Raw genomic sequence first — 288358 nt, 5'->3', positions numbered from 1 at the left:
AGGAGTGGTATAGTATATTGGTATCTGTATAATTATCAGCATAAAGCCTGACACATAAATTCTCAACAATGCATGAAGTATACTAAAATTTTTTCAGCACTTACTATGTACTTGACATGGGATTAGATATTTTCATGCATGTCTTCTTCACTCAATCAAACAAACTGTTTAGGGCTTCATTTTTCTTCTCTGTTTGGTGGGACTAAGGGACTTACCCTGCATTAAAAAATTAATAAGTGAAAGCCCTAATTTCACAATCAGATTTGAATAGCAATTCCTGTGGTCTTCCCAAGTCACAGACTGAAGTTCTATCATTCTAGTTAATCATAGATAAAAGTCCATAAATGCTCTAGTAATTACTGATTTAACTTATACCTTTGTTTATTTCAATAGAAAAAATCACAAAATGATTTTTTTTCCCTCAAAACCTTTGTCAGGCTTTCTCCTCTGTGGACATGGAAGTAGGAAACCGTACCATTCTGACTGAATTCATCTTGGTGGGCTTCTCAGCAGACCCACGGTGGCAGCTGATTCTATTTGGAATATTTCTGATGCTCTATTTGATGACTTTGTCAGGGAACATGACCCTGGTTATCCTAATCCGAATTGATTCCCGCCTGCACACCCCTATGTACTTCTTCATTGGCAATTTGTCCTTTTTGGATTTTTGGTACACTTCTGTGTATACTCCCAAAATCTTGGCTAATTGTGTCTCAGAAGATAAACGTATTTCCTTGGCTGGATGTGGAGCCCAGTTGTTCTTTTCCTGTGTTGTAGCCTACACAGAATGCTATCTCCTAGCCGCCATGGCATATGACCGGTATGCAGCAATCTGTAACCCATTGCTTTATTCAAGTATGATGTCCAATTCTCTCTGTACTGGGCTTGTTGCTGGCTCCTACTTAGGAGGACTTTTGAATGCCATAGCCCATACTGCTAACACTTTCCGCTTGAGTTTCTGTGGTAAAAATATCATTGACCACTTCTTCTGTGATGCACCACCATTGGTAAAAATGTCTTGTACAGATACCCATGTCTATGAAAAAGTCCTCCTGGGTGTGGTGGGCTTCACAGTCCTCTCCAGCATTCTTGCCATCCTGGTTTCCTATTGCAACATCCTTCTGGCTATCCTGAGGATCCGCTCGGCTTCAGGAAGGCGCAAAGCCTTCTCCACCTGTGCTTCACACCTCATTTCGGTCATGCTCTTCTATGGATCCTTGCTCTTCATGTATTCAAGGCCAAGTTCCACCTACTCCCTGGAGAGAGACAAAGTGGCTGCTCTGTTCTACACTGTGGTCAACCCATTGCTCAACCCTCTCATCTATAGCCTGAGAAACAAAGACGTCAAAGAGGCCTTCTGGAAAGCAACACAAACCATAAGGCTGCAGAGATGAAGGTTATCTTTATGCAGAATGTTCTTATTGCATAATTTTCCAAATTATTGGCTTATATGTATGTTGGTAATCATTGAAATTCTCAAGTAAACATAACCCATACTTAAAGGAATGACACATTGAGGAAAAGAGTGACACATCACTCTTTGTTTATTATTATTTTGTGATTAAACTATTTTAAACCTATAACGTCGGGTTGTTTGATGTTTTATAATATTGTCTTTTATTTTTAGTAGTGCTACATTTACACAAAGCTCATCCTCTTGATTATCTTTGGGGGATCTTGGAAAGAAAAAAGTAACTGGATAGTTTTTGTGCATCCAGTTTGTCTTTGAACCTTGGCAAGCCGATTTTATTGTGTGGGGAAAATATCTAGACTGGCTAAACTTCTGGAAATTTGCTCAAGATTTTACAAATATTTATTTTTAGTAAGGCATTCCCTCCATATTTCTTCATAAAGGTCTAATTGAGTATATAGAAAATATCTTTGTAAATCTTGTATCTTCTACATCAATTTAATGTTAGGCAATATGTTTAATAGTTTTTTAGGACAAGCAAATAAACAAACAGCCAAAGTACCTTTCTAATTCCATGGAGAGATATGTATCTCTGAAATTTGATATCACCTAAAAACAGTGATTTCTCCATGGAGAACAGAATGAGTGTTCTACTTTATACTCTCTCACCTCATACCATCACATAGTCTCCATGGAGAAAAAGATCAGGAAAGAACTGAAACAAACCAACTAACAAAACCCCACTGTCTTCTAGACTCAATACTTCTTTTTTCCCCCACCAGAACATCTTATACGTGAAGAAACTTACAGCTCAATAACCAGTACATGACAGATTTAGTTGATATTTTTTCAATACTTACAAACACAGTGAATATTAAGGATTATTAGTTACATGTAACAAATGAGTAGCTTGTGCCTCACCAGTTAGTACTTTATTATTGAAAGACAATAGCTATTACTGTAATGGACACAGTTATAAAATACATTTAAATTAAAATTTTATTTTTTTATTTTTTTATTTTATTTTTTATTTTTTATTTTTTTTAAATTAAAATTTTAGAACTAGATGGAGTCACTTCAGCATTTCTTCTGACACTTCCAGTGTTTCTTTTCCTCTGCATTCATCAAATAACACCTTCTCTTTTCATCACAATATTCTTAATATTTTCTTATTCTTTTTAAAAAAGATTTTTATTTATTTATTAATTTAATTTATTTGAGAGAGAGAGAGAGAGAGCTAGAGGGAGAGGGAGAGAATCTCAAGCAGACTCTCCATTGAGCATAGAGCCTAATGTGGGGCTCGATCCCACAACCCTGAATCAAGAGTCAGATGCTCAATCAACTGAGCCACTCAGGTGCCCCAACTTTTTTTAATTCTTCTATCACAGAATAACTGTAAGTACTGGATGAGAAGGATTTGGGGTATATTACGTAAGTCTCCAGAATTTCTTCACATTTTCAGAATGTAGGGGAAAAAATAGGCCAATCCTAGGGGAGATAGCAAAGTAAATTTAATCTTTTGGAATTGTAGAAACAACATATACAGTTTTATTTTGCATTAAACCCTAATATTGCTTTTTAAAAACTATATTAATATTGAATTGAATCAATATGTTGTAGTATAAATTATAGTCTGATAGCTAAAGCAAATCAAATTAATACACACAAAATTTTTGTCACTGGATTTGACTAGAAAAAAGGGGTGTTGTTTAAAAAAGTCAGTTCCCTAAACTTCTCCTGAAGCAGCCCTTTTTTCCTGAGCACTGATTTGAGAAATGTATCAACTTAGACATCTGATTGTGTTAACCAGATGAGCTTTTTCAGAGCTTCTTTCACATCCTTATTCCTTAGACTATAGATCATGGGGTTCAACATGGGGAATAGCACAGTATAAAATGTTGATACCATTTTGTCCCTCTCAAGGGAATAGCTGGAACTTGGGCGAGAGTAGATGTAGAGAATGGAGCCATAGTACAAAGTGACTGAGACCAGGTGGGAGGAGCATGTGGAGAAGGCCTTGCGACGGCCCTGGGTGGAGCGGATCCTCAAGATGGCAGCAATGATGAACACATAGGAAGCAAGGATGAGCGCCGTGGGAGTGATGACATTGGAGGCCAGAAGGAAGTACAGCACAGCCTGATAGCTCTCCTTCACATCACATGCCAATTTCACCAGTGGTGGGACATCACAGAAAAAATCGTCGATGACATTGTCACCACAAAAATCCAATGTGAATGTGTTACTGGTAAGTATTATTGCATTGACAAAACCACCAGTATAAGAGTATACAACCAAACAGATGCACAGTCTACTTGACATTGTCTGAGCATACAGCAGGGGGTTGGAAATGGCTGCATAGCGGTCGTAAGCCATGGCGGCCAACAGGTAACACTCACTATATGCCAACCCAGCAGAGAAGAAGAACTGACATACACAGCCAGCAAAGGAGATGCTTTTGTCTTCAGAGATGCAGGTCATGAGGATCTTTGGTGTGTAGACAGAGGAATACCAGACATCCAGAAAAGATAGATTCCCAATGAAAAAATACATGGGTGTGTGCAGCCGGGAGTCATTACAGATCAAAACTATGAGGGTGGCGTTTGCTACCACAGTCAGAGAGTACACGCCAAGGAATACCATAAACAGGACCAGCTGCATCACTGGGTCTGTCGTGAAGCCCACCAGGATGAACTCAGTCACTGTATGATTGCCTCTCTCCATGGCTTAAAGAGATCTCACCTAGAAGTGAAAGAGTGAAGAGTTTAATTGCCTGAGCCAATACTACAGAACATTCTCAGTGTTAGGCCTGTGACATGTGGTCAAGGCTATGGATGTCAGGGCAAGGGAGATCAGAGCAGGAATCTTGCCTGACTAGTGCAGGTGAGAAGAGCTTTCTGAGTGTTAACATATTCATTTTAATGAAATGCATTTAAAACAGGAAAGCTTGAGTGCTTTTGGGGGCTTATTCATTTTTTTAAGAAAATATTTCTTGAGTTCTAGGTGTCAACTAGGCATTGGGATACAGCAGTGAGGAAAACAGGGCTGACCCTTATTCTATGGAGACTCTATTTAGAAGAGTGACTACATACTAAATAAACACATACATGTAGAAATATTTTCAGTTAATGTTAGAGATTTTAAGAAAATGAAACTGGATGATTGGGTGAAAATGAACTAGGGAAAGGGAAATTAAACTTAGACTCTGAGAGGGAAAAGTCCTTTCTTGTTTGTGAGGTACAAATACACAAAATTTTCAAAGTCCACAAGAGATGGGAAAGTCCCTGTGGTTGAGAAGGTGGTGACATTTGAAAGGTGATAAAATATGCTATCCCCAAATAGACCATTTTGTGGTATTTTTCTTTTTCATTGATGTTGTAGCATGTATCATTACTTTGTTTTTATTGCCAAGTAATATTCCTTTATATGAACACACCATATTTTGTTTACTTACTCATCAACTGACACATGTTTTATATTTTCTACTTTTGCCAGTTATGAACAATGCTGCTATGAGCATTCTTGTACAAACTTTGTATGGACATATGTTTTCATTTGTCTTGAGAAGATACCTAGGACTAGAATTGCTGATTCACATGATGTACCTGTAATTAACATCCTGAGAAATTACCAAGCTGTCTTCCAAATTAACCCTGCCAGTTTTCAATCACATCAGCAAAGTATGTGGGTTCCAGATTTTCCTCATCCTGATACAAGTAATTATCTTTTAGATACTTGGATGTGAAGTGGTATATAATTGTGGTTTTAATTTACGGTTTCTTTTCTTAAGAATTTATTTATTTATTTGAGAGAGAGAGAGAGACAAGAGAGAGAGAAATGGAGACAGAGAAGGAGAGAGAAAGGAAGGAGGGGTGAAGGGCAGAGAGAAAGAGAGAATCCCAGACTCCCCGCTTAGCGAGGAGCTGGACATGGGCTTGATTCTACAAGTCTGATGTCATGACCTAAGCCAAAATCAGGAGCCAGATGCTGAACTAAGCCACCAGGCACCCCTTGATTTACATCTTCTTAATAACTAATGATGTTAAATGTCTTTCCAAGTGTTTATTGGCTATTTATCTTCTTTGCTTATCTTTTTATTAGTTTTATCTTCTTATCTTTTTATGAGTTTCTTTTATATTTTCATTGTTGAATTGTAGTACTTCTTAAATTTCCTAGATGTATAAGTCTTTTATGATCAGATATAAGACATGCAAATATATTATCCTATTCTCTGTGTTTTCTTTTTACACTCTTGAAGTTCTCCTTTGATGTACAATAGTTTTTAAATATCATAAAGTCCAACTTAGATTTTTATTCTTGCTTGCTCTTGGTTTCTTATTTAAGAGACCATTGACTAACCCAAGTTCACAACAGTTTGCTCTGTTTTATCCAAGTGTTCTAGTTTTAGTTCTTACATGTATGTTAACGATCCATTTTGAATTAACTTTTGTGTATGGTGTGAAGTGGAGGTACAACGTCTTTCTTTTGATATCGGATATCTCATTCCAACAGCATTTGTTGAAAAGACTATTTTTTTCCCTACTGGATTGTCTTGGCACCCTTGTCCAAAATCAGTTCACCATTATATGTTTCCTATTGCCCTGGTAACAAATTACTTCACACGGAATAGCTTTCAACAACGGAAATATATTATCTTACAGTTTTGTAGATTAAAAAGCAGTCCAAAGTGGGTCCAGTTGGGATGAAATCAAGATGTTGGCAGGACTGTGTTCCTTACTGGAAGCTTCCAAGGAGGATCCATTTCCATGCCTCTTCCAGCTGCTACAGGTTGCTCACATTCTTTGATTCATGGTCTGTCTTCTCCATCTTCAAAGTCAGCACCATTGTATCTCTACGGCCACATCTTCTTTTGACTCTCAACTCTTTTGCCTCTCTTTTCACTTTTAAGGACTCTTGTCATTATATTCAGCCTAGGTGATAATCCAGGACAATGCATTTTTAAAATTAATTAATTTATAACAAGATATAATGTACATTTACCCCTAATATGTGGGACATATCAGGATTTTATACTGAATAAATGATTTCACTAAGCCAAAGTAAAGAAGAATTTATGCCCAGTTTTTCCCTTTATTTAAAAAACTACATTAACTTGTAATATAAATGAGGATTCTCATCACTAAAAAGTCTTTGATGTTGCTTTTTCTTTTTAGTTGCATTTTTTTCATTTTTTTCTTTCTAGGGTAAGCGTTGTTTAGATTTATCCATATGCGATCATATCGACACCTTGATTCATGAAACAAATTGTGATAAACTGCTCTTGTGAGATAGAGCATGACTTTATGTGTACAAAAACTTGTACGTTACTCTCGTTTAAAATTTTTTTTTCTCTTTTTTTGGGGATTGAGGAGATATGGCCCTAGTGAAAAAACATATAAAATAAAAATAAAAGATTATTTCAATCTACCATCACTTTGTCGTTACCACAACATTTATATATACGTAAAACATCTAATTCTAATTGCAAAGATGATAAAAAAGAAAAGTAGCTCATAATGTAACTATTCCATGATAATAATTACAGGATGTATTCTAAAATAACATGAATTTTCATATGTAAATCCTGCAACATTTGGTGAAATGGTTATACATATATGTAGAGTCATCACAAATGTATTAGTGATTCCAATATCAGGAGTGGCATTTCCATCGGTGATAGGATATTTCCGACAAGGTGAATAATTCTTCATAAAGTTCGAAACAAAATAAATGAAACTCTTCCTTCCGTTTTGAATTCCTACGTGAGTTGATTTATAGTAAAATTGCAAAATGTAGTGTTTATTTGTAAGCAGAGTAGACTTCAAACTCACATAATTACAAAGAATTTTTTTCAATGCACAAATGTCATCAAGAACTGGCTATTTAGGGTGAGATATTTTTTTCTTTGGGTGAGAGTAGCCCCCAGGTGTGAAACCTTTTCATCCTTGTATACTGCTTACTAAATGGACCCTTGATCCATGTGGCAGGCAAAAAGACAAGGACACATTTAAAAATGTTCCTTGAAGGATGTTATCAGTCTGTGAATAAACTCCACTCCACAGCTTTGTATTTTACTTTGAACTTATGATAAGGTTCTTCTGGGAATTATGGGAAGAAATAGAAAAATACCTGGAGAATATCTTTGAGTGGAAACTTCTACTTTTCATGGGCCTACAGGGTCACTGGGGCCAAGGGGAGATAGGAGCCCATTAGGATGTAAATTCCACAAGAGCAGGAAGTTTTGTCTCTTTCATTATTATATGCTTAGTGCTTAAAATAGTATCTGGCATATAGTAGACACATAATAAATATTGAATGACTATATGAATGAAGCAATGAGCATCCCTATTTGGAAAAGAAACAAAGCAAGAGATTGATTTTCTGGGTGGCTTCTAATTTTGTCATTTTACTCTTAAACCAACAGCACAATTGTATGATATCCTACATGCATTTTCTGTCACTAGTAATCCTTGCCTTGACTTTGCACACAGGAATAGGAAGAAACAAAGGAATCTGCCTATGCAAAAGGCTTACCCAATATTTCTTAGCCAAAATGAAATCTGTGAAGATTCTTTTTTTCACATAAACAACAGATTTTCCATCCTCTTATGTCATGATGCATTGGGAGCATGACTCTAAAATCAGAGCTGAGTGCTCTAAACCAGAGATACCTAGGGTATCATGGAAAAAGCGTTTGACTTTCAGGAGATTAGCAAGGGTTCAGGTTGGCCATCACTAGTCAACAGTTTAAAGCCTTAATTTCTTCAGGTGTCAAGCAGGGATAATGTATCTCTGTAGGTTGTTGTAAAGAAGATAACTTAAGGAAGGAGTGGGCATAGTGGCCTGTCACATCGTAAACACTCAGGTGCTTCCTAAATTCTGTGATTGTAAGATTCATATGACCACGCTCCAGAATTTCTAGTTTAGCAGGCTGTGAATAGGGCCTAGGAACCTATTTTCAGTAAAGCAGCCCAAGGGCTTGTATACAGATTGTCCATAGATCAAGTCTGACAAATGCTGAAAGAAGTATCATTTATCTTCTTTTTTTTTTAAAGTAGACTCCATACCAAGTGTGGAGCCCAACATGGGGCTTGAACTCACAGCCCCGAGATCAAGACCTGAGTGGAGATCCAGTTGGGTGCTTAACTGACTAAGCCACAAGGGCGCCCCTCAGTTATATTATTCTTATTCTTTGTCATAGATGTCTGCCTGCCATTACAATGTTGTAAAGACTGGAGGAGTTAAAGAGGAGTTGCCTAAGGTTTTACCTTTAACGAGATGAGCTATGAACAGATCTACTTTGAATGCTATGCAGGCACAGAAACAAGTAGGGCATATGTTTCCTTGGATAGAGAGTGGCTTAAAGAATTGACTTCTGTTTTGTTAATCTGGCTGGGGTAGTCTGGCCCTGTTTGCTACCCGGGGACCAATATGATATGATACTCTCTTACAGTGTATCAAACTGAAAGGGATTTTAGCTTTTTGGGATGTCTTTGGCCTTTCATAATCTCTGGTAATCTCGGCTACTTCATCCTGTTGCCCAGATGCTCTCTAGATTTTAAGAACGTTGTTTTTGTTGTAAATGGTTCCTGTATTGCTTGATTGTCTGTGTACCTAGTTGTTTTTTTCTCCCTTGTCTTTTTCTGTGATATTAACTGCCTTTTTTGGAATCTAAGAGTAAGATGTGCTCTTTCTCCTTGTGAACTTGACAGTTTCAGAAATTGTAGTAGGAGGGTGGTGAAGATATTTCAAAAGAAGTCCTTTGTTTAGCACTTAAGATATCATAGCATGTACATGACCTTCATCCTAGTTGTGAGGAACAAGTAAAAATATCCATTTACCTCTAACATCTGGATCAGAAAACTTACCTAAAGTTCTCAGCAATGCCATCACCTGAACAGAATTCAAATCTGCTTCCATCACATATCTTTATAGTAGCTTCCGGATCCCCAGAGTGGTAGATTCCTGCAACCTCTTGGGGTTTCATAAGCTTAGGAAATGCCTAACCAGACAATTAAAGAAAATTGTATGTATTGTTTAATAATGGAGAGTTCTTTTTTTGAGACTATGATTCCCTGGTGATAATATAGTCATTCATAATTTGTATTCTCTTTTCTCTTGACTTGTTAGAAGCTAAACTAAGCCATATATGTTCACACATATCACGTATAGAAATATGTATTCATATTTTATCTTCTTATTAAAGTATTGTTTGTTCAACAATACTGATACTTGTGTAAATGTTGAATACCTTCCTTTGTCCTTCAAAATCTATTTTACACCTTTTGAACCTCCTCTGTGCTCCATGATACTCAGCTCTATTAACTGCATGAGTGGGCTCCATTGGTCTCTGTTGTCCTTAATGAGTTTAGCCAGTAGTTGTCATTGGTGGGGAAGAGATGGAGGTCTTTTTTTTTTTTAATTTTTTATTTATTTATGATAGTCACACACAGAGAGAGAAAGAGGCAGAGACACAGGCAGTGGGAGAAGCAGGCTCCATGCACCGGGAGCCCGACGTGGGATTCGATCCCGGGTCTCCAGGGTCACGCCCTGGGCCAAAGGCAGGCGCCAAACCGCTGCGCCACCCAGGGATCCCGAGATGGAGGTCTGAGTGGTTTTCTCCATTTTCCTTTCTTGCAAAGATGCCACAGCTGGCTTCATCCCTGGACCTAGGTCATAGCTCCTACCAGCTTTTGACCCATTCAAAGCTCTCCTCCATATCTCATGACCTCTATGTCTTCATGCACCTTCAAAAATAGAGAAAGTTAGAGCTCTCAGAAGTTATTTGTTCTAGAGTTACTACACTATTCCTTAGGAGTTCTCTATACCACACACAATTCTTTGTAATAATCCTTTTTAAACCCTCCTCAAATTAATCAGTTTACTGGCTATCTGATCCTTACCAGATACCATTCCTAGAAGCATTGCCAGGAGATAATCCAAATGGGATTGGATCCTTCATGTATTCGAAGGTTAAGCATATAAATCGTCATGGTGGGAAATCGGACAGTGGTCATGTATTGCATCCGGTAGCATCAAACTTACTTAAATGATCACCAGTGGCTTCATGAAATGAAGGACAGGTAGAGAGCAAGGCATTATTTTTCTATGGCACAGAGGCATGCCATTAATATCACTTAGTGATTTGGCTTCTGCTGCAGTTTAAAGCTGGACTATTGATTTAAACAACCAGGCAGCTAGGAAGCCATATGGCAGTGAATAACTCTCAGAGACAGGATGGAAAGAATTGCCCAGTAGGTCACAGGTGGGTGGTAACCGAATATTTTGTTCAGGAACTTGTGGTAATGTCTCACGGATTAGGTCCTTCTTAAGGAGTGACATCAATGGGAAACCAACCAAAGTGATAATTTCTTGTAAAGTAAAGAATTTCTTTTTTTACTTGAATAAAAAATAGCTCAGGATGTTCTAGTAGGTAATTACGACCTCTTATACAATTCTCTGATCTGTTTCAATGGCTTTTTTACAGTATTGGAAACATTAACTTATGATAAGTAAGTAGGATCTCTTTGAAGAGGGATCCTGAAAATTAGCCAAGATATACACTGTACATCTTCCTTGAAGCCATCTTGGGGATGGCTGGCTGCCCTTCATGAGGGTTATCCCTTAGGAAAGCAAATGTGCCCTGATATTCTGTGGGTTATTAGTCATTGGTCCTGACCTGATTCTAATTTACCGAGAAGGAAAACACTAGAGGTGTATACTTGCCCGTGAGGGTAATGGAAACAATGGCCTGAGTGCATCTTTCAATGGGTCTAATGGGACCAGGTATATAATCGATCATTATGTACCCAGACTCAGATATAATATTGTTATCGATATGCAGGCATATACACAGAGTGAAATGGGATCCTCATATCAATTCCATTTCTGACCCTTGGAATGAGGGTTATTAGTTTCAAGGTGTATGTATGGTTCAAGTAGAAGTTGAATTGCTCTGAAATGAAAGTAAAAAAACTAACAAACAAATCTCAACCTGAGAGGAAGGGCGAAGATTAATGTTTCTATCAAAGACATGGAGGATACGAGTGGGGATCCCAATTCGTCACCTTTAACTCCTTTCTTTGGAGGCAAAAGAATTTCAAATCTGCAAGGTAGAGTTCATGAGAGAACACATTTTACAGATAGATTAAAGAAGGGAGTCAGGAATAATAACTTTTATCTTGAGAAATAAATGGAGTGGGTCAATTTGTGTTGGAAACAGTATTGTATCCTCAAAGTCCATAGTGTTCAGCAGACATACACTGGTATGAAGCAGTTGTACCTTTTGAGAAATAAACAATGAATTTTAAGGTCACTGTGGAGGAGGCTGAGGGACGAGTATATTTTATTGTATGTGCAGAGTCATATACTTTGTTTAGAAGATATCCTAAATCATTTGTGTTCACCCATATGTGCCCGATTCTTTCCACACATGCATATACTGGGAGGTTGTCACTAATCAGGTAGTTGAAGTGACATGCTCTGTGAATGTCAGTTGGTCTCTTTCTCCACACAGCCTCCTTCTCATCTTTCTCCTGTTCATGCTCAACATGCCCTTGTACAAATGGCTATTGCAGCTGGAATGGGCTCAACCTCATGGTTTTCTTCACCAAGCCTAATTTCTCTTCTTCCACTGTTAGGTATCCCAAATGCCAACAACAGAGGTCACAACTGTGCACTGATATACCATCATTTTCTGGGAGGATTGGTGAACCTGTTGGCTAGCAGGGTGATTAGATTGCACAACTTCTTACTAATTCAAGATTACAGAGCTAATGACTTTCTTTCCACAATAATCACATTTTTAGGAGATTTATTTGAGTTACATTACCCACTTTCCTACCAGTTGTTTTCCTGCTGGCACCTGTAGATGTAGACTTACATAATGCCTTTTTTTGCGAACGTGGTATCCCATCAAACATTGTCTCTACTGAGAAATACATTAGATGGAAAAGAATAGTAACAACCCCCCCCCCCAATCCACAGAAATAATTGGTTTTACTTTATATCTTATCTTTCGGAACTGATTAGCCTGGACAAATCGCAGAAAAGTATATGAACTCTCAGTCATGGTTGTTGAGATATCCGCTAAGTATGCTGCATGCTCTAAAATGGCAGCCAATATATGGCTCCATCTTCTGTTTGAAGAACGTACATGTCTACGAACTGAGGGGATAAGGCCGGCATGGTACCTGTGGTGGCCAGGAATGTGAGCCTTTCAAAGCTCCAGGTACAGTGAGTATAATTGTGCACAGGTCTTAGCTGCTGAGCTTTGAAACACATTTCCCCATTTGTATCAAGGCCATGCTGCTCAGAGATGCTGCTACCTAATGACTGAGCACAGCAAGGATAGCAATGCAGGACTATCCCTCTGAGACACTGGCTTGATGGCTAATTTTGGCTCAAGTACCTACCTTGCTGAGCTTACCATAAACTGGACAATGGTCTAGGATGCTTTTGCCCATCTTCCTTCCCTCTCTTCTTCACGTGTACCTATGCTTGCCTATGGTGTAGTGGCATTTGTTGTTCTTCTGGCTGCCTCTCTCTTTTCTCTTACACAGACACAACTGTTTCCCCTAACGAAATCCTTGAAGTTCTAAGTCCACCTTAGTGTCTTCCTTTTGTAGAACTCTGACCTCTGTGGCACCTCTTACAATTACATGAAATGGCCCACTCGAATTTAATTTCCCTACACATCACAATATTCTCAGTATGTTTGGAGTGTATGTGCACAAGGGTAGAATGTCTTAAAGGAGCACCCTCAATGCTCTGATTATTTGGAATCAGGGACTGTACTCTGGCCATGTAGGCCTCCTCATGCATTGATCCAAGAGGTCTCTCACTGGGCATGGTGATTGATCTCAATCACCTGGGAAAAATTAGTGGTCCAGGTTGAGATCAAGAATTGTTTGGAACCCATGGGATTGAGCACCACATTTCATAGTATCCTCTTGGCCTCCTCTTTGAGATGAAAAGTACTGCAACCAAATAAAAACAAGGTAATGAAAGATCAGACCTTGTAATAAGAAATTATGGACAGCTTATCAAGCAATTCTGATCCAACTGAAGTGTTGAGAAAGAGTGAATTATCCAGAGTAAGACAAGAAGCAAGATAGGGAGTGGACTTAAAAAGTGTTTAATTTGGTAAAACTTGTATATCTAACTAATGCAACTGAGAAACTACTTTTTTTATAAATTTAATTTTTGTTGGTGTTCAATTTGCCAACATATATAATAACACCCAGTGTTCATCCCATCAAGTGCCCACCTCAGTGCCCATCACCCAGTCACTCCCACCCCCCGCCCATCTCCCTTTACATCACCCCTAGTTTGTTTCCCAGAGTTAGGAGTCTCTCATGTTCTGTCTCCCTTTCTGATATTTCCCATTCATTTTTCTCCTTTCCCCTTTATTCCCTTTCACTATTTTTTATATTCCTCAGATGAATGAGACCATATAATGTCCGCATCACTTGCCATCAGGGAAATACAAAAAAAAAAACCACAATGAAAAAAAAAACCACAATGAGATACCACCTCACACCAGTGAGAATGGGGAAAATTAGCAAGGCAGGAAACAACAAATATTACAGAGGATGTGGAGAAAGGGGAACCCTCTTGCACTGTTGGTGGGAATGTGAACTGGTGCAGCCACTCTGGAAAACTGTGTGGAGGCTCCTCAAAGAGTTAAAAATAGACCTGCCCTAAGACCCAGCAATTGCACTGCTGGGGATTTACCCCAAAGATACAGATGCAGTGAAATGCCAGAACACCTGCACCCCGGTGTTTCTAGCAGCAATGTCCACAATAGCCAAACTGTGGAAGAAGCCTCGGTGTCCATCGAAAGATGAATGGATAAAGAAGATGTGGATATGTATACAGTGGAATATTCCTCAGCCATTAGAAACGACAAATACCCACCATTTGCTTCGACGTGGATGGAACTGGAGGGTATTATGCTGAGTGAAGTAAGTCAATCGGAGAAGGACAAACAGTGTATGGTCTCATTCATTTGGGGAATATAAATAATAGCGAAAGGGAATAGAAGGGAAGGGAGAAGAAATGGGTAGGAAATATCAGAAAGGGAGACAGAACATAAAGACTCTTAACTCTGGGAAACGAACTAGGGGTGGTGGAAGGGGAGGAGGGCGGGGGGTGGGGGTGAATGGGCTACGGGCACTGAGGGGGACACTTGACAGGATGAGCACTGGGTGTTATTCTGTATGTTGGCAAATTGAACACCAATAAAAAATAAATTTATTATTTAAAAAAAATAAACCTATTCTAAAACATTAGAACCACGTGTTACTGCAGGCGGCTAGAGAGCCACAGGAGGGCGTCCCAGGGCAGGGGCTTGGGGTGGGCCCCTCCAGGACTGCAGGCTCACCCCGAGGCTCTGTCTCTGGCTGTCCCTTCCAGGAAAGCCTCAGGCCCCACCTCTCCCTCTTACTGAGGTCTCCATCTCTCTACTGCTTCACACCCCCCCCCCCCCCCCCCCCCCCCCCCCCCGCCACAGAGCATGGTCCAGGGGCCCGGGCCCCCACCCCGACTCCGCAGCTGGCGGGCTGTACAGACTGCTTTCCAAACCAGCTGTTTTGTGACCATTTGTGCTTAGAGGTCGTGCCAGGCCGTGGCAAAAACACTGTGTACCGTATTTATTCATTCTGTTATTTGAAAAAAATCAAGACTCAGATTCCCCCCTCCTTGCCCTGCCTCCTGCGTAGTGCAGCATGAGACTCTGTCCTGTGATCCGTCTGTCCGTCTGACTTCCTGTGATGTTGTGACCTGTTCTTTGTCCTTCTTGGCTAATAAAAGAATACAGCAGCATAAATAATAATAATAATAATAATAATAATAATAATAATAATTTGGAAAGTAGGACTTGATTGCTTCTCTAAAAAAATTAAGATAATAGCTCTTGATTAGTACTTTGAACATCTTAATAGTAGTAAAAGTAATGATTTGTGATATTAGGGTATAATTTTACCAGTTTTGCCTTTTGTAATGATGTTTCCCTATGCAATGATTGGTTTTCTAGTTTCATTACCAACATTAAATATCTGATTAGATCTGTTGACACTACTTACAAAGGATATATTTTATATGAATTTTACTCTTATTATTTAGAAAAAGTTTTTAGAAAATGAGAATCTGAATTAGCATGAATAGCTCTCCAGTTTAGAGCACTGTATGAATCAAACATCTAGGAGTTACACTGTTGTGCTCTGTCTCTACTGGGGTATATGTGTTAAGACTCATACTGATTACATACCTTGGATTTGCTTTACACTTTAATATGTATTATTGCTGATGGTGATTAGTCTTTCTTGCTCTGTGTGGAGCTCCTACTGTTTGGGGGACTACTTGCTTTACTTTCACTTTCTTGTGGTGTTTGTTAGTTTACAACTTATTTTTCCACTAGAACAAGAACATATTCATGTTGTATCAACGCAAATGATATCTTCATTGTTGTACCTTTAAAAACCAAAATTAAATGTACGTTACCATATTTTTAATTTATCACGTGTGTATAACATATAAGAATTTTTCTCTGTTGAGTAATGGGAAGTCATAGACTTTTATTTCTCAAATTGTTTTAGCTCACTGTAGTTATCATTCTTTATCATCATAATATTGCTTTGATGCTCAGAATGTCACCATTTGGATGTGGAAGACCTTGCAAGTTCACTCTTGTAAAATAAAAAAGGAACTCTGGTACTTACACTGTGATATACAAAAATCATATCTATAGAAACGCGACAGATTTTTCCTTGAGGGACATATGTGAGAAATATAGATTGGAGAGATGATGCTTGGTGAGTCTAATTGTACCAAATTATTTCATGGGTTCCTCTGGGTGTTCATGCTAATGTTTCTGGGGGCAAAATGTAGATAAAAATGCTTAAGAAATCCTGGTGAGGCAATAGAAAGGGATAATTTCAACCAATTAACTTTCATAGGAAAATATTTAAAATTAACTCAGCATATTTGTTCCTATTTTCAGGACATAACCGGATAGATCCTATTCTGTGTATATCAATCAGTCATAAATATTCTCACGATAAACTGAGGTGTTCTGTTATATTTTGAATGTAAAGGAGAACTTAAAATTTTTCATTTAGTTTTAGTCTAGAATAACATGAAATTCAATAAAAATTCTTAAATTTTGCATTTAAATTCTATCTCCTAAACTGCTCTAATTTTGTCTTATTTCTCTTAAATTGTCATGGATCAAGGGTGCAAAGTCTTTAACTTGCATTGTAAGAATTCTTAATCATGATGGAACACAATGGCAGCTCTTCTTGAAATATAGTAAGTAACCTGATCAAAAATTGTCATTGCATCTCCTGAGAAGGAGAGAATCTTGATTTATTTAATGAGTTTATTCAGAGCCTCTTTCACATCCTTATTCCTCAGGCTATAGATCATAGGATTCAGCATGGGGAACACCACAGTATAAAATGTGGAAACTATTTTGTCTGTGTCCAAAGAATAGCTAGATCGGGGACGAGAGTAGATGTAGAGAATGGAGCCATAGTACAAGGTGACAGAGACCAGGTGTGAGGAACATGTAGAGAAGGCTTTGAGGCGACCCTGGGTGGAGCGGATCCTCAAGATGGCGCCAATGATGAACAGGTAGGAGGCTAGGATGAGCACTGTAGGGGTGATGACATTGGAGGCCAGAAGGAAGTACAGTATAGCCTGGTAGCCATCTTTTCTGCCACAAGCCAACTTCACCAGGGGCAGCAAATCACAAAAAAAGTCATCAATAACATTGCCACTACAGAAGTCTAAGGCAAAAGTTCTTTTGGTGATGATAGAAGAGTTAATAAAAGCACCAAGATATGAGGATGCTACCAAAAATGCACACAGCTTTATAGACATGGCCTGAGCATAGCGCAGTGGCTTTGAGATGGCCATATAGCGGTCATAAGCCATGGCAGCCAACAGGTAACACTCAGTATATGCCAGCCCTGCAGAGAAGAAGAACTGACATACACAGCCAGCAAAGGAGATGCTTTTGTCTTCAGAGATGCAGGTCATGAGGATTTTCGGAGTGTAGACAGAGGAATACCAGAGATCCAGAAAAGATAGATTCCCAATGAAAAAATACATGGGTGTGTGCAGCCGGGAGTCATTACAGATCAAAACTATGAGGGTGGCATTTGCTACCACAGTCAGAGAGTACACGCCAAGGAATACCACAAACAGGACCAGCTGCATCACTGGGTCTGTCGTGAAGCCCACCAGGATGAACTCAGTCACTGTATGATTGCCTCTCTCCATGGCTTAAAGAGATCTCACCTAGAAGTGAAAGAGTGAAGAGTTTAATTGCCTGAGCCAATACTACAGAACATTCTCTGTGTTAGGCCTGTGACATGTGGTCAAGACCATGGATGTCAGGGCAAGGGAGATCAGAGCAGGAATTTTGCTTAAGTAGGGCAGATGAAAGGAGCTTTCTGAGTGTCAACATATTCATTTCAATGAAATGCATTTAAAACAGGAAAGCTTTAATGTTATTGGGGTTTATCAATATTTTATGAAAAAATATATTTTAAAGATTTATTTATTCATGAGAGACCAGAGAGGCAGAGACATAAGCTGAGGGTTAAGCAGGCTCCCTGCAAGAAGCCTGATCAGAGACTCCACAGGACTCCGCCATCACCCCCTGAGTCAAAGGCAGATGCTCAACTGCTGAGACATCCAAGCATCCCATGAAACTATTTATTGAGTGCCAGGTATCCTCTAGGCTTTGGGATACAGCAGTGAGGACAGAGGGCTGACCCCCATTCTATGGAGACTTTATTTAGAAGGTGTACTACATAATAAACAAATACATGTAGAAATATTTTCAGTTAATGTCAGAGATATTAAGAAAATGAAACTGGATGACTGTGTGAAAATGTACTAGGGGAAAGGCTAATTAAACTTAGACACTGAGAAAGACTCCTGGGGCTCAGTGCTTGAGCATCTTTCTTCAGCTCAGGTCGCAAGGGTTCTGGGACTGTGTCCTTCATCAGGCTTCCTGCGAGTATCCTGCTTCTCCCTCTGCCTGTGTCTCTGTCTCTCTCTCCCTGTGTCTCTCATGAATAAATAAACAAAATCTTAAAAAAAAAGTTGACAGGACTGTGTTCCTTTCTGGAGGCTCTAGGGAGGATTCATTTCCTTGCCTCTTCCAGCTTCTACAGGTTGCCCACATTCTTTGGTTCATGGTCCGTCTTCTCCATCTTCAAAGTCAGCATCATTGTATCTCTATGGCCACACCTTTTTTTGACTCTTAAGTCTTTTTTATCTCTTTTCACTTTTAAGGACTCTTGTCATTATATTCAGCCTAGGTGGTAATCCAAGACAATCCATTTTTTAAATTAATTAATTTATAATAAGCTGTAAGTGTTCATTTATCCCTAAGATGTGGATCATAAAAGGATTTTATTGCATGTTCTACTGACTGAGCCATCCAGGACAATCTATTTTAAAGTCAGGTAATTGGCAACTTTAACTTCCATTTCCTTTGTATTCTAACATATTCATGGATTTCAGGGGTTAGAACTTAGGCATTTTTGGTAAACATTATCCTACCTACCCAAACCATAAGTGTAAGGATTTATTTCAGGGTTCTCCATTCTATTCCACTGATCATTATGTCCATCTTTATGCTAATACCTCAATGTCTGAATTACTGTCCCTTGGAGTAAGGTTTGAAATTGCTTTTGGCTCTTCTCTTTAAAATAATTCTCTTCCTTTAGCCTCCCCATATTTTAGTAAGTCTTCCAAAGTTGCCCCTCTTTGTTCAACCTTGCAAAAGAACATTTAGGTTTTTGTCACATTTTGGGGTCTTCATTTCCTTGTGAAGGTTTTATCCCATGTAACATTTATGTTACATACATTTGTGTGCTTTTCTCCTGTCAATCTGTCTCCTGCCAATTTAATTCTCAAGCCAAGCTCCAAACCCTAAGGTAAAATTGTATGTCTCCAATACAGTTTCACTCCACAATCACCAAACAACCTCTCCCCTCACTTATTGTGAAGAAGCCTCTAGCACATATATCAAATTCTCAGGGAGAGAAATAAATTGAGAATCAGAGAAACTTCAGAGTGGAGACCAAAAAATTAATCCATCTGGTTATGTCAAGTAACAAAATATGTGATGTCATTGTAAATCTTTTGGGTCTAAAGCCTGGGACTTAATATTATTCTTCAGGTTATAGCTGGTCATATACAATCTTTAAAAAGACACTTATCCCAACTGGATATTGTTTAGTCCTCAATTTTATCACATTCAAAATTTCCACTTTATAACAAACATTTAAGATACTTCCTTTATCAAGCTGAAATGGTTTTATGGTGAATACAACCTACTTACAAACATGTTTATATATATATGTAAAACATCTAATTCTAATTGCAAAGATGATAAAAAAAAGAAAAGTAGCTCATAATGTAACTTTCCATGGTAATAATTACAGGATGTATTCTAAAATAACATGAATTTTCATATGTAAATCCTGCAACATTTGGTCAAATGATTATACATATATGTAGAGTCATCACAAATGTATTAGTGATTCCAATATCAGGAGTGGCATTTCCATCGGTGATAGGATTTTTCCGACAAGGTGAATAATTCTTGATAAAGTTGCAAAAAAAATAAATGAGTCTCTTCCTTCCATTTTGAATTCCTACGTGAGTTGATTTATAGTAAAATCTTGCAAAATGTAGTGTTTATTTGTAAAGCAGAGTAGACTCCAAACTCACACAACTACAAAGATCTTTTTCAATGCACAAATGTCCATTAAGACACTGGCTGTGCAGGGTGGGGCATTTTTTCTTTGGATGAGAGTAGCCCCCAGGTGTAAAACCTTTTCATCCTTGTGTATTGCTTATGAAATGGGCCCTTGATCCATGTGGCAGGCAAAAATTCAAGGACACATTTAAAAATGTTCCTTGAAGGATGTTATCAGTCTGTGAATAAACTCCACTCCACAGCTTTGTATTTTACTTTGGACTTATGATAAGGTTCTTCTGGGAATTATGTGAAGAAATAGAAAAATACCTGAAGAATATCTTTGAGTGGAAACTTCTACTTTTCATGGGCCTACAGGGTCACTGGGGCCAAGGGGAGATAGGAGCCCACTAGGATGTAAATTCCACGAGAGCAGGAAGTTTTGTCTGTTTCATTCATTATTATATGCTTAGTGCCTAGAATAATATCTGGCATATAGTAGACACATGATAAATATTGAATGACTATATGAATGAAGCAATGAGCATCCCTATTTGGAAAAGAAACAAAGCAATAGAATCGATTTTCTGGGTGGCTTCTAATATTGTCATTTTACTCTTAAACAAACAGCACAATCCCGCTTGCATTTTCTGTCACTAGTAATCCTTGCCTTGACTTTGCACACAGAAATAGGAAGAAGCCTATTAGAAATAGGAAGAAGCTCATCCAATAAAAAGGAATCTGCCTATGCAAAAGGCTTACCCAATATTTCTTAGCCTATATGGAGTCTGTGAAGATTCTTTTTTTCACGTCAACAACAGATTTTTCCATCCTCAGATGTCGTGATGCATTGGGAGCATGACTCTAAAATCAGAGCTGACTGCTCCTAACCAGAGATACCTAGGATATCATGGAAAAAGCATTTGACTTTCAGGAGATTAGCAAGGATTCAGGTTGGCCATCACTAGTCAACAGCGTAATGCCTTAATTTCTTCATGTGTCAGGCAGGGATAACGTATCTCTGTAGGCTTTTGTAAAGAAGATAACTCGAGTAAGGAGTGGGCATAGTGGCCTGGCACATTGTAAACACTCAGGTGCTTCTCACATTCTGTGCCTGTAAGAGTCATGTGGCCACGCTCCAGAATTTCTAGTTTAGCAGGCTGTGAATAGGGCCTAGGAACCTATTTTCAGTAAAGCAGCCCAAGGGCTTGTATACAGATTATCCATAGATCAAGTCTGACAAATGCTGAAAGAAGTATCATTCATATTCTTTTTTTTTTTCTTTTAAGTAGACTTCATCCCCAGTGTGAGGCCTAACATGGGGCTTGAACTCCCAGCTTTGAGATCAAGACCTGAGTGGAGATCCAGTTGGGTGTTTAACTGACTGAGCCACAAGGGCGCCCCTCAGTTATATTATTCTTATTCTTTATCACAGAAGTCTGCCTGCCATTACAATGTTGTAAAGCCTGGAGGAGTTAAAGAGGAGTTGCCTAAGGTTTTACCTTTAACGAGATGAGCTATGAACAGATCTACTTTGAATGCTATGCAGGCACAGAAACAAGTAGGGCATATGTTTCCTTGGATAGAGAGTGGCTTAAAGAATTGACTTCTGTTTGTTTAATCTGGCTGGGGTAGTCTGGCCCTGTTTGCTACCCAGGGACCATATGATATGATACTCTCTTACGGTGTATCAAACTGAAAGGGATTTTAGCTTTTTGGGATGTCTTTGGCCTTTAATAATCTCTGGTAATCTCAGTTACTTCATCCTGTTGCCCAGATGCTCTCTAGATTTTAAGAACCCTATTTTTCTTATAAATGGTTCCTGTATTGCTTGATTGTCTGTGTACCTAGTTGTTTTTTTCTCCCTTGTCTTTTTCTGTGATATTAACTGCCTTTTTTGGAATCTAAGAGTAAGATGTGCTCTTTCTCCTTGTGAACTTGACAGTTTCAGAAATTGTAGTAGGAGGGTGGTGAAGATATTTCAAAAGAAGTCCTTTGTTTAGCACTTAAGATATCATAGCATGTACATGACCTTCATCCTGGTTGTGAGGAACAAGTAAAAATTTCCATTTACCTCTAATATCTGGATCAGAAAACTTACCTAAAGTTCTCAGCAATGCCATCACCTGAACAGAATTCAAATCTGCTTCCATCACATATCTTTATAGCAGCTTCTGGATCCCCAGAGTGGTAGATTCCTGCAACCCCTCGGGATTTCATAAGCTTAGGAAATGCCTAACCAGACAATTAAAGAAAATTGTATGTATTGTTTAATAATGGAGAGTTTTTTTGAGACTCTGATTTCCTGGTGATAATATAGTCATTCATAATTTGTATTCTCTTTTCCCTTGACTTGTGTAGAAGCTAAGCTAAGCATTTATGTGCAAGTATATAAATATATATTCTTATATATCTCCGTATTAAAGTACTTCTGTTCAACAACACTGATACTTGTGTTAAATGTCGAATACCTTTCTTTGGCCTTCAAAATCCATTCTTCACCTTTTGAACCTCCTCTGTGCTCCATGATACTCAGCTGTATTAACTACATGAGTGGGCTCCATTGGCCTCTGTGTCCTTAATGGGTTTAGCCAGTATTTGTCATTGGTGGGAAGAGATGGAGGTCTGAGTGGTTTTCTCCATTTTCCTTTCTTGCAAAGTTGACTGGCTTCATCCTTGGACCTAGGTCATAGCTCCTTCCAGATGACCCATTTCAAAGCTCTCCTCCATTTCTCATGATCTCTATGTCTTCATTCACCTTCAAAAATAGATAGAGCTCTCAGAAACTATTTGTTCTAGAGTTACTACACTATTCCTTAGGACTCCTCTATACCACACACAATTCTTTGTAATAACCCTTTTTTAAACCCCCTCAAATTAATCAGTTTAATTGGCTATCTGATCGTTATCAGAAACCAATCCTAGATGTATTGCCAGGAGATGATCCAGATGGGATTGGATTCTTCATATATTTTAAGGTTAAATATATAAATCCGTCATGGTGGGAAATAGAACAATGATAATGTATTGCATCCAGTAACATCAAACTTACTTAAACGATCACCAGTGGCTTCATGGAATGAAGGACAGGTAGACAGCAAGACATTGTTTTTTGTGGCACAGAGGCATGCCATAAATATCATGTGGTGATTTGGTTTCTGCATCAGTTTATTTTTTTAAAGATTTTATTTATTTATTATGAGACAGAGAGAGAGAAAGAGAGAGAGAGAGAGGCAGAGACACAGGCAGAAGGAGGAGCAAGTGCCATGCAGGGGCCTGAGGTGGGATTGGATCCTGAGTCTCCAGGATCACGCCATGGGCTGAAGGTGGCCCCAAACCACTGAGCCACCAAGGCTGCCCTTCTGGTGCATTTTACACCTGGACTATTGACTTAAACAACCAGGCAGCTAGAAAGCCATATGGAAGTGAGTAACTCTCAGAGACAAGATGGAAGGAATTGCCCAGTAGACCATAGGTGGGTAGTAACCAAGTGTTTTGTTCAGGAACTAGTTGTAATATCTCATGGATTAAGTGCTTTTTTTAAAAGAAAAAATTATTTGTTTATTTGTGTGTGTGTGTGTGTGTGTGTGAGAGAGAGAGAGAGAGAGAGAAAGAGAGAGAGGGAGAGAGGGAGGCAGAGATGCAGGCAGATGGAGATCCAGACGCCATGTAGGGAGCCCGACGTGGGACTTGATCCGGGTTCCCAGGATCAGGCCCTGGGCTAAAGGCAGTGCTAAACTGCTGAGCCACCCGGGCTGCCTGGATTAGGTACTTCTTAAGGAGTGACGTCACTGGGAAACCAACCAAAGTGATATTTTTCTTCTAAAGAAAAGAATTTCATTTTTACTTGGATAAATGAGCTCAGGATGTTCTAGTAGGTAAGTACTACATTTTATTTAATTTTCTGACCTAAGCCTGTTTATAGCCATTTTTCAATGACCTCTATGTCTTCATGCACCTTCAAAAATAGAGAAAGTTAGAGCTTTCAGAAGTATTTGTTCTAGAGTTACTACACTTACGGTGTAGTACACTAAACTTTATTACACGTAAACTTATGGTGAGGCAAGGTCCCTTTGAAGAGGGATCCTGAAACTTAGCCTGGATATACATTGTACATCTTCCCTGAAGCCTTTTTGGGGATGGCTGGCTACCCTTCATGAGGGTAATCCCATTAGGCAAGCAGAAGTGCCCAGATCTTCTGTGGTTATTAGTCACTGTCCTGAACTGACTCTAATTTACAGAGATGGAAAACACTAGAGGTATATATTGCCAATGAGGGTAATGGAAACAATGTAAAAGATAACTTTGGCCTGAGTGCATCTTTCAATAGGTCTAATGGGACCAGGATATAGTGGTTCATTATTTACCCAGACCCAGAAATAATATTGTTATAGGTATATAGAAAGATATACAAAGTGAAATGGAATCCTCAGTTTAGTTCCATCTGTGACGCTTGAAATTAGAGTTATTAGTTTCAAAGTTCAAGGTTCAAGTAGATGTTAAAATTGCTCTGCTCAGACAGTAAAACAAAACAAAAAACAAAACCTCAACCTGAGAGGAAGGGTGAAGATTAGTGTTTCTATCAAAGATGTGGAAGATATGAGGGTGTGGATCCCAATTTATCACCTTTAACTCCTTTCTTTGGGGGTAAAGTGACTGAGGATCTGCAAGGTTGCAGATCACAAGAGAACACATTTTACAGATATATTAAAGAAAGGATTCAGGAATAATAACTTCTATCTTGAGGAATAAAATTGAGTGGGTCAGTTTGTGTTGGAAACAGTATTGTATCCTCAAAATCCATGCTGTTCAACAGACATACACTGGTATGAAGCAGTTGTACATTTTGAGGAACAAACAAAGTGTTTTAAGGTCACTGTGGAGGAGGCTGAGGGACGAGTATATTTTATCGTATGTGCAGAGTCATATACTTTGTTTAGAAGATATCCTAAATCATTTGTGTTCACCCATATGTGCCCGATTCTTTCCACACATGCATATACTGGGAGGTTGTCACTAATCAGGTAGTTGAAGTGACATGCTCTGTGAATGTCAGTCGGTCTCTTTCTCCACACACACAGCCTCTTTCTCCTGTTTATGCTCAACATGCCCTTGTACAAACGGCTATTGCAGCTGGAATGGGCTCAACCTCATGGTTTTCTTCACCAAGCCTAATTTCACTTCTTCCACTGTTAGGTATCCCAAATGCCAACAACAGAGGTCACAACTGTGCCCCTGATATGCCATCATTTTCTGGGAGGATTGGTGAACCCCTTGGCTAGCAGGGTGATTAGATTGCACAACTTCTTACTAATTCAAGATTACAGAGCTAATGACTTTCTTTCCACAATAATCACATTTTAGGAGATTTATTTGAGTTACATTTCCCACTTTCCTACCAGTTGTTTTCCTGCTGGCACCTACAGATGTAGACTTACATAATGCCTTTTTTTGCGAACGTGGTATCCCATCAAACATTGTCTCTACTGAGAAATACATTAGATAGCAAAGAGTAGTACAAATCTCTTCCAATCCACAGAAATAATTGGTTTTACTTTTTGTCTTATCATTCAGAACTGATTATCCTGGTCAGATCGGGGAACGGTATCTGAAAGCTCAGTCGTGCTTGTTGAGATATCCCCTAAGTATGCTGCATGCTTTAATTGGCAGCCAATCTATGGCTCCGTATTCCCTTATGAAGAAAGTACATGTCTATGAACTGAGAGGATAAGGCTGGCATGGTACCTGTGGTGGCCAGGAATGTGAGCCCTTCAAAGCTCCAGGTACAGCGAGTATAATTGTGCACAAGTCTTAGCTGCTGAGCTTTGAAACACATTTCCACATTTGTATCAATGTCATGCTGCCCAGAGACTGCTGCTACCTAGTGACTGAACTCAGCAAGGATAGCAATGCAGGACTATCCCTCTGAGGCACTGGCTTGATGGCTAATTTTGGCTCAAGTACCTACCTTGCTGAGCTTACCATAAACTGGACAATGGTCTAGGATGCTTTTGCCCATCTTCCTCCCCTCTCTTCTTCACGTGTGCCTATACTTGCCTATGGTGTAGTGGCATTTGTTGTTCTTCTGGCTGCCTCTCTCTTTTCTCTTACACAGACACAACTGTTTCCCATAACGAAATCCTTGCAGTTTTAGGTCCACCTTAGTGTCTTCCTCTTGTAGGACTCTCACTACTGTGGCCTCTTTTACTATTACATGAAATGGTCCACTCAAATTTATTTTCCCTACCCATAACCATATCCTCAGTATGTTTGGAGTCTATGTGCACAAGGGTAGAATGTCCTAAAGGACACCCTCCATGCTCTGATTATTTGGAATCAGGGACTGTACTCTAGCCATGTAGGCCTCCTCATGCATTGATCTAAGAGGTGTCTCTCCACTGGGCAGGGTGATTGATCTCAATCACCTGGGAAAAATTAGTTAGTGGTCCAGATTGAGATCAAGAAGAATTGTTTGGGTCCAAGTCCCTGCTCCGCTGTGTCGGGTATACTTGGACCCAAGCTCGAGCTTGTAAATAAACCCTTGTGTGTTTGCATCAGTGTCAACTCCTTGGTGGTTTCCCGGATTCGCGATCTTGGGCACAACATTTGGGGGCTCGTCCGGGATCCAAGAAACCCCCAGGACCCCATCCGGAGGGTTTCACGTGTGGTGAGTGCACTCAACTTTTTCCACCTTTTGTGCGCATATTTTCTGAGAGCTCTAAACTGTACTTTTACCTGTAGGAATTCCAATCTGTAATTGGGTTGACATTGGCTTAGGTGGACGTGCTGGTGGGCCGTTGACCCGGGGTCTTGAGGAGATGTCCCTTGCCCTCACCTGGAGGACGGGGTCCTCATCTGTAAGGGGGAATGGAGGTCCTCATCTGTAGAAGGACAGGAGTCCTCGTCTGTAAGGAGGACAGGGGTCCTCATCTGTAAGGAGGACCAGCTGCCAGCCCTTCGGGTTACTTTCTGTTTTGTCTCTGCGGTCACATTGGAACGTTGGTCTGTGTTACTATGTCCTTGTTAACTGTTTGTGCATTTGTCTGTGTTGTTGGGTCCTTGTTAATCATTTTTACTGTCTGTGTCTTGGTGTAGATTGGGGACATAATGGGGGAGACAGAAACCACTCCCCTGTCTCTTATGCTCTCCTACTTCTTGGATGTTAGGGAAAGAGCTTGTATTCTGAGCATAGACATACGGAGAGAGAGAGATTCCAAATTTATTGCATATCAGAATGGCCAACCTTTGATGTGGGATGGCCCCGAGAAGGAACTTTTCACCTACCTATTATCTTACAGGTTAAGGCCGTGATCTTCAGGGACAATCTGGACAACCACTCTGACCAGGTGCCCTACATCCTGATCTGGCAGGATATGATCAAGAATCCCCCTCCTTGGCTAAAACCATTTTTACCCCCCAAAAGCAGGACCCACCGAGATTCTAGCCCTGCGGAAAGCTGAGAAGGAGACAGACTCTATGCTCCAAGCGCCCCTATATCGGGTCTTCCAGGATTCCTCCCCAGAGGACCTGATTCTCCTGCTGCCCTACTGGGCACCCCCTCCCCCTTCCGCCCCTCCATTGGAGGCACCGGGGGCTGCAGAAGGGGTGCCACCCCTCCCTGATGAGGGACTCCCTGTGCGCGGTCCAGTAGCGGGGACACGCGGTCGACCCACCGGTCTGCCCCACCTCTGAATGCAGGCCGGCTGACTCCACTGCCCTTCCTCTCCACGCCATGGGGCCCCCTGACGAGACTGGCAAAGAGCTAATGTTATATTGGCCATTCTCCACCAGTGATTTATATAATTGGAAAACCCAAAATGCAAAGTTCTCTGATAATCCGAGAGATCTAATCGGGCTTTTAGATACTGTTCTCTTTACCCACCAGCCTACTTGGGATGACTGCCAACAGCTCTTGCAGGTTCTCTTCACCACCAAGGAGAGAGAACGGATTCAGGTGGAAGCCCGGAAGTCTGTCCTGGGAGAGGACAGACAGCCAACTCAAAACCCAGACCTCATAAATGCTGCCTTCCCTTTATCCCGCCCCACCTGGGACTACAACTCTGTGGAAGGTAAGGAGAGGCTTCGGGTCCACCGCCAGACTCTAATGGCAGGTCTCAAGGCTGCCGAGCGCAAGCCTACCAATCTGGCCAAGGTCTATGACGTGAGACAGGGTAAGGATGAGAGTCCAGCAGCCTTCTTAGAGAGAATCTTAGAGGCTTTTAGGCAGTACACCCCTATGAACCCAGAAGCCCCGGAAACAAAAGCCACAGTTTTCATGGCTTTTGTTAACCAGGCCGAGCCAGACATTAAAAAGAAATTGCAAAGAGTAGAGAGACTGGGAGAGAAGAGTTTGCAGGACTTAGTGATAGTGGCAGAACAAGTCTATAATAATAAAGTCCGGAAGAACAATAAACCAAACTAAGTGACCGGCAGACCTGAAACCTGGCCAAGATCCTGCTGGCCACAACCATGAATGACCCACAGGAAAGATGGAAGCACCTCAAGAAGCTGGCTTCAGGGACAGGTAAGGAGGATGGCCCTGGTCCCCATCGGGAGAGCCCTAAGCTGAACAAAAACCAATGCGCTTATTGCAAAGAAGAGGGCCACTGGGTAAAAAGCTGCCCTAACAAAAGATCTAAGGCCCCTGCCAAGATCTTGGAAATGGAGGACCTGGATGATTAGGGGAGTTGGGGTTTGGCACCCCTCCCCGAGCCCAGGGTAACAATTAGAGTGGAGGGGCAACCTGTTGAATTCCTAGTGGACACTGGAGCACAACATTCGGTTTTATTACAACCCCAAGGGAAATTGGCAAGCAAGACTTTATGCAAGGGGCCACGGGCACCAAACAGTACTCATGGACTACCCAAAGAACTGTGGATCTCATCATGGGCCAGGTATCCCACTCCTTCATGGTCATCCCTGAGTGTCCCTATTAGAATACCCATTGTTAGGTCGGGATTTGCTCACCAAGATTGGGGCACAAATTCGCTTCCACCCCAAAGGGGCAAAAATCCTAAACAAAGAGGGGCACCCGATTCAGGTGCTTGTCCTGAGTTCAGAAGACAAATATTGTCTCCACCAAACGCCCTCAGCCCCAGTGACTGACATTGACTGTTGGCTGCAGGAATTTCCCCAAGCATGGGCAGAACCTGGGGGAATTGGGCTGGCCTGGCACCAACCGGCCATAACTAAAACCAGGTGCCGACCCTGTCAGGGTCTGCCAATACCCCATGCCTCTCGTCTCCCTAACCCAGACTGGGACGCCCCTCTGCATGACTGTCAAGAAATTTTGGCACAGGTGCATGGAATCAGGGCTGATCTCCAGGACCAGCCGCTGCCGAATGCGGACGTCACCTGGTACTCCGAAGGCAGCAGTTTCCTCTGAGATGGAATCGGATGCCTGGGGGGTTTCCTGTAACCATGGAAACAGAGACCCGATCTGGGGGCACCGACCCTGCCCGACACCCCCAACTATATTGGTGCTGATTTCCCCTGGATCAAACGCTTGCCTATGACCTGTGCTTGCGTGGCTGGTGGAGGGCTGCAGACTCCAGCATCATCCTGCCAGAGGAACTAGGACGGAGAGTCCTAACCAGAATACATCGGAGCACTCACATGGGAACAAGGAAGATGGAAGACCTCATATGACATGCAAATATCACTATTAAAGACTCTCGAGCAAAGATCGAGCAGATTGTGGCGAGCTGCCACCCAAGCCAGTTAACTAATGCCACCGCCCATGGATCTAACCCGGGCACCCGGCTCCGGGGGCACCACCCAGGAGCCTACTGGGAAGTGGACTTCACTGAGGTAAAACCTGGAAAATACGGATACAGGTTTGTAGATACTTTTTTGGATGGACAGAGGCATTTCTCACCAAACATAAAACAGCACAGACTGTGACCAAGAAACTGCTAGAAGACATCTTACCGAGGTATGGTTTTCCTGTTAAAATTGGGTCAGACAATGGCCCAGGATTCATCTCTAAGGTAACACAGGGAGTGGCACTAGTACTTGGGGCAGATTGGAAATTACATTGTGTGTATAGGCCCCAAAGCTCAAGACAGGTAGAGAGGATGAACAGAACATTAAAGGAGACCTTAACTAAATTAGCCCTGGAGACTGGTGGGGACTGGGTGACTCTCCTCCCCTTCGCCCTATATAGGGTGAGGAACTCCCCATATAAGATGGGACTGATTCCCTACGAGATCATGTTCGGTCTTCCTTCACCTATTATCCCCAATTTAAAATTTAAAACCTGAGGTGCTTGCTGAATTTGATGATCACCAACTTCTTTTCTCCCTCCAAATGTTACAACAAACCCATGAGCAGGTGTGGCCTAGCTGAGGGCCCTCTATGAGACTGGGCCACCCCCGGATCCCCATCGATATCGGCCGGGTGCCTGGGTGTACGTGTGGAGATACCAACACCGGACACTTCAACCTCGCTGGAAGGGACCTTACATCATGATCCTGACCACTCCCACCGCTCTCAAGGTCCACGGGATTACTCCCTGGGTCCACTACACCCACGTCCGGCCAGCTGACCCACACGCCGTTCTCAAGGACTTTGCTCCAGAATGGAAAAGCCAACCGGACAAGGACAATCCCCTAAAGCTAGGACTGCACCGTTCTCACTTATTTCCCACCTCCAAGACCCCCTAGTCTGAGGTTGTCTTTCAAAATAGAAGGAGATTAGACTTAGTCTTCTTACAACAAAGGGTGGGAGGAGGGTTATGTGCTGCCTTAACTTCAGCAACATTTGAACAGACTTTTATTTGTATCTTTGACCGGATCTGTGTCATATGGCCATTCTTAGCTGCAAAGGAGCTGGGCAGTGGAATATTTAGTTTTCTCAGTCTCTGTAGTAAAACACGACAAGTGAATAGTAGGATGTTGCTTCTTCACTGAAATGTAAATGGGAACGAGAACAGCAACAAGGTTGTTTTGAATCCTGGTTTAATCATTCCTCCTGGCTCACTCTGAGAGCAACCTGGACCCATGATTGGGTCCTTCCTTAGGTTCCTCTGAGAGGGGGAAATGTGGAGGCCGAGAAAATTAAGGCCATTCCACCTTAACTTCAGTGTTATCACAAGTACAGCCATCCCAGGCCCCTGTGAATAAGAGCTGAACTTTACCTTACTTTAGTTACAGGAAGAAAACAGCTCCCTTTCTGGTATTTCCCACAATATCAGAAAGGGAGACAGAACGTAAAGACTGCTAACTCTGGGAAATGAACTAGGGGTGGTAGAAGGGGAGGAGGGCGGGGGGTGGGAGTGAATGGGTGAGGGGCACTGGGGGTTATTCTGTATGTTAGTAAATTGAACACCAATAAAAAATAAATTAAAAAAAGAAAAAAAGGAAGAAAACAGCTTACAGCTTAACGTCCTAGAAAGCCCCATATTCAAATAAAAACAGAGCCCAAGCCAGTGACAGGAAGCCCCTATTAGAATAAGAACAGAGCTCAATGCCCTTGAAGGCCCCATATCAAAATGTAAGCAGAACTTGAGGAATTGCTCCACCCTTTCTGGAGGTCCCCTAGAGCAGCCCTTAAAACTAGTCTGAAACCCACCTCGGGGTCCAAGTCCCTGCTCCGTTGTGTTGGGTATTCTAGGACCCAAGCTCGAGCTTGTAAATAAACCCTCATGTGTTTGGATCGAAAAAAAAAAAAAAAAAAAAAAGAATTGTTTGGAACCCAAGGGATTGAGCACCACATTTCATAGTATCCTCTTGGCTTCCTTTTTGAGATGAAAAGTGTTGCAATCAAATAAAAACAAGATGATGAAAGATCAGACCTTGTAATAAGAAATTATGGACAGCTTATCAGGCATTCTGATCCAACTGGAGTGTTGAGAAAGAGTGAATGACCCAGAGTAATACAAGAAGCAAGGTAGGAAGTGGACTTTTGAAAAGTGTTTAATTTGGTAAAACTTGTATATCTAAATAATGCAACTGAGAAACTACTTTCTTTAAGCTTCAGGTTTCATTTGGTACTTGAGTAATAAAATTCCCTTAGGAATCCGTGGTGTAATTAATTATAAGTTAATATGGGAGATTCTTTTGAATGCTTCCCAACCATAAACTGCAGGTGAAGCAAGCATTCCCAAGTGTTCTTAACGACCGTACTGCCAAACTTACACTTAACATATTCTAAAACATTAGAAACACATTTTTAATTACATTCATGTTATGTACTTATTTATTTTTATGTCTTCTAAGAGTATTCTTAGCTCACTTGATCTTCTCTTCTTAGTAATGTTATTTAGACTTGACTTTGGAGTTGAGATAACTTTTCCCTACACAAACTCATGTGACTATACTTGGCCCAACCAAATGTTGGGTAGATAATAATAATAATTTGGAAAATAGGACTTGATTGCTTCTCTAAAAGGATTAAGATAATAGCTCTTGATAAGTACTTTGAACATCTTTATTGTAGTAAAAGGTATGATTTATGATATTAGGGTATTATCACACCAGTTTTGCCTTTTGTAACTGATGTTTCCCTATGCAATGACTGATTTTCTAGTTTCATTACCAACATTAAACACCTGATTAGATCTGTTCACACTACTTAAAAAGAATATATTTTATATGAATTTTATCATTATTATTTAGAAAAAGTTTTTAGAAAATATGAGAATCTGAATTAGCATGAATAGCTTTCCATTTTAGAGCACCGTGTAACTCAAACATCTTGGAGTTGCACTGTTGTGCTCTGTCTCTACTGGGGTGCTATGTGTTACGACTCGTACTTCTTACATACCTGGATTTGCAGTACATGTTAATACTTATTATTGTTGATGCTGATTAGTCTTTCTTGCTCTGTGTGGAGCTCCTACTTTTGGGGGACTACTTGCTTTACTTTCACTTTCTTGTGGCATTTGTTAGTTTACTACTACTTTTACCAGAAACAACTATATATTCCTGTTGTATCAACACAAACGATATTTTCATTGCCCTACTTTAAAACCAAAGTTAAATGTATGTTACCATATTTTTAATTTGTTTTATCGCCACCTATGTGTATCATGTATAAGAATTTTTCCTCTGTTGAGTAATGGGAAGTCATAGACTTTTATTTCTCAAATTGCTTCAGCTCACTGTATTTATTATTGTTTATCATCATAATATTGCTTTGATGCTCAGAATGTCACCATTTGGATGTGGAAGACCTTGCAAGTTCACCCTTGTAAAATAAAAGAGGAAATCTGGTACTTACACTGTGATTTACAAAAATCATATCTATAGAAACACGACAGATTTTTCCTTGAGGGACATATGTAAGAAATATAGATTGGAGAGATGATGCTTGGTGAGTCTAATTGTACCAAATTATTTCATGGGTACCTCTGGGTGTTCATGCTAATGCTTCTGTGGGCAAAAGGTAGATAAAAATGCTTAAGAAATCCTGGTGAGGCAATAGAAAGGTATAATTTCAACCAATTAATTTTCATAGGAAAATATTTAAAATTAACTCAGCATATTTGTCCCTATTTTCAAGGACATAACCAGATAGATCCGATCCTGTGTATATCAATAAGTCATAAATATTTTCACGCTAAAGATGTGAGGTGTTCTGTTACATTTTGAATGTAAAGGAAAATTTTTAGTTTTTCTTTCTTTTTTAGTCTAGAGTAACATGAAATTCAATAAAAATTCTTAAATTTTGTATTTAAATTCTATCACTTAAACTGCTCTGATTTTGTCTTATTTCTCTTAAATTGTCATGGAACAAGGGTGCAAAGTCTTTAACTTGCATTGTAAGAATTCTTTACTCCTTACTCCTGAGATAACTGTATGGTCTGATTGCTGTATGAAAATTAAATGAAGTAATATTTTGATAGATTTGTTACAATGCAGGGCTATTTGCAAAGGGGTCAAAATTGGTCTCAACCACAAAATAGATGCAGAGCTTGTTTCCTTGTAAACTACAAAATTAAGACAGATGTGAAATGTTACATCCAGAAACCTTTATCTGAAGTTCTTTATTTGAGTTAAAAATTCAGAATGTTTCTCTATATGAAGATGCTTTACATCCTCCAGAGAGTAATAAGATATTTCGCCTTAGTCATAATTTCAAGCATTAATTTCAGATAGTCTATGATTTTAGAGAACCAAGATATCTCAGGGAGTAAGAAAATAGTCATGCAATGAAGGGAATTGTTTTGACACACTAAAGCCGTCATTTGTCTTTGGGGCAGATATGTTTCCTGCTGAGTTTGCAGCTAGATTTATGTGTCCTTATGAATAGCAAGAGAAACATTGACTGTCCAAGGTCTTATTTATTGTCTCACTTAATATTCAGAAGTCAATTATCTTAGACTAACAGCTTTAGGGTCCCATTAAGACCCCTCATGTCCTCCGTTTTGCAATAGCTCTCCTTAAAGCGCCTTTCACATCCTGGTTCCTTAGGCTGTAGATCAAGGGGTTGAGCATGGGTGTGATCACAGTGTAGAACACTGCAATGATCTTGCCCCCAGCCCTGGAGGACTTCGACTGGGGTCTCATGTACATAAAGATGGCAGTTCCATAGAATAAGGCCACCACTGTCAGATGGGAGGCACAAGTGGATAGTGCTTTGTGCCTCCCGGAGGCTGACCGTATCCTGAGAACTGATAGAAGGATTCGGGCATAGGAAACAACAATGAGGAGAAAAGGGATGAAGACAATGATGATACTGAAGATAAAGACAACCAGCTCTGTAAATGAGGTGTCAGTGCAAGCTAACCTCAAGACAGAAGGAACCTCACAAAAAAAGTGATTCAGGACATTGGGCCCACAGTAGGGCAAACTCAAGGTGAGGACATTGATAACCATGGAACTCAGGAAGCTACTGGACCAAGAAATGGCTGCCAATTGGACACAGATGCTTTGGTTCATAATGACAGTATAATGGAGAGGATGACAAATGGCTACATATCTGTCATAAGCCATGACCCCAAGGAGAACACATTCAATCATTCCAAAGGAGAGGGAGAAGTACATCTGAGTAGCACAGCTAGAGAAGGGGATGGTCTTTTTTCCCATCATGTTGGACAGCATTTGTGGGACATTGGTGGATGTGTAGCAGATGTCCAGAAAGGATAAATTAGTAAGGAAGAAGTACATGGGGGTTTGGAGACGAGGTTCTATCTGGATAATAGTGATAATTATAATATTCCCCACAACTGTTAATAAATAGAAGAACAAGAACATAATAAAAAGAATGAGCTGCATCTTTGGCTGAGATGACAGCCCCAAGAACACAAACTCAGTCACAGTGAAGTTTGTTTTTATCATATCCATTTTTCAGGCCACCTCCTTCTCACAGAACCATCCACCTGAAGACAAACATCAAATGTCCTGTATCTATAAGCACAGTGTCAGAAAGTCAAGACATAAGTAAGAAAGCAAAGAGAAATCTTGATCTGAAATTGCATCTTGAGTATCTGAGGTATACTACAAATGGAAAGCCTTTCTTCTACTTTTGGAGATCTCTTAATGAGATTAAGAATTTCACATTCAGGGATGCCTGGCTGGCTCAGCAGTTGAGTGTCTGCCTTCGGCTCAGGGCGTGATCCTGGGGTTCTGGGATCGAATCCTTCATGGGGCTCCCTGAGAGGAGCCTGCTTCTCCCTGTGCCTATGTCTCTGCCTCTCTCTTGGTACCTCGGATGAATAAATAAATAAAAACTTTTTAAAAAAAAGCATTTCACATTCAAATTGAGTTAAGCAGATATTCTTAACTTTTCTCCAAGAGTATGCTCTTTTGGCTATTCATAATCTTTCCAAAACCTATTTATTCTTCATTCTTCAAAGCTCTACTCATGGCTCATCTCTTTAAAAAGATCAGATTATATCTTTGCTCCACACCTAAGAACTGAGCAGCATGATGTAGAAATTAATTAAAAAATAATGAAAGGCATTACTTCACGTGCTAACCTAAGAATAAAGGTAGGAACAGCAGCCTGTGCTTGTTTTCTATCACTCTGATGCAATCTTCCCATGCTTGGACATCCTGATACCCTAAAGAACAAAGACTGCATACACCACCAACAAAACCAGTCGCAGGTCACACTAATGGCCAGTTCCACCAGCTTCACCATTTCCATACCGTGGGGTCTTGGAGAGTTTCATCATACATAAAATGGGAATAATTGTTTGATTATTAGGAATAATTTTTTTGCAGATTAAATAAATAATGTATATAAAGAATTTAGGACTGTCTACATGGAGGAAATAATGCATATAAAACATCTATTATTAATAGTTCTATTAATGGACAGTGAGGCTACATTTATCTAGAATTTGCTTCTCTAATAAAAACTATTTCAGAGAAATATTAATAAAAAGAATCCAGACAAGTTAAAGTTACCAGGTCTATTCATCGAGAACTCCTTAGCCCCCACCCTGTGCCTACTTACTATAATAAATTTATTTATGCACCGAGTTAGCATGTTCAGTTAACTGACTTGCAGCCATGAGCAGATTAAAAGCAGTGACTGAAGACTGATGTGGGGTAAGGAAGAGTCCTAGAGGTAGGCACCATTACAGCAGCCAGAGGAAGCTGCCAGTCATTCATTTGCCCATTTGTTCATCCTTTTTTATTTTTTGTCTACTTTCTTTTTTATTCTTTTTTACAAAAATCTCTTTATGATAATCTAGTATGTACCAGATGCTGGGTATATACTAGTAAACACAACAGGCATTTTCAATAGTCTCAGAGCTTATAATCCAGTGGAAAGTTGTGATGAAGGTAACAGTTCCATCCCTTGACAGCATGGGGGATGTTATCAGGAAGACATTTAAGAACCAAATAGTTGCAGGTCATGAAAAAGACTACTTTATGTAACACATTCTTTCTCAAATAACATCAATTTGCATATAATATCTTTTAGAGGGCTTTCCTATGGGGTACCTGGGTGACTTAGTTAGTGAAGTATCCGCCTTTGGCTCAGGTCATGATCCCAGGGCTGTGGGATGGAGCCTCTTGTGGGACTCCCTACTCAGTGGGGAGTCTGCTTCTCCTTCTTCCCCTGCCCCTTCCCACCCCAACTCTTAAATAAATAAATAAATAAATTATTTTTAAAAAATAAGGTGTTATCTTATATTTTGATTTAATCAGGGTTTTTCAAATCTAATAATGCAGTGAAATGATACAATTAAATTATTGACAATCTACAGTCCAGGGATAAAGAAGTGATGGGTCTGGAAAGAGAGGGGAGAGGTTAGGTCACAGCCCTATTTTCTCTAGGAGCATCAGGAAAGGGAGTGAACAGGATATAGAGCTCCCGTCAAGCCCTTCAAACAGCACTAACCAAGTTCTGCTGCAAATAAGAAATGTTTTGGTGATTTTAGCAGTGATTATAATGACAATAAATGATATCCACAATGAGTTTTTCAGTTGACAAGGTGGCATATAATCAGGAGATCACATCATTGGTAGTGAAATACACAGAATCCACCACCGGAGAGCAAGAGGACATGTCTGGTTCCACTATGTGCCAGCAGGGCATACTTTGCACAATTCACAACACCAACCTGTGCCCAACCATCCTCATCTATACAGGGCAGGCAGAGTGGCTTCATCAGAAGTGATACACAGGATAAATGAGATAATGCACGAAAAGTACCTAAAACAGAGTCAGACATATACAGTAAAGGCTCAATATATGTTAACTATTATCATTATGATCCATGTGATATGAAGTGAACAGATCATAAATTATTGGCATTCCCCACCCACTCCCCTATAGGCCAGGGAGACTAAGTCTTTGAGACAGTAAACAACTTGTCCTAAATCACTGAATTACTGAATCTATATGCAAGCACCTGCAAAATGTGTGTGTATATAGCTATTTCTACAGTAATAAAACCACAAATGCAATAGTCTTGGTCTTCTAGGCATGAATGTATGTGTAGAATTGTGTTCACATAAAGGAACGTAAATATATTGATTCAACATTTAAACATTCTCTATATTTCGAAGCCTCAATAAAGGAGGATATTCCCTTAGTTCCTGTAAATAAAAAGGTTGCCTCAAAGAACATTTTTAGTAACTTGATGGCTGCTGCTGCTGAAAGTGAGTTAGAACCCATTCTGTTGTCAGTTTCCAGGTTACAAATTTGTTTCTGTTCCTATCAGAACACAGAGTTGTAAATCCATTATAAGGATAAGAGGAATAAAGACACTTTTGTAGATAAATGTATCTCCCAAAATAGGAAGCAAATTCACCAAATTAAATGCAAGTTGAAAAAGCCCTTAATGGTTTATAATTACCTGTAAATTCTATACAGCCATTTCAATCAAGCAACCAACACCTAGTTAGCTGCACACTCTCCATCTTACCTCACAAGGCAAAAGCTACCATTGCCATATGCCTCTTCCAACCTGTCTGCCTGGAAAACTCATATTTGATTATTTAAATGTTCGAATTGTTTAATGTAAGCATACAAGCATCCTCTTGGAAGCTCTCCCTAATCTAATTCATCCAGACAGAATTAATCAGAATCCCTTCTGCTGAATCATTTCCATCCTTTGAACATACTCGATTACTGTACTTATATATGTGTGTGTGTGTGTGTGTGTGTGTGTGTGTGTGTGTGAATGAAAAGTTATGAGTCTATCTCTCCAATTGACTTTGGCTTTCTAAGGATCCTTTCATGTTTATTTATGTTGTCCCATTCCTTAGAACATAATAAGCACTGTTAAACATTGATAAAAACTCAGATAAGCTGATTCTATGTCCTATTTTTCTGAAGTTTTAAACTCAGATTAAAAATAATTTCAACCTCATGGTAGCCATAATTTCAGTCAAAGAATATGGTCCTGCAAAATCATTTACTCTCTAATTGCTTCTTTTTCTAAAGAGCACTGTCTATGGCTCAAAAAGTCATCTAATTCAGTATTGGCGGGGAGGTGGGTGGCAGGGAAGAGGGGAAATGATTAATGTCACTTCATGCCAAGAAGGTACTACGTGTGCTAACAAATTTTACACAAGCTCAGGTTACTCTGGCATCATATAGACACAGTATATCAGGCATCTTATGTATTCACAGAAAAATGACTCTTTTTTCTGTCTGCAAGTCACAGGAAACAATCTAATATATATTTTATACAAAACTAAAGAGTTCTAATGTTCCTTCATAAATTCAGGATGTTAAAAAGCTAAACCTTTAATCTTTGTAATCTAGATAATTTATAAACAACTGAATACGCTGTTTTCTCCAACTTGTAGTTAAATTGTTTATTAAGTTTGGTAAATAGATTTGATATATAGCAACGATATTTCTGGTCTTTGGTAATACCTCCTTTTTCCAGGAAAGTTTGCAAGGCACCCTCATGTAGGCATAAAAATCAACCTGAATATGAATTATATCTCCACCAGCTCTCTGCTGGGTCAGTTGGGTAAGTTTCTAAACTTTTCCAAGACTCTTTATCGCCTAGATTAAGTGGGAACTATATTAGTACCTAAGATTAAAGATTATTTAATTGGTTACATCAGAAAGTCCATGTAGCAGTTTTGGCAGAGTGAGAACTTAGGAAATTATAGCTCACAATGTTATATAACCTACGGTTTATTCAGTTTGCTCTAAATATACTTGTAGTCTGAGAGCAGAAAGACATAATTATATTGGAAGTTACTTACAATATCACTGTAGAAACATTTAGAGCCTACACAAACTCATACAATCCCTACGTGTGTGTCATAATGCCATAATTTGTGATGTCTTTTCATTCATTATCAGTTCATCAATTAACAAGATTTATTGTTAAAAATTAATTTAAGGACTAAGAATCTTAAAAATTAAGAAGACTAAAGATAGCATCCTAATCCTGTTTCCTACCTCGTTAAGGAAAAACATTAGGAAAAGCTACCAGGAAGACTTTAAATATTTTTCCTATGAATCCATTACTAACTTTTGAAAATTATCCTAGAAAAGGAGTGATTGTTTTTTTTATAAAAGCAGAACTTGCAGTGTTTACAAATTGCACTATAGTTGATAATTTACCACTTACTGTGAATTAGTTTCACAAAGCCTTTTAAACAAACAGGGGGATTTACTTTTGATGCAGCATGGAAGAGAAGGAGGAAAATATGAAAGCAGGGGCTCCTGGGAGGCCATGCTCTGAGAGGAGGCCAACTCCACACATGGGTAAGAATGCCATGATGGCAAATATCATAACACAGGTTAACAAATTGGTATATTCAGCACAGGCAATCAGAAAACCCCTCCACCCCAGCGGCAAAATAAGCTTTCTCTATCAGAAAGAAAAAAATCCACAAAAAACAAAAAAAACAAAAACAAAAACAAAAACACTAACTGCTATATATTAAAATTCTCTATTATATGACTTTTTTAGATCCTTTGCTAATAATAAATAACATTTTTACAACTCCAAAATATATTTTAAAGATCAGAGAAGCTATACAGCTTTCTCAGAGTATTTAACAGAACCATGACTGGACTTTAGTCTACTTAATTCTAAATTATTTTATTTAAATAACTGGTAGTTTTATTTTACTATTTCTTTTACATCTCAGTAGACAATTGCAATCATAAGCACAGCAGATAAAACATACCCTAAAGTGAAAGCAATGTATGGAAATAATACCTGTCCTCACCACATACTCATGTACACAAAAACCCATAAAAGGCAGCAGACGTAATATCCATGAGCAAAAAATCTAATTCCATGGAGATAAAAATAAATCTCTTTTTATTATAACCACAAATGAGATAGTACTATGATCCAACTCAGCCCTTTTATAGACAAAAAATAAAGATAATGAATACATACACAGTGCAATCCCTAAGTCATCTGAGTTTTCTCACTTTAGGAGCTTCGGCTGAACTTTGTAGATTCTTGAGGGATAATGTCCCAGATCAGTAATTAAAACTTAATTATTTGTTCTGAGGGATTCCTGGTTGAGGCATTTGTTGGTTGCACTCCCTCTTCTTCCTCCCCTGCATATGACCTTGTACCATGGTTAAAGTGACCCTTCCAAGTGACCTGGGTGTCCTCATCCTTCAGAATTGCCTAATACTGGTAATCATGAATATGAGTGTATTCATCACAAGAAGAGAAAAACCTAAGAAGCAGAGTTCAGAGACCAAACGCAGAGTCATTTCCCTGGAATCTATTGGAACTTAGAGATGATAATGATGCTAGTATGCTCTCAACTATGCACATAGCAAATTTTGAACCCTACATTCCTTTCTCCCAGATCATAGCAAACTCTGGAAGCATCTCCTATTGCATAGTAACAATACACAAACTATTTATAAGGGCACAGTAGAGCCAGCATGGGAACTTCCTAGATGTGACCTCAAACATACCACTTCATTTTCCTGCACCTCAGCTTATTTATCTTTAAAATGGACATAAAAATATCAGGTGCCTGGGTGGCTGGCTCAATAACTTGACTCTTGATTTTAGCTCAGGGTCATGATCTCAGGGTCAGGAGATCAGGCCCCATGTGGGGCACTGAGCATGGAGTGTGCTTAAGATTCTTTCTGTCCCTCTCCCTCCCCTCCTCTCACACTGTGCTCTCCCTCTCTCAAACAAACAAACAAACAAACAAACAACAAACATTAAAATATCTAGATCACTATATCACTCCCTTTTTATGGAATTACAGGGAGGAAATGAAGAAAAAGAGGAAGAAAACAAAGAAAGAAGACAGAAAAGGAAGGAAGTAAAAAGTTAACATTAATTCAGTCCTCCCGGTGTATAAAGAGCCAGTTGAGCCAAAATCATGCTTCTACATAATGATATCGCTTCATCTGATAATTCTCAAATTTTGAACGGTTGTTGTAGTTTGTTTGGTTTTAATATCAATGCCCAGACCTATCCTGAATCAATTAAATCATAATCCTTGCCAATAGGATTCTGGTATAGGTATTTTTAAAAGTTATCCAGGTGAACTCTTAAAGCCTGATTTTCCACTATTTTTGCTGGAAAAAAAAAGATATGCTTGTGGATTCACACAAAACTAAACCCAAAATATTCAACCTTTTAGGGAGTTCCATATTTTTACTTCTAATTTTTTCCCTACTATATTCAACTTTTAAGAACTGTTGGGTAAAAATAATGTAAAAAGTACTACATCCAAGACTTTTTGGAATGTCCAGTTCTACTTTGCTTTGATTAAACTGGAGACTCCCAGATTAGACCCTTACCGGGTGTCATCCCCTCAGAGTGCATTGACTCCGGAATTGTAATGGAAGCTACCCAGCACGTGAAGGAAAAACAACACATGGAACATATCTGTTACCATATATTTTCTTATTTGAGCCTCACAACTCCAGGAAACAGAGAGGACTCTGCTAGAATGAAATTCAGAAAAAGAAACCACTTTCCTAGGTTTGTGTAGTTCATAAGTGACAAGAAAAACACTTAAAGTTTTCTCACATTAATATGTACATTGTCTAGGGCCATGGTCAGCACAAAGACCTAATAAAAATTCTGGAGGTTTTTTGAAACCATATGGGATCCTATTGATGATATGATGACTGTCTATCTCGGGTCTCTATAGGACCCAAAGACTCCATCAAAAACTTGTTAGAACTAATAAGAAAATTTTTCAGTAAAGCTCCAAGTTAAAAAATCAATATACAAAATCAGTTACATTTCTATACACTAACAATGAACTATCTGAAAGGGAAATTAAGAAAGCAAAGCAATCCCATTTACCATAGAATCAAAAAGAGTAAGATACTTAGGAATAAATTAGGAATACTTAGGAATACTTAGGAATAAATTTAACAAGGAGGTGAAAGCTCTCTACTCCAAAATCTAAAAGACATTGATGAAAGAAATTGAAGAAGACACAAATAAATGAAAAGATAGCCACTGTTTATGGATCAGAAAGAATTAGATCGTTAAAATGGTTAAAATGGTCCATATTACTGAAAGCAATCTTTAGGGATGCCTGGATGGCTCAGTAGTTAAGCATCTGTCTGTCTTTGGCTCAGGGCATGATCCCGGGGTCCTGGGATTGAGTCCCTAGCAGGCTCCCCAGAGGGAGCCTGCTTCTACCTCTGCCTATGTCTCTGCCTCTATCTCTGTGTCTCTCATGAATGAATAAATAAAATCTTTTTAAAAAAAGCAATCTATAGATTCAGTGTAACATCTATCAAAACACTAATGGCATTTTCCCCAGAATTGTTTTTTAAAAATGTTTTTTAATGCATATGGAGCCATGAAAGACCATAAATAGCCAAAAAATAAACAAACAAACAAAAAACTTGAGCAAGAAGAACAATGTTGTGGCATCGTACTTTCTGACTTTACAACATATTACAGAATACAATAATTGAAGAGTATGGTACTGGAATAAAAACAGACATATACACCAATAGAATAGAATACAGAGCCCAGAAATAAACCCATGCATATATGGTCAACTCATTATCAACAAAGGTACAAAAAAACACACAACAGGGAAAGACAATCTCTTCAAAGGATGTTGAGAAAACTAAATATACACAGGCAGAGGAGTGAAATTAGACTTTTATCACAAACCTTATACAAAAAATCAGCTCAAAATGGATTAAAAACTTAAATGTAAGACCGGAAACTGTAAAGCTCTAGAAGAAAACATAGGGAAAGAGGCTTACCAACATTCTCCTTGCAGATTGGTTTCTGCAATCAGTGCCCTCCAGTGGACATCTGTGATAGATAGAGCATGAGTATCTTCCCGCTGTCCTTTCCAAGAATTGCATCCATATACCTCTCTCAGACTTCCTTCTCACTAAATTTCCAGTCTTATTCTAAATTTTTTTTTAAATTTTTATTTATTTATGATAGTCACAGAGAGAGAAAGAGAGGCAGAGACACAGGCAGAGAGAAGCAGGCTCCATGCACCGGGAGCCCGACGTGGGAATCGATCCTGGGTCTCCAGGATCACGCCCTAGGCCAAAGGCAGGCGCCAAACCGCTGCGCCACCCAGGGATCCCTCCAGTCTTATTCTAAATCTCTGCTCAGTCAATCCACTAGTGACCATTCAAACAGTATAGTACCATCAAACAGATGCACTTCACTCCACCACTCTTTCTATGTTCAGAGGAGTCAACCCATTGTATCCTATTGTTCCCACGCTTGAGAACTTAATTTGTATCCTTAATACTACTACCCACCGAAGTATTTCTTAGAGGAGAGCTCAGTCTATGTTTTAGACTGAGAAAATAAATAGTACCTGCCTGAAATATTCTGGAATATTCTAGAATACACAGATATGTCTGCAAATAATAAAGACAGGAAAAAAAGGAACCAACTTAAAGGGTCCTGTGAAGTTGAAGTTGTGGAATTCTGAGCATCAAAGAAAAATTATGAAATAGCCAAAATAGTATAGTTTTTATTGCAACATGGTGAACCAATGAAAACCAAGGAGTTCAAGATACGAGAGAGAGAGAGAGAGAGAGAAGTGCATGTAGAGAATATAAGATAGCAATAAAGCAAAAGAAGGGGAAATATAACAGCTTATTTCATTTTGACTGGATTTTCAAGGGAAGCAATTTGATTAAATATTTAGCATAGAGAAATACATGAAGATTCAAATAAATACTGATATGTCCATGTTTTATTGGTTTAAACAGCAAATAATAATAAGTATAAAGAACTGTGTTTTCCAGACAATTCCAGTAAAATTAGGAGTTAAACAAGGATCAGAAAGGAATAATCAGTGCTGATGAATATGAATAATAATAATCAGTAGCAGATATCATACAAAATAAGCAAGTTGAGACAAAGGAGTTCTGATATTCTGAATTAGATAACAGATTTTATGTTTTTTTTAATGATTTATTTTTTATTGGTGTTCAATTTGCCAACATATAGAATAACACCCAGTGCTCATCACATCAAGTGCCCACCTCAGTGCCCGTCACTCAGTCACCCCCACCCCCCGCACACCTCTCCTTCCACCACCCCTAGTCCGTTTCCCAGAGTTAGGAGTCTTTCATGTTCTGTCTCTCTTAGTGATATTTCCCACTTTTTTTTTTTCTTCTTAGATAACAGATTTTAAATGAATAGTTAACTATGCCTACTCAATCTCTGATTTAACAGATGAATATTGAGTACACTTACTAATTAAAGCTATTATAAGGCTAAATTATTCCTAAATAATTCTCATGTATTAAATTAATATTATAATAATAACATAAAAGGAGTTATTTAATGTTGGCTGAAGATTTGAAAAAAAATATTTTATTTTTTTTATAAATTTATTTCTTATTGGTGTTCAATTTGTCAACATATAGAATAACACCCATTGCTCATCCCATCAAGTGCCTCCCTCAGTGCCCATCACCCAGTCACCCCCACTCCCCACCCACCTCCCCTTCCACCACCCCTAGTTCATTTCCCAGAGTTAGGAGTCTTTCATGTTCTGTCTCCCTTAGTGATATTTCCCACTTTTTTTTTTCTTCTTAGATAACAGATTTTAAATGAATAGTTAACTATGCCTACTCAATCTCTGATTTAACAGATGAATATTGAGTACACTTACTAATTAAAGCTATTATAAGGCTAAATTATTCTTAAATAATTCTCATGTATTAAATTAATATTATAATAATAACATAAAAGGAGTTATTTAATGTTGGCTGAAGATTTGAAAAAAATATTTTATTTTATTTTTTTTATAAATTTATTTTTTATTGGTGTTCAGTTTGTCAACATATAGAATGACACCCAGTGCTCATCCCATCAAGTGCCCCCCTCAGTGCCCATCACCCAGTCACACCTACCCCACCCACCTCCCCTTCCACCACCCCTAGTTCGTCTCCCAGAGTTAGGAGTCTCTCATGTTCTGTTTCCTTTTCTGATATTTTCCACTCATGAAAAAATTATTTTAGAAGATACCATTTGGCAAAAATCCCACAAAATTTCTGTTTGAAAAGTCATATTAAAAGTTAAACAATTAAAAAGGAAACTTGATCATGTGACACGTTGCTCCTGTTTTATTGACTTTAGGAAATCCTCTATTTTCCAAATAAGAAACCACTGCCATCCTGAGAAGATATTTTTATTCATTTTTATCTTGTAAAGTTAATTCAACTCGAGGAAGGTCCAAATAACATGACTGAAACATGGGAAGATTATAAATAAACAAGTAATGCTCACAAGTTAGCACACTAAATATAGACATCATGAAGAAATTAACTATGCCTATGGTATTGATGTTAACCACATATTTTGTCATCACTGCATTGGGAATATTTTCTTTTCAGTAAGTAAACCGTTCAAAAAATCAATCCTATTGAGTATGTATAGCATAAATTCCTAGAGTTCTTGAGGAAACAGTGAATTCCTGAATTTTTCATGGATGCACCTGGGATGATAAATTTGGCTTAATTAATCCTTACATTTCATTCTCCTTGGCTTTTCACTTTTAGAACCCATTCTCATACATGCTTCCCAGATTCATGATAAACACATTGGTAAGATCCTATAAATTTCTTAGTATATAATTGTTCTAAGAGAAAGTCTTTGATTTCTTCATCTGTGTTAGATATTTAACTTTCACTACAGAGTTGGTGAGTGTGGTGAGGTTGGGTGTTGAGAATTACATGAGCTCATAAGGCAACTTCTTAAGTGCAGTCATTGGAAAAGTCCAGAGAAAAGCTATTTTCTTCAAGTAGGAGAAGTTAGGGATTACCTCTTCAAGCAGGGATTTTTATTTTTGGCTCTGTCCTTGTCTACCCAGTATCCCTATCCCATTGCTTTATGGTCCCAATTCTTCCCTCCATCAATTATTTTAGAGTGCCATAAAATCTCTGGCAATGTTTAGCATTTATGGCTGACCCTTGAACAACATGGGGGTTAGGGGCACTGACCCACACATAATTCAAAAGTCAGCATATAATTCCGGACTCCCCCAAAACTTACCTACTAATGGCCTACTGTTGACCAGAGCCTTAGTGATAGCATAAATAATAGATTCATACATATTTTATATGTTCTATGTATTCAATATTGTATTCTTATAATTAAGCTAGAGAAAAAAAAAGGTTATAAAGAAAGTCACAAGAAAAATACATTTCATTTATAGCACTTTTCTATATTTATTGAAAAAAATCTACATGTAAGTGGACCCACACAGTTGAACCCCATGTTATTCAAGGCTCAATGTTAGTAGTATTGCTTCTCTGCAATCCTCACAATCAGGCCCCAGCTTGGACCTCAACCATATCTTTCCTAAAGGATTGACGGAGAAGGGAAACTCCTTCAAACCTACAGTTGAGGCTTTCCAAATGCCCTTCCTGTTCACAGTCTGATAATATCATTTTCAGTTCAAAAGATCTCATGATTTTTCCAAACAATATTATTGTGATCACGATCAATGCTACAACCAATTGATTGTTCAGTGCTTTGCTCCTCAACTGCACTTCAAGCTGTGTCATTACTGGTGATGATTTAAATTATCATGATGCCATTACATTCCATGGCTTACCACTTCCCATTCCGGAGATTGTGATATATCTGCACATTTTTTTAATATGTGAGCAAATTAACCCCAGTGAGCCAGTTTAAAGATTTCATTCTAGGCTACTCCTAATATTAATTACTGTATCAGTCAGAATCCTGTCAGGAAACAGATGGCCCACTCAAATTGAAGAGAACTTAATAAAGGGACTATTTACAAAGATGTGAACAGAGCATTGAAAAGCCACAAAGGACAAACCAGTCCTCTGACAGAGCATCTTACTATACATGTAGATCTGAAGGGAGAAGAGGAGAGAGCAGTTATCAGAACCCAGAAAGAGAGGGAAAGGGAGAAATTTTGTGGTGAGGAAAACGGGATAAATGCTGTGGCATTAATCTAGGGGTTAATGTGGCCTTGGTTGGCTGTGCAGGAACAGAGTCTAGGAATACATATTCTATATCACTTTTTTCCTCCTTTTAGTTTCCTCCCCCAATGGCCAAGTTAACTGATACAATCTGTGCAGGATGTTTTCCTGGAGCAGAAAGCAAGGTGGCAAAGGATGTAGAAGGGCTAATGGAAGGTATCTTAGTACCCTACAGAAATATTATTACCCGTCTTGGTGGGTGTGAAGCCAAAAGACACAAGCAAGCTGAAGAGTAGCAAAAGGAACGGTTTTACTTACACCAAGTAAAGGAGAACTGGGATCTTTCACAGAGCATTGTCTCCTGGAACACTAAAATGGAGTTTTAAGCTAAGGATGTGTGCATATTCACAAAGAGGCTTGTCCAGTGGGCAATTCAACACAACATTGGGTGTTGGTGACTTAAGGTGACTGAGTCCAGGTCAAAGTCAAAAGAGCCGGCAAGGATCAGCATCATCAATTTTCTGGCTCCAGTTGCTTCAGTATCTGAGTGCTTAGAGGGATTTAGATCCTGCAAAGACAATTCAAAATATATATCAGGGCAATCTTCACTTTTGAATCAGCACTGGGAGTTTTACCACTGATTTATCGTCCTGGACATGATTAGATTATCTCCTGGCCTGATGACTGTTTGTTCTTACAATCTTCCACAAGATGGCCAGGGGCCTAAAATGACTTTTCTTAAGTTAAGGGAGCTACGTCTGACTTTCAGTTTCTGGGGACCTAACTCTTGCTGCTTACAAAGTCAGTACTTATGTGTTTACCAGTAGTCAAATGTATATATGTGAACTGTAAATATATGAATTTATGTATATAAGTCAATATAGAATGTGAAGGAAAATTATAGTTAAATACATCTATCATTGGGGAATCACAGTGTCTAAACAAAACCTTTCTGAGTCTTTATTAAATAAGGTTGGCCTGACTTTGTCAATGCATAGTGTTGTTTAATTGCCTTGTTTGCCATTCCCCAAAGCTACAAAACCATGAGGAATTCCATGGATATAAAGCCCTTGGGATTGTTAAATAACAAAAAATTGAACTGAGTAATTTAAAAGATCAAATTGGCTTTATTAAGTGATTCATAAATTGGGTAGCATCCACCTAGCAAGCAGAAAGGAGCTCTGTCAAGCTGTAGAAAAGGAAGAGTGTTTAAAGGGTAGAAAGGGGGTGGCAAAAGGAAGTTATTAGCAAAGAATACATTGTTCTGGGCCAGGTGATGTTCCTCAGGGGAATGGAAGGAATCTCTCTGGAGGAATATCTCACGAGGTAATTCCATGTTGACTAGTTAAAGGTTACCTTCTGGGGTGGAAGAGTGCAGTTGAAACTTCAGTTAGGTTAGCTGACATGGGCCTTAATTAACATAAGTGACTCCCATTATTTTGAGCCTGTGGTTTTCTTTTTAACAGGATCTACAAACAATTATAGAAGATTCTGGAATGAGCTGACTTGAATTTTAGAATGTTGGAATGAGATCTTGCACTGAATTTAAGTAAGTTATGGGATTTGGATATTACTGATGGCATAGAAATTAGGTTTTTTTCCCAGGACAGCTCAATAGCCGTTTACATTCTGTATATAGCAGGATGTAAACAGAAAGATCAAGCTTCTGAATCCCTGTCCTCAGCCCCAAGGCCCAGTGCTGTGTCTGGATGGACTACCCTGCAGTTGTGGCCACTTTCATTTCAAAGATATGGCTCCTCATAGCTCTTCAACATGAAAGAATTTGCTGCTCACGTGGAAACAACCTCCCTCGCAAATATACTCTATTTCAAATGCAATTATTATGCCTATAACAGTGGTCAGGCTGTTTATTCTTTAACTATTTGTCTCTGGTTTCTCGTGCACAGGCCTGTGACTAGCACAGAATACTCAGAGATTTCTGTTATTGCAAAGAATATAGAATAGCAAAGACGTCTTTGAAGGGTTAAATGCCATCATTGGCGCAGACAAGTATGTGGATTTGATTGAAACACTTCTCGAGAATTAGGGCCGTCCATCTATTCATCTATTCAGCAAATACTATTCATGCCTACTCTATGGCAGATACTGTTTTAAGCCCTGGCATCCAGCAGTGAACAAAACAAGCAACAGAACATGCCCTTCTTGCATTCACATCCTACTGGGAGGAGACAGGAAATAACATAGTCAATTATATGGTAACCCAGATGGTAAGTGCTCTGGAAAATAAAGCAAGGTAGGAGATAGAGAGTGCTAGGGGATGTGGAAGGGACACAACTTTGAAGAGGGTTATAAAGGAAGACCTTCCTGAGAAGGTGATATATTTCGGACAACTAAAGGAGATAAAATAATATTCTAAGCAGAATGAATAGCAAGTCCAAATACCTCACAAGTGAACATCCTCTGGTATACAAATGAAGTGTGTGTGTGTGTGTGTGTGTGTGTGTGTGTGTGTATACAGGAGAGTTCAGAGTTCCTGTGGAGACACATAGGCATCCCTAGGCAAAAGGTCCCCTGGGGTACAAATATTCCACTGCACTGTGAAGCTTTCCATTTTCCACCTATGCTGCCTCTCCCTAGGTTACCAATCATCTTTATGGGAGGATGGGTGAGTTAGGGCATGAGGTTTGGGAAGGTATGAGTCATTTGCCCCTTCTCTTCAAGATATCACTAGCAGCAAAAAAAAAAAAAAAAAAAAAAAAAAGCCTAAAAAGATGAAGGATCTTTGTCATGGCAGGAAAATGTTTAGGAGGAATTTGCTGTTGTAGAAAAGAGCTCAAAAGGTAGAGTCAGAGTCACTGAGTTTAGACTCAGCCATACACACTGATTTGCTTTACAATCCCCAGTCACCACTTTCATCTTTAGGAGGCCTGCTCTCTTCCTATTTTTCTGATCTTGAATCAGGCGTGGAGTGGAGTGTCTATCATTCATTATTCAGACTTGGAGCACATATTGATTTGAGGAGTGCTAACTGCCTCCCTAATACCATCAAAGTTTTGCCAAAGCCATTCACATTTCAAGCATTTTTTTAAGACTTATCTATTTTAGGGATCCCTAGGTGGCGCAGCGGTTTGGCGCCTGCCTTTGGCCCAGGGCGCAATCCTGGAGACCCGGGATCGAGTCCCACGTGGGGCTCCCAGTGCATGGAGCCTGCTTCTCCCTCTGCCTGTGTCTCTGCCTCTCTCTCTCTCTCTCTCTCTGTGACTATCATAAATAAATAAATAAATAAATAAATAAATAAATAAATAAATAAATTTAAAAAGACTTATCTATTTTATAGAGAGAGAACAAGAACAGAGGGGGACAGCCGAGAGAGAGGGAGTTTTCAGCAGACTCCACGTTGAGCACAGAGCCCACTCGGGGCTTGATTTCAGGACCCTGAGATCATGACCTGAGCTGAAACCGAGTCAGAAGCCTAATGGACTGCACCACCCAGGCACCCTTAAAGTATTTTAATGTTGGTCAAGGTTAAACCATAGTCTTCAAAAACATTCTGAGTATGGCATTAAAGGCCCTGCACAATCTCATCTAACATCATTCCAACAAAAACACACTATATTCCAGATGCATCTGACAAACTTTGGACAGTTTTCTCACCCTCAATCCCATGTCTTGCCTCTATGCCTTGATGGTTCTAGTTTCTTTTTTCTTTGCCATAAATGTCTCTTCAAGCAAGATATGTATCTCTTCCTCCCGTGTAAAATCTCCCATGGCACACATACAATGCTTCCCTCATTGCCCTTGGCAAGCTCTCCACTCTGGCCCGCTTCCCACCATCAGGGATGATAGACAATTTTATCATAACCTGTGGTGCTTATTTGTTTATAAAGATTCTGTTTCCCCAAATAAACTACACCTTTCTTGAGATCAGATCTCATGCCTTAGTTCTCTCTCTTGTCTATAGTGCCTGGAAAAGCATCGAGAATATAGTAAATGCTAGATAGATATGTAGGTTTGGGAATAGATGATACACTATGGGAGAACTGGTTTTGAATTTTGGCTCTAGAAGCCTCAAATTTTGTGACCCTGAACAACATATGTACAATTGTTTCTCTCAAATAGCTCATCTGTAAAATGGGACTAATAATCATACTTACTTCACAAGATTATTATGAAGGTTAAAATAAGGACTCTTTTAAAGCATTCAGCAGAGTGCCTGGGACATACTAAGAATTCAGTAAATGTTATTAGGATAATCAAGCTGCCTTGAGTTTAAATTCTGACTGCATTTACTTCTTTCTGAGCTTGACTTAGGAAAGTTAACTAAGTAGTCTGGATTTATTCTCTTATCTGTGATAGGAATTGCAATACCTATTCCACAGAGTTGTTTGACAATCAAATATAGTTTCCAGGAAAGTCTTTGGCAAAGAGTAGTTTCTCAAAATATCACAATAATTATTACTTTTAAAATCATTCTCTCTCTCTTTTTTTGTTTTTGTTTTTGCTTTGAGCAAGAAGAATCTCTCAAAGTTAATATGCTTTTTGGTTAATTGCCTTTTAGGCACTTTAAAAGCGATGAACCCCTGAGGTACTTGAGGAATCAAATACACTGGGGATCCTGAACAAGTATAAGGTACTTGGATCTACAGTGTGGTCCTTTGTTGGCTGTGACTGTGAGTTTCAGGCAAGTGTCTTGGCCCTGGATGAGGTGAGTAGACCATTTCTGTGTTCATAATCAGGGTTGCCTGTAAATGTGAGACACAGGACTCTGCTAGATGATTTGAGTACTACTTAGAAGCATTTATCAGACCCCATATGTATAAGGTACTTATCTATGACAGCATCTGAATCTGTCAGCATTATTCTATTGGTTTTGAGTTAAGTTGTTATAACCAAAAAGAGAGAGACCCATGTATGGAGCCTATAAGCAACTCTTAACCTAATATCAAATATGAAAGGACATGACTTAGTGGTTAAATACCAGATCTCTGGAGTAAGACAGCACCACTGCTAATTGTATACTTACTAACTACTTATTAACACTGAATTTTGTCATCTGTAAAATTACTGCTATCAATCTTTCAGTATACCTGTCATGGAAGTTGTCCAGTGTTTCCCGCGGGAAACCCTTCATAGTTCTCATTGATCTGTGTTTTCAAAGATTTTGCTCAGTTGCACAATTGTTGTTATTGACTCATTTAAAACAAACAGCCCACAAAATCTCATAATAACCTACACATTAACATGAGATAAACATTGAAATGATATGTGTTTTCCATCAAAAACAGGTAGGGAAGGGTATATTGCTGAGACACAAAATTCAGTCCAGTCAAGTTGAAGATCCAATTGGCTTTATCTAGTGATTCATGAATCAAGCAAAAATCCATCAGGCAAATAGGATTGGGAGCTGCACTGAATGGAATATTTTTGTAGGATGGACAGTGGAGCAAGGAAGTTATTAGCAAAAGAAAAGAGGGGATCCCTGAGTGGCTCAGAGGTTTGGTGCCTGCCTTTGGCCCAGGGTGTGATCCTAGAGGCCCAGGATCAAGTCTCACATGGGGCTCCCTGCGTGGGGCCTGCTTTTCCCTCTGCCTGTGTCTCTGACTCTCTCTCTCTCTCTCCCTGTGTCTCTCATGAATAAATAAATAAAATCTTTGGGGAAAAGAAGAAAGAAAAAAAGAAGAAAAGTAAAGAAAAAGAAAAGAAAAGAAGTGATTGTTTCAAGCCAGAACATATTTTGAGGGAAAAGGAGGAAACAGTTTTTATAATGCAAATGACTTCACTAGTGCTGATCAGGAAATTTCAGATTGCTACTAATCAATTGTTGTCCCAGGAATCAAAGGACTCTGTAGGGGCAGAGTCCTTTGATTTTATTTATTTTATTTTAGCAATATTCTAGTGAAAAGAAAAGAAAATAAGTTAAATTAATGGGATGTTCATAGTATTAGATACTGAGTAGCCCTCAGGAGAATTATAAAGTAGAAAAAGGATATAAGAAATGCCAGGAAAGTAAATTACAAATGGTGATCAGGAACACCTGAAAATAAGTTAAATTAATGGGATGTTCATAGTATTAGATCCTGAGTAGCCCTTAGGAGAATTATAAAGTAGAAAAAGGATATAAGAAATGCCAGGAAAGTAAATTACAAATGGTGATCAGGAACACCTGAAAATAAGTTAAATTAATGGGATGTTCATAGTATTAGATACTGAGTAGCCCTCAGGAGAATAATAAAGTAGAAAAAGGATATAAGAAATGCCAGGAAAGTAAATTACAAATGGTGATCAGGAACACCTGAAAAGGGGTAATATGTGGCAATTAAGACTTTAAAAAATGTCAGAGAGTTTGCTATAAAGATACGTGAGGGGGCAGCCCAGGTGGCTCAGCGGTTTAGCCAGGGCGTGATCCTGGAGACCCGGGATCGAGTCCCATGTCAGGCTCCCTGCATGGAGCCTCTTCTCCCTCTGCCTGTGTCTCTGGCTCTTTCTCTCTCCTCTCTGTCTGTGTCTCATGAATAAATAAATAAAATCTTAAAAAAAAAAAAAAGATACGTGAGGAAGAGCATCCTGGTCATACGGAGAAGCAACTTCAAAGGTTCAGAGCATCCTCTATTTATTCCAAGAATTGAAAGGAGGATGTCATGGATAGAATGGACAGTAGGAGTCAGAAGCAGAGAGGCAAAAAGCTTGCTCATCTTTGCGATGACTTTATTATGAATAAGTTGAGAAGTCACTGGAGCGTTTGAAGCAGAAGAGTAACATAATCTAACCGGTCTTTTAACAGAATCGCTCTGCCTGCCTTGTTCAGAGAACTGGTCTGGGTAAAGGATAGAAGGAGAGAGGTTGTGGGCAGACCATTAGAAGCTCTCTGATAACACACACTGGAGATCTCAAGGGTTTCAGTCTAGGGCAGAACCACCCACCAGAGCTGGAAAACACTGGTCAGTCTCTGGATATATTGTGAGGGTAGAATCAAGATGTTTCTGATCAGTCAGTTAAAATGTAAAAGTCAGAGAGGAGTCAAGAATAGTAAATGGTTTCCCCTAAACTAGAATACTGCCAGTTACTCCACTGAGAGAAAAGCAGGGTAAGGAGGAATTGTTGGAAATCAGGTTTTTTTAAAATGCCTGTAGATGTCCTATAAGAGATGCTAAGAAGAGATTTGGTTTCATGAGTTAGAGTCCAGAGGAAAGAAAATGATCAGGAAACAAAAAATGAAAATAAAACTACAGTATATATAATTTTTAATTTAGCATACTATCTATTTATTCAGCACAATGAGGCAAGCTGAAATCACATTTTCTCTCCTCTTAGGAAAGCCATGGAAAGAAGCAACAATACAGTGACTGAGTTCATCCTGGTGGGCTTCACGACAGACCCAGTGATGCAGCTGGTCCTGTTTGTGGTATTCCTTGGTGTGTACTCTCTGACTGTGGTAGCAAATGCCACCCTCATAGTGTTGATCTGTAATGACTCCCGGCTGCACACACCCATGTATTTTTTCATTGGGAATCTATCTTTTCTGGATCTCTGGTATTCCTCTGTCTATACCCCAAAGATTCTCTTGACCTGCATCTCTGAAGACAAAAGCATCTCCTTTGCTGGCTGTGTATGTCAGTTCTTCTTCTCTGCTGGACTGGCATACAGTGAGTGTTACCTGTTGGCTGCCATGGCTTATGACCGCTATATGGCCATCTCAAAGCCACTGCGCTATGCTCAGGCCATGTCTATAAAGCTGTGTGCATTTTTGGTAGCATCCTCATATCTTGGTGGTTTTATTAACTCTTCTATCATCACCAAAAGAACTTTTGACCTGAACTTCTGTAGTGGCAATATCATTGATGACTTTTTTTGTGATTTGTATCCCCTGGTGAAGTTGGCTTGTGGCAGGAAAGATGGCTACCAGACTGTGCTGTATTTGATCCTGTGCTCCAATGTCATCACCCCCACAGTGCTCATCCTAGCCTCCTACCAGTTTATTATTGCCACCATCTTGAGGATCCGCTCCACCCAGGGCCGCCTCAAAGCCTTCTCTACGTGTTCCTCACACCTGGTCTCTGTCACCTTGTACTATGGCTCCATTCTCTACATCTACTCTCGTCCCCGATCTAGCTATTCTTTGGACACAGACAAAATAGTTTCTACATTTTATACTGTGGTGTTCCCCATGTTGAATCCCATGATCTATAGCCTGAGGAATAAGGATGTGAAAGAGGCTCTGAATAAACTCATTAAATAAATCAAGATTCTCTCCTTCTCAGGAGATGCAATGACAATTTTTGATCAGGTTACTTACTATATTTCAAGAAGAGCTGCCATTGTGTTCCATCATGATTAAGAATTCTGACAATGTGGGCAGCCTGGGTGGCTCAGCTGTTTAGCGCCACCTTCAGCCCAGGGCCTGATCCTGGAGACCTGGGATCAAGTCCCATGTTGGGTTCCCTGCCTGGAGCCTGCTTCTCCCTTTGCCTGTGTCTCTGCCTCTCTCTCTCTCTCTCTCTCTGTGTGTCTCATGAAAAAATAAAACCTTAAAAAAAAGAAATCTGACAATGCAAGTTAAAGACTTTGCACCCTTGTTCCATGACAATTTAAGAGAAGACAAAATTAGAGCATTTTAGGAGATAGAATTTAGATACAAAATTTAAGAATTTTTATTGAATTTCATGCTACTCTAGATTAAAAATGAATGAAAACTTAAAATTCTCCTTTACATTCAAAATATAGCAGAACACTTCACATCTTTAGTGTAAGAATATTTATGACTGATTGATATACACAGAATAAGTTCTATCCTGTTAGGTTCTTGAAAATAAGAACAAATATGCTGAGTTCATTTTAAATATTTTCCTATGAAAGTTAATTGGTTGAAATTATCCCTTTCTATTGCCTCACCAGGATTTCTTAAGTGTTTTTATCTACCTTTTGCCCCCAGAAGCATTAGCACGAAGACCCAGAGGTACCCATGAAATAATCTGGTACGATTAAACTCACCAAGCATCATCTCTCCAATCTATATTTCTTCCATATGTCCCTCAATTAAGGAAAAATCTGTCAAGTTTCTATAGATATGACTTTTGTAAATCACTGTGTGATCACTGTGAGTTCCTCTTTTATTTTACAAGGGTGAACTTGCAAGGTCTTCCACATCCAAATGATGATATTCTGATCATCAAAGCACAATTATGATGATAAAGAATAATAACTACAGTGAGCTAAAACAGTTTGAGAAATAAAAGTCTATGACTACCCATTACTCAACAGAGAAAAATTCGTATAGGTGATACAAACAGGTGGTGATAAAACAAAGTGAAAATAGGATAAGTTACATTTAATTTTGGTTTTTAAAAGTAGGGCAATGAAGATATTGTTTGTGTTCATACAACATGAATATGTTCTTGTTTCTAGTGGTAAAATTAGTAGTAAACTAACAAACACCACAAGAAAGTGAACGTAAAGCAAGTAGTCCCCCAAACTGTAGGAGCTCCATACAGAGCAGGAAAGCCTGATCAGACCAGCAATAATACACATTACCTGTAAAGTAAATCCAAGGTGTGTAATCAGTATGAGTCTTAACACATAGTACCCCAGTAGAGACAGAGCGCAATAGTGTAACTCCAAGATGTTTGAATTACACAGAACTCTAAAATGGAGAGCTATTCATGCTAATTCAGATTCTCATTTTCTTTCTTTTTTTTTATTTTTAAAGACTTCATTTATTTATTCATGAGACACATAGAGAGAGAGAGGCAGAGACATAGACAGAGGGAGATGCAGGCTCCTCACAAGGAGCCCGATGTGGGACTCCATCCTGGGACCGGGATCATGCCCTGAGCCGAGACAGATGCTCAACCATCCAGCCACCCAGCATCCCAGATTCCCATTTTCTTGAAGCTCTCTATGGCCCAACCAATAATATTAAAATTCATATAAATTATATTACTTTTAAGTCCTGTGAACAGATCTCAGTGTAGAGATCTGTTTAATGTTGGTGGTGAAACAAGAAAATCATTGCACAGGGAAAAAGGAGCTACAAAGGTAAAACTGGTGTAATACCATCCCAATATTATAAATCCTGACTTTTACTACAATAAAGATGTTCAAAGTACTTATCAAGAACTATTATTTTAATCCTTTTAAGAGAAGCATTCAAGTCCTATTCTCCAAATAATTATTAATCTACCAAATATTGTAACTTTCATTGGCCCAAGTGTAGAGTCATATTATTTTGTGTATGGAAAAGTTATCTCAAGGCCAAAATCAAGCCTACATAACATTACTAAAACCCCACTGAAAAGATAAAGTACAGCTATGAATACTCTTTGAAGATGTAAATATATGTAAGTATATAACACGAATGAAATTAAATATGTCGTACTAAAGTTTTAGAAAAAGTTTTAGAATATGTTTAAGTATATGTTTGGCAGTAAGGTTGTTAAGCACACTTGGGAATGCTTCACCTGCAGTTATGGTTGTGAAGGATTCAAAAGAATCTTCCATATTAACTTATAATTAACTACACCGTATATTCCTAAGGGAATTTTGCTACTCAGATCACAAGTGAAATTTGAAGCTTAAAAAAAAGTAGTTTCTTAGTTGTATTATTTATATATACGAGTTTTACCAAATTAAACATTTTTTTAAAGTCCACTCTCTACCTTGCTTCTTGTATTACTCTGGTTCATTCATTCTTTCTCAACACCTTGGTTGGATCAGAATTATCTGATAAGCTGTCCTTAATTTCTTATTATAAGGTCTGTGTCTTTGATCACCTTGTTTTTATTTAGTTGTAGCACTTTTCATCTCAAAGAGAAGGCCAAGAGCATACTATGAAATATGGTGCTTGAGATGTCTGATTGGCTCAGCAGCTAAACACCTGCCTTCGACTCAGGGTGTGATCCCCAACTCCCAAGATGGAGTCCTACATCAGGCTCCCTGCATGGAGTCTGCTTCTCACTCTGCCTGTGTCTCTACCTCTCTCTCTCTCTCTCTCTCTCTGTCTCTCACAAATAAATAAATAAGATCCTTTTTTAAAAAAGAAATATGATGCCCTATCCCAATGGTCCAAACAATTCTTCTTCATCTCATTCTGTACCACTAACTAATTTTTCCCAGGTCATTGAGATCAATCACCATACTCAGTGGAGTGACACCTCTTAGATCAATGCATGAGGAGTCGAACAGGGCCAGAGTACAGTCCCAAATTCCAAATAATCAGAGTGCTGAGGGTTTTCCTTTGGGACATTAGGGACATTATACTCTTATACATACAGACTCCAAATATACTGACTATATGGTTATGGGTAAGGAAATTAAATTCGAGTGGGCCATTTTATGCAATAATAAAGAGGCCACAGTAGTCAGAGTTCTACAAGAGGAAGACACTAAGGTTGACTTAAAATTGCAAGGACTTTGTTAGGGGAAATAGTTGTGTCTGTGTAAGAGAAAAGAGAGAGGCAGCCAGAAGAACAACAAATGCAACTACACCATAGGCAAGTATAGGCACACGTGAAGAAGAGAGGGAAGGAAGATGGGCAAAAGCATCCTAGACCATTGTCCAGTTTATGGTAAGCTCAGCAAGGTAGGTACTTGAGCCAAAATTAGCCATCAAGCCAGTGCCTAAGAGGGATAGTTCTGCATTGCTATCCTTGCTGAGTTCAGTCACTAGGTAGCAGCAGTCTCTGGGCAGCATGACATTGATACAAATGTGGAAATGTGTTTCAAAGCTCAGCAGCTAAGACCTGTGCCAATTATACTCGGTGTAACTGGAGCTTTCAAAGGCTCACATTCCTGGTCACCACAGGTACCATGCCAGCCTTATCCCCTCAGTTCATAGACATGTACTTTCTTCAAACAGAAGATGGAGCCATATATTGGCTACCATTTTAGAGCATGCAGCATACTTAGGGGATATCTCAACAACCATGACTGAGCATTCATATACCTTTCCACGATTTGTCCAGGCCAATCAGTTCTGAACGATAAGACATAAAGTAAAATCAAATATTTCTGTGGATTGGGGGTGGGGGGTTGTTACTATTCTTTTCCATCTAATGTATTTCTCAGTAGAGACAATGTTTGATGGGATACCACGTTCGCAAAAATAGGCATTATGTAAGTCTACATCTGCAGGTGCCAGCAGGAAAACAACTGGTAGGAAAGTGGGTACTGTAACCCAAATAAATCTCCTAAAAATGTGATTATTGTGGAAAGAAAGTCATTAGCTCTGTAATCTTGAATTAGTAAGAAGTTGTGCAATCTAATAACCCTGCTAGCCAATAGGTTCACCAATCCTCCCAGAAAATGATGGCATATCAGGGCACAGTTGTGACCTCTGTTGTTGGCATTTGGGATACCTAACAGTGGAAGAAGTGAAATTAGGCTTGGTGAAGAAAACCATTATGTTGAGCCCATTCCAGCTGCAATAGCCATTTGTATAAGGGCATGTTGAGCATGAAAGGGGAAAGAGGAGAAGGAGGCTGTGTGTGTGGAGAAAGAGACTGACCGACATTCACAGAGCATGTCATTTCAATGACCTGATAAGTGACAACCTCCCAGTATATGCATGTGTGGAAGAATCCGGCACATATCGATGAACACGAACGGTTTAGGATATCTTCTAAACCAAGTATATGACTCTGCAAATAAAATGAAATATACTTGTCTCTCCGCCTCCCCCACAAAGTGACCTTAAAACACATTGTTTATTCCTCAAAAGCTACAGTTGCTTCATGCCGTGTATGTCTGTTGAACAGTATGGACTTTGAGGATACAATATGGCTTCCAACACAAACTAACCCACTCCATTTATTTCTCAAGATAAAAGTTATTATTCCTGACACCCTTCCTTAATCTATCTGTAAAAACGTTTCTCTCATGACCACCACCTTGCAGATCCGAAATTCTTTTGCCCCCAAAGAAAGGATTAAAGGTGATGAATTGGAATCCCCACTCTTGTATCCTCCATGTTTTTGAAGGAAATGCTAACCTTTGCCCTTACCTCAGGTTGAGTTTTGTTTGCTTTTTTACTGTCTTTTCAGAGCAATTCAATTTCTACTTGAATCATAAACCTTGAAACTAATAACCCTCATTCCAAGGGTCAGAAATGGAATTAATATGAGGATCCCATTTCACTCTGTGTATATGTCCACATATCAATAACTATATTATATCTGGGTCTGGGTATATAGTGATCTGCTCAATACCTTGTCCCATTAGACCCATTGAAAGATGCACTCAGGCTAAAGTTATCTTTTACATTGTTTCCATTACCCTCACTGACGAGTATATACATCTAGTGTCTTCCATCTCTGTAAATTAGAGTCAGTTCAGGACCAATGACTAATAACCCAGAGAAGATCAGGGCACTTCTGCTTTCCTAATGAGATTACCCTCATTAAGGGCAGCCAGACATTCCCAAGAAGGCTTCAAGGAAGATGTACAGTGTATATCTTGGCTAAGTTTCAGGATCCCTCTTCAAAGGGATCCTACCTCACCATAAGTTTATGTTTCCTATAACTGTTAAAAGGCCATTGAAATAGGTCAGAGAATTGTATAAGAGGTCGTAATTCCTTACTAGAACATCCTGAGCTATTTTTTATCCAAGTAAAAATGAAATTCTTTACTTTATAAGAAAAATATCACTTTGGTTGGTTTCCCATTGACATCACTCCTTAAGAAGCACCTAATCCGTGAGACGTTACCACAAATTCCTGAACAAAATATTCGGTTACCACCCACCTGTGATCTCCTGGGCAACTCTTTCCATCCTGTCTCTGAAAGTTTTCAGTGCCATATGGTGCTCTAGCTGCCTGGTGGTATAAGCCAAAAGTCCAGCTTTAAACTGCTGCAGAAGCCAAATCACCACGTGATATTTATGGCATGCCTCTGTGCAACAGAAAAATAATGCCTTGCTGTCGACCTGATCTTGATTCCATGAAGCCACTGGTGATAATTTAAGTAATTTTGATGCTACTGGATGCAATACATTACCATTGTTCTATTTCCCACCATGACGGATTTAAATGTTTAACCTTCGAATATATGAAGGATCTAATCCCATTTGGATTATCTCCTGGCAATACTTCTAGGATTGGTATCTGGTAAGGATCAGATAGCCAGTTAAACTGATTAATTTGAAGAGGGTTTAAAAGGATTATTGCAAAAAGAATTGTGTGTGGTATAGAGAACTCCTAAGGAATAATGTAGTAACTCTAGAACAAATAACTTCTGAGAGCTCCAACTTTCTCTATTTTTGAAGGTGCATCAAGTCATAGAGGTCATGAGCAATGGAGGAGAGCTTTGAATGGGTCAAAAGCTGGTAGGAGCTATGATCTAGGTCCTGGATGAGCCAGCTGTGGCATTTCTTTGCAAGAAAGGAAAATGGAAAAAACCACTCAGACCTCCATCCTTTCCCCACCGATGACAACTACTGGCTAAACCCATTAAGGACACAGAGACCAATGGAGCCCACTCATGCAATTAATACAGCTGAGTATCATGGAGCACAAAGGAGGTTCAAAAAGTGGAGAATGGATTTTGGACAAAAGAAAGGTACTCGACATTTAACACAAGTATCAGTATTGTTGAACAAACAATACTTTAATATGTACATAATATATGAATATATTTCTATACATGATATACGTGCACATATATGGCTTAGTTTAGCTTCTACACAAGTCAAGAAAAAGAGAATACAAATTATAAATGACTATACTGTCACCGGGAAATCATAGTCTCAAAAAAAGAATTCTCCATTATTAAACAATACACACAATTTTCTTTAATTGTCTGGTTAGGCATTTCCTAAGCTTATGAAATCCCGAGGGTGTTGCAGGAATCTGTCACTCTGGGGATCCGGAAGCTACTATAAAGATATGTGATGGAAGCGGATTTGAATTCTGTTGAGGTGATGGCATTGCTGAGAACTTTAGGTAAGTTTTCTGATCCAGATGTTAGAGGTAGATGGAAATTTTTACTTGTTCCTCACAACCAGGATGAAGGTCATGTATATACTATGATATCTTAAGTGCTAAACAAAGGACTTCTTTTGAAATATCTTCACCACCCTCCGACGACAATTTCTGAAACTGTCGAGTTTACAAGGAGAAAGAGCACATCTTACTCTTAGATTCCAAAAAAGGCAGTTAATATCACAGAAAAAGACAAAGGAGGGGATCCCTGGGTGGCACAGTGGTTTGGCGCCTGCCTTTGGCCCAGGGCGCGATCCTGGAGACCCGGGATCGAGTCCCACATCGGGCTCCCGGTACATGGAGCCTGCTTCTCCCTCGGCCTATGTCTCTGCCTCTCTCTCTCTCTCTCTCTCTCTGACTATCATAAATGAATTAAAAAAAATTAAAAAAAAAAAGACAAGGGAGAAAAAAACAACTAGGTACACAGACAAGCAATACAGGAACCATTTACAACAAAAACAGTGTCCTTAGAATCTAGACAGCATCTGGGCAACAGGATGAAGTAGCTGAGATTACCAGAGATTATTAAAGGCCAAAGACATCGTGAAAAGCTAAAATCCCTTTCAGTTTGATACACTATAAGAGAGTATCATATCATATCATATGGTCCCCGGGTAGCAAACAGGGCCAGACTACTCCAGCCAGATTAACCAAACAGAAGTCAATTATTTAAGCCACTCTATCCAAGGAAATGTATGCCCTACTTGTTTCTGTGCCTGCATAGCATTCAAAGTAGATCTGTTCATAGCTCATCTCGTTAAAGGTAAAACCTTAGGCAACTCCTCTTTAACTCCTCCAGGCTTTACAACATTGTAATGGCAGGCAGACATCCGTGACAAAGAATAAGAATAATATAACTAAGGGGCGCCGTTGTGGCTTAGTCAGTTAAACACCCAATTAACAACCACCCAGAAAATCGATTCTATTGCTTTGTTTCTTTTCCAAATAGGGATGCTCATTGCTTCATTCATGTATTCATTCAATATTTATCATGTGTCTACTATATGCCAGACATTATTCTAGGCACTAAGCATATAATAATGAATGAAACAGACAAAACTTCCTGCTCTCGTGGAATTTACATCCTAGTGGGCTCCTATCTCCTCTTGGCCTCAGTGACCCCGAAGGCCCATGAAAAGTAGAAGTTTCCACTCAAAGATATTCTCCAGGTATTTTCTATTTCTTCACATATTTCCCAGAAGAACCCGATCGTAAGTCCAAGGTAAAATACAAACCTGTGGAGTGGAGTTTCTTCACAGACTGATAACATCCTTTAAGGAACATTTTTGAAATGTGTCGTTGGATCTTTGCCTGCCACATAGATCAAGGGCCCATTTAGTAAGCAGCACACAAGGATGAAAAGGTTTTACACTTAGGGGCTACTCTCATCCAAAGAAAAAAATGCCCCACCCTGCACAGCCAGTGTCTTAATGGACATTTGTGCATTGAAAAAGATCTTTGTAATTGTGTGAGTTTGAAGTCTACTCTGCTTTACAAATAAACACTACATTTTGCAAGATTTTACTATAAATCAACTCACGTAGGAATTCAAAAGGGAAAGAAGAGGCTCATTTATTTTGTTTGGAACTTTATCAAAAACTATTCACCTTGTCGGAAATATCCTATCACCGATGGAAATGCCACTCCTGATATTGGAATCACTAATACATTTGTGATGACTCTACATATATGTATAACCATTTCATCAAGTGTTGCAGGATTTACATATGAAAATTCAGGATATTTTAGAATACATCCTGTAATTATTACCATGGAATAGTTACATTATGAGCTACTTTTCTTTTTTATCATCTTTGCAATTAGAATTAGATGTTTTGGGGGCAGCCCCGGTGGCGCAGCGGTTTAGCGCCGCCTGCAGCCCGGGGCGTGATCCTGGAGCCCTGGGATCGAGTCCCACATCAGGCTCTCTGCATGGAGCCTGCTTCTCCCTCTGCCTGTGTGACACACTCTGCCTCTCTCTCTCTGTATCTCAATAAATAAATAAAATCTTAAAAAAAAAAAAAGAATTAGATGTTTTACCCATATCTACAAATATGTTTGTAAGTAGGTTGTATTAACCATAGAAGCATTTCAGCTCGATAAACTAAGTTTCTTAAATGTTTGTTATAAAGTGGACTTTTTTCAATGTGATAAAACTGGGGACTATTACAACAAGCACTATCCAGTTGGGATAAGGGTCTTTTTAAAGATAATACGTGATGAGCTATAAAACCTGAAGAATAATATTAAGTCCCAGGCTTTAGACCCAAAAGATTTACAATGACATCACATATTTTGTTACTTGGCATAACCAGATGGATTATATTTTTGGTCTCCACTCTGAAGTTTCTCTGATTCTCTATTTCTCTCCCTGAGACTTTGATAAATATGCCAGAGGGCTTCTTCACAATAAGTGAGGGGAGAGGTTGTTTGGTGATTGTGGAGTGAAACTGTATTGGAGACATAAAATTTACCTTAGTGTTCAGGGCTGGGCTTGAGAATTTAATTAGCAGGAGAGAGATTGACAGGAGAAAAGCACGCAAATGTATGTAACATAAGTGTTACATGGTATGGAACATTCACAAGGAAATGAAGACCACAAAATGTGACAAAACCTAAATGTCCTTTTGCAAGGTTGAACAAAGAGGGGCAACCTTGGAAGGGTTACTAAAATATATGGAGAGGCTAAAGGAAAAGAATTACTTTAAAGAGAAAAACCAAAAAAAAAATTTTTTTTTAAAAAGTGAAGAGCCAAAAGCAATTTCAAACCTTACTCCAAGGGACAGTAATTCAGACCTTGGGGTATTAGCATAAACATGGACATAACGATCAGTGGAATAGACTGGAGAATCCTGAAACAAATACTTACACTTATGGTTTGGATAGGTAGGATAATGTCTGCCAAAACTGCCTATGTTCTAACCCCTGGAAGTCATGAATATGTTAGAATATAAAGGAAGTAGAAGTTAAAGTTGCCAATTACCTGACTTTAAAATAGATTGTCCTGGATTAGAAGTGACAAATACCCACCATTTGTTTCGACGTGGATGGAACTGGAGGGTATTATGCTGAGTGAAGTAAGTCAATCGGAGAAGGACAAACAGTATATGTTCTCATTCATTTAGGGAATATAAATAATAGTGAAAGGGAATAGAAGGGAAGGGAGAAGAAATGGGTAGAAAAAATCAGAAAGTGAGACAGAACATAAGGACTCCTAACTCTGGGAAACGAACTAGGGGTGGTGGAAGGGGAGGAGGGCAGGGGGTGAGGGTGAATGGGTGACAGGCACTGAGGGGGGCACTTGACAGAATGAGCACTGGGTGTTATTCTGTATGTTGGCAAACTGAACACCAATAAAAAATAAATTTATTATTAAAAAAAATCAAAGATTGTCCTGGATGGCTCACTCAGTAGAATATGCAACTCTTGATCTCAGGGTCATGAGTTCAAGCCCCACGTTAGGGGGTAGAGTTCACTTCAAGATGAAATAAGATAAAGCCACTTACAAAATAAATGGTCCTGAGGATCTCACCGCTACCGTCATGTCTGCTGTCTCATTTGACCTTCCAAGTGACAGTTCTTCACAATTCCTATAATCAATGAAAATAAATTTTTATTGCTTATTCACTATGAGGTGTATTGAAGTTGTACATTAAACACCCTCAGTTTTTTTCTTTCCTTTTTCCTTTTCTTTTTTTGTACAAAAGTTTTAGTTTCTTTTTTATGTTGTGGTAACGACAAAGTGATGGTAGATAGAAATAATCTTTTATTTTTATTTTATATGTTGTTTTTTTACTAGGGCCGTATCTCCTCCATCCCCAAAAAAGAGAAAAAAATTTTTGAAACGAGGATAATGTACAAGTTTTTGTACACATAAAATCATGCTCTATCTCACAAGAGCAGCTGATCACAATTTGTTTCATGAATAAAGGTGTGGATATGATTGCTTATGGATAGATCTAAACAACAGTTGCCCTAGAGGGAAAAAAATGAAAAAAATGCAACTAGAAATAAAAAGCAACATCAAAGATTTTTTAGTGATGAGAATCCTCATTTATATTACAAGTTAATGTAGTTTTTTAAATAAAGGGAAAACTGGACATAAATTCCTCCTTTACTTTGGTTTAGTGAAATCATTGTTCTGTATAAAATCCTGATATGTTCCACATATTAGGGATAAATGGACATTATATCTTGTTACAAATTAATTAATTTAAAAAAAAGCATTGTCCTGGATTATCACCTAGGCTGAATATAATGACAAGAGTCCTTAAAAGTGAAAAGAGAGGCAAAAGAGTTGAGAGTCAGAAGAAGGCGTGGCCATATAGATACAATGGTGCTGACTTTGAAGATGGAGAAGACAGACCATGAACCAAAGAATGTGAGCAACCTGTAGCAGCTGGAAGAGCCATGGAAATGATACTCCGTGGGAGCCTCCAGTAAGGAACACAGTCCTGCCAACATCTTGATTTCATCCCAACTGGACCCACTTTGGACTGCTTTTTCTCTACAAAATGTAAGATAAGATATTTTTGTTGCTGAAAGCCATTCCGTGTGAAGTAATTTGTTACCAGGGCGATAGGAAACAAATAATGGTGAACTGATTTTGGACAAGGGTGCCAAGACAATCCAGTAGGGAAAAAATAGTCTTTTCAACAAATGCTGTTGGAACGAGATATCCGCAATCAAAAGAAAGACGTTGTACCTCCACTTCACACCATACACAAAAGTTAATTCAAAATGGATCGTTAACATACATATAAGAACTAAAACTAGAACACTTGGATAAAACAGAGCAAACTGTTGTGAACTTGGGTTAGTCAATGGTCTCTTAAATAAGAAACCAAGAGCAAGCAAGAATAAAAATCTAAGTTGGACTTTATGATATTTGAAAATTATTGTACATCAAAGGAGACCATCAAGAAAGTAAAAAGAAAGCACAGAGAATGGGAAGATATATTTGCATGTCTTGTATCTGATCATAAAAGACTTATACATCTAGAAAATTTAAGAAGTACTACAATTCAACAATGAAAAGACAAAAGAAACTCATAAAAAGATAAGCAAAGAAGATAAAACTAATAAAAAGATAAGCAAAGAAGATAAATAGCCAATAAACACTTGGAAAGACATTTAACATCATTAGTTATTAAGAAGGTGTAAATCAAGGGGTGCCTGGTGGCTTAGTTCAGCATCTGGCTCCTGATTTTGGCTTAGGTCATGACATCAGACTTGTAGAATCAAGCCCATGTCCAGCTCCTCGCTAAGCGGGGAGTCTGGGATTCTCTCTTTCTCTCTGCCCTTCACCCCTCCTTTCTTTCTCTCTCCTTCTCTCTCTCTCTGTGTCTCTCTTATCTCTCTCTCTCTCTCTCAAATAAATAAATAAATTCTTAAGAAAAGAAACTGTAAATCAAAACCACAATTATATACCACCTCACATCCAAACCTCTGAGCCACCCAGGGATCCCCTCTTTTCTTTTGCTAATAACTTCCTTGCTCCACTGTCCATCCTACAAAAATATTCCATTCAGTACAGCTCCCAATCCTTCTATTTGCCTGATGGATTTTTGCTTGATTCATGAATCACTAGATAAAGCCAATTGGATCTTCAACTTGACTGGACTGAATTTTGTGTCTCAGCAATATACCCTTCCCTACCTGTTTTTGATGGAAAACACATATCATTTCAATGTTTATCTCATGTTAATGTGTAGGTTATTATGAGATTTTGTGGGCTGTTTGTTTTAAATGAGTCAATAACAACAATTGTGCAACTGAGCAAAATCTTTGAAAACACAGATCAATGAGAACTATGAAGGGTTTCCCGCGGGAAACACTGGACAACTTCCATGACAGGTATACTGAAAGATTGATAGCAGTAATTTTACAGATGACAAAATTCAGTGTTAATAAGTAGCTAGTAAGTATACAATTAGCAGAGGTGCTGTCTTACTCCAGAGATCTGGTATTTAACCACTAAGTCATGTCCTTTCATATTTGATATTAGGTTAAGAGTTGCTTATAGGCTCCATACATGGGTCTCTCTCTTTTTGGTTATAACAACTTAACTCAAAACCAATAGAATAATGCTGACAGATTCAGATGCTGTCATAGATAAGTACCTTATACATATGGGGTCTGATAAATGCTTCTAAGTAGTACTCAAATCATCTAGCAGAGTCTTGTGTCTCACATTTACAGGCAACCCTGATTATGAACACAGAAATGGTCTACTCACCTCATCCAGGGCCAAGACACTTGCCTGAAACTCACAGTCACAGCCAACAAAGGACCACACTGTGGATCCAAGTACCTTATACTTGTTCAGGATCCCCAGTGTATTTGATTCCTCAAGTACCTCAGGGGTTCTTCGCTTTTAAAGTGCCTAAAAGGCAATTAACCAAAAAGCATATTAACTTTGAGAGATTCTTCTTGCTCAAAACAAAAACAAAAAAAGAGAGAGAGAGAATGATTTTAAAAGTAATAATTATTGTGATATTTTGAGAAACTACTCTTTGCCAAAGACTTTCCTGGAAACTATATTTGATTGTCAAACAACTCTGTGGAATAGGTATTGCAATTCCTATCACAGATAAGAGAATAAATCCAGACTACTTAGTTAACTTTCCTAAGTCAAGCTCAGAAAGAAGTAAATGCAGTCAGAATTTAAACTCAAGGCAGCTTGATTATCCTAATAACATTTACTGAATTCTTAGTATGTCCCAGGCACTCTGCTGAATGCTTTAAAAGAGTCCTTATTTTAACCTTCATAATAATCTTGTGAAGTAAGTATGATTATTAGTCCCATTTTACAGATGAGCTATTTGAGAGAAACAATTGTACATATGTTGTTCAGGGTCACAAAATTTGAGGCTTCTAGAGCCAAAATTCAAAACCAGTTCTCCCATAGGGTATCATCTATTCCCAAACCTACATATCTATCTAGCATTTACTATATTCTCGATGCTTTTCCAGGCACTATAGACAAGAGAGAGAACTAAGGCATGAGATCTGATCTCAAGAAAGGTGTAGTTTATTTGGGGAAACAGAATCTTTATAAATAAATAAGCACCACAGGTTATGATAAAATTGTCTATCATCCCTGATGGTGGGAAGCGGGCCAGAGTGGAGAGCTTGCCAAGGGCAATGAGGGAAGCATTGTATGTGTGCCATGGGAGATTTTACACGGGAGGAAGAGATACATATCTTGCTTGAAGAGACATTTATGGCAAAGAAAAAAGAAACTAGAACCATCAAGGCATAGAGGCAAGACATGGGATTGAGGGTGAGAAAACTGTCCAAAGTTTGTCAGATGCATCTGGAATATAGTGTGTTTTTGTTGGAATGATGTTAGATGAGATTGTGCAGGGCCTTTAATGCCATACTCAGAATGTTTTTGAAGACTATGGTTTAACCTTGACCAACATTAAAATACTTTAAGGGTGCCTGGGTGGTGCAGTCCATTAGGCTTCTGACTCGGTTTCAGCTCAGGTCATGATCTCAGGGTCCTGAAATCAAGCCCCGAGTGGGCTCTGTGCTCAACGTGGAGTCTGCTGAAAACTCCCTCTCTCTCGGCTGTCCCCCTCTGTTCTTGTTCTCTCTCTATAAAATAGATAAGTCTTTTTAAATTTATTTATTTATTTATTTATTTATTTATTTATTTATTTATTTATTTATGATAGTCACAGAGAGAGAGAGAGAGAGAGAGGCAGAGACACAGGCAGAGGGAGAAGCAGGCTCCATGCACTGGGAGCCCCACGTGGGACTCGATCCCGGGTCTCCAGGATTGCGCCCTGGGCCAAAGGCAGGCGCCAAACCGCTGCGCCACCTAGGGATCCCTAAAATAGATAAGTCTTAAAAAAATGCTTGAAATGTGAATGGCTTTGGCAAAACTTTGATGGTATTAGGGAGGCAGTTAGCACTCCTCAAATCAATATGTGCTCCAAGTCTGAATAATGAATGATAGACACTCCACTCCACGCCTGATTCAAGATCAGAAAAATAGGAAGAGAGCAGGCCTCCTAAAGATGAAAGTGGTGACTGGGGATTGTAAAGCAAATCAGTGTGTATGGCTGAGTCTAAACTCAGTGACTCTGACTCTACCTTTTGAGCTCTTTTCTACAACAGCAAATTCCTCCTAAACATTTTCCTGCCATGACAAAGATCCTTCATCTTTTTAGGCTTTTTTTTTTTTTTTTTTTTTTTTTGCTGCTAGTGATATCTTGAAGAGAAGGGGCAAATGACTCATACCTTCCCAAACCTCATGCCCTAACTCACCCATCCTCCCATAAAGATGATTGGTAACCTAGGGAGAGGCAGCATAGGTGGAAAATGGAGAGCTTCACAGTGCAGTGGAATATTTGTACCCCAGGGGACCTTTTGCCTAGGGATGCCTATGTGTCTCCACAGGAACTCTGAACTCTCCTGTATACACACACACACACACACACACACACACACACACACACACTTCATTTGTATACCAGAGGATGTTCACTTGTGAGGTATTTGGACTTGCTATTCATTCTGCTTAGAATATTATTTTATCTCCTTTAGTTGTCCGAAATATATCACCTTCTCAGGAAGGTCTTCCTTTATAACCCTCTTCAAAGTTGTGTCCCTTCCACATCCCCTAGCACTCTCTATCTCCTACCTTGCTTTATTTTCCAGAGCACTTACCATCTGGGTTACCATATAATTGACTATGTTATTTCCTGTCTCCTCCCAGTAGGATGTGAATGCAAGAAGGGCATGTTCTGTTGCTTGTTTTGTTCACTGCTGGATGCCAGGGCTTAAAACAGTATCTGCCATAGAGTAGGCATGAATAGTATTTGCTGAATAGATGAATAGATGGACGGCCCTAATTCTCGAGAAGTGTTTCAATCAAATCCACATACTTGTCTGCGCCAATGATGGCATTTAACCCTTCAAAGACGTCTTTGCTATTCTATATTCTTTGCAATAACAGAAATCTCTGAGTATTCTGTGCTAGTCACAGGCCTGTGCACGAGAAACCAGAGACAAATAGTTAAAGAATAAACAGCCTGACCACTGTTATAGGCATAATAATTGCATTTGAAATAGAGTATATTTGCGAGGGAGGTTGTTTCCACGTGAGCAGCAAATTCTTTCATGTTGAAGAGCTATGAGGAGCCATATCTTTGAAATGAAAGTGGCCACAACTGCAGGGTAGTCCATCCAGACACAGCACTGGGCCTTGGGGCTGAGGACAGGGATTCAGAAGCTTGATCTTTCTGTTTACATCCTGCTATATACAGAATGTAAACGGCTATTGAGCTGTCCTGGGAAAAAAACCTAATTTCTATGCCATCAGTAATATCCAAATCCCATAACTTACTTAAATTCAGTGCAAGATCTCATTCCAACATTCTAAAATTCAAGTCAGCTCATTCCAGAATCTTCTATAATTGTTTGTAGATCCTGTTAAAAAGAAAACCACAGGCTCAAAATAATGGGAGTCACTTATGTTAATTAAGGCCCATGTCAGCTAACCTAACTGAAGTTTCAACTGCACTCTTCCACCCCAGAAGGTAACCTTTAACTAGTCAACATGGAATTACCTCGTGAGATATTCCTCCAGAGAGATTCCTTCCATTCCCCTGAGGAACATCACCTGGCCCAGAACAATGTATTCTTTGCTAATAACTTCCTTTTGCCACCCCCTTTCTACCCTTTAAACACTCTTCCTTTTCTACAGCTTGACAGAGCTCCTTTCTGCTTGCTAGGTGGATGCTACCCAATTTATGAATCACTTAATAAAGCCAATTTGATCTTTTAAATTACTCAGTTCAATTTTTTGTTATTTAACAATCCCAAGGGCTTTATATCCATGGAATTCCTCATGGTTTTGTAGCTTTGGGGAATGGCAAACAAGGCAATTAAACAACACTATGCATTGACAAAGTCAGGCCAACCTTATTTAATAAAGACTCAGAAAGGTTTTGTTTAGACACTGTGATTCCCCAATGATAGATGTATTTAACTATAATTTTCCTTCACATTCTATATTGACTTATATACATAAATTCATATATTTACAGTTCACATATATACATTTGACTACTGGTAAACACATAAGTACTGACTTTGTAAGCAGCAAGAGTTAGGTCCCCAGAAACTGAAAGTCAGACGTAGCTCCCTTAACTTAAGAAAAGTCATTTTAGGCCCCTGGCCATCTTGTGGAAGATTGTAAGAACAAACAGTCATCAGGCCAGGAGATAATCTAATCATGTCCAGGACGATAAATCAGTGGTAAAACTCCCAGTGCTGATTCAAAAGTGAAGATTGCCCTGATATATATTTTGAATTGTCTTTGCAGGATCTAAATCCCTCTAAGCACTCAGATACTGAAGCAACTGGAGCCAGAAAATTGATGATGCTGATCCTTGCCGGCTCTTTTGACTTTGACCTGGACTCAGTCACCTTAAGTCACCAACACCCAATGTTGTGTTGAATTGCCCACTGGACAAGCCTCTTTGTGAATATGCACACATCCTTAGCTTAAAACTCCATTTTAGTGTTCCAGGAGACAATGCTCTGTGAAAGATCCCAGTTCTCCTTTACTTGGTGTAAGTAAAACCGTTCCTTTTGCTACTCTTCAGCTTGCTTGTGTCTTTTGGCTTCACACCCACCAAGACGGGTAATAATATTTCTGTAGGGTACTAAGATACCTTCCATTAGCCCTTCTACATCCTTTGCCACCTTGCTTTCTGCTCCAGGAAAACATCCTGCACAGATTGTATCAGTTAACTTGGCCATTGGGGGAGGAAACTAAAAGGAGGAAAAAAGTGATATAGAATATGTATTCCTAGACTCTGTTCCTGCACAGCCAACCAAGGCCACATTAACCCCTAGATTAATGCCACAGCATTTATCCCGTTTTCCTCACCACAAAATTTCTCCCTTTCCCTCTCTTTCTGGGTTCTGATAACTGCTCTCTCCTCTTCTCCCTTCAGATCTACATGTATAGTAAGATGCTCTGTCAGAGGACTGGTTTGTCCTTTGTGGCTTTTCAATGCTCTGTTCACATCTTTGTAAATAGTCCCTTTATTAAGTTCTCTTCAATTTGAGTGGGCCATCTGTTTCCTGACAGGATTCTGACTGATACAGTAATTAATATTAGGAGTAGCCTAGAATGAAATCTTTAAACTGGCTCACTGGGGTTAATTTGCTCACATATTAAAAAAATGTGCAGATATATCACAATCTCCGGAATGGGAAGTGGTAAGCCATGGAATGTAATGGCATCATGATAATTTAAATCATCACCAGTAATGACACAGCTTGAAGTGCAGTTGAGGAGCAAAGCACTGAACAATCAATTGGTTGTAGCATTGATCGTGATCACAATAATATTGTTTGGAAAAATCATGAGATCTTTTGAACTGAAAATGATATTATCAGACTGTGAACAGGAAGGGCATTTGGAAAGCCTCAACTGTAGGTTTGAAGGAGTTTCCCTTCTCCGTCAATCCTTTAGGAAAGATATGGTTGAGGTCCAAGCTGGGGCCTGATTGTGAGGATTGCAGAGAAGCAATACTACTAACATTGAGCCTTGAATAACATGGGGTTCAACTGTGTGGGTCCACTTACATGTAGATTTTTTTCAATAAATATAGAAAAGTGCTATAAATGAAATGTATTTTTCTTGTGACTTTCTTTATAACCTTTTTTTTTCTCTAGCTTAATTATAAGAATACAATATTGAATACATAGAACATATAAAATATGTATGAATCTATTATTTATGCTATCACTAAGGCTCTGGTCAACAGTAGGCCATTAGTAGGTAAGTTTTGGGGGAGTCCGGAATTATATGCTGACTTTTGAATTATGTGTGGGTCAGTGCCCCTAACCCCCATGTTGTTCAAGGGTCAGCCATAAATGCTAAACATTGCCAGAGATTTTATGGCACTCTAAAATAATTGATGGAGGGAAGAATTGGGACCATAAAGCAATGGGATAGGGATACTGGGTAGACAAGGACAGAGCCAAAAATAAAAATCCCTGCTTGAAGAGGTAATCCCTAACTTCTCCTACTTGAAGAAAATAGCTTTTCTCTGGACTTTTCCAATGACTGCACTTAAGAAGTTGCCTTATGAGCTCATGTAATTCTCAACACCCAACCTCACCACACTCACCAACTCTGTAGTGAAAGTTAAATATCTAACACAGATGAAGAAATCAAAGACTTTCTCTTAGAACAATTATATACTAAGAAATTTATAGGATCTTACCAATGTGTTTATCATGAATCTGGGAAGCATGTATGAGAATGGGTTCTAAAAGTGAAAAGCCAAGGAGAATGAAATGTAAGGATTAATTAAGCCAAATTTATCATCCCAGGTGCATCCATGAAAAATTCAGGAATTCACTGTTTCCTCAAGAACTCTAGGAATTTATGCTATACATACTCAATAGGATTGATTTTTTGAACGGTTTACTTACTGAAAAGAAAATATTCCCAATGCAGTGATGACAAAATATGTGGTTAACATCAATACCATAGGCATAGTTAATTTCTTCATGATGTCTATATTTAGTGTGCTAACTTGTGAGCATTACTTGTTTATTTATAATCTTCCCATGTTTCAGTCATGTTATTTGGACCTTCCTCGAGTTGAATTAACTTTACAAGATAAAAATGAATAAAAATATCTTCTCAGGATGGCAGTGGTTTCTTATTTGGAAAATAGAGGATTTCCTAAAGTCAATAAAACAGGAGCAACGTGTCACATGATCAAGTTTCCTTTTTAATTGTTTAACTTTTAATATGACTTTTCAAACAGAAATTTTGTGGGATTTTTGCCAAATGGTATCTTCTAAAATAATTTTTTCATGAGTGGAAAATATCAGAAAAGGAGACAGAACATGAGAGACTCCTAACTCTGGGAGACGAACTAGGGGTGGTGGAAGGGGAGGTGGGTGGGGTAGGTGTGACTGGGTGATGGGCACTGAGGGGGGCACTTGATGGGATGAGCACTGGGTGTCATTCTATATGTTGACAAACTGAACACCAATAAAAAATAAATTTATAAAAAAAATAAAATAAAATATTTTTTTCAAATCTTCAGCCAACATTAAATAACTCCTTTTATGTTATTATTATAATATTAATTTAATACATGAGAATTATTTAAGAATAATTTAGCCTTATAATAGCTTTAATTAGTAAGTGTACTCAATATTCATCTGTTAAATCAGAGATTGAGTAGGCATAGTTAACTATTCATTTAAAATCTGTTATCTAAGAAGAAAAAAAAAAGTGGGAAATATCACTAAGGGAGACAGAACATGAAAGACTCCTAACTCTGGGAAATGAACTAGGGGTGGTGGAAGGGGAGGTGGGTGGGGAGTGGGGGTGACTGGGTGATGGGCACTGAGGGAGGCACTTGATGGGATGAGCAATGGGTGTTATTCTATATGTTGACAAACTGAACACCAATAAGAAATAAATTTATAAAAAAAATAAAATATTTTTTTTCAAATCTTCAGCCAACATTAAATAACTCCTTTTATGTTATTATTATAATATTAATTTAATACATGAGAATTATTTAGGAATAATTTAGCCTTATAATAGCTTTAATTAGTAAGTGTACTCAATATTCATCTGTTAAATCAGAGATTGAGTAGGCATAGTTAACTATTCATTTAAAATCTGTTATCTAAGAAGAAAAAAAAAAAGTGGGAAATATCACTAAGAGAGACAGAACATGAAAGACTCCTAACTCTGGGAAACGGACTAGGGGTGGTGGAAGGAGAGGTGTGCGGGGGGTGGGGGTGACTGAGTGACGGGCACTGAGGTGGGCACTTGATGTGATGAGCACTGGGTGTTATTCTATATGTTGGCAAATTGAACACCAATAAAAAATAAATCATTAAAAAAAACATAAAATCTGTTATCTAATTCAGAATATCAGAACTCCTTTGTCTCAACTTGCTTATTTTGTATGATATCTGCTACTGATTATTATTATTCATATTCATCAGCACTGATTATTCCTTTCTGATCCTTGTTTAACTCCTAATTTTACTGGAATTGTCTGGAAAACACAGTTCTTTATACTTATTATTATTTGCTGTTTAAACCAATAAAACATGGACATATCAGTATTTATTTGAATCTTCATGTATTTCTCTATGCTAAATATTTAATCAAATTGCTTCCCTTGAAAATCCAGTCAAAATGAAATAAGCTGTTATATTTCCCCTTCTTTTGCTTTATTGCTATCTTATATTCTCTACATGCACTTCTCTCTCTCTCTCTCTCTCTCGTATCTTGAACTCCTTGGTTTTCATTGGTTCACCATGTTGCAATAAAAACTATACTATTTTGGCTATTTCATAATTTTTCTTTGATGCTCAGAATTCCACAACTTCAACTTCACAGGACCCTTTAAGTTGGTTCCTTTTTTTCCTGTCTTTATTATTTGCAGACATATCTGTGTATTCTAGAATATTCCAGAATATTTCAGGCAGGTACTATTTATTTTCTCAGTCTAAAACATAGACTGAGCTCTCCTCTAAGAAATACTTCGGTGGGTAGTAGTATTAAGGATACAAATTAAGTTCTCAAGCGTGGGAACAATAGGATACAATGGGTTGACTCCTCTGAACATAGAAAGAGTGGTGGAGTGAAGTGCATCTGTTTGATGGTACTATACTGTTTGAATGGTCACTAGTGGATTGACTGAGCAGAGATTTAGAATAAGACTGGAGGGATCCCTGGGTGGCGCAGCGGTTTGGCGCCTGCCTTTGGCCTAGGGCGTGATCCTGGAGACCCAGGATCGATTCCCACGTCGGGCTCCCGGTGCATGGAGCCTGCTTCTCTCTGCCTGTGTCTCTGCCTCTCTTTCTCTCTCTGTGACTATCATAAATAAATAAAAATTTAAAAAAAAATTTAGAATAAGACTGGAAATTTAGTGAGAAGGAAGTCTGAGAGAGGTATATGGATGCAATTCTTGGAAAGGACAGCGGGAAGATACTCATGCTCTATCTATCACAGATGTCCACTGGGGGGCACTGATTGCAGAAACCAATCTGCAAGGAGAATGTTGGTAAGCCTCTTTCCCTATGTTTTCTTCTAGAGCTTTACAGTTTCCGGTCTTACATTTAAGTTTTTAATCCATTTTGAGCTGATTTTTTGTATAAGGTTTGTGATAAAAGTCTAATTTCACTCCTCTGCCTGTGTATATTTAGTTTTCTCAACATCCTTTGAAGAGATTGTCTTTCCCTGTTGTGTGTTTTTTTGTACCTTTGTTGATAATGAGTTGACCATATATGCATGGGTTTATTTCTGGGCTCTGTATTCTATTCTATTGGTGTATATGTCTGTTTTTATTCCAGTACCATACTCTTCAATTATTGTATTCTGTAATATGTTGTAAAGTCAGAAAGTACGATGCCACAACATTGTTCTTCTTGCTCAAGTTTTTTGTTTGTTTGTTTATTTTTTGGCTATTTATGGTCTTTCATGGCTCCATATGCATTAAAAAACATTTTTAAAAAACAATTCTGGGGAAAATGCCATTAGTGTTTTGATAGATGTTACACTGAATCTATAGATTGCTTTTTTTAAAAAGATTTTATTTATTCATTCATGAGAGACACAGAGATAGAGGCAGAGACATAGGCAGAGGTAGAAGCAGGCTCCCTCTGGGGAGCCTGCTAGGGACTCAATCCCAGGACCCCGGGATCATGCCCTGAGCCAAAGACAGACAGATGCTTAACTACTGAGCCATCCAGGCATCCCTAAAGATTGCTTTCAGTAATATGGACCATTTTAACCATTTTAACGATCTAATTCTTTCTGATCCATAAACAGTGGCTATCTTTTCATTTATTTGTGTCTTCTTCAATTTCTTTCATCAATGTCTTTTAGATTTTGGAGTAGAGAGCTTTCACCTCCTTGTTAAATTTATTCCTAAGTATTCCTAAGTATTCCTAATTTATTCCTAAGTATCTTACTCTTTTTGATTCTATGGTAAATGGGATTGCTTTGCTTTCTTAATTTCCCTTTCAGATAGTTCATTGTTAGTGTATAGAAATGTAACTGATTTTTGTATATTGATTTTTTAACTTGGAGCTTTACTGAAAAATTTTCTTATTAGTTCTAACAAGTTTTTGATGGAGTCTTTGGGTCCTATAGAGACCCGAGATAGACAGTCATCATATCATCAATAGGATCCCATATGGTTTCAAAAAACCTCCAGAATTTTTATTAGGTCTTTGTGCTGACCATGGCCCTAGACAATGTACATATTAATGTGAGAAAACTTTAAGTGTTTTTCTTGTCACTTATGAACTACACAAACCTAGGAAAGTGGTTTCTTTTTCTGAATTTCATTCTAGCAGAGTCCTCTCTGTTTCCTGGAGTTGTGAGGCTCAAATAAGAAAATATATGGTAACAGATATGTTCCATGTGTTGTTTTTCCTTCACGTGCTGGGTAGCTTCCATTACAATTCCGGAGTCAATGCACTCTGAGGGGATGACACCCGGTAAGGGTCTAATCTGGGAGTCTCCAGTTTAATCAAAGCAAAGTAGAACTGGACATTCCAAAAAGTCTTGGATGTAGTACTTTTTACATTATTTTTACCCAACAGTTCTTAAAAGTTGAATATAGTAGGGAAAAAATTAGAAGTAAAAATATGGAACTCCCTAAAAGGTTGAATATTTTGGGTTTAGTTTTGTGTGAATCCACAAGCATATCTTTTTTTTTCCAGCAAAAATAGTGGAAAATCAGGCTTTAAGAGTTCACCTGGATAACTTTTAAAAATACCTATACCAGAATCCTATTGGCAAGGATTATGATTTAATTGATTCAGGATAGGTCTGGGCATTGATATTAAAACCAAACAAACTACAACAACCGTTCAAAATTTGAGAATTATCAGATGAAGCGATATCATTATGTAGAAGCATGATTTTGGCTCAACTGGCTCTTTATACACCGGGAGGACTGAATTAATGTTAACTTTTTACTTCCTTCCTTTTCTGTCTTCTTTCTTTGTTTTCTTCCTCTTTTTCTTCATTTCCTCCCTGTAATTCCATAAAAAGGGAGTGATATAGTGATCTAGATATTTTAATGTTTGTTGTTTGTTTGTTTGTTTGTTTGAGAGAGGGAGAGCACAGTGTGAGAGGAGGGGAGGGAGAGGGACAGAAAGAATCTTAAGCACACTCCATGCTCAGTGCCCCACATGGGGCCTGATCTCCTGACCCTGAGATCATGACCCTGAGCTAAAATCAAGAGTCAAGTTATTGAGCCAGCCACCCAGGCACCTGATATTTTTATGTCCATTTTAAAGATAAATAAGCTGAGGTGCAGGAAAATGAAGTGGTATGTTTGAGGTCACATCTAGGAAGTTCCCATGCTGGCTCTACTGTGCCCTTATAAATAGTTTGTGTATTGTTACTATGCAATAGGAGATGCTTCCAGAGTTTGCTATGATCTGGGAGAAAGGAATGTAGGGTTCAAAATTTGCTATGTGCATAGTTGAGAGCATACTAGCATCATTATCATCTCTAAGTTCCAATAGATTCCAGGGAAATGACTCTGCGTTTGGTCTCTGAACTCTGCTTCTTAGGTTTTTCTCTTCTTGTGATGAATACACTCATATTCATGATTACCAGTATTAGGCAATTCTGAAGGATGAGGACACCCAGGTCACTTGGAAGGGTCACTTTAACCATGGTACAAGGTCATATGCAGGGGAGGAAGAAGAGGGAGTGCAACCAACAAATGCCTCAACCAGGAATCCCTCAGAACAAATAATTAAGTTTTAATTACTGATCTGGGACATTATCCCTCAAGAATCTACAAAGTTCAGCCGAAGCTCCTAAAGTGAGAAAACTCAGATGACTTAGGGATTGCACTGTGTATGTATTCATTATCTTTATTTTTTGTCTATAAAAGGGCTGAGTTGGATCATAGTACTATCTCATTTGTGGTTATAATAAAAAGAGATTTATTTTTATCTCCATGGAATTAGATTTTTTGCTCATGGATATTACGTCTGCTGCCTTTTATGGGTTTTTGTGTACATGAGTATGTGGTGAGGACAGGTATTATTTCCATACATTGCTTTCACTTTAGGGTATGTTTTATCTGCTGTGCTTATGATTGCAATTGTCTACTGAGATGTAAAAGAAATAGTAAAATAAAACTACCAGTTATTTAAATAAAATAATTTAGAATTAAGTAGACTAAAGTCCAGTCATGGTTCTGTTAAATACTCTGAGAAAGCTGTATAGCTTCTCTGATCTTTAAAATATATTTTGGAGTTGTAAAAATGTTATTTATTATTAGCAAAGGATCTAAGAAAGTCATATAATATATAGCAGTTAGTGTTTTTGTTTTTGTTTTTGTTTTTTTTGTTTTTTGTGGATTTTTTTCTTTCTGATAGAGAAAGCTTATTTTGCCGCTGGGGTGGAGGGGTTTTCTGATTGCCTGTGCTGAATATACCAATTTGTTAACCTGTGTTATGATATTTGCCATCATGGCATTCTTACCCATGTGTGGAGTTGGCCTCCTCTCAGAGCATGGCCTCCCAGGAGCCCCTGCTTTCATATTTTCCTCCTTCTCTTCCATGCTGCATCAAAAGTAAATCCCCCTGTTTGTTTAAAAGGCTTTGTGAAACTAATTCACAGTAAGTGGTAAATTATCAACTATAGTGCAATTTGTAAACACTGCAAGTTCTGCTTTTATAAAAAAAACAATCACTCCTTTTCTAGGATAATTTTCAAAAGTCAGTAATGGATTCATAGGAAAAATATTTAAAGTCTTCCTGGTAGCTTTTCCTAATGTTTTTCCTTAACGAGGTAGGAAACAGGATTAGGATGCTATCTTTAGTCTTCTTAATTTTTAAGATTCTTAGTCCTTAAATTAATTTTTAACAATAAATCTTGTTAATTGATGAACTGATAATGAATGAAAAGACATCACAAATTATGGCATTATGACACACACGTAGGGATTGTATGAGTTTGTGTAGGCTCTAAATGTTTCTACAGTGATGTTGTAAGTAACTTCCAATATAATTATGTCTTTCTGCTCTCAGACTACAAGTATATTTAGAGCAAACTGAATAAACCGGACGTTTATATAACATTGTGAGCTATAATTTCCTAAGTTCTCACTCTGCCAAAACTGCTACATGGACTTTCTGATGTAACCAATTAAATAATCTTTAATCTTAGGTACTAATATAGTTCCCACTTAATCTAGGCGATAAAGAGTCTTGGAAAAGTTTAGAAACTTACCCAACTGACCCAGCAGAGAGCTGGTGGAGATATAATTCATATTCAGGTTGATTTTTATGCCTACATGAGGGTGCCTTGCAAACTTATCCTGGAAAAAGGAGATATTACCAAAGACCAGAAATATCGTTGCTATATATCAAATCTATTTACCAAACTTAATAAACAATTTAACTACAAGTTGGAGAAAACAGCGTATTCAGTTGTTTATAAATTATCTAGATTACAAAGATTAAAGGTTTAGCTTTTTAAAGGTTTAGCTTTTTAACATCCTGAATTTATGAAGGAACATTAGAACTCTTTAGTTTTGTATAAAATATATATTAGATTGTTTCCTGTGACTTGCAGACAGAAAAAGGAGTCATTTTTCTGTGAATACATAAGATGCCTGATATACTGTGTCTATATGATGCCAGAGTAACCTGAGCTTGTGTAAAATTTGTTAGCACACGTAGTACCTTCTTGGCATGAAGTGACATTAATCATTTCCCCTCTTCCCTGCCACCCACCTCCCCGCCAATACTGAATTAGATGGCTTTTTGAGCCAGACAGTGCTCTTTAGAAAAAGAAGCAATTAGAGAGTAAATGATTTTGCAGGACCATATTCTTTGACTGAAATTATGGCTACCATGAGGTTGAAATTATTTTTAATCTGAGTTTAAAACTTCAGAAAAATAGGACATAGAATCAGCTTATCTGAGTTTTTATCAATGTTTAACAGTGCTTATTATGTTCTAAGGAATGGGACAACATAAATAAACATGAAAGGATCCTTAGAAAGCCAAAGTCAATTGAAGAGATAGACTCATAACTTTTCATTCACACACACACACACACACACACACACACACACACACACATATAAGTACAGTAATCGAGTATGTTCAAAGGATGGAAATGATTCAGCAGAAGGGATTCTGATTAATTCTGTCTGGATGAATTAGATTAGGGAGAGCTTCCAAGAGGATGCTTGTATGCTTACATTAAACAATTCGAACATTTAAATAATCAAATATGAGTTTTCCAGGCAGACAGGTTGGAAGAGGCATATGGCAATGGTAGCTTTTGCCTTGTGAGGTAAGATGGAGAGTGTGCAGCTAACTAGGTGTTGGTTGCTTGATTGAAATGGCTGTATAGAATTTACAGGTAATTATAATCCATTAAGGGCTTTTTCAACTTGCATTTAATTTGGTGAATTTGCCTCTTATTGTGGGAGATACATTTATCCACAAAAGTGTCTTTATTCCTTTTATCCTTATAATGGATTTATAACTCTGTGTTCTGATAGGAACAGAAACAAATTTGTAACCTGGAAACTGACAACAGAATGGGTTCTAACTCACTTTCAGCAGCAGCCATCAAGTTACTAAAAATGTTCTTTGAGGCAACCTTTTTATTTACGGGAACTAAGGGAATATCCTCCTCTATTGAGGCTTCAAAATATAGAGTGTTTAAATGTTGAATCAATATATTTACGTTCCTTTATGTGAACACAATTCTACACATACATTCATGCCTAGAAGACCAAGACTATTGCATTTGTGGTTTTATTACTGTAGAAATAGCTATATACACACACATGTTGCAGGTGCTTGCATATAGATTCAGTAATTCAGTGATTTAGGACAAGTTGTTTACTGTCTCAAAGACTTAGTCTCCCTGGCCTATAGGGGAGTGGGTGGGGAATGCCAATAATTTATGATCTGTTCACTTCATATCACATGGATCATAATGATAATAGTTAACATATATTGAGCCTTTACTGTATATGTCTGACTCTGTTTTAGGTACTTTTCGTGCATTATCTCATTTATCCTGTGTATCACTTCTGATGAAGCCACTCTGCCTGCCCTGTACAGATGAGGATGGTTGGGCACAGGTTGGTGTTGTGATTTGTGCAAAGTATTCCGTGCTGGCACATAGTGGAACCAGACATGTCCTCTTGCTCTCCAGTGGCGGATTCTGTGTATTTCACTACCAATGATGTGATCTCCTGATTATATGCCACCTTGTCAACTGAAAAACTCATTGTGGATATCATTTATTGTCATTATAATCACTGCTAAAATCACCAAAACATTTCTTATTTGCAGCAGAACTTGGTTAGTGCTGTTTGAAGGGCTTGACAGGAGCTCTATATCCTTCTGTTCACTCCCTTTCCTGATGCTTCTAGAGAAAATAGGGCTGTGACCTAACCTCTCCCCTCTCTTTCCAGGCCCATCACTCCTTTATCCCTGGACCGCAGATTGTTGATAATTTAATTGTATCATTTCACTGCATTATTAGATTTGAAAAACCCTGATTAAATCAAAATATAAGATAACACCTTATTTTTAAAAAATATTTTATTTATTTATTTAAGAGTTGGGGTGGGAAGGGGCAGGGGAAGAGGGAGAAGCAGACTCCCCACTGCGTAGGGAGTCCCACAAGAGGCTCCATCCCACAGCCCTGGGATCATGACCTGAGTCAAAGGCAGATACTTAACTAACTAAGCCACCCAGGTACCCCATAAGAAAGCCCTCTAAAATATATTACATGCAAATCGATGTTATTTGAGAAAGGATGTGTTGCATAAAGTAGTCTTTTTCATGACCTGCAACTATTTGGTTCTTAAATGTCTTCCTGATAACATCCCCTTTGCTATCAAGGGATGGAACTGTTACCTTCATCACAACTTTCCACTGGGTTATAAGCTCTGAGACTATTGAAAATGCCTGTTGTGTTTACTAGTATATACCCAGCATCTGGTACATACTAGATTATCACAAAGAGATTTTTGAAAGAAAGAATAAAAAAGAAAGAAGACCAAAAAAAAAAAAAAAAAGGATGAACAAATGGGCAAATGAATGATTGGCAGCTTCCTCTGGCTGCTGTAATGGTGCCTACCTCTAGGACTCTTCCTTACCCTACATCAGTCTTCAGTCACTGCTTTTAATCTGCTCATGGCTGCAAGTCAGTTAACTGAACATGCTAAGTCGGTGCATAAATAAATTTATTAAAGTAGACACAGGGAGGGGGCTAAGAGGTTCTCAATGAATAGACCTGGTAACTTTAACTTGTCTTGATTCTTTTTATTAATATTTCTCTGAAATAGGTTTTATTAGAGAAGCAAATTTTAGATAAATGTAGCTCTTCACTGTACATTAATAGAACTATTAATAATAGATGTTTTATATGCATTATTTCCTCCATGTAGACATTGTCCTAAATTCTTTATATACATTATTTATTTAATCTGCAAAAAATTTATCCCTATTAATCTAACAATTATTCCCATTTTATGTATGATGAAATTCTCCAAGACCCCACAGTATGGAAATGGTGAAGCTGGTGGAACTGGCCATTATTGTGACCTGTGACTGGTTTTTTTGGTGGTGTATGCAGTCTTTGTTCTTTAGGGTATCAGGATGTCCAAGCATGGGAAGATTGCATCAGAGTGATAGAAAACAAGCACAGGCTGCTGTTCCTGCTTTTATTCTTAGGTTAGCACATGGAGTAGTGCCTTTCACTATTTTTTAAATTAATTTCTACATCATGCTGCTCAGTTGTTAGATGTGGAGCAAAGACATAATCTGATCTTTTTAAAGAGATGAGCCATGAGTAAAGCTTTGAAGAATGAAGAATAAATAGGTTTTGGAAAGATTATGAAGAGCCAAAAGAGCATATTCTTGGAGAAAAGTTAAGAATATCTGCTTAACTCAGTTTGAATGTGAAATTACTTTTTTAAAAAAGCTTTTATTTATTTATTCATCTGAGGTATAGAGAGAGAGGCAGAGACATAGGCAGAGGGAGAAGCAGGCTCCCCACAGGGAGCCTCATGAGGGACAAGATCCCAGAACCCCGGGATCATGCCCTGAGCCTAAGACAGACACTCAACTGCTGAGCCACCCAAGCATCCCTGAATGTGAAATTCTTAATCTCATCAAGAGAATATGCCCTCCAAAAGTAGAAGAAAAGCTTTCCATTTATAGTACATCTCAGATATTCAAGATATAATTTCAGATCAAGATTACTTGAAATCTTTCTTACTTATGTCTTGACTTTCTGACACTGTGCTTATAGATATAGGACATCTGATGTTTGTCTTCAGGTAGATGATCCTGTGAGAGGGAGGTGGCCTGAAAAATGCATATGATAAAAACAAACTTCACTGTGACTGAGTTTGTGTTCTTGGGGCTGTCATCTCAGCCAAAGATGCAGCTCATTCTTTTTATTATGTTCTTGTTCTTCTATTTATTAACAGTTGTGGGGAATATTATAATTATCACTATTATCCAGATAGAACCTCGTCTCCAAACCCCCATGTACTTCTTCCTTACTAATTTGTCCTTTCTGGACATCTGCTACACATCCACCAATGTCCCACAAATGCTGTCCAACATGATGGGAAAAAAGACCATCCCCTTCTCTAGCTGTGCTACTCAGATGTACTTCTCCCTTTCCTTTGGAATGATTGAATGTGTTCTCCTTGGGGTCATGGCTTATGACAGATATGTAGCCATTTGTCATCCTCTCCATTATATTGTCATTATGAACCAAAGCATCTGTGTCCAATTGGCAGCCATTTCTTGGTCCAGTAGCTTCCTGAGTTCCATGGTTATCAATGTCCTCACCTTGAGTTTGCCCTACTGTGGGCCCAATGTCCTGAATCACTTTTTTTGTGAGGTTCCTTCTGTCTTGAGGTTAGCTTGCACTGACACCTCATTTACAGAGCTGGTTGTTTTTATCTTTAGTATCATCATTGTCTTCATCCCTTTTCTCCTCATTGTTGTTTCCTATGCCCGAATCCTTCTATCAGTTCTCAGGATACGGTCAGCCTCTGGGAGGCACAAGGCACTGTCCACTTGTGTCTCCCATCTGACAGTGGTGGCCTTATTCTATGGAACTGCCATCTTCATATACATGAGACCCCAGTCGAAGTCCTCCAGGGCTGGGGGCAAGATCATTGCCGTGTTCTACACTGTGATCACACCCATGCTCAACCCCTTGATCTATAGCCTAAGGAACCAGGATGTGAAAGGAGCTTTAAGGAGAGCTATTGCAAAACGGAGGACATGAGGGGTCTTAATGGGACCCTTAAGCTGTTAGTAAGATAACTGACTTCTGAATATTAAATTAGACAATAAATAAGACCTTGTACAGTCAATGTTTCTCTTGCCATTCATAAAGGACACATAAATTTAGCTGCAAACTCAACAAGAAACATATCTGCCCCAAAGACAAATGATGGCTTTAATGTGTCAAAACAACTCCTTTTGTTGCATGACTATTTTCTTACTCCCTGAGAAATCTTGGTTCTCTAAAATCATAGACTAACTGAAATTAATGTTCGAAATTATGACTAAGATGAAATATCTTACTACTGTCTGGAGGATCTAAAGCATCTTCATATAGAGAAACATTCTGAATTTTTAACTCAAATAAAGAACTTCAGATAAAGGTTTTTGGATGTAACATTTCACATCTGTCCTAATTTTGTAGTTTACAGGGAAACCAGCTCTGAGACCAATTTTGACCCCTTTACATATAGCCCTGCATTGTAACAAATCTATCAAAATATTACTTCATTTAATTTTCATACAGCAGTCAGACCATGCAGTTATCTCAGAAGTAAGGAGTAAAGATTTATTCTTAGTAAAATGTAAGTATTATGAAGGAGGGTGATATGACACAACTTACTTTTTGAAAGGTTTTCTGATTACTATGTAGACAGAATATATAATATATTCTGAATATATATATGTGTGTGTACATATATATATGATCTCACAAATTTGTGAAAATGAATATTTCCTGTGTTTTGAAGCTTTGCACCAGTGGTGTCTCTAAAAAAGAATTACTTTTTTGAATGAAGAGAATAGAAAAAATAATTTAGCATTATTATACTTAATAAGCTTAAATATGGCTTTTGATTAACATGTTATTAAGTTAGATACCTTATTTCCAAAATTTTCTCACTTGCTGTTTTACAATTTAAAATAAAATAAAAGGAGTATAACTCACTTTCACATATATTCAACAACTAAAATGCAACTATTTCTTCCATCTAAATATGAAGGTCATACGCAATCAGTTAAGTGAAGCATCTCTGATGAAATAGGTAAAGAGGACTTCACTGGTTTAAAATTGATTTAAAAAGTAAAAAGCAAAATCACTAACCAACTAGTCAAATTCATTACATAGTGGGGTGCTTTTCTTGCATATTTTCCTTGATAAAGAAATGACTTTATACATAATATATTTGCTTAGTATGTGAATGAGGATTAGAAACACATACTTCTAATTAACTTTCTTCTGGACAATTGAAAGTGAAAAGTAATATTTAAAATTCTCTCAGATATTATCAAATAAGAAATACATATTTAGTTAGCTATTTGTGATTTAGAAGCTTTAAATTAGTTTTGAAAAAGGGGCATAAAATGCCTGAAGTTACAACAAATGGAAAGTTTATTTTTTGTTTCACAAAAATGACTAATCCATCTTACCTTTCAGCTCTATAAATGAGTGAACTAGTTAAAAATGCAGAAAAAATTGCAAAACCATTCTTACAGGGAAGACACATAGCCAGAACATGTAAACAAATGAAAGTGAACATTTTTCTGTGTTTTTTCTAAAAATATTTATTTAGACCAATTACTTGACCTAATCAATTCATTATGACTAGTTTGTTTTCATCAGTAACTTGGAGTTGTGTGAATGAAGAATAATAACGCAATACCCTATCTTAGCACCCAGCTAGAACTTAAAAATAAGTTTATTTAAATTAAATTCTATAACTATACTGTATTACTAGTTTCAGAGGTAGAGTTCAGTGATTCATCAGTTGCATATAACACCCACTGCTCATCATATCACATGCCCTCCTTAACGCCTATCACCCAGTTACCCTGTCTTTCTTCTCCCCCACCCCAGTAACCCTCAGTTTGTTTCCCATCCAACTAGACCTTTTCATGCAAGCTTTATTCTTTTTCTAGGCTTGCTTCTTTTGACAGAAAAGGAAAATGTAACACTTAAAGACTTTTAACTGATAATTCTATGTCCTATATGTTACGATCATCGCTAGAACAAATAACAATTTTAAGATTAACACAAATAATGTGAACTCAGCAATTATTGGTCCTTCACAACATCAAATGTCTTACTGAATTATTTCCTTCCTACATTTTTTTTAGGATCACAGTAACGAGATAACAGCATATCTAGGAAATGTACTAACTAGTACTTTGTTCATATTGAAATAAAACTAAAGCCTAGAGTAAACAAAATATTAGAAAATGAACTTTTGCTATGAGCTACATTCTCTCAGTGCTTGATTAATCAGTATTATTGTGTAGCATAAGAGACTATATTTGGAATGAGGATAATAAAGTTATAATTTCAGGTTTTAATTTAGCTATATTAATATGCAGAAATCATTCCATTTCTGTAAACCTCACTTTTTTCATTTACAAAATGAGATTGTTGTCGGATTAGATCATCTTTAAGTATCAATAAATCATGTCTCTATCTACATCTTGGCTACTTCTGTCCTCTCTGGAATAGACTTATTATAAGTTTATTATTGAATTTATATATCATAAATCTGTCAGAATTTCTTCTGAAATGTTTTTATTGTTTCACTTTTTGGATTTGATTGATTTACTTTAAGAATAATGCGATGCTGAAAGGTTTTAATGTCACTTTAGGTATACAGAATATAATGCACACTCTTGTCATAGATCATGTTACCAGCTTTCTCAATGAGTTATCTTTCCCCTCGAAATGAAAAACATTAATTCCAGTCAAGAAGTATGAGGATTGTAAAATACTGAATGGGAAGAAAGTCATGGTGAAACTGATCATTCTTCCTCGATACTATTCTTTCAGCATGATCTGAAAGTCACTTATTTCTTTGATATTATCTCCTATCTTGCCTCTTTCCCTTGCTTCTTCAGGTTATAGTGACTCATCCAGTCCATGTGATTTTGCAAAGATTCAGCTCACTGTGGTCATAGGCAAATGTGAAGCTTTCTTTCTTTTCTTTCTTTCTTTCTTTCTTTCTTTCTTTCTTTCTTTCTTTCTTTTTCTTTCTTCTTTCTTCTTTCTTTCTTCCTTCTTTTTCTTTCAGATTTTATTTATCTATTATTTCATGAGAGACACAGAGAGAGAGAGAGAGGCAGAGACACAGGCAGAGGGAGAAGCAGGCTTCATGCAGGGAGCCCGACGTGGGACTCGATCCCAGGTTTCCAGGATCACACCCCAGGCTGAAGGCGGCGCTAAACTGCTGAGCCACCGGGGCTGCCCAAATGTTAACCTTTCAACAGATGCTTCACACTACAATCCTGTCTAAATCCCTAATAATCAATTTAATCAAATCATAAAACTTAATATAGCTGCAAACCAGACCTTTATTTGGGTTCCCCAGTTCTGATTATGCCTGTCATTTTCTTTAAGGCTGCACACTTTCCTATTTTATGGAACACCAGGTTAAAAATTTAAAAATTTTGTTTCGGGGATCCCTGGGTGGCTCAGCGGTTTAGCGCCTGCCTTAGGCCCAGGGCGTGACCCTGGAGACCCAGGATGGAGTCCCATGTAGGGCTCCCTGCATGCAGCCTGCTTCTCCCTCTGCCTGTGTCTCTGCCTCTCTCTCTCTCTCTGTGTGTCTCTTATGAATAAATAAGATCTTAAAAAAAATTAAAATATTTTTATTTTATTTTAACAAATATTTTTATTTGTTTCAATCCCAGCTCTACTAATTATAAGCCAAGAGCACATTCGCATACCATTTAAACTTTCGTAACTCTGGCTTCATCATCTTAAAATATAGGGCCAATAATTTTGTCCTATGAATTTCAAGATCTTATGTGTATCTTTGGCAGGTTACCTGAGGCCCAGAGTTGGGACCAGGTTCTGGTAGTTCTCTAGTCCAGGAAGGCATGATCATTCATTTGTTCAATGAGCATTTGTTACTCACTTATGATATGCCAGGACTTAAGGACAAAAAAATGAGACTACCTTAATGTTTCACAGTCTATCAAGTAAGCTTTTATATTAAAGGAGTATGTACCTAGCACAGAGGAAAGCCACCATTTATTAAACCCCAAAGTGCTTAAATAAACTACTTAGGTTTTTCTTATATTTCAATATCTAAACTAGGACGTTTTTTAAAAAAGACTTATTTGTTTATTCACGATAGACAGAGAGAGAGAGAGAGACAGAGAGAGAGGCAGAAACACAGGCAGAGGGAGAAGCAGGCTCCATGCAGGGAGCTCGCCGCAGGACTCGATTCCCAGACTCCAGTATCGTGCCCCGGGCCAAAGGCAGGCGCCAAACCACTGAGCCACCCAGGGATCCCCTAAACTAGGACATTTTTAAGAGTGAGAAGTAGCAGTACTGATACCTACTTCAAGATAATAGGAAAAAACAAAACTGCCTTTCACAGGAGGGACAACTGGCCACATTTAGACTATCTTTCGTTCTCATTGCAACTTCGTGAGTAGGTATTAGTGGTGCCATTTTGCAGATTAGAAGGGGTGAGTCCAGGAATAATTTACAGAAGTGATGATTGATTTGAGACATAAAACAGTGTTTTCTAGGTGGATTAGTGGCTTTTGAGGCATAGGACTGTCATTAGCAAAAGTATACAAAGGGAGAGATTTCACAATATCCTTGAGTTCAATGTGATTTGAACTTCTTCTGGGAGGTGGGATGTGGAAGGAGATGGTTAAGATGAAGCCGAAAATGTAGATCTTCAGATGTCATGTGTGGATGCCATTCACAGTGTTGATTTTATCATGGACCCTTACTCCAGCAACCTATTCTTCTCATTAACACTCAGTCAAACAGAGTTAAACACACAGATCCCAGTACAGCTGCTTCCAGAGCCCTCATGTGGCTGCACGTTTTCACAGTGCATATAGCTGTTAGAAGCAGTCTAGCCAACAAATGGTTCATTTCATGCCTTTTAAAAAATATTTTTTACATTTAAATTCAATTTGCCAACATATATTATAACACCAGTGCTAATTTCATCAAATGCCCTCTTCAGTGCCCATCACCCAGTCACCCCATCCCCACCACCCACCTCCCTTCCACAACCCTTTGTTTACAAGTTAAGAATATCTCATGGTTTGTCTCTGTCTCTAATTTTTCCCATTTAGTTCCCCTCCTTTCTCTTATAATCCCTTTCACTATTTCTTTTATTCCATGTATGAGTGAAACCATATGATGATTGTCCTTCTCTGATTGACTTATTTCACTCAGCATAATACCCTCCAGTTCACACCTTTCTTTTCATAAGCATGCTGTTCCTTCAGTGTCCATCCTAACCTCATTATTGGTATGGGGCAATTCAGGTACATTTTTTATAGTGTCTGCCTTAGACACATTTGCACATGCATGTGCATAACTATAATATCTACACACACATCCATAAGGAAATTATAAATTAAAGGCTGCTGTTCAGAAGAGTGGTATTTTTTTTTTTCCCAGTCTAATAGCTCAGATACAGGGCATTTCAAGGAGTAATGTTTGAGCTGGTCCTTGAAGGAAGAGAAGAATTTGGATGTCCTGAGATATGCAGCTGGGACTATTAAGGAAGCACAGAGGAGAGAGGGGAGGGGATTTAGAAGGATACATAGGTAGAAAAATTGGAGGACCATTAAAGAAATGGTTTTGCTGGAGAATCTGTTGCTCAAAGATAGCAGGAAGGAATATCAGAGAGGTGGTTTAAGGGGGAGGGCCTGGAATGCTAAGCAAAGGACTTTGGTCATGTCATAACTCCTGAGTTAAGGGAGAAGGATAATTATGGGGCAGATGAGAAATCTCAGATCCTTGTGATCCAGGTGTTCTCTCTAAGGCAGAGATTGAAGGCAGAGACTTCAGCTTGGATTCCTCCCCTGGGAGAAGACCAGCTATAAAACCAACTATGAGTTTCATCCAAGCTCCATTAAGAAGAACATGCCATCTTATGTCACCAAACCTTTCTGAAGTTGCCAGAATCAACTTGAATTTACCAATATAAAGGCCATGTTGTTATACTGGCTTCCCCAAAGGTTGGTCTGCTGATGGATAAGGGACAGAATGTCAAGGAACAAAGAAGAACCTTTTCTTGAATCACAAATGACAAGCTTCCTACTCTCCAAGCAATAAATTGCCATTTCCTAAATTAGTGTGCAGTCTTGACCTACATTTCAGCTTTACCACCAATCCTAACAGACACCCAGGCAAAATAACCTGTGGAAATGTCCCCTGGTTTCCAAGCTCTTTGCCTTTCTTTACTATGTTTTTTTTTTTTTTCTTCTTCTGCCATTCCCCACTTCATTTGCTTCTCTCTTTAATTTCTGGGCCCTGCTTCCCAAAATAACTCACATGCTCCCTTCTCCATGAAAATTCCTTAATCTCCCAGGAAGAAATGTTGTTTTTCAAGTGTGAATCCCTATAGCATATTGTCTGCACTTCTCTTGGTAGTTTTCCTCCTGTAGCACAAGACATTTGCATTTATTTTATTTCTTTATGTATGCCAATTCCATGAAGCCAGGATATATATGTAATTTACATATTGTCCACCAGGTGTTAAGCACAGATTGTTTTAAAAAAAAATCTCAACTGAAGTCACATCGCTTGAAAGCAGCAGCAGAAGAATTTAATCTCAGCTTTATCTCACTCTGACATCTCCCCTCTTAATCACTTTTACATCAATCTTTGCTTTTCAAAGTTCCCAGTAGAATGAGTGCCAAGTCTTTGTTGGTTGGAGAAAATACCTACTCATGTGACTTTTATAGTCTATTCTAGAGAACATGATTGATATATTTACCTTTGCTATGGTTTTATCACTGGGCAAAGTAGTTAATGTATGGAAGATAATTCAGGCCTTTCCAAACATAAGGCATTTATTTATTTATTACTTATTTGAGCAAACTAATAGAATTGAGAAGGTGTAAATACTCATTCTCACTTTATTGATGAAGAGATTGAGCTGCAGAGACCCGAGGGTATTTATCTGACATGATTATTGCTGGGAGTAGGATGAACACTAAGTTGACCCAACTTCTATCCATTTTCCTCTCACTATTATAGATTGATATGTGTACTTTCACTATCAATTACATGAGAAAAAAACAGTTTCCTCATTATACTGCATCACATCAATAGCAGAATTATAGATATCTAAGATATAAATGAAGGAAAAATAGAAGCAACTAAAGTTTATTAATTATCTTTTATGTGATGGATTCTTTACAGAGATTACAGCATATCCTTTGAAAAATGCTAGAAGGTAAGCATTATTATTCTCATTTAATAGATGAAGAAACAGTCTGATAGAGATTAGGTAACTTGCCATTAGTCAGAGCAAGAAAATAATAGAATTTACATGAGGGATTTTTGAATATTTGCCATTAAAGTAGAAAGCATAGCTCTTGGATCACTTTTTGATTCTATCATTAACTTTGACTGAATACAACAAATTAAAAAAAAAAAAGTAATCCTCCAGCAGGGACATCACTGAGTAGAAATGCAGAAATGGGACTCAAAGTTCTTCCTGATTCTAAGGCAACTAGTCTTTTAATTATAATGTATACTTGGTTTGTAGTTAATGAGATAGAAAATATCTATTATTTTTCACACATCATGTGGATTTTCACATTAGATTATTTTAAAAAAGAAACTGAAGGCTAAATCTCTGGACTCTTTCTGGACTGCCAGTTCTATACCTGTCCATAGTTGCTGTACTTTCTTCATAATGTGACATTGGAAATATGTTTTCAGAAGTTCATGATATGGCTGTGTATATTTGCATCAGGCTAATTTTAATTCATGTACAATGATACCCATTAAAAAGCCTAGTAAATCTTGGGTCTTTTATCCCTAAAACTCTGGTGCTTTTCATGATCAATGGGGATACTACATGCTTTAGGATAATTATATTGCCCTTGGGGTGGCTGTGGGAGATAGGAACATTATTGTTTGGAAGTGTTAGAAACTGATGGTGTGATAGAATTTTAGCATATCTGAGAAAAACTTAGCTATCCTCTGATCTCAGGCTGCCCCCTTTACTTGCTGTTGATACCTGATGCACTTGTTTTTTGATTCAAGATTTGTAGCTTTGAGATGTGCAGAGAGGAGTTAGGTCTCTTCTATTGTCAGTCATTGATACCTCAGGGTTAATGAAACTATTCTTGGATAAGGGCCCAGTGATGATGGATGGTGGAAATCATGAAGATTCCCAGCACCCTAGGATAAGGCTAGGGCTAAACTAAACTTATATCGAAGAGAGAGAGAGAAGACATAGGGGATTTGGGATGGGAATAGGACACTAATCCTGTAGACATTACAATCTTGCTAAAATTAGCCTCAGAAATTGTATGTCTCTTAGGATCCCAGAGTCCCTGGGCTTCCCTGAAAGCTAAAATGATGTCAATATGTGAAGTTAACAATATGTAAATATTAGGCAGAGGAGACCCAAGAGATCCAGGTGAAACCAACCACTAGACTGAAGGGAAAACTGAGGACACCAAAGAGAAGGGTCTTGTCAAAACTCACATACCCAGTTAGCAGCAGAACCTAAGTCTGCAGCTCTTATTCTTGGGGTTTTCATAGCCCATTATTTAGTTATTGATGGTAATAGTATCAGAGAGATAATACAGTAACTGGAAGCAAAATAAACTCCTCATTGGCAAATGCACTTCTTATGTTTGTATCCTCCAGAACCTGGCATATATCTGGCACTTAAAAGTTTTTGCTGAGTATATGAATGGGTAGCTCCTAGGCTGAGTTAAGCCATCTCTCATACCAGTTCCATTCCCCACATATTTAACTACATTTTCTCTGAATTGTTTTTAATGTAGAGAAATTTTCAATGTTTGGATCTGTTAATTCCTCATAACCCTGAAAAAATATGCTTTACAGTAATTGACTATTAAATAAATAGTCCCCTATTCAAGTTGTGTCTCCATTTCTAAGCAATGAGTGAGCCAAAGTCAAGTAAAAAAACAGATGCATCTTGCTCAGCATGCCTTTCAAAAATAGTAACTTATATTTCCTTCATTTCAGAGTATTAAGGGTTATAGGAAACCCTACAGAATTAAAGATTGATACAAGTAGATAGTAGCTTCAGTAGCGTTTATTAGGAAAGTAGCATTTCCTATCTCCTACCACCACCCTTATATCTCTATCAATTACCTGTAGTGATAAGAAATCTTCATATTTTGTTATTCTTGAGGTTTTTTTCCAATTAGTTTTTTGAAAGCAGCTTTCACATCCTTGTTCCGTAAACTGTAGATCAAGGGATTCAGCATGGGGATGATAATAGTGTAGAACACAGAGGCCCACTTGTCTTGGTCCAGGGAGTAGCTGGATGTTGGCCTCAGGTACATAAACATGACTGTGCCATAAAAAAGGGTGACGCCAGTGAGGTGAGACCCACAGGTGGAGAAAGCCTTAAGGCGGCCTTCTGCTGAGCGCATTCTGATGATTGCGATGAGTATGAAAGCATAGGAGATGAAGATGATAAGAATGGTGCTGAATTCAATGAAGCCACACAGGCTAAACAGCAAGATCTCACTGATGTAGGTATCTGAACAAGAGAGGGCTAAGAGTGGTGGGATTTCACAGAAGAAGTGGTTGATAATATTGGAACCACAGTAGCTCAAACTGAAGGTGAGGGAAGTATGGGCCACTAAACTCACCAGGCCGGCCAGGTAAGAGCCCAGCATGAGGGCCAAGCAGACTCGCTTGGACATGAGAGTGCCATAGTGGAGGGGTTGGCAGATGGCCACGAAACGGTCATAGGCCATGGCGGCCAGGACATAGCACTCAGCATCTACAAAACCTACAAAGAACGCAAACTGGGTGGCACAGCTAGAGAAGGAGATGACTTTGTGCTCTGTTAAGAAGTCAGCCAGCATCCTGGGGGCAATGGCTGAGGAGTAGCCCAGGTCAACAAAAGAGAGGTTGCAGAGGAAAAAGTACATGGGTGTGTGAAGCTGAGTATCTGCTATGATCAAGATGATCATACCAATGTTCCCCACTACATTGACTAGGTAGACCAGGAGGAAAATCACAAAGAAGATGATCTGCAGCTGACGGTCCTGAGTGATGCCCATAAAGATAAACTCCGTCACCACTGAGTGGTTTTCTTTATCCATCTTTTTAACTTTATGTGTGCCTGGATTTGGTTTATTGTTTGAAGTGAGTTTTAAAAATCTTCCCAGAAATCAGATTCTGTGACCCATAGGGTAACTCAAATGACTTTAATAGAAGTGATGGGTGCATGTCTTCTCCAGGTGCCCAGTCAAAATAGAAGATGTTAGCATCTTGGGGATGGCAAATTCTGCTCCTCCATAGACCTTGGTGCTCTGAGGTAATTTATCACATGCTACCAAATGTTTGACATGATCTGTGCCATTATCTGCCCTATTAATTATTAATGAAGGACAGTTTTGAGCATCCCTTCCTTCTGTCTAAAACAAAGCAAATATGGACACAGATAATGAATAAGCACTAACTTTCTTTGTAGGTAGGCACAAAAAGAAAACTGAAAAACCCAGGGATCTCAAATTATTACCCATAACACACACACACACACACACACACACACACACTCACACACGGAAAGCAAAATATCTGGAGCAGAAGGTGAGCAATATTAGAAAAGGCAGTGAGTAATAATAATTTTTAAAAAGCCAGGAGATAGGGCAGCCCTGGTGGCTCAGCGGTTTAGCGCCTCCTGCAGCCCAGGGTGTGATCCTGGAGACCCGGGATCCAGTCCCACGTTGGGCTTCCTGCATGGAGCCTGCTTCTCCCTCTGCCTGTGTCTCTGCCTCTCTGTCTCTCTCTGAATAAATAAATAAATCTTTAAAAAAAAGCCAGGAGATACTATTAATCATATGCCAGAACTTGCTTCTACATATTACATAATTGCATCCTCACAATAGTTTGTGAAATAAGTACCACTGTTATCTCTATTTTATACTTGAAAAGAATAAGGCTAGATATTAAATAATTTCAATAAAGTCAGTAGCCAGCAAGCAGTGGAGCTGGGTCTTTCTGACTCTAGGGTTCATTTCACTTTATTGTCTTCTGTGTATATGTGATTTAATGAAGGTTAAATCTCTTTATTTTTGCACTTGAATTTTCTTTTTCCTGCCTTGCTTGACATGCATGGACCCAGAATTAGTCCTTTGGCTTCCCTAATATTTAGAAGTACTCAGGATTTGGCATGAGGCATAATCGGGATGAAAACACAGCTGTCTTTGGACAATTCTTTTGCTTAGCCAACAGGTTGTTGTGTAGCTCAGTTAGAGTTAAGATTCAGGATCCTTCACTCAGGAGGAATAGAGAAAGCATTATCCAACTCTGTGGTCAGACAGCAGCATGCATTATTAGCTTTTTTCTTTGTGATTGGATGCATATCCACTCCACTGAAGAGCTGTAGCAAGGAAGTGGGCAAAACCACACCACACCACACCAAACAAGCTAAAACATGCAGTAATTTAGAAAGAGGTAGCTTTCTCTATTAAATTTGAGGAAGAAGTCAGACTGTATCTCCTCTAACTGATTTACTGCTTAAGAAAGACAAGAAAGCAGAGTAGTATAATGTCTCTTTCGTGGGGATGTGGACATTCATAACAGGCTATCTTAAATCCTGGGGTGGTTGAAAATAGTGCCTTCGTCTTTCAGTTTCTGCAAAAAATATAATCAACTGCATCAATGAGGGGTTTAATAATAATGAATAATCAGTACCATGTATTTGTCTGAGAGTGTATAGTTTATAAAATACTTTTTGACTCATTCTTAATAGGTTGTGAATGTGTGCATCATTTCATACATTCAGTAAATTAGGAAACAGAATGAAAAGATAAATCTTGGAGAAATTGTTTGAAAAACATATTTCTCATAAAGAATTTGTAACTATAATATGAAAGAACTTTAAAATTCATTAATGAGAAAACAAGTAACCCAGAAGGAATGGGCCAGACTTGAAGGGGCACTTCACCAAAGAAGTGCCCCTTCTTCACCAAAGAAGATAGATGGATGGCAACTAAATGCATGAAAATGCTCAAATCATTTGTATTAGGGATACACAAATTAAAGCCACAATAGGATATTACTACACATCTATTGGAATGATTAAAATTTAAAAAGATGAACCATATTAATTGTTGACAAGGAAGTGGAGGAAGTGGACATTTCATCAGTGGACTGCTGCTAGGAATGTAAAACAGTCCAAGTACTTTGGAAAATATCATGGCAGGTACAAAATTAAACATACACATATCTATTGTACGATCCAGTCATTCTTCCCCCAAAAGACTGAACCTGGGAACAACCCGAAAGCCCATCCATAAGTAATAAGGTAAACAAATATTAGTATGTGCATAAAATAGATGACTACTCAACAATGAAAAGAAAGAAACTATTGATCCAGGCAACATGATGGATGAATCACAAAATAACCAGGTTGAGAGAAAACATGAGAATAACCATGTTTCTTATCTACATGAGAAACATGTAGATAAAAGAGTATACCTTATGTGATTCCATTTCTAAAAATCTAGAAACTGCAAGCTAATCCATAGTGACAATCAATCAATGATTGCCTGGGTGGAGGTGTGTGTGGGGAGGTATAGGAGGGAAGGATTACCAAGGGGCATGAGGAAAGTTTTTGAGGTGACAGATTCATTGCCTATATTGATTGTGATGATAGTTCCATGGATATATATATATATATATATATTTTTTTTTTTTACTTTAAATATATTTGATTTATTGTATGTCAGCTATAGCTTAATAAAGCTGTTAAAAAACAGCAACAACAAAGTACTTGTCCCTACTTTGGTTCCTCTCATGGTCACTTTACGTGGATGCATATATCACTTCACAGGTTATATTAATGAGGAAATAAAACCAGGCTGAGGGGACCTGTAAAGTCACACAGTGTGTTGGGTGCAGAACTAGCACTTGAATCTGGGACTACCGATTTCATATATAGCACTGTGTTCAATTTTTTCTCTCACTACTTCACATAAAAATAGGAAAATAAACCATCACAAAAAGAATATGAGAGGTCTATCTCAGTCCTCTCACTTAGCTTGTTCTTTGACTTTAGCAAAAGGAAAAATATTTCTATCATTGCAACTGGGAGGATTCATTTCGTCTTACCTCAATTTTGTAGAGTAGGAGACAGACCCAAACATCCACTTGCAAGTGCAGGGTGATGCCAGGCTGCAGTAGTTTCAGGAGTGAGAGACACCTGCTCGGAACACAGCACAGGGCTCAGGGCTGACCTGCAGCTGGGCATGTGCTGACCAATTCACTTCAGTCAACTAGAAAATGGGATCAGAAAATCATTCTTTCCTCCCTTATAGATTCAAAATTCCAGTTAAAAGAGGAAGTGTGTGAGAAGGGGTTTTACCAATTATAAAGCACCCTGCTCATTCTTGCTTATAGTGGACAGACAAATCCAGGCTTTTCCACCTACTACTTTTGATTTCTAGCATACTACCTTTTTTTTTTTTTAATTTTTTTTTTTTTAATTTATTTATGATAGTCACAGAGAGAGAGAGAGAGGCGCAGAGACACAGGCAGAGGGAGAAGCAGGCTCCATGCACTGGGAGCCCGATGTGGGATTCGATCCTGGGTCTCCAGGATCACGCCCTGGGCCAAAGGCAGGCGCCAAACCGCTGCGCCACCCAGGGATCCCTAGCATACTACTTTTTTTTTTAGAGTCTCAGCTTTTCACTTATGGATGAGATTAATGCCTATCTTAATAAATCTCTGCAAAAAATTGCTTAGAATATGATGTATATTCTATCTGTCTATCATCTATCATCTGGTGCTAAATTCAGTGACTGTCATGTGCTAAGTGCTTAATGCATTTGGCAATTGTGCCAGTGCAAGTGTAATTGTGTAAGATTTAATTCAGTAGATGATTGTGTGCTTACGACTCCCAGAAAAAAAGTTCCAATGCTTAATCCATACATGTGATCTATCATGGACTGCTTTAATTTTTAGTGAAGATGTGATTTTAATTCCACAGTACTTCTATTAAATGATAAATTGAGTAGAGATGAGGCTATTAATTCAAAAGATAAAAGAAAACCTTTATATATAGATTTTTAGTCTCATGTAACTAAACTTCAACCGATCTGACTCTTGAAGAAATGATAGTGTAATGAATAAGTAAGTATATTCCATAGTTAATAAACCCTAATATTAAAAAGACCAGCCAAAGTATTGTCTTATGGAAGCAAATATAGACCAAATGTATTTTAGATTTCCATGCATCAGCTACTTTTGCATGTTTATTTAAAAAGACCAGCAAAAGTATTGTCTTATGGAAGCAAATACAGACCAAATGTAGTCTAGATTTCTATGCATCAGCTATTTTTGCATGTTTATTTGAAAAGAATTCTGGAGTAAAATCTGGAATCCTGGTTATTGTCCTGTTTTTGCCACTAAGTAGTTGTTTGAGCTTGATGAATTGCTGCATTAGATGCAGCTTCTTTATCTGTGAAATGAATAAGGTGAAGAGTTCAAACTCAACGTAACTTTCCAATTCTGACATATTCTGAGTTCCTACTAATCATGAGGTGTGTAAAAGCCAAATCCATAGTCCATGTCTTCTTTTGAAATTTGAAAATGGCATGGACCTGAAGCCAAGCAAAGCCATGCTCAAAGGAGCAGGGAGCAGGATCATATTCTACTCTTAATGGATCATCTCTCTCTGTCTGTCCCAAGGCTGACCTTTGCCCGGACTTGTTTTCTACCTGTTGGTGAGAGGTTGATTATCTCCTCTTCGCTTGATGAGTTATAATGAACAAACATTCTGAGGAGAATCCGAAGATGGTGACTCACTCAGGTAGCTGTGCCTGAGCTCCTTGATCACCCACCTTTGCTCCTGTGTGCAGGAAGTTTTATCAAGTTTCAGAGTCACAGGTTATCCTCAGAGGAAAAGAGATGAAGTGATATCTGCACTCATGGGAGACTGGAAGAGCTGAGGAACTGTCACCCCTAAGGAATTTCACTCTCTCCTCCTTGAACCTTAATGATAAAAGAGGGAAACACAAGGGAATTCTTTTCTGCCACTCCAGGGAGTGGTGGTGATTGAGTCAAGAAAAGCCACATGCACTGTTTTTCCAGCCCCTAAAAGCTCCCTGCTGGGTGTGATTTTGATGGTAATGTAGAAAGATCTGTTTGTTGATGCCTGAAAGTCCTTTCACAGAGGGTGATACCTTCCATATTATATGGATTAGCCATCTTCAAACCAGACTTGAATCTGAGAGAGTCTGGCATAAGGGTTGCATACAAGTACATGAGATGCATATGAGAGATGACGTATGAATTGTTTTAGCTTCCCATCGCATGAAGAAAAAGGGAAATGAGGAGTTGTAAGATTCTCACTACCTACATGGTATTTTTTAAAAAGCTGCTTAATTTGGGAATGCTATTTGACTTGAGACAAATTTTCATCCTAAAAGAAGAGATGCAAAAATAACACCAAAAAAGCTAATTAAAAAAATGCTTTTGTAATATCTTTTCCCATTCTTTCACCTTTCAGCCCATTCATTCACTTTTTAGCCATTAAACCTGAAGTGAGTCTTGTAGGCAGCAGGTAGTGGACTTATTTATTTATTTATATCTAACTTTTTTTTTATTTTTTAAATTAAATTTATTTTTTTAAAGATTTTATTTATTTATTCATGATAGTCACAAAGAGAGGAGAGAGAGGCAGAGACACAGGCAGAGGGAGAAGCAGGCTCCGTGCTGGGAGCCCGACATGGGACTCGATCCTGAGACTCGGGGATTGCGCCCTGGGCCAAAGGCATGCGCTACACCGCTGAGCCAACCAGGGATCCCCCTAACTTTTTAAAAAAATCTGTATTCTTAAATCTTATTTTATGGTGAATAGTTAATTCTTAATAATATTGACATACTCACTTATTTATAATATTTATCGTCAAGTCAAACTTTTCTCCAACTGCATAATAATCCATTGTGTGGAGGTGCCTCTGCCTATCAAGTATCCTATTGATAGACATTTGAATTGATTCTGATCTTTTACTATTAGAAGAAAAAAATGCAGCAATAAATAACCTTGGGGATATCCATTTGTCTCAACATTTATTCAAAAAAATTATCCTTTCCCCACTGTTTTGAATTGAACGTTCATTTTGTTTTATATTGTCTATTTTTGTATTTTTCTATTCTATTCCCTTGTTCCTTCACCATTCTATACAATTTATCCATCAATAATACAGTTTTCAATGATAAGCTCTACTTATTTGGGAAACAAATCTGAGGATATTATTATTGGGAGTACATTAAATTTATAAGTTAACTTAGGAAGAATTGCCACGTTTATGCCATCAAGTCTTGCTATCAGATAGTGTATATGTCTTCATACCTGTTCAAGTCTATTCTGTATCTTTCTGTTACTCCCTTTCTTCACCGAAGTTTTGAACATTTCTTACTTGGTTTATACATAAAGCTTTTATGTTTGGCAATCAAAAGTGGGGATCTTCTCTTCCATATAAATTTTCTAATTGGAGATTTGTTTGTTTATATGAGGTTATCAGATTGATTTTACATTTTACTAATTTACTAAATTTTCTATTTTTAAAATTGATAGTATAGTAGTAGTAGTACTAGTAGAAGTAATATTTTTATGTACGGTGTGTCAGAATGTGGCAGCATCTTATGCTGTCCAAATAAATCTTTAGTTAAAATGAAATGAGCCTCCAAAGCTTAACAAGAGAATTTCTCTTGGCTTTGCCAGTTGATGTAGAATCTATTTGGATGAAACTCTTTGTGGCTAGTGAGTGGTATGTAACCATCCCCTGGGACAGTGGATAGGTATTTTTTCAGAAACGAAATGACATTTTTTTTGAAATGACATATTTTTATAGCAAGTATTTTATATTGCTCCCTCTATGTTCCTGAAATGACATTCGGAGATAATTTAATTTACCTACACACATAATTTAAAGAGAAGAAATGAAAAGAAAATCATTTACAATAAAATACTTTAGCATTCATTCATTTATTCTTTATTTTATACTTGAAATATACTTGAATATCATGGAACATGGAGAGTGCTTTGTTGTTAGGATTGTACTGCACTTTGCGGGTTTTTAGCATCCTTGCCCCCTTACCCACTAGATTCTATAGTGTACCCTCTTCACTGTGAAAACCATCAATTTTTGTAATGTCCCCAGAGGAAAAACACTACCTCCATTGAGACCTTTTTGAAATCTAGGCCTCTGGTATTAAATAATAATTCTCAATTAAGGGGTGGTATAGTTTACTAAGTTAGACATCCAACTCTTCCACCTTTCCACTTCTAATACTTCTGATGCACTCTTTTCTTAGCAACCAACACAACCAAGATGTCTGTATTAGGCAGGGTTCTCCAGAGAAGCAGGTCCAATAGGAGATGAATATGTATATCTAGATGAGAGGTGAATAGGTTCATGTGGATATGAAGGTTCAGAAGTCCCAAGAGCAGCTATCTACAAGATGAAGAACCAGGAAAGCCAGTGATGTCATTCAGTCAAAAAGCCTGAAAATGAGGTGGCAGTGTGGAGTAGGGTAAAGTTCTAGTCTGAGTCTGAAAGCCTGAAATCCAGGAACACTGATGTTTCAGGCAGGAGAAGATGGCTGTCTCAGCTCAAGCAAAGAGAGCAAAAATTCAGGCCCCTAAGGAATTGGATTGGATGATGCCCACCCACACTGGTTAGGGAGGTCTTCCTTACTCACTCTACTGATTCACATGCTAATCTCTTCTTTAGACACTCTCACAGACACATCCAGAGATAATGTTTTATAAGCTATTTGGTCATCCCTTAGCTCAGTCAAATTGGGATTTAAAATTAGCCATCACAAATACCATAAACATTACTCCTGATTAATCAGTCTTATACAGGGGATGTCAAATAAGTCATTAGTCATTATTGTAGTTTATGTGTTATTTATATTTAACACAGAAGGATATTTTTCACAAACTCTTTGCTACTTTTGGGCTGCGGTAACACAAAATGGTCAACAATGCTCATTCTGGAGCAAGAAAAAACTGTGTTTGAGTCCCAGTTTTGGTATGCATTAACTATTTGGAAAAATAACTTCTCGAGGCCCTAGTTTACTTATCTGTGATAGAGATGCTTAATAGGAATCCAAAAATGCATGTATTTAGGAGGACACTCAGCAGATGGTATATGCTCAGTTAATATTAGTTGTTATTATTGTTTAGCCGTATTCTCTTCTAATTATGACTGGGGAGATCACCAGCTGGGTCACAATTCATATTAATATATAAGCTTCTCTAAAGAGGAGGTCATCTTTACAAGTTGGTATAGTCTCTATCAGTTGATCATTAATGCTTGTTGCCTTCTTTCTGGGCTTTAGGGTTATCATGGTTCTTCATGAAAAGCTCATTGCAACCTGTCAGTGGGTTATCTTTTACGGCACTAACTTCACATTCCAGTATCCAGTGTAAGTGCTCAGTTCTCCATGGAGATCTCATTGTAGCCTAATTTCTGATGGTCCCCATCCTGGTGGCAGGGATATAGAGCAGCATCTAGTACCTCCTTGAATGACACTCAGGCTAAGATTAGAAATGAGTTTCTTCTTATTCTGAAGCTCTTTGAGATTTCTTGCTCCATAACTACCTCTGTGTGTTTCCTTCTATCAGCCTTTAGCCATGATCCAAGTAACATAGCTTCTTACATGTATAAAAAGTCTTTCCAGAAGGTGGATATAGAGACAACCTGCTATTTTGTGGATTATTTCAATGCTCTCAAGGGAACCAGAGCACCAGCTATTTGGGGGAGACAGAAGAGGGATATTTAGCCAGGGCTAGAAATGTGGAACTGGAAATTCATTTTCCACGGGGCCCAGGTGTCCCTAGGGCAAAGGAGAGAAATGTGAAGAGGACATGAGATTTCCTTAGCTTTGGGGGGAAAAACAAGTAGATTAAAATGAAATGACATGAGGGATACAATCCCCAGACACTAAAGAATAAGAAAAATATCCTATTTAAAATAATTCAGAATGCTTACTCCACAGTCTGATCCAGAGACTCTACAATTGGAATTAATTGCAAACATTAGAAGCTGCACTGCAGTGATATACTGCATATTTTAAAATCTGTTTTACCTTCATATAACAAAATAGGATTCTTATTTTCAAGGAAAAGTAAGAAAGAATGCAAAGTAACTCTCTTTTGATAGGGAAGGTGTAAAGGGTTTCAGTTGTCTTATCTCTAATGGGTGATGCCTTAAATCCATTCTAACTATGTCTACTACTTGACCTAGGAGAATTGATGAATGCCTTCTCTGAGAAGAAAGTTTGATGTGTGTTTTGTTTTGGGTGATTTTAAGCATTATACAAAAACAAGCAAAAGGACCAAATAGAAGTCAAGCAGTCAAGAAAGGTCAGGAAAATATATAAAGGGTTCTGCCCAAGTAATTTAATGACCTGAAGAAAAATCCACAACGCTGTACCTTTCTTCAAATACCTATATACTCAAAGCTCTAAGAGCACTGAGACTAAGAAGGTATGTTAAATTGTCCGTTTTTCTTGTTATAAGATTTGTAAGCCATTAAGAGAAATATAAGCAGCAGTAAATAATATGATTTGAAGGCCTATTTAAATGCCAGAAATTCTCAGGAAATCTTGCTATTGTTTTCATAAATGCCTAGGAATTGAAAACCTTTGTTAAGAATCTCTGGACTAATGACTGCAAAATCTTAGCAAAGGGATTATAGTGAGAGTCTATTTTCCAGGGTAGAGGGGAGATGGTAGCATGTAATTCATAGCACCAGATGTAAAACAAATGGTATTTTGCTAATAATGCAAATTAATCGAATGGAAATTCTAAGAAAGATAATTTTCAGCAACTGCAATTATATTTTCTGTCCAGGAGATCTATAGATTTTTTTTTAATGTAACTAAATGTATTCTAGCATATAGATGAAATCCTGGTAATTACAATATCAATTATTCTGTGTATTAGTGCTCACATTTGTTATCAAGGGGTCCATTCTCAATGATCTCAAATGCAAAGAGAATGAGTATTGCATTAGCTGGGTATAAATTAGATTCCATTAGGTTAATTCTATAACTCTGGAAGAGTCACAGATCTTTTGTTCCTCCTATTTCTCATGTGCAAAATGAAGATTATAATACTGCCTATCTCATAAAATTTAAATAAAATATTGCAGGAAAAATACTTAACACGGTGCCTGCAGAGCATAGAGGATCCTCAACATATTTTAGTACTTAATTCATCGTTACCTTTCTTTGTATCTCTAGTACGCACATACACACACACACACAATGTGTACTGCATTTTATTTGTTTTTCACTATTGCTGATAGAATAATCTTCTCAGGGAAAGTTTCTGATTGAAGATGAGAGAAAAAAATCCATTCCTTCTTTTTTATTTCCTTCTGGAGATGCTGTTCTTTGAAATTCAAATAACAAGGTTATTCCAAGGAAGAGGACCGGGGCTGTACATCTGTCTCCAACTGTGCTCAAGAGATCTATGATCTCCAGTGTTAGCACAGATATTAAGTCACTTTGGTCCTGTATTTTAATTTTAGATAGTATAAGATAACTTCCTGCTGAGAATGATACAAGATTTAACACTTTGAGCTATGACTGGACAGCTAGCCCAAGTCAGTCTTATTTATTGTTCAATAGCCCGAGGTCATAGAGGGGATAGAGGATTTGATTTCAAGTAGGGAAGAATTCCACTGAAGCTGTTACCTAAACTTTACTTGAAAACTCAAGACTGGGTTTTCATTTTTCCTTTCCTCTCTCGCTCCATCTCCCTCTCCTTCCTTCCTCCTTCCCCTTTCCCTTTCCCTTCCCTTCCCTTCCCTTCCCTTCCCTTCCCTTCCCTTCCCTTCCCTTCCCTTCCCTTCTTTCCTTCCTTCCTTTCTTTTGTCCTGTATTTGGCTTTTTTATATTTTACATGGGATGAATCTTATTTCCATTTAGATGACCTGGCAATGTGTTGTTCCCCCAATTCAGTATTGTGACTGGAATATTCCATATGTTGCTGCTGCTGTTTTCAGGTCTGGTGTGATCTTGTAAATCTGAGTGTTAGGTAGAAGTTCTCCCTGCTGTGGCTTATTCTGTTCCTTTCACCTCATTCTTGAAATCAAATTCTCTAAATATTGGAGGGAATTATTCAAAGTTCTCAATATTTAACAGATTTCTGCCCCCTGTAGATGCTGATACTGGGAAATTCCAGCAGGTTTGCAACCTTTCTAGTTGCATGTGATGTTCCTCTGTTTTTTTCCTTGGAATATCGAGTTTTAAAGTTCCCCCATCTCCAGAAAATACAACTCTTTTCTTGTTGTTTGATACTTTTGACTAATTTTTACTAACTTTCACTATTTTTAACTCATTCCATTATACTGCTCAAGAATAGGCAGTGGCCTGAATTCATTTGCCATCTTTCTTCAGAAGTTTGCCAGACAGTATATATTAATATATCAATTAATTTATCATAAATAATGAAGAGAGATAAGTTACTATAATTATCCAATAAATGGTTAAAGCTAGAAGTACTCTTAGTTAATGGATATATCAAGTCACTCATCTCAAGGTCATTAGTTAGTAGGCAGTAGTACACCTAGAACTTAGCATAGTCTTTTGATGTCTTTTGACTTAACATCATGTCCAAAACACATCTAGAATTCTTATGTATATATGTTCAGGAAAAGATGTTTATGGCTCTCTCATGTATTCACCTGACCAAATGTCAGTTCCATTCTCTTTCTTATTGCAGCTGAAATGATCAGATACATGAAAGAAGTCCAAGGCAGAAATCAAACAGAAATGACTGAATTTATCCTCTTAGGACTCTCAGACAACTCAGATCTACAAATTGTCCTCTTTGGATTGTTTCTGTTTATTTATATGGCAACCATGGTGGGTAATTTGGGGATGATTGTGTTAATTAAGATTGACCCCTGTCTCCACACCCCCATGTACTTCTTTCTCAGTAGCCTGTCTTTTGTTGATGCATCTTACTCTTCTTCTGTCACTCCTAAGATGCTGGTAAACCTCATGGCCAAGAATAAAGCCATTTCTTTTAATGGATGTGCTGCTCAGTTCTACTTCTTTGGTTCCTTCTTGGGGACTGAATGCTTTCTGTTGGCCACGATGGCATATGACCGCTATGCAGCCATTTGGAACCCTCTGCGATACTCAGTTCTCATGTCTGGGAAAATTTGCTTCTTACTAATAGCTACCTCTTTCTTAGCAGGCTTTGGGAATGCAGCCATACACACAGGAATGACTTTCAGATTGTCCTTTTGTGGCTCTAATAGGATCAACCATTTCTACTGTGACACCCCACCCCTGCTCAAACTCTCTTGCTCTGACACTCGCATCAATGGCATTGTGATCATGGCTTTCTCCAGCTTTAATGTCATCAGTTGTGTTATGATTGTTCTCATTTCCTACCTGTGTATCCTCATTGCCATCTTGAGAATGCCTTCTTTAGAAAGCAGACACAAAGCCTTCTCCACCTGTGCCTCCCACCTCATGGCTGTCACCATATTCTTTGGGACAATTCTCTTCATGTATTTGCGCCCTACATCTAGCTATTCAATGGAACAGGACAAGATTGTCTCTGTCTTTTATACAGTAGTGATCCCTATGCTAAATCCCCTCATCTACAGTTTGAAAAATAAGGATGTGAAAGGGGCCTTAAAGAAGATTTTACAGAAACACCTACTGTAAAACCATGTTACATATCATCCTGTTATGCAGAAGAAAATATGTTTTCATATAAATTTTATTGTCTGGTTGCTTTAGTTCTGTGTGTGTGTGTGTGTGTATTTTTTTTTAATTTTTATTTATTTATTTTTTATTTATTTATTTATTTTTTTAATTTTTTTTTATTTTTTAATTTATTTTTTATTGGTGTTCAATTTACTAACATACAGAATAACCCCCAGTGCACGTCACCCATTCACTCCCACCCCCCGCCCTCTTCCCCTTCTATCACCCCTAGTTCGATTCCCAGAGTTAGCAGTCTTTACGTTCTGTCTCCCTTTCTGATATTTCCCACACATTTCTTCCCCCTTCCCTTATATTCCCTTTCACTATTATTTATATTCCCCAAATGAATGAGAACATATGTTTGTCCTTCTCCGACTGGCTTACTTCACTCAGCATAATACCCTCCAGTTCCATCCACGTTGAAGCAAATGGTGGGTATTTGTCATTTCTAATAGCTGAGTAATATTCCATTGTATACATAAACCACATCTTCTTTATCCATTCATCTTTTGTTGGACACCGAGGCTCCTTCCACAGTTTGGCTATCGTGGCATTGCTGCTATAAACATCGGGGTGCAGGTGTCCCGACATTTTATTGCATTTGTATCTTTGGGGTAAATCCCCAACAGTGCAATTGCTGGGTCACAGGGCAGGTATATTTTTAACTGTTTGAGGAACCTCCACACAGTTTTCCAGAGTGGCTGCACCAGTTCACATTCCCACCAACAGTGTATGAGGGTTCCCTTTTCTCCACATCCTCTCCAACATTTGTTGTTTCCTGCCTTGTTAATTTTCCCCATTCTCACTGGTGTGAGGTGGTATCTCATTGTGGTTTTGATTTGTATTTCCCTGATGGCAAGTGATGCAGAGCATTTTCTCATGTGCATGTTGGCCATGTCTATGTCTTCCTCTGTGAGATTTCTGTTCATGTCTTTTGGTGTGTGTGTGTATTAAAGCAAATTGGTTAAAATGGGGCATCCCTCTAAATATTCTGGTGTCTTAAATGTTTATCCATAGGCCTACATGATGAAAAAACATAGTAGGGGAGGTTAGTGCTTAGTAAAGTATCAAAATATTTGGATATGACTGACTGGGTTTAAGTTCCAATTTCAATATTTATCTTTTCTTGATCTGACATTCTATCTATTATCTATTATCTATCTATCATCTATCTATCTATCTATCTATCTATCTATCTATCTATCATCTATCTATCTATCATCTATCATCTATCTGCCATCTATCTATCATCTACCTATCATCTATCTATCATCTCGGATCTGGGCAAATAGACTCAGACTGATATTTGTATACATGCCAGGAATTGTAGTGGAGAACATTCCCAGGAACTATACCTAGAAGGCCAGAAAGGAATGAGGGAAGCAGAGCTGAGTAGATAGAAGTTGAACAGTGATGAAGTTACAATAGAGTAGTCATGTGATTCCACTTGGAGCTCTGTGGCCAAGATGATCCTTCAGAGATTCCCCAGATTGTGAAAAAAAAAAAAATAAAGACCAAGTGTTTATACTTTCATAATGACCAGTTTTGAAAATGGCTCACCCACTTGGACATGGTAATTCCTTTCAGCAGGGCCAATTCCCAGAGTGGAAATCAGCTGTGAAGTGTCAGTTGACATTGCACTTGGAAGCTGAGAAAATAAATGCTTTAACCCTGCAAAACAAATCTGGGTGGTATGAACAGCATCTGTCATAAATAATAATACTACTCTACTCACACAGATGTCAAGAATAACAAACAAGATACAAGAAAGAATCTTATCAGGGCTTCTAATATGGGTACCACAGCAATAATGAGGTATTATTTTACTGATTTTGTAAATTAACTGGAATATTATGAGAGTAGTGAATGTACTTTAACTTTTAACCTTTACCCTTCCCAGGGGTAGTTTTTAATAAACATTTACTGAAAACAAATTATCTATCTCTTGTTCACTGTGGTGGGGCAGGGAACTGTCAATGTAGGAGCAATGGGGAAATGGCCTTCTTTAATGAGATGGCATGTCAAAGGAAGCATGATTTGGAATCAGGTAAATATCTACTCCCTATTGCTTTCCATCCCACTATCCACTGCAGACCCTGAGAGAGAACATCAGTGCTTCTCATGCTCTAAGTAAGACCACTTCACCCTCCCACCAAGGTTTACATCTGAATATCTTTGGAGGGTTCCATGAATTTCACTTCAGAAATTGTATCTGTACTCTACCCAAGGACTGGTTTCTCAAACTCTACTGGTGTGTTCTCATTTGTTTATAAACATCATCTAGTATCACCCTCTTAATAATTTCTTTGGCTGAAAGTTCTGTCAGTCACCAGCTTATGTCTCTGCTCTCTTTACAATGAACCTTTTCAAAAGAACTACTTCTGGTCCTTGTCCCTACTTCCTCAGATCCCATTACATGCTCCAATTGTATTTCTGTGCCACTTCTCCATTGAACCCAATCTTTTCATGGACACATGAATGCTTAACATTATTGCCTCTAAAGATTGCTCTTCTATCATAGTTGTACTTGGTATCTCAAGAGGATTTACCATCAATAATTCCTTCACCTTACCCAAAAACCCACATATTTTTAGATTTCTGTATGACTTCAATCTTCTGATTTTCCTTTTTCCACTACCGCTTCTTCCCAGGTAACTATGATAGCTTTTCCTCTTCCTCATGCTAACCTCCAAATCTTGGAGCTAAAGACTTAATTCTCCACATTAGTTTGTGACACATTTGTTCTCCATCTGTACCCACTTCTTAGGTGATCTAAGAAGTCTGCAATGATTCCAAAATTCACGTGTCTACCCCTGACCTCTCACTTGTGTTCCAGATTCATACATTGAATCTGGCATCTAGTGACTCTGAATACATGAAACGATTATAAAATTAGCTTTTCCAACTTAATTATCATACTCAAACATCTATAGAATGATCACACCTTTTGTACTATAAGGAGGATCTGTATCTTAGCATCACACCTATGTGTCATTGAGCTTAAAATATCCTTTTCCATGTTAAGCTACAAATTGTGTCTTCTGTTATATATTCTTAGTTTATACTTAGAATAAGAAAATAGATGCCCTTTATATTTTTACTCAGAATCCATCCAAGGATTACTTATAGATACGCAAAACTCTGCATACATTTAATGTATATAATTTGTTGAGTTTGGGCATACAAAAACTTCAATAAAACTGGTAAACTGTTAAGAGAAAAACTAGTATGTAACATGTACTGGAGATTTAGCAGGTAAAGAAAATAAGCTTTTGATCTTCTCTAACTTATATTCAAGTGAGGAAGACTATATTGTCTATTACAAATGTTCATGCATGAGTGCATAGAATTGTAAAGTGTGTGTGTGTGTGTGTGTGTGTGTGTGTGTGTTTGACCTGGGTATGAGTGGTGTTTTGAAGAATAATAAAGCAGGAGATAGAATAGGGAACGGTGGCATCAGAGAAGAGCTTTCTGCGGGAATAACATTTGAGAAAGGCTTAAATAAAGATAATACCATCTGACTATCTGTGGAAGAGCGTTCTAGGTATACTTACAATAAATATAAATGCCCCGAGGCAAGATTCTCCCTGGTTTCTTCAAGGAATAATAAGGGAACAACATATATATGGACCAATGTGAGCAAATGAAAGAAGGAAATGAATTGCAATCAGGAGGGTGTTTGGGACGAAGTAACTGATCAGAAAAGCCTGGTAGTTCACAAATCAGTTTTGGGCTTTACTTTTTCCTACCATTCTACAAGAGCCATCTAAGCCTAACTTCAGAATGCAAGCTGCATGAAGGAATGAATAAGATCAATTTTTTGGCTACTCTCCCAGTATCAAGAATACTTGTATGCTCCATAATACAAGTCCACTAAATATGTGTTAAATTAATTAATTAATTAATACATTGAGAGCTATATTCTAGTAGAAATGAATAGGGATTACATTGTAAGTGGAATTCTGAAGTTTGAGGCATCAATCCTGTACCATTTAATTCAATGTTATGCTCAATGGAGTCTCATTATTTCATGGTCTTGAGACTCCATGAAATAATTTTTGTACTTCTCTAAATGCCAAAGTTACCCTCCAGGGTATAAGTGGTTCACTGGGGAGAAAGTAGTTCAATTATTTCAGTGGAAAATAAGTGCATGCTTTAATTCTGGATTAGCACATTTCAAGTTTTAGATTTTTAGTGTTTTGCAGTCTCAAGAGAGTCATCACACACTGAATAAGGCTGACTGCTTCAGATTCAGAAGCAGCATTTTCTCTGTTGAATTAATCCTGTCTTAATGCTGTCATAACTGGATCTCTTATGCCACTTCCATCTTCATCATAGCTATAAATTTCACATTGTAAGACAGAAAACTTGTATTCCTCCAAAAAGCAGTAAAGCAAAACTAAACTAATAACCATTATTGGCGAATATTTCTTAAGAACAAAGGTAAGATTATTTAGTTGATCTTAAAGTGTTCAGACATAGAAAGATTCCAAGAGGACCCAAAAAAGATCAAGTAATTAAACATCTCAATTAGGATATGTCTGAAATACTAAATTTAATGTTACCAACTAAACTAATTTGGATTTTGTTTTTAGGCAACAGAAATTTAAGATGACTAATAACAAATGAGAATTTTATACAGACACTTATATATATGAATGTATATATACATGTTTATCCATGTATATATGTGTGTGTGTGTATGTGCAAAGTAGGGAAATTTAATTAATTTTTTTGTAGCAAGAATTCCATATATAATGTAAGTATGTTTGTATATGTATGTGTAAAGCAGAGCTTTACAAAATTTTAAAATAGTTTTTTTTTTATAGGGTAGGAATTTAGCTGACTTTAAAGATAGATCAGTGAAAGACTGTTACAGTAATCTAGGTGAAAGGTAATGTCGTCTTGGGTCTTGATAGGAATAGAGACGATAGGAAGTAGTTGATATGGATATTTTGAAGGTAGAACCAACATAATTTCTGATTAACTGGTTATATAGTATATAAGAAAGAGAAGAGATTAATATCTTGAATATTTATTTGTTTATTTAATGTCATCTAAGCAAATGAAAGTATAGAGTTGTCATTAACATGAGATAAGGAATGCTATGTTTGGTGCAAATTAGGGAGGGCATGAAGAATTCAGCTTTGGGTCATTCTGAGTTGCTATTTGATAGTATTGTGGAGATTGTGAGTAAGCAGTTAAATTATAAGTCTGAAATTTGGAAAAGAGGTCAGGGCTAGAGATATAAATTAAGGAGTTTTAAGTATATAGATGATAATTAAATTTACAGAATTGAATAGTCACCAGAGTAGAGTATAAATAGGAAAAAGAGGTAGACCAAGGACTGAGGTACTTCAGCCTTAAGAGTCATAGAGAAAAGAAGGAGTAAGCAGAGACTTGAAAGAGTAACGCAACTGTAGGAGGAAAACTTGAAGTCTGGAGTTCTGGAAGATCAGATAAGAAAGTCTTTCAAGGAGCAGTAAGAAGTCAATTCTGTCAAATGTTATTGATAGGTCAAAAGGATGAGGAATGAGAATTGACCACAGAAATTGACAATGTAAAAATCCATGATGCTTTAGGTAAGAGATGTTTCCATGGAGTGCTGGGGTGGAAACCTGGTCAGAGTGGACTTGAGAGAAAATAGGAAAAGTAGAACTGTATACAAGCAAAGGTATTCAACTGTATTGTATGTTTTATTGCCAAGATGAATGCAAGGAATTGGATCATAGGAGGTGAAGGCAGTAAGACCAAGGGAGGAGGAGAAAAAAGTTGAGAGTTAAGATAGGCTATGGATAAATAGGGTCAACGATCAAAGACTTCACACACACACACACACACACACACACATACACACACACATTAGTTTTAAATAAAATAGGTTACTCTGTTTACTCAAGGAATTTTTTCACTGCAATAGGAAAATAAAGAGGTTTAATACACATATCCTCAGGGCATTTTAGAGTTAATCTTACTTATAAGATTGAACTATTTTATTTTCCTGGTATTTTTTTTTCTTTATACAATGTATTTCCTTGGTTTCTTTCTTATCCTAGCAAATGAATCATCTATTCTGAGACAAAGATATGAGCAACCATACAACAGTGACTGAATTTATTCTTGTGGGATTCGGGGATCATCCAGAACTACTGTGCCTTCTTTTTATGGTGTTTCTGGTCGTCTATATGATCACTGTATTTGGAAATCTTGGCATGATCCTATTAATCAAGATTGACTCACATCTCCATACTCCAATGTATTTTTTCCTCAGTAACTTATCCCTTGTTGATTTCTGTTATTCTTCTGTCATTGCCCCTAATATGCTAGTGAATTTCTGGGTGGAGAACCCAGTCATTTCATTTAATGGATGTGCCACTCAATTCTTCTTTTTTGGTTCCTTTGCCGGCATTGAGGGCTTCCTGTTGGCCGTGATGGCTTATGACCGTTATGTGGCCATCTGCAAGCCTCTTCTTTATGCAGTTATTATGTCTCCCCATCTTAATGTCCTTCTGGTGTTGGCCACGTATCTTGCAGGCTTTCTGAATGCTGCCATTCACACTGGCTTCACCTTTCGGCTGTCTTTCTGCAGTTCAAATGTCATCAACCACTTTTTCTGTGACACTCCACCCCTCCTGAAACTCTCTTGTTCTGATACACATATCAATGAAGTTGTCATTTTTGCTTTTGCCAGTTTTAATGAACTGAGCTGCCTCTTGATTATTCTCATTTCTTATCTGTACATACTCATTGCCATTTTGAGGATCCATTCTGCTGAAGGGAGGCACAAAGCCTTTTCCACCTGTGCTTCCCACTTGATGGTGGTTACCATCTTCTTTGGTACAATTCTGTTTATGTATCTGCGCCCCAGCTCCAGCTACTCAATGGACCAGGACAAAGTGGTATCTGTGTTTTATACAGTGGTCATCCCTATGTTAAATCCTCTCATCTATAGTCTGAGAAACAAGGAGGTCAAAGCTTCCTTAGGTAAAATTTTTAAAACAACTTGTTTTTACCTCTGTACTTAGAATCAACAAAGTATGGGATTTTAGGACTCTGAGGGAACATAAAAATGACCAAATCAACCTTCATTCACCCTGACTCCTTTTTTTCATGTCATGAGTTTTGTTGTTGTTTTTGATAGTGGAATTAGACTAACGGTCTCTGCATCCTGGAGAATATGGTCACTCTGTATAAATTCCACAGAACCTATATGCTTGAAAATAATCAGATATCACATTTCAACTCCCTGTTCAGAGGCATAAAACACCAGTATAAAAGTAGGTGAGATAGAGAAAGACTGGAGCAGGAGGAATGATTCCATTTTTTCCCCATTTGATGGTTTCATGATTGAATAGTGGTGTATATAACTGCCAGAGAACAAGTAATTAAGAGTAGGCTGAGTCAGAACTTGTCCAGAGGACCCAAAAGGCTTAGAGACTGCTTCTTAGCCCCAGTGAACCAGAAAAAAAATCAGAACTTAATCCTGACAGAGATGCTGGAATAAAATATTTCTTTTTTTTTTTAAGAATTATTTATTTTTAGAAAGTGAGTGAGAGACAGCGTGAGTGCAAGCACATGAATGGGAGGGGCAAAGGGACAGGGAGAGAGGATCTCAAGTGGACTCAACACTGAGCATGGAGCTGATGCGGGGCTCAATCACCTGACCCTGTGAATACAACCTGAGCTGAAACGAAGGGTTGGATGCTTAACTGACTGAGCCACCCAGGCCCCCTCAGAGTCAAACATTTCTAATCTGGACAAGTAATCTTGATGTGAGGGAATAATGGGAACAAACCACAAGGTAAATATAGGGGGTATCACAGAACAAGAACACCAAGGCTCCATAGAATGGAGGTTTCTGAGCTTAGAAAAGAGGTATTCTTTATAACTCCTGTAGATAAAGTGTCATGTGTTTGATTTTTAAATGAGTAAGAAGTTTAAGCTTAAAGAGCCAGGGCAAGATAAGTAGGTTTTCCCTAATACCTTAGCAAATAACCATACATATTTATTTTACTGCTGGCTGCAATTTCACTGGGGCATGTTTAAAGCTTTAAGTTGGTTTGACTGGTATTTTCTTGATGGAATATCTCCCCAGTAGGACTGGATTTTCTTTACAGTGACCATTGACATGTAAGCAGGTAGTGCTTTAAACTGGTTGGAACTGGGTAAAGTATACTAAGTGTGATGCTAGTATATTTCATGGAAAGACTGTCATAATAATAGAAAAGTAGCCATTTAAAAGAGACTAAAAACTCATTTTGCTTTCATTATAGCTTAGAGTTTTTGATAAGAAATTGATTCCAAATCTTATCATTTTATCTTCCTTTATTCTTCATTTCAGATACTGCATATCAAAAACACATTTTTCTGTCTTATTCAATGGTTTCCTCTTATCATTCTTTTTCTGGAGAGCTCTTCATATTTCAAGACAGCATAAATATTACCTCCTTTTGATTGCCCTGACCCTCCATCTTTCTTTCCAAGCTACATATTTAAACATGCCTATTCCAGTGATTCTATAAATATTACAGCTTTAATCAAGTTGTTTGTTAGAGAAACTAATTATAAAAATACAGTGTAATATACATAAACTAGAGGCACATGGGTGGTTCAGTTGGCTAACCTACCAACTCTTGGTTTTGGCTCAGGTTATGATCTCAGGGTCATGAAATTGAGACCTACATCAGGCTCCACATGCAGCAGGGAGTCTGCTTGAGGATTCTCTCTCTCCCTCTGCCCCTCCTTCTATCTGCTCTTGCTCTCAAATAAATAAATAAATCTTAAAAAAAAAAATTGATTAAGACATCCTTAAGAAAAGAAACCTCTTTATGTCAACCTGAACATCTCCATGCCTTTATAAGCAGGCCATTACTAAAAGTTTTTAAATTAAGAAAGAAATCATTCCAATTGAGGGCATAGGGTGATGGAAGACAAAATATTGCCTCTGGCACCTGGAACTAAAAGTTGTCAAGAATCATTATTTCAGAAAGTTAATGTTAGAAAGGAAGTTCTTTGGTAGCTGGTTGGATGCTTTGTTGGATAATGTTTTATTTGTCTTGCCTTCTTTGAAATTAAACATTTTAATAAACATGATATTTCAGTATCCTACGTCTTTCATATTGCATAAAGTAAATGTGATTTCAATATAGCAATAGAGTATCCAGTGAAGGAACACAAGTTAATTCAAACCATCGTAGGCTTGGAGTTCTTAGTGCCATGAAGTCGTTCACGGTCTCTCTTTCTTTCTCTTTCTCTGTCTTTCATTTCCTCTCTCATATTATAAATTCACTCATTCTGTTTCATAGACTTTTCACCTGGAAGCCTCAATTTTACATACTTTTGGGACAATTGCATTAGAGGCAAGTCTGCATCTCTTTAGAAAGGACAGCATTGCCTAAAAAGTCTCAGGTATTCATCATGTATATGGTTGTGGGGTATGTATGTATTTGTGTACTTGTGTGTATGTCGGTGGTGAGGGTGGAGTCATGAAATACCAGAAGAAATCTTGCTTTATAATAGCTACTGCAGTCCACTACACATTTGCTCAGTAAAATTAAATTCCTTGCCTACTCACTGCTCACTTATAGACTCTTAGTTTAGACACTGGCACTTTATGCTGTTTACAACTCAACAGGAATGTTAAAACCAGTGTTAACTTTATAAGTAGATGGGTTAGATTTTTTCCCACATGATACAATTTGTGGATTCCTACATATTTTCAACCCTGCCTATCACAGCATGTAGAATTCTGCTAATAGAAAAATATAAGTGTGTGCAGTGTTTTTAAAAGCACACTGCACTGCAGTGCTGAACAGTATTGTTATATTGAAAGTGATTGATTTGAGCTTCTTTTTCTCATAATGAAATGATCAGGGTCCCCTCAATAACAGTACTAAAGTCGCTACATTTTGGCTTTCCTAGCCTGCTGACTGCCTACTTATTCTAATATATTTAAAGATAGATACCAGAAGTCAGAGGCTTCTTAGTATGTTTATGATAGTTAGACACAAATATTTGGATTAGACTAGCAGCCAGGCTCTCCTTCTAGGGTACAGGATCAAGAAAAAAAAAAAAAAAAAACAACTACTAGCCACAAGGTAGTACAGAAGTATGACTTTTAGGCTAACACTTGTAAAATGCAGCTCTTGCTCTTTTGGTTTTTCCATAGTTCCTAGATTTGAGGGTTTCATGTGTGTTTTCCTTTCTGGTTTTGTTAGATTGCCCAACACATAAATATCATCTTCCTTTATTATACTAATCATTCAATGTACTTGATTCTCTAAGAATATGGGATTCGTGATGACAGGATTTTGAGAAGTAAATGGTCCCAGCAGGCTGTGTAAAAACTCTTTGAGCCCCTTTTGTGTAGAGAAATCCCAGAAGTAGTTGCCTTGACGACCCTTATTCACTACTAAGAGTTCTTCATTTAGCTACTTCTCCTCCTTCTCTCCTTTTCATCCTCACTCACCCCTTTTCCTCCCAGGCTTCAGTGACAATAGATAAATAAAGACAAGAGAAGAATGAATAGATAAACTGGAGAGCTTTCTGGGTTCTACTCTTGATGTCATTGTTTAAAAAATTTCTAGTAAAGACCAGGTTTGAGGGGAACTTTAGTTCTCAGTGCTTAAACTTTTTGCTCTGCATGTTAATCTATAGTATATAATCTATAGTATAAAAGAGCCCTTATAACATGGTACCCTAGAAATAACAGTAAATCATTTGATATGTTTTACTCTGAAGAAAGCAAAATTTACTATTAAGTCATATTTAGGAAGGCAAATTTACTCCTTATAAAGTGCAGAAATTTTAAATGTAAAGCTCAATGCAGTCTGACCAATGTGCATAGCCAGGTAATCTCAATTCCAGTTTTCAAGATTACTATGTAACTAAGGAGAGGATGTGGGAATAGAGCAAGTAGAATGTGCCACAAAGCTCACCATTCTTAGCAGAATTCCCTGCAATTTTTATGGAATAAACACTCTCAGGATTGCTGTAAGCTTTGCTTAATTTAAGTTTTGATTAAAACTTCTGAAAAAGTTGACTTAGATACCTTTTGCCAGTGTTCTTGGAGGAGCAGTTTTGAGGAGGTCACTACTCTACCATTCAGGAAGTTAATACCTCCCCCATAATGTTTCTGAGATTCATTTATGTGTACGACTAGTATGTTCATTTTTATTTCCGTAATATGGACATACCACAATCTATGCATCTGCCAGTATATATTTGAGTTTCTTGAAGGACATGTGTCTTCTTTTGTCTTGGATAAATGCTTAAGAGTAGAATTGCTGGGTCATAGTTTTGTAAGAAGGTATAACTTCTTACAAAATAAACTGGTTATTTCTTATAAAATTTGTAAAATTTTATAAACTTATAAAACTTCTAAAGTCGTTAAAAACTATTTTACATTCCATCAAGTGGTATATTATGAGAATTCTAGTTGTTTCCTTTTGTCACAATCGGCTAAGTTCTTGCTGTGGAGGTTGGGTATGAAGTGTTTTCCTTTGGTAGTTATAATTTACATTTCTTTGACAATTACGGATATTGAAATGATTTTCACGTGGTTTTTGACCATTCTTGTATCTTCTTTTATGAAGTGTCTCTTACATTTTGTTGTTTCATTTTGATCAGTAAGTTATGGAAGATCTTTATGTATTCTGAATGCAAGTTTTTATCAGAATTACTCTATATGAATATTTTTTCTAGTCTGTGACTCACCTTTTCATTATTTTAACATTATTTTTGAAGAGTGCATGTTTTGAAATTTGGTCACATAATTTTTACAGATACATTGCCATGTAAGGACTTCTCTTTCATACTAGGGGTGAAAGTGGCTCAGTTAATAGTATTAAAAACTAATACCTGTGATCACGCATACACACAAAAAAAGAGATTTGTTCCCATAAAGTTTATATATTTGTTTCACAATGAATGATTTTTCTGTACACCCTGAGAAACTTTTGGTCAATTTTTTGGTCAATTTTTTAAAATCATGAAGACATTCTTTTATTTTTGCCCCTAGAGGACTTGTAGATTTAGTGTTTACATTTAGTCCTGTGATCCATACATGTTAGTATTGGAATTTTGGGGTATGATATTGTAGTGAGCAAATGGAATCTCTCATGTGAAGCAGGAGCCTTTGTAAAGCAGGGGCCTATGTCAAACAATGATGCAAGCAACTAAAGGTACTGCAGCTAGATGACACAGCCTGGACCAGCATCAGCTGACACCCCAAGAACTGATAATGAGCAGAACCAGAGGAGGTCTGTGGGGACCTGCAGCTGATTAAATTTTTTTAAAAAAGAGTGGATTTGGGCAGCTGTCAGAATCTTCAGACGTGACCTCTCTATGTCTGAGCACTTAAAAAAAGCAGCCACTACAGAAAGCTCTGCCCAACTGATCTCCAAACAGATCTGAAATCCTCCCTTGCTTGAACAGAATAGTCAGGAAGTGCCCAGAGCTGACCTGGACCACACTGAGACTCACAGACTGATCTCACGTTTGGTTCTAGCCAACTTCCTACACTCTTCTGTTATCTTGTATGTTGTGTGGTTTGTCTGTTCTGTGTGCTGTATAAGAAGCCAAGTTTAACCATGGGGAAATGTCGTTGAATTTGGTCTCTGAACCTGCTTTATAATTGTTATTTAACTTTGCTTTATGATTAAATAAACCTGACATTGTGGAAAGACACAAATCGTGTGTGCGCCTTCATAGCATGCTCATGACAGATGTGATACAGAGCTTGAAGTTAAATTTTTCTAGAGATTAATTTTTCCAGTGGCATTCCCTTTTGCTATAACTCTGTAACTTTGTTTAAAGATCCACTGAGTTAATATGGGTGAGTATACTTCTGGATTCTCTATTCTGTGCAATTAATCTATTTGTTATCCTCAGATCTATACATCGTTTTCAGTACTATCACTTCCTATTAACTCTTAAAATTAGGTAGGCTAGATCATTTAATAATTTTTCTTCACTCTCAAAATGGCTTTCTTTGGCTAATTTAAGTCTTTTTTAAAAATATTTATCTATGTATTTTAGAATCAGTTTTCAATTTTTGAAAAGATAAGCCTGCTGAAATGTTGAGTGGACTGGCATTAAAATTATTGATCAATTCAGGAAGAATTGACAACTTAACAATATCAAATATTCCAATCCACAAGTGATATATCTCAATCTCTTCACTATTTAGGTCTTTAATTTCTCTCTGCAATGTTTTGTGGTTTTCAGATCCAATCTCTTGCATAGTTTTATTATATTCATTTCTAAGTAGTGTATGCATTTGAGGTTATACTTAATATTATACTTAAGATAATACTTAAATTTTAAAAAGATTTTATTTACTTATTCATGAGAGACACAGAAAGAGAGGGAGGCATAGATACAGGCAGAGGGAGAAGCAGGCTCCATGCAAGGAGCCTGATGTGGGATTTGATCCCAGGACTCCAGGATCATGCCCTGGGCCAAAGGCAGGGGTTAAACCACTGAGCCACCCAGGCATCCAATAATACTTTTTTTTTTTTTTTTTAAATTTCAGTTATGGCAGTGTATGCAGAAAGAGTTAGTAGCTTCCAGAAAATGAAAGATGAGACATAGTCATTTTAGGAGAAGTCATTTTAGGTCCCCAGCTATTTTCCATGATCTGTGCCCTAAGGGTCTACTAACTGGAGCAGACTTCTGCAAGGACATCCAAGGAAGTGATAGAATTACAAAGAAATGTGGGACACCCAGGTTGCTCAGCTGTTGAGCGCCTGCCTTCAGCCTAAGGTGTGATCCTGGAGTCCTGGGATCGAGCCCCCCATCAGACTCCCTGCATGGAACCTGCTTCTCCCTCTGTCTCTGCCTATGTCTCTGCCTCTCTCTGTGTGTCTCTCATGAATAAACAAATAAAAATCTTAAAAAAAAATTACCAAGAAATGCAAAAACCTCAATAGTTAAGGATTTTAAGGAAGCAAAGGGAATGCAGAAACTAATAATGTCTACCTAGCCAGGAAATAGCCTAACTACATCAGACATAATAAATCAATGGTAAAATTCCCAGTGCTGTGTCAATGGTCAAGAGTGACCTAAAGTACATTCTTTTTAAAAATTTTTTTTTAAATGTTTATTTATTTATGATAGTCACAGAGAGAGAAAGAGAGAGAGGCAGAGACACAGGCAGAGGGAGAAGCAGGCTCCATGCACCGGGAGCCCGACGTGGGATTCGATCCCGGGTCTCCAGGATCGCGCCCTGGGCCAAAGGCAGGCGCCAAACCCCTGCGCCACCCAGGGATCCCACATTCTTGAGCTGTTTTGGCAGAACTGAAACCATACCCCATAGGGTTAATGAGGTTAAAACCAGTAGAAAATTTAAAGCTTGTTTTCTCAGGGAATTCATTTGGTTCTGTTGTCAAAAACTTCTGTGTTCTGGAACCAAAATATGTAACTAGAAGGCATTTTGGGGAAAAAGAAGGAGGATAGTTTATTATTTTGCCAGGCAAAGGAGGCTGCAGAAGGGTAATGCCTCCCAACACTGCAAGCTAGCAGGCGGTTAAGGGTAGGGTGGGGGGCAGGGGGCTGTAAAAGGCTGAGGAGTTTTATAGGAAAATACAGGCCGTGTGGGAGTTGTTACTCAGTGTACATTGAAGTCAGCGAGGTGTCAACATCCATACCGAGTTCCTACTCTCACCATTGCTATTCAACATAGTACTAGAAGTCCTAGCCTCAGCAATCAGGCAACAAGAAGAAATAAAAGGCATTCAAATTGGCAAAGAAGAAGTCAAACTCTCCCTTTTCACAGATGACATGATACTGTACATAGAAAACCCCAAAGACTCCACCCCAAGATTGCTAGAACTCATACAGCAATTTGGTAGCGTGGCAGGATACAAAATCAATGCCCAGAAATCAGTGGCATTTCTATACACTAACAATGAGACTGAAGAAAGAGAAATTAAGGAGTCAATCCCATTTACAATTGCAACCAAAAGCATAAGATACCTAGGAATAAACCTAACCAAAGAGGTAAAGGATCTATACCCTAAAAACTATAGAACACTTCTGAAAGAAATTGAGGAAGACACAAAGAGATGGAAAAATATTTCATGCTTATAGATTGGAAGAATTAATATTGTGAAAATGTCAATGCTACCCAGGGCAATTAACACATTCAATGCAAACCCTATCAAAGTACCATGGACTTTCTTCAAAGAGTTGGAAGAAATCATCTTAAGATTAGTGTGGAATCAGAAAAGACCCCAAATAGCCAGGGGAATATTAAAAAAGAAAACCATAGCTGGGGGCATCACAATGCCAGATGTCAGATTGTACTACAAAGCTGTGGTCATCAAGACAGTGTGGTACTGGCACAAAAACAGACACATAGATCAATGGAACAGAATAGAGAACCCAGAAGTGGACCCTCAACTCTATGGTCAACTAATATTCGATAAAGGAGAAAAGACTATCCATTGGAAAAAATACAGTGTCTTCAATAGTTGGTGCTGGGAAAATTGGACATCCACATGCAGAAGAATGGAACTAGACCACTCTCTTGCACCATACACAAAGATAAACTCAAAATGGATGAAAGATCTAAATGTGAGACAAGATTCCATCAAAATCCTAGAGGAGAACACAGGCAACACCCTTTTTGAACTCAGCCACAGTAACTTCTTGCAAGATACATCCATGAAGGCAAGAGAAACAAAAGCAAAAATGAACTATTAAGACTTCATCAAGATAAGAAGCTTTTGCACAGCAAAGGATACAGTCAACAAAACTAAAAGACAACCTACAGAATGGGAGAGGATATTTGCAAATGACATATCAGATAAAGGGCTAGTTTCCAAGATCTATAAAAAACTTATTGAACTCAATACCCAAGAATCAAACAATCCAATCATGAGATGGGCAAAAGACATGAACAGAAATCTGACAGACGAAGACATAGACATGGCCAACAAGCACATGAGAAAATGCTCCGCATCACTTGCCATCAGGGAAATACAAATCAAAACCACAATGAGATACCACCTCACACCAGTGAGAATGGGGAAAATTAACAAGGCAGGAAACCAAAAATGTTGGAGAGGATGTGGAGAAAGGGGAACCCTCTTGCACTGTTGGTGGGAATGTGAACTGGTGCAGCCACTCTGGAAAACTGTGTGGAGGTTCTTCAAAGAGTTAAAAATAGACCTGCCCTACGACCCAGCAATTGCACTGCTGGAGATTTACCCCAAAGATACAGATGCAATGAAACACTGGGACACCTGCACCCCGATATTTCTAACAGCAATGGCCACAATAGCCAAACTGTGGAAGGAGCCTCGGTGTCCATCGAAAGATGAATGGATAAAGAAGATGTGGTCTATGGATACAATGGAATATTCCTCATCCATTAGAAATGACAAATACCCACCATTTGCTTTGACGTGGATGGAACTGGAGGGTATTATGCTGAGTGAAATAAGTCAATCGGAGAAGGACAAACATTATATGTTCTCATTCATTTGGGGAATATAAAAAATAGTGAAAGGGAATAAAGGGGAAATGAGAAAAAAATGAGTGGGAAATATCAGAAAGGGAGACAGAACCTGAAAGACTCCTAACTCTGGGAAAAGAACAAGGGGTGGTGGAAAGGGAGGTGGGCGAGGGGTGGGGGTGACTGGGTGACGGGCACTGAGGGGGACACTTGACAGGATGAGCCCTGGGTGTTATGCTATATGTTGGCAAATTGAACTCCAATAAAAAAAAAAAAAAAAAAAAAAAGATTCTACAGAAAAGCAAGTGAAGGGGAAGGGCCGGCTTCAAGAAGGAGGAAAGGAAAAATTTCAGTTTAAAGTCAAGCTTTCCTGAAAGACAAGTATGTTCATCTTCATTCTCATCCAACTTTACCTTTCTATAGGGGTTTCACTTCCAGTCCATGAACAAGCAAGGCTCTGAATTTCTTAGCTGAAATATCAAGCCCAAGACTCCATCCTGGTTATACCGGCTCTTAGAGCAGGGACATGGCCCTTCCCTTTGTCAGGCAGTTTCTTCTGCTTCATTATATTAAAGTCTCTGCCCTAGGAAGAGCCCATGCTTCTAATATAACATTCAATGGTGTCTAGGCATGATTTTTAAACCTCCCAGCACAAGTGTATGGCTTTACATGCAATGACAAGTTCCTCTGTTTTTTTTTTTTTAAGATTGATAACCCTGATCTAAGCCAATGAGCCACTCAGGTATCTCAAGTTCCTCTTTTTGAATATTCACTCTAAGCCCTAAATGGAAAGAACCAGCTCACCCCCTTTCAGGGAGTCTTTGGAAGTTATTCTTCACGATCTCCTTATTTGCTGCAAATAAAGTTTTTTGTGTATGACAATTCCATCGGATATAATCTCTATCTGTAATTCATGTTAGTTTGGTTACAATAGGTTTTTGCATAATAATATAAATGATTTATGTGTAATATGACCTTCCAAAGGAGATCGTATGTAAACTGTCCTATGATCTGTGAATAGCATAATTTTATTTTATCCTGTCATATCTGCATAACTTTATTATATAGATTAGAACTTCCAGTAAAATGTAGGACCTGCTGTAAATGTTTTTGAAAAAAGATTTACTTATTTATCCCAGAGAAAGAAAGAGAGTGAGGGGAGGGGCAGAGGTAGAGAATCTTAAGGAGACTCCCCACAGAGACCCACACAGGGCTTGATGTCAGGGCCACAAGATCATGACCCAGGCCAAAACCAAGAGTTGATCACTCAACAGACTGAGCCACCTAGGTGTCCTTGACCTGCTGTAACTTTTAAAAAGACAACCAATTGAATAATCACAAAAATGTAAGTAACAAACAATGTCAGGATGATATTTTCTACTACCTGTCGTGACATTTGTGTATCTGTGTCTTTTTAGCAGACAGATCAATTGGTTATTGCAACTGAAGCAGGGTGATATTAACTAAGGAATTCAGGTCTTCAAGTATAATTTAAGCAGAGTCCTCTGAAGACTTTCTGGGAAAATAAGAATGCATAAAATTCTTCTTTGAATTATTATCATATATCTAGGTAAAGTCTTATCTTTATCCATTGCTATATAAACAAAAGAATATAGACTTTTTTGTTCTTATGAATATTGACTTTTTATGTGTGGACTTCTGATGAAGCTATCCCATACTGAAAAGTCCAGACACTTTGCTCTTCCAGAGCTCAAAGAACTAATTCACTGCGTTTTGCCTATTCAGTTACTATTGAGCTAGTCCTATTGGAAAAGTCTTTTTGTAAATCCTATGCTTATTCCAATGCATATATTATAGTATATTAGGAAATACTTAAATACATACATGTTCAGGTACTTTGGGACAAGTTTTCTTCAAATGAAAAGCTAGCATTATGTTTAAAGAAGTGTCTTTAAATCTTCAATCCTTTTTTTTTTAAAGATTTTATTTATTTATTCATGAGACACACACACACACACACACACACACACACACACACACACGAGGCAGAGACACAGGCAGAGGGAGAAGCAGGCTCCATGCAGGGAACCTGACATGGGACTCAATCCTGGTCTCCAGGATCACACCCTGGGCTGAAGGCAGTGCTAAACCCCTGAGCCACCCAGGCTGCCCAACTCTTTTTATGTAAAACAAGGAATCTCCACAGTAAATGGTCAGGAAGTAAGGGCTCTACCATCCTACAATGAGCTTTATAATCCTACAAGAAACTTATTTCATGGGAATAATTAAACAGTAGGTTTCACTCTTTAAATTTTATTATGTGATCTGTGCAAGGAATCAGGATAAGAATGAGAGAAAAATTGAGAGAGAAATCTTTCCACTTCATTCTGAAAATAATATGGTCACATTCAAATCTCAAATGTGGTGAGTTGATAACAATCTACATTTTGATGTTGATATGCAGCTTTTACTCCATGTCTAATTTCTCATAGCATAACCCACTATGAAAATTATTAACGGGAAACTTCACTACAACGGAGTTGGGAGGTTTCCATAGGGAGAGCTCTCACATTCTAATACTGTAGTCAGTTGCAGACCCAACAGGAAGAGTCAGGTGTGAACTTACATGGACTTGACCTTGCACGTGGATACTACTCTACTACTACAGCCTGAGGAACAGAGGCTGTCTTCATCCACAGCTCCCTCAATCCCCACCCCAGCAACAGCTCCATCAATGAAAAGCCATCACACTGAACTCCGTTTCCTCCAATGGACTTTTAGTACTAATACCCTTCCCAACATACCCCTTTTCTCCTTAAAAAGTGCAGTTCTCCTTTGTTCCTTCGATTTGTCTAAAATTTTGCCACAATTTGTCCTGGATTGTAATTCTCTTTTATTCCCCTCAAAACTCATTTTTTTTTTGCTGTCAAAATAACTGGCAATGTTTATTTTTAAGGTTAACACCACCATTTAGACATCTAACAGAATCAGATGTCTCTCTTTTCTTGAATAACCTACACTTTGACTTGGAAATATCTGTTCCCTAGAAGATACAGACTAGTGAAAGCATCTCTAGATTCTTTCATTCTCTAACAAATGCAGTGCCAATGTTCAAATATTCTTTAGTCTACTTTTGATCATCCTTCTAAATCACCAGTTTTATGAATCATCAATTTTATGAATGATCCTGGCTCTCAGACTCATCTTTGATTGTTAGCATGTTGATGAAATTAACTCAATGGGGCAGATTGGTTCCAATATAAATCCATGGTGTCCACTGTTAAAGGGTCCTCATCCCTGACTTCTACTTCTACTTCCTTTCATTGGTCTTCTGCTTTGTACATTCTTTCTGCTCCTCAAATCTCTCACTGACTTCACCTTTCTTCCCCTCACTCTCAGTGGATGACCTAACCTCAGTATCTACAGAGAAACAATGAAGCCTTCTGATGAGAATTTTCTCATTTTACCATACAAAAAAACAACTTTTTTTTGTATATTTTGTTATTTGAGTTCAATTTGCCAACATACAGTATAAATACAAAACTTATATACTCTTATTTTTCTTCTTCCATGGTGTTAAAGGTGATGGATAATTTCACTATTGTTGCTAAAGATCTCACACACTCAATACCAAGCGGGGTACATAGATAGATTTTTGGCCTCAAAGGAGAAGCTAGGGTCTCAAAGCACCAAATTAAGGTTGTGCCCTTGAGGAACAAAGACTATTTTGATGAGTTATTCAGAATTATTTCTAAAATACTCTAGAGAATGTGCTGGAGAAATACATTATAAATGTTTCCACCTTGTTTTGACAAAATACAGTAGTCAACTTTCACAGGTAGGTCATTTTCTACATTTCTTCACTAAGAATATATTTGTTCTTTTGTATGAAGATGAATATGCTACCAATGTGGACAAAATTAATTTCATCAAATGTACTTGATTTTTCTATTGATATGTTAATATTTTATAACTTCTCTAAAAAATCAATTATATGCAAGCCCTTCTCATGTATATGTGAAAACTAAATAAAAATAGCTTTAGGTATAGTTCTTGAGGTGCATTGTCTTCCAGTCATACCTTATTTTCATAAAGTATTGAGAGATGGTGGCTCCAGCTGGAAGCTAAGGCCACATAAAAACATCATCTGTGCTTTCCAAAACAAATATGTTCATGTATGTGTTAGTTGCTAAAAAATGGAAACAAAAAACTCCATATTCTTCTCCTACTTGGTTTCTTTATTTACTGTTGAAATTAGACTTTCTTCAAAGAACCTTCTCCGAATGTTTATCTAAAAGCATCCTACCTTCATTTTTCTTCATAGTACTGGCTTCTAACTGACATCACATTCTATAGCTTTGTCTATGTGGTAATATCTGTTCCTTCTCCTACAATATATGATTCATGAGGATGGGGAATTTGTTCAATGCTGTAAAGCCAGAACTTAGAACGGAAAAAATGTTCTCAGTGTACATGTACATGTATATGTATATGTGAATGAGTGAGTAAATTCACTAAGCAGAGAGAATGATTCTTCAGTACTTCTTAGTCATTTAGCAAGAGGTAAATTTACTAATTCAATGGCTTCTGAATAAAATTAAGACAGACCACTATGGATATCAGGTGAAAATGTTGTACTAAATATTTCTGTTATTTTGTATCTGAAAGATACCAGATCTGGAGGGACCCTCAAAATCCAACTTCCTTCATTTTTCCATTTGAATTATACCAATGACCTGCTGCTTTTCCTATCTGCTTTAAACTCCCATACTTTTCTTTTTACAAAATTTGAAAAAAAAAACAAAACAAAACCCAAATATGGAGTCCTCCAAGAAGGCAAGAATAAATGCGATTCTACACACACACACACACACACACACACACACACACACAAGTGAGAACAAGAGCAAGAGTGAGAGAGAGAAAGAGAAAGAGATAACAGAGATACAGGACAAAAATATTTATGTAGATGTTATGATGAGTTTGTTAAAAGAGATGAGAGATTTCCTAGTAATATATGAATGAGTAAATGATAAAAATGGATGGAATAAATGCAGAATCTGGATTAGACAGGATCCCTCACCTTCTCTGCTACTCTCAGTTTTCAAGGAATAAGAAAATGTCTTCCTCGAACCACACTTCAGTGACGGGATTCATTCTCTTGGGACTCACAGATGACCCAGTACTAGAGAAGATCCTGTTTGGGGTGTTTCTGGTGATCTATCTAGTCACGCTGGCAGGGAATCTGTGCATGATTGTGCTGATCGGGACCAATTCCCACCTGCAAACTCCCATGTACTTCTTCCTTAGCCACCTCTCCTTTGTAGACATTTGCTATTCTTCCAATATCACTCCAAACATGCTGTACAATTTCCTCTCAGACCAGAAGACCATCTCCTATGCTGGATGCTTCACGCAGTGTCTTCTCTTCATTGCCCTGGTGATCACTGAGTTTTACATCCTTGCTTCAATGGCATTGGATCGCTATGTAGCCATCTGTAGCCCTCTTCATTACAGTACCAGAATGTCCAAGAACATTTGCATCTCCCTAGTGGTGATCTCTTATACTTGTGGTTACCTTAATGGACTCTCCCAGACACTGTTGACTTTTCACTTGTCCTTCTGTGACTCCCTTGAAATCAACCACTTCTACTGTGCAGATCCTCCTCTTATCCTGTTGGCCTGCTCTGACACCCATGTCAAAAAGATGGCGATGCTGGTAGTAGCTGGCTTGACTCTGTCAAGCTCTCTCTTCATCATTGTGCTATCCTACTTTTTCATTATTGTAGCCATCTTGAGGATCCGTTCTGCTGAAGGCAGGCACAAAGCCTTTTCTACTTGTGCTTCCCACTTGACAATAGTCACCTTATTTTATGGCACCCTCTTCTGCATGTACTTAAGGAGTCCATCTGAGAAGTCTGTAGAGGAGTCCAAAATAATTGCTGTCTTTTATACGTTTTTAAGCCCAATGTTGAACCCATTGATTTATAGTCTAAGGAACAAGGATGTGATCCATGCTATGCAGCAAATGATTAAGGGAAATCTCTTTCATACAATTGAAATTTGGGTCTCTGTTAATTTGAAATGACTAGTTGTCTGTAATAACATGGTGATTAGAAATAAATAACAGAGAAGTCCTACCTCTAATAGAGGCCCTGTTCCAATTTCTTTTTAAGATCATCATCATATAGTTTGTGGGTCATTCCTTTAAGTCATAATAAACTGTCTTGTTCATTCAGCAAGGAGTTGCATTCCCATATCTACAATCAAAAGGTGCTGATATCCAGATTTAGATTCTTAATTGAAAAATGTATTTGAGATTCATTGTAAAAGCACTTTGTATTTTGTCTCAATAATCATATGCTTCCTTTTATTTTATAGTTCTGAGAACTACTGTGGCTTCCAGGAACCAATCTTTAAACTCAATCTTGGCAAGTCTTTTAAACCAAATGGTTGACCTATTTGTAGTCTTTCTTTTTAATCTATTTATTTAGATTGAATAAATAGTAAAGGCCACCTCAGAAATTCTTTAGAGATAGGATACAACACAAATAAATATGCACAAAAAACCCTGTGTCACTCAAGTATAATTAATAGTCACTTTTAAATCTTTATTTATTTATTTATTATCTATCTATCTATCATCTATCTATTTATTTATTTATTTAAAGAAGGAGAGCTTGAACAGTGGGAAGGACAGAGGGGGAGAAAGAATCTTCAGGTTCCACGCCCAGCATGGAGCCCAATGTGGGACTTAATCCCACAAACCTGAGATCATGACCTGAGCTGAAATCCAGAGTTTGACACTTAACTGACTGAGCCATTTAGGCATCCCATCAATATTTACTTTAATTCTTATACTTAAATTTGTGAGAAACTTATTATCTTCATTTATAACATTTGGAGTCTTAAGCACAGAGAGATTAAATGACTTTCTATAGTTATTCAGCCACTAAGTAGCAAAAAGGTAAATCCGTTGGATCCATTTTCTCTTTCAACTCACTGTGGTTAAACTTAGTGCTGGGGGTGGACTGTGTTGGGGATAATGAGGGGATGAGGTTACTGCTCCACGTGAAATGTTGGTGATTGTGAAGAGGGTGTAACATGAACTGTTGAATTCCTCTGACATTTTAGGTAAACATGATAATTTGTGTGCAAAGTAGAATTATCTTACTGTTTTATGTAAAGCAGACAATTTTGATATATGGTAGATATATTTAGACTGTGTTTTATGAATATATTTTCCAGATTATAAAAAGCACATATGTCCATTATGAATAACTGGAAAATACAGACAGATGTTAAGAAATAACTTGCATCAGTGATATCCTAACCAATGGATAATTTATGTTTATGTTTTTCCATATTTCTTCTCAGTGATTTTATATGCATGTGTATTATGATGATTCATAAAACAAAATTGGAATCATATGCCAAATGCAAATATGAATGTTGATTTTCACTTGATAATGTAATGTTTGTGTTTCATATAGACTAAATAATTTTGGTGAACACATTTTTAATTAATTTTAATACTTTATAGTAATTAAATTATCCTTGAACTTAATTATGAGAATAACATGTTGATCATAGAAAAGCAAATTGGAAAATACTGAAATATCTGGAGCACCTGAGTGGCATAGTTAGTTAAGTGTCCAGCTCTTGTTTTCAACTCAGGTCATGATCTCAGGGTCATGAGATTGAGCCCAGTGTTAGGCTCTGCACTCAGCAGAAGTCTGAATGAGATTCTCTGTCTCTCTTCCTCTTCCTCTGCCCCTCCTGCTTGTGCTCTCTCTTCCTTTCTTTCTCTAAAATAAATAAATAATGAAAAGTACTGAAATATTTATGGAATAAAGGCAAAATTTACCTATGATCTTTTATCTAGAGATAGCTGCTTTCAACATTTTAGTGTATTTTCTTCCATTTGGTTTATCTTGCAAACCATAATTCCATCATATCTATGAATCCTATTATTTTTAAGACTGACTGATATCTTTTTTTTTTAGACTGACTGATATCTTTATGTACATATCCTCTGTTTTTTAGGATTAGTCTTAGAAGTGTAATTGTTGAATTAAATATTTTGAACATTTTTAAAGCTCTAAGTTTTCTACAGATAAATTTTTCTCTAGAAAGTATCAGCCATTTATATTTATTACTAGTCATGTTTGAGAGTAAACATCTCACTGTACTGTTATTTTTTTTTTTTTTAAATTTTTATTTATTTTTGATAGTCACACACAGAGAGAGAGAGAGAGAGAGGCAGAGACATAGGCAGAGGGAGAAGCAGGCTCCATGCACCAGGAGCCCGATATGGGATTCGATCCCGGGTCTCCAGGATCGCGCCCTGGGCCAAAGGCAGGCGCTAAACCGCTGCGCCACCCAGGGATCCCTCACTGTACTGTTATTAATATTAGGAAATATCCACTAAGGGTATTTCCTTCTTTCTATCTCAATAGAAATTCTTAGGAAAGGAATCTGTTTTATTTTAACAGAGGAGTATTTGAAATATATATTTAGCAAGTAAAGGGAATACATCAGTTTTCTGATTCCCTTTTATTTTATTTCTGATGATTCCTCACATGAAGAATATTAACGTTTTTATTTAGAAAAAATTTGTTCATTTTTTGGTTTTGTAGCTTTTCTCCACCTTAAATTTAAATAAAGAGGTATCTGTATTATATTTTTATTACCATATTTTATAGCAGTGTCTTGAATTATTCTGGATAAAATTCTGTTTTACTTTATAATATTGTTTGTAACTCCTTTCCTTACATTTTTAAACCATGTTTTTCCTACTAGGTATTAAACTACCCTTTGTTTTTCCTTGTTTTGTGACATCACTTTTATTGTACACTAAGTGGATCTATTTCTGGCCAATTCTACTCCTTTGACCAGTTTATACATATGTTTCAAACCAAATTCACATAATTAATATAGATTTTTTGAAAGTGTTAATTTCTGATAAATCCCATCAGTACTATCTTTTAAATTTATAGTAGAATAATGCAAATAAAATGCTTCTATCTAAAATTTTTAACCCAGAAATTATGCATATTGTGGCTCAATCTGAATAGCAGAGGGACATGTACATATGAAAATCAAATATGGTTATATTTACAATACATATTCCTTATAAATTATTTGAAAAATATGGAAAGATATTTTAGTCTTAGTATTTTTATAACTTGGTCCCCACATCTGATGGAATCATGGCCATAGAGAGGTCTCTTTCTGGATGAAAGGCTATGGGTAGGTTAAAATTTTTTTCCAGAAAGGCAAAGAAATCGTGTGGCTTATAAATGAGGAGCAAAACATTTAACTTTGGCATATTTGTTAACATTTTTACACATTTATTTTTGCACCAAACCAGTGTCCATAACGCAAGACTATTTTTTAGCAAAGATATCTAAATACAGACTTTTATTCCCAACTAAATTGTCCTTTGTCAGCAACTGTCCTCCAAAAGACTGATGTGCCCACAATAATCCTCAATTGTGTGTCATTTAAAATGCTGAAAGGAGGGGGGATCCCTGGGTGGCTCAGTGGTTTAGAGCCTGCCTCTTTCTCTGTCGGTCTCTATGAATAAATAAATAAAATCTTTTTTTTTTAAAGATTTATTTATTTATTTATGACAGACACAGACAGAAAGAGAGACAGAGACACAGTAGGAGGGAGATGCAGGCTCCATGCTGGGAGCCCGATGTGGGACTCGATCCCGGGACTCCAGGATCGCACCCTGGGCCAAAGGCAGGCGCTAAACCGCTGAGCCACCCAGGGATCCCCATAAATAAATAAAATCTTAAAAAACAAAAAAAATAAAATGCTGAAAGGAAAAAAAACCTATGTTGATTTTAATTAAAATAAATATTAAGCTTTTAAATAATCAGAAGGAAATATTTCTGAGGTCATTTGGAGTAGAGGAATTCATAATGGAAGAGTTACTTGAATATGACGATAAAACTACCTAAAATTAAGGAGCATATTATATTTTGGAAAGTATTTGTCCCAGATAAGATAAAGTGGTAAACAAGGTATGATTCAAAGTACTGAAACATTGTCATAGTCTACATAAATACTGAAGGCTATGTATAGAAAATTGATAAAAATGCTAAAATTAATGAGTAAAAATAATATGAAATAAGAGCTCCAGTTGCCAACTTTCCAACTTTGTACCTAAAATGCAACAATACGTTAAGGTACTGGAACTGATGTTTACCTTTTTTTTATAGGCACTCTACCATTCAAATAGCATGGAGAATTGGAAAACTTATCAGTTTTGTTTAGATAGGTTTTCTTTATGATGAGTTGGAGCTGACTCCAGAGAGCTAATTCTTAAATATTCAGGTTTGCAATATGGCCAGGGTGGCAGTATTTACAAGAATGAAACTGGCAAATGCTACTATCAGAACTCCATCCAACTTACCATTATACCAGTGGTTTATCCTTCCAGTATTTATCAGGTTAGTCTTACATAATTTGTAGTTCAAGGGATCTTTGTCCTAAATGACTATAAGTAAACCTAAGGCAAAAATCAGTCACCAATAAATAGTGATAATTTCAAACAAAAATATTTGAAATAAGATACTTTTGTGTATTTATATTTGAGTTCGAAAGATTAGCATGTTCTACATTATGGGTGTTGAGAAAACGATGTTTTTCTGGAAATCAATTTAACATTATGATTTCAGGAGCATTTTTTTTTTTTAAGATTTTATTTACCCATTTGAGAGAGACATGGCAGGGAGATAGGGAGGTGAGGGGCAGAGGGAGATGGAGAGAAGCAGACTTCCAGCTAAACTGGAAGCTTATCCCCCACCCCATTGCAGGACTGGATCCGAGGACCCCTGGATCATGACCTTGGCCAAAGGCAGACCTTCAACCAGGATCTCCTAAAACCAGGTTTTAGGAGTCTTAAAAAATATTTGTATAATTTTAGTCAGGTTTCCAATTTTAAGAATGTACCAAAGCCATAATAAAACACTTGAGTGAAGATTTTCATTGTAATGTTTGTTTATAATTGAGAAAAAAGAAAGGAGTGGTCTATGGGATGCAGGTTGCCCTCACTTGGCATAGGATTGTTTTAATTGAAACTTGTGCTGCATTTGAATGTGCTCTGCTTTGCATGAATCTCAATTGCCATTACAGTCTGCATTCAGTAACAGGCACAAGCCAATGCTCCTGACAGAGCAGGAGCTGGCTGTAACCAGAGCCTTTGCAAGAGAGTGTTGGCTGTGGTCATAAAGGAGAGTTTGAATCTCACGTGACTGATTTTTAAATTAGAATGTTCTACAGACACTAAAATGAATAAGTTACCAGTTAAGGACAGGACAAATGATTTTGTATAATTTTTATGAAAAAAGCATGCATTGGTACACACATTATGATAACTTTGTTATACTGGGAGTAAGGACAAGTAAACCTTGTTCTTTGTATATTTTTGTATCAGTTTTCTATGATGAACAATTATCTCTTTTATAAGCAAGAAAACAAACAAAAACCCTGGATATTTCCAGTATGATTCAGATCCTAGGATATAAAATTAAAGGATTTGTGTTTATTAGTAGTTAGAAATAAAAGTAGAAAAAGGCAGAGGTCAAACTATTCTACAAGTTATTGGACTGGATGGTCAACTGCTTAGCTCAACTGCTGAGCTACCCAGGAGTCCCTGTTTCTCCTCTTTTATTTGTGATTTTGTTTATTTGAGTTATCGCTGTCTCTCTTTCTCTTTTGATGAGTCTGGCTAAAAAGGCTTATCAATTTTGTTGATCTTTTTAATGAACCAGCTCCTGGTTTCATTGATCTATTTTTTTTTTTTTTTTTAGTTTCTATATCATTTATTTCTGCTTTGATCTTTACTATTTCCTTCCTACTACTTGTTTTGAGTTTTATTTGTTCTTCTTTTTCTAGCTCCTTTAGGTGTAAGTTAGGTTGTTTATTTGAGATTTCTCTTGCTTCTTTATATAGGCCTGTTTTGCTATAAAATTCCCTCAGAGTAGTGTTTGCTGCATCTCAGAGATTTTGGACTGTTGTGTTTCCATTTTCATTCATCTCCATATATTTTTTTATTTCCTTTCTGATTTCTTGGTTGACTCATTCACTGTTTAGTAGCATGTTATTTAACCTCATGTGTATGTATTCTTTCCAGATTTTTTCTTGTGGATGATTTCTAGTTTCATAGAGATGTGGTCAGACAAGATGCATGGTATGACTTCATTCTCTTTGAATTTATTGAAGCTTATTTTGTGGTCTGACATATGATCTATTCTGGAAAATGTTCCATGTGCACTTGAAAAGATTTTGTATTCTGCTGTTTTTGGATGGAAACATCTGAGTATATTTGTTAAATCCATCTGTCTTAGTCTGTAATTCAAAGCCATTATTTCCTTGTTTATTTTCTGTTCGGACAATCTACTCATTAATGTAAGTGGGATAATTGTATTGTACTACTATTATTGTATAACTATCAATTACTTCCTTTATGTCTGTTACTAGTTGCTTTATGTACTTGGGTAGCACTTTATCTGTGTTGTCCCTGAGAAGCTTTCATTGGTGGGCAGAGCCTGTGGTTAGACCCAATATCTATCCCCAGATCATTGCTGGAGCTGCAGTCAGACTGGTATATATCATTATCTTGCCCTCTCCCAGGGGCAGGAGTCATTTTGGAGTGGTGATGGCCCGTCAGGCCTTTTGCACACTGCTAGGCTTGTGGCACCACTTTGGATGGACTCTGGCCAAGGGCATATTAGAGAGGGGAAGTTCACAGGAGAATGTGAGGGTAGGGTACTTGGGGCTAGCAAAGTCTGAGCCAGTCCACTACAGGAGGGGACCTGAAGGCACCTGGGAAACTTCCTGCCCAGGCCAGAATGCCGATGCTCACCTGCAGCAGAGTATGGGAGTAGGGGCATTGTTAGCAAGCTAATGGAGAAGGTTCTTGCTGCACTGGTCCCCATAGGTGTTCATGTATCTAGGCTGGGTGTGTTAGGGAACAAGTGGTGCCTGCCAGCTCTTTTGTTTGTGAAGAAGTCTCCCAAATATCCCTGTTCCCTAGCAAATGCTCTGAGATTAGTAAATAAATCTTCCCTTATAACCCAGGCAGTTTTCATATTGCTGCTTCTATGCTATATCTCAGCAGAGCTGTTTGTTTTACTGTCTCTTTAAAGGTGGGGACTCAGTTTCTTCTTTTCTTCCAACCCTCCCAGAGCTGAACCCACTGATTTTTAAAGTTCCAGGGGTAAGTGCCCCTGACTGTAAGAAGTCATGAAGAGAGACCCCTCAGATTTTTGAAGCCAAATGTTATGGGGATTCATATTCCCCATGTGGATCCTGTGTATCTGAGGTGGCTTATATGGCGGGCTGCTCCTCCCCCCTCTCCATGTCTGCCATGTTCCTCTATCCTACGGCTGGTTTAACAGGTCCACTTAGCTCTGGACTGTATTTTCCACCCTTCCTAGACTCTCTGATGGGACCTGTTCTCTACATTTAGCTGTGGAGAGTTGATTCTACCAGTCATTTTCTGGGTTATCCACACTGATAAGGCCATGATCTAGATGTGTCCATGGGTTGAGGAGAGCCAAGGACTCTCCTACTGCATCATCTTCCCAGGAAGTCACCGCCGATCTTTTAAATTCCTGCCATTGAGGTTGTGTGAAGTGATACCTACCTGCATTCATAATTTGCATTTATTTGACAATCGTAGATGTTGACATTCTTTTCCTGTCATTATTGGCTGCTCATATATCTTTTATGAAATGTCTGTTCACTTCAGATCTTTTTTTTAATTGGGCTGGTTATATTTTCATCCCTGAGTTGTGGAAGATGTGCACAAATTCTGAATGTAAATCCTTTGTTAGAATTATTTGGCAATCGTACTCCAATAAAAAAAAGTATGTATAAATAAAATATAAAATAAAATAAAATAAAATAAAATAAAATAAAATAAAATAGAATTACTTGATGTGAATATTTCTCCTAATCTATGGTTTGCCTGGTCTTTGTGCTCCTCAAATCTCTCACCTACTATACCTTCCTCTTCTACACTCTCATTACATCATGCCACCTCAGTGTTTACATGGAAAAACAGTCTTTCTAATTGGAATTCCCACTTTACTACATTAAAAAAACCAAAACTTATCTCCCTTATTTTATCTTTTATAGTATTAAAACTGACAGCTACATTTTTTAATCATGCTAAAGATTTCACATACAGGACTATGTAATATATGTACAGGTTAGACGGGAATACTGGCCTCAAAGGAGAATCCAGTTCCCAGACCATCAAATTACAGTTATGCCCCAGAGGAGCAAAGACTTTTTTTAACTTTTTTTTTTTTTTGGAATTATTTCTTAAATACTCTATGGAATATATCTAAGAAATACATTATATATCTGCCCACTTTGCTTTTACAAAAATTGGTAAGCCAACTCTTTACAGGTAGGTCACTTTCTACATTTGCTCACCAAAAATATATTATAGGCTTTTCTGTGGACATTAGTATCTCAATGATGTGGAAAAATATTGTATCTAAATGCATCTCCTCTTCATTTTTCTTCATAGCACTTGTTTCTAACTGACATAATGATATATATCTTTGCCTATGTGTTTAAATCTGTTCTGTCTCTTACTGCTCCATGAGTTGGATAGTTTGTTCACTGCTGTAACCACAGAACGTAGAACAGAAAAAAAATCAGCCTTTTCAGTGTAAATGAATAAATAAATGTGTGAATCTACAGAACAGAAAGAATTCTTTTTTTCTGACCTCTTAGCCTAAATGCCAGATGTAAGTTTCACTAAATAAGTGTTTATTTTTTTTAAGATTTTATTTATTTATTCATGAGAGACACAGAGAAAGAGAGAGGCAAAGACACAGGCAGAGGGAGACGCAGGCTCCACGCAGGGAGCCCGACGTGGGACTCGATTCAGGGTCTCCTAAATCACACCCTGCGTTGAAGGCGGCGCTAAACTGCTGAGCCACCCTGGCTACCCTAAATGTTTCTGAATGAAATTAAGCCAGATTACTATGGTTTTCAAGTAAAATAGTGTCCTGAAGATTTATCTTGTATAATATATCTGAAACAATAACATACCCTAGTTAGTGGGACCCTAAATATCCAAATTACGTTTTTGTCCACTTGGATGATGCCAATTATCTGTGGCTTTTCATATCTGAATTTCTTTCCTTTGGCTTTTTTTAAGGTGTGAAAAAATATCAAATATGTAGTTCCTCAAGAACACAGGTATAAATGTATAAATATGTATATATATTAAATATGTAATATTATTACTTAATGTACAATATGCATATGTATGAATATATAGGTATACACACAAATATGAGAAAATATGTGTGTGTATGTGTGTTTGCAATATAAATGAGAGATAATGAAGAGATACAGAATAAAAATATTTATGTAGATATATTGATGTGATTTTTGAATAGGGAAATGTCTCAGTAGCTGAATATATCAATGAGTAAATGATAAAAATGGATGGAATAAATGCAGAATCTGGATTAGACAGGATCCCTCACCTTCTCTGCTACTCTCAGTTTTCAAGGAATAAGAAAATGTCTTCCTCGAACCACACTTCAGTGACGGGATTCATTCTCCTGGGACTCACAGATGACCCAGTACTAGAGAAGATCCTGTTTGGGGTGTTTCTGGTGATCTATCTAGTCACACTGGCAGGGAATCTGTGCATGATTGTACTGATCGGGACCAATTCCCACCTGCAAACTCCCATGTACTTCTTCCTTAGCCACCTCTCCTTTGTAGACATCTGCTATTCTTCCAATATCACTCCAAACATGCTGTACAATTTCCTCTCAGACCAGAAGACCATCTCCTATGCTGGATGCTTCACGCAGTGTCTTCTCTTCATTGCCCTGGTGATCACTGAGTTTTATATCCTTGCTTCAATGGCATTGGATCGCTATGTAGCCATCTGTAGCCCTCTACATTACAGTACCAGAATGTCCAAGAACATTTGCATCTCCCTAGTGGTGATCTCTTATACTTGTGGTTACCTTAATGGACTCTCCCAGACACTGTTGACTTTTCACTTGTCCTTCTGTGACTCCCTTGAAATCAACCACTTCTACTGTGCAGATCCTCCTCTTATCCTGTTGGCCTGCTCTGACACCCATGTCAAAAAGATGGCGATGCTGGTAGTAGCTGGCTTGACTCTGTCAAGCTCTCTCTTCATCATTGTGCTATCCTACCTTTTCATTATTGTAGCCATCTTGAGGATCCGTTCTGCTGAAGGCAGGCACAAAGCCTTTTCTACTTGTGCTTCCCACTTGACAACAGTCACTTTGTTTTATGGCACCCTCTTCTGCATGTACTTAAGGAGTCCATCTGAGAAGTCTATAGAGGAGTCTAAAATAATTGCTGTCTTTTATACATTTTTAAGCCCAATGTTGAACCCATTGATTTATAGTCTAAGGAACAAGGATGTGATCCATGCTATGCAGCAAATCATTCAGGGAAATATTTTTCATAAAATTGCAGTGTAGGCATCTGTTCATTGTAATTATTTAACGTTTGTAATAACATAGTGAATCCCATCACAGGGCAAATCTACTACTCTCTAGTCATGATATAGTCTCTTCATAAACTCACAATGACATTAGCAAATTCCTCTCAAAATTAATAGCTTCAAATAAATCATTTTAATAAAAACTGCAATGTTGAAGTTAAACAATATTTTCTGTAGCAAAAAAATCTGCACATATAAATTGGGTGGTATCCAATAATTCCATAAAATATTTTAGCATCTTTACTTACTTGGGAGTAAGTATTAGAATTAATTCAGTATGATAAGAATACTGGAAATCCAACTTTCTGAATTATGCTGTCCACAGAGTCATAATGATTTTCAAAATAGAATGATTAATTTTATACTTCAAAAAATTGTGAAATAATTTATTCTTCAATGAATGGTATAGAATAATGGTTCTGGTGCCTGAGTAATCACTGGAATCACCTTAGGGAAATTTTAAATATATCAATCTCTCCTAGGTTTAAGCATTCTATAAAATTTTCCCAACCAATATTGTAGACATCCTGAGAAAGTTTTTGTCTTATTTTTTTTTTAAATTATTTATTTATTTATTCATGAGAGAGAGAGAGAGAGGGAGAGGGAGAGAGAGAGACAAGCAGGCTCCGTGCAGGGAGTCCGATGTGGGACTCGATCCTAGGACTCCAGGATCACATCCTGGGCCGAAGGCAGGCGCTAAACTGCTGAGTCACCCAGGGATTCCCTGTTTTTGTCTTATTGTAGATACTACTTATGCTCCTCAATTTTTAAAATGAATTGCCAACACCTGTTTATAAGTTTGGTATAATAACAATCTATGTATATTTTTAATGTAGTGGTTCTGACTTAGATCTAATTTATTCAGAGTTAATAGAGTCTTTCGATTGGCTTTGTAAACCTAAGAATGTCTTGAAACAGTATATAAATGAGAGATGTATCTTTGTGTTTTTGGAGGAGAACATCCGATGTTTACTTTGGTTCATAAAAGTGTCTGTGACTCATTAGTCTATAGACAAGGCTGTTACAGTAACTCACAAAATTTCTATTTTGCAAATTATAGCAAACAAGATTATATGAAGAGTTCCATAATTCACCTATGCATTATTAGTCAAGAAGATAGCTGCATTTTGAAATATATGTTAAACTTTGTTTTTAAAAAACTTTGTTTAAATTGCCTTAAATGTTTGGTATTCTAATATCGTGTGCTATTATTTTAACTAAGACCACAGTACTAAAAACTTATGTGAAATCAATTCATTGATTTATTGTATGTATTTATATGATTTTCCAGAACATAACCTAAATGACCTGCGGTTAGGCTCCATTTTCATGTCTCGGTTGATTGAATAAGGCTGATTCTATCAAACATGTTTATTATACATATATAAAAATGTAAACAGATGTGATGGAGTAACATTTTGTTGGTGATATGTCCTAAATCAATGGACAACTTCTATTTGTATTTTGTTATATTTTTCTCAATGAATTGATATGTATGCATATTCTTATAATTCATGAAACAAAATTTGAATCATTTACCATTTATGAGTTTAAACACTGATTTTTCACTTGATAGTATAATATTTATATTTTCATACAGACTATTTATAGTCAACATCACTTTTTCTTTGTTATTTTATTTTATTTTTTTATATTAAAGTAGTATTATACACAAAATTAAATCATCCTTGAACTTGGTTGCAAAAATATTACATATCAACTGTAGAAAAGCAAATTGAAAAATACTGAAGGATTCTTCAATTTTGGAATAAAAGCAAAAGTTACTTATAATCTCTTATTAAAAATGGTGCACTTTATTTTTACATACTTTGTCTTGTAAGCCATTATTCCATCATATTGTTGTACCCTATTATTGTTATGATTATTACATAATAATGTACCCTATTATTGTTATATTATTATTATGTTCTATGAACATACTTAATTGTTTCCTTAGGTTGGGGAATTGCTGAATTAAATGCTCTGAACAATTTTAAAGCTTTGGTTAATTTTTTCTATTGGTAAATTTTCTCCAGGAAGCATTAACTATTTACATTTAGGACTAGTTGTGTTTGAGAGTGACCATTTCACTCTGCCTTTATTAATATTAGAAAAATATTAAGACATCATTTAAGATTGTTTATTTCTTTGTTGTATCAACTGAAACTCTTAGAAAAGGCATATATTTTATTTTTTGATTAATTTATTTATTTGAGAGAGAGAGGGTGCAAGTGTGTGTGGGGGGGGCGATGGGGTCAGAGGAAGGGGAGAATCTTAAGCAGACTCCATGCTGAGCACAGAGGGACTCCATCTTATGACCTGAGCTCATACCCTGAGCTGAAATGAATCAGACACTTCACTGACAGCCACCCAGGCATCTCTAAAGCAACTGTTATTTTAAAATAGTTTATAGGTAGACACAAACTAAAAGGTAACATGCAGCATTATAGAGCAAATAATTGTCAATATTGTCAGAACAAAATCATAAAAACCTTGTAAGCAATGAAAATTCTATATCCAGAATGGGTATCTCCCATTCATATAGATATCTGTTTTGATTTAGGGAAACTAATGAAAGAAATAATTTGGGTAATTAAAATGTAAAAAGTTAGGTTATTTGTGAAAATAATAAAACACAGATGGTTTTCAACTCAAGATTAGTAGACATAACAATGCACCAAAAAAGTATTGAGAACAAATATCTGAAATTAGAGCTTTGAGCGTTTTTGAGAAGATAATCAGCTTTCATTAAAAATAAACTATGTAATATATGGATGTAAATCATTTTTTATGATTTTATTTATTTATGAATGAGAGATACACAGAGAGAGGCAGAGACATAGGCAGAGAGAGAAGGAGAAGTAGGCTCCCTCTGGGGAGCCTGATGTGGGACTCAATCCCAGGACCCTGATCACAACCTGAACCAAAGGCAGATGCTCAATCACTGAGCCACCTAGGTGCCTCTGGATGTAAATCATTTTCATATTCAGAAAATATATTGCAAAGCACCTCACTTTGCTAGTAAGAATAGCTCAGTAATGATAAATATTGTTGACCTATGAACTGAAAGGAAGAACTTCTCTGCCTACCAATCAACTGGAAGTCAGTTCTTGAGTGAAACTAAACACATGGCCCTTCTTAATTATAATCAGCTGACTTCTGTTGTTGTGCTTCCTATCAGTCATTAGTTCCATACAATGGTCCCATTTGTTGTTTCCATTAGGATTCTCATTTTGTCCTAAACTATGCATACACAAAAAAATGTTACTGTTACTTCAGAGAATTGCATTCAGATACAACCAACATGAGTTGCTTTTTGATTGTTTTTGAGATTTTTTTTCATTGGGAGACTGTCAAAATAGACGTTTTCTCCACTGTACCAAGTTTCCTCGTAAATACTATTCTCAAAGCCTGCTTCACATCTTTGTTCCTCAGGCTGTAGATAAATGGGTTCAACATGGGACTCACAAAGATACAGACCACTGCCACAATTTTCCCTTGTTCAACAGACTGCTTATTTGCTGGTCTCAGATACATGCAGAATAGGGACCCATAGAACATGGTGACAGCGGTCAGGTGAGAGCCACAGGTGGAGAAGGCTTTGCATTGCCCTTCACTGGAATGGATCCTCATAATGGTGATAAAAATGAAAACATAAGAGATGAGGATGATGAGTAGGGAACCAGTGAGGTTAATCCCCGCAGACACAAATAGTGCAGTCTGCTTTATGTAAGTGTCAGAACACGTCAGCATGAGGAGAGGTGGGTCAGCACAGTAGAAATGATTGATGATGTTAGGTCCACAAAAGGACAAGCGAGAGGTCAATATTACTTGCATTGTGCCCACCATAGAACCCCAGAGGTAGGGAAAAGTGACAAGGCAGATGCAAAGTGGCCTGGACATTCTGCTGTTGTAATGCAGCGGATGGCAGATTGCCATGTACCTGTCATAGGCCATGGCACCAAGCATGTAATACTCAGTAAGGAGCAGAGTCACAAAAACAAAACACTGGGCCAGACACCCTGTGTAGGAAATAGTTTTCTTCTCAGAGAGGAAATTAACAAGCATCTGAGGAGAGGCATTAGTAGAATAAAAAATATCCACGCATGCTAAGTGGGTGAGGAAAAAGTACATGGGTGTTTGCAGCCGGGGAGTGAATCTGATTAATGCAATCAATCCAAAGTTTCCTGTCAGGGTGATGATGTAAATCAGTAGAAACACCACAAAAAGGATGGGTTGCAGCTCTTGTTGGCTGGTCAGTCCCAGCAGGATGAACTCAGTTGCTTCAGTGCTGTTGTGTGGGAGAAATATGTCCATCTTCATTTACTCTAATAAGGGAATAATTTGTCAAATATAAAAACAGAAGTAAATTGTAAGCATTTCAAGAATAGACAAAGTAAAAGTAAATGGGCATAACACAAACTGGCTTTGAAAAGAGAGGTTTAAATAGGTTGTTACTTCCTCCAGTTGGTGGAAGATTTTCAGTAGTTGCCATAAGGTGGTTGGTGGTGCTGGAGAAATGGACAATATATTTGAAGTCCATGCATCTGCCATGCTGGCTGCTTTGTCACTCTCACCTTTCCTTGCCTAGCACATATGGAATTCAACTTGACTCATTGGTGTCCCTAATTAGACTATAGGATCAGAATTTTTGGCACTCAAACATGACTACTGCCATAATCTGGTTATGACATAAATGCTTCATCAAGGAATGGGAAGAAGGGGTGACTCTCTGTAGACTGGTTGTCTACAATCTTTTGTAATTGGAGTCACATATATTCTTGGGAGCCTGTTGTGTATTTATTGGTGTTCAGTTTCTTCCTAATTTCATCCTTATTTACTGATATTCACTTTCTTTCTAATTTCTTCCTTATTCTCCTATAGCAATGCACTTCTCCTGCTTCTTTGATATCTGTCCATCTTATCTCCTTTGTTCCAAACCAGTCACTTATGGTCTGTAATGTTTTTCACCTAATATCCCCTTTGATCTCATGGTCTCTTTTTATCTCACAGTATCCCAATTTATTTTATTTTTTATATACAATATTCATATTTCATTTTATCTCATACCTTTGACTTCAAACCTGGTATTTAACTATTAGGAAGCCTTTTTTGCTCTACCTTCAAAAGATTACACATTGAATCTTAGAATAATTTGTCAGCAGTTCCTCTGCTATCATTAGGTCTAATATAAAAGTCTCTCTCCAGTCCTTTTTCTCAGGCCACATTGTCCTTCTAGTGTTTTCTGAACATGTTGAACACAATCTTACCTTGGGACCTTTACATATACTGATGTCTCTGCCTTGAAAGTTCTACAAGGCATTTGAGTGACTCATTTCATCACTTCATTTAGACCTCTCAAGTTAAGCTTCATTCCCTAGCTCTTTAATCATTGCCCACGATCTATTTTTGCTCATTTATAACTTATGAAATTTTTATTTATATAAATAATTTTTAGTTACATATTTTGTTGTCTCTCCTCCATTTAAAGGTTAACCACAGGAGGGCAAGAACTTTGTGTGTGCCCTATCCCTAGAACCAGCCAATGCCTGAATCAGTAGAAACACAATAATAATTAGTTGAACAAATGGAGGAATCAAAGAGGAAACTTTGCCAACTCACATCAGCTGATTTTTTTCATGATGTGTAGATTTCTCATCTCCCTGATGTACCAGTGGAGTCTGAGTTACTACAAAAATTTTAGCTGCCATTAAACAATGTACAGGAGAAAGTACAATTATAGATTTGTTTTTATAACATGAGCTAGTGATAATGGTACCTGACCTAAAGCTTTGAATATTGACAATTAAAATTTGCAAGTTGGATTGTTAGATGGAAGTTTACTCAGGACTCAGGAAAAAATGAGTTACCTATAATTTTTTAAGGCCAGAAGGATAGTAAAAGTTTATACCTTTTAAAGACTAACTCTGTTTCTTATTAAAATAATATATTGACATATACAACACTCAGATTAGTGGTTATCAACTTTGGCTTCACATTGGGTTCTAATGTGGAAGTTTTGAAAACACTGATACTTGGGTCACAGCTCAGCTCAGGTGGGGTACACACATTGACAAATTTTTGAACAAGCTTTCCACATGATTTTAATGCACAGTCAGGATTGAAGTACTGAATGAGACAGTTGATATGATTTGTTTAAACTAAATAAAAAGGTTTATCATGTGGTTTAATCCTTTGAGAATTTACACCTTCCCCTTACAGAGGATACTTAGGTATTACCACAGTTTCCCTAAGTATAGAACTTGCTGTCATCAATGCAGACAGACAAAATATTTCCCCATTAGTTTGAAGAAGGAAACATCCCATCCTCTGACTTAGGCTTGATGGCATTCTGTTGTTTTTTTGGGCATGAAGAAAGAGAATCTTTCTAAGAGTCTCTATGACCCTATGTCAAATTTTCTTGCATTCAGAAATAAAAGGAAAAAGAAGTAAGCTTTCTTATTAATGATCATGCCATCCTATCATTTACTACACACAGTCTAGGATTTTGTTTTGGGGATACACATGGAAAAACACCTTCTACAGAAGTAAATTTGATATAGTTTTATCTCAAATTATGACCTGAAGTGAAAGAGTAGAAGAGAAGAACTCATGTGTTCTTATACTCACTAAAGTGTTCAGTGTTTTAAAAATGCCAGTGCAGGGGCACCTGATTGGCTCAGGATCCTGGGATCAAGTCTTTATCAGGCTCCCCTTGCTGAGCCTGCTTCTTCCTCTGCCTATGTCTCTGCTTCTCTCTCTGTGTCTCTCATGAATAAATAAATACAACCTAAAAAAATGCCATGCAGGTCATGTTAAATGGCCATCAAAAAGTTTTCAGTCACATGTCACACAGCATAGCCCACTGTGCCATGGGCCTCCATCAGGTGGGTGCATTCCAAGTTGTTAGGAGACCCTCGCCCACTTCTCATCATTCAGTGCTTCTCTCATTCCAAGGGAAAGTTTAGTGAGAAAAGGGGAAGAATAAGGATAGTCCAAAAGAAGATAATTATTAAATGTATAAAATCATTATAGTTCAAATAACAGAATTATCAAAAAGAATCACAATTATGCTTAGTGTAGGTAGGAATTAAAGGTCTATGAATAATGTAGGGGGAAGAAAACAAAACAAAGCAAAAAGCTTCAAGCCTTTAGGAATCTTTTCTGAGAACTTTATCTAAATGGGATGCTTCAGCTGAAAAGTCATTAAAATCTATTGCAATATTGTAAAGGGACAGAAACACAGTAAAGAAGGAACATTTGGCTGATTCAGTTGGTGGAACATGTGACTCTTGATCTCAGGGTTGTGAGTTTCAGTTCCATGTTGGGCATGGAGTTTACTTAAGGAAAAAAAAAATTAAAAAAAGAAGAAACAGAGTAATGAAAAGTGTATTCCCCTTGAACAAAACAATGTAAACCTGTTTTAATCATCCTGTTATAGCAGTGCCATTATATTTCAGTGCAAACTGGAATTGGAAAAGTCTATGAGAAGCCCTTTCAAATGAGGATGGGGAGATATTCACATTTATTTTTTTCTTTCTCACCCTTATTCTATCACTCATTTACCCAAATCCCTTTTAAATTTTTCTCTTAATAAATAAAAAGTACATGAAATTGTTAGAGACATATGGAGTGGGAATGTATTTTCTTGTGCCAAATTCTAAGGCTCTAGGCTTGGAGGTGGAAAAGTTAAAAGGGAAGTGTGATGTACAGATTTTTTGAAATCCAAGGATTGGCTAAAGCTCAACATGTAAGCTTATCTAAATCTTAGCTGTATTGTGAAATGGATTTGTAACTAAGTTTGGGATGGTTGCAAGGCTTGATTTAATATACCACCAGTCATAATCTGTCTTTGTCAGAAAGAGTCTGAGTCTGCCTGCCTATAGTTTTGTCTTAATGTGGCAATTCTTATAATCACTAATAATTCCATTTTATTTTATTTTTATTTTTTAAAAAGATTTTTATTATTTTATTCATGAGAGACACACAGAGAGAGACAGAGACAAAGGCAGGGTGAAGCAGGCTTCCTGCGTGACTCTATCCCAGGATCCTGAGGTCATGACCTTAGCCAAAGGCCAAAGCTCAACCACTGAGCCACCCAGGTGCCCCTAATAATTCCATTTTACATTAAAAAGAGAAGATGGTAAAAAATCAAATAAAATGTATTAGAAGTTCTTGATTTTCAGAACTGTCAGACTTACCTGTGGAGGGATAGTAATTTCCAAGCCTCCTGGAAGGTCCCCAAAGTGGAAGGATTTATACCTGAATGATTAACTATGGATGACTCATCCCTGAAACATTCATCAGGAAATCACCTATGGGACATCCTTAGGATTCCCTCTGGGGATGTTTACAAAAGACAGAAGTAATTTCTTAATGGATGGGATCTTAAATTATGGGTTAATCTTTAGATGCATGCAGTATCTTTTATTAAATGTGAAAAACAGGGGGTATCAATTTTGATAGGGAGATTCATTCTAGGCTAAGTAAAAAGGTATTGCATTCTTCATAATGAAAAGCTCTCTGCCATGACTCTACTCATCATATTCTCAGCTGGGATAGTATTTCCCCTTGGAGATGCCATTGGTGGTTTTCTCTGTCTCTCTTGTGGTATTTGTCTCCTTTTATAACCTCCCTATTTCTTTTACAGGACAGGCAGTGCTCTGGGGACATAATTCTTGTCAATTTCATTTGCCATCTCCTGGAGAGATCTATACAGCATTTTGGGTGCACAATTGATGTTTGGTGAAGAATTACTGATGAATACTCAAACAACAAAACTATGCAGATGGTTGTGACTTGGTGGCCTTCCATGTAAACAGCAGCTTATTTCATTTTCATTTAGTAATCTAAGATCATTTCTTCTTGTGAATTAAATTGCAAGTTGCAGGGAATACATTTTTAGACTCTCAGGTCTCATGGATAGGTTAGTTTGAATGAAACTGGTTCAGACTTGTTAGTGTGGACACTTAAACAATATGTTTAGTTTTTAATTCCTGATATATAATATTATACTCATATAATATTTCCTCTTTGGGTCTTAACTATGTTAGAATTTGAAAGGAGAGAAAGTCCTAGTAGTTCTGGACCAGGTTCATAATAATACCATTATGAATAACAAAAATAATATTGTATCTTTCATATGATTGAGCTGATTTTCCTCCTCTGAAGTTCATCTGCCATTAATGCTTGACATCAAAAGATGTAGATTATCATGGAGAGAAAGTAAAGAGCCAAAGCCTGGTCCTTTAGCATAGGCATACTAATGAGTGAATTAAAAAAAAATAAAAAGAAAGTGAAAGAGAAGAAAAAGAAAAAGAAAAGAAGATTTAGGGCCTTAGGAGTTCACTCTCAGACTGGCTCTCCTGATCTCCTTGCTGTGGGCTTTTTTTCTGAATCAACATGTCAGGTAGCCAAGGAAAAGTAGGCTTTGGGATTAGCTTACTTAAATGGTTGCTCCTTGGACTTGACTTAATGTTTCCACAGATTCTTTGGTTTCCATGGGGCATGGGCAGCACCCAAATTTCAAATTTTCTGCATCCCCTTGTAGGGGAGTACAAAAATATTTAAGAGATGAACCTGAGGAGTGTTGCATCAGTGAGGCTGAGTACTACATAGCAGCATTCTCAGGCCATGTCTGAAAGAATCTAAGAAGCAGATCCTAAGTGGGGGCCTATAGTTTCCTCAAGAGCCAAGGTGCAGCTGGGTCAGCTGGGAAGACATAGAAGGCTGTTTCTGGCCAAGAAAGATTAAAGAGTGCAAGATGCACTTTTCCTGGTGGAGTCCAGCAAAGCAATCATGTAGATTAGAGGCCAAAAAAGGCCAAAGGGAAGCACAAGCATAATGGATTCAAATCAGTGATAAGACTCTAGCGATAAAGGGCCTCATAAGTCATAAAAGGGAAAAAAGATTAAAATTTGAAAGACTAGGCATTCATCTAAAGTGAAAGATCAATCAAAGAGTTTATTTAAATTTTGATGGTTTAAGTCCAAAGCTCCTCTTAAAAGTCATACATTACAAGTCTATGTGATATGTAATTATATCTTGAAATAAGGACTTCGGTAATATGACAAAGATATTTTATCATTAAATTTTCTTCTGAAAATATAAGAGAAATATGCAAAATATGTATATATAAGTTGCTATAAACATACAAAGAGTAAATAAAAGACCTTTACTTGTCAGGTGGGCAGAAATCCTGCTAGTTAAACAAATTGACAAACAAACAAACAAAAACTCAATATATACTCTTTGTCATTCTGAAAATGTTTTTCTGTCTAGTTGATTTGTTGAGATGGGTAGAAGCTCTAGTATAATATAATTATCCCTTATATTTTTTAATAGTTCTAAATCCATGCTACCATCAAATCCTTCATAAAATATGTTGGTAAAAAGAAATTGTTATAATATCTGGATAAAAGATTGTGTTTCCTCATTTAAGATGACCATTGTATTCATTTTAGAAATTTGAATTGCTCATCATTCTTATGATAATTGACCTATTGTTCATGACCTTGCAGATGTTTTTTACAATCAATGTCAACATTATACACTCTGTATACATGCTTTGATAGTTGAAATTATCTCTGGATTTTCATAAATTGACTCTAGACAAATATGGTTATTTGGTTTTCTAGCAGATTCACTATAAAAAAAATACTTTGAATCTTGTTTTGCCACATATCTGCTCAGCAGAATTGTTTCCAAAGGAAAAACTAAACAATACAGAGAATTTTTAAAGTTACATTTTTTTCACATTTACTTTACATTATCTGTTGGTGGAGCATGCAAATTTACAACTCAGTTATGATGGCAGCTACTCTCATTTCTTGAGTATTTCTAGGTACCAGCCACTAGTGTGCTAAGCATTTTAAAATGAACATCCTTCTTCATTACCAAGAAAAAGTAAACTCTATTTAATACCTACAATATCCCTGTAATACAGATATAATTTATTTCTTACAGATGAAGCCCTGCTTTGGGCTGCCTGGTCAGCAGGGAGTCTGCTTCCCCTTCTCTCCACTCATGCTTTCTCTCTGTGTCTCTCTCAGATAAATAAATAAAATCTTAAAAAAAAAATCGAAGTCAAGAAGATAATCTTTGAAGGGAATGGGAATGAAAGCAGAAAGTCAAGAATAACCAGATGTTTCTAGAATGCATAAACAGATGAAAGAATGTGTCAACTGTGGTAATAAGGATTGAGACAGAGGTTTCTAAATGTTTTGGGGGAAAAGTTTTAAAGGACTTTTTGGATTCCTCTTACTACATCCCACACACACTTATCTAAGTAGGGTGAGTGGAAATGGGTGAGATTATGGAAAGGATTTTTTGCTGCTGCCACACAGACAATACAAGGCATCCAATTCTCTATGTGATTCATGAACATGTCTCAACTCAATCAGGTGTGGTGACTGGCCATAACTCTGGAAAGGTAAAGAGGGACCAAGAGTTGTGCTAGGTGACTTCATTTCAGAAGGAAGGAACAGAAAAGCATGTTTAAGCCACATTGTTAAATCCAATTCTACCTGCAACAATGCTGCTATGAACAATAGCTGACTCCTATGTGTAGTCCTCAGTTGATTCAGGATCCAGAAAGAGGGTAACTCAACGGTCTTTTTTGAGCTCCAAGCTAGAATCTTCAAAACCCAGATCTATCCCAAAACTATAACAAAATGAATAATCATTCTTGCTGCTACTACTTCCATTGCAACAGTATTGAAGAACTACCACATACTGCTCAGGCCTGTGTTAGGGACACAGCATAAAACAACATTTTACTCAGACTGTTTACCTGGAGAGAATTTAGTGAAAGGACACAGAATATAGGCAAAACTACAGAAATTGATCAAAGAAGTTGCAGCATCTGGAAGCTAGCAGCAGAAAATAGAGCCCATCCTCTGTTCTGAAATAAGCATGCAGTGACCACAACCACCACCCAAAGAGAGCTAGAAGCAGGAAGCAAGTCCCTGGCCACCTTCTTTCCCAACACACAGCTCAGGAGGAGTTTTGCTTGGAAGGATGCAGCCATTCTAGCACCTCCATTGTGCATCTGGGAGAAAATGGGAAGTAAATAGAGCTCTTTTTCTCTTTCTCCCACCTCTGATATCCTGCTGATTTCTGGCATTGGCCAAACTCACCTGAATCTGGACACCCAAGGAGCTCTATTGGTGTGATCCATAAGGGTTTAACTTGAGGGGGTAAAGGGAGAAAGAGAAGAAAAGACAAAAGGGGTGAGGTAAGAATTACCAGCAAGCACATCTACATTACCTGTATATCCATAATGTTCCCATGGTATATACATAGTTATATGTTATTGTTCTGTTAAAAAGTCAAAGCACAAAGCTCAGAATTAATAAATAACTTGTCCAAGTTCAACAGAAATGAGTCGATCTACCAATGGCATTCCAGATTCCAAAACCACTCTATATACCAGGTATCATTCTACTTTACATGTTGTAGTACTCCCCCAGTCAAAAAATAGTAAGATATTCAACCATAACTTAAAATAAATGATGAATCCCATGGCTTTATGATTCTCAGGAGATTTGATTCCCTGTTGGTAGTGGATCCAAATCATATTCTCAGTGAGCTTAGTTAGGATTTGCAAGAGAATAAGATAGTGGCTGTACATAGTCTGAATGACTTGCTGCTAGAAATAATTAAACCATAGGGATTTGATCCCTATATGACAATTCTGTTATAAAATCCTCAGGTCTTTCTATTCACACTAGCATTGGGAAATCACACTTCTTGCAGAGGTAGGTTGTGGTATTGTGAAAATATATCTTGGAAGGAGGAAATAAATCTTTTACTCAACAACAACAAAAAAATTATGGGCTGAAACATGATGAATTAACAAACCCCTTGATTTAAATTTTAGTGATCTTCTAAAAGTACAAGTATTTATAAATGTTCAGTAGAGTAGTAGTTCAAATGAAAACAAAACTGACCAGAGAGAATATTCATTCCATATATAATGATTGATTGGCTCCATTTGGGAAAGCATTGTTCTAGGTGTCACTGAGGCTATGGGTAATGATTAGATAAACTCTTATCCCTGGAATCACACTTTGGGTTTTGTCTTATTTAAGATGAGACCGGATTTTGTACCCAATATAATAATAGCTACAACCTAAGTACTTTTTACACGTCAGACATATTTGAAGTTTTATCTGAAAAAAAAAAAAAAAACAAAAACCTCATAGAAAGGAGTTGCTATGAGAACCAAATTTTATGCATGAGGAAATTTAGACACAGAGAGATGAGTAACTTGGTCAATCCCCATAGCTAGGAATTGGATATGTGGGTTTTCTGGTGAGGTGGTCTCCCTGAGGACTCTCAATATCTGTTGACTTTGATGACTCTCAAAACCTAGCTATGAATATTTTCTCTTACTTCATGAAGAAAATTAGGGAGTTGTGTTAAATAGCTTCCAAAGTAATGATGCTACTTTTCATAATTATAAGCATTCTGTTGTATAATGCTCCTTACCCCTTCATAGAGAGTAGCCACTCTTAGGTTTATGATCTACATTAATTATTTAAATAAAGTTAATTAAAAATGCATTTCATGGAGATGCCTTCACTGAATCTTTTCCACTTCTAACTGAATGATGACCACCTATCAGGAGACATCAGCCTTCTTAAAAAAAAAAAAAAAAAAGACCAACCTTCTACAATCTTTGGGTGCCTGAATAGTGCCACAAGCATCTATTTGAGAGAGCCTCAGGGTGAGGGTGAATGTCAAGAATGCAAAGCCTCGTGTGTCCCCAGAGCCACATCTGTCTCCCTATAAATATCTGTCTCTGAGTTTTTGTTGAAATCATGTAGCACTTTGTGTTTTGTTTCATTAAAGGAAAGTCGTTGTCATGAAGTACTCAGCTAAATTATCTGATATGTTTAAGCTTGCATTGCATCATTAACCCACAGTAACAAATAGACACTTTAATTATATGGACACTTGATTTATATGTCAGTGAGTAGATATTCATTCAAATGCCATCCCAGCATCAAAGAGTACTTGTCTATTATGATAATTACTCTAATCTTAAGAAGTTAGGTTAGAATTTACAAAGTAATTATGATTACATTGATTTAGGTGATTTGTCTTGCATTTTATTATCCTGGACAAATAAGTCCAAAGTCCACATGTGTAGAATTGGATAATGCAATGCACGAGAAGGTGGAGGCATTTACAAAATGCCTTACAAAGTGACCCTCGTCCTTCCTTGGCTTTGTACCTATTAGTAGAAGGCAACATAATATTGCCATACCTGGGTTTGTTACTGAAGGATGGTGTAGGTTTTCCACAATGGTCTTTATGGTATTTTTATCCTACAGACAACTGGGGAGATGCACTTGAGGGTATCTTATGTCTTGTCTCAGTTGTATGATTAATATGATTATTATTCCAGTAGTATCATTTACATATATTGAAAACCTTAAATATAATTTAGGTTATATATTTTTTCTTAATTTTTGTAAGAGTTAAAAAGAGGTAGAGTTACAATAAAAGTATTGTAAAGTGTGAATATGCTTGTTAATCTTTTCTTCATTATTTTCTCCTCCCCCATACCAGGGAGCCTTTTAATACATGTCTTCCCTAATCTCTCCTCCAAGGAAGGGGATCACAAATACATATGTATGTATGTATCTATTTTATAGATACATACATATATATTTATGTACTATATATGTATCTTTTTTTATACCAGAAACATAATTGACTTTTGTGCCACATGAACCAAATTTTGGCCCTGATATTTGGCATTAATAAACAAAACAAAGGAAATCATATGCATATGCATATCATATCTTAAAAGTTAAGTAAGATTTGGTGCTATGAGGACCACCTGAGCAGAAGACACATAAAGGGAAGGACATGCATTGCAGAGTGGGAAAAATGCTTGAAATGATCTTGAGTCGAGAGGGGCAGGAGGACAAAACCTCGTTCTACAGGTATATGCATCATTCGATTCAGTTGTGCAAAACAGATGATGATTTATATACCACATCAAAAATATACTAAGAAACAAAAGATTGCCACTCCCCCCCCCCCACAAAAAAAAAGCAACGTTTAAGGAAATTGTAAGTGAACTAATGTACTAAATCTTGCAGATAAGGTAAAGTCTTTTCAATGTGAAGACTTTCAGGAAAGCATTTAAAATATTACTGCCTTTATAAAAGGAGCTGTATATTAATGTAGATTTTTTTTTAAAGATTTTATTTATTTATTCGTAAGAGACACAGAGAGAGAGGTAGGCAGAGACACAGGCAGAGGGAGAAGCAGGCTCCATGCAGGGAGCCTGATTTAGGACTCGATCCCGGGTTTCCAGGATCACACCCTGGGCAGAAGGTGGCGCTAAACCGCTGAGCCACCTGAGCTGCCCTAATGTAGATGTTAAAATATCAATTGCATACTGACTAAGCTATTTTTAATGTCACAAATGTTTACAAGTTTTGGGGAAGACTTATCAGATGACATGATGGGGGTAACAGATATGTGACAAGAGACATGCATTTTCATTTCCCTTCTTTTAGCCCTCATTTGAAGCCACGCACACACAATGTTAAAGAACAACTACACAGCAGTGACTGAGTTTATTCTCCTGGGACTGACAGATCAAGCTGAGTTGCAGCCTGTCCTTTTTGTGGTCTTCCTAGTCATCTACCTTATCACAGTGCTTGGCAATGTTAGCATGATTTTGTTAATCAGAAGTGACTCAAAACTTCACACTCCAATGTACTTCTTCCTCAGTCATCTCTCTTTTGTGGACCTCTGTTATACCACCAGTGTCGCTCCACAGATGCTGGTTCATTTCTTATCCGAGAGAAAAGCCATTTCCTTCCTGGGTTGCCTTCTGCAATTCCACTTTTTCATTGCCCTGGTGATCACCGATTATTATATGCTCACAGTGATGGCCTATGACCGCTACGTGGCCATCTGCAAACCCCTGTTGTATGGCAGCAAGATGTCCAGGTGTGTCTGCTTCTCTCTCGTTGCCACCCCTTATATTTATGGCTTTGTGAATGGTCTGGCACAGACCATCCTGATGCTTCGCCTCTCCTTCTGTGGACCCAATGAAATCAACCACTTTTACTGTGCAGACCCACCTCTCATAGTCCTTGCCTGCTCAGATACTTATGTCAAAGAAACTGCCATGTTTGTGGTGGCTGGTTTCAATCTCACCTGTTCTCTAGCCATCATTCTCATCTCATACATTTTCATTTTCTCCACCATTCTGCGCATCCACTCTGCTGAGGGCAGGCGCAAAGCCTTCTCCACCTGTGGGTCCCATTTGACGGCTGTCACCATCTTTTATGGGACTCTGTTCTGCATGCACCTAAGACCCCCTTCTGAGACATCTGTAGAACAGAGCAAAATTGTTGCCGTGTTTTATATCTTTGTGAGTCCTATGTTAAACCCTTTTATTTATAGCCTGCGGAACAAAGATGTTAAAAATGCAATCAGGAAAGTTTTCCAAAGGAAATTGTTAAATTAAGTAGACACTTTGGCCACAGGTAGGTAGTGTATCATATTATCTGACCAACTAATGAGCATATTTAAAATTAGGGAGTCACTCTGTCATGACTTGTCTTTTATCTTTTGTTAATCACATATGGAACTTGAGAGAAGTTATCAAATTATTTGCTAATAGTGATAGTTCCATCTCAGTAAATTAAAAAAAAAAACTCTTAGAAATTTAAGGACAAAACCAGAAGGCATTCTTTTTGCTCCATGAGTATAAAAAAGAACAGAAAATTCCATCCATCTTACTCATACAAGTAGTTATAAAAGACAGAGTTACCAAATGATGCTATGTCAATAATTATTTGAGATTTTAGTTTTTAACAATTTCCAAATTAATATCCAGAACCTTCTCAATCACCATAGGTGAAAATTTTATTTCCCTTTTTCTCTTCATAGAAATCACATAACAATGATTGTCTTTGTGTATCTCAGATTTTGCTCTAAACAACATTTAGAACAATAAATCTGTTCCAATGATATCCTCATTCATAAGACTTTTGATAGAATGACAACTTTCCTTATAGATTGTTTTTATATCAATATTCATTCCCATAATAAAAGTGATTTAGTGGTCATTTTAAATGTGTCATTATGAACTATTTCCATTTTATATTAAGAAATAGAAAATAGGGATCCCTGGGTGGCGCAGCGGTTTGGCGCCTGCCTTTGGCCCAGGGCGCGATCCTGGAGACCCGGGATCGAATCCCACATCAGGCTCCCGGTGCATGGAGCCTGCTTCTCCCTCTGCCTGTGTCTCTGCCTCTCTCTCTCTCTCTGTGACTATCATAAATAAATAAAAATTAAAAAAAAAAAAAAAAAAAAAGAAATAGAAAATAATGTAAAGACAACTTATGCAAGCAAGCTAATCATTATTGTCTTCACCTATGCCAATTTTGCTTCAGACACTTGACATAATCAAATATTTTCAAATTGAGCCCTCCCTGACTATGTTCTTCTTTCCTTTGCCTGCACTAAACTCTCATTGAATTTAATGTTTTGTATTTTTTTAATCCCTAAGTAGGGTTCTAATATTTGCTGGTCTTTATGTATCCACAGAATTACATAAAATTATTTTGGTATATTTAAACTTGTTATAAATGAAATCATGCTCTACTGTAAGTTATTCTATTTTCCTGAAATATTGTTAGATTCATCCATGCTGAATTACGTAGCATCTTTTTCACTCAGATAGTCTAGATCAGTATATAAATATATCACAGATGCTCTATCCATTCTGTTAATGATTTTTCTTGTTCCTGGATAATATGAAAATCTAGGAAGACATTTTCCTTTGAAACTTTCAGTATGTACCAGTTCAAGAGATCCTCTCATGTACACTCCTTGGAAGGTAATTTCTGGTTCATAAGAAAAGAGCATCTTTAAATTTAGGAGATATTGCCAAATTGCTCTACCAATGTGCTTTCCTGCAAACGCTGTGTGAGATTGGTCTTCACTCCATGTTCTTGCCAATACTATATATTGCTAGGCTTCAAAATGTCTTCCAATCTGATCAGTGTAAAATGGCTTCATAAGGGATGTGAAGTGTTTTTAAGTGCTCTGATGCTAATGGCAGAGTTTTCTTTCTTTTCCTTTTTTTTAGTTGTATGTGTATATTCTTTGTTCTTTGTTCAGGTGGGTTGTTTTATCTTTATTCCATACATTTGCAGTAGCTGCTTTCATATTGTCTACTAGGTACTAACCTTTTAATGATATCTGCAATGTTGATGCTTCAACCTGTTTGTAGCTTGTACTTCACTTTGTGCCAGACACACTTGGTGGGATAGAAATTTTTCATTTTAACGGACTTCCAATTTTAATGTTCCTTTATGGTTGTGCTTTGTATGTCTTGTTGAAACAACTTTTTCCTATTATAAAGATATTCTCTTGTATTTTCTTTCAATGCTTTGAAACATTTCATGTTTAAGTCTTTATTTTTGCTGGTGTTATAAATGTTGCAAAACAGTCTTTAATTCTGATCTTTAGTGAAAGAAAGTTGTTTTATATTTTTTAAAAAAGACTCCATACATTTCTCGTTAAGATTTGAGTGAAAATTCTGTCATGTATCAAGCTTTCATATTTGTATCAGTCTGTTTCTGGTTCTATCTTGTAGGACCAATCTGTCAATTCTTTCCTTGATGTAGTAGACTATATTTATAAAAATAGTTTTACCACCCCTTTTCTGGAAGTTTGAACACTGGAGAATTTTCTTGAAGCATCTCTGAGAGAAGATACAATTAAGACGTATAGAAATACTTTATTCTCCAGATTTCAGGCCTGTTATCTTCCCAGAAGGCACATGATACCACATCATTGGGCCAGAGGTGTGGCTACGAGAATGAACAAGAAAAAAAAAGCTATTCGTAGTCTGTACTGAGCTCTGTGTCAGCCCTTTTGTTTGGTACTTGCCATCACAGGGCTTCTTTACCCAGGGGGGTTAGCATGTGTTGCAATTTGTCATCAGTTGTGCATGCCTTGCTCATCTTTTCTTTCTTCCCCGGCTGGTCTGATTCCCAAACCTGAATCTGCCACATGCAGATGTAAGAGTTCACAGGGAAAATAGCAACAAAAGTGGAGTGTTATGTTTTTCCCTCTTCAGGCATTAGAAGTGGTCCAATCCCACTGAGCAATTTGTACATCCATCCATGTCATGGTACCCTACTGTTCACCTTCAGCTTTTTCTTCTGAGACTACTAGTTCTGGAAGTCAATGATGTCAAAAAACACTCTCAGAAGAGATAGGCTGAGCACAGCAAAATTCTATGAATTCTAAGTCAATCTAGTTAATTTTTACATATATCTTCAGAATGCCTACAAATGTTTAATTGCTTCATATATAAAAAACGAGAGAGATGTTTATGGATTTTTTTCTCCTTTGTATTTTTTCCTCTTTTATTAAATCATGTACAGTAATGAACTAGCATTATCCCTTTTAGCATTTTGCATTTTCTATCCCATCTTTGGTGATTAAGATTTGAAGTGTTTTTGTCTATATTCATATTTCTCCAGCAGTATTTTTCATTGTTTTTGTTAATTGTTGCCCATTATATGTATTTTTACCTTTTTGCTTTCAGGTTCTTAGTCCTTTAATTACTGAGTTTCATAATTTATTGTGAATATACATACTTAGATCTATTTTCTAACAACTTCTTTTTTATTTCTAAAATATGTTATTTATCTTTTCCTCCCTTTTCCTTGAATGAATTAAATAACTTTGATTAATGATTTTATCATCTCCAGATTGTCAGTCCTTGCAAGGTCCTTGTCTGCTTTTGCTCATTTTTACTTTATTTATTTTTCAAGATTATCTATTTATTTAGTTAGTTTTTAAAATATTTTTATTTATTTATTCAAGAGAGGCACAAAGAGAGAGGCAGAGACATAGATGGTGAAGTGGGCTCCTTGCAGGGAGCTTGATGTGGGACTCGATCGCTGGACCCAGGATTACTACCTAAGCTGAAGGCAGACGCTCAACTACTGAGCCACTCAAAATTATTTATTTTAGAGATATAGTGCTTGAGTAGGGCGAGAGGAAACAGGAGAGGGAAAGAATCCTTAAGCAGACTCTTCACTGAGCATGGAGCCCTACACTGGGCTCAATCTCAGGACCCTGAGATCATGACCTCAGCCAAAACTAAAAGTAGGATGCTTGTCATCCAGCTGGCCCTTACTCATTATCTTAAATTCAGCATATTCCCCAAATATGTGGGGAATATAAGTGATTCTTAATAAATCTGGATGAACAAACTCTCATTATATCATTTGCATTACAACTTGATGGTAAACTCTCCTCTGCCTTACTTTCCACCATTATCTTAATGAATTCTTACCTATTGAAAACACAACTGTGACACTTTATATATCCCTGCTTTATCCATCCCACCATGATACAGAAACTGTTTAAGAACACAAATCTTTACACTTTATCTTATATTCTCTACATTGACAGTACAGTGGTAAATACAAAATTTTCCTTGGATAATTTTAACCCTGTGGATGAATGACTGAATGAGTGAATGAACAAATGAATGAATGCCAGTGAATCTGGGGAAAGTTAAGCACAATGTGAGCTTGTCCAACAACATGATATCAAGGACTATCGACTGGCCTGTTTGAATCCCAGACTCATAATTTGTAATTTGCCTTGGCCAGGGAAAGTTACTTAATCTTTCTAAGCCTCAGTTTCCCATCTGTAAAATGAAGATAATAGTACTAATGCCCCATGGAGTTGTGTGAAAAATTACTGGATTCATGCTTGCAAAGTGCTAAGCCTAATACCTGGCACATATTACATGTCCAATGCCTAAAGCCTATGATTAATTCCCCTCATTCTGATTTCTTTCCTGTGGTTTCTTACCCAAATTAGTCACTTACTCCATTTCATCTCCCTACAGATTTCATTTTTATGAGAGAAAGAAGTATGCTCCATAAAATGCAAAGTTACCTGGGAGGGGATAACCAAAACTTGTTGCGTCTTCAAAGAATTAGGTACACACTGCACACTCCTTACATTATTCCAAAAGTATCTGTTGATCAACTATCATCTTCCAGGTTGGTGGGAAGCCTAGGCTACATGCTGAGATCACGGTCCTGGCCCAGATGGGCTTTCAATGTCGTGGTGGCAAGAGAGACATTGGCAGGTAATTAAACAGGGTGTGTTAGACTGGGATAGGGGCAGGGTGCCCGGAGCACTAAGGTCTTGGTTCAGGGGGGACAGAGAAAGCCTCTTTTGGGAAGACATGTATTTGAGCCTTTCCTATGGGCAGAACAACTTGAATCTGGGGGGAATGAGGAAGATGCTGAGTGGAGAGGAAGCTCAGAGAATATTTAAAGCCAGCTATGTATGGACAGAAGGACAAAGTGTGACTGCAGGTTGAGGCATGACAGCTACATACAATTGAAGATGGAGTCCACTTGGGACATGAAGACAGGCATGGAAGTCTACCCTGCCACTTAGCAGCTCTATGGTACTAGGGGTGTTAGTCCATCACTGGTGCTTTAGTGGAACCTCTGTCTCTTTAAGTCAAATGTTCACGATGGAGTCCCTGCCTCTTGGGTTATTTTGAGGACATGGAATTATCTACTTGAGAGTTGTCCACATCTAGGAAGTACTCACCAAGGCATTTGACAACCACCTGTGTTTCACCATTCTACCTGTGACTCACTTTCCCCAAGACTTTGACGTTCTTCCGAGGGGACATTCTGAGAGCTCTGGATTTTAGGAGAAGACATAGTTTTAGAGTGAAAGAACAAAATGAGAAAAAAAATCAGCCTATCATCCAAATTTGAAGTTGAATCTCTTTTGTGTGCCTTCCCCAGAGGTCTTAGGGTAAATAGGGAATTTGAAATTAGGGACTATAAGATTGAGGCATGTGATTAGCTTTCTGATCTGAGAGTGTCCCAATTAATCTCAGAGGCATGATTCCCTAACGTAACACTCATCACTACTATTCTCAAGTTCTGAGATTTGCTTGAAGACCTGTCCCTACCTCCCACATCCTGGTATAAATGCAGCTACATTTACAGCTTAGAAGGGCCTCAGTGAACTTCCTTAATCAGAGGTGAGAAAATAGGTGCATTTTAGAACCAGAAGTTAGTCATTGAAGTTAGAACATTTTTATGTTCTTCATTTTTAGACAGGAAGGGACTGTAAGAAAGTCTTAAACTGAGGCACACCAATTTACACCCTGTTTGCTTGAAATATGCCCATGCAATGCCTCTTGTTCTCAGCTTCTGAGTTTGAACCTCAATGAATTTCCCTGACAACAGGCTTTTTGAGTTTTCCATTGATCTCCCTGGAACATATTTTATAGACGTTTCATGGGTGCAAAAGAACTAAGAAAGGCAAACAATAATTATCCTAACTAACATAGTGAAATGCAAGGACATTTTAAGGCATGGGATAGAGCTTACCCTAAATGAAGTCCTTAGAGTGAGAGCTAGATCTATGATCCCCTTATGTTTTTTTGGTAAGATTGAGTGGATTCATTTATCTTGTCTTAACATTATTATTTTCATTAGTTTTTTCATTGAATTCATATAAAAAATAAGCTGAAAGACCATTCTTACAATGAATTCTTGCTAACAGTTTTTATTAACTTTTCTTCCTTTATTTTGGAAACAAAAGTCTTCTCATTCACTCATAATTGAATGGGCTACAAAATTCACCTAGGCAGCTAACCTTTGACCTGTGTTATCCTCTAGCATATTTTTACCAGGGCTCTATCATTGTTTTGTGATTTTTTTCTCCTTCACATTTTCTTTTTTTCTCTCCTCATTTTGCAGAGTTGGGTGTTTTCCATCCTCTTTTATATCCCCAGAGGACCAACAGGTATATGAAGATGCTCAACATCACTACCTTTCAGGGAAATGCAAATCAAAACCACAATGAGATGTCCCCTAATATCCATCAGGGTGGCTAGAATCCAAAAGATAAGAAAAAAGTGTTGGCAAAGATGTGGAGTAAAAGCAACACTCATTCACTCTGGATTAATAATTGGTGCTGTCACTGTGGAGGATAGTACAGAGGTTCCTCAAAAATTAAGATAGAAATATTGTATAATCCAGTGATTTCACTACTTGGTATTTACCCAAAGAGAAGAAAAACACTAATTCTAAAACATATATGGACACCTATGTTTGTTGCAGCATTGTTTAAAATAGCCAATATATGGAAGCAACTCAAGTCTTCATAGATGAATAGATAAAGAAAAAACATATAAGTATACAATAGAATATTACTTAGCCATTTGTGACAACATAGATTGACCTCGAGGTTGTTATGCTAAGTGAAATAAGCCAGATAGTAAAAGATAAATACCATATGATTTCACTTATATGTGGAATCTAAAAAAAAACAAAAAGCAAAAGAAATTAATAAACAAGAAGCAGAAACAGATCCTTAAATACAAACTCATGGTAGCCAGTGGAGAAATGAGTAGGAGAGGGACAAATGGAGGAAAGGATGTAGGAGATACAGGATTCCAGTTTTGGAATGAATAAATCATGGTCATAAAAGGTATATCATAGGGAATATAGTCAATGATACTGTAATAGTGCTTTATGGTGACAGATGGTAGCTACACTTGGGATTAGGATAGCATATACATATTATTTATAGCATAATATATAAGAGCTGTCAAATCAGTATGTTGTACACCTGAAACTAATGTAACATTGTGTCCCATTTATGTACGTTATATGTGTCAACCATGTGTATATATAAAGAATAGAGCAGTATTAATGGATATCAGTTATTTTAGTTGTACTAAGTATGACTAACAATTTAAGAAGGAATGACAAAATATGAAAGTATCGATGCTAAAGAAAAATGTAAATTTTGCAATAGCTAGAGATAATCTAAATGCTATCTTTAGTGGTTTCTGAAAACTAGCAACTAGAGACAACTAGCCATATGGATATGAAACCATCCATTAATTTACCAAGTGACTTTGAGCATTTAACTTTCTATTCTCAGCCTTAGCTTACCCCTATGTAAGATGAAATACTTGGCTTAATTAGTCTTTTTTTAAAGAATTATTTATTTATTTGAGAAAGAGGAAGGGCAGAGGGAGAGAATCTTCAAGCAGACTCCCCACTGAGAGTGATCTCAAGACCCATGAGATCATAACTTGAGCCAAAACCAAAGATCTGACACTCAACTGACTTAACCACTTACATGTGCTTTGGCTTAATTATCTCTAAAATAACTTCCATATGGAATATTTTGTGATTGGTGAGATTCTATGGATTTTAGCACTTAAATCCTTTCATGTAGTATTCACTCAATATGTTCTATGAAATAAATGGATTCTTAAAAATCACAAAAATTTAAGGCAGAATTTTTTTTTAAGTCATGAAAATGATATTAGTCTCTGGGAAAGAATGAAACTAAGAGGGAATAATAGTCAGGGACAAAGTTTTCCTGGTATGCATAAACAGATGAAAGGGGTGTCCATTGTGGTAACAAGGATTGAGGCAGAGATTTCTTTTTTTTTTTTTTTTAAGATTTATTTATTTATTCAGAGGGACATAGACTAAGAGACATAGGCAGAGGGAGAAGCAGGCTCCCTGCAGGGAGCCTTATGTGGTACTCGACCCAGGTCCTGGATCACGACCTGAGCCGAAGGCAGGTGCCTAACTGCTGAGCCACCCAGACGTCTCGAGGCAGAGATTTCTAAAGGACTTTGGGGAAAAGTTTTAAAGGACTTTTTGAATTCCTCTTACTACTTCCCTCACACACTTATCTAAGTAGGGTGAGGGGAGATGGGTGAGATTATGGAAAGGATTTTTGCTGCTGCCACGCAGACAATACAAGTCATCTAATTCTCTATGTGATTCATGAACATGTCTCAACTCGATCAATCAGGTGTGGTGACTGGCCATGGCTCTGGAAAGGAAAAGAAGGACCAAGAGTTATGCTTGGTGACTTCAATTCAGAAGGAAGGAACAGAAAAGCATGTTTAAACCACATTGTTAAATCCAACTCTACCTGCAACAATGCTGCTATGAACAATAGCTGACTCCTATGTGTAGTCCTCAGTTGATTCAGGATCCAGAAAGAGGGTAACTCAATGGTCTTTTTTGAGCTCCAGGCCAGAATCTTCAAAACCCAGATCTATCCCCAAACTATAACAAAATGAATAATCATTCTTGCGGCTACTACTTCCATTGCAACAGTATGAAGAACTACCGCATACTGCTCAGGCCTATGTTAGGGACACAGTATGCTGTGTGAAACAACATTTCACTCAGACTCTTTACCTGGAGAGAATTTAGTGAAAGGACACAGAATACAGGCAAAGCTACAGAAATTGATCAAAGAAGTTGAAGCATCTGGAAGCTAGCAGCAGAAAGTAGAGCCCATCCCCTGTTCTGAAATGAGCATGCAGTGACCACAACCACCACCCAAAGAGAGCTAGAAGCAGGAAGCAAGTCCCTGGCCACCTTCTTTCCCAACACACAGCTCAGGAGGAGTTTTGCTTGGAAGGATGCAGCCATTCTAGCACCTTCATTGTGCATCTGGGAGAGAATGGGAAGTAAATAGAGTTCTTTTTCTCTTTCTCCTACCTCTGATACCCTGCTGATTTCTGGCATTGGCCAAACTCACCTGAAACTGGACACCCAAGGAGCTCTATTGGTGTGATCCATAAGGGTTCAACTTGAGGGGGACAAAGGAGAAAGAGAAGAAAAGGCAAAAAGCCTGGGTGGGGTGAGGTGACAAAGGGAGAATCACCAGCAAACATTTTTATATTACTGGTATATCCATAATGTTCCCATAGTACACATATAGCCATGTGTTCTTATTCCTATTAAAAAGATAAAGCTGGTGGCGCAGTTGGTTTAACATCTGGCTCTTGATTCTGGACCAGGTCATGATCTCAGTGTCCTATAATGGAGCCCAGTCTTGGGATCCCTGCTGAGCGTGGAGCCTACTTGAGATTCTATCTCTGCTTCTCTTTCTGCCCCAAACCTCTAACTCTCTCTCTCTCTCTCTCTCTCTCTCTCTCTATCTCAAAAATAATAATAGTGGTAAAGCACAAGGCTCAGAATTAGTAAATAACTCGCCCATGTTCAACAGAAGTTAGTCAATCTACCAATGGCATTCTAGACTCCAAATCTTTCTCTGTATATTAGGTACCATTCTACTTTATATGTTGTAAACAAGAGAACCTATTACTCCCCCTGTCAAAAAATAAAAAGATATTCACCCATAACTAAAATAAATGATGGATTCCATTCTTTTATGATTCTCAGGAGATTTGATTCCCTGTTGATACTGGGGAACAGGCCCAAATTAAGTCCTCGACAAACTTAGGATTTGCAAGAGAATAAGATAGTGGCTGTACATAGTCTGAATGACTTGCTGCTAGGAATAATTAAACCATGGGGATTTGGTCCCTATATGACAAATCTGTTATAAACTCCTCAGGTTCTTCTATCCATGCTATCATTGGGAAATCAGGCTTCTTGCAGAGGTAGGATTTGGTTTTATGAAAATATAGCTTGGAATGAAGAAATAAATCTTTTAATCAACACAAATAAAATTATGGGCTGAAACATATTATGATGAATTAGCAAATGCCTTGATCTAAATTTTAGTGATCTTCTAAAAGTACAAGTATTTATACATGTTCAGTAGAGTAGTGCTTCAAATGGAAACAAAACTGACCGGAGAAGACATTCATTCCATATATAATAATCGACTGGCTCCATTTGGGAAAGCATTGTTCTAGGTGCCACTGAGGCTATAGGTAATGATTAGATAAACTCTTGTCCCTGAGACTCACACTTTGATGTTGAGTGGTATTTTATTTTTAAAAATATTTTATTTACTTATTTGAGAGAGCCAGCAGGAGTGGTGAGCTGGAAGGACAGAGAGAGAGAGAGAAGGAGACTCTCCAGGGAGCAGAAAGCCCAAAGTGTGGCTCAATTCCAGGATCCTGAGACTATGACCTGAACAAAAGGCAGACACTGAGCTGACTGACCCACCCAGGTACCTCAATGTTGAGGATTATTTTAGGCTAGACCTGGATCTTCCACTCATTATAATAATAGCTACAACTTATTAAGTGCTTCCTACATATCAGACATGTTTTAAAATTTTACCTGAATTAAATCCCTCATAGAAGGGAGTTTCTATGAGAACCAAATTTTATGCATGAGGAAATTTAGACACAGAGAGATGGGTAACTTGATCAATTCCCATAGCTAGGAATTGGACATGTGGGCTTTCTGGTGAGGAGGTCTCACTGAGGACTTCCAATATCTGTTGACCTTGATGACTGTCAAACCCTAGCTATGAATACTTTCTCTTATTTCATGAAGAAAATTAGGGAGTGGTGTTAACAATCTATCTGATTCCTTCCAAGTTAATGATGCTACTCTTTATAGTTATAAGCGTCCTATTGTATAATGCTCTGTACCCCTTCACAGAGAGTCGGCCACTCTTAGGTTTATGATCTACATTAATTATTTAAAGTTAATTAAAAATGCATTTCATGAAGATGCCTTCACTCAATCTTTTCCACTTTAAACTGAATTATGACCACCCACTAGGAGATATAAGTCTTCTTGAAATAAAGACCAACCATCTACAATCTTTGGGTGCCCGTATAGTTCCAGCAAGCATCTATATGAGAAAATTTCAGGGTGAGGGTGAATGTTAAGAAAGCAAAGCCTCACGTGTCCCCAGAACCACATCTGTCTCCCTACAAATACTTCTCTCTGAGTTTTTCTTTGTTCAAATCACGTAGGATGTTATGTTTTGTTTCATTGAAAGAAAGTTATTGCCACAAAATACTCAGTTAAATTATCTAAAGTGTTAAAGTTTGCATTGCATCATTAACCCTACAGTAACAAATAAGAGACATTAATTATTTTGACACTTGATTTACGTGTTAATAAGCGAATATTTATTAAAATACCACCCCAGCACTGAAGAGTATTCAAAACAACAAAATAATTATGATTACATTGATTTAGGTGATTTTATTTTTATTTTATTTTATTATCCTGATCTTTAAGTCCAAAATCCACATGTGCAGAGTAACGTACATGGGACTACACGTGGACAAAACAATGGACAACACAATGGACAAGAATGTTGGAGATATTTACAAAGTACCTTACAATGATCCCTGTCCTGCCTTGGCCCCATAACTCTTAGTAAGAAGTAGTGTAACATTCCACACCTGGGTGTGTGTTAGTGAAGGATGGTTTAGGTTTTCCAGGATGGTCTTTATGGTACTTTCAACCTACAGACATGTGGGGAAATGCACTTGAGTTATTTTATGTCTTGTCTCAGTTGTATGATCAATATTATTATTTCAGCAAGAATATTTACATGTATTGTAAAACTCCGAGTTTATGTTATAGAATATTTTTTAATTTTGGTGAGAGTTAAAAGGAGGTAGAGTTAGAAGTATTATAAAGTGTGGATATGTTCGTTAATCTTTTTTTCATTATTTTCTCCTCCCCCATGCCTGGGAGCCTTTTAATGCATGTTTTCCCTAATTTCTCTTCTGATGAACCATTGATACCACTGATATATATGTATGTGTATATCTTATACATAGATATGTCTGCATGTGTGTATATATATGTGTGTGTATATATATGTACAGTTTATATACTCTACATTATTATTTTTAATACTAAAAATATAATTGACTTTTGTGCCTCATGAACCAAATTTTGGCCCTGATTTTTGGCATAATAAACAATACAAAGGAGATCCGATGCTGAGTCTTAAAGTTAAGTAAGATTTGGTGATATAAGGACCACCTGAGCAGAGGACACATAAAGGGAAGGACATGCATTGCTGAGTGGGAATAAATGCTTGAAATGATCTTTAGTCAAGAGGGGCAAGAGGACAAAACCCAGTTCTACAGGGACATGTATCATTTGATTCAGTTGTGCAAAACAGATGATGATTTATATACCACATCAAAAATACATTGAGAAAGCAAGGATTTCCATGTCCCCCCACCAAAAAGCAACATTTAAGGACATTTTAAGTGCACTAATGTAATAAATCTTGCAGATAAGGTAAAGTCTTTTCAATGTGAAGACTTTCAGGAAAGCATTTAAAATATTACTGCCTTTATAAAAGGAGCTCTCTACTAATTTAGGTATTTAAAATATCAATTGCATTGACTAAGCTATTTTTTTATGTTGCAAATTTTTAAAGTTTTAGAGAAGACTTATCAGATGACATGATGAAACGTTTATTTCCCTTCTTTTAGCCCTCATTTGAAGCCACGCACACACAATGTTAAAGAACAACTACACAGCAGTGACTGAGTTTATTCTCCTGGGACTGACAGATCGAGCTGAGTTGCAGCCTGTCCTTTTTGTGGTCTTCCTAGTCATCTACCTTATCACAGTGCTTGGCAATGTTAGCATGATTTTGTTAATCAGAAGTGACTCAAAACTTCACACTCCGATGTACTTCTTCCTCAGTCATCTCTCTTTTGTGGACCTCTGTTATACCACCAATGTCTCTCCACAGATGCTGGTTCATTTCTTATCCGAGAGAAAAGCCATTTCCTTCCTGGGTTGCCTTCTGCAATTCCACTTTTTCATTGCCCTGGTGATCACCGATTATTATATGCTCACAGTGATGGCCTATGACCGCTACGTGGCCATCTGCAAACCCCTGTTGTATGGCAGCAAGATGTCCAGGTGTGTCTGCTTCTCTCTCGTTGCCACCCCTTATATTTATGGCTTTGTGAATGGTCTGGCACAGACCATCCTGATGCTTCGCCTCTCCTTCTGTGGACCCAATGAAATCAACCACTTTTACTGTGCAGACCCACCTCTCATAGTCCTTGCCTGCTCAGATACTTATGTCAAAGAGACTGCCATGTTTGTGGTGGCTGGTTTCAATCTCACCTGTTCTCTAGCCATCATTCTCATCTCATACATTTTCATTTTCTCCACCATTCTGCGCATCCACTCTGCTGAGGGCAGGCGCAAAGCCTTCTCCACCTGTGGGTCCCATTTGACGGCTGTCACCATCTTTTATGGGACTCTGTTCTGCATGTACCTGAGACCTCCTTCTGAGACATCTGTAGAACAGAGCAAAATTGTTGCCGTGTTTTATATCTTTGTGAGTCCTATGTTAAACCCTTTTATTTATAGCCTGCGGAACAAAGATGTTAAAAATGCAATCAGGAAAGTTTTCCAAAGGAAATTGTTAAATTAAGTAGACACTTTGGTCACAGGTATGTAGTATGTATATCTCATTATCTGGCCATTTGATGAGCATTTAAAATTAGCATGTCACTTTCTGTCATTGTATATTTTTTGCCTTCCATAATTTGCCAATAGACTTAGAAGAAGATATCAAAATATTTGCTAGCATTTAAAGTGTCATCTCAGTGAATAATAGTAACAACAATAATAATAATAATAAACATTCATAGAAATTAAAGACAAGATTGAAGTCATTGCTATTGCTCTATAAATCAACAAACAACAAAAGGCAAAAGACAGATATACCAAATGATGCTATGTCCATAATCATCCGTTTGATATTTGTAGTGCTTAATAATTTTCAAACTAAATTCCAGAAACTTCTCAACCATAGCAGGTAAGCATTATTTTTCTTGTTTCTTTTTGCCTTTATAGGCAAAATAGATCATGTAGTAATTAGGATCCTTAGGTATCTAAGATTATTCTAAAAAATATCTTTATAGTGATAATACTGGTTTGATGGAATCCTCATTCATAAGGGTTTTGATGGAATGGCATATTTTCCTTAGAATTTTTTAAAAATTAATATCCACCCCCATCATAAAACTGGTTTTCTGGTTTCACTTGTTAATTTTTCATTAGGAACCATTTCCAACACATGCTAAAAAATAGAAAATAATGTAAAAAACTGTGCAAGCATAAGTGATCATTATTAAGTGTTCACCCATGCCAGTTTGCTTCAGACATTTCACATAATCAGATAGTCTCAAACTGAGTCTTCCCTGCCTGATTCTATTCCTCTCTTCACTGCCTGTACTCAAGTCTCATTTCATTTAGTGTTTCTTATCTCTATATAGAGTCCTAATATTTGCTGGTCTTTATGTATCCACAAAATCACATAGTGTTATTTAAGCATATTTAAGACTTGTTATAAATCAAAACATGCTATCTTTCTGCAACTTATTCTATTTTCATGAAATATTGTTAGATTCATCCATGCTGAATTATGTAGCATCAATTTTCACTGAGATAGTCTACGTACCATATAAATATACCACAGTCTATCTCTTCGTTGAATTATTGATAGATGAATACATTTTTCTTATTCCTGGATAATATGAAAATGTGGCAATGCGTTTTCCTCTGAAATTCTCAGTGTGTACCAGTTCAAGAGATCCTCTCATGTACATTTCCTGGAGGGTAATTTCTGATTCATAAGAATAGAGCATCTTAAATTTAGGAGATATTGTCAAATTGCTCTACCAATGTGCTTGCCTGAAAACGCTGTGAGAGATTGGTCTTGCTCCATATTCTTGCCAATACTATATATTGCTAGGCTTTCGAAATGTCTTCCAATCTGATCAGTATAAAATGGCTTCATAAGGGAGGTGAAGCATTTTTAAGTACTTTGATGCTAACTGCAGAGTTTTTGTGTGTGTGTGGGGTTTTTTTTTTTTTTTTTTTTTTTTTTTAGTTGTACGTCTATATTCTTTGTTCTTTGTTCAGGTGGGTTGTTTTATCTTTATTCCATACATTTGCAGTAGCTGCTTTCATATTGTCTACTAGGTACTGACCTTTTAATGATATCTGCAATGTCGGTGCTTCAACCTGTTTGTAGCTTGTACTTCACTTTGTGCCAGACACACTTGGGGGGATAGAAATTTTTCATTTTAACGGACTTCCAATTTTAATGTTCCTTTATGGTTGTGCTTTGTATGTCTTGTTGAAATATCTTTTTCCTATTGTAAAGATATTCTCTTGTATTTTCTTTCAACGCTTTGAAATATTTCATCTTTAAGTCTTTATTTTTGCTGGTATTATAAATGTTGCAAACAGTCTTTAATTCTGATCTTTAATGAAAGTAATAAGTTTTCTATTTTTTTAAAAAAGACTCCATACATTTCTCATTAAGATTTTTTTTAAATGTTTATATTTCTTTTTTTAAAAATTTTTTATTTATTTATGACAGTCACACACACACACACACACAGAGAGGCAGAGACACAGGCAGAGGGAGAAGCAGGCTCCATGCACCGGGAGCCCGACATGGGATTCGATCCCGGGTCTCCAGGATCGCGCCCTGGGCCAAAGGCAGGCGCCAAACCGCTGCACCACCCAGGGATCCCTCTCATTAAGATTTGAGTGAAAATTCTGTCATGTATCAAGCTTTCATATTTGTATCAGTCTGTTTCTGGTTCTATCTTGTAGGACCAATCTGTCAATTCTTTCCTTGATGTAGTAGACTATATTTATAAAAATAGTTTTACCACCCCTTTTCTGGAAGTTTGAACACTGGAGAATTTTCTTGAAGCGTCTCTGAGAGAAGATACAATTAAGACGTATAGAAATACTTTATTCTCCAGATTTCAGGCCTGTTATCTTCCCAGAAGGCACATGATACCACTTTATTGGGCCAAGGTGTGGCTACGAGAATGAACAAGAAAAAAAACGCTATTCGTAGTCTGTACTGAGCTCTGTGTCAGCCCTTTTGTTTGGTACTTGCCATCACAGGGCTTCTTTACCCAGAGGGGTTAGCATGTGTTGCAATTTGTCATCAGTTGTGCATGCCTTGCTCATCCTTTCTTTCTTCCCAGGCTGGTCTGATTCCCAAACCTGAATCTGCCACATGCAGATGTAAGAGTTCACAGGGAAAATAGCAACAAAAGTGGAGTGTTATGTTTTTCCCTCTTCAGGCATTAGAAGTGGTCCAATCCCACTGAGCAATTTGTACATCCATCCATGTCATGGTACCCTACTGTTCACCTTCAGCTTTTTCTCCTGAGACTACTAGTTCTGGAAGTCAATGGTGTCAAAAACACTCTCAGAAGATATAGGAGCTGAGCAGAGCAGGTTTCTATGAGGTCAAGGTCAATCCTATTGATTTTTTAAAAAGATTTTCATATCCCTACAAATGATTTAATATTTTGTTTCTAAAAACTGAGAGATATGGTTATGATTTTGTTTATGTTTATAATTTTTTCCTTTTATTATCTTATGTCAATTAACAAGCTAGTTTTACCACTTTTATCATTATGTACTTTCTCAACTTTGCGGAGTAAAATCTAAAAGTGTATTTTTCCTGCTATTCATGTATCTTCAGTGGTATTTTTTAAATTGTTTTTGGTTACTTGATGCCTATTATGTACATTTCTACCCTTGACTTTGAGGCCCTGAATCCTTTTAAACTTGAATTTCATATTTTATTGTGGAGATACATATTTAGGAATATTTTTTAACAATTTATTTTGTCCTTGAATGCATTTTCTCTATGGTTTTCTCCCTCTCCTGCCATGAATTAAATTGCATTCTTTAAACTCATTTTTAGTTTTTGAGTCTACTTTTTGTTTGGTTATTATACATTGTATTTTCTATTTTTTTTAAAAGATTTTATTTATTTATTCATGATAGACACAGAGAGAGAGAGGCAGAGACACAGGCAGAGGGAGAAGCAGGCTCCATACCAGGAGCCCGACAGGGGACTCGATCCCGGGACTCCAAGATCGCGCCCTGGGCCGAAGGCAGGCGCCAAACCGCTGAGCCACCCACGGATCCCCTGTATTTTCTATTTTTAATAAATTTCTTTAAATTTGTGTAGATGATTTACCTAAGTCTTCATTACTAATATTGGTGTGCAGTAATAAAAGGATTATGAAGTATTTTAATTGTGGGTACTGCTGCTTCTATCTTATATGGTGTCATGAAGTATATGATATATGATTGATAATAAATTATAACTTAAAAATAAACTGTTGCAATATTATGTCACACATGACTGTAATTATAATTTTGTTGCATATTATTAATGTTCCTTTAATATTAGCGTTTTTGTCAATGACTCACTACTGTTCTCTTTTCATACAGTTTTCATCTTGGGTCAAGTTTTCACCTACATGATTTATACTCTTATTTATTAGTCCTTAATGACAGTTCCTATGAGAGAAACTCTGTTTTTACTTTTCTAAAACTGTCTCAATTTAATTTTTAACTCTCAAGGAGGAATTCATTTGGGTATGGCTTTAGATAGATTGATATTTTCTTTCAACATGTAGAAAATATTTAATTTTCTGGCCTGTAATAATTTGTTCTTGAAAAGATTGTATTACTAGATTATCTGTTATTTCTGTGTAGGTAAATTTTCTTCCCATTTTAAATTTGGTGTTAAAAACTAAAAGTTTCAATTTTTGTCTTTGTTGGTATTAGCTATTTTTTCCTGCTCCATCTTTGGTGGATCTGTGGCTAATTTCTTTGAGTAAGCCCTATCTTCTATGTTCTCACAGTATCATGAATCTTTAATGTACGGGACTTTTCACAACTCTGAGTTAAAATCTGTATATTTGTGTGATTAATTCACAATTGTGTCATCTCCAGATTGTCGACTCCACAAGACAAGGTTCATATCTGGTTTTCCTCACTATTGTGGGCAATTTAAAATATTAAAGCCAGTATTTTTCTCAAACCTAGAATATAGATCATTCTCAATAGATATATATTGAATAAATAAACTATTATTATGCCCTTTTCATTATGATTAGCTCATTGCAGGCTCTATCTCTACCACTTTCCAAAATGATTTCACAAATTCTACTCATTGAAAACATGACCATGAAATTTTAAATATGCATACCTCATTCCACCGACCACGAAACAAACTGTTTAAGGACACAAATCTTTTCACTTTCTCTTATATTCTCTACATTGACAGTACAGTGGTAAATACAAAATTATCCCTGAATGTTTTTAACCCTGTGGATGAATGAGTGAATGAATGAATGAACAAATGAATGAATGCCAGAGAACCTGGAGAAAGTTTAGCACAGTTGAGCTTGTCACATTTCTTGGCGAAACTATCAACAACGCAATATCAAACCCTACTGACTGGCCTGTTTGAATCTCAGGCTCCCAATTTATAATTTGCTTCTGCCCAGGAAAGTTACTTAATCTTTATAAGCCTCAGTTTCCCATCTGTAAAATGAAGATAATAGTACTAAAGCCCCATGGAGTTGTGTGAAAAATTACTGGACTCATGCTTGCAAAGTGCTAAGTCTAAATCTGGCACATATTACATGTCCAATGCCTAAAGCCTATAATTAATTCCCCTCATTCTGATTTCTTTCCTGTGGTTTCTTACCCAAATTAGTCACTTACTCCATTTCATCTCCCTACAGATTTCATTTTTATGAGAGAAAGAAGTATGTTCCATAAAATGCAAAGTTACCTGGGAGGGGATAACCAAGACTTGTTGCGTCTTCACAGAATTAGGTACACACTGCACACTCCTTACATTATTCCAAAAGTATCTGTTGATCAACTATCATCTGCCAGGGCCTAGGCTACATGCTGAGATCATGGTCCTGGCCCAGATGGGCTTTCAATGTCGTGGTGGCAAGAGAGACATTGGCAGGTAATTAAACAGGGTGTATTAGACTGGGATGGGGGCAGGGTGCCCAGAGCACTAAGGTCTTGGTTCAGGGGGTACAGAGAAAGCCTCTTTTGGGAAGACATGTATTTGAGCCTTTCCTATGGGCAGAACAACTTGAATCTGGGGGGAATGAGGAAGGAGCTGAGTGGAGAGGAAGTTCAGGGAATATTTAAAGCCAGCGATGGACAGAAGGACAAAGTGTGACTGCAGGTTGAGGCATGACAGCTACATACAATTGAAGATGGAGTCCACTTGGGACATGAAGACAGGCATGGAAGTCTACCCTGCCACTTAGCAGCTCTATGGCACTGGGGGTGTTAGTCCATCACTGGCGCTTTAGTGGAACCTCTGTCTCTTTAGTCAAATGTTCACGATGGAGTCCCTGCCTCTTGGGTTATTTTGAGGACGTGGAATTATCTACTTGAGAGTTGTCCACACCTAGGAAGTACTCACCAAGGCATTTGACAATGACCTGTGTGTTTCACCTTTCTACCTGTGACTCACTTTCCCCAAGACTTTGACGTTCATCAGAGGGGACATTCTGAGAGCTCTGGATTTTAGGAGAAGACATAGTTTTAGAGTGAAAGAACAAAATGAAAAAAAAAATCAACCTATCATCCAAATTTGAAGTTGAATCTCTTTTGTGTGCCTTCCCCAGAGGTCTTAGGGTAAATAGGAAATTTGAAATTAGGGACTGTAAGACTGAGGCATGTGATTAGCTTTCTGATCTGAGAGTGTCCCAATTAATCCCAGAGGCATGATTCCCCATGTAACACTCATCGCTGCTATTCTCAAATTCTTCTGAGATTTGCTTGAAGACCTGTCCTTACCTCCCACATCCTGGTATAAATGCAGCTACATTTACAGCTTAGAAAGGCCTCAGTGAACGTCCTTAACCAGAGGTGAGAAAATAGGTACATTTTAGAACCAGAAGTAAGTCACTGTGTTTTTATGTTCTTCATTTTTAGTCAGGAAGGGACCGCAAAAAGTCTTAAACTGAGGTACACCGATTTGCACCGTGTTTGCTTGAAATATGCCTATGCAATGCCTCTTGTTCTCAGCTTCTGAGTTTGAACCTCAATGAATTTCCCTGACAACAGGCTTTTGAGATTTCCATTGATCTCCCTGGATAATATTTTACTGATCTGTCACTAGTACAAAAGAACCAAGAAAGGGGAAATTTCTACTTGCTATGGAAAAAAACAAGGACATTTTCAGGTATGGGTTGAAGCTTCCTCTAGCAGAAGATTTCTTATAGTTGGAGCCAGGCAATCTGTGAGGCCTTTCTATTTATCTATCATCTATCTCTTATCTCTTATCTGTCTATCTATCTATCATTTATCTATTATCTATCATCTATCTCTCTATCATCAATCTATTAACTATCTGTGTATCTACCTATCTATTTATCTATCATCTATCTTTCACCTATCTATTTATATTTTGGCAAGATTTTGAGTTTGTGCATTTATCGTGGTTTTGGTTCCATAGTTTCAATGGTTTCATTCGATTTTTAATGAGGTTTGTATTTAAAAAAAAAAAAGAAACTTAAGGAGCTTTCTTTCAATAAATTGTTGCTAAGAGTTTTTCCTTAATCTTAAATAGTCTTTTTCTCATTCACTTGTAATTGAATGGGCTACAAAATTCATCTAGATAGCTGGCCCATTGAGCAGAGTTGCCCTCTGGCATATTCTCACTGAGGCTGAATCTTTGCCTGAGTTTTTTTTTTTTCTTTTATCCTTTTTTTTACTTCTTGTTTTCACAGAGGTGCTCTCTTTCTATATCCCCATTGTTGTCTCTTAGTCCCTGTACAGCCCCTGTGCTCTAGGAGCACCTGGATTCTTAGGTATGCACCTGGTGCAGTTGACATCACCCTGCTTCCAACAGTGTTAAGCTAGTTTTCATGCCCTGCTGTCACCATCTTGAAATGCTTAATATGTTTGGAACATGGATAACTTACTCTCTTATTTTGTACTCAACCTTGTTTATTATATAGTTAATCCTAGTTCCAGGTTTTACCATTTGCAGCTTTGTGCTGTCCTTTTGAAACTACTTTGCTTTTTCTTTCCTCATTAGTTAGAGGCTTTGTCTGGTTGTAATCTACTAAACCCAGAACCCATTGTTCAGAAGATGCTCAGCTTTTACTCTGGCCTGATGTGGGCAGCTGGGTCATCTGTGATGTTCTTTCTCTTCAAACACATGTTCTTCATCATCTTTTTTTTTTTTTTTTTTTTTTGTGCCTTCCTTCACTTAGCAGAACTTTTGCTCTACTTTCAAGTGGATATTTCTGGATTCCACACAAGTCACTGAGGTCACGAGTCAAGACCATTTCAGATCCCAAAGGTGGTCATTAAGTGACATGCAACAAATGAGTTTTTCTGCAAATGATCCCCTAAGTCCAATTTCCTACAGTATCTTTTATAAATCCGAAATTCTCACATCCTGATCTTTTCTCTGTCCTGGGAAAACCATCTACACTCTTTCTGGGGTTTTCTGGGTGCAAATGAATATAAAATTATCTCCTAAGCCATCCTGCTGATGTCACTTAAAGAAATAGGCTTTTCAAAGGTAATTTTCTGCTAGGCACTTCTGGAAGAGGAGCTACAACTCTCCACTGACTCCTGTTCTGCAGTGAAGGTCATTGCTATTCTTGGTAGGAAACTCATAAGTAGAGATGAATCAGGCTTTCAAAGAAGGGAGTCATTTACATTTTAGGGAATATCTAAGCTGGGACTTTTGCACTCCTCTGCATGAAACCCATACGTGTACACACATCTCTAGCAGTTCCAAAGATCACATATGCTGCCTTTGCCTCTGTTCTTTATTATTCCTAGAATACTGTTCTTAAAATAAGCTTCTTGCTTGTTCTCATCCTCCTTCAGTTTGTTGCTAAAAAAAGTCACCTTTTCATGAATATTTCAGTGATGTTACTATTTAAAAGTTGAATGCCCTCTCCATAAAACTCCATTTTCCTAATTTTTCTCTATAACACAGCTGTTTGAATCACCATTTATTTACTTTCACTACTCTGTGTCTCTGTCCACTAGATGTGAATGCCTGAAGGGCAGGGATTTTTGAAGAGTCTATTCATTTTGGTATCTATAGGGCCTAATCACATGATATGTTGAGTATCAATAAACACTTATTTTATGAACATCTTGTTTGATGTCCACAATGACATTACAAGCAAGCAGAACAGATGTAATCATTCCCATTTACAAATGAGGAAATGAAGTAACTCATGGATGAGGATCATTGCTCATTATCAGTAACTGTTATTGGCATATTCAACAAATGTAAAGTACTTACCCTTCTGGGTAAAGGAGATAAAGTGCAAAAAGACATTGTCATTGGCTCTCTAAAACTTAGACTAAACTAAGTGTCAGTGACTCATTTTGTTTTTTTTTTTTGTTTTGTTTTTTGTTTTTTTTTTTTTTTTTTTTTTTTTTTCAGTGACTCATTTTGAAATAAGATAAGAATTGGACAGGTTTTAAAAAATTGAATATGAGAGAAAGGGAAAAAATAGCATTTGAGAGAAAGGAAGAGAAACTTAAGCACTAATTATGATGTAAAGGAGAGCTAAAAAGCCATAGGGATTGCCATACCTCTAGATAGATACAAGTTGTGATTAACAACTTAAGTACTAACTATGCAAACCTTGTTTTTTTATTGACACATTACGTCTTTGCTGTAGACTGTTCACAAAATACTGAGTGAGAATTCATTTGATCTGGTGATTCTTTGTTCATTTATTTTCCTTAAGTTTATTAGACCACTGTGACTGTGCCTTTTAAAATTGTGAATCTGGGGACATCTGCTTTATAACCTCCTGGATGATTGTTACATATGAAGATCTCCACATCCCACATAAAAGGTTCTTAAGCAAACTTTTTGTGACTTTTCTTGGTTAAGGTTTCCAAGCAATTTCTTTGTACATTAAAATTCACAAAGCTCTTAATTCTCCTCAGGAAATAACATCATGACAAGCTCCATGGGGATACAGAGATGATTAAAATACTTGTAAGTAGTCACTTTTTCATGCTTACCCTATTTTTTTCTTTTCTTTTTAAAATTTTACATAAATATGTACTTAGAAGTCAGAGTACACAAGGCATTTGGGTGGCTCAATCGGTAGAGCATCTGACTCTGTATTTCAGCTCATGTCATGATCTCAGTATTATGAAATTAAGCCCCTCATTGAGCTCTGTGCTCAGCATGAGCTCTACTTGAGATTCTCTCTCCCTCTGCCCCTACCCCGCCTGCCACCCTCCATGCCACCCTCCTCTCTCTAAATAAATACAATCTTAAAAAAAAAAAAAAAGAGAAGTCACAGGGCAATAATGAGCTAGACTTTGTCTTGCCCCTGAGGATGGAATATACAAGGAGTGGAAAGTAGACACATTATGGAGATGTAATGTGCTACAGAATGAATGTGTGCTGGAATCATAAAGCCTACTGAGCCTAATATCATAGGGAGAATTTGAGAGGCAAAAAATATTGCAGGGAGAAACGATATGTAGCTCAGTTGTATGTATGGATATAAGAATAGGTGTAAGTATAGTTACCTATAGGTATAGCTATAGGTGTAACTGTAGGTATCTAAATAGAGAAATATAATGGCAATTCAGTACAAAGACAAATTAAATAATGGATTAGTAGGAGTACAAAGTCTGTTTATGGTAGTATTCATTTTGAAAGACACATGGAAGAATTGAGAAAAATTATTTCAATAGTCAGTAATATGATTTATACCTCCCTGTCTGCGTTATTTCTATTGTTTCCAGTGCAGGTCCAAACTCTCAGAAAATGTCCATCACAAATGACAGTGCAATAAGAGAATTCATTCTCCTGGGGCTCACAGATCGTCCCGAGCTCCAACCTCTCCTCTTTGTGCTGTTTCTGGGTGTGTACCTCGTCACCCTCTTGGGCAACCTGGGCATGATGGTATTAATCAGGCTGGACTCCCGCCTTCACAAACCCATGTACTTCTTCCTCACTAATTTGGCCTTTGTAGACTTGTGCTACACCTCAAATGCAACCCCGCAGATGTTGACTAATTTTTTATCAGAGAAGAAGACCATCAGTTTTGCTGGCTGCTTTACGCAGTGTTACATTTTCATTGCACTTCTCCTCACTGAGTTTTACATGCTGGCAGCAATGGCCTATGACCGCTATGTGGCCATATGTAACCCTCTACATTATAGTATGAAAATGTCCAGGCGTGTCTGCATCGGCTTGGCCACATTTCCTTATGTCTATGGATTCTCAGATGGGCTCTTGCAGGCTATCCTGACCTTTCGCTTGAACTTCTGTAGATCCAATGTCATCAACCACTTCTACTGTGCTGACCCGCCACTGATTAAGCTTTCTTGCTCTGATACTTATGTCAAAGAGCATGCCATGCTCATATCAGCTGGCTTCAACCTCTCCAACTCCCTCAGCATCATCCTGGTATCCTATGCTTTCATTATTGCTGCCATCCTCCGGATCAAATCAGCAGAGGGAAGACAGAAGGCATTCTCCACCTGTGGTTCCCACATGATGGCTGTGACCTTATTTTATGGGACGCTCTTCTGCATGTATGTAAGACCACCAACAGATAAGACTGTCGAGGAATCCAAAATCATAGCAGTCTTCTACACCTTTGTGAGTCCAGTGCTTAATCCACTGATATACAGTCTGCGGAACAAAGATGTAAAGCAAGCCTTGAAGAATGTCCTCAGAAGAAATATGATCATTAAGATGAGACTGCCTCCAGTTTCCAATAAATCATAACTAAACCTTTGGCTCAAATATCTTTGCATTCTGATGATGTATTTTTATATTCTCTATGAATATTCTCAAATATCTCATCTAAAAGTCTCAGGTCTGGGAAAAAAATGACCTTCACTTATTAATCTAATCCCTCAACAAGCGATCCACTGAGCAGCAGCAACAGCATTATCTTGGGGTTTGTTAGAAATTTAGCACCACATTCTGCACTTAGATCCACTATATCCAATTCTGGGTTTAAATCAAATCATAAGTGAGTTGTAAGCACATTAAATTTGAGGAGCAGTGTTCCAAGTGAAAATTCCCACTTGATGTGGCATGGAACATTCCTGTGTTCTTATTGTTTCCAATGATTAACAGACTAAAGATACTCTCAGCTCAATTCCTTGGATTTATTCTATTCTTATTCCCATCTATCTTTTGAGACTAGGAGTCTTTTTGAAATACATTCTTCTGTATGTCTCTGAGTTACTAAATAAAACCAAAAATCATAAGTCATGATAGTGGTTCCTGTTTCTTGTGAATATGCTTTTATGGTGGTCAGTATGGGAATGGGAAGAGATGAATAGAGTGATATTTTTTTTTCTCTAGTTCTGAGTTTATGGATCCTGTCTGTGGCCTCTGAACTACAGGGACCAACTTCTTCTGATATGCAAGCCTGAATCTACACACTCAAGTCTAAGAAAAGAAAGAATACTTTCTGTGTCACTTGGATTTTAAAAATTGAGAATTACTTGGCATTATCTTTTATCCCCTTTTCTACATTTTTAAGTGAAAGTTTTGATCATTGATTTGAGTTTTACTTCTTTTCTCATAAAAATGATTATACATTTTACCTAAACACTGCTTTAGCTGAAAACCACCAAATTTGGTATTTTTTACATTCAGTTTGCAGAATTTTCTCTTTTTCCCAGTGCTTTCTTCTTTAACCCCTGGGCTATTTAGAAGACTATGCGCAATTACCATATATTTGGAAAATTAAAAGGTTTGTCATTGCTATTTATTTGTAATTTAGTTCTGTTGTGAGAGAACATATGCCTTATGATTTTAATGTTGGAAATTTACTAAGTCTAGTGTCTTTTTTTCTCAGTTTTATTGAGATGTAATTGACATAACATTTATAAGCTTAAGGTATAGAATTTGATGATTTGATACATGTATATGTTGTGAAATGATTATCACAAGACTATTAGTTAACACATCTATTGTTTCACACAAACATGATTTGTGTGTGTGTGTGTGTGTGTGTGTGTGTGTGTGGTGGTAGTGGCAAAAACATTAAAAATCTACTCTCTTAGCACTTTCCAGTATGCAGTACAGGATTAACTGTAGTCACCATATTGTACATTAGATCCCTCAGAACTTATTCATCTTATAACTGAAGGCTTGCTGCCTTTGACCAATATCTCCCCATTTCTCATATCCCAAGCCCTGCCAACCAACATTGTATTTTGTTTCTATGAGTCTGATTTTTTTAGATTCCACATAAAAGTTAGATTATATAGTCTTAGTTTCTCTTATTTCACTTAGCCTAATGACTTCAAGGCTCATCCATGGTAACTCAAATGTCAATTTCCGCTTTTTAATGATGGGATAATATTCCATTATGTATCTACACCACATCATCTTTATTCTTTCACCTGCAAGTGGACATTTTTTTTTTTTTTTTTTTTTTTTTTTTTTTTTTTTGCAAGTGGACATTTGTTTCATGTCTTGACTATTGTAACACTACAATGAATGTGAGGTGCAGCTATTTCTTCAATATTTTGATTTCATTTCCTCTGAATATATCCCCAGAAAAGGGGCTTACTGGATCACATGGTAGTTCTATCTTTGATTTTTGAGGAAGCTCTCTACAGTTTCCACATTGACTGTACCAATTTACATTCCCTTCAGCAAATGCACATGGGTTCTTTTTCTCCACATCCTCTTCAGCACTTATCCCTTGTCTTTTTGATAATAGCTAATCTAATAGTTGTGAAGTTATATCTCACTGTGACTTTCATGTGCATTTCTCTGATGTTTGGCGGTGTTGAGCACCTTTTCATTACCTGTTGACCATTTGCATGTTTTCTTGGGAAAAATTTGTTCAGGTCCTTTACCTACTTCTTGATTAGTTATTATTTTTGTATTGAGTTGTATAAGTTCTTTATATTTTTTGAATGTTAAACTCTTTTTGGATATATTGTTTGCAAATATTTTCTCCCAATCCACAGATAGTCTTTTCATTTTGTTGAGTGTCTTTTGTGCTGTGCAGAAACTTTTAAGTTAGTTGTGGTCTAATTTTCCTTTTGTTACTTGTGCTTTTGATGTCATATACAAAAAAAACCATTGCCAAGACCAATGTCAAGGAACTTTTTTCCTATGGCAGGTCTTATACTTAAGTTCTTAATTCATTTCAAGTTAATTTGTGTCTTTGTGTGTGGTATAAGATAGAGGTCCAAAATAATTGTTCTGCATGTGGTCCAGTTTCACTGGTCCATCATCACTCACTGAAGAGACTATCCTTTCCAAATTGAGTATTTTAACTTCCTTGTCAGATACTAGTTGACCATATATTCATGGCTTATTTTAGGCTTTCAATTCTGTTTCATTGGTTTATGTATCTGATTTTTCTTTTTTTGTTGTTGTTTTGTTTTATGCCAGTACCATACTGTTTTCATTACTATAGCTTTGTAATAAAATAATTTGAAATCAGGAAGTGTGATGTTTCTGGCTTTGTCCTTTATCATGTTTGCTTTGGCTATTTGAGGTGTTTTGTGATTTCATATGAATTTTAAGACTATTTGCTTTGTTTCTGTGAACATGTCATTGGATATATTTCTTTTTATTGGAATGGCATTGAATTCACAGACAGCTTTGGGGAGTATGGAAATTTTTTTTTTTTTTTGTTGAGTATGGAAATTTTAACAATTTTAAAGTTCTTTGAATCCATAAACAGTTGATATCTTTATATTTATGTCTTCTTCAATTTCTTTCATCAAAGACTTGCTGTTTTTAGTGTATGGATTTTTAATGTTTTGGTTACATTTATTCCTAAGTATTTTATTTTTCTTGGTGTTATTTTAAAAGGGATTTTTTTCTTGATTTCTTTCTCAAATAGTTCATTGTTAGTATATAAAAATGTCACTTATTTTTTAAAAATGTTTTTTTAAAGATTTTATTTATTCACGAGAGACACACAGCGAGAGGCAGAGGCATAGGCAGAGGGAGAAGTAGACTCCCTGCGGGGATCCTGATATGGGACTCAATTCCAGGGCCCTGGGATCACACCCTAAACCAAAAGCAGATGCTCAACCACTGAGCCACCTAGGCATCCCTAAAAATGCCACTTATTTTTGGATGTTGATTTTGCATTCTGCATAAACTTACTGAATTCATTTATTAGTTCTAAGAGTTGCTTAATAATGTCTTTAGGATTTTCTGTGTATAAGGTCATATCATCTGCAAAGACAATTTTACTTCTTTCTTTCTGATAGTGGATGCTTTTTTTCTTCCTAATTGTTCTAGTTTGCGCTTCCAGTTTTATGTCGAAGAAGAGTGGTGATAGTGGCCACCCTTGTCTTGTTTTTGACGGTAGAGGGAGGCTTTCAAATTTTCACCATTGAATATGATATTAGCTGTGGGCTTATCATATATAGCCTTTATTATATTCATGTATGCTTTTTCTGTACCCAATTTGTTCAGAGTTTTTATGATAGGATGTTAAATTTTTTAAAATGCTTTTTCTGCATCTGTTGAGATGATCATAAAATTAATCTTTTATACTATTAATGGATACATATTTATCTTCACAAACAACCAACCCCTGCGGAGACAGTGTATTATGATTGATAATGGGTACAATTGAATTTGAATCTTGCTTTTAAAGTTTGATATGTGTCCTTTGGGCAACTAACTTAACTTCTTTTATCCTTAACTTACTTTTGTTTGATAATAATAAAATATTATAGGTTTTTAAAAATATTACTTTATTACTGTGTAATTTACATGCAATAAAATATGTCCATTTTAAATACAATTCAATGTGTTCTGACAAATGTATACATCCATATAACTGCCACTACATTTGAGATATAGAACATTTCATAACTTCTAAAATTTCCTTTTTATTCCTTCACTGACAGTTACTTCACTGCATACTCAGCTTTTGGTAATCATAATGTGCTTTCCTAACTAACTTTCATATAAATGGAATCAAACCATATATGGTCTTTCGTGTGTATATTCTTTGACTTAGCAAAATATCTTTGAGAATCATTCAGTTGTTCAATGGATCCATAATTTGGTATATCTTCTATTATTGAACAGGATTACATTTTAAAAATTTAATGCAATATATATATCTATCCATCTGTTATTAGAATCTGGGCTGTTTCATTAAGTTTCAGACTGTCTTAAGTATCAGTCTTAATGAAAGAGTGATTTCAAGGGCAAAGGAAGATTCTTCCACTAACCTGATGTAAGTTCATATGGAATAGATTCAAGTACAATAAAAAAATATGAATTTCCACATTCCTATGTGAGAGATGCCTTTCTCTTTCTTCCTCACCTGATTAAGGCACCATGGATATAAAGTCATCACGTATGAGTTACCTTGCTAGATGTTTGTAGGCAGAAGCAATCATTTTCTGCACTATGTTCCTATTCTACTTTGTAACTAATTTTTTTTGTGCATTTCATACTATATTCAATTATAGGGACAAAAAATTAAATAAGGTTGTGAGGTTGGGTTGGGAGATTGGATGATAATAATAAATTTAGAGGTCTTCAGTAAATCATAGAGCACTTGCCCTTTAATGGAGGAAGTTGCTACTCAGCTCTCATCATTTGCTTCCAGGCTAGAATGCAAGCTATACAATGTCAGAATACTGATTTTTAGAAGAACTTCATGATATTGCAATTAGTGCATAACTTGTCAATTTAAAAATTTTAAAACTCATTCAATAGCAACTGTGTGGACAAAACACGGTTCAGACAAGGGAAAATCACAAAAACATAAATCCCATGAATTATGTCATTATTTTATATCTTTATTAACTGTCTTATTTATCTGACTAGAAAAAATGATGATACATAATGAAAAAATTCCATGAGAATAAACTTCCGATCACTCAAAGCAATCAGCTCAAAGTGATAACAAATTGGGGGCACCTGGGTTGGTTAAGTGCCCAATTCTTGATTTTGGCTCAGGTCATGATCTCAGGGTTATGAGATCGAGCTCCATGATGAGCTGTGCATTCAGTGGGGAATCTGCTCAAGATTCTCTCTCTGCCTCTCTCTTTGCCCCTCCTCCACTGAATGCTTTTCTCTTTGATAAATAAATAAATAAATAAATAAATAATCTTCAGAAAATGATTACAAACTGATGCAATCACATTGTGGAAATCCCAAGACTCTAGTTAGTGGGAGTTTACATAAATTACTTCCCTAGAGTTTTCTCTTTTATTATATTGTAATCATGTCTTCAGGGTATGTTAAAAATATTTTAGGAATAAGAGCTTTAAATTACAATTTGGGTATAAATCATTCCCAGAAACTCATCACTTGGACCACTAGTGTCTCTGAAAGAGTCTTTCCCGGGATCAGGTAGGAATGACAATCTGACTTCTATAGTTGCACTTTCTCTTTCTGTTTCAGTTTTGGATCTTCTTCAGTGGGAGTTAGGTGACAACAAAAGCAGCTTTGAATGTTAGCTCAATTTCTTGGTTAGTTAAAAATGAACTGGTATCTATTTTTATTGAGATTGGTCACCAGAAAACATTAAAGTTTCATTGGAATTATGTATTTATATTTATCATTTTACTTTATAAATAGCATTCTCTCCATCCCTTCAACAATTTAAGACACATTGAATAACCATATTAGAGGAAGCTCCTGATAATCTCAAAATTTTTAAGAATGATATCTGTTGAAAGAATAGCCCACCCCCAAATAATTGAAAAGAGATAGAAGCAGGAATTATTATACCCATTCTAGAAAATATAAAACTCTTAGAGAACTTTGTAAATCTCTTTTAAATTATCTAGAAGAGAAACTTTTGAGGCAAGTTTAGTATTAACTAAGAGTTCCACGGCTCATCATGAGTGAAGGATATGTAGCTATATAAATGCTGAATCAGAATGTTATAAATAATGGGCTTTGTAGCAATTATTTAGTCAAAGTCCTGAAATCCACAGAAAGTCACTATATCAAGGTAAAAAGATTGTTTTCTAACTGAAGACTCAAAAGAGTTTTCACTGATAACCATTGGTTGGTACTAAGCCATCATGTGTAACATGATTTGTATTTTAGGTTCATTTTTTTGTAACAGGTAATGTACACTCCTTTTACATTTGTGAGACTTTGGAATGGAAAATTGAGAGGGGAAGATACTGGAGTTCACTATGGCAGAGGTGACAAGGTGCTTTTCATGGGAAATTAATATTCTCATGAGTTGCATGGCTCCACCAACTACAGGACTTGTTTACCTGTTTCTTCATTTCTTACCTTAAAATATCATTATTCTCCCAGCTATTCTTGCAGACTTATCTATGTCTTTATGACCCATTGAGGTTGTGTGTATATTGGATTACTGACCCTACAATCCTTATTTCTATTTTCTGTTGTGGTCCTTTCCTTGGCTTCGATATCTCCTAATTTCCCACTGAATCCATTTTATAGGATGTCAAAATGGTGACCTTATGCACATGGAATAGTTAGTAAATATAACAGCAGTTCAATGTTATCCTGCTACCTTGAACATTTGCTTTTTAACTGGACCCTAAAAAGGGCAAACTCTTCCCCAAATGAACATTTCAATAAGCAAGGTGTCCAGAACCAGCGATAACTTATAGAACTGAACTTTGCCCTCTGATTTTGAGTGGGAAAAATAGGAAATTATTGGAACTCCACATTTTTATCATATATTTATCATGTTTACCAATTTAACATATATGGCACCTATTTTTTTGCTTAATAATCCCTACTAAATTACAAAGTAATGTTTTGTTTTCTTGAATTTTTATGTAATAAAAAATAAATACATATGCAAATCAATATCCTTGTGAATCAACTTCATTTGCATGAAAAAATCTGGGTGGTCTATTATCTTTTTTATCTATGATCATTCCAATCCAGAGAAAAGCAATTTGACATTATTGAGCCAGTGAAATCTTATGTTAAGTTTTATTTTCATTATATTGTTTGACATAAAATACAATTAAAAACTCACCACTTATACTACTTCTAATTACCCAGAAGTTTGAAATTGGATGCCAATCTCATAAGGAGATCTTTGTTTAGGATGGTGCCTGGTTTCTTACCTCATTGAAATTTAATTATTTTTCAGTGTGATATTTCTCATACGGGCAGCAAAATATGCATGAGCAATCCCTCCAATAATTCAGTATGAATTACTTGTCATTCTATATTGAAATAATAGTTAGAAAATAAGAGTTATGGAGGATAAATTTTGCTACTTTTTGAATAAATATCAAATAAATGAACAATATTTCCAACTATGGGGCATGCTAGGTGCAGTATATTTAAATAGGAAGTTATTTAAGGCAGTTCCCACTGTCATTAAACATGAGCCCAGAAGTGCAAGCTCTACAATCTTTTGCTTATAGAAATAGAAATAATATTCAGGTGAATTTCTAGTGAGTATTCAAAAGTCATTCAGATACTTGCTTCTACTGGAAAAAAGACTTTAGTTCTAATGGAGCAATTTATCATAAGGATCTACTAGAAATATTTAAAATTTGCCAGAGTATTTTTCATATACACATTTCAGATCACATCTCTCTCTCTCTCTCTCTCTCTCTTTTTAAGATATTTAGAATCATGTTCTCAGCAAGAAACTCAATTAGATTGGTTTGGGAAACAGAGTCATGGACAGCAAGATAGGACTATAAAAAGGAAAGAAGAGCAACTAAGGAGGCATGATTTTAAAAGAACATGTAGCAATTTCAACCCAGAAAAGTTAAAATATATGCAAATTTTATGAGTATTTAAAATAGTTGGAGTTTATTTCATGTTATATCCACAACTGTGGTAATTTACCATATGACTTACTCAAGTAGACAATAAGCAACCATTATTATTTGTTTGATATGGTATGATGTGCAAACAGGTATGAGTATTTAGGGTCCAGCTATACAGATTATATGTTTGGGAGTAGAAAAGACCTGTGCCCACCTATGATTGATATGCAGAGCTCTGACGTCACATTGCATTCTATTTCCCTAGGAACTCTTAGATTTTTTTCTGCCTGTTTCTATTCCTTCCCATTTCCAGAGTTCCTCTTCCATGGTCAGTATTTTCTCCAGTTTTTCTGAGACCATTAGTCAATAAATTCAAAAGTGCTTTAGCATCCTACCAGTGGCACTACTGAAAGAAAGTGATTTTTCAGTAGTGCAGAAGAGATCTTACCTCCCTGTATTTTGTTTTGCTACTGAGGTACGAAGATTCTAGCAATCTCTGGTGCTCATCTGAGACTCCCTGCACAACAGAAACCCATTTTTCCCTTTTCTTTTTCAAAACTCAGCTTCTCTCAAACTTAATTTTACCATAGATCTATTTTGTTGCCTGATATCCAGTTGTTCTGCTAGACACAGTTTTGAGAATACTAATCTAAAAACTCAGATGCCAGCAAGCTTAAGAAGTATGGGTGCCCCTTTCCTAACTGTACTTGCTCTGTATTAGTTACAGGGTTCTTCTAAAGGTAAAATAAAATAGAATAGCATCATTGCTTTGTAAAACTGAAGAGCCTATGTGCATGGAAAGAAGTACTATAACCAAAATGTAGTCTTTCTTCCTAAATTGTAGAACATGGTTGCTGAACCTATTTAAAGGAGTTAGAAGAAAGCAAATTAAATTCTTATCTCTCTTTTATACTTTTGTTTCCTTTATTAGTTATTAAACGTAATATGATGGCCGAGCAGGTGCTAGTATTTAGGGCATAGTTGTACAGATTTAAAGATTAGAGGAGTCTCTTATGCCATCAAAATGGAAGAATTACATGTATTACTAAGGTAAATATTTTCCAAATGGACTCATCCACCTTGTGAGGAAAGAGCAATTTTGCTATTTATACAAATCCCGATTCTCAAATTACTGTATTTTCTTCTCAAAGGCTGAGGTTGTAGATTTAAGCCCTGCAAATTACTTTCATTTCGAATTAACAGGGAATATTGGTTCAAATCCATTACCATAACTTAGGTGTAGTGCAGATAGACACACACACTCTCAGATAAATATCTCAAAGATATGCTGCTACCTGACAGCTTTCAGGAGGGACCACACTTCTTGGCTTGGGATAGGGACTTTGGTTTGGCTGCTTATCACTCCTTAAATATTTTATTTGGCACAAGAGAAGACCTATCCTTGCATCTATGTGGAATATCTTTGATTTCCCTTGACAGCCTCCCGTCTCTGAATGTACTATTCACAGTATCTGAAAGCCATCTCTACTCTTGTCGTTCTAGAAAATTCTTAGTTATCCTACAAGTTAAAAGTTATTCTTTGATGATAATCCAGATTTCAGAACACAATTGTTACTTTGTTCAAATACTTGTTGAATTTATCAATTATAACCTCAATTTTTCTTCACATGCCTCCTTGACCATGAAGATACCAGTCAGTGCTCTCAAGACAAGTACTGTTACCAGCTACCTTAATTCCCTAGGAAAGTGGCTTGTACACATGTACTGTTCAATGCTGTTTGTGCGTAAAGGTTCTCTTACTATAAAGACTAAATTATACAACATCCTGGAAGCATTACTGAGTCAAATTAGCTTTTTTTAAAGATTTTTAAAATTTATTTATTCATAGAGACACAGAGAGGCAGAGACACAGGCAGAGGGAGAAGCAGGCTCCACGCAGGAAGTCCCACACGGGACTCAATCCTGGGTCTCCAGGATCACACCCCAGGCTGCAGGCGGCGTTAAACCGCTGCACCATCGGGGCTGCCCAAATTAGCTAACTTTTGAGGGTACTTGCTTCAATCTCCAGGAACAGCTTAGATACTAGAAATATAGTAGATGACATTGGCATTAAATGAAATTATTATTTTCATCTCAGTGCATCAGGCCTACAGACTTCTTTTGTTATGCTCTGGTTAAAGAGAGGTTTATAAGTGGAATTATTTTCCAACATTTTGTATGGTAGGTTTCACATTAAATAATGAATTCTGATACCTGTTTAAATTTGGAAGCTCTTAACATCTTGGAACATGGGGACCGTGTTACTGTATAGTAAAAACTCCACTGGCCTGAGTGGCTGCTGGTTTTTCGGTTCACTTCTGTTCACCCTTACACCCAGCCCACATCATTCATTCTTATTATCCAAATGGCTCCCACCGTCATTTGAGCTTTGATCCCTTATCTTAGTCTATCACTTATAAAATAACACAAGACAACATTGAGAATCCATGATAGAATATATTCTCCAGACTCCTGGAAAAATAATTTCTCATTTTATTCTTTTGTTATAATTGATATTATAATGAATTGATAATTTTATCTAAAAGTATAATCCTTTTATCATCATAATTAGTATCATCTGAACTCTGTGCTAAGAATAATTGTCTCTTAATTAGTTTTTGTTTTATAATTTCCGGACTTTGCAATTCTGTGGTGAAGAAGTTTGAGCTATTTACATAACACTGCTAGAAAGTTTAAAGTCAAATTTGTGTTCATCAGTAGCACAAACTTACAGCCAAATATGCTATAAACCCTTTAAATGCTTTCTGAAATAAATAAAAAAATGGATAAACAAACAAAACTGTAATCTAAGCTTTGGCCACTTCTCTTTTCCCCAACTTGTGTCTCCTCTTCTTTATTCATACAAATGCTTCTGAATGAAAATTCCTTCATCAGTAATTTACACAGGACTTGTTATTTTCAAATTTGGGATGGTTATTTTTGGTCTATTTGCATAGCAATACCACAGTTCCCTATGTTTTAATGATATAACAGTGAAACAGACTCCTGAAAATTTCCTTCAAACCCCGAAAATTTGGGGCTTTCTAAAGACAGCCAGTAAGGAGTGCAAGTCTTTTTTTTTTTTAGATTTTATTTATTTATTCATGAGAGACACACACACAGAGAAAGAGGCAGAGACACAGGCAGAGGGAGAAGCAGGCTCCATGCATGGAGCCCATCCTGGGTCTCCAGGATCACTCCCTGAGCCCAAGGCAGGCGCTAAACCGCTGAGCCACCTCGGGATCCCTGAGTGCAAGTCTTAAAAGTTGAACTTCTAAATATGCATACACTGTTGCCTGCAGAAGTGTTTTCAAACTCATGTTACCATTTTGTCTGGCACCATTCTTGGGCTCAATGATGAAGCCCATGATTTTATAGTGAACTCTAAGTGACAGGTGGTGTGGTTCAATCCATTTTTAGACAAACTTTGGGTCATAATCTCCCATTCAAAAACAAGCTGGTGTCACAGGAGCTGTTCTTTTGGGAATCATCTACACATCATACACCTAACTAATCGGGGCCCCAGTCTTCTTAAAAATCTCAGCTTCTGCAATCATAGACACTGATCACAGCTATGTGTGAGGAATAATTGAAAGGGTGAGAAAGGTAAATGAGAGAAAAGAGAAGAAATATATGATGGACTTCTCACTCACTTCTTACTTTATTTCAATTCATCTAAGTGAACAATGCTGACAGCTAAGAAAATGGTCAGAGGAAATTCCACCCTGGTGACTGAATTTGTTCTCTTGGGATTAACAGATCGTCCAGAGCTTCAGCCCATCCTTTTTGTGCTGTTCCTGCTGATCTACTTGATCACTGTGTGTGGGAACCTTGGGATGTTGGTCTTGATTAAGATAGACTCACGCCTCCACACTCCTATGTACTTCTTTCTTGCCAGTTTGTCCTGCTTGGACTTGTGCTATTCCACTAATGTGACTCCCAAGATGTTGGTGAATTTCTTATCAGAGAAGAAAACCATTTCCTATGCTGCTTGTTTAGTCCAGTGTTATTTTTTTATTGCCATGGTGATTACAGAATATTACATGCTGGCTGTAATGGCTTATGATAGGTACATGGCCATCTGTAACCCTTTGCTTTACAGCAGCAAGATGTCCAGAGGAGTCTGTATTCGCCTGATTGTTGGTCCATATGTCTATGGGTTCCTTAGTGGCCTGATGGAAACCATGTGGACCTACCGCTTGACCTTCTGTGGCTCCAATATTATTAATCACTTCTATTGCGCTGACCCTCCCCTCATCCAGCTCTCCTGCTCTGACACTTTCATTAAGGAGACATCCATGTTTGTGGTAGCAGGATTTAACCTCTCCAACTCCCTCCTCATAATCCTCATCTCCTACATCTTTATTCTCATTGCCATCCTGAAGATGCATTCTGCTGAAGGGAGGCACAAAGCCTTTTCCACCTGTGGATCCCATCTGGTGGCAGTGACTGTGTTTTATGGGACTCTGTTCTGCATGTATGTGAGACCTCCCACGGACAAGTCAGTGGAGCAGTCTAAAATTATTGCTGTTTTCTACACTTTTGTAAGCCCTATGTTGAATCCTATCATTTATAGTCTGAGGAACAAGAATGTGAAACAAGCTTTTTGGAAATTGATCAAAAGAAATGTACTTTTGAAATAAAATTACAATGTATCTTTCTTTATAAATTAAATAAAAGATATATTTACAAGAACTGGATCCAATTTTAACTACATTTACAATAAAGTCAATTTTAAATTTATAATGAAAAGCTATAATCTAAGGACAAAACATTCAAGACATAGGTACAAGAGATATATATTTCTATAGGTGATGTGTGATTGTGCATTGAGTGTGTAAGGGGTTGGAGGTTAGATATGTAGATATGGTGGATAATTTCTCTTCTTTTACCCACTTTTACACTTATAACATCATGTGTTATTTTCATACTACTAAAATTATACATGCTTATAGTAAAACATCCAGTCTCTATAGAAGAGTATAAAGTAAAAGATTTTCCCCTTTTTCTTTCTCCCATTCTGATCTTCCATTGTCTCCTTTCAAAGTTATCATTATTAACAGTTTCTTACACTTTTGGAAAATTTCTCTATATCTATGAACCAATGTATAGCTATATATGTACTCACACACACAAATTTGTCAATATACACATTGATTGTCATGAGCTAACTTTTAATAGTTTGTAATTCTGTAGCATAGCATTTGTTATGCAGGGGCTTCAGTCCTGTGGTATAGAATAATATGACCAAAACTGCTGATCGAGACTTGCTGTCAGCTCTGGGAGAAGGAAGCCATGATGACTGCTCCATGCCCATGCCTGATGCCCATTTATTCCTCCCCACTTGTGAGAAACACTTTCAATAAGACACTTTCCTCCTTCTGCCATAACAGTACATAAAAACTTGTAGTTAGTTTTTAGATATTAACTCCTAAAGCAGGCAACAAATGTCTCTCAAAGATCATATGTCTTGCCTCAAAAGAAGTTGTGACTCTGTAGAGTTTATCAAAGACATGCCAGCCTCCTGGGCTCTGTGGTTTTCATGTCTTCCTTTCATCATTGCCTGTTAATCTATTTTTCAGGATGGGACAGATATTTTCTATTTGTACCATAATTCAAATTTTATCTGCAAAAACTCTCCCTTGCCACAATTAATTACTATATATCTAATTTCAGAATAAACACACTGACTTGTTTGTAAATATTTTACTGCTAAAGAATGCAAAAGACAAGTTGGTTTTTAAAGGCGTTAACATTTCAGGTGATATTGCAGATATAAAGCATAGGCAGAGTTGAATGTTTACCGAGCATCTATAATAAGCTAAGTACTGCTCAAGTACCAAGGATTCCTCAAGGAGTTCTAGGATTGTATAGTTTTGTAGAGTTCATGAAACTGTAAAGAGAAAAATCAATATAATTTGTTAAGTGTTGGTAATATAAGAAAACAGAAGTGCTCATGCAGCAGAGGAAAGAATGCATTCTGAATAAGTTGAAGTTGGTCTTATGTGATTGTATGAGACAAGAACTTGTTCATCCTTTGTGTGCACGCTCCAGAATACTCATAGCTACTTGTACAATGTGATGTCAGACCAAGCAGCATCTGAATGAAATAACCATTAGAACTGATTCGTGATCACATATGTACGTGTTACTTCCAATGAAATCAGAAAAGCCACAGAACTGTAATTAGTCACTCCTCCAATGGACATGCTTCTCTCACTTGTATTTCAAAGCTTCTTTCCTACTTGAGAGCTTACTTCTGTTCAATATTTTCTACAAGGTAACATTTTTATATTTATTAATTCTCTATTATCCCCAATAATGGCTTCAACCTTTCTATTACTAGATGCTGTTCTTTATCCTTATTTTGAAAGTCAGATTGTCTGTGAATACTGCTAAAACACACAACTAGACAAATCACTAGTTTTGTAAATTTTAACATTCAACAAATAGCGTGTTGGATTCTACTTAAACAAATATCTAGGAGTCTATTACTGTCTATGCACACACACACAATCAATTTTATAAAACCAGCTCCCTTGTTTCTTCGATTTTCTGATTTCAGTGTCCGTGTCTCTATCTTTACAGACTAGCTTGGCACTAAATGAAGCTTCAGTGATGATGACAGCATAGAAAGAAAATTAAATGAACCTCCATTTCAAACGTAAATGAAGTGCTTGAAGTTTTGCCTCTATGTAAGAGAATGTCTTTGAATGAACCAATGAATGAGGTCATCTGGTCATCTGGAAGTATTTAAGTAATATGCTAAAAATATTGCTCAGAGGGATCCCTGGGTGGCACAGCGGTTTAGCGCCTGCCTTTGGCCCAGGGGCGATCCTGGAGACCCGGGATCGAATCCCACATCGGGCTCCCAGTGCATGGAGCCTGCTTCTCCCTCTGCCTGTGTCTCTGCCTCTCTCTCTCTCTGTGTGACTATTATAAATAAATAAAAATTTAAAAAAATATATTGCTCAGAAGTACCAGTGACCCATAATGTCATTGACATTTATGACTAGTATTAGCAATATGAAGCCATAGGTATGGTCACATTGCAAAAGTTTAAGATAAAAGAGGGATTTCACCAAGTGCTTTCATGAATTAGTTGGCTGCCTGAAATTATACCATCACACAGTCTATTTTTTAGTTCATATTGCACTGTGCTGGACTTAGAGTAAGTATGTACTCATGCTTTTTGTACTAATGATTTATCTCAGTAGACCCTGGATACTTACGTAAAAATCATAGTATTTATTTATTAATGCAAAAACCTTCCATGAGGAATTTTAAGAACAGACTCCTCAATTCTTGCTCTTCTTTTAAAGTTAATTTTGAAGGTCCTGTTTATTGAACAAATTAATAAATGTGATGTTGGAAGAATCTATGAGAAAATAGAGAATATTTATCACACATCCTTAAGCAACATTTAATAACTGTAAGAATTTTTATGCTTTTCTTCCCACCTATCTAAAAGATCATGAATCTAATTGGTCATTTTTTTGAGGAAATCTGATCATGTGTACTTAAAAAAATAAACAAATATTCTGGGGAATGATAAGCCTGTCTGTAAGGCTAACATTCATGTATCATATATTTCCTTGGAGCACTAGACATCTGAAGAATGTTTAGATTCTCACACTCATACACACAGATAATGACAGGGAGGGAAGGAAATAACAACAGTCACCAAAGTTCAAGCACTGTTTTAATATATATTGTTTCACTTAATCTGCCCACCAATATTATGATTACAGAATTGTCATTCCCCATTTTGAAGATGAGAAAAAACTCACAGATTGATTGCTTACCTATAATTACTTAGCCATGAGAAGATGTCCAAATGTGTCTGGCTTCAATATTTATTGTTTCTTTTTCCTACTATGATATACATTCAAAACATTTTTATTTTTAAGTAACCTCTACACCCAACATGGGTCTTGAACTTACAAACCTGAGATCAAGAGTCACAAGATCTACTGTCAGGGCACCCAGGAGCTACTCTCCTGCTCTGCCCTTTTTAAAGATTTTATTTTTACATACTATGATATACTTTTTTCACTATACTATGAAGAGAGAAGCCACAGAATGAGTAGAACTATCATTTTATCTATTCCAAAAATATTGTTGATCAGGTATTTGACAGCTGACTGCACACAAATAATACAATCTACTGTGAGAAAACATCTTATTTTATAATGTATAAACAAATTGAATTTGTTCAATAAGATGAGCTTTGTAGTTAGATCCTGACTCCATCATTTATCAGCAAAATTAATATTTATGAACATAAACTCTGGGATCAGATTTATTGAGAAAGTTACTTAACCTCACTCTGCCTCAGTTTTTGCCTCTGTAAGATAAGTATATATAGTACTTTCTCATAGGGAAGCTGGGTAGAAAAATGGTTTAATGAATACATTATACACCTGAAACTAAGGTGACACTGTGTGTCAACCATACTCAAATAGAAACATTTAAAAAGTACCCATAAAGTACTTAGCATAATGCCTGATACATAGTATTCACTCAATAAAAGTGAACTGGTTTTTATTATTAACTAGAAAGTTACTTCACCTATTTGAGATTTGATTTCCTGTCATAGGTTTCTGTATTTTTCTGTTGCTATATTTATAATTATTTAGATATAATGCCCTTATAGTTTTGGTTAATTAATTAATGCCTGTGCTTCCCATCTTGTAAATGCCATAGGTCAGATATAAAATTTGAAAGCAATTATTTCTCTGTTGCTTAACTTGGTAAATGGTCTGTGCTCCCTTAAAAGCCAGAAAGGTGATAGAGAAGATAGATAGATGATAGATAGATGATAGATTGATAGATTATAGATATTAGAGAATTCTTACAAACTGGAAATTATAATAGTTGTATAATATGATGAGAATCAGGAAACATATGACACATACTGACGGAATCTTAATTTTGTATGATTTACTCATGAAAATTGGTCTGTTTTTATTTTCTTCAACAGAAGAATTCATCTGGTGATGTTTAGGATAAATCAGACCAGAGAGAAGGAATTTAGCTTCCTGGAGTTGACCAGTTGTCCAGTGTGGCAGCTTTTCTTCTTTTTCTCATCTCTAGTAATTTATATTCTCTTTCTAGTGGAAATCTTGAGCCTAACTCTGTGGATCACATCCTCATACTATTTCTTCACTGATCTGTCAATCCTACACATTCTGGCTAACTTTTTATTTGAAAAGCTCATTTCCTTGATCAATTTATTTCCAGTATAGCATGATCATTTTCCTGTTAACTCAATGTTTTGTCTCTGATGCTGTCTGTGACAATCACATCCATATAACCATTTGCTTTCCATGTGGTCACAATACCAGGTTCAAAGTGTTCTATACTTAAATGGCTTCCATTGCCTGTATTATCAGTTTCATATAGATTTGTGTAACATCACAGTTGTTTCCTCAAGTACTGGCAATATGGAATATTATCATCACATCTTGCCACTTCACTATAATGGTAAAAATTATAGTTTACCATAGACCAAATGGGAACTCCAGAACATGCTTAGCAGTATATGAGAGAGTCTCAAGTTTTCACTTTTACAAACTTTCAATCTTTCTAGTCACTGTAAACCATATAAACCTCTCTGCTTTTGAATCCTATCTTACAAATATAGCTGGGCAATGGTACCTCCTTGAAAATATCAGTAGTGGAATCCTTGGGTGGCTCAGCGGTTTCGCACCTGGCTTCCGCCCAGGGCGTAATACTGGAGTCCCGAGATCGAGTCTCACATCAGGCTCCTTGCATGGAGCCTGCTTCTCCCTCTGCCTGTGTCTCTGCCATTCTCTCTCTCTCTCATTTTCTCTCTCTCTCTCTCTGTGTTTCTCATGAATAAATAAATAAAATCTTTAAAAAAAAGAAAAAAATCAGTAGCAAACTTAAAAGTCTCTCATATATTGTGACTCTTCTCTCGAACCACCAAATAATAAAGAGAAAGAAAAAGAATGTAATATTTGAAAAGATAAGGAAATCTAAAGTTGAATTACTACATAAACCACTTTTTTATTCACAGCGTGAAGAATCACTATATGAATAATTTGAAAGGCTTATATTAATTGTGCTTTTATTATGTAATATAAAATGTTTTTTGTTTGCCTTTTTTGAGGGATGGCAATTTCTTTCTTTCTGTGTTTGTTTATTTATTTATTTATTTATTTATTTATTTATTTATTTATTTATTTATTTTTGAGAGAGAGAGCATGAGCAAGGGAAGGGGGGGAGGGAGAGGGAGAGAGAGAATCTCAAGTAGACTCCATGCTCAGCACAGACCCCAACATAGGGCTCAATCTTATGACCCTGAGTTCATGGCCTGAGCCAAAATCAAGAGTTAGATGTTTAACTGACTGAGTTACCCAGGTGCCAGGTATTAAACAACAGAATAAAAATATTGTAGAATAAATTTCCAAATAATATCTAACCAAGAGTGAAGAATAATAGCTAGGTAAGTGACATATTGTAAATCTTTGGCTTAGAAACCTGATTCCTCTCTTTTATAAATCCTATCTGTCTCATATCCTGCAAGTAGGTGTCCAATTGTGATTTCAGTGTTGAATTAATTTTCTTGAGTTTTAAGGAGCACTTAAGAAATGATGTGATTCTCTAATGAATGAACTTAGGAAATCAGAATGCATGTGGAAGTAGCCATTGATTTGGGGATTGTAATACAATTAAAAAAAATTTATTCATTATTTTATACATAGAGAGAGGATGCAAGCATGGAGGGACAGAGGGGGAGAGAGAATTCTCAACCAGACTTCATACTGAGCATGGAGCCCAACTTGGGACTCAATCCCAGGACCCTGAGATCATGACCTGAGCTGAAATCAAGAGTTGGATACTCAACTGACTGAGCCATCCAGGATCCCTGGGATTATAAAGCACGTAAAATCATTACTTATTCTAATGATATTGGGTTGGAAGATCTATTATAATAAATTGGATTACTTTTCCCTAGAAGACTTGCTCCATTTAATGACATTGGTAGCCTTTTCATGCAGGCAAGACTATGCTGAGGACAAGTTACCTCTTGCTTTACATTTCTACTGATAGAAGTATCTTTGTATATTTGTGGTCATATGTTAATTTAACACAGCTCAAAATAAGATTATAAAAAGCCTATTGAGGACTAGGCACAGTAGGTTTTAAAAATGATTAAATATATACCCACTGCTTATGAAGAGTAATATTTATGGAGAAACTTCCATCACTATTTTACCATAAGACTTGCTTGGATAAGAGAAAGAGTTGAAGTATTTGTTTAAATTGTTTTCTGGGGACAGAGAAAGAAAAGTATTAATTTTGCTTAAGGCTTTCAAAGTAGGTTTCCCAGAGGAAGTAAGCACTGCGCTGAGTTTTGAAAGCTGAGTAGAACTTCAAAGGGCAGAGGATGGGGAAAAGGCATTTCCTGATGAAGGAAACAACTGGAGAATAACTTGGTTGCACCTGGGACACCAATCATGGATAAGAAAGTGAGAAAATATGTGGCTAAATACTAAACTGAATCAGATGAGGAGAGAAGAATGCTTTGCTAAGATCCTTAGATTTAATTTGGTATAGATGAGGAACCATGAACACTTCTTAACCTGAGTAGTGATATGAACTTCCAGTCATGATTCAGCATGTGGCTGAGAGACAGGAATTCTGTGAAGAGTAACAATCTTGTTTTAACCAAGGTAGATAGAGACTACATAACTGGACATTATCATTATTAATCCAGCAAATGAGAGTTTTCTTCCTAAACCAAAATTTCTAGCTCTTTCCTTCCATCTTGGGATAAACTTTCATAGAAACATATTCAAATTTTGATCATTAATCATTAATTTACCTGTTCCTATGTTCTTGCTATCTTTCTATCACCCCATTTGTTTACACATATACTATTGTGCTGCCCAATTCCCTGTTATCAAGGTCCCAAAGTACATGGGGGTAATTCTCCATTTGTCCCCCACATTGCTGAACAAAAGCTGAGTTCCACAAAGCTCTCAGAAAAAAAAAGTTGTTTATCTTAAACTTCCAATAAGGCAAGCTATTCATATTTTATTTTCTCAATTTTATTAATATTTAAAAAAAAGACTTAACTATTCATTCATGAGAGACACAGAGAAACAGGCAGAGACATAGGCAGAGGGAGAAGCAGGCTCCCTGGGGGAAATCCAATGAAGAACTTGATCCCAGGACCCTGGGACCATGACCTGAGCCAAAGGCAGATGCTCAACCACTGAGCCACTCAGGTGTCCCTAATATTAAGATATTAAAAGGGCGAAGTATTTGAATTAGAAGTGACCTAAGATATAAGATATACTGTAGTAGACACTCATGCATTTTATTTTTTTAAAGATTTTATTTATTTGAGAGAGAGAGAGAGAGAGAGAATGAAATGGGGGAAGGCAGAGGGAGAGGGACAAGCAGACCCCCCATTGAATGCAGAGGCAGAAGTGGGACTTAATACTAGGACCCTAACAGTCATGCATTTTAAAGATGAAGTCAAAAGAGGATAACTTGCTTAGCACTAAAGGACTAACCTGTGTAAACTTTGTGGAACTAAACCCACTTTACCTGGTCTCTCTCTAGCCAAATGTAATAGATTTATTAGAAATTGCCTCCAAGAACCTAGAAAGTATGGACATTTTTGATGCATTGTTGTAGATGTTTAATCACTTTGTGAAGTGAGATGATGTTTCATCCACCTCATGAAACAAGATGAACTGTGAGGGAAGCCATTAATGTTAGAAAGGCAGGAGAATTATAGTCAAATCTGATTTCTCATCTCACCCAGGTCACTTAGTAGCTTTGATTTTGAGAAAAGTAATTATCTTTTCTAAGGTTCACTTCCTTCAACTGTAAAATGGGTCTAATAATATTAACCCGACATTTTTTTAAATGAGTTTTTGATGAAATCTTACATGAAAAAAGTTCAGCATGTCAAATTTAATGACAGTTACTTTATTAATCAAATATATGAAAAATATATAACCACTAAGAAGTTCAAGAGCTATACAGAGGACATTGTGGCCTAGAAAAGTAAGGAATGGGAAGCGCTATCAATCATGTGCATAATGTAGGAGTCTCCAATTACATTCATTACCTTTGGGCTTTTCTAAAAAAGAAAAAAAAAAACCTCCACAATATAAAACAACCCAAAAAAGGGGCTAAAAAACCCCTTTTTATCAAATGAATGTATAATCGATGCCATAATACCATATGGTAGCATATGCTTGTACTGCATTGGTGGAAAGGTAAATTAATGAGTAACTGGCTTTCTTTAGAATGCAGCTTGTTCTACTGAGGCTTGAAGGCAGAGACGAGAATGGGCCCAACAATGCATGGTAAGCAGTGACGAAGGCCATTACCGAGAGAAATAAGACAGAGAAGAGAAGCTTACACCATTCCTAGCTCCCATGTCACTAATCTTTGAGTTGTCTTCAGGAAACTTTTAATTGGCAGAATTGATTACTTCATCTTATTTTGTTTTTGTTTTTTTTTTGTTTTTTTTTTAATACTATAGGGAAAAATAGTCATCCTTATAAACACAAGCAACAATCTCCCTCACTTATTTTTGAAGGCGTACTAGTTTTCCGACTTCTTTATAGGTAGGGCTCTTTATTTTGGGTGTTAGGAATGAGCCAAAATGTTGCTATTTATACTTAGAATCCTATCAATATCTTATTTAGTAGGAATAAGTGCATGGTGAGAAATGGGTAAATGGCTACCTGGACAAAAACTAGAGCAGCTGGTCATATGACAAATACCAACACGCCTAATTGGGGATTTTTTTCTAAATATTAAATAAAAGGTAGGTAGACACTAAAATTTTCTTGTGATAGTTTTATATGCTTCACACACGGCAAGATATTTATATACATTTTAAGTTGTAAAATCCTCAGAGAACAATTCTGCAGGAACATTTTAAACATGAGAAAACCCAGGCCCATAAAGATGAAGATGTCTGTCATAAGTTTTTCAGATGAAATCTGCCCAGTTGTAAAACCTGTGTGATGAACATCAGTATTAAGGCTAATGGGAACATTTAAGCACAAAATAATTTTTAAAATTTTGCAAAGCATAAAGATACCTTAGTGGATCATTTTTAGGAAAGCAGGAGGGAAGAAAAGGGCATGAACACATACAGGATGCAACATGATGTTTCAGTGTTCTCTGGTAGAAAATGAGAAAAAGATAGACTTTATTTATATAAGCACTTTTATTCTTCATTTTTTGGATTTATTTATTTAATAGAGAAAAAGTGCAGGGCAGAGGGGCAGAGAGAGAATCTCAAGCAGATTTCGTGCTGAGCATGGAGCCCAATGTGGGGCTTGATCTTACGACCCTGACATCATGACCCTAGTTGAAATCAAGAGTCTGATACTCAACTGGCTGCACCACCCAGATACCCCCAAATAATCATTTTGCATTTTCATTGTTCAGGATAATATGGAGTCCTTGAGGTCTTTCCAGGAGAGAAGAGATAGAGCTGAAGAATTTGAATGGGGAAGAAATGAGAGAAACCAGACATGTGCTGTGAAGCTGGGGATTGAATGCTGTAAAATAGCCCCTGGAAAAATCCTTCGTGGTTAGGGAGCAGGGGGAGAACTTAAAGAGTAAATATGACTAATGCTTACATTTTATTTTAAAATATTTTTGTATTAAATATCTTTCATCTGCATTTGATAGAGCTGCAGTGTGTGTGTGTGTGTGAACATGGAATGGATAGATAGGAGGTTTATGGCAATTTTAAAAGGTCTCAAGAGGCTTGTGATTATTTAAACACTGTCATCACAATTTTAAAGTCATAACTTGGTCTTGGGCATAACCTCTCAGGAATTAATTAAATTCTAGCTAATAATTATCTCTTTATATAGTTTTATCTTATGTAGATAAAACTTTCTTTTTTTTCAAGAGGAATCTTGTTTTTGAGTGGAAAATAAAATTCAAGATTACATCTACCTTTTCCTGGGGATCAATATTTCTTTTCTGATTATAGCTTAATATTAGTTATTTTTAATGATGGAGGGGGGAATTTTTTGAATGAATTTGGATCCAACTAGTAATGAATGATGTTTACAACTCCTAAAGGGTTTGTGATTGTCACAGATTTAACTAAGCTTGGTCCACCAGGAGTGCAGATTCTAGATTGCCTGGTTCTTAAATACCTATAAGAAAGAAGCAGTTGTGAATACAAATCTGAAGACCAGAGCAAGCTCTACAGAGACTTACAGTAATCTTGGACATTGATTCTAGAGGTTTGTATTAGTTAGATAATGATTTCAATTCCTTCAAGAGCAACACAAGATAATGATTAAATTAGAAGTTCAATTCTCATTCACATAAAATTCTGAGCTGGTATGTCCGTTGAGCACTGCCATGATTTTAGTAGTTATGACTTATTCACTCATTTTTCTGCCATTGTATCCACATGTTCCTGGATAGCTCTGCACTATGTCCATTTGAACTGCCAGTAGAGGCAGAAAGAAGAAAGGGAAGGGCAAGTCTATGTTATAAAGGGATGGGTAAAAATTGCACATTTCTCTTTCATCACATTCTCTTGCCTAGAACCTACTCTTTGATTGTAGAAAATCTAATTTGAGAATAAACAAAGAGAAGGGAAGTTTTGTGGTTGTGTTGTTTTGTTTACTTTAGTTTTGCTTTTTCTTTCTTTCTGGCTCCGAGAAACAAGCATCAACATGGATATAGGGGAAGTACCGCTTCTAGCCCAGGCTCTGTCAAATCCGTCTATGGCTCTGAGCTATCACTTTGCTCTTTTATTTGTTTTCTTAAGTGTAGACAAACATTCTTGGCCAAGTCATTTCTATCACCTAACTCAGGTCTGATGGACTGAAAAATTAGCTTCTCTAAATGTATCGAATTGACTGGAAATGTGTTAAAAGACTTTTTGAAAGCTTTCTGTGCATTATATCACCTCCATACATGGTAAAATATTTCTAATCACTCAATTTTTCAAAGATTTCTTTTCTTCCATTTTTCTCCCAAATAGCATCTAGTCATTCTAATCTAGGAAATACTAATTTCTTATATCTCACAAAGAATGAATTAAGATGTATCTTTTAATTTATCAGTGGGTTCCCTTTAACAAAGAACCTAAGGAGTTTATGTGGCATAGTCTGGAAGAAATCATTGTTATCAGAAAAAGAACTTCTGGTAAAAGATTCTCAACTTCTAATTAAATTATCTGGTAAATTCATTTTCAGTGGTGAATATCTGTTTGTTGGCATTGACTGGCAAAATCTGAGATGAAAAAAACTGATGTGAGGTTAAGTAAAATATTGAAAATAGACAAAGTAGAAATGCAGATGGGAAAGAAATGTCCTGACAAAACCCAAAAAGATAAATAGATAAAGAAAAATAAGAGGGGTAATTAGCAAAGAAAAAGACTTAAAGCACATTAGAGACTGGAACTCAGAGGTTTGTGTTTGATAACGTTCAGCTGGACACTGTTTCAATTAAACCACTATTTCTAGTGACTCCTGGGGCAAAAGTCATAGAAAAGGAAAGAAGAAAGTGTAGAGAAAAAAACCTAAATGATGTTCTTTTTTTAAGATACCTTATTATTTTTTAATGATTTTATTTATTTATTCATGAGACACACACAGAGGCAGAGACACAGGAAGAGGGAGAAGCAGGCTCTATGCAGGGAGCTCGCCATGGGACTTGATCCCAGGACTCTAGGATCACACCCTAGACTGAAGGTGGCACTAAACCTCTGAGCCATCCGGCTGCCCCTAAATGATGTTCTAAGAAAATATGATAGTTTTTTTTCCCTTAAAAAAATTTCTATACGAATCCATTGCTCTCATTTCCCATTGAAGGAAATTATGAGAAGAAACTTCACCTCAGTGACTGAGTTCATTCTCCTCGGACTGACCAGTCACCTGGAGTTGCAGATCGTCCTCTTCCTGCTGTTTCTGGCCATTTACTTGGTCACCCTCGCAGGGAATCTTGGCATGATTGTACTCATCCAGGTCAATGCTCAGCTCCACAAGCCCATGTACTTTTTCCTGAGCCACTTATCCTTTGTGGATCTGTGCTTCTCTTCCAACGTGACTCCCAAGATGCTGGAGGTTTTCTTATCAGAGAAGAAAACCATTTCCTACCCTGCTTGTCTGGTGCAGTGTTACTTCTTTATCACCTTGGTGCACGTGGAGATCTACATCCTGGCTGTGATGGCTTTTGATCGGTACATGGCCATCTGCAACCCTCTGCTTTACGGCAGCAAGATGTCCAAGAGTGTGTGCACATCCCTCATCACGGGGCCTTATGTGTACGGAGCACTCACTGGCCTCATGGAGACCATGTGGACCTACAACCTAGTCTTCTGTGGCCCCAATGAAATTAACCACTTCTACTGTGCTGACCCACCACTGATTAAGCTGGCTTGTTCTGACACTTACAACAAAGAGCTGTCAATGTTTGTTGTGGCAGGATGTAACCTTTCCTTTTCTCTGCTCATCATCCTGATTTCCTACCTTTATATTGTTCCTGCTATCCTGAAGATTCGTTCAACAGAAGGCAGGCATAAAGCTTTCTCTACCTGTGGCTCCCATCTGACAGCTGTCACCATATTCTATGCAACTCTTTTCTTCATGTATCTCAGACGCCCCTCAAAGGAATCTGTGGAACAGGGAAAAATGGTAGCTGTATTTTATACAACGGTAATCCCCATGCTGAACCCCATGATTTATAGCCTTAGGAATAAAGATGTGAAAGAAGCATTAACCAAAGAGTTGTTAGGAAACAAAAGGTTTTCTTAAAAGCTATCACTATTGTTTTGGTCCCCAAATATTTCTAAATCTTTTCCCAGTTACAGGGTGGAATGAGAAATATGGTACATCAAAGAGGAACATTACATTTTTTAAACTTTTAATAATTTTTTAAAGATACAAACAGAAGTAAAATTTTCATTACAAAAGTTTACGTTTGTACTTGTCATTCGTTTTACTCAGTATTTATTTTCTTTCTTTGTCTTTTGTGCACATGGTAGTATTACATTTCTTCTGTTCTGGGTTTAGATGGAAGGGTGTGATTGTTTTTTGGATAATGAGGTAGATTAGTATTCATATGTGTCACTTCTCAGTTGAGCATTTAATTGTTGGTGAGAAATTGTTCAGTGTTTTTTTTGTTTGTTTGTTTGTTTTGTTTTGTTTTTGCCTTGCCCTGGTGACCAGCAATATTCAAAATTCAAATTATAAGATGCATTCTTGAGTGAGGACATGTGGGAAAATGCCATGCACCAACTCACACTAGAAGTGAAGAATGGATGACAAGTGCCTTTCTTTTTACAAGGTACTACCATATGTTGAGTTGCTTATTTCCATGGCATCAAGTACCCTCTTCTGACTTACACGATTTAGTTATATAAAATTCAAACATATGAATCCATATAATAGAGAAATCAAACACCACAACTCTCAAAAAATCGTATTTGAGATTTTGTGTTTGTAGTTTTTTGTTTCTGCATATATATGCATGTTTTCAGTTAAAATATATTTTTGCAATTATAAAATTACTAATGTAAAGTGCATATGTTGTTTTAAAGGTTGAATAGTACTACAGGCTTATATACACTCGGGTCTCCCTTTCCCCTCATCTTATCTCCCCATAGGTAACACATTCTTATTGCTGTCTTTCTCACTTAAATCATTTTAAATTAGAAGCTTATATGTCTATTTATTTACTTTCAAATATGTGCATGATTGATTGGCATCTTTTTACTAAAAATAATGTATTAATTTTTTTTTTTTTTTTTTTTTTTTTTTTTTTTACCAATCCCTACATTCATATCCAAGAATCACTAGTGCTTTGTCCTCAAGTTTCTAATATGGTCATATTTGAATTTTTTTTAATTTTTATTTATTTATGATAGTTACAGAGAGAGAGAGGCAGAGACACAGGCAGAGGGAGAAGCAGGCCTCCATGCACTGGGAGCCCGACGTGGGATTCGATCCCGGGTCTCCAGGATCGCGCCCTGGGCCAAAGGCAGGTGCCAAACCGCTGCGCCACTCAGGGGTCTCATATTTGAATTTTTTAATCGACATTTGCTAGAACAACTCTAAATATATCATTAGTAATACCTGAATAATGATATGAGTAGCACTATGAACATTGCTAATACTTATTACCAACACTATGAGTAATACTATGAATGCAATTCTCTCATTGTTCATTTATTTGATTTTCAGAGTTACTGGTTGTTTTTACTTTTGCTTTTTAAAAAATTATTCTTTTTTGCCAAGCATACACAGAACTATAAAGTACCTTTTACAGAGACAGAATGATAGGTGATCTATAATTCATACATTTTGTCCTTAGGGACATTCTGTTCTCATGTTGAATACTGCACTGGTTGCTCTCTAATATGTTGCAGAGCTGTTATCTGGAGATAGTGATTGCTACTCTTGGTTTAAGTTGTTCATCCATTCAACTTATTACTGGGCAAAATGCTACAAATTAGAGATTAAGTAGTACACAAGAGAGAAAAAGTGCTTTATTATGTGTGGAGGTGGAGATATTGCAGCAGGCACACAAACAGATAACAAAATATTTCAGGCGTTGGTAAGTGCTATGAAGAAGGGAAAGCCAGGCAGTCTGGGAGACAATGACTTGACAGCATCAGAAGTGAGGATTGTGCCAATGTGTCAGTGACTTGGAAAGGAATCCTGGAGAAAATGAAACATTGACTTCAAAACCTCATGGACCAGAAGAAGTCAAACACAAGGAGATCTTTGGGAGTTATAAGCAGGAGAATCACTAGTGAATACAAAGTTTCAGGATGATGCCTGGCATGTTGAAGTCACAGAAGGAAAAGCCATGTGCCTGGAGTGTAGTAAACAGGAGAAACGATGGGAGAAGTTGATGCCAGAAAAGTGGTTCCCTTATTTACTGGACAGCACTGTGCATCGTCAGAGTTGACAAGCTAACACACTGCACCAGTTTGCATTCATGTCTGCACTTTGGTTGCTGCCATGTGATGTGTGGCCAATAGTCCCTTAGGTTAGGCAGAGTGGGTAGTAGTAGTTTGCTTCATTAAGGTTTTTCTTTTTTTAAATTATTGTTGTGTTGAGTCAGCAAAGATCAGTTTATGGAACACTGACTGGACTTTTCTGCTCCAGCTCCAAGTTTCCTGCACACATTCTCTACCCTTAAAATTTATGACTTAGCTGAAAACTCGTTGACTTACACATGCTTCAAACATTCTTGCTTTCTAGCTTATCTCATTAAGCACTCTAGTCAGGTAATCATGGTTAATAATATACAATTATATGTTACGTATACATATTAGAAGAGGAAGGGAGGATTCGGAAAGAAATAGTAAATGTGAAAATGGAGTTAATTAAAACATCCAGGAAAACATTCTAATTTGGAGGAAGGAGAGAGACAAAAGGCAAACTAGAAGTTTTCAGGGTGTGTTCCCTAGGAAATAAAGGAATCTCTGTCCTTTGTCCAACTTCTCTGCACAGGATTTAGGGGATTGAGGGAGGATATAACGCACATTCTGATAGATGTGTAGAATCCAAGTACTAGGATAGCCTGTTTCTCTGTTCCAGTTGAACAGTTAGAAGCAACAAATTCCTCAACCAACAATGATTACAGTGTATGTTTAGGGAGGAATGGCTTCAGTCTTCCCAGAACTTCTGTGGTCTTGCATAGTGCGGTAGCTCTAGATTGTTCACAATTTCTTAAAGGGCCAAAAAAGCAGATAAAATTGGCAAATGAAGGGTTAATTTTAATTAATTAATTAATCAATTAATTATATTATTCAGAAAGAAAAAGAGAGAATTCTGAGAGGGCAAAGGGAAAAGGAGAATATAAAACAGTTTCCTCGCTGAGTGTGGAGCCCAATGGGAGCTCAATGGCAGGACTCTGAGATTATCACCTGTGCTGAAATCAAGAGTTGGCCACTTATCTGACTGACTACCCAGGTGCCCATTTGCTGAGGTCTAAATAAGGAAGAGTCATCAGATAAGAATGAGAATATATCAATAGAATATCATCTCCCTGAGAGCAGGTATTACTATAATTATTTTTTAATTATAACTGCATTTAGGCACATAGTAAATGGATACATAAACAAGTGAATGCATGTCAATGTGTATAGATGCTGATATGACGTTCAAGAATTGTTGTGTTTTCCAAAAGCCTTGTAGTATATTTATCTTGTAGAACTTACGTGCAGTACCATGGTTATTAGGGACAGGAATGAATTGACTTAAATGTTTTCTACTTTAAAAGACAGAGCCTCATAATATTCATGAATCTCAATTGGAGGAATATAATTTCATGCCTTACAACATAGATATTGAGAACTAAAAATTATTCCCACCACACCTGCAAACAATTCTCTAAATTAAAGAAATAAAAATGAAAAGTGTATGTCTTAATTTATTTTCTCTTCTAAATGGGTAGAAACCATAAACTGGAAGAGGAAAGCTACTAGAAATCATCTTCTGTTGATAAAAAGTATTTATCAAGGAATTCCTTTTTTTTAAAGATTTTATTTATTCATGAGAGACACAGAGAGAGAGAGAGAGAGAGAGAGAGAGAGAAAGAGAGAGGCAGAAACACAGGCAGAGGGAGAAGCAGGCTCCATACAGAAAACCCTACATGGGACTTGATCTGGATCACATCCTGGGCCAAAGGTCGTGCTAAACTACTGCTGAGCCACCCAGGCTGCCCAAAGAATTCCTTTTTTTTTTTTTTACAGTGTTACACAATTAAAAATTATCATCCCTAATCTGGGAATTTAGTTGAGTCTTAGAGAAATGAATTAATTTTTTTTCAGGCAAGAAGCTCACTTGAGGCTCATCAACAGGTGAATATGACAAATGACAAGTATCATCCTTTAGTCTCCAATTTTTTTTACAGTTGTATCCTTCCTGAAAATGGAAGGAACTTTATTAATACACAGAATTGAACTCATGAAGTACAGATTACTTGAAGACTATGTCATACAGACATGATTAATATCACATAGGAAACTAGGACTCTCCTCAAGCACAAAGAAACATAACACAGTCACCAGGATACAGACAAAACATTTTAAAAGGGGAATAAAGTAAACTCTCAAGTTCTTCTAGCCATTTTCTTTTGTTTACTTTAAAAATTGTAATCCTGCTGAGAGTAATTTTGCTCTTGAGATTCATTTCCCATTATAGATGATGCAATGTGTAGCATTTTAATGAACTCTTCAGGTTTCTGTCTATACCCTCCAGTGAGAGATCCCCATAGTGGGAAATTCAACCCTTATAAATCCTTCTGAATTACCTATCCATTGATAATGACAGATGAGATGTTTCTGAGAACATTCTTTCACGTACAGGTAGGTTCATGCACAGGTAGGTTCATGCACAAGGACAGTGTTGTGTTTTTATGGAATCCCTCTGAAGTGTTAGCCTTCCAGGTGACCTTGTAATTCTGTGCAGGAAGATAATGTTCTTGGGAAGGGTTTTCAGGAAGTGGCATGAGAAGCTTCACTACAACAATGCACATCAGTTGTAGTTGGGGTCTTTGGCCTGATGCCCTACTCCAAGAACTGCAATCATTCAATGGCAGAAGTATGTCCCATCTCACCCAACAAATAGTAGGACTCCTCCCCATGCTAAGTGATAGATAATTCTATTTCTGTTTTCTCTAATAAAGACATTTCTCTGCTAGTACAAGTGTCATTTTCCATTTCTCTCTTTACTCTGTGTCTGTCTGTGTCCTACCTTCCTCTCTCTCTCATATGCATGTACAGTCATTGAATAAAACTTTGACACAGTTCTACCATTTGTGCTCAAATCAACAGTATGTTCAGGCACAAAGATTACAAACCCACTTACCCTGAAGATGTTAATAAATGATCCTGTACTGCTTAGAACTCACTGGTCCTTTTCTGTCCCTTCCTTCTACATACCTGCTTGACTTTTGGAGTTTGAACATGGAGATAGCCTGGGAGAACAATTTCACTCTGAATGGGATTTCTCTGTTGTCCTCTGCCTTGTTATAAACAGCACTCTGAGTACATCTGTAAGATCCTGGCAGGTTCATTATGAGCCCACACATTTCCAAGGGTAACAATTTTCTGTTTGCCTAAGATGGAGGTGTTTCCAAGGATGCAAAACTTTCATTCCTAAACCAAGAAATTTCTGGGCAAACTGGATGTCATTTACTCACGCTACAGATATCTCACCACAGACTGAGCTGGTCACAGACGTAGATGGATGTCCTTAGTATTGAGAATTTGAAGTTCATTTTGCTCCCCTATCCAAATTTGTCATGAAACAGCTACTAAAATTGAGACCTTCTTGGAGCTAGAGATTCAGCTTATTAGGCGTGACTTATTCACTGAATCATTCCTCACTTCCTAATATCATTTATCTTTTTCTTCTATGTCTTGAGCACATTTGCCATGAGTGAAAAGGAAGCAGTTAAAAATACTCTTGTTACATATTACTCATATAGTTTATTAATCATCTAAAACCAATGAACTTGTACAAAATGTTTCTAAAGGGGTGCTTAGATAGAGTAGACTGAAAACATAAAAAGATTTCTTGCCTAAATATGTGGAGAATGGTAAATTATTCAGAAGAAAGCAAATGAATTATGTAGACCCCTCAGAGCAAAGAGGATCTCAAATGAGTTGACAATGTCTTCTTTTCTCTTTTTTCAAATCCATGATTAGATGAAGTAACACCTCTCTGAATGGACTATTTTGGCAGAGAGGACCTATACTGCGATCTCTATCTCTTTGCCTCAGTCACTACCAATAGTCTAGAGAAGGATGAAAGCCATGTCTTGATTTTCCCATTTCCATCTGTTATCTATCACATAAATTTCTACCAGAAGATGAGCAGTGGGAGGCACAGAGATAGTGGGAAAACTAAGAGATAAATCCTGAGGAATAAAGAAAGCAGGCCAGATCTCAGATGATAATAGGTAAGAACAGTTAGGTGTCTTTTTGACAAGAAATGAGTTGGACATAAGAACTTATGATGGATAAGAGAAACCAGTGATTTTTTTGGTGGAAATATTAACTATATAAATGAAGAAGTGAATCAATAAATATAAAAGTGATGATGATGATGCTTTTCTAACTTGTGCTTTGCTGGCACATACAACATGATTTATAAATAACCAATGATCAGTTTTGCAATCTCTTGACTCATAAATAGTAGATTGTGAGTAGAATACTGAATGTGCTAAATGGTATCCAGATTCCACAAATCTAGCCATTTTATTTGATACTGCCCAAAACTAAAAAGAACCTTCTTCACAACCCCTCAAAAATGTCCTTATGTTTTAGAAATGTCATTGATGTAAACTTAAATATCGATAGAAGAATATAATAAGCCCTCACTGTTTCATTGTTATTATTTTATACAAAGTTCTAAGACAGAAAGAAAGGAAGAAATGGACTGCCATAGAATCTGTTAATGCTTCAAGACCAAGGGAGAAGAATAGTCTAACAAGAGGAAATGATGCTTGAATTTATTTTTATTGGACTTGTTTACAATGTGAACAAATGGCAGGCAATGATTCAGTTCTCAATAGTCAAATTTCAAGATGTTAAACTTTTAAAGTTTAAAGTTTAAAAGATTTTTTAAAAGTTTTAAAACTCTCTAATTCAATGTGATGCTTTAAAAGATTTTTCCTTTTTTGCATAAGAATAATTGGTTTGCACTATACCATTTTATATAGTTTTATTTAATCATTTTTAATTTTTTTTATTTAATCATTTTTATGATAAACAGTTCAATAGGCAAGTTTCATAAATGGATATTGAACTTTCTAATGATGAAATAGCATTTCTTTGTGGTTTTGAATAAATTTATAATGTATTAAAGACCTTTGAAACTCTATAAATCTATTGAATAATTAAAACATATGCACTTTTTAAAATGTGGGGCTGGTGGTAAAAGGTCTTTCCTTTTCAAGAGACAGCAAGAACATTCTCCTTTTTAATTTTTTTTTTTTAAGAGACAGAGTCAGGAAGGCGCAAAGTGAAAGAGAATCTAGAGCAGGCTCCACTCCCATTGTGGACCCCAATGCAGGGCTTGATCTCAAGACCCAGAGATCATGATCTGAGTCAGATTCAGGAGTCAGATGCTTAACTGACTGAGCCAACCTGGCTGCCTACCTTCTGAAATTTTTGTGTAGACAAGAATAACTATTGCAAGTTCTGTCAGGGTATTTGTGAAATATTATTTTCCTATTTTTTTCTGTAAAAAAGTTTATGTAGAATTACATGTATGAAAGAAAGAGATACTGCTAAGAAAATATGTATGAGAAAGAATAGAGGAAAAACAAAAAGAAAACTAGCTGAGGAATTGAAAGAATTGATTAGGAAATGTCATTATATATGATGAATGGCTCTATTTGGTCGGTGTATTTTCTGATTTCTGTTTATTTGGTTAGATAACATGCATCTTCCTCTGGATCAGATTTAAGAAAATGCTCAATTTTACTGATGTAACAGAATTCATTCTTTTGGGATTAACCAGTCGTCCTGAACTGCAAGTCCTTTTCTTTGTGGTGTTCTTACTGGTCTACATTATCACGCTGGTCGGGAACATTGGCATGATCATTCTAATCAGGATCAGTCCCCAGCTCAACAGTCCCATGTACTTCTTCCTCAGCCACTTATCTTTTGCCGATGTGTGGTTCTCCTCTAATGTCACACCGAAGATGTTAGAAAATCTGGTGGCTGAGATCAAAACCATTTCCTACACTGGCTGTATAGTGCAGTGTTTTTTCTTCATTGCCTTTGTCCACGTGGAGGTGTTCATCCTTGCCGTAATGGCCTTTGACAGATACATGGCGATTGGCAACCCTCTGCTCTACAGCAGCCGAATGTCAAGGACCATCTGTATTCGACTGATCTCTTTTCCTTACATATATGGCTTCTTCATTAGTCTGATCTCCACACTGTGGACCCATGGTCTATACTTTTGTGGGAACGTAGAGATCAACCACTTCTACTGTGCAGATCCAGCTCTCATCAAAATGGCCTGTGCAGGGACCTTCATCAAAGAATACACCATGCGCACATTGGCAGGGCTCAACTTCTCTTATTCTCTACTAGTCATTATCATCTCCTACATTTTCATCCTCATCGCCATCCTAAGGATGCGCTCAGCAGAAGGAAGAAAGAAAGCCTTTTCCACATGTGGCTCCCACTTGACAGCTGTCACCATATTCTATGGAACCCTCTTCTTCATGTATCTCAGAAGTCCGACAGAAGAGTCTGTGGAACAGGGCAAGATGGTGGCTGTGTTTTACACCACAGTAATTCCTATGTTGAACCCCATGATCTACAGTCTCAGGAACAAAGATGTAAAGGAGGCCATGAGCAGAGCAGTCAGTAGAACTTTTTTAACTAAGTAAAATAGAAACTTCAAATGTATGATGACACCATAGTTTGAAGGAGAGTGTAAATTTACCATTTTTTTCAAATTATTCTGAGAAGAGTTGTTACTTATGTTTTCAATAAAGTGACAGGGAATACATAAATGAGAAAGGAGTAGTGGCACGAAGGTAAGGGAAGTATTTTGTAGACCTGACTTTCTTGGCCTATGAGCTCTGAGATGATGAGTTGTGCTGACAATAGCATCCACTCTTTCCCTTCCACATAACGTCAAGTTCAGTAGGTTATTTTGTGACTGGGAATGTTTGCTCCTTGCTTTTGAATATTTAACACATCAGTGTTTTGGGTATGATTTTAAAACACTGTAATGGTGTCTTCTTGAATCTAGAATAGATGTTGGTTTGAGATTACATGTTATTATTTTAAAATGGTTCCATTGAATATGATTTCACCATGAGGCATTGTTATAACTGGAGACAGTACAGCTGAGAATGGAATATTTTATGTAAAATATGATATAAAATATGTGTAAGCAGTGGGAATTGATATAACTGTATCTTGGATGAGTGTTTACCTTCCAAATATATAGTAGTTAATTCAATAAACTTCATTTGTATGTGAACATACTTGATGTCCTATGATATCCATCTAAGATCCATTTTATGTCTTTTACTACAATAACTATCAGAAGGTGATCACAGAATCTCAGTGATGTTTTGGAACTTGGAATTTTTTTTCATAAATATATTTCGATAAGTTATCTTTAGAAAATTGGAGGAGATGTAGATAAGTTTGTTCTTTTATGCTTTTTAAAAAGTACAGTTGTGTTTGGTGGCAGTTAGTAGCAGAACCCTTAGTAGTTGTAGCACATTTCTATGTACCTTGTTTCATATCTGACTTTGAAATGAACACATCATCATTCATAAGTAACACATGCTCTTTATGCTCTATCCTTTGTTTTTCTTTTTTTTAAGATTTTATTTATTTATTTATGAGAGAGAGAGAGAGAGACAGGCAGAGGGAGAAGCAGGCTCCATGCAAGGAGCCTGACGTGGGACTCGATCCTGGGACTCCAGGATCACACCTCGGGCCAAAGGCATTTGCCAAACTGCTGAGCCACCCAGGTATCCCTGTTTTTCTATAATACTATTGCCTTAGCTTCAAAATGCTTTTATATGAAGGATAAGAAGGATTTAAAGGCACAAAATGTTAAATTTCATTGTGAATGCTCAAAATCTGTAATCTGCCTTTTCAGGATTTAAGTCCTGTTCATTTTCTTTGTTTACCAATAGTTTATAAGAACATTAAAAGATAAGGTTATGTTTTTCACAAAGAAAGCAGATTTATGCATGCACTGTATGTGTTTATCTGCATACACATATACGTATATGTTACACAAGTGTACATATGTGTGTATGTATATTTATGTGTTGTGTGTGTGTGTGTTTCAGAGTAGTCAACTTGATTGTACTTTCCAGGAGTTCTTAGGAATTTTCTTTGGGAATATTTTTTTGTAATTGTCACATAAAATAACCAACATGATGATATCATTTATAATATTATATGGTTTAATATTGTGGGCTCTGTTATTGTACTACATTATTTCCAGTTTCACTACATTTAATTTTAATTTTATAACTTCAAATTACCTACATCTTCAACAGCAGAAATCCTTTCCCAACATAGCTGTATCTTGGCAGACAGTATAAAACTTAGTCTACCTGAAAGCCAGTAATTTTCCTTATTATTAAAGTTTAAGTGTTGGAGAGGATGCAGAGGAAAGGGAACCCTCTTACACTGTGGGTGGGAATGGGAACTGGTGCAGCCACTCTGGAAAACTGTGTGGAGGTTCCTCAAAGAGTTAAAAATAGACCTGCCCTGCGACGCAGCAATTGCACTGCTGGGGATTTACCCCAAAGATACAGATGCAATGAAACGCCGAGACACCTGCACCCCGATGTTTCTAGCAGCAATGTCCACAATAGCCAAACTGTGGAAGGAGCCTCGGTGTCCATCGAAAGATGAATGGATGAAGAAGCTGTGGTCTATGTATACAATGGAATATTCCTCAGCCATTAGAAATGGCAAATACCCACCATTTGCTTCGACGTGGATGGAACTGGAGGGTATTATGCTGAGTGAAGTAAGTCAGTTGGAGAAGGACAAACATTATATGGTCTCATTCATTTGGGGAATATAAATAATAGTGAAAGGGAATAGAAGGGAAGGGAGAAGAAATGGGTAGGAAATATCAGAAAGGGAGACAGAACATAAAGACTCTTAACTCTGGGAATCGAACTAGGGGTGGTGGAAGGGGAGGAGGGTGGGGGGTGGGGGTGAATGGGTGACGGGCACTGAGGGGGGCACTTGATGGGGTGAGCACTGGGTGTTATTCTGTATGTTGGCAAATTGAACACCAATAAAAATAAATTTATTATTAAAAAATAAATAAAAAACTAGCAAAGTGAAAAAAAATAAAGTTTAAATATTCTTGAGTATTAGTGAAGTCCAAGATTACAACACACTCCTTGGGCATTTGAATTATTTCAATTCTTTTTTGCGCCTTTTATCTATTTCTCTGTTGGAGAATACATTTTTCTTTTGCACAGAAGCAATTATTTTTCTAATTACTCTGTTTTAAGAGTGTTGTCTCACTGTACATTAAGTTCCATGTGAGAAGAATCCATTTCTGTTGTGATCATCACAGTAATATCAGTATTGTAAACTCTGAGTCATTGTGGATCAAAAATTGAAATTTTTATCCTCACAATTAATATTTACTTTTGGGTAATAGGATGAGATGAATAGCAGTCCAAACTGGAACCAATGCCTGGATTCAGAAATCCAGTCCCTGATTGATTAAAGTGTAACCTTGAGAAGTCGTTGAAACTCTCTGGGCTCTAAGTTTTTTGTCTGTAAATATTTATAGTAATGATCTCAAGATGTAGTTATGAGAATTAAGTTAAATTAGTACATGCTAAATCTAATATATGCTTTACTGTTGCTATTATTAATTTTCTTATTTTCCCTTGCGTAAAATGATGTGATGCAGATATGTTTTTTATGCTTTGATATGCTATAGTTTTCGTTGTAGGGAATGATAACTTATTTCATCTTTCACTGAAAAAGCCCAGTGGCACAAGACTGTGGACTGCAGCACACAAGATTGCCTCATGCAGATTGAGTGACATCATCACCAAGTTTAACGTGATGCAAACCCAAAGCCAATTGTGTTATTTGATCCCAAGACACTTTAAAAATAACTTGAGTTTGAGGAATAGCAAAATTGTAAAAATCTGCTATTAATACAAAATTCTCTTCCTCTAGAGAGCTACTTGCCCCTAGGGTTGTTCGTAGAGAATACTTCTTAATTGGTTCTTCTTTTTTTTTTTTAATTTCTCTAAGGCAACCTTTTAAGGGAAACTTCTCTTGTGGACTTTCAGGTTCTCTCTTGTCTCGTAAACATTGTTTATCATATTTTTTAAGATCTTATTTATTTATTCATGAGACACAGAGAGAGAGAGGCAGAGACACAGCAGAGGCAGAGGTTAGAAGCAGGTTCCATGCAGGAAGCCCGAGGGGACTCCATCCCTGATCTCCAGGATCATGCTCCAGGCAGAAGGAGGCGCTAAACAGCTAAGCCACCAGGGCTGCCCTGTTTATCATATCTTATGTAGCATTTGCTTTTCACTTCTGCATTCTTACTGGGAATATTTCTCTTCATTATCAGGTTGGTATAAAAATGTATCTGATTTGTCAGATTAAATTTGCATCTTAGATTTTATTTTCTCTTATTCTTTGTAATTACCTTTATTTATTCCATACATATCTGGGTGTGTAGGTGCGTATTTGTGCACATGGTAGAGACAGAGAAATGGGAAGGAAGGAGAAAAAGAGAGAGAGAAAAAGAGAGATTTTCTATAGAGATTTGATTATTTGATTATTACAAACTATTAATGGAAACTATAATTTGCAAGAGTGCATTTAATAATAATTGCCCAGTGTATTTATTATGTGTGAATGTGTAAGATCTCTTCATACTCCTAACTAAACAATGAAGTGGGTATTATTGTTACAGTAACATCACATTAAGGCATAGAGAAATTAAAGAGAAGCAAAACAAGTATAAAACCAGTCCTTGCTGGGATGCCTGCTGGCTCAGTGATTGGGCCTCTGCCTCCAGCTCAGGTCGTGATCCTGGGGTCCTGAGATCGAGTTTCACATCAGGGTCCCCACAGGGAACCTGAGTCTCCCTCTGCCTGTGTCTCTGCCTCTCACTCTGTGTGTGTCTCTCATAAATAAATAAATAAAATCTTAAAAAAAAAAAAAGAAAAGAAGTGTGCAAAATATCCAAGAAACTTTCCCAGAGCTCCACTGGATCCTCAAAGTAGAGTGAATCATTCCCCACTTTCTGATTCTCCTATAAATCTGTAAAAATATATTACAGTTTTAGAAATTTTAATTACCACTATAAATGGTGACTTTAATCTCTTTATTTTACATATGTTTAAACTCTAGAATATAAGAGTCAATAATGTTTAGTAGATTATAATTATATGTTAGCTATGCAAAAGAGTCCACATCTAGGGAAAATGTATGATTATATGGATGTGTACAAGTAGTTTACTCCTTTCTACTTGGCTTTGATGACCATGTGGTAAGTTTGTCCCTGTTCAATTTATTTATTTATTTATTTATTTATTTATTTATTTATTTATTTATTATTTATTTATTTATTTATTTATCTATCTATCTATCTATTTTAATAATAAATTTATTTTTTATTGGTGTTCAATTTGCCAACATACAGAATAACACCCAGTGCTCATCCTGTCAAGTGCCCCCCTCAGTGCCCGTCACCCATTCACCCCCACCTCCCGCCCTCCTCCTCTTCCACCACCCCTAGTTTGATTCCCAGAGTTAGGAATTCCCAGAGTTCTTTATGTTCTGTCTCCCTTTCTGATATTTCCTACCCATTTCTTCTCCCTTCCCTTCTATTCCCTTTCACTATTATTTATATTCCCCAAATGAATGAGTCCATATAATGTTTGTCCTTCTCCAATTGTCTCATTTCACTCAGCATCATACCCTCCAGTTCCATCCACGTTGAAGCAAATGGTGGGTATTTGTCATTTCTAATGGCTGAGGAATATTCCATTGTATACATACTCCACATCTACTTTATCCATCCATCTTTCGATGGACACCGAGGCTCCTTCCACAGTTTGGCTATTGTGGACATTGCTGCTAGAAACATCGGGGTGCAGGTGTCCCGGCATTTCATTGCAACTACATCTTTGGGGTAAATCCCCAGCAGTGTCAATTTAAATGAGTGCAAGGATTAGGTGAGATTAAAAGTAATATTTTCTCAGACACTTAGGTCTGGTGAATTATTTGATTAAATGGCTTCCATCCCTAATTATTGACAATATGCTTATAATGAAAAAGTTATAAGGTAAAAAATCATTTATGCTATGGGTCAAAATAGAACTGTAAATATCGTAAAATATGAAACTACCAAACATGGAAAAAAGAGATGTTTAAGAAATAGTCTTGGAAGGGCGCCTGAGTGGCTCAGTCAGTTAAGCAGCTGGTTCTTCATTTTGACTCAGGTCATGGTCTTAGGGTCCTTGGATCGAACCTTTCTTCTGGCTCCATGCCCAAGGGGAAGCTCCTTGATGAATTACTCTCTTCCTCTACCTCTGCCCCTCCTCACATAGGGTCTTTCTCTGTGTGTGTGTGTCTCTGAAATAAAAAAAATCTTTAAAAAATGAAATAGTCTTGGAATTTTGGCTGAGCACAATATTTAGTACTCGTATGCTTCAATCACAATATTTAGTATAACTGGCATGCTAGGGCACCTCAGTAGCTTTCAGAGAGCCTGCTCCATGGCAAGTGCTCAGGAGAGATGTGCCGTGAGAACAGCAGAGTGCAGTCACAGAGAGTGAATAAAGAAAGATGAAAGAGACGTGGGTAAAGAGTTAAATTAATAAACCGATTCTTGACTTTTAAATTATTTCTTTCTAGCCATCACTGAGATTGCTAACCCGTGTTGACTCTGAATTGAGAAAATGCTCAATTTCACCGATGTGACAGAATTCATTCTCTTGGGACTCACCAGTCGTCAGGAATGGCAAGTTCTCCTCTTTGCCATTTTTCTTGCAGTCTACATTGTCACGGTGGTGGGCAATGTTGGCATGATTGTGTTGATTAAGGTCAGTCCACAGCTTAACAGCCCCATGTACTTTTTTCTCAGCCATTTGTCATTTGTGGATGTGTGGTTTTCTTCCAACGTGACCCCCAAAATGCTGGAAAATCTGTTATCTGAGACAAAAACGATTTCTTATGCTGGCTGTTTGGTACAGTGTTTCTTCTTCATTGCCCTTGTCCATGTGGAAATTTTCATTCTTGCTGTGATGGCCTTTGATAGGTACATGGCAATTGGGAAGCCCCTGCTGTATGGCAGCAAAATGTCTAGGGCTGTGTGTATTCGGCTGATTTCCTTCCCTTACGTATATGGTTTTCTGACTAGTCTGGCAGCAACCCTGTGGACATATGGCTTGTCCTTTTGTGGGAATATTGAGATCAACCACTTCTACTGTGCAGACCCACCTCTCATCAAAATGGCATGTGCTGGGACCTTTGTAAAAGAATACACTATGATCATACTTGCAGGTATTAATTTCACATATTCCCTGACTGTAGTGACCATTTCTTATCTGTTCATTCTCCTTGCCATTCTACGGATGCACTCGGCGCAAGGGAGGCGGAAGGCCTTTTCCACCTGTGGGTCCCACTTGACAGCTGTCGTCATATTTTATGGGACTCTCATATTCATGTATCTCAGACGTCCCACAGAGGAGTCTGTGGAGCAGGGGAAAATGGTGGCTGTGTTTTATACCACAGTGATTCCCATGCTGAATCCCATGATCTACAGTCTGAGGAACAAAGATGTGAAAGAAGCCATGAGCAAAGTGATCAGCAGAACATGTTTAACAAAATAAAATAAAATTCAGTTAATATTGTTTTCTGTGTTTCATAAGCATTTGACAACAGGTTGTGGTTCAGTACATCACTGAGAGACTTTTTATAAAAGCTACAGGTTTTGTAAAATAGTGAGACTCAAACTTAGAGAAAAAGTGATAAATCTATCCCTATTGACGTGAGTAGTGTGTATTAATTAAAACTCAATAAATTAATTAGTTGAAAAAGTTATTGGAGACAATATTCACAGGTACACTAATGAAATTGTTCAAATATAGGTCTTAAATTATGACTGTTTTTCTTAGTAAAAAATGCAATGGATGAGCATGGGAAATGCTTATCGATTTGCCTATGTGGAGAATAAATTGAGGCAAAAATAAGAAATTTAATTTTCACTTAGTTTTCTAGTATGACAACATAATATTGGTGGTCTTGGTAATGGTTGTGAGATTTTGTGGAAACAAATGCTTTTTCTTCAATATGAAGGTGGGTCTTTTTAGAGAATGCTATATTGAAAATAGCTATCCTCTTGCATGTAATCCCTTTTCAACTTTTTTAGTGTTTAAGAGAGATACCACATGGTATGCATCTCTCTGTTACAGATTCCAGGAACTGCCATGTCCCAATCCCTAGCTGACCAGTGATCAGACTTGCCTCTGCCACAGTATCTTCAGTGGACCAAAGAGTGGGCAGAGTCAGTGAATGGATGCATAATTTTGAAAACACAGCTCTCTTGATTCCACTTACTAAATAATATAAATTAGTATATTCATGTGGAATATTTTGCACACATGTGACTAAGATATAGTAGTTAAATATTTTTAAATGATTTTTGTATTTGAAAGACATAAAGTGTTTAAGGTGGTCTATTTGATGCTAATGATTATGTGTCCCATCATGATAATGTGAACATAATTTGGTGTCTCCAATACTTCATTTCATGAGATATGAGCCTGAGGAACAACTTTAAAATATGGACTTCTTAAAGTCTCTATCAATATATACATGTATACATACATTAATACCCTGCTGTTTTGCTGTAGAGAATACACAACTACAACACCATTTATGTAATTACAGATTTATCTGCAAAGATGTAAATACAAAATGACATTGATGTAATATGAGAATAAACATTCTTCTGTATCCATTTTTGACTTTTCATTTTCCTCAAGGGGAGCCAGAAATACATATGAACTCATTTAACACAGAAAAATGCATGTCATCAGCACCATTTTAAGACTATTTGCATTTAAACAAATTGCTAATTGAGATTAAATGTAGTACTATAACATTGTGCCTATAGTTGCAGTGCTTAAACCCTCTAAAGACTTTAAGATTTAACTCCATGTTACTTTTGGGGTTAGTTAAAAGTAACTTTGTCAAGATAACTGTTTATTCGCTGTTTATTGGAGAACTCTTGATATGCCAGTTAGTTGTTGATAACTAATAAATTTCAAAGTGTGACTTTAAAACATTTTAATACTAGTAGTGGGCTAGTAGGTGGATTTGGATCTTTGTTACCTTTCTCTTTCTATCTTTTTTTCCCCTCCAAAAGCTATTTCTATTTGCTTTTTTGATAGTTAGTGTTACTTGAAGAATGAAGACATCATGTTCCTTGTTTGAGTTCATCAAATTTCAAATTAATTTGTGGATCACCTTGGATAAATTGTTTTTTGTTATTCATCCAGTAAATTTTTAGTTTGTTGTCACTGCTCTCCAAGGTCTCTCTAGGCTCAAAATTTCTATGAATCTAGCTTCTTTGGTAGAACCTAAAGCAATTTTGCCTTTTGGCGAGAATTTGGAGTTTTTTGTAAAATACTTTGAAAAATAAATCTTATTGTTACATTTATTTCTACACCCGTCACCCTCATTATATTTAAGCATCTCCAACATAAAATCTCTCCTTATCATGCTGCAAACCGAGAATATTTTCCCAAGATGCATAACTGCTAAGTGTGAATCAAAGAAAACAGAACCATATGAAGGTGGGAGAGATTACACCATGTTATCAAGAATTTTGATTTCTTAATTTTACTATAAGGGTTACCCTTCTAATGAAGAGTCTTTAACTTCTCTTACCCCTGAGATGTTTTTGGCAGTTGAATCATTATTCCTTTCATAATTACCTGGGTAGTTCCCTGGGGAGATGTTTTCAATGTTCTTAGTGTTCAAAATTCTATTATAAATAGTGAGCCTTTGTCATGTGATGACCTCCTCTGCTGAAGGTAGGTCTGCAAATTGTATACTCTTTGCAATACAGATTAATGCAGTCAAATCTTTTCACTTTTATCCATTTGAAGATAAGACTGAGACTTTGTAGACATATGTAATCACAGTGCTTTATTTTATGATATTGTATTACTGGAGAATATATGATATATTACTGGGGAATTCTCTAACCTTTCAAAACATCATAAGAATGAGCTCGTTACAGTGAAGATTTATAAAGTTTTATCCTTGTTTTTTATCCTTCTCACTCTTCTCTGCAAATATCATTGATATTTGCAATGCCCACATTGTTGTTTTAAAATATATGTGAATGGAGTTGAGGTTACTATATCAGTGGTAATGATACTTAGTCCCATGTTTTGGTTTCCTCATTGCAAAGTAATGATGCTAACAGAACCTGTTTCCTAGGACATATTCATGCAAAAGTTTCGGTAAGCACTAAGTGAAAGCTATTCTTACTGATATTATAAAGCTGAGACTGTGTCATTAGAAAAATCTGTCTTAGAGAGGTTTATGAAATATTATGTGTTATATAGAGCTAACCTAGAGATCACAGCACTTTAAAAAGAGTCCTAACTGTGAATATTCCTGAGTATCAGTTATACTTCACATCCAAGCTAGGCAATTTAAAGAGTTCCCAAGATGAATGAGACAAACTCTGCTACCACAGAGCTAATGATTATGTGTAGAGGAAAGGAAATGCACACTCCCACAGGGAATAAAAAAAAAATTTGGAGTAGTATTAGTTTATGTTTCTTAGATCTTGATGCTTTTTCAACTTTTGCATTTTTATAAAATATATTTATATTGTTTTATACCTGAAACAATAAAGTAGTACCATTAATCCAAGTCAAATTCATTAATTGGAGAATCATGGGTTCATCAAGTGAGATCATGAGTTTTTACATAGGGAACTCCCTGCCCTTAGCTCTATTCCCACGCCAGATTGCAACTGTCATCTGACTCAGTATCTCCACCCTTGAAAGGAGCCAAACGATGAGTTTACAATCATGGAAATCTATTGTAAGAGGAAACTTGTATTAGAATTAAAACTTTGATGCCTATTATATTACATGCCCAATTAATAGCATATTTAATCCACTATTAAACATTTTTCAGGGTAAGAAAATAGTTCATAGAGATTAATTCACTTCCTGAATTCTTCCTGCTACTAATTGCAGGGGGCCATGATATAATCACAGAGCTCGCATATTTTTTTAATATATTATGGGATGACTCCAGCAACACTCTTTTTTACCATAAGAAGCTAATATTTCTCCTTTTGAGCTTTTGCATTCCATGCCTTTCATCCTTCATATGTTTACACAGTTGGCTGTTTCACTCACTCACTCATTCAGAAGTACCCTCCTCCAAAAAGTCTTGGATCACTCTGTCTATACTCTATCTCCTCTTATCCTCCTAGCATGTTGTAGTTTTGTCATAGTCAGTCCACTTCCTAAAGTATCTCATTTTTATGTTTGGACCCTTTTCAATGAAAATAGACTATGATGCAAGCCAGAATCTTCCACATCTTCTTCACTGTCAATATCCAGAATTTAGAATACTTCTAGATATAGGGGTGCCTGAGTGGCTCAGTAGGTTAAGCATCTGACTCTTGATTTCAGGTCAGGTCTTGATCTCAGGGTTGTGGGATCGAGCCCTTTGTCAGGGTCTGTGCTGGGTGTAGTGCTTTCTTCGGATTGTCTCTCTCTGCCTTCCCCAACCCCTCTCTTCCTCTCTTGAAGAAACAAACCAAAAGAACTTCTAGATATAACAAATATATCTGCCATATGGTTAGCTTTGGTGTTTGTAAATCAATTAAGGTAAGCAGTTATAAACAAAGGCCCATTGATAAGAGAGTAATATATCCTTTAAACACTTTTATTATGGGGAGCTCAACTCCCTAAGATGGTGCTAATCCTACAGATACAACCTTGAGAATTTATGGAAAGTTTTTACTTCTTGAAGGAAAAAAGCTGGTAAAGTGTAGTAAATAGGGAAAATATTATTTAGAAACCTTTTCCTTGAGAGAACATTAAGTGTGAACATGAATAAGAAGGTGTAGAACTGATTGATTTTGAAAACCAGTGGAATCTGAAATAACATGTCACCTAAACTTTATGTCATAAGATTTACCTGTAGACATGATTTTGATAGTGGGTGCAGCATACAGACAAGCATAATGTTTAGCTAAACGGAATAAAATATGGTTAATGGTTTCATATGTTCAAGGCATATAATGGCATATGCTGACAACAGGTAGGGCAAATATGTAAAAACTAGATTGTAACATCAACTTATGTAAGTCCATAAATTGGAGAGAATTTAGCCATTCCCTGACTTTTAGTCTGATATGATTCATATTTGTGTCTTGGGATTTTTAACATTAGTGTAATAATCTGTCAAAATGTAAATGTCCAATATTAATAATACATGATAACAATGTACAGAGTTGTCTATTTTACTGATAAAAAAACCAATATATATTTATGGTAACTAATACCTATAAGACCTACTAAAGGAAACAATGAAGCCTATATATTCTAATCATGGACATGGGGCAAAATTGCATTGATTTTTAATTATTTTAATTAGAATAAGGATAAATGTGGCTCAAAAGTTTCAAGAATAAAACAGATCCATTCATGTGTTTTATTTCCCCATAGGTACTACAGACTGGCTCTATGTTAAGGCAATGCCAAATTTCACAGATGTGACGGAATTTATTCTTCTGGGCTTGACCAGTCGTCAGGAGTTTCAAGTTCTCTTTTTTTGTGGTATTCCTGGTAGTTTACATGATCACTCTGTTAGGGAACATTGGCATGATCATTTTGATCAGCATCAGTCCTCAGCTTCAGAGCCCTATGTACTTTTTCTTGAGTCATCTGTCTTTCGTGGATGTGTGGTTCTCTTCCAATGTTACCCCCAAAATGCTGGAAAACTTGTTATCAGGGACAAAAACCATTTCCTACGTAGGGTGTTTGGTGCAGTGCTACTTTTTCATTGCCCTTGTGCACGTGGAGGTTTATATCTTGGCAGTGATGGCTTTTGATCGCTACATGGCCATCTGCAACCCTCTGCTTTATGGCAGTAAAATGTCCAGGACTGTCTGTGTTCGGCTTATCTCTGTGCCTTATGTCTATGGGTTCTCTGTTAGTCTAATATGTACACTATGGACATATGGCTTGTATTTCTGTGGAAACTTTGAAATCAACCATTTCTACTGTGCAGACCCTCCTCTCATCAAGATTGCCTGTGGGGGGGTCCACATCAAAGAATACACGATGATTGTTATTGCTGGAATTAACTTCACATACTCTCTCTCTGTGGTCCTCATCTCCTACACCCTCATTGTAGTCGCTGTGCTACGCATGCGCTCCGCTGATGGCAGGAGGAAGGCATTCTCCACATGTGGGTCCCACTTGACAGCTGTTACCATGTTTTATGGGACTCTCATATTCATGTATCTCAGGCGTCCCACTGAAGAGTCTGTGGAGCAGGGAAAAATGGTGGCTGTGTTTTATACCACAGTGATCCCCATGCTGAATCCCATGATCTACAGTCTGCGGAACAAGGATGTGAAAGAGGCAGTCAACAAAGCAATTGCCAAAGCAAACTTGGGGTAGTGATGCTGAAGAAAATATTTTTTTGATATGTTGCTACCTATTATAAATGTTGAGGCATAAAAGTCCTAACATAGCAAAGATTTTCTAAAGGCAGCTCTTAGGTACATAAAAAGGTCCAATCTAATGATGCTTTACTCCAGGAATGGACTCTAATTGCTAGGACTGCTTTATTCTACACATACAACTATATTATCAAAACTGACATATTATTGTCATTCACAGTGTACATAAAATTGTGTTAAGTGTAAACATCGGAGGAATGCATAAATAAGTCTGATATTAATAAATGTTGATTTAGAGGTGAGTTTGTCAGAATTCAGCATGATTTCCTAGGCTATTTTCTCTATATGCATGGTCCTCCATATTGGTTTCATATGAAATCTAAAATTTCATAAGGAAAAGAGAGAGAATTCATGTCTTTTTCATGACCTTCAGGATGTTGATGGCCATTGATTAACCAAAAAATTGTTCTGTAATGTTCATACCCTCATGGGCTTCTGAAAACAGATTTGCGTTCTGAATCTTCCACCCAAGTCTCAATACAATCATATGTTCTATCCTCAGTGTGTGTTGTTTGATAATTAACCATGTTCCTACTTTGGGAAGCAGTTTAATAACTCTAACTCTACTCCATAGTTTGGATTCTGGTATAACCCTTGATAAAAACTCCTAAATACAGAACCAAAGAATGTAATGTTAGTGAGAAGAATCTTGTATCTGACCATAATTTGAAATCTCATCAACCAAAGTTTTAATAGGACGAAGTCTGGCAGCCAAAGGTCAGATTTTATATATCAGAAAATTCATAATGTTCATTTTTTTCATTATGATGAGGACAGGAGACTCCTTTGTCACAAGAATTCACTCCTTTAACATCAAGAAATTTATTAATTTTTGTTACTTTCTGTTTATTTATGAGGCTCTTTCTCATTTGCAGTGGTTGTCATCTAAAGTTCAGTTTTCCGATTTATTTAGATAAAATTATGAATTAATTTAAGAAAAATATGTAAAACAAATAATAAACGTGATGTGTCGATGAGGCAAAGTCATAAGGCGTAATAGTCTAAAACTCAGAAAACATAACTGATGTCCACAGTCACACACCTCTCTCTCTCTCTCTCTCTCTCTCTCTCTCTCTCTCTATATATATATATATATAGTTACTGTGCATATATTATATTGTATAATGCACATGACAACTTCTTGGGGGGTACTGTCTATCAGGTACTACTTCCAATAGGGTTTTTATAAATCCCCTTGTCTTATTTTTTTTCAGAGTCATAATTTCTGCAATGTCTAAACTATTATATGGTTTGAGCGAGACAAAATCCAGTAAGGTCTGTTGTGAAAGTCTCTGTCATTATACCACTGGTGAATGTTAGTTATATAATATTCAAACAACATTGAAGAGAACTCAGTTATCCAATATGCTTCCCAAACTGTTCAATGAATTGTACTTTATGTCACAAGATTTACCTGCAGACATGATTTTGATAGTGGGTGCCAAAAGTGGGTGCCAAAAGTTACTAGAAAGTAATCAGCTTTAGAAGTTTCCAAGCTTCATAAGCACCATGTATTCAGAATTTAAAAATGTTAAAGCCACTTTTCATCTTTTTCTCACCACTAGGACATGTTTTTGAGGAGCCAGAGATATTAGCCAATGTCACTTAGCTGGAAGTGGTAAAACTTAGGTTTGAACTTAAGACCTCAAGATTCCAGAACTAGCTTCTATTTAACTAAGATGCCGAGACAGATTTTGTTTTTTGGTCATGCCTGGGTTTGGATCATGAGGCTCTTGAGATGAAAACAAGGATGACAGAGAGAATAAAAAGAAGAATCAGCTCATGGTAGGTAAGCAATCATATGTCACCCTGGCAATACAGTTAGTATGGCTTCATCTGATGATGAACTTCATTTTTTTTGTTCACTGTTAATTGTTTATAACTTAATTATTTGAATGAACAAAATGTATTGGCTCTATCACCACATTGATTCTAACACCTACCACAATACATAGGTCATAACAGCATAGTTTTATAGATCAGCAGACGGAGTTATTTAGAATCCATTCACCTTCAACTTGTCTTACTGTTGAATGAGGTCATTGAGAGGACATGACTGCCTTTGACCCTCAAACTGGACTAGGGCAATCAGAGGTTCCTTACTCCTCCCTGTATCCTTGGAATGTACTCCCACAGTAGGAGTCATTTCAAGATTGTAGCTTTGGAGAGCAGGTATTGTTGAAGACCGTCTGGATATATATGTGACTGAACCCTGTGAAGGCTTCTGTATAAACTTTTAAGATTCTAGTATGTACTTGTGGAGATTTGCATATCTTATGGCCACCTGAGACAAGCTTCACATGTAAGTTTCATTGCTTATGAAATTGCCACCATCCAATCTGGAGTTCTCTGCCTCTATGGTCTCTCTGCCCTTGTGTAAGGAAGCCAGTCTCCGATTTCACCCAGGAAACTCCCAAGGTTAGAAATTAAGACTTTTTTTTTTTTTTTTTTTTTTAGAAATTAAGACTTACAAAAAAATGTTGTTTTACTTCAAAGCCACAGAAACCACTCAAATTGGCTTAATAAAAATAAAAATATGTGGTTCAGTTTTAGTTTTTAAATACTACAATTACAGTGGTATTTTATGAAACTCAAGGGCACAGAGCATAACCAGGTTCACAAGAAACCAGTAATTGGGCCTTAAAAGATTTCTTGTTCGGATTTCTTATTTTTCCTTCTCTACAGACAGTGTTTCTCAGTGCATGGGGAAGTCTTAAATGGAAACCTCAGCTCCAGCATTCACTTAACCTAAGATTAAGTGATCAGATGAGACCCATTGGACTTACAGGGTTACAATAACAAATTCCCTTGAATGACATCTGATTCGCTTATTCTCAGTCATGTGATCACCCCAATGTACTATGTTTTTAGAGAGGGCTTCTAGTGCAATGACAGATGCCACATTCCACCTCTGTGAGGGAGGAGATTCTCAGAGGGGACAGGGTCCTCGTAAACAGGAAAGCAGTCTGCACTGTGTTCCTTTTGTCTCCTTATAAATTCATTCACTCAACTCCTCCACCACCATTCAGAGTAATTACAGGGTTTGTATTAGACACTGAGAGGGATATACTGTAGAAGATAAATTCATCAAACCCTCTCCTAAGACTTGAGTTTGCCAGACTGAAATCCTAAACCCTATGTCTGAGCCAACCCCAGGCATATCACATCATATTGGCAGACTAGCAAAATAGAAGGGGTATTTGTACTGGAGATATTTGTTCTGTATTTGCACCAGCAGCTGGTGGGCTTCATCAAAAAGAATCAGGACTGAGAATCTGTCCTTTTCTTTTTCAATAGGCTCAGGATATTTGTTTTTCCTACTGGTACCACCTTATTGCATACATACCCTTGTTCTCCTTGGGGCCTAATGCAATGCTCTCCCACTTGAAAGACTTTTGAGATTTCTGGCTAGTAGCTCATGCTACTGGAATTTTTGCTTTGGTGGCACATTACTTGCCTTAATAATCCTTTTCTGACCCTTTAATTCTCTCTGAGTGTTACTAACTCCTATGAAAATTAAAAGTATGTTTTTGTAATAATTTGATTGATATCTTCCTTCTCTATCAGACTGTTCAGCCCTATCAGGCAGGAATGTGTTTGCTTTGGCTCACAATATCAGCTGCACAGTAGACATTGAACATTTGAATTTATGAGTGAAAAATAAATCTATTACATTACAGTTGAAAGTTTAAGTGGATTTTGGATTATTTTGTTTTATAATCATTGCAATATGGAGCTATATTCTTGGAATGTGATAGCAACCATAATTATCATATGTTTTTAAGCTATCCTTGCCTGTCTCCCAGACCTTTGTAAAGTCCTCATATCTCCAAACTTCAAAGGAACTTTGGAAAGAACAGCTTCCCTGAGGGACTTTAGGGATAGGTCTACATTTTTGCATTGACAGAGTAATAAAGGGAAGTTGAGCTTTCCAAAAGGTAATCCTGATTCTCGATCTGCATATTGAAAAATGGTATCTTCTCAAAGGATATGATAATTGTGTAATACTAGGGAGTGGCCAGTAGTGAATCGAGCTAAGGTCAGAGGCAGAGTAAGGAGTGATGGTTTGCAGACCAGGTACAGTTGGGGGCAGGCTATGAAATGACATGGAATTGGACAAGAAACTTACTTCACCAGCTTCCCTGCCCCCTCCTCTCTCTTTTACTCATATATGAAACAGAAACACTTTGGAAAGAAGCAGTTGATTCTTATTATCAATTGAATAGGAGCTATCCAGGTCAGGGCTATCATAGTCATATACCTAAACACTAGCAATTTGTTAAAAGTCTAAATTCTACACCTTTAAACATTTCATCTTATTATAAACTACATGAGGAATAGAACTCATGGACAAAATAATTTTACTCATATAAAGAATGGTAAAAATGAATTTACTCCATCAAAAATTCTAATATTAAGATTATAAAACAATATATCTACATATGGCATTGCTTCAAATGAGACATTGTTCCAAGTCATTTTTTTAGGTTTGTTAGAAACAGGACATAACACTTGTCAGTTGCTTTTCTTAAGGCATTTTTTACCTCTTGGTTCCTCAAGCTATAGATAATGGGGTTTAGCATAGGAATTACTATTGTGTAAAATACAGAGGCCATTTTGTCTGTGTCAAGGGAGTGGTTTGATTTTGGCTGCAGATACATGAAGATCAATGTCCCATAGAATATAGTCACAGCAGTCAAATGAGAAGCACAAGTCGAGAAAGCTTTGCACCTCCCTTCTGTAGACTGGATTTTCAAGATGGCGGCCACAATGTATAAGTAAGAAATAAGAACAGTGGTCAAAGAGCTGATCATGTTGAATCCAGCAAAGATGAAAATCAAGATTTCTTTGAGGCTGGTGTCCGAGCAGGCAAGTGCCATCAAAGGAACATCGTCACAATAGAAGTGATTGATGATATTGGGGCCACAATACATCAGTTGGAAAGTAACAACTGTGTGGAGCAAAGCAACAGAAAAGCTGTATAAGTAGGGGCCTATCACCAGCTGCATACACACCTTTCGAGACATGATCATCATGTAGAGAAGAGGATTGCAGATGGCCACATAACGGTCATAAGCCATTACTGCAAGAAGGAACATCTCAGAAATCAGGAAGTTCAAGAAAAAGCCCAGCTGTGTTGCACATGCATAGAAAGATATAGACCTGTGCTTGGTCAGGAGGGTCTCCAGGAACTTGGGGGCTATCGATGAGGAGTAACAGAGGTCTATAAAGGCCAGATTACTGAGAAAAAAGTACATGGGTGTGTGAAGTCGAGAATCCAATCGGATTAAAGAAATCATCCCTAGGTTCCCTACCAATGTTAGAGTGTAGACCACTGAAATGAGCAGAAAGAGAATGATTTCAATCTCTCTGTGGACGGAAAAACCCAAAAGAATGAATTCTGTCACCTTGGTGCTATTCCTTTCAGCCATTTATTCCAGTCCCTTAATTGCTGAAAAAAGACAAGACAGAGCCAGAGACAAATTATTAGGTCAGGGAATTGTCACAGGCATCAACTGTTAGCTTCAGAAATTATAGTTTTATTTTATTTATTTAGATAAGGAGAAGAAATCAATTTTTTAAAATTTCCTGCTCCCTTATTTTCTTCTTGATGGAGCAAGACCTTAATATATTACTATATATTTTTTAAATAGCTATTTTCTCTATTTTAATAAATATGCATTATGCTAAATGAAAAGTTAAGCAGGATGCTCAATGGGAGAAGCTAATCAGGATATTTTATGGGGAAAAAAAACGGGCCGGTAAATGTTCTTTCCACTTGTGGGTCAGGTAAATTTTGAAGTGTGCATGTTAATTCATTGTCAAATACTGTGTTCTAAAAATTTTTTAAAAATATACTTGTGAGTAAGGTTAGAATATATATATTTTTAAAAGTATCATTTGGGCAGCCCAGGTGGCTCAGCGACTTCAGCCCAGGGTGTGATCCTGGAGACCTGGGATCGAGTCCCGCGTCAGGCTCCCTGCATGGAGCCTGCTTCTCCCTCTGCCTGAGTCTCTGCTTCTCTCTCATTTATGAATGAATAAATAAAATATGAAAAAAATAAATAAAAGTATAATTCTTTGGATTAAAGTATTTATGGAATTCTATTTTAACTATTTCCAACATTTGTAATTAGAGATGTTTTTCACCATCTCTGGTAAATTTTCAGTGAAATAACAGCATACTTTTAAAAGGTGGCAATCTCCTTGTCAAGAGAAAGAATAGTTTTTGGCAAGCAACACTTCTGTCATCTGATGTTTGTAAAGTTTTCATTGTTAAAGCAATGACCTTTATGTCCACAAGTATGAATATATCAGTATTGCCTCTAGGTCCAGCTTAGGGATCTGAGCTGCCCGTCATTATGCAACTTAGGTAACTAGGTAGGAGGAGGAAGCAGACAAACAGGATAGCCCAGAGTATGGATAGTCTTCCTTTGGTTGGTTAAAGTCACTTCTTATTGGATTCTATATTCATGGGACATACAAAGCCATATCTTTCTCCAGTTGCCACCATATTCACAAAGCCTCCTTAGATCCTTGATCCTCAGGCCACCTGCGTGGCTCAGCGGTTTAGCGCCTGCCTTCGGATCAGGATGTGATCCCCGGAGTCCTGGGGTGGAGTCCCACATCAGGAGCCTTGCATGGAGCCTGCTTCTCCTCTGCCTCTCTCTCTGCCTCTCTCTGTGTGTCTCTCATTGAAACACATAAAATCTAAAAAAATAAAAAATAAAAAAAGATCCTTGATCCTCAGTGCCTTCTCACCTCCACCATCAGAATTTATCTTATATCTCTGTACATAACTTGCCTATGCTTATGACAACCTATATGGTGTGGTTATTGGGAGTTATATGCCTCTTTCCACATCTGAAATTGTGACAGCTAACTTTAATTTTGGGAGGAAAGTAAGCAATAAGAAATTCTCACTGTATCATATCCATAATACATACAACGTGTCAAATAGAAAGGATAATCTCCTTTCCTCCCCAAAGGTATTACCCAAAGGGAAACAGTTTTGTCTAAGTGGTCAGAAAAATCATCTTTTAAATTTTCTCTTCTTCCTTTATTGATTCATCTTAACACTGTAAACGGTACCTAGAGCATTCTCCAAAAATAAATAAAACATATGCATGCATGTATATATGTGTATATATATATATATATGCAAACACATACATGCATTCATTTTTTAAAAAGATTTTATTTATTTATTCATGAGAGACACACACACACACAGAGAGAGAGAGAGAGAGAGAGAGAGGCAGAGACACAGGCAGAGGGAGAAGCAGGCTCCATGCAGGGAGCCTGATGTGGGACTCGATCCTGGGTCTCCTGGATCAGGCCTTGGGCTGAAGGCAGCGCTAAACCGCTGAGCCACCCGGGCTGCTCACATACATGCATTCATACAGACATACATATGTGGTGTATATGGATGTACATATACGCATATGTGTATATACACAAAGATACATATATTCTCAAATACATAAAACCTGACATGAAAACAATTTACTCTCTCATTCACTTTCTCCATGGAACCAAAGCTCACCTTGTGAGAGGTGTGTCCAAATAGAATTTTGGAATTTGCTTGTCTCCTTAAACTGGCATCTTACCACAGCTATTGGTTATAGTTCACTATTCTGGGTTTAAAACTAAAGGGGAAATGAGAAAGTGCTAATGGGATCGCTTTGAATTTTTTTAAAAATATTTATTTATTCATGAGAGACACAGAGAGAAAGAGGCAGAGACACAGGCAGAGGAAGAAGCAGGCTCCATGCAAGGAGCCCGTCGCGGGACTTGATCCTGGGTCTCCAGGATCCCTCCCTGGGCCAAAGGCAGCAGGTCAACCCCTGAGCCACCCAGGGAACCCCCACTTTGGATGTTTGAGACTTAACAGTTTTGGTATTAGGTTATTTTTCTTTGCATGCATACTGGAATCAGGCTCATTTTCTTCCCTTGTACATCTATTTTAAAAAAAGAAAAAAATGCAAAGCCCATACTTTCATCTGTTTCAGAGTTTGAAAAATCAGCTCCCCTTTTTATATATTACTTTTGCTTATGAATATCTTTTAAATACATATCCCTGAACTCAAGATTTTTTCCTGAGAGAAAGGCTACTTACATATACAAATGCTGGAGGACTGTTTTGGAAATGGTAGGAGGGTTAATTCATTCTTGTGTATAGATTTCAGCTTCATCCAGTTGGAGCAGAGCCAGACAGGGTCATCTACTTTCTTTTCTTTTTTTTTTTTTTCTACTTTCTTATTAATGGGGAAAACTGGGTAACTTGGGGAAGGAGGTCTGTGGAAATGACCAACTGTACCTGTTTAACCTACCTGCTTGTGGAAGAAATCTTCCCCTGAATGTTTTCGCAGGGGCCTCCTTCCAATGACTCACAGATAGTTAGGGTATGTGAATGCATAATATAGGCCTTTATACAATGAAGTCTTTATTCCTTAAGGAATTATTAATTCTCAGTGTTCCCCAGATGTGACTGCCCTAGGGTCACTGACCCTCCAGGGCACAACTGTGATTAAAGAGTTATAATTACAAAAAGTCCATAAAACAAAATTAACATTAGGTTGTATTCAAATTAGAATGATATCACCATGAAATCACTAGTCTTTGGTTATGTATATCAAATCCAATTTGTATAAACAAAACAAAGAAAAACAAAACCAAATGACAACTAATCAAGATGTCACAACCATTTCCAATGTATTATCATCGTTTGCTTATAATTGTCCCTTCCTGTCCCGGTGACCTTGTTAGAGGGATTCTGATTCAATCATTTGTTTTGTCATCTAGCCTAGTGTGTTTTATGCCTAGATGTTAGAAAGTTTATTTTTTTTTTAAGATTTTATTTATTTATTTATGAGAGGCAGAGACACAGGCAGAAGGAGAAGCAGGCTCCATGCAGGGGGCCTGACGTGGGACTCCATCCCTGGTCTCCAGGATCAGGCTCTGGGCTGAAGGTGGCGCTAAACTGCTGAGCCACCCAGGCTACCCTATAAATAAAGTCTTAAAAAGAAAATAAGATTTCAGGTTGTACTACAAAGCTGTGGTAATCAAGACAGTGTGGTACTGGCACAAAAACAGACACATAGATCAGTGGAACAGAATAGAGAACCCAGAAGTGGACCCTGAACTTTATGGTCAACTAATATTCGATAAAGGAGGAAAGACTATCCATTGGAAGAAAGTCTCTTCAATAAATGGTGCTGGGAAAATTGGACATCCACATGCAGAAGAATGGAACTAGACCACTCTCTTGCACCATACACAAAGATAAACTCAAAATGGATGAAAGATCTAAATGTGAGACAAGATTCCATCAAAATCCTAGAGAAGAACACAGGCAACACCCTTTTTGAACTCGGCCACAGTAACTTCTTGCAAGATACATCCACGAAGGCAAAAGAAACAAAAGCAAAAATGAACTATTGGGACTTCATCAAGATAAGAAGCTTTTGCACAGCAAAGGATACAGTCAACAAAACTAAAAGACAACCTACAGAATGGGAGAAGATATTTGCAAATGACATATCAGATAAAGGGCTAGTTTCCAAGATCTATACAGAACTTCTTAAACTCAACACCAAAGAAACAAACAATCCAATCATGAAATGGGCAAAAGACATGAACAGAAATCTCACAGAGGAAGACATAGACATGGCCAACATGCACATGAGAAAATGCTCTGCATCACTTGCCATCAGGGAAATACAAATCAAAACCACAATGAGATACCACCTCACACCAGTGAGAATGGGGAAAATTAACAAGGCAGGAAACCACAAATGTTGGAGAGGATGCGGAGAAAAGGGAACCCTCTTACACTGTTGGTGGGAATGTGAACTGGTGCAGCCACTCTGGAAAACTGTGTGGAGGTTCCTCAAAGAGTTAAAAATAGACCTGCCCTACGACCCAGCAATTGCACTGTTGGGGATTTACCCCAAAGATACAGATGCAATGAAACGCCGGGACACCTGCACCCCGATGTTTATAGCAGCAATGGCCACGATAGCCAAACTGTGGAAGGAGCCTCGGTGTCCATCGAAAGATGAATGGATAAAGAAGATGTGGTTTATGTATACAATGGAATATTACTCAGCTATTAGAAATGACAAATACCCACCATTTGCTTCAACGTGGATGGAACTGGAGGGTATTATGCTGAGTGAAGTAAGTCAATCCGAGAAGGACAAACATTATATGTTCTCATTCATTTGGGGAATATAAATAATAGTGAAAGGATATATAAGGGAAGGGAGAAGAAATGTGTGGGAAATATCAGAAAGGGAGAGAGAGCATAAAGACTGCTAATTCTGGGAAACGAACTAGGGGTGGTAGAAGGGGAGGAGGGTGGGGGGTGGGAGTGAATGGGTGACAGGCACTGGGGGTTATTCTGTATGTTAGTAAATTGAACACCAATAAAAAATAAATTAAAAAAAAAGAAAATAAAGTCATATGGCATTAATTTGTTTGACTTGAGGCAAGAAGCAAACAATTTGTCTAAATAGCTAATTGCCTTGATGTTGCTTAATTAAATAATCCATCTCTTTCTTATTAATTTATAATTTAAAAATATCATTTTATTTATTAAAATAATTCAAAAAATCAACTAGCTTCTGATTATACTAAACACCTTGGAGTTTTAGAAACCTATTAAAGCCTTTTTTATGTTTCCTTTGTTTTGTAAAACAAATCTTTTACAGAATATAAATGACATATATATATTTATGCTGATTATAAAATTTTATATGTAAGAGGATATAAGTGCAAATATAAAAATAAATATATGTCACATATAAACATATATAATCTACAAAGGTAATGTTCTTTAAGTTTAGGGAGTTTTTTTTTTTTTTTTAAGATTTTGTTTATTTATTCATGAGAGACCCAGAGAGAGAGAAAGGCAGAGACATAGGCAGAGAGAGAAGCAGACTCCATGCAAGGAGCCCAATGTGGACTTGATCACACCCTGGGCCAAAGGCAGATGCTGAAACCACTGAGCCACCCAGATGTCTTTAAGTTTAGGGAGACTTTTGTTTTTTTTTTTCCTTTTATATTTTTATATCTTTCATTAAATTGGGCTCATAGAGTACATGATATATTGCTATATTTAATTACCATATTTTCACCAGCAATATGTTAGGATTTTAGATACTATTAAAATTTCTTCCCACAGCATGTTTTCTAGTATATCTATAAAAGTTCCTATTTGACATTTTGTGATTTTTTAAATTATTTAAAATTTTATTCAAAATTTATTTCAAATGTTCAGTACTTTTAGTATAGAACACTAAAAAATGGTAATGTTGAATAGCAGGGTATGTCTAATTTAAAATTCTTTACTCATTGCTATTTTTTTTCTAGCAATGTTCCTTAGAAAGCTATTTGTGTTTACATGTTGTCTGCAACTTATGTTCTCCTACTTCTCTCGAACTTATTCCAGTAGATTTTTACACCCATTATTCTCTCAAAAATCCCTTTAACAAGACTGTGTTAATTAACACTTATCAACAATATTTGCCAAATTAACGAGTCTTAGATTAGCTTTATTCACTTGGATTCCTACGTCCTCTTGATTTTCCTACTGGATATTCCTTTTCAGTTTTATGGGTTACTGTTCATTGCCTTCACCTCTAAGTGTTGGTGAGTCTCAAGCTCAGTGCTTTCTCAGTTTGTCTATTTTTATCTACAAATCTGCTTTTACTTGTCCATTTCACTTGGTCTTACACCATTGAACACTGTCTATGTATCAGTTACTCCCAATGTAACTCTTCCTCCCACTACACTCCTCTGAATTCAAGATTCCCATATTCAACATCTTAGACATCTTTACTTGGATGTGTACCAAGCATCTCAGATTTATTGTCCAAAACCAAATTCTATCTTAAGTCTGCTCCTCTCTAGCTCTTCTTATCTTAGCACATGGAAACTATGGTTGCTCCAGGCAAAATCCATAGAGTGACCCTTGACTCCTCTTGCTCATATTCTAACTCAATCTGGTAGGAATTCGAGTTGATGGTACCTTCAATGTCTGCAGCATCCAGCTACCACCTTTTCCCACTGATGCTGCCAGTCTGGGTTCTCATCCATTATCCTTTCCCTCCACAGTTAATTTTTAACACAAGGTAATTATTTTTTTAAAAAAATAAACCAGATACTTTCAGTCTCTGACTTGAAATCCTGCAATGGTTGCCAGTTATACCCAGAGTAAAACCTAAATATTTTTATTTATTTTTTCATGAGAGACACACACACACGCACACACAGAGAAAGAGAGAGAGAGGCAGAGACACAAGCAGAGGGAGAAGCAGGCTCCATGCAGGGAGCCTGATGTGGGACTCGATCCCGGGTCTCCAGGATCATGCCTTGGGCCAAAGGCAGGCGCTAAACCGCTGAGCCACAGAGTAAAATCTAAAATTCTTACAAGGGCTGGCAAGACTTGGAATGATCTGGCCATTGTTGGCTTTTTGACCTCAATCTTCATCCCTATATTCCCTTCCTATCCTTCTCTCTGCACTGACTTCAGATACTCCAGGGCATACTAGCCTTAGGTATTTGTTTTTGTTACTGTACCTAGAATTCTCTTACTTAGATACCTTACTCCTTCACCTCTGGACACTTTCACAATGGTGAAATGTGAAAACACTGGAACCAGATTATCTGGGTCTAAACTTTGACTCTGCCATTAAAATACTTGGTTATGTAGCATCCTGAGTCTTGTTTTCATCATCTTTCAAACAAAAATAGTGCTGAGTGAAATAAGTCAAGAAGAGAAAGACAATTATCACGTGGTTTCACTCATAAGTGGGATTTAAGAAATAGCGCAGAGGATCATAGGAGAAGGAAGGGGAAACTGAATGTGAAGACATCAGAGAGGGAGGAAAGTCAGGAGAGACTCTTAATTATAGAAAACAAACAGGGTTCTTGGAGGGGAAGTAGGTGGGGGGATGGGTAATTGGGTGACTGGAGCATTAAGGAGGACATGTGATGTGATGAGCACTAGGTGTTATATGCAGCTGATGAATTATTGAACACTACATCTGAAACTAATGATGTACTATATGTTGGCTAATTGAATTTAAATTAAAAATAAATAAATAAATAAGGGATCCCTGGGTGGCGCAGCGGTTTGGCGCCTGCGTTTGGCCCAGGGCGCGATCCTGGAGACCCGGAATCGAATCCCACGTGGGGCTCCCGGTGCATGGAGCCTGCTTCTCCCTCTGCCTATATCACTGCCTCTCTCTCTCTCTCTGTGTGACTATCATAAATAAATAAAAATTTAATAAATAAATAAATAAATAATAAATAAACAAAACAAAGATAATAATAGTAATTGCCTCAAGTGCTACTTTGACCATTAAATGAGTTTAAATGTAAAAAGATCTAGGGGTGCTTGTGTGGCTCAGTCAGTTAATTGATTTTGGCTCAGGTCATGATCTCAGAGTTGTGAGATCGAGCCCTGCATTGAGCTCTGAGCTGAGTGCGGAGCCTACTTAAGATTCTCTCTGTCTCTCTCTCTTTCCCTAAGTGTGAAAAAAACCTAGAATCATGTTTGGATTAGCATATATACTATATAAGTATTGATTGCTACCACTACTACCAACTTTCCTCAATTTACTTTTTTTTAACTCAATATCATTTTTCACTATACATTATTTTTACTTGGTTTGTTTATCTCTTTGTTATCCATTGTATGAGTAGAGGTTCAGGTCTCTTTAACTGTAGTTCCTGGTACTAACTGAAGACTCAACAAATTTGACTCCCAACAGTACTGCATTTTTTCTGCATTAATATTAATGATTATATATACAGAGACATATATATATATGTGTGTGTGTGTGTGTGTGTGTGTGTGTGTGTGTGTGTGTATAACACTTTGCCAAGTCTGTTCTTTAAAAAAGGTGTTTCAAGCCGGGACACCTGCACCCCGATGTTTCTAGCAGCAATGTCCACAATAGCCAAACTGTGGAAGGAGCCTCGGTGTCCATCGAAAGATGAATGGATAAAGAAGATGTGGTCTATGTATACAATGGAATATTCCTCAGCCGTTAGAAACGATGAATACCCACCATTTGCTTCAACGTGGATGGAACTGGAGGGTATGATGCTGAGTGAAGTAAATCAATCCGAGAAGGACAAACTGTATGTTCTCATTCATTTGGAGAATATAAATAATAGTGAAAGGGAATATAAGGGAAGGGAGAAGAAATGTGTGGGAAATATCAGAAAGGGAGACAGAACATAAAGACTCCTAACTCTGGGAAATGAACTACAGGTGGTGGAAAGGGAGGTGGGTGGGGGGTGGGGGTGAGTGGGTGACGGGCACTGAGGGGGACACTTGACGGGATGAGCACTGGGTGTTATTCTGTATGTTGGCAAATTGAACACCAATAAAAAATTAATTTATTAAAAAAATAAAAAAATAAAAAAGGTGTTTCTCTTTTATGGATGTTTAATTATTGATAAAAATGTAACTTTGTCATTTATATTCTAAATAATAACATTTAAATATCAGGAATGTATATTTTACCAATGATTAAGTAAATATGATAAAGAGGAAACACCAGTTTAAAATAATAAGGTTATAATCTAACAATTGCACTACTAGGTATTTGCCCAAAGGATACAAAAATACAGATTTGAAGAGGTACATGCACCTCAATGTTTATAGCAACATTATCAACAATAGTCAAACTATGAAGAGAGCCCAAATGTCTATCAACTGACGAAGGGATAAAGAAGTTGTGGCATATATAAACAATGGAAACTACTCAGTCATCAAAAAAATGAAACCTTGCCATTTGTTATGAAGTGTATTATGCTAAGTGAAGTAGGTCAAAGAAAGACAAATATCATGTGATCTCACTTATGTGTGGAAATTAATACACAAAACAGATGAACACATGGGAGAGATGAAAAAAGAAAGAGAGATTGGGAAACAGACCATAAGAGACTCTTAAAGATAGAGAACAAACAGAGGTGATGAAGGAAGGTGGGTTGGGGATGGGCATTAAGGAGGAGACACTGTGATGAGCACTTGGTGTTGAATGTAACTGATGAATCACTAAATTACTCCTGAAACCAATATCTCACTGTATGTTGACTAACTAGAATTTAAGTAAAAAATTTGAAAAAAAAATCAAGCTTGCCACTTCTTGGGGCCAAGTTGCCAAAAATTTTCTGAAATATTCTTTTATTGTTCAACAGTAATTTACTGAGTGCCAGTTTGTGTTAGGAACTACAGAATAAGCAGCTAAAATTAATCTTCTATTTTGTTATTTTTGCTTTGTACTTTTAATTCCTAATTCAATTGACATGAGACTTTTTTCTTTCATTACCCAATTTGACACTGAATGAATAATTCCCTGCATATGTCTTTTGTTTGTATTTCTTCAGTTTTTATTTAAATACACATACTTATGTGATTATTTCTCTGTTACTGCTAAAGTACAAATTTGATTTGTTCCTTCAAACAAGTTTTTTTGTTTTGTTTTGTTTTGTTTTGTTTTGTTTTCCCATGGAGTGACAGTTCGATACCTTTCAATATGATGTTTGCATTGTGAGGAGATTTATGTACTGTCCTGCTTCTAGAAAATGATCAGACATGGTCATAGGCATTTTATCATAGTTTAGCTTATAATCTATATTTAGAAGGTTTGCAGAAATCAATATTTCACCTAATTATTGCAGCTCAGAGACCATCACCTGCATGCCTACTGTGCGCAGGTGGCATATGCCATGTTACGTTGCTAGTATATATGCTATTTAATATTTCTATCTTCTCTCTCTCTCTGTCTCTCTCTCTGTCTCTCTGTCTCTCTGTCTCTCTTGAGTAGGCTTTTACCCAGCTGGCTCTTTTGGCTTTCTTGGTTCATTAAAGGATTAAATATCCATTATTCTCCTTCAACGCATTCTAGCTTGGCTTTCTGGTCATACCAAATGTCAAAGTTGTCATTGTGAAAAAGCAGTAGTTTGACACTGAATTTGAAAGATTTTCATTACTGATTATTTTTTCCAAATTATTTGGTACTGCTGAATATGCAGTATCTTGGCATAGAATTTAAAAGTTCCAGAGTGACTATTGCCCTCCTTACTATATAACATGAAAGCAGTTAGTTAGCTTTTCCACTTTTAATCGGGATCCAAAGGTTCAGAATATCTGAGAAATTAAGAAAAATGCCAGCTTCTGTCACTGCCATTCTTCATTTGGTGATTTTAATTAAATAATCAAAGTCATTAAGAAAAACTGAAGTCAGAGTTTACTCCAGTATTGATGATGAAACTATCTCTCTGTGTCTTGTTATAAAACTCTTCATTGCAAACAGAATTCTCTACTGTAATTGCTTCAAGTAGGCTACTTGCTAATCAGTTTCAAGGGACCTTATTAAAATGACTGGTTTTTCAGTTTTTTCATTGGGACATATTAACTGAAACCAATCTCAGCAAACATAAATTTTCAGTTTAGGATTAATGAATCTGGAGTAAAGTTTGAGTGTGTGGAGATAATCTTCTGATTCCTTGGGGATGGCTATTTCCTCTACCTTGGACTACTTCTTTTGGGAGATAAAATAGTGTAGTGGGAAGGGACAGGGATGTGAAGCCAGATCTAGGTTTGCACGCAGGCCCTTCTATCTACCCATGTGCTCTTGGGAAGGCCATAAATTCTGAGCCTCAATTAAGAATGAAACTACTACCTACAGCACAGGGATATTTTGAAGATTCAATCCACAATGGATATTAAATTAGTCTGCAAACTGCAAATTGATGATATAATGATTATGAGTAGAATATTAATGATCATAATAACAGTGACTAAAATCTTTTGGTTGCTTATTATGTGCTGGGCAAGATACTAAAAAGGTCTACATACATATCAATGAAAAAGCGATTCTTATTCTCCCCCAAACAAGAATCTTATTCTAACAATGAACTCCATATCATGCCCAAGGAATAGTACACTATTAATCACACCTCTAAATTCTCTCTTCAAGGCATACATAACAGCTGCAACATGTAATTTTTTTCCATTTTGAATTCCACAAATTGTTATGTTTTTACATACAGGTCTCTTTCAAATTGATTGATTCCATAATATTAAGCCAGTATCTTGTTTGAGGGAGATCCTGAAATGCATCTGATATATCTCTCTTGCATAGGGGGCGTTTCTAATATTTCATTCTCTTACGGGGTTTAGGCAAAACTCATTTGTATGATCTACAATGTTCTGTGTCCATTGTCCTGTCTTTTCTAATTTCTCCTGCTTTTTCCTTCTACATCCACCACAAAATTCTTCTCCTTCAACGTGGCTGTACATCTTGTCTTTGCATATTCTGTGTCACTGAAATACTTTCCCACAGCTTTTCCTCTTTTCAAAGGCTAATTTGCTCTCATCTTCTTAGTTCAAGATCAAAAGTTAAGATCTTCATAAAATTCTCACTAAATTCACAGAATTTTCTCTTCACTTGATCCCCCAAAGGGGGAAGAATGTTGACTGATCATTTCTCAGGATACTCTGTGTCTTCCTTATGTCATTGTTATATTTCTCATGCTATATTATAATATGCATTTCCCATCTCTCTCATTAGACTCTGAGCTACCTGATAAATAAAATAAATAAAACATTTTAAGGATTTTTTAGTAAATTATAGAATAATTTGAATAAAATGATCTAAAAGAAAAGAAACAACATAGTAGATTATTGGGGCACCTGGATGGCTCAGTGAGTTGAGCATCTGCCCCGGGCTCTGGTGGTGATCCTGGGGTCCCTGGGTCCTGGTCCTTTTTCCTTTCCCTCTGTTTTTCACCCCCTGCTCATGCTCTGTCTGTCTGTATCTCTTATAAATAAATAAATGAAATCTTTAAAAAAAAAAAGTACATTATTATTTCTAAGCCAATGATTGTATTTCCTTAGTAATTTTTTATTCAAATATTTTTACTGTATGTCTTTGATCAATACACACATATATAATAGATTTCACAATATTGTTAATAAATTTTTCCCAGTTTGTTTTTTTAAAGATTTATTTATTTATTTTAGCAGAGGAGGGGCAGGGGAAGAGGGAGAGACAGTCTTATGTAGACTCCATGCTGAGCATAGAGCCTGACACAGGGCTTAATCTCATGACCCTCAGATAATGACCTGAGCCGAAACCAAGTGTCAGACACACAACCTATGCACTACCTAGGTGCTCACCCCATTGTGTTTTTTGACATTTCTAGTAAGAGTGCCATTTCTGATGAAATTTTATTATTCCAGTTCATTGTGATTTGGGTTTTATTGATCACATTATTTGTGAAACATGTTTTTATTTATTTTTTCAAAAAATTTATGTATTTTATTTTTCCTTTGTATAGACTTGCTGGCTTCTGCAACAATACTTTAATAGATGTACTGATATTTTAACTCCTCAACTAATATGACTACATACAAATTTTAAAACTTTTTAAAATCCTTTTAGTAAATGAATTACTATTAATAAACCTTTTTATTAGGGACATTTTTATTTTCAAACATATACAGAATGAGAAGTTTTCATATAATAATCCCTACCTCAATAATAATTTTCCAGCTTCAGTGTCTACATTAATGGTCAAATATATTTTATCTATACTTCTTCATCTATCAGCCCCCAAATGTTATTTTGAAATAAATCCCAGAATTTGCACCATTTCATTTGTCAGTGTTCTCCAGGCAAAGACCACCAGGAACAACCTCCGGTCAGTTGTGTTATTGTTGCTTGGTTCAACAAGAAAGGTTGAGCACCATGGGAAACAGGCACATCTCAGTAAGGGGGCTCAATCTTGATATGGGATTTTATCCTTTGAGGCTATCTGGGATAGAATTCAAGAACTCATGGTTACACTCTGGATTAGATGCTGTCATGGAGTAGCTGAATTTTTATGATTTGATATGTTAATGGTTTTTATTGAGAACATGGACAAATTGGAGTCGGGCTAAAGTTTTAATTGGCAAAGAAGCAATAGTTCCTTATATTCACCAGGTGAAGATATTTGATCATTTTTGTGGTTTAGTCACTACTCTTGATTTTGTCTAGATTTCCAACATTATTACTGAGTGACCCTGTTTTTATATTGCTTCATTACCATTACCAAGTAACCTTTTCTCATGTTGATACTCTGTGAAATTATTGATATTACAGATTATAATTTAGTATAAATAGGATCCCTGGGTGGCTCAGCGGTTTGGCACCTGCCTTTGGCCCAGGGCACGATCCTGGAGTCCCAGGATCAAGTCCCATGTCGGGCTCCTGGCATGGAGCCTGCTTCTCCCTCCTCCTGTGTCTCTGCCTCTCTCTCTCTCTCTCTCTCTCTCTCTCTGTCTATCATAAGTAAATAAATAAATCGTTTAAAAAATTTAGTATAAATAATATTGATGTTACTATAGCTTAGCTTTTTTAGTGTCAGACCAGATCCTACCTGACAGTTGTCAAGAGATATTTCTTTCTTCCTCATATCCACACGTATCTCCCTTAAGATATATTATTTTGATCACATGGATAAAATGTAAAGAGTTAATATTTTAAGCTGAGAGTAAAGATCTCTGCATTTTACAGATCATTTCCTCATTTCTAAGAATAGTAATCTTGTCCATTCTTTAAATCCTGGCTTGAGTGTTTCATTTATCCAAAAATCTTGGAATGCCCCCCCTCACTTAAATAAATAGAAATGATTTTACTCCCTAACAAATTTCCAAAGCATTTAATTTTCAAAAACAACAAAAAAAAAATGAGACGAGTTTCAATGGAATTTGAGAATTATTGGTCAGATTACTGAGAATAAACCTCCATAAATCAAATGAAGAGATGTGAACAAGCAAAGCATAGTGAGGCACCTAAATCCTAACAACAGTGCAATTTTATTGCCACCTCTAGGTCTGAAGGGACATAGAGAGATGTAGGAGCCCAAGGGGAGCAAGGCTGTGGATGAGAAGCTGACTGAAGGGAGCCAGAGAGAGAGTTGCATCTGCTGTTTGAGACATGGTGCCAAAGCAAGGATTGAGTAGGGACAGGGACAAAGTGCATTGACCTCCCTTTCTAGGTGCCATCAAGCCTCTTGTCACAACTTCATTTTGGCTGCATTCAGTTGGATCCAGCTCTCATGCATGCCTGGAAGATTTAGTCAGTATGTTTATGCTTAGAGCAGAGAAAGGAAGAGAAGTGCCAATTATCTCTGGGGTCAAAGTATGGTTCTTCCACCTACCCAGTAGATGACCTTGAGCAAGGTGTCCAATCTCTACTTTCTTCCTTTGAAACTAAGAATAATAATACAATTGTGAAAATTAAATGGATATATAATTACATATAATATATATAAATATATATTTATAAAATATATCTCATGTAAATATATAAAAATTAGGCACACACACATACATAAAGTGCCTGGAACAATACGAGTGACTCTAAATAAGATAAGTATTTGTGGATATTACTGATAGTGAAGACAGTGATGCCCTTTTATTTATTCACAGGAGGAAGCAGAAAATTATTTAAGGGCAAGGAGCCTTAGTTTCCTCATCTGTTTAAATGATCATGTTAAATTAAATGACCTCAAATGTTTAGATTGAGGATGATGCAAATAATTTGTTGTAAGGCCTTGAGAAATTGAAAACAAGGGTTAGTGTTGGTAAGGTTGTGGAGAAATTGCCTTGTACAAGATTGATAACATATAACATGGTATAGCTGCTATAGAAAACATTATAGAGGTTTTTCAAAGAAATGAAAATAGAACTGCCATATCCTTCATCACCCTCACTTCTGGATATATATCCAAAAGGATTGAAATCAAGAACTAATAGAGATATCTGGCATCCCCATGTTCCTTGCACCATTATTCCCAATACCCACAATGTGGCAACAACTTAAACACCCATTGATGGGTGATGAGTAAAGAAAATGTGGCATATACCTACAATAGAATATAATTCAGCCTTGAAAAAGAATGAAACTCTGCCAAATATGATAACATGAGGATATTACACTAAGTGAAGTAAGACAGCTACAGAAGGATGAATACTGCATTATTCTACTTAAATGAGGTTTCTAACAGAATCAGACTTATAGAAAGAGCATAATGGTGGTTTCTAGGGACTGGGGAATGGAGGAAATGAGAGTTGTTTGTCAATGGATAGAAAAGGTCCATTATATAAGATGAATAAGTTCTAGAGCTCTGATGTACAACACTTTGTCTGTAGTTAACTGTGCTGTATTGTGCACTTAAAAAATTGTTAAGGGGTGCAATCTCATGTGAAGTGTTTTTACCATAATTAAGAAAAGAAATAAAACTATAAAAAAGTGTGGTTTGTCAATGACAAGGTAAGACAATATACAACATTTCCAGATTTCAGAGAAAATTTGACAAAGAACTGAAATGCATTCATTGTATTTATCAGTAGGATGATAGATAGATAAAGAACTGGCTTCAGTGGTGGAGGAAAAAGCCGAATTGGAAAGGGCAAAAGAATGGGAGATATGGGAAGCAACAGACAAAATTTCTAGGAATTTTAGCTTCTGCTGTGAGTTTTGTTTTATGCACATACATGTATCTACTAATATATGATAAGTATTACACTTGAAAACGGTTTTCCAGCTTGAAATTTTGTGTGAAACTGGACTTTTACCATTAATAGCACATTTTCCTTGTTTATAAATTCACCAAGATAGAATCTGCTACTGGGCAGAAGCAATTCTGGTTTTCAGGTAGGTTTCTGGATTATTTAGGCTTTATTTATTGTTTCCTCTTACTTTTTAAAGCAAACATCTTCTGAATCCTTCTTAAACTTACTTATAGAGTTAATGAGTCCATCACATACGTATTTTTTTAAATGCAAAGTCATATTTATTTGGCTTTACAATTGAGGTTTAAAAAGAATATGGACATTGTCCAAGGTCTCATAAGTTAGTTACACAGATTTAAGTTTTCCTTTCACAAAGCTTGAATTTTTTTGATGAACTAAGGTTTATAATCTTTTCACATTGTTTCTAGTAGTATAGTATACTTTTTGCCTTTATGGAAATTGTCTGATTGGTATACTTAAAGTATGATTCCTTCAGGAATACAGATAACTAAAAGATTTTTTTAACCTTCCCAATATAATTTGTTCAACTCATCTTAACTTGAGAAACATAAGAAAGGAAATATTACAGCTTTTGGATATCTCCAGACATTCAAGCTTAAACCCAAAGGGATCTAGGAGCTAATAAATCACCCAAACAACTTCAGAATGAGCTCACTGTGAGCCAAGCTCATCTCTAAACAGGTGAGTCATGGAGTTTGTATATGGAGTGAATCACCCATGCTCTACCTGTAGCCAGGCTTCCCATTAGAAATCTCTCTCCATTGATGAGTTGTGGTTCTTGATGGAATTAGTCTGGCTTTTAGAAGCTATAAAAACCCTAACTGCATTTCTTATTTTCATACTGTTTATTTTCACACTCTTTGGTTTTCAGTAGTTTCTAAAGGATGTCTGTTTCTTTCTTCGTCTCCAGTTCCCTATTCTTCCTTCTCTCCCCTCCCTTCTCTGTCTGTCTCTCTCTCACACACACACTCGATAAATGACTTCATATTGAGTTAGCTAGATAATCTAAAATCACCCTCTGTCCTACAGTAGTACCCACAAAAACTAGTTATTATATTATATTTCTCAATGGAGAAGAAATTTAAGGGCAGGTGGGCTTTTCTGTCTAAAATTCCCTTATGAGAATGGGTGACCAAGAATGGTTCTACACTTAAATGCTGGTACAGTATTTTTCTATCTTTGGCCTTTGGAAACACCAAAGGTATTGTAAACATTTCTCTCTTACATAAAGAATTGATACTCACTGTAATGTTTGAGTCCAGAAATCCACTGGATTTCATTTTTCTAATATGGCTTCTTCTCAGAAGAGGTGCTTGGCCTCAAGAAAGGATTTAAGGCAATCATACTCACAGTAGTGCTTCCTAAACCTTTTTAATGTCATGTCATGTCATTGGCATGTATTTTGGGAAACACAGAGGGAGCATCTGATAGCTGAAGAAGTCACAACATTTACACATCAGTACACCTGTACACCTAGTGTCCTAGTGATGCTTCGTGTGCCTGTGCAGGCTGGTAAGCTCTGGGTAAGTAACCAAGCTTGGTAAAGTCTTGGAATGAAGGATGCTTGGCTTAGAAAAGCCACACAGACCCTTATAAAGCAGGGAGCAGGACTGGATAAGACCAGGCAGTGAGTAAATCAGGAAATGACTAATAGAGCAGTGGATAGGACAGAAGAGGTTTCCCAATGAAACCTCTCTATTTCTTTCTTCCCTGATTATTGAACTCTTTTGCTGTGCAAAGCTTTGCCATTGAGTTAATTGCCAAAGTATGTAGACACATCAGAGATATGTCCCTAATCTTTAATAAGCAAGACAAAGCCTTTAAGAATTAGTATAAAAGAGAGCTTTAATGTGCTCTGCAACTGTGTTTTGAGAACCTCGATGGGCAAAATGGAATCTACAAAGACTGATGAAGAACCAAATAAATGAAGTGGCTCAATTTGAAAAACAGTATCCAACTACCAGAAAGACTAAAAATGATAATTACTAATTAATTTTGGTATTCAAATAGCTGAAAATAACAAGTATTTGCCTCATTATACATAGTTAAGTAAACATCTAAAACTTTTTGTCACTACTTTAAATAGGTACATAGATGTAATTTTTCATGTTATAAATATTGACTTTCATATATATATGAATTATACGTATATATATATGTATACATACACACATACACATATATACCTAGAGTTGAATGTATCAAAAATAGTGTAATATTATGGTAATCAATAGTTACCATGTCTTTTGAAAGTACAGAGACTCCTTTGTAAAATTAGATAGTATAGGGAATTTTTTTCTTTCTCCTTGAATTCATTTGTCCATTCAATTTCCACCAAAAGAAAAAGTAAACTTAATATAATATTTCTTTGTGAAAACTATTTCCTTGGTTATTTTGCCTTATTCCTCTAAAACACAAATACACACATACACACAGTTTGGAATTTTATTCTTGTAGTGAAATATTCTATAGCTTTTATATGTTATAGTAATAAAATATTTCTATTTGAGTTATAATCACAATTAAATGATTAAAATAACCTATATATTTACAATGTTGATGAATAATTATTCAATACAGATTTAATTTGAAATTTATCTTATTAATGAGTTGGGGGTATATTTATGGGGTCACATGAAAGGAATTATGTAAATGCCCAAATGTTGGAGCAAGGAATCATAACATGATTCCAGATAAATGAGAGATATGCCTTGCATTTGTAAACTGTGAGAAGTGTGGGTTTTGAAAAGGGAAGACAAAAACAATAAACAAAAAGCCAAGAGCACAGGTGCTTTCTCAGGCAAATGATTTTCAGAAAGGAGGAGATAAAAAAATGGAGGAATTGAAAATTAATTTTCTTCAAACTATTCTTGTCTACATAACCATTGGTGAGTCTTTTTACATGAGTAGAAATAGCCAGACTCCAATTTGAATTCCACTGGCATGGTGGAGTCATAGGTACTCAAACTAATTCAACCCAAGATCAGGCAAAAAAAAAAAAAAACAACTCAAAAGAAAAATAAAAGTAAGTTTGAAAGTATGGCTGATCTCTGCCTGTTATTCTTATGAATTTGTTCTTTAGGCTACTTATTCCCAAATATGTCTGTATATTGGAACCCCCTGGCGGGGCTTTACAAATACTGATGCCTAGGTGCTGCCCAGATGTTCTGATTAAATTGGTAGGGGTTGCCTAGGCATGGAGATGTTAAAAACTCTATAGGTGATTCCAATGTGCAGTTAAGCGTGAGTCAGAATTTACTTTAGGAGGGATGCAATGAAGCAAGAAACAATAGTGCTTATGAGATAAATCTTTAGGTGAAATATGTCAATGATTTTGATGATTTCCCCTCGAAATTGACAGAGATGTGGAAATGATGGAATAATTAGTAAGACTTTGAGACGGTGGTTGCTTTTAGAACAGCCTACAGCAACTAAATGGATGCTACGAGAAAAATTTACTTTTAAAAAATTAGAGGAATTGGTAAAATAATCCAGAGAGTTGTAAGGTAGATGCAAAACCATAAATGCCTTATTTTATGGGCACTCTAACAAATACTTGTAGGCAATTTTGTTTCTAGGTGATGTAAAAGTAACTTGAGTTTGGAATCCAGGCTCCACCTTTATATGCAACTCCATTGTAAACTTTGTTTTTCTACCAGTAATGTGGCACATAAATATTCCACATAATAGTAAATAACTACAATTATTCTGAAGCATGCTTCAAGAACTCCACCTTCCCATACATATTTCCATAAAATTTTGCTTGCAACTAATTATTTCCTTAGGATTTGTTACTAAAAATGAAACCTACTAGAGTAAGTGTTTTGGATATTTTTAATCGCTTGGAATATATTAACATGTTTATGGGGGAAAGAAGTTTATCTACCTGTAGTTTAAAATAATAAGTTATCTGATAAACTACTTAATAAATTTTAATTCTTTGGACAGCAAACTTTAAAATGGTGAATTTTGAATTGGAAAAAATCATAAGTCTAATTCCTATGCAAATAAAATCCTGTTTTTTTCATATTTCTGATTAATTTTCTTTTAGCTTTTACAGCTTCAAGTACATATTCTATATGTAGAGGAGAGGATATAGGAAAGTAAGTAAGTCATAGTAGATTAGTTTCATATTTATTAAGGCTGTGGGAGCATGCAAATAAATTGAAGAAGGGAAATATTAATATAGCTTCATTTATGAGTTACATATTTCTGTCCTGCCATATTTATAAGTAAAAGGAAGAGATGGTGGCAGCAAAAATGCTGAAATATTAGTGTTAGTTGTCTCAAGTGTTTTTTTTTCAGGTAGTACTGAAATTTTAACCAGCAGCCTTCCATATTCTCTAAAATTATAAAACAAAATAATGTTCAAGAAGGCTATTCTGAGAGTGTGGGACTTCGCTCTCTGAGATAAGAATGCATGTCATCAGAGAGCTAAGGTGTACTTTTTGTCCACAAAACAACATGGTTCAAGGCAAGAAGACAGCAGTGATCACCTTTTGCCAACATTGGCAGGAGCCATGAGACGTGTCATTGGTATTCTTCAGCTTGCAGCAAAATTCACTAAAATAAATGGCTGATGTCAATATCACCTATGTCACTGAGTTCATTCTCAAGGGAATTACAGACCGGCCAGAGCTCCAGGCCCCATGCTTTGTGGTGTTTTTCATCATCTATCTGGTCACAGTGGTGGGAAACCTGGGGTTGATAACTTTAATCAGGATTGACTCTCGACTCCACACACCTATGTACTATTTTCTCAGTCACTTGGCCTTTGTTGACCTTTGCTATTCTTCTGCTATCACACCAAAGATGATGGTGAATTTTGTTGTGGAACTCAACATTATTCCTTTCCATGCTTGTGCAACACAACTGGGCTGTTTTCTCACCTTCATGATCACTGAGTGTTTCCTTTCGGCTTCTATGGCTTATGATCGCTATGTAGCTATCTGTAGTCCCCTACACTATTCAACCCTGATGTCAAGAAGACTATGCATTCAATTAGTGGCAGTTCCATATATATACAGCTTTCTGGTTGCCCTGTTCCATACCATTATCACCTTCCGTCTAAGTTACTGTGGCCCCAATGTAATTAACCACTTCTACTGTGATGACCTCCCTCTCTTGGCTCTGTCCTGCTCAGACACACACATGAAGGAAATTCTGATCTTTGCCTTTGCTGGTTTTGATATGATATGTTCCTCTTCCATTGTCCTCACCTCCTACATCTTTATCATTGCGGCCATTCTAAGGATCCGCTCTACCCAGGGGCGACGCAAGGCCATTTCCACCTGTGGCTCCCATATGGTGGCTGTCACTATTTTTTATGGAACCTTGATCTTTATGTACCTACAGCCCAAATCAAATCACTCCTTGGACACAGACAAAATGGCATCTGTATTTTACACAGTGGTGATCCCAATGTTGAACCCCCTGATCTATAGTCTAAGGAACAAAGAGGTGAAAGATGCCTCAAAGAAAGCCTTGGATAAAGGTTGTGAAACCTTAAATCTGTTAAAATTAAGAAAATAATGATAATAAATACTTTATAATATGCAAGAAGGTAAATAAATCCCACTTCTTCCTGATGACACTTCTTTTATTCTTTCCTAATGGATTGAAAATATAACTGCACTTCAGCAGACCTTGACCTTTTCTACAAGAACCCAGGCCTGGGTCTGGAAGTCAGGGTGATTCAAAGAATCCCATTCAGACCATTGCAGCCTTTATAGACCACTGAAATTATGGTCAAGTACACCCTCAAACACACATCTGTGTATCTCAAGCAAAGGAAGCAGAATGTTTTTGTAAGAACTTACTACTCTGGAAGTAGGGCTGCCTGAGTTTGAATGCTATGCTCTACATTTATTAGCCACCTTGGACTATTGACTTAAAAAATACTTTAAAAAATACTAAAAAAAAAAATTATGACTCTGTCTCTAATTCTGGAAAGTAAAAGGACTGAATTTATTGGTTTGTTTTAAAGATGAAACAAGTCAATATTATGAAATTCTTACAACAACATCCTGTGATAAGTGCTATGTATGTTTTTACTATATAAGTGTTGTTTGTTGTATATAATTAAAGGTAAATTCATTGAGTTCTGAAAGGCTTATCAGTCTTGAAGAAAGAGGAACAAAGTTTGGTTAGGTTTCTACTACCTTCCAGGCAATCAAGTAGTATCAAGTCCTAGTTAACACAATCAAATAAGCCTAAGAAATGTCTAAGACTTTACCTGTGGGCCTCAATTATGTATAAAATGCCTAAGTTCACGTAACTAATAATGCGACAATTCTTAATGTAAATTTAAGTCTATCTGAATTTTGCTTCCTTGACAATAGATGTTAATAAAGGTATTACAACATAGATAATCTAATCTTAAATGTGTCATTATCAGATTTTTAAATATAGTGGGAAGACATTTGTTTATAAGAAATTGTGTTATTAAATGAATGAATGAGTTCAACGTACTTATACATTTGTTCAAATAGAAATGATCTTAAGTTATAATGTTATCTATCTATGCCTGCTATTTATTCGATTGCCCTTGTAGGTTTGAGACATGAAATTTGACAAAAATAGCAATTTATAAGATTTTATAATTTTTATGTTTCATAAAAAGCAATTAAATTAGCTTTTAATGTTATCTTATTATTTTAACATTTTAGAAGGAAATTATGATAGTTTCAGTAATTATCTAGAGTATAGTTTGAGGTTTGTAATGCAGGTGACTATTTCCTCTTCTGTTTTTAATTTGTAAATAACTCAGACTTGCTGCTAGAGGTGCTGTGAGAATCATGTGAGTTGAATGGATTCTTATATTTTTAAAATAGTTTTGATGGAGAAGTGTGGTGTTTCTATTCACCACACTCTTCCTGGTAGATGTATGTTTATATGAATAGATACACACATTCTCATATATCACATACAAAGCACATTAAAAACATCTTAGCCAGTCTCTTTCAGCAGGTGAGGAAATTCGGACCTATAAGTCTTGACACTTCTTTCCGTTTCACATAATCGTTAACACACAATGCTTAAGTGCTAATTGAAATGACATTTTCATTTTTTAATACAATTGTAATTCCTTCCTTTTAGTAGTCACTTCTTAAGGCAAACCTGGCTTTTCTCTGGGATGTGGACTAAGAAATTAAAGTGCACTTGACAGACTTATTATTTAGTTTCTTGTTGGGCAGATGCACACAGGTCTGTGCAGCCTCCAAGACTATACTCCAACAACTGCTCTAGGTGCCTGGGCTCATCCTCTAAGTCAAAATATTGAAATCAGAGCATCTGGGTGGCTCAGTTGGTTAAACATCTGACTCTTGATATCAGTGTAGGTCTTGATCTCAGGATCTCAATCTCAGGGTCATGAGTTCAGGCTCTGAATTGGCCTCCATGCTGGGTAGAGAGCATACTTTAAAAACTTTAAAAAAATAACATTCTCCATTTTGTCTCCAGGCGTATTTAAATAAAATGTTTGTGTTTTGACCCTTCCTTCTGTCGTCTCTCTGGTGTTTTTGTGAAGGGATATAGAATTAAGGAGCTGATTAAAAAAATTAAAAGCATATAATCCATCTTGGCTGTGTTCAAAGTTAGTGAAGAACATGACTCATTTCAGAAGGTTTGGCCCCAAACGTGAGGCTTGTTACTCCTACTTTTGTGGCATATAAAGCTCCAGTTGCTTATAAAATAAGGAAAATACTCATCTCTCAAACTAGTGTATGAGCACTTAGCAATATATGTGAGGACCATGGTACAATCATTGGTACCTAATTTGGGGTTGGTAAGTACCAGCTTTATTATCATCATCAGTGACATGGACCATCCCTGAAGACATGTTCCTATAGATAAAGGATATTTTTTTGTAACTATAACTGATTAGTGGTTTACATTGAATAAAAATCCAAACAATTGTCTTGTTATATTGATACTAAAAGTTTTAGATTTTCTATTAGATTTTCTTATTTTGGGGGTGTCTGGGTGGCTTAGTCAGTTAAATATCTGCTTTTGGCTTAAGCCATGATCCCAGGGTCCATCCATGTAGGATGGAGCCCTACATAGGGCTTCCTGGTCTGCGGGGAGACTGCTTCTCCATTTGCCCTTTTCCCTGCTTGTGCTCCCTCTGCGTGTATGTGTGTGTGTGTGTGTGTGTGTGTGTGTATCAAATAAATAAAATCTTTAAAAAAAGATTTTCTTTAATTTGACTACTCTTCACTTTTTTTTTTCAGTTTGTTGATTGAAGACTTACTTGTCCTAAGAAGAACTGTGCTGTTTATGTATAACTTGTTTTATTTGAACAAAAAACCATTGCTCAGTTCTAAAATTTTTGCACTAACACAATAATATTAAGAATAATACAAGTAAAAATAGATGACATTTATTATGTGTTCACTGTTGTTTGGCCTAATTCTATGTGTTCAGCATTTATAAACTCCTTTAATATTCTTATCCATACTAAGAAATAAGTCACACACATTGAAGTTTGATATGTGAAAATTGGATTTACAAGGTCGAGAAATTAAGTGGTCTTTTACCTATTTTACCTTCCAAAAGAATAATTTAAACCTGTACAAAGTTAAAATTCCTTAAAAACATGCTTTAATTAAAATAGTTCAATTGTTTTAGAGGCACAAGATTTTCAGGAATATATGTAGAATGTAAGTCGTCTGATAAATATAATGTACATTTTTTGTAATACTTACTTCTAACTCCCTCATACTCTCAATTATATTTCTTATTTATGTATTAGTTCAGAGGAACCCATTTTTTTCTATATTTTTTGACCTCAAAACAATAATATTAGAATTTAATCTATGAAGAAGAACCACTAGTGATTATATATTTATAGACTCGTTCCCTGCTCAGGACTTCTTTTTGGCACTAAATTTGGTCACTAAACAATTAAACTAAACATAGGGTATCGGCATTTTATTATGTATGTATTCATACAGATTGAGGATTATTCAAGATAACTTCCTAAAAGTCTCAATTCATTCATTTTTATTTTTAAAAGATTTTATTTATTTATTTATTTATTTATCTATTTATCTATTTATTTATTTATTTGAGAGAGAGAGAGAGGTAGAGAGAGAGAGAGAAAGGAGCAGTATGGGGAGGGGCAGAGGGAGAAGCAGACTCCCCACTGAACAACGAGCCAGACACAGGGCTTGATCCCGGGATCCTGGGATCAGGACCTGAGCTGAAGGCAGATGCTTAATCCACTGACCCACCCAGGAACTCCTTTAAAGTCTCAATTTATAGACAAGAAAATTGTGCTTCCACTTGCTAAGATCCATAGGTTCTAAACCAAGGCAAGTTCGCAATAGCAAACCTATTTTTGTGACATCAAAGTGTGGAAGTGAAATATGGCTAGGCTTTATGGAAACTGTTAATAATCTGACTTTTCAGAGAGATGGGAGATTCTAAGAAACATTTGAAGCTAACATCACTGGTAGGCAAAGGGATGATAAGGCAGGAGGTCTTCAGCTCCATATGTGATGACCTTTCTCTCTACTCTTTTTTCCAGTTTATGAACAACAGGGGAGATATATTTTCTGTGCCAGACTAAGGCTCATATATCTTTCCAATTATTTCTTAAACTTGTGAAATTTTAATTTAAATCTGGACTTTAGGTGACATTTTTGTGAATCACCATTCAGTATTTTAAAAATCCTAACATTGTATAACTGTAGTTGGAAATCAGTATTTTAAAAATCCCAACATTGTATAACTGTAGTTGGAAATAGAAGATAGCCATTAAAAAATGAAACTTCATAGTTGGACAAACTTGACCACAAATCTTGTCCCCCCCAATTATTAGATGTGCATTGTGTTAATGAATTACATAAACTGTTTTGATTTTTTATTTGTTTGTTTTTAGATACCTGTCTCAAGTAGGGTGCTAGGAAAATTAACTGAGAAATTAGTTAATGTAACTAAACTAGAGCACTTCTGTAAGCACCTGACACATGGAAAAACATTCAATAGAAAGACAAACAGAATATGATTTCGCTCATATGGAATTTAAGAAAGAAAACAAAAAAAGAAAAAGGGAGACGAAACAAACAACAGACCCTTTCACTATAGAACAAATTGATGGTTACCAGAGGGAATATGAGTGGGAAGATGGGTGAAATAGGTGTTAGAGATTTAAAAAAAAAATCGGTGTTAGGGCTACTTTTACTTTGAAAAGTTTCAAACTAAATAAATTCATTATTTATTTGTCTATTCATTGCTAAAGGTAACAAAAGTAGCTTAATTCTTTCTTCAAGAAAAGAGATGCTTATTTTAATAGCAGGAGTGAAGGAGCCTAAAAATTTCAATTTAAAATATCTTCATAAATACATGATACAATAGAAAATTTGAAAGAATTGAATTGTTTTAAAGATCACAATAAAATCATTTCTTAGCTTTTATATTTTCACTTTGTTGACTTTGAAATGAAGCATGTCATGTTGCCAACTATTTTGTAAAATCTAAAACCTAATAAAAGGGATCATTGATACAATAACAATGTTAATAATGAAGTATAATAGTGACACTTATGAAATGTTTGCTGTGTTGGGAACCATGCAATGCCCTTTGTCTTTAAAGATTTTCTTTCTTTCTTTCTTTCTTTCTTTCTTTCTTTCTTTCTTTCTTTCAGAGAGAAAGAGAGAGAGAGAAAGCCATGAGGAGGGGGAGGGTCAGAGGGAGAGGGGCACAGAGACTCCCTGCTGAGGAGAGCCTGACACTGAGCTCAATCCCAGGACAGCAAGACCATGACCTGAGCCAAAATCAGACGCTTAATCGACTGAGCCAGGCGCCCTGGGGATGCCTTTATATTTAAAGTCTTATTTAATCCACATAAGCACTCCATAAGCACTCCTTTTGCAATTAGGAAACCAAGATACACAAATGTAAAATAATTTACCAAGGGCAACAGTTCTTGGAAAAGCTAAGATAATTGCCAAACTGTGGGAATAAAGAGTCCACATTCCTAACTACATACTTATATTAAATAGGCAGTGAATTATAATCATGTAAAGTGACTTCACTAAACTCAAATGGTACAAGATCAGTGTCACTAAGTAATGTCAAGGTCGCTCTGTTGGTGCTATTTCTTAGCTAAATGCAGAAAGTATTAGGGAAATTATCTATAGTGTTAAACCAAAATTCCTTGCTATTAACTTTGACGTGTTTTCCAGATTATCTATGCAGCAACTTGAAATACAAGATACCAGATGTTGATCTATTTCAGTACATTTTTTTCAATATGACACAGAATCCAAATAAAGCCACTATTCCCCCATACTCTGTTCCTTTGATTTTGGAGAAGATGTCATGGTCAAGCAGGCTTAGAATTCTGCCCCTGCCCCCCCAGCTCTCTCTGGCTCTCACTCTTTCACTCTTTTCTTTCTCCTTTTACAATTCAATAACTTAAAAGTTATAGAATGCTTTTCCTATGGAATCACAAATGGAACAGTGGGTAAGACATATCCTGATTGATTGAACTTGAGCTCTGAAAGTGAGGAATTCAAACCTATCATTTATCAGCATTGTAACTCTAGGTAAGACACAGCTCAAAGTCCTCTGATCCCTTCCGGTCCAATGCTTTTTCAGTTATTTGACAGCCAAACACAACTTTGCTATAATTCTTTTCAGTGCATTTTTTACCTCCTGATTTCTCAAGCTGTAGATCAGTGGGTTTAACATGGGAATCACTACCACATAAAACACTGAAGCAAATTTATCTCTGTTCAGAGAATGGCTTGACTTGGGCAGTAGATACATAAAAATGATTGTCCCATAAAATATTGTGATGGAGGTTAGGTGGGAAGCACACGTAGAAAAGGCTTTCTGTCTTCCTTCAGTAGAATGGATCCTTAGGATGGTAAAGAAGATGAAGATATAAGAAATTATTACAAGTAGTAGAGAGCAGAGGGTATTGAATCCAGCAATGATGAACAACATCAGCTCTTTGAGGTGAGTGTCAGAGCAGGCCAGAGCAACCAAGGGAACATCATCACAATAAAAGTGATTGATCACGTTGGAGCCACAAAAAGACAAGTGGAATGTTGCCACTGTCTGTATGAGACCCACTGTGAATCCATAAGCATATGTGCTAGCAATCATTTGATTACAGAGCTTTCTAGGCATGAGAATGATGTACAGTAGAGGGTTGCAGATGGCCACATACCGATCATAGGCCATGATTGCAAGCAAATACAGTTCACAAACTACAAATGTGATGAAGCAGCACACCTGAAGAGCACATGCATAAAATGTTATACTTTTCACATCACACAGAAAATTCACCAAGGTGTTTGGGGTGACAGATGAAGTAAAACAAAAATCAACAAAAGCCAGGTGGTTGAGAAAAAAGTACATGGGTGTGTGAAGCTGAGGGCTGACTTGGATGAGCACAATCATACCGAGATTACCCATGACACTAGCTAAATAGATGACTAGGAATATACCAAAGAGAATGGCTTGAAGCTCTGGATTATCAGTGAGCCCCAAGAGGATAAACTCAGATACTACTGAATGATTGCCTCTGGCCATGGAATAGATTTTAAAGTTTTGTTTTGTTTTTTTTAATCCTCCAGGGCATATGTTCTGAATATTCTTGTCTCCATTGGCAATAATCAAGCAGAGGTTAGGAGCTGGTTCTGACCCACCATGATCCAATCTTGAACACATTCACAGGAGAATCTTCATGTTAGTTCTGGCTTCAAAATGAAGTCATTTGTCCTAGGCAGCAATTCAAAAAGATAAAACTCTGGGTGGATTTGTAAAAACAGAAAGACGGTATTTTATTTAAATTATTACATAATTGAATGATCTATGTCATAACTATTTTTAATAGAGGAAAATAAAGATTGAGCATTATGTGAAATAGATAAAATATTTTTAAATTGTTGAAATAGATTAAATAAAATCATACTAATTCCTTTGAAATTTTTAATCATCAGGAAACAAAAATTCAAAAAAAATTGATGCCAGAAAAGGTAATATGAAAAGTCATATACAAAATTTTGCTTACCTATGACCTCTATACCAAATATTCAGTATAATTTTTATGTTGTTCTCTTACTTACTATTATTTCTAGTTTTCCTACAATGTCATGTAGTATTTGTGAATTAACGGGTGAAAAAATCCTCAGAAATATGGATAGCCTTGCTTTTATTGAAATAGGCATAAACAGCATTAAGATACATTAAATAGTTCAGAATATTCATTTATCATATATCTTCAAATGCATATATCATATATATTTATCATTTATCATATATATTCCATGCCCAAATGGACAGCAGAAGAAAAATTGTAGGATAATTTTATAGAAATACAAACTGGTTTCCAACTAATTAAAATGGAATAGCTTTTATGATCTGGAGAAGAGAGAGGTATATTTGATTTTCACTATTTCACCTCATAGTATTTTTATATCCATGCACTCTATATTGGCAATAAAGCTATCATCTTCATTTTCAGATATGGAAACTGAGCATGAGAGCATAAGCCCTCTCCATGGTTTGCAATTAGCTAGGGTAAAACAGAATGTCTCACTAATTGGTCCTTAATTTCTAGCCTCAGTTCATAAAGAAAGGATCTCCTTTCAGAGAAGCAAAAATTTCCCCCATTAACCAGAGATCAAGGCAAGTTTGGAAAGGGGATTTATCAGTTTGCCCATGTCAATTATTTAGAACAATGCCTAGCTTATACTACATGTTAAATAAATACATATTAGCTCTTAATAGTATTAACTGCTCAAATTGAGGCTTACTCAGCAGGCACCTGTGTGCAATCCCAACATGCTGATAACTGCAAGAGGTTATTATGATTATTATTAATATTGTTTGAAAGAGAGAGATAGTGCATGCTCCTGGGGTGGGGGATGGTGTGGCACAGGGGGAGAGAGAGAGAGAATCTTAAGCAGGCTCCATGCCCAGTGTGGATCCCAGCACCGGACTCGATCTCAGAACCCTGAGATCATGACCTGAACCAAAATCAAGAGTCCCACACTTAACCATCTGAGCCACCCAGGTGCCCCAGGTGGTTATTCTTTAGACAGTACTTTGAAGAGTTCTTCCATTGCCTCACAAGCTGTGATCTCATATCTTTCTCTCCCAGCTCTTATTCTTTCTAGCATGGATAGTTCTCTGATGTATTGGAGTGTGGGTAGCTCTTACTCTGATATTACAAAACTCTCCCACTTCTTCAATCATTTTATTTTCCTTTCCTTAAACCAAAATTTGGGTCCCCCTCGAAAACCTACTTCTTTCCAGGTCACTCCATCTGAATGAAACTATCCACGTATTTCAAATCTGGCAGGTAAGATAAGGCATTGTTCATGTTTGGAGCAGTGTCCTTTATTATTATGTCTTGCACTTGTGTTAACTATATTTATTGTTATCATACGTATTCGGGTCCGTGTTCGGGTCCCTCCCTCTTACTCCTTGAAGACTCAGGTACTAATGTCACTGTACCTCTGCCACAAAGTTGTTGTCCATGCCTATACACCTCACATATTTAAAAATATGGCTTCCCAGATTCTTGATCTTGATATCAGTGCTCTCACCACCATTCTACTTGAGCATCCTACTGTCATGGTTCCATTTTGAAAATTATTTTATCTCGAACTGGATTAATGCTAAACATCCAAAATCAAAACATTATCTTATGATCACAGCTTTCTACCCTTTTTTTTCACATCAGTTATGACCACTACAACTTTTCCTTTATGGATACATGTCACCATTTCTTTAACTTTACTCATTATCCTGAATCTATTGGCAACTCCTTTATTCAACTCTTACTCTGTGATGGGTTACTACAATGACTCTTAACTGCATCCAAATTTTCTGTCCCTATTTCCTCCCAGATATACCAAAATTTGGGTATTTTGAAATATTCCTGTTTTTGTGATTGTTCCTGAACTACCAAGAACACTATTTAGGCAAAAGTGAATTATTAAAATGCATTTGTAATACATTTGTACATGTAATACATGTAAAAAATGTATTACATTTAAAATCAAGTAGTCACTTACTTGACCTGCTCTTTTGCAAAACACTGTTTGTATCTCAGTCTGCCTGCAGTCATTTCACACACTTTGGATGCCTTCACACTCCTGTACCATCCCCTTACTATCAATAGTTAACAGTTCTGACCTCACAGGGAGACTTATGGCCATATAATAGAACATTTCTCAACTTCCTGTCACCAGTCATGCAAAACTGCCTTCTTTCACATCTAGCCTTTCCACTATTTGGGGAGTGGGGCTGTTATTCTCTTTCTAAATTTATATTTTTGTTCCCAAACTTTTGTGTCTTCCATTTCTTCTTCCTCTATCAATTCAGTCTTTCCCACCAATCTTAAAATATGCAAAAAGCCTCACCAGTGACTTCTGACTTCTTTTCCTTTACCTTCCATTAAGCTCTTTTCTTTATCCCTGCAGTACTAAACATCCTGGAAAAGTCATTACTTCATCCTTCACGTTGATATATCAATCAACTGTATTCTGAAATCTGTTCTCAGCATAATGGCAATGCAACAACTCATTCCAGGTTCAACAATGCTCTTCTTATTCCCAAAGACAGTGAGGACATCTTTTTATGGCATCTTGGTAACATCAGACATCTTTGACATCAGCTTTCCTCATGATAACCATTGGGTTGGGTTTGGTTTTGTTTCCAAGTTATTAGAATCTTTGGGTTTTCCTATCTTTCTGTGTACTTTTATTCCTTGATGGCTCTGCTTCCCTTGTTTATGCTTTAAATAGACTATTACTGTGCAGTTCTTTCCTCAGCCAACTCATGTCATTTTTTTCACATTTCTCCTGAGAGTGCTCATCTAATGCTATAGGGAAAATTATCATTTATATGCTGGTGATACAAAAATTGAAGTTTCCAGGTCAGATTTCTCCTCTGAACTCCAGGTATATATATTTAATAGGTTCCCAGACAACCTCATTTAGCTATTCCCAATGCACCTAAATTTAATATGTTCAAAAGAAAATTCAGCAATCCAAGGCTCACCCTATCCTGCTCATATGCATGTTTTTTCTAACTTAGTGTATGGTGTTGTTTCTTAACCAGTTATCCACATAAGAAACCAAGAAAAAATTATTCTTATATGTAACTTCCATCAATAAGCAATGCATTATTGAACACTACTAATTATTTAACTTGTTTAAAAAATCTGTCTAGTTCTAACACCTTCTATATTCTTTTATTTGTTTAGGACTCTCAAAAATTTCCGGATTATTGCCCTCTAACATTTATTTTATCCAGAAGTCTTGCACTCTTTCTGTGCAGTACTGTCTTGAGTGTAATTTCTGACATGTAATCTCTGTGTTCCAGCCATGTAGCAGACTATTCGTTTCTCAGATGTGACTATGGATTTTGTACACAGTTGGGTCAGAGTACTCCTCTGTCCTCTAGTTGGCTATAATCTTTCTATTTATCCTTCAGATCTCAGGTGAAATTTCCCTTTTTTTCTAGATGTGTTTCATTACTTCTCAAGTGTTTAATCCAACAATTCATTCTTCTGTTAATTTGTTTGTAACCTGCTCTAAATGTCAAATTCCTAGAAAACAAAGATAGTTTTATATTTTCCCATTTTTTCCCTCTAATATCTTGTAGGACTCAGCAATTCATAGATGGTCCCAATATAATAGTAGAATAATGGAAAAAATAAACACAAAGTTTGTATTACTTCAGACCCTTTTTTACTACCTCAATTACCTTGATATTTTTCCCCCACTACATACTTCCTTTTAGTGACCCACAGTATAAACGAAAAGAGTCCAACATACTTGAGGTAAATTCTGTGAATACTTAACATTACTAAAGTACAGGAAGTATATTTTGTATTATTTGTTGATCCCTCTACATTTTAAATACATTTTCTTTGTATTACATCAGTTTAAGCAATTTCTGGAAAAACAAAACAAGGTGATGATGTTTCACAAGCATGAACAATTATGTTAAGGTTAATCTTTTGGGATACTATTTGCTTAACAGTCAAGGAATAATCATTTGAAATTTCATATTACTGTGCTGAGCCCAGTTATAATAAAGAACTAATAAGTAACACAAAGATTATTTTAACACATGGGAAAAAAACTCACACAATATTTAAGTATATTTTATTTAGTTTTTTTCTTTCGGTATGAATTTTACTAAATTTCAAATTTTAGTAATAGGTAAAAATATGTATTCAATCAAAGTTCATTAGCTTGATGTTGAACTTTGCAAGGCTATCAAATATTGATTTAAATTGCACCAAAGATCCAACCCTACATCTGAAAGTTAGTATCTGTTGAGCTGTAGGCAAATGATAGTTAAACCATGAATTTCTTATGCACCTGGAGGTACATTTAATTTAATCTGATTAATTGTTTGAAACTTCTGGTCAAAGAGGAACATGACTTAAAATGAACTTCATTTTGTTTCCTGAAGCCTTTTGGAAAGCATTTAAGGCAAGCTAACCGCAGAGAAAGGGAACACTCCTCTTCAAACTCTTTAGCAGACTCTGTTTCTCTCTATTCCACATACACATATATGTTTAGAGTGATTCATAGAAAGATATATAGAAAAATCATAGACAATTGTTTATTTTTATAAAAGAAAAAATAACAATTGTCTTATTACATGTAAATATTTTATCCTAGGAATATTGCTTTATTGAGTTTTTATAGCCCATTATACCCAACAGAATTAAAACAGCAACGAAAATCTAAAATATAAATTCTACAGAAGCCACCATACTTTTGCATTTTAATATTCTGCGTTTTATTTTTATTTTGTATTTTTTTGCAGTTTTTAAAACTAATCTTTAGTAATTATACTCAAGTCTCTTTCTTCAGAGACTTGAGAAACATCTATCAGCATATTCACAGCTATGAGCCTCTGAGAATATGTTCATTTCTTGTTTTAGAAAGGTATTTTCAACTTTTTCCTTCTGTCAAAATCATAAAATCTATTTTTAGGATTTATACTTAGAACAAATTTAATTTATTATATTATTATTATTATTATTATTATTATTTTATTTATTATTTATTTTTTTTGGAGAGGGAGAGGTAGGGGAGGGGCAGATGGAGAAGGAGGGATAGAATCTTAACAGTTTTCACAACCAATACCAATGTGGAGCCTGATGTGGGGCTCCATCTCATGACTGTGAAATTGGGATTGAGTTGAAATCAACAGTTGGCTGCTTAACTAACTGAACCACCCAGGCACCCCAGAACTAATTTAATCTTTAAAAATTTCAATTCTTTCTGTGATTATTATTGTTTCAACTATCTATTGCAATACAAGAAAACACCCCAAACCTTGATGGCCTAAAGAAACCATGATTTGTTATCTCGTGACTCTGTGTGCTAACTAGACAATCCTTCTCCTGTGGTAGCAGTTGGGCAGTAGGATGGATGTATGGCTCAAGATAATTTTGATCACAATTGACACTTGGTGAGGCTGCCAGCTGGAATATTTTCTTTTATGCAAGTGACATTTCCAGGTGTCTAGTTTGGGCTTCCAACAATAAGGTGTTTGGGTTCTAAAATTTAGCATTCCCACAGAGAAAGAGTCAAGCCTTAGAAATTACAGTGTAGCATCACTTGTGAGCATTTTGTTTTAAGTCAAAGGACCAGAGTCCATAAGAAAGGTAACTATATAAGTGTGTGAATATAGACATAGGGATTTGTGTGGACTATGTGGTAATAATCTACCACAACTATGATTTTCCCAAATCTGCCTCAAGGCACTTAAATAAAATGAACTTACAAAAAATATGGCACCTTGAATCATTATTAGTCAGTGTCTGAGAGTATTAAAACCCATGAATTTTGAACTCAGAAGCATTTGACCCCAAATCTTAACTTTGCCACATACAAGCTATGTGTTCTTGAACAAGTCACTATTATTTTTAAAATTCAGTTGTTTATAAAATGGAGATAATGCACACCACACAAGCTTAATAATTATTTAACTTGAGAATAATGCATATGCTAATATGGATCAATGAAGAATTTCCTACCCTTAGTTTCTCTGCCATAAAAGAGAAAAAATAATTATTTACGGCAGACTTCTTCAAGGATATGTAAACTCTTTACTTTCAAAATTTGTTCACATACCTGGAAGATGTTATGCTAAGTGAAATAAAAACATAAATTCATATTTCTTAAATATATACGACTTTTACTTGTCAATTATACTCAAAAAACATAAAAATGTCCATTTGGGCTTTTATCATATTGATATTTCACAAAGCATAATATAAGTTTATCATATTGATAGAATCTTGCTAATCACACCTGATGAACTGTAAGTGGCAAGATCTCTTGATGCTTTCATAACATATAGGAGTCAAAATTTTGGAGGAAAAACCTGAAAATATTCAGAGTACAGTAGTTTCCTAAGTACATTTTCTTTAAGTTAATATGGAGAAAATTTGGCCCAAAGGAATGATGCACACTGATTCATAGACAGTGATAAATACTGTTGGACAGTTGGCAAAGGGACTGAGAGTAACAAATCTCCAAAAATATGGCATTCTAGGGGAAAGGATTTTAGATGAATTTGTAGGAGTGGGTACAAAACAGGCTGATATAATTTTTTTTACTACTAAAAGGTAACTATAGTAAAGGGTTTGCAACAATGAGGAGGCCTAAAGAACCTATCATATAGAGAGAAGCCACCTACTCTTCTCTCTTGCAATCCCAGGACTATCTGTGACACCAAGCAGAGTAGCCACAATGTTAGGAATGAAGCCTATGAATGCATCCAATAACATGGGCTGCCTTCTACCACTACCAACATTGGGTGTCCAATCTGTTAGAAGCAGGAACCTCTGCTGAGTCCTAAATACACCATCATTCTTTTGAGAGACAAGTCAGAAACACTGTGGTAAGTCAATTATATCAAACTACCTCAGTATTGAAGGGCACAGCAATTTGTTCATACTGAAATCAATAGATTGAAGGAAGGAGTACTTCCTTCCCACAGCTTAAAGGATACCTAATTCACTGGAATGGTAAATAACAGAATATTGTTTCAGAAGAAGTATATTTTACAACAGCAAAAGTTTGATATGACCATGGCATATAATAAATAATCTTAACATGTATCTTGTTACCAACAATCAGCTGGCTTGACAAGAAATCTGAATGGCATATTGACAGCTCAGCTAAGCAGAGCACAGTCCTCCATGATACACTGTAGGTTACAAATCAATGACAATATAGGTTATGGTGTCTTCAATAGCATACAATCATGGGTCTAGGAATGAAGAAGTGGTTTTAGGATTGGCCCTTCTTGTAATTACATTCTGTGACCCAATTTCTGAATTTTTATTTCCTCTTCCTACAATATTAGTCTATTCTGGGTTATAGTTTTGGGGTTTCAGAAGGCAAATATTTCCACCAGGGTCTCAATAACTCTTTTAACAAGCTGTAATCTGTGACAACTTTATGCCAATGGAGCAGCAGGCCAGGAATGAATTGGTGTGCTGGCTAAAGTAGTCAATTCTAATTAACATAAGAAGATAGGGGTGCCAACACACAATTGGGCCAGGAAAACTATATCTGGAACAGAGGAATTCACAAAGCATCTTTAGAACTTCTATGCCCAGTGATAATGTCAGTGCCAATGGGCAACTGCAAAAAGTATACATTAAGAAGGACACAGTAGTTAGATTCTCAGTAACTAAGTGGCATAAGGCTTGTGTCACTCCATTCAGGAGTAATTAGTGCAGCCAAAGGCCTGGGTGAATGTGAGGGAAATATAGAAGGGGAAATGCTTGAAAAGTCATATTAAAATATTGAGCCAAGAGAATTTGGCATTGCTTACAAAACTAAACACACTATTGCCATATGATCCTGCAGTTGTGTTCATTGATATTTAACCAAAGGAGTGCAGAACTTCTATCCACACAGAAATAAGCACACTGATGTTTATAGCAGCTTTATTCCTAATTACCAAAACTTGGAAGCAGCTGTCATTTGGTGGGGGAATGGGTAAATAAAGTATGGTACATTCAGACAGTAGAAGGTTTTCAGTAGTAAACAAACAAACAAACAAACAAACAAACAAAAAACTATCAAGCCATGAAAAGCATGGAGGAAACACCAATTATCACCAAGTGAAAAAAAGGCCCATTTGAAAAGGCTGCATACTATATGATTCTAACTCTATGACATTCTAGAAAAGGCAAAACCGCAGATACAATAAAAAAGATTAGCAGTTGTCAGGGGTGGGAGCAGTAGAGGACAGATGAATAAACAAAGCACAGAGGATTTTTAAGGCAATAAAAATACTCTGTATAATAAATATCATAATGATGGATACACGTCATTGTACATTTGTCCCAACCCACACAATGTACAGCACCAAGAGTGAAACCTAAGGTGAACTATGGACTTTGGATGATTATAATATGTCAATATAGTTTCATCCATTGTGACAAATGTACCTTTCTGCTGAAAGATGTTGATAATGGAGGGGGGGTGTCTGTGCAGGTGTGGCACTAGGAATCTGTGAGAAGTTTCTGTATCTTTCTCTCAGTTTTGTGGTAAACTTAGAAGTGCTCTACAAAAATAAAGTCTTCTAAAAAATGTTTTAACCATATCAATAGGGACATTTAAAGTAAAGAGAAAGGTCACTTTTCAGGCATTTTAAAACCCAAACCCTTCAAACAACCATCTTGTTATTTTTTACTTCAGTTCAACTACGGAAGAAAATCATAGCAGGTATTTTCACTAACATCTGTATAGTTGATGTGTCACAAGACCACCTAAAATTCTAAACATTACAGTGAAGTAAGATAAAGTTACAATTTTAAGGTGCTTTGTTCTTTGTTTCTATTATGAAGGGTCTCATGGAAAAACAGAATGGTTGGTTTTATCTCTTTTCTAGAATTCAATCATTGAATGAGTAATGTGTAAGAAAACCAAGAAAACACCTATTTTTTTAAGGAACTAGAGATCAGAGAACTGAGCTTCAGAGAACAAACATTTCTACATTTACTGGCACTGTACCATGTACAAGCCTTCATTGAAACATTCCTAATATTCAGCATTTTTTTTTTTTTAGGAATAACACAACTCATTATCGATTACTAGAATATACCTTTTCAAATATTTTCTTGAAGGCATTTTTTACCTCCTGATTCCTCAAGCTGTAAATTAACGGGTTTAGCATGGGAATCACCACTGCATAGAATACTGAGGCAAATTTGTCTTTATCCAGTGAGTGGCTTGACTTGGGGCGCAGGTACATAAAACTGAGGGTCCCATAATACATAGTAATAGAAAACAGGTGAGAAGCACAGGTGGAAAAGGCTTTTTGTCTTCCTGCAGCAGAATGGATCTTTAAGATGGCAAAGACAATGAACCCATAGGATATAAGAACAATGATAAGAGAGCAGAAGACATTGAACCCAGCAATGATGAGCAACATCAATTCTTTGACTTGAGTGTCAGAGCAGGCCAGAGCAATCAAGGGAACATCATCACAGTAGAACTGGTTGACCACATTGGAATCACAGAAAGACATGTGGAATGTAACCATTGTTTGTATGAGCCCCACAGTGAATCCATAAATATAAGAACTAGTGACCAACTGGATGCAGAGTTTCTTGGACATGAGAATGATGTAGAGTAGAGGGCTACAGATGGCCACATACCGGTCATAGGCCATGACAGAGAGCATTAGTAATTCCCAAACTGAAAATGTGATAAAGCAACATACTTGAGTGGCACATGCATAAAATGGCATACTTTTAATTTCACGTAGAGAGTTCACCAGTGTGTTTGGAGTGATGGCAGAGGTACCATAAAAATCAACAAAAGCCAGATGACAGAGGAAAAAATACATGGGGGTGTGAAGTTGAGGACTGATTTGGATGAGCACAATCAAACCAAGATTACCCAAGACAGTAACTAAGTATATCAATAGGAATACACAGAAAAGAACGGCCTGAATCTCCGGATTATCTGTGAGGCCCAAGAGAATAAACTCAGTGACTGCTGAGTGATTGCCTTTTGCCATGAAAGATGGGCAATAGACAATAAACAATAAACGACAAATCTACAATGAACTCTTTTAGAGGACACACCCTGAATAATCGTTACTCTGTAAGGAATAAATGATCAATCCAATGTGAGAAGATAGCCCTGGCGAACCAAGGTGTTATGTTAAATTCAGCCAAAGCAGAATCTGGATAAGCACTTTGAATTGTGTGTGGATTTCACTTATGCTTTCAACGTGAAAGGATTTGGTCCAGACAGAAGTTCCATGATATAAAATCCACTAAGAAGCTGTAAAAGAAGAAAGAGAGTATTTTGATTAAAATTTTATAATCAATACTGTGCTGTGCAAAGCCTGTGCTGTATTTTTCTTTAAATATAAATAAATAAAAAGGAACATTAAGAATCTAAGTGGCTTTTACAGCGTATCTCAAAATGATTTAAGTTGTAAGTGTATCTCATAAAATTGCTATAATTTCATCATTTTGTCAGAATATTAAAGATTACTGAAATCAAGTGGAGAAAATATAAAAGGGAAGTCAGAATAAAAATATTAGCACTATTTATTTATAGGCATCCTATTTGGTATAATTTTTACAATTTTCTTCTTTTTACTTCTCTCTAGTTTTTTTTTTTTTTTCAATACACACATAATATTAATATTAAGGAAAAATAGGACTGTGATTTTTCTGGCTTGTCTTTCGGCAAAAAGCACACCAGGGAATGATTTTCCACATTGTAAAATAGCTTTCAATGATTAGGAGACATTATTTTGCCTTCTTTCTTCAAGTATATAAATGACCCAAAGTGACTAGAATAGAAGGAACGTTTAGAACAACTACATTTTATAGAACATTTCCATAAACCCAGGCTGGATTCTGAATGTATGAAAGCTTGCAGAATTGAAATCATTCCCTTTCCTTTCTTAAGCACAGCAGAGGGTAAGTTAACTTGATTTTCCTTTATCACGACATTGTCTCATATTACTTCACATGATCAGGACACAGATGGTCAAGACAGATAAAACATAGTAAAATATAAAAAATACTTCCTTCACTTAAATTTTGATTAGCATCTCCTTGGAAACTTTATCTTACTTACTATTTTATTTTTTCTCTCTCCCCTTTAGCATTTTTAGCTACGCATCTTGGAACAGGCATCTACCCCCATTTTCTCAATCATTTTACTATAACTGACCCCTAATTTTATTTTTGCTTCCAGTCTTTCTTAGGTCTTTCTGTTCCTCACATTTTAGCTTATATGAACTTTTATAGACCAGTCTTCATTTTTATGTTCTTGTGATATAATCCTTCAATGTCTTCCCTTAGCTCCCCAGATAGAATTCTAAGGTCTTTAATAAGGCTGACATAACTCTTGAAAATCTAATTCCTTCATCTCAGAACAGGCTGGTTTCTTGTGATTTTCTTCATATAGTATTTATATCACAGGTATTCCAAACTACCATAGTGATTTGAATGTAAGCCACAATTTTATACACATTATTATCTTTGCCCAGAACACTTTCCCTTTGTATTCCTTTTTTTTTTTTTTTTTTTTACTTCTCTTCTACTACACTTTCTGTGCTCTGTTGTACCATTTCCTTTTGGAGGCTTTCCTGGCCTCTCATGGCAGATTAAGTGGTCCTCTTATATACATTTTTGCAGACATTAATTCTTTCAACATAGCACTTGCTACACTATATGGCAACCAATGGTTAATATGTCTGTAGCACATTCTAAATTTAAACATGTTATTTCTAAGAAATAATATTTGTATTTTATACCCAATTTAATCACCTACCTTTCATAGTATCTAATACCAAGAAGATGGTCAATAACTATCAGTTCAATAATTAAGTGAATAAAGTTATAGATATGTAAGTCCAGATATATTTTCCCTATGATCTGATATCTTTCAATATTCAATACACTGTTATTGAGTTCAGCCACAATCCCCTGAGTAGTCTGGTCTAGTGCTCCTGAAAGGGATCTCCATGAATCCAGTAACATTTAAAATTATCTGGGTATTTGGAGACAACCTCATATTGTGTGTGTGGTCCCTCAAGAAAATTTTTTTGGGTATTCCATTATTTTTAACAAGCATTGGATAGCAATATAATTATACGTATTCAAAAAACAAGCAGTTATTTGATGTTTAGTGTTTGGGGACCAAATTATTTCCTTTGAAGTGATAGATCACCTGGGCTATTACTTAATGGAAGAATCTAGGGTAGAAGAACATTTTAATGATCTCTTTTGGGAAAACAGTTTGAGTAATTGCTATTTCCACTTTGATTATTTGCTATATCTGCTTTACCTTTTGTCACATTGGTTTCATATTAAAATTATGAATTTATTTAAAATAAACGTGTAGGTCCTGAGCCTTGTATTTAACAGCAGTTTTTGAAAACCATTGAACAAAAACCAATTTCCTGATTAGAAACATTGAAATCTTTTGACTGAGATTAATGTCTCAAACTGTTGTCATGATTGACATTACAGTCCAAAAGCAAAGATGAATTTAAAAGAATGTTCATTATTCTCTTTGGTCTCTAGGAAACTAAATGCATACAAATCACAGGGCAACAAGAACTACCTTGTAGTCAATTCTCAGAAGTGAATGAACCTGTCTATCTAAATTTGCTTTCAATGAAAACAAATGGTGTCCATAGCATTGAACTACTGTGCTGTTTAGCCTCAGCACCATCTACACAGAATAGAAAACGGATGAGGTCTGAAGTAATATCTCCTTTTGGTTTTGATTTGCATTTTCCTCATGACTAATGATGTTGAACATCTTTTCATATACCTATTGACCTTTCACTCATCTTCCTTGAAAAAATATTTATAAAATGCTTTTTCCATTTGATAAACAAACAAAGAAATACCTGTAAAGGAAATACAGCTGTTATCTTAGGGATGAGGAGGTCATAGCAAAGCAAAGGAAAGAAAAGGAGATGAAGTCTGAGAGTTTACATGAGTGCATCACTCAGAACTTTGTGGGTCAATGTAAAGCCTTTGCCTTTTATTTTGAATAAAATGAGATGCACTAGAAGGTTTCTAACATAAAGGTCTCTTTTTTTTTCTCACTTTCGATTTACTTTTGTTCTTTAATTCCTTAAAATTTTAATATGCCTCTAAAACCAAAATGCATGGCAAAATATTTTCAAAATAAGATGGTGGTGTTCCATATCTGTCAGCACTCACTTCATTCCCTGTCTTCCCTACAGGAAACTGCTTTTGTTCATTTTGACTTGTCCTTTCAATGTAGTTTTTTATTTTTTTTTAACCAGATGTAATAAAATACATGCACATATCTTTTTTTTTTTTTTTGAGAGAGAGAGAGAAAGAGAGAGAAAGAGAGGCTGGGGAGCGGCAGAGGGAGAGGGAAAGAGACAATCTTAATCTCCATGCTAAGTGTGGAGCCCTACAGGGGGCTTGATTTTATGACCCTGAGATCGTGACCGAGCCAAAGTCAAGACGTAGATGCTTAACTGACTGAGCCACTCAGGTGCCATATATATATGTAATATATATTTATTATACATATTTTTATATATAAAAATATAATAATCTCCTTTAATCTTTAATATTTAATAATCTCCTTTCCTTCTTTCATATGAAATATACTTTTTTCATTTCAGTAATATATTGATATTTCTTTTTAATATTTTTCTGATTTAATAGTATATTCTCATGTTCATCATGTAGCACACCTAGAAATCATCCTCATTTCTGGAATAGCTGTCCTTACCATTGGATATTTGGGTACCAATATGTTGCTAATATAAATAATATCCCAGTAAATAACTTTGCACATGTGTTCTTTTGCATCTTGTGCTAGTATTTATTTGGGATAGTTTCTTAGTGTTGTGCCCGAGATTGCAAATCCAAGAAACCACTGAGGAGCTGACATCGATGCAAACACAGGAGGGTTTATTTACAAGCTCGAGCCTGGGTCCAAGTATACCCGACACAGCGGAGCAGGGACTTCAACCGCGAGACTAAGAGGCTGAGCAACTTTACAGGGGCCAGGGGCCAATGGGATACGCAGAAAGTTGCACAGTCATGCTGGTCCACTCGCAGGTGGCTGATTGAATTACATTTTACCCTAAAGTATCCATTTGAACTGGCCTATCACTGAGCCGATTTCCCATTAGGGTGTGCCCTGGGCTTGACTAGGGTGGGGCAGTGCCCTAAGCAGGTCGGCACAAGGCAGGTACAGCACAAAATGGAGTGAGTCCTGCTCTGCTTGTCCAGGGGTAGGGGATTTTTGTTAAATTTCCTGGGTCCCACACTTAGAAGAGGGATTGTTGACTGTAGTAATTTTGCTAGATATTGCCACATATCTCTCCATAGGCATTACATGATTTTTCTATCAGCAGTACATTACAGTATCTATTTCCCCTCACCTAGACAAATTTTTGTGTTTTGAAATCCTCATGAGAATTGATATCTCTCAATGTTTTATATTTAAGTTGAAGGAGACTGTCAGCTAGATGGTATTTCCCCTTTCCCTTTGCATACAAATCTGGATTTTTTGAGATCTAAGCTTCTAAAAGAAAAAGCTTATAAATTGTTGGTGAAATGATACTTTTAATAATTTGTGGTTGAATCAATCAATAAAGGACGGATATCGATGAGTTAATTGTCATTTAAAAATAAATGAGATGTCCAGAATTTAGATCACGTAAATAGGATTTGGGGATCAAAATGAACTTTTGGAATATTTCAGCATTTAACAGAATGTCTGACTCATTTCTCCAATTATGTTATTAAAAAATGTTTACAGAATGAGCGTTAAAAATGAAAGGATCATTTCTCAGCCTTTTGGTTAAGATCAAGTGTAAACAAATTGAGGAAATTTGTCAGCTCATTTTTTACATTAATGAGAATTGTGTCTTCTAGCAACAGGTCTTATTGAAAACATTCTTGAATTTTATTTCATCAATGGCTTCCTTCTTTATAGATCACCAGCATGCACTTATAGTAGCTTGATGAACTGTTGGGAAAATCAGTTCCAGGAGTACATAGTATTGATGATGCCAGCACAGTAGAATCTACCTGCATCTGACAATGAGGTGGCCAGAAATCAGACTATGGCTTTTGCATGCCAACTCTGAGGATATTCAGTTAGACCATAGATCATCTATTTTATAGTAGAAGATACCTTTTCTATAATCCTTTTTAAAAAGATTTTAATTATTTATTTGACAGAGAGAGAGTACAAGCAGGGGGAGGCACAGACAAAAGAAGAGGGAGAGGCAGGCTCCCCTCTGAGCAGGAAGCCTGATGTGGAGCTCCATCCCAGGACCCTAGGATTACAACCAGAGCCAAAGGCAGATGCTTAGCTGACTGAACCACCGAGGCACCCCTTCCATAATTCTTTTCAAAACATTTTTTACTTCCTGGTTCCTCAGGCTGTACATTAAAGGATTTAGCATGGGGATTAATACAATATTAGAAAACAGAAGCTGTCTTGTCAGTATCTAGAGAATGGCTTGTTTTTGGCTGCATATACATGAAGATGATTGTGCTATAAAATATAGTGAAGGAAGTCAGAGGGGAGGCACAAGTAGAAAATGCTTTTTGCCTACCATCAGATGAATTAATCTTCAGAATGGCAAATAGAATGAATATGTAAGAGATGGAGATAATAATAAGAGAACAAAGGGTATTTAAACAGTAAGTGTGAACAATACTAGTTCTTTGGTATCTTTGTAATGGGTTTTACAGCACCCCGGACCAACCAGGGGAACATCATCACAGTAGAAGTGATTTATTATATTTGAATTACAGAAAGATAAGTGGAATGTAAGGACTGCCTGTAGGAAACCCACAGAAAAGCCATACAAATATGAACTAACCACCATTTGAATACAGACCCTTCTGTTAATGATAGTGGTGAAGGGTTGCAAATGGCGACATACCTATCATATGCCATGATGGAGAGCAAATACACTTCATAAACCACAAACATGATAAAGTAACACAAGTGAGTGGCACAAGCAGGTAAGGATATCTCTTAATTTCTTGGAGACGGTTCACCAGGGTGTTAGGGGAAATAGAAGAGGTCTAGCAAAAATCCAGGAAAAAAAGTAGGATGCTGAGGAAAAAATACATAGGTGGGTATTGGCTGAGAATTGATATGAATTAGCATAATTAACCCAAGATTACCTGTGACGCTAATTAAGTAGATCAATAGACCCTGAAAGGAAGGGTTTGAAGCTATGTTGTGTGAGTCCCAAGAGGTTGAACTCAGTTATTTCTGAATTATTGCCTTCAGCCATGGAAGATATGTAGAAGCATTTCATATTGTTTTCTCTAGAATATCTATGCTATGCTGGATAATCTTCTACTTCTTGGATTAAGAATTTAACTCACACTTATTTTATGGTGACCTTATTGAAAAGATAATCCTCACTGGTCCTATGAGCCATTCTCAGGTTTCAATACTGCCTGCTTTTGTTTTAAGGGAATTGCTCCAGGAAGAAATTCCAACATGCTCAGTGGTCTGGTGGATTGATGAAGAAGACAGAATGTCTTGAATTAAAATGTGGAATCTCCTATATACAATGAAAAAACCTAGTATTACGTATTAGCAGAAAAATATTTCAGTGATAAAAGAAATGGGAGCACATTTCAGAGTAATATATTAAGATTAAATACTGAACATTTCAACTCAACTGAGAATTAAAACAACCATGAGTCTCACTAAATATTACTCTTAGTGGGCTAGTCAATGCAATAAAGGAAGGGTTAAATATTATTTATAAAGTATATGATATTATATCTGCACCAATACATTCAGTGGAAAAATATTAGATTTGTTACAATTGTGGAAAACTCTTCTGTCACAAGTCAATATAATGAAAATGATGTTATGGTAAAAATGTAACTTCAAAGAAATGTGAAAATAAAATTTTTAGGATTCCATTTAAGATAATAAATTTAAAACGTAGGGTTTAATTTAATATTTAACTTAGCAAAATGTTGACCCTATATGTTCCTGTTGTTTATGTTAAAGCTGCATGAACTTATAGTTTCATATTATTTCTTAGTGGAATGGTATTTAGGAAAGAAGAAAAATGTATAAGTTTATTCAGATATATAATGCATGCTGGGTAAATCTATACTAAATAAACTTGCAAGAACAGCCTAGACATTTCTTATAGTATAATGGAGATTTATTTATGTTTACAAATAGTAAACTATATTATAAACTACAGAATGTAAAATAAAGTGAGAATCTGTGACAGAACAGACACAGTTAATATACTGTGAACTTTATTAACCGCTTTCAAAGAAAATGCTTATTTATAGCATCTATTGATTTTCTGATTTCTATGGTGTAAATATTCCCACCACCACTGATTTCAAGCTACAAACTTGAAGCCATGAACATGGAGTTGGGAATAAACACAGACTATACCTTTTTCAAGCTATTAGGAGAAGCACTGATAGTAGTTACACAAAGTAGCTTAGTATTATAAGCAAAATAATATGAAATATTACATTATACCATATGCTAGAGAAAACTTAAAATCAATGATAAGTCTCTCTTCACAATATATTTGTATTTATAATTATAAATATCTCTCCCCAATATACTGATTAATTTCAAAGAGAAAAAGTTCATTTTATAAAATAGAAAGGATCAGCTAACAATAAGTTGTTCATTAGATTGATCAAATTAAAAGAATGATAATGCCCACAATTGGTAAAGGTGTAGGAAAACAAATATAACCTTACACATCCAACGGAGGTGAGATGTGTCTTTATCTTCCTGGAAGCCGATGTAATAGTAAGCATCAAAATTGTTTAAGTTAGTCCTGCTATTGATACAATGATTTTAATGCGAGGCAAAAAAGTAGGCAAGTATATGAGTGGTTTCATTTTTACTTACCAAAAAAATGAACGTTGTCTAAAAATATTCTGATAGTTATTCAGCTATTGTACATCTCAGTACAATATTAAGTAGCTGATCAAAAGCTTAAATATGTTTACAGTTATTAATATTCTAAAATCTTCCCAGTATATCATATTGAAAAGAGCAGCATGCTAAACAGATTATATATTGTTAAATGATTTCTGTATATGGACATCATATTATGACCTATAAGTTACACCTATGAGGTGCTATTATGGCCCTTCCTCCCTTCCTACTCATTGAAATCATCCTTTATACTTTTGCATTCTACTCAGCTTCAAAACCTCCATTGCAATTTCACATGTACATTTTCATGTTACCATGCATCCACATCTATGAATACTGACAAATTAATTTTTCATATTGGTTATTCCTATATTTTGTGCTTATCTGGTGCCCATATGGTGTTTGAAGTGTTCCTAATCATTTACCACTAAAAATGACTTCATGATTCCACATTTTTGGGGGGCAATAGTTCATTGTGATATGTGACAAAAGTGGACTAATTTGTTAACAAATTAAAAACGATTCTCAAAGAGGACAAAACCAATTTTAAAAATCACCAAGTCTGAAGCAAAAATCATGACAACTTTTTTCTCTTATATTAAAATTATGTAGCAAATCTTCAGTTCTAATCTGAAGTTCTTAAATCTTACTTTGAGTAATTTCCTAAATGTTCAGCATTTAAAATTAAGAGTAAGATATCTAAAAATGTCAATTTATTTATTTAAAGATTTTATTTATTTATTCATGAAAGACACACAGAGACATAGGCAGAGGGAAAAGCAGGCTACATGCAGGGAGCCAGATGTGGGACTCCATCCGGGGATTCCAGGATTACACCCTGAGCTGCAGGCAGACAATTGCTGAGTCACACAGGCATCCCACAAATTGTCAATTTAAAAAGTCTTTTACTCTGAAATGTGTTTTTTAATCCATTGCCATTTTAAATCCTATGACCATAGATTCATCAGATGATATTGTTTTTACCTTCTTACTGCTGAAGAAACTGAGGAATAATTTGTAAGTGGAATAAATTGTCTAGGATCTTTGATTCAGTCAAAGTTGGACCCAGATTTTATACTCAGGCTTTTAGACTCCAAGGAATCCATGCTTTTTAATGGTACAGCTGTGGGACAGTGAATGCACCAGCCTGCCCAAACAGGAAATGGTGAATTCAAGGACGTTGATAATAAGCTTTTGGTATATAGCTTCCAGACTCATGATCTGCTGAAGGAGTTTTGTCAGAAAACAGGCCTGAAATGTTCAAATAGTAGGTAAATGTGTTTAATGGAAAGATACTTTTGAGAATCATAAATCAGAGTAGCCAGCCCTGAGTCTCTATGATCTATCAAAACGTACAGTAAGATAAAGAGAACCCTGACCTGAAGCAAGTTTAAATATGATCTTCTCTCTCTGGCTATTAATAGCATCTTAGTCTTTGGTCATTAAGCATTTATGGGACCCCTAGATTGAAAAACAAATTTAATAATATGCATGAGTTGCAAATTCAAAACCATTTTCCATGTAATTTAAAATTGTAAGAAGATCTTTGCATTTATTTGAAACATATGCATACGTATCTACATATCTATATATACCTATATTATATATCATTATATTATATTTCATATAATATCTTCATATAGGGATCATAAAATCTATAAATATACATGTATGTATATTTGTTTGTAACAGAATTATCAATTGTGTATAGTAATCTTTATTTATAAGTTGCTCCTCAAGTTCATCAGAACATCTGGGATTAGAACTCAGGTCTTTAGGCTAATTGAAGGAAGGAACCTGATATATGGGTATCCATCATTTCCTATGACCCTTCTCATGTTGTTTCATCTTGAAGAAGGCTCCAAAATGAGTATCATTGTCCTCATTTAATTGAGAAACTAGTGAAAGCCTATACATAAGCTACATTGTGCAATGGGTTCGTTGTGTTTAAGCTATACCTTGATTAATAAGGATTGACTTACCCAAGTTTTGCCTAGTATAACTTATGATCCTTACTACTGGCAAAATGTTCTATGATGTTTCCATTGTTTTGAGTTAATTTGGAATGGATGATCCCCTTGGGATACTAACCCTAAATTACTTTATTATTATTTTTTTTATTTTAGTTAATTGGAAAAACTATATGAGATCTCATAGGCTTACAAAAAGCAGTTTACTTAGCCTTTTGGGACCAAGCCAGACTTCCAGGTCAGTAGAAAGTTGTGTTAAGTCAGTCACAGAGTAAAGTTAGGATGTAGCACTATTCTTTTTAATAAAGGTGGTTTGTTAAATTACAATATGGAACAGTTTTATATTGTCATATTTTCCCAAGAAATTAGCATATCAGGAAAAGAGTATTTACACTATGCATCTTTGCTTTTCAGACGGCATATTGTTAATATAGCTAGAGAATTCTGAACTGGAAATTTGGAGAGGCAGAGTCTGAACTTTTGTCCATGTTCTGCCTATAACTAGTTATGTACCAAATTAATGGCTTTTTATGCAATTTTTTTTATTTGAGAATTGGGAAACTCAATAATTTCCTATGGATCAAAGATAAATTGTATGCAGTGAACAAATATAACAGAAATCACATATTAAAAATAGGCATCTGATAGTTTTTTAAGAGGAAAAACCAGACTGTAAAGAAAAGTCTGTTTATATTTATTCAAGTCACTTCTTTAATTTCATGAACATAAAAGCCTGGTTTCTACTGATGATAACTTTCTTCAAGGCATCTTTCACCTCCTTATTCCTGAGGCTGTAGATAAGAGGGTTCAACATGGGAATGATCACTGTGTAGAAGACTGAGGCCATTTTGTCTGTGTCTAGGGAATGGTTTGAGCTCGGCTGTAAGTACATAAAGATGAGGGTCCCATAGAAGATGGTGACTGCCAGCATGTGAGAGCCACATGTGGAGAAAGCCTTGCGCCTGCCCTCGGCTGAGCGCATCCTCAGGATGGCAGAAATAATGTATGTATAGGAGACGAAGACAATCAAAAGGGAAGAAATGAACATGATCCCAGCACAGGCAAAGATCCACAGCTGTTTGGAGTGAGTGTCTGAACAGGTTAGCCTAAGGAGAGGCATGTCATCACAATAGAAATGATTGATGATATTGGAATGACAATAGGAGAGGCGAAAAGTGAGGATGGTATGAAATAGTGCAACCAGGAAGCTATAGCTGTAGGGAACAGCTACAAGCTGAATGCAGATTCCTGGGGACATTACAACCATGTAGAGGAGAGGGTTACAAATGGCCACGTATCGGTCATAGGCCATGGATGCCAGTAGCAAGCACTCAGCAGTCATGAAGGCCAGGAAACAGCCTAATTGAGCAGCACATGCATTGAAGGAGATAACATTTTGTTTGTACAAGAAATTGCCAAGCATTTTGGGTGTAATGACAGAAGCATAACAGAAATCAACAAAAGCTAGGTTGCTAAGAAAGAAGTACATTGGTGTGTTGAGTCTTGAGTCTGTTCTAATGACTAGGATCAAACCCAGGTTACCTACTACTGTGAAGAGGTAGATAGATAAGAAAGCCACAAAGAGGGGCATCTTCAACTCCTGACGATCTGTGAGGCCCATGAGAATAAATTCTGTCACTTGGGTGCAATTTCTCTGGGCCATGTCTTTGGTGTATCTGGATGAAGAGAGGAGAATTAGGTCTAGCTTAATTAAATCAAATGTAATGTATAGCTCCCTCTCCTCCCCCACCCAAACTCTCAGAACCCAGTCTCCTTTATGGAGACTTCATTACATAGTCCTGACTGGTTTAAGTCATTGGTCATTGGCTGGTTCAAAGCCCAGGCCCCCACTCTAGGATGGAGTCCAAAAATTATGCCTTTAATATAACAAGACACCTATTCAACCTTCATCTCTCTGAAGCCTTTTCAGAACTGTGAACAAAGACCAAATCTATCTGAAAAATAAATACTTCTTATAAATCATTACATCACAATGTTACAAAAATATGAGACTAAAGTTTCAATCATGGCAATGCAGTGTACTAGCAATTGTGTCCCTTTTCAAAGCGTTCAAACTTTCTTGGCTTGTTCGATGAAATTCAAAACGTGGGTAATCTTCTGAAGGAGTAAGTGTAAAATTTCCATTGGGGCTCATCCAATTTATTACATCTCTGAGAAAGAAAGAAGATGCCCTGGAGCTTCTAGCTCATTTAGCATTTTTATAATGAACAGTTGCTCTTCTAATGACAGATAACTATTGAAAGATGGTATTTTGTTGAGATTTAAGTCAAGAAGAATAATAGAAGA

The 288358-nt window shown here is 36.8% G+C and overlaps 25 protein-coding genes and 1 pseudogene across 26 annotated transcripts; 16 read left to right on the top strand and 10 right to left on the bottom strand.

Moving 5' to 3' along the window:
* The first annotated feature begins 440 nt into the window (after window positions 1-440).
* LOC140613639 (olfactory receptor 9G4) lies at window positions 441-1394 on the top strand. Its single transcript, XM_072792072.1, has one exon. The coding sequence runs from the start codon at window positions 456-458 to the stop codon at window positions 1392-1394; it is 939 nt and encodes a 312-aa protein (XP_072648173.1). The 5' UTR covers window positions 441-455.
* A 1802-nt stretch (window positions 1395-3196) lies between these two features.
* Window positions 3197-4132, bottom strand: LOC140613432 (olfactory receptor 9G19-like). The gene has a single exon (XM_072791959.1). The coding sequence runs from the start codon at window positions 4130-4132 to the stop codon at window positions 3197-3199; it is 936 nt and encodes a 311-aa protein (XP_072648060.1).
* A 12637-nt stretch (window positions 4133-16769) lies between these two features.
* On the bottom strand, window positions 16770-41086 carry LOC140613431 (olfactory receptor 9G1-like). Its single transcript, XM_072791958.1, has 4 exons — window positions 40912-41086; window positions 37651-37742; window positions 22601-22887; window positions 16770-17710 (listed from the first exon to the last, which is right to left on the bottom strand). Exon 4 carries the CDS (start codon window positions 17690-17692, stop codon window positions 16775-16777), a length of 918 nt encoding a protein of 305 aa, XP_072648059.1. The 5' UTR covers window positions 17693-17710; window positions 22601-22887; window positions 37651-37742; window positions 40912-41086; the 3' UTR covers window positions 16770-16774.
* On the bottom strand, window positions 34484-35416 carry LOC140613430 (olfactory receptor 2G3-like). Its single transcript, XM_072791957.1, has one exon. It carries the CDS (start codon window positions 35414-35416, stop codon window positions 34484-34486), a length of 933 nt encoding a protein of 310 aa, XP_072648058.1.
* Window positions 41087-55185: 14099 nt separating the features above from the next.
* Window positions 55186-56103, top strand: LOC140613429 (olfactory receptor 9G1-like). The gene has a single exon (XM_072791956.1). The coding sequence runs from the start codon at window positions 55186-55188 to the stop codon at window positions 56101-56103; it is 918 nt and encodes a 305-aa protein (XP_072648057.1).
* A 24584-nt stretch (window positions 56104-80687) lies between these two features.
* On the top strand, window positions 80688-225618 carry LOC140612769 (olfactory receptor 5M3). 2 transcript variants are annotated; one of them, XM_072790834.1, is made up of 3 exons: window positions 80688-80735; window positions 83903-83994; window positions 224642-225618. In XM_072790834.1, the coding sequence occupies exon 3, from the start codon at window positions 224686-224688 to the stop codon at window positions 225616-225618; it is 933 nt and encodes a 310-aa protein (XP_072646935.1). In that variant the 5' UTR covers window positions 80688-80735; window positions 83903-83994; window positions 224642-224685. The 2 variants fall into 2 exon arrangements, with proteins under 2 accessions (XP_072646935.1, XP_072646936.1); XM_072790835.1 differs by lacking the exons at window positions 80688-80735; window positions 83903-83994 and adding an exon at window positions 221952-221960 and having other exon boundaries at window positions 224683-225618.
* On the top strand, window positions 80691-184759 carry LOC140612768 (olfactory receptor 5M11). The gene is made up of 4 exons (XM_072790833.1): window positions 80691-80735; window positions 83903-83994; window positions 182461-182512; window positions 183277-184759. Exon 4 carries the CDS (start codon window positions 183299-183301, stop codon window positions 184265-184267), a length of 969 nt encoding a protein of 322 aa, XP_072646934.1. The 5' UTR covers window positions 80691-80735; window positions 83903-83994; window positions 182461-182512; window positions 183277-183298; the 3' UTR covers window positions 184268-184759.
* LOC140613428 (olfactory receptor 2G3-like) lies at window positions 86241-87173 on the top strand. Its single transcript, XM_072791955.1, has one exon. It carries the CDS (start codon window positions 86241-86243, stop codon window positions 87171-87173), a length of 933 nt encoding a protein of 310 aa, XP_072648056.1.
* Window positions 96305-97240, bottom strand: LOC140613638 (olfactory receptor 5AR1). The gene has a single exon (XM_072792071.1). The coding sequence runs from the start codon at window positions 97238-97240 to the stop codon at window positions 96305-96307; it is 936 nt and encodes a 311-aa protein (XP_072648172.1).
* LOC140613427 (olfactory receptor 5AP2) lies at window positions 108897-109850 on the top strand. The gene has a single exon (XM_072791954.1). It carries the CDS (start codon window positions 108897-108899, stop codon window positions 109848-109850), a length of 954 nt encoding a protein of 317 aa, XP_072648055.1.
* LOC140613637 (olfactory receptor 5AP2-like) lies at window positions 115979-117396 on the top strand. The gene is made up of 2 exons (XM_072792069.1): window positions 115979-116876; window positions 117269-117396. Exons 1-2 carry the CDS (start codon window positions 115979-115981, stop codon window positions 117394-117396), a joined length of 1026 nt encoding a protein of 341 aa, XP_072648170.1.
* Window positions 131432-132400, top strand: LOC140613636 (olfactory receptor 5M10-like). The gene has a single exon (XM_072792068.1). It carries the CDS (start codon window positions 131432-131434, stop codon window positions 132398-132400), a length of 969 nt encoding a protein of 322 aa, XP_072648169.1.
* On the top strand, window positions 141879-142826 carry LOC140613426 (olfactory receptor 5M10). Its single transcript, XM_072791953.1, has one exon. It carries the CDS (start codon window positions 141879-141881, stop codon window positions 142824-142826), a length of 948 nt encoding a protein of 315 aa, XP_072648054.1.
* LOC140613635 (olfactory receptor 5M11-like) lies at window positions 146189-147166 on the bottom strand. The gene has a single exon (XM_072792067.1). The coding sequence runs from the start codon at window positions 147164-147166 to the stop codon at window positions 146189-146191; it is 978 nt and encodes a 325-aa protein (XP_072648168.1).
* On the top strand, window positions 158415-159350 carry LOC140613425 (olfactory receptor 5M5-like). Its single transcript, XM_072791952.1, has one exon. It carries the CDS (start codon window positions 158415-158417, stop codon window positions 159348-159350), a length of 936 nt encoding a protein of 311 aa, XP_072648053.1.
* Window positions 172148-173083, top strand: LOC140613424 (olfactory receptor 5M5-like). Its single transcript, XM_072791951.1, has one exon. It carries the CDS (start codon window positions 172148-172150, stop codon window positions 173081-173083), a length of 936 nt encoding a protein of 311 aa, XP_072648052.1.
* Window positions 195915-196871, top strand: LOC140613423 (olfactory receptor 5M5). Its single transcript, XM_072791950.1, has one exon. The coding sequence runs from the start codon at window positions 195915-195917 to the stop codon at window positions 196869-196871; it is 957 nt and encodes a 318-aa protein (XP_072648051.1).
* On the top strand, window positions 209088-210023 carry LOC140613634 (olfactory receptor 5M8). Its single transcript, XM_072792066.1, has one exon. It carries the CDS (start codon window positions 209088-209090, stop codon window positions 210021-210023), a length of 936 nt encoding a protein of 311 aa, XP_072648167.1.
* LOC140613422 (olfactory receptor 5M3-like) lies at window positions 217702-218634 on the top strand. The gene has a single exon (XM_072791949.1). The coding sequence runs from the start codon at window positions 217702-217704 to the stop codon at window positions 218632-218634; it is 933 nt and encodes a 310-aa protein (XP_072648050.1).
* A 4907-nt stretch (window positions 225619-230525) lies between the features above and the next one.
* LOC140613633 (olfactory receptor 5M9-like) lies at window positions 230526-231456 on the top strand. The gene is given in 2 exon segments (XM_072792065.1): window positions 230526-230597; window positions 230599-231456. Coding segments are annotated over 2 exon segments (930 nt in total).
* A 4537-nt stretch (window positions 231457-235993) lies between these two features.
* LOC140613421 (olfactory receptor 8U3-like) lies at window positions 235994-236950 on the bottom strand. The gene has a single exon (XM_072791948.1). It carries the CDS (start codon window positions 236948-236950, stop codon window positions 235994-235996), a length of 957 nt encoding a protein of 318 aa, XP_072648049.1.
* A 20750-nt stretch (window positions 236951-257700) lies between these two features.
* Window positions 257701-258660, top strand: OR8U3 (olfactory receptor family 8 subfamily U member 3). Its single transcript, XM_072791947.1, has one exon. The coding sequence runs from the start codon at window positions 257701-257703 to the stop codon at window positions 258658-258660; it is 960 nt and encodes a 319-aa protein (XP_072648048.1).
* Window positions 258661-264732: 6072 nt separating this feature from the next.
* On the bottom strand, window positions 264733-265692 carry LOC140613419 (olfactory receptor 5AL1). Its single transcript, XM_072791946.1, has one exon. The coding sequence runs from the start codon at window positions 265672-265674 to the stop codon at window positions 264733-264735; it is 942 nt and encodes a 313-aa protein (XP_072648047.1). The 5' UTR covers window positions 265675-265692.
* Window positions 265693-275226: 9534 nt separating this feature from the next.
* LOC140613418 (olfactory receptor 5AL1-like) lies at window positions 275227-276168 on the bottom strand. The gene has a single exon (XM_072791945.1). It carries the CDS (start codon window positions 276166-276168, stop codon window positions 275227-275229), a length of 942 nt encoding a protein of 313 aa, XP_072648046.1.
* Window positions 276169-281466: 5298 nt separating this feature from the next.
* On the bottom strand, window positions 281467-282435 carry LOC140613632 (olfactory receptor 5AL1-like; annotated as a pseudogene).
* A 4319-nt stretch (window positions 282436-286754) lies between these two features.
* On the bottom strand, window positions 286755-287714 carry LOC140613417 (olfactory receptor 8U9). Its single transcript, XM_072791944.1, has one exon. It carries the CDS (start codon window positions 287712-287714, stop codon window positions 286755-286757), a length of 960 nt encoding a protein of 319 aa, XP_072648045.1.
* Between the last annotated feature and the right edge of the window lie 644 nt (window positions 287715-288358).

Source organism: Canis lupus, chromosome 21 (genome assembly GCF_048164855.1).
Source record: "Canis lupus baileyi chromosome 21, mCanLup2.hap1, whole genome shotgun sequence".
NCBI classification, from domain to species: domain Eukaryota; kingdom Metazoa; phylum Chordata; class Mammalia; order Carnivora; family Canidae; genus Canis; species Canis lupus.
The sequence above is the reverse complement of the archived record's forward strand: the minus strand, read 5'-3'. Positions and strand labels throughout refer to the sequence as shown.

What these genes read in the sequence shown, in the direction of transcription:
- LOC140613639 (XM_072792072.1), top strand. Translation starts at nt 456, where the DNA reads ATGGAAGTAGGAAACCGTACCATTCTGACTGAATTCATCTTGGTGGGC.
- LOC140613432 (XM_072791959.1), bottom strand. Translation starts at nt 4,132, where the DNA reads ATGGAGAGAGGCAATCATACAGTGACTGAGTTCATCCTGGTGGGCTTC.
- LOC140613431 (XM_072791958.1), bottom strand. Translation starts at nt 17,692, where the DNA reads ATGGAGAGAGGCAATCATACAGTGACTGAGTTCATCCTGGTGGGCTTC.
- LOC140613430 (XM_072791957.1), bottom strand. Translation starts at nt 35,416, where the DNA reads ATGGATATGATAAAAACAAACTTCACTGTGACTGAGTTTGTGTTCTTG.
- LOC140613429 (XM_072791956.1), top strand. Translation starts at nt 55,186, where the DNA reads ATGGAAAGAAGCAACAATACAGTGACTGAGTTCATCCTGGTGGGCTTC.
- LOC140613428 (XM_072791955.1), top strand. Translation starts at nt 86,241, where the DNA reads ATGCATATGATAAAAACAAACTTCACTGTGACTGAGTTTGTGTTCTTG.
- LOC140613638 (XM_072792071.1), bottom strand. Translation starts at nt 97,240, where the DNA reads ATGGATAAAGAAAACCACTCAGTGGTGACGGAGTTTATCTTTATGGGC.
- LOC140613427 (XM_072791954.1), top strand. Translation starts at nt 108,897, where the DNA reads ATGATCAGATACATGAAAGAAGTCCAAGGCAGAAATCAAACAGAAATG.
- LOC140613637 (XM_072792069.1), top strand. Translation starts at nt 115,979, where the DNA reads ATGAGCAACCATACAACAGTGACTGAATTTATTCTTGTGGGATTCGGG. An exon ending in GGAGGTCAAAGCTTCCTTAG is followed by an intron (nt 116,877 to 117,268) that starts GTAAAATTTTTA and finishes TAACTGCCAGAG; the next exon opens with AACAAGTAATTAAGAGTAGG.
- LOC140613636 (XM_072792068.1), top strand. Translation starts at nt 131,432, where the DNA reads ATGTCTTCCTCGAACCACACTTCAGTGACGGGATTCATTCTCTTGGGA.
- LOC140613426 (XM_072791953.1), top strand. Translation starts at nt 141,879, where the DNA reads ATGTCTTCCTCGAACCACACTTCAGTGACGGGATTCATTCTCCTGGGA.
- LOC140613635 (XM_072792067.1), bottom strand. Translation starts at nt 147,166, where the DNA reads ATGGACATATTTCTCCCACACAACAGCACTGAAGCAACTGAGTTCATC.
- LOC140613425 (XM_072791952.1), top strand. Translation starts at nt 158,415, where the DNA reads ATGTTAAAGAACAACTACACAGCAGTGACTGAGTTTATTCTCCTGGGA.
- LOC140613424 (XM_072791951.1), top strand. Translation starts at nt 172,148, where the DNA reads ATGTTAAAGAACAACTACACAGCAGTGACTGAGTTTATTCTCCTGGGA.
- LOC140612768 (XM_072790833.1), top strand. Translation starts at nt 183,299, where the DNA reads ATGTCCATCACAAATGACAGTGCAATAAGAGAATTCATTCTCCTGGGG.
- LOC140613423 (XM_072791950.1), top strand. Translation starts at nt 195,915, where the DNA reads ATGCTGACAGCTAAGAAAATGGTCAGAGGAAATTCCACCCTGGTGACT.
- LOC140613634 (XM_072792066.1), top strand. Translation starts at nt 209,088, where the DNA reads ATGAGAAGAAACTTCACCTCAGTGACTGAGTTCATTCTCCTCGGACTG.
- LOC140613422 (XM_072791949.1), top strand. Translation starts at nt 217,702, where the DNA reads ATGCTCAATTTTACTGATGTAACAGAATTCATTCTTTTGGGATTAACC.
- LOC140612769 (XM_072790834.1), top strand. Translation starts at nt 224,686, where the DNA reads ATGCTCAATTTCACCGATGTGACAGAATTCATTCTCTTGGGACTCACC.
- LOC140613421 (XM_072791948.1), bottom strand. Translation starts at nt 236,950, where the DNA reads ATGGCTGAAAGGAATAGCACCAAGGTGACAGAATTCATTCTTTTGGGT.
- OR8U3 (XM_072791947.1), top strand. Translation starts at nt 257,701, where the DNA reads ATGGCTGATGTCAATATCACCTATGTCACTGAGTTCATTCTCAAGGGA.
- LOC140613419 (XM_072791946.1), bottom strand. Translation starts at nt 265,674, where the DNA reads ATGGCCAGAGGCAATCATTCAGTAGTATCTGAGTTTATCCTCTTGGGG.
- LOC140613418 (XM_072791945.1), bottom strand. Translation starts at nt 276,168, where the DNA reads ATGGCAAAAGGCAATCACTCAGCAGTCACTGAGTTTATTCTCTTGGGC.
- LOC140613417 (XM_072791944.1), bottom strand. Translation starts at nt 287,714, where the DNA reads ATGGCCCAGAGAAATTGCACCCAAGTGACAGAATTTATTCTCATGGGC.